Raw genomic sequence first — 288,358 nt, 5'->3', positions numbered from 1 at the left:
AATAAATAAATGTGGTCCTAACCTGTTTGTAATCATCTGGAAATGTTTTCTTTTACAAATACATTAAGCCTTATCAAACATGGCAGTGATGGAGACAGCATCTGAGCCATTATATCAGTTCTCACTGGAGACCAAGCAATGTAAGTCAGTCATTTCAGTAGCAGCATCATGACATAGAAAGGAAAATACTGTTACTTTTACCCAGTTGACTTGGGTTTGATTAGTGGACTTGGGCACTAGAAGACCCAGTCGGGGGGGATGGGAAAAAGTAGCTGAGGGTGGAAGGGAGACTGCCATCTAAGTTCTGCTGATGAGGTGCCACCTGATAGACAGCCTCATGGCATATACAGGTAAAGGGAATAGGGGAGATGTAGCTTGCTAAGAAGAGCACTGCCTTCCAGCAAGTGGGGGGTGGGCAGGTGGCCAAAAATGATCACATGTGTTTTAGCCTAGCACTGGAGGCACATACATCTCCCAGCCACCAGAGTGAGAAGGGGTACTAGGTATACAGTTAGAAAAAATTCAGACAAGCTGCATATAACAGCTTGTCAGCATCTCCCCAACACCTACACATGCACATATATGTACCCGTGCGCGCACACACACACACATACACACACACACACACACACACACACACACACACACACACACACACACACACACACACACACACACACACACACACACACACACACACACACACCCTAGAGTTAAAGACTGTAGGCTGTGATAAAGCAAATCCACTCTAGAATGGATGTGGAGATGTAGGGTGCTAAAAACACAGGCAATATTGTGGAATAAATGCATCCATTTCAGTGCTAGAGGCCAAACAGTCAAGGCTGATGAGACAAAACTATTAAAAAAGCCACAGTAAAGTTCAGCAGAATCCTAATAAAATTAAGAACTTCTCAAAGGCTTAGGGCTGTGTCAGACAGACATAATGAACTGGAACTGTAGCTATAGACTGTACCACTTTGGAATGTGACCTTGTAACTTCTGCTACCATTTCTTCATACTATGAGGCAACATTTGAAATTTGTTCAAAACAGCTTTCAGGTATGGTATATTGAAAGACAACACATATTGCCTTCATGCTGAACTGGAAATGCACATGGAGTCATTAGACATACATAGTCAGGATTAATTTAGAATTTTCAGCAACATGAGAAGAGCAATATTGGCTAACATCTAAAATTGAAACAATACTACTATCGTGAACTCTAATCATACTCTGACTTAGGAATGGGGTTCATTCCCATCATGATATTGAAAACCTGTAAGACTCGGAGAAAGAAAACAGTGAGAAACCATCAAGCAGCTGGAATTCTGTAGCTGATGGCCAACTCTCTTATCCTGAAGAGAAGAAGCTGGAATTCATAGCTGCTGGCAAACTCCCTTGTCTTGAAGACAGGGAGCTGGAATTCCATAGCTGATGGCCAGCTCTGTTATCCTGAAGACAGGGAGATGAAATTCTATACCTGATGGCCAACACTGTTATCCTGTAGACAAGGAGATGGAATTCCATAGCGAATGGCCAACTGTCATATTCTGAAGACCAGGCACAACTTTTCTAGATTCCATTGGACTACAAAAATAAACTGATTATTAAGGGCTTACTGCCTCCAGACACATAGACAGAAAAGTCCAAGAAATTTGCAGACAAGCATCTTCAATTGTCTAAAGGCTGAAGTCAAGGCAAAGGCATCCCAAAGATTCAAAGCCATTTTCTATACCAAAGGCCCCCAGAGCTCAGTTGGCTTCAACATCCAAACCAGCACACTCACCTTCATCACTTATTTAAGATTGGTTACTGTGATGTCCCTGCTCTGAGCCAGCAATCAAAGGGTTTCAATCCTTACCATAGACACTGGTTAAGGCCGTTCACTTGGAGCAAAAATAGATACACAGTATTTTCAGATGCATCTCTCTGCACCAAGCACAGTTTCCCTTAACAGCACACAGGGAACACACTCAGTCCGGGGGCTGGGTTACCCTACCTCTGTCTCTCCAGGCCCCCAGTAAGACTCTCCACTGACACAGCTGTAGAGCTGAGTCCTCAGCTGAGTGTTCCAAGCCCGCCACCACCCTCTCTGTGAAACTAGTGCTCTGTGCCCCTGCTTGAAGTAGCTGACATGCACACTCTTTGTGATTTGATTTTCACACACACACACACACACACACACACACACACACACACACACACACACACACACACACGCGCACACACACACACCTGGGAAAGGCTGGCACAGATTACCTGCTCTTCTACCCTTTGCCAAGACTATAAGGTAGTTACACTGCCAGTGGCCAGCTACTCTAAGGCTCTTACAAGGGTACCCAATTATACTGAGTAAAATTAATACTAATACCAATAGTAGTGTTTGACCAATCCAGCAAGGCTTTTAGGAGCAGCCACAGTGTCACCAAATAAATATAAGTATGCTCAAAAGTTAAAATATTCTCTAAAAGATAAGCCACAATGAAATTTTTAAATATATTTAATAATAAATAATAAAATAACATGAAAATACTAAATATCTATTTACAGTAAACACCAGAGTTTCAATCACATCAAATATTAAAAATAACACAGATGGAAAGGTTAACACAGATATAGAAAAACAATACTTAACTTCCTTTTCTTCTTTTGGCTGTTCCTGTTAGACCCTGTTTCCATTTCTTCCTTTCCTGTCCTCTACATCTTGCTGTGTCACACCAACCACCTGCATGTCCTCTCTCACCACATCCATAAACCTTATCATAGGCCTTCCTCTTTTCCTCTTACTTGGCAGCTCCATCCTTAGCATCCTGTTCCCAATATACCCAGCATCCCTCCTCAGCACATGTCCAAACCAATGCAATCTTGCCTCCCTGACTTTGTCTCCAAACCGTCCAACCTTAGCTGACCCTCTAATATACTGATTCCTAATCCTGTTAATCCTCATCACACCCAGTGCAAATCTTAACATCTTTAACTCTGCCACCTCCAGCTCAGACTCCTGCCTTTTTGTCAATGCCACAGTCTCCAATGCATGTAACATAGCTGGTCTCACTACCCTCTTGTAGACCTTCCCTTTCACTCTTACTGGTACCTGTCCTTCACAAATCACACCTGCCACTCTTCTCCACCCACTCCATCCTGCCTGTACTCGCTTCTTTACCTCTCTTCCACACTCACCATTACTCTGAACTGTGATCCCAAGTATTTGAACTCATCCACCTTGGCCAACTGTGCTCCCTGCATCCTCACCATTCCTCTATCCTCCCTCTCATTCACACACATATATTCTGTCCTAGTCCTGCTAACCTTCATTCCTCTCCTCTCTAGAGCATATCTCCTCAACCTGTCCCCTACTCTCACTACAGATCACAATGTCATCCGCAAACATCATAGTCTACGGGGACTCCTGTCTGATCTTGTCTGTCAATCTGTTCATCACCAATGCAAATAAGAAAGGGCTCAGAGCTGTTCCTTGATGTAATCCCACCTCCACCTTAAATGCATCCATCACTCCTACTGTAGACTTCACCACTGTCACACTACCCTTGTACATATCCGGTACCACTATTAAATACTTCTCTGCCACTCCCAACTTCTGCATACAGTACCACAACTCCTGTCTAGGCACCCTGTAATATCCTTTTTCTAAGTCCACAAAGACACAATGCACCTTCTTCTAACCTTCTCTATACTTCTTCATCAACACTCTCAGAGCAAACATCGCATCTGTAGTGCTCTTTCCAGACATGAAACCATACTGCTGGTCACTAATCATCACCTTCCTTCTTACTCTGTCTTCCACTACTCTTTCCCATAAGTTCATGCTGTGACTGATCAATTTTTATCTCTTTGTAGTTACTACAGCTCGGCACATCATATGCCCCTATTCTTAAAAATCGGTACCAAAACACTTCTCCACTCTGCAGGCATCCTCTCTCTTTCCAAGATTTCATTAAACAATTTGGTTAAAAACTCCACTGCCAGGTATCCTAAACACCTCCATGCTTCCACAGGTATGTCATCTGGACCAACATCCTTTCCTATTCTTCATCCTCTTCATAGCTGTCCTTACTTCCTCCTTGCTACAATGCTTAACTAATCTCGCTATATTTTCCTGACTGATTTAAAGAATTACTGTTCCCTAATTCACTTACTAGAGAATGGCAAGATGATGTGGGTGAGGGGTCCTTCTTTGTCAGGTTTTACAAACAGACTGCCCTGAGATTTCTGTCTCATCTAGTATTAAAACATCATTTCAGTGCTGGATTACAGAACGACATTGCATACATCTGGTCATCTGACTCTGGTTCCCACACTACACCCTTTACTACAAACTGAATCAGAATCTAGCACATATGTGTTATAAACTACACATATAGCTTTGCTAAGATGTGCTATAGCATCTGTAAGCTATAAAACCATTTCAAAAAACTTCCACCCTTGCAGGGTAGCAATTAGTTCACCCCTAAGGACAATATAGTAGGATTCCTAGTCCTGGTTTTCATAGACATTTTGTTTCTGGCTGCAATCGGAACTGTAAGATACAATCTTTATGGCCTAAACCAGGAAATTTAATTTCAGACTATTTTTCAAAGTTAGCTGGACTGTGATTAACCTTTTCTGTTCCAGTATCCTCTGTTACAATATATTCATTTCAATAGCTACAACACAGTCTGACATATAGGTGTATTTCTTTTCTGCCCAGCAGGACCCACTGTTGGTACATTTTAACACAGGCAGCTTTACAAATACATTTATAACACAAGCACCTCTACAAATCAGTTTGATATACAAATGACATATAATTCTTTACAAAACTCCAGCTAGCTATGCTGGCATATGTTACACGTGCACTGCCCTACTTCACCTGGCATAGCTGGCAATACCTCACATCATCACAGTTACTAAAAAGGATTGTAAGTAGGACCCCTTCTGAAAGGAAGTTATCCAGGATTCCATCTCACCCTCCCTCCACAGTGTCACTTCAATCCTTCAGGTCCTACAATATCATGACTGAGACAGATTTAGATCATATAATGAGGGCCTTACTCAAAACACTGCGATTGGAGTCCTCCTACCCCTTTCAGTTCCAAATGTGGATAGGACTGGATCAGTGTCCCCCATAATAGTTCATCCCCAGTGTGGGTTTTGGTGCCTATGAAATTGGAACTGATTCTAGACCTGAGGTCTGTTCCTTTGATGCTGACCACAGCATCTGTGGTGGCATTCAAAAGTCTCCATCTGACACACACCACTTTGACCTGTTTGAAGCTAGGGTTGTGTCAGAGCCATTAGGTTAATGCTGGATCTTCGGCACCCTCATTGGAGCTGTCTCTTAGGATCCCCTTTTTGGTGCTGGAGACTTCAGCCATCTAGTTATTGACTCTGATCCCCTCCCTGAAACTATCTACCCACTTAATTTTGAGGAGTCCATCTTCGATACTGCCCATGTCTCCTCCAGAGGGAATGGAAGTGCTCTGTTTGTATCCGGTGGATTGTGGCATGGGCTGTCAGGGGATGGGGAGGATCCTGTAGACACAAACGCTTCCTCAGGGTCATTTCCTCCCATTACTCCCAGTGTTTCACAGGTCAGTCCCAGCTTACATCTGTGGGTTAGAGCTGACAATCAGGCCTCAAAGCTATGGCTCAAGAGTGGGACAACTCTCAGGAGTTGTGTCACACCCCTTGATATTTTGATAGCAAGGCACATCGACTCTCCTGTAGAATCCTTAACTTCTGATCCCAACCCAGATGATCCAGAGGATTCTCTCCAGTGTCCTCCAGAAGACAGCACATTTGGATAAATCCTTGAGCTTATGCAGCAAAGGAGATCTTGGGTCAAACCCCCCAGGAAGAGGAGGCTCTGTTTGAGGCCTATAGTTTGGCACTCTTTAATTCCTGAGTCACCCTTCCTGCAGACAAACAAATTGATCTGGCAGTTAGGAGATCATGGCAGGAGTATCATATTTGTAAATTGGCCCTTCAGAAGCTAGACAAAATTCTCAGGCCCCAGAGAACAGACAGTATTGGGCCAAATGTCTGCTGATAGATTCCATTTTTGTGGCAGTGGCAACAAAAAAATGAGCTGAGCAAGGATACAGCCACTGTTTACCCACTCATAAAGTAATCTGTGGCCATGGATAGATTAGTGAAGTGGGTGTATGCTTCTAGCACTTTTGGAATAAGAGCACTTTACTATACCACCCGCAATAATCATTTTCAAAAGGATTTGATGCAACAAGCACTGCCAACTTTTTAAGAAGACCTCCAACACTGGAATCTAAGAAATAACTGAAGACTCCCTTGAGCACGATTATTAACATAACAAACCTGTTCAAGAGCCTTATGCACAGTGCATCTGATGGACTGGCTAGGTCTGCAGGAGCAGAGATTGCAGTAATATATCACACCATCCATACAATTCTGCTGACAACTTTAATGCACCCCTTGCAAATGCCTCCATGATGGATCATCCTTGTTTAATCCTTCCATGAAAGAGAGGATGCAGGGTTGTAATCAGGATGGCAAGATGCTTACTACCAGGGTTCCTATCAGCAGACCGAAGACACATGTTTTCGAATGCATCTTAGTCGAAATCACAAAACTGAAACTGAAAAATATCGAAGCGGCATGTAAGCGAATTCTTTCCCTGGGAAAGAATTCGCTTGGCCGCTTCAGTACTTTGCCATTTTTGGCACTGTAGTGCGGTCTCAGAGTTGGTATATTTAAGTAGGGGGTGTGGGGGGCACAGCCCCCCACTTAATCTCATGTTTTAATGTGCTTTCTTTTTTTTTTTTTTTTTGTTGGAACAGCTGTTCTGACAGTTCGGTTTTGTAAGCTTTTGCTTATATGGTGTCGATTAATCACCGTTCGCTTACCTAAGCATTCGGTGATTAAATATAGACCCTATTACAGTTATGAAAACCCACAAAGAGCTTGCAGAAGGAACTAGAAGAGTTTGAATTTGCTCCAGTTTAGGAAGTCCAACTGCCAGCCATTGGATTCAACCTCAGACAGAGGTGGCCAAGACAGAGGCAGCCCCTTTAATGGATTCAGGCCCAGAGGCTGAGGAGGTTACCAAAACCAAGGATATCATGGGTCCATTACCTACAAGGCAACCTCACCACCCCTGAAGAGCTAATTATTAGGGCATATAAAATATTGCATAACTATAGGAATTAATCAGAGTTTGGGGTTGTTTATCCTTCTACTCTCCTGTGTTGATTGACATTACAGGACAAATGGGTCAGAAAGATAATATCCGGAGGATATACAGTTCTTTTTTACCATGTTTCTCCAAAATTAAAGCTGCCACTCCCAGATGTAGCACTCCATTAACTAGAGGCAGCAAGAACACAGTTCTTGGCTCTCATTCAAAAAGCAACCACCCAAGAGGTCCCACCAGACCAGACAGAGTCAAGATTCTACTCTAGGTTTTTTTTTTTGTTCCAAAGAAAAACAAGGACCTCGGGCCCATTTTGGACTGCAGTCACCTAAACAATTATGTGAAGAGACCCACTTCAGGACTGTCACAGTGCAATCAGCTTTACTTTACCATCTAGGGGTAATGACTGGATGTGCTTTGTAGATCTCCAAAAGGCCTACCTCCATGTAAAAATAGCCAAAGCAGCTTGACAATTTCTGCACTTCTGCCTACCAGCCAGTCAGGTTCACTTTTGAGCACTACTGTTTGGTCTCACTACAGACTCCTTAGTGTTTATCAAGTGCATGGCAGTTGTACCATATCACCTACGGCTTTAGAGAATCAGAGGGTTTCCCTAGCTAGATAACTGTCTGCTAGCTACCAATGATGGAATCATTACTCAAAGCCATGGACTACTTTCTCCATTCTGTCTGTCCTTGGACATGTCTATAAACTTTCAGAAACTGATTCTTCAACCCATACAAGCAATTAAATTCATTGGAAGCCATCTGGACACCAGTACATCAATAATTCTCTTCCTTTTGAGAGAAACCAAATGTTGACAGAAGCCACCCAAAGTCGTCTTCTTGTCACTTCCTGCACAGAGGCTCTAATCCTCAAGATTCTGGGACTAATGGCCTCATCTCTGCTAATAGTGCAGTTTGCTTGGTTACATATGAGAATTCTGCAGTGGATCCTGAAGTTTCAGTGGTCCCACCTCTATCAACCTTTGTCTATCCTGATCATCTTAACCAATCTTTGCAAGCAGCAGTTATGATGGTGGCTAAATTTCTCCTACATTCTTTCCTAGAGGCCGTTTTTTTTTTTTTTTTTTACATCCACTGGCAGCATTGGTCACCATGCATACTTCCTCCTTTCAGAGGAAGAGCATTAAAGGGGAGAATGGTCAAAGGACTATGGTGAAAAGAAGAGACCATCATTTGCATCAGTGTCCTGGAGATATGGACATTTCTCTTAGCATTAAAGGAATGTCAGGACTACCTTCTTCCAGGTGTAATTTCTGTCTAAACAGCAAATATGACAGTTTGTTACATCAACAAGAGGTGGAAACCAGGTCATTCCCACCTTTCCAGGAGGTGATGAGAGTGTGGCAGTAGGCAATAGCTTTGCATTGCTTTCTTGTCACAACACACATCCCCAGGTATGTCAGTTGCCTTGTGGACAGGCTAAGCAGGCCTGTCCTAATGGCAAATGGTCTATCACTCCAGTGGTAACTCAGCAAAGTTTCAACTGCTTGCTGCAATCTATTTTCTTCCCCATCCAACATCAAATGCAGCTTGTTCTTTGCCATGATCCCTCTAGGGGCTCAGTCCCTGAGGACACTCTGGTTGAGCAATGGCCTCCCAGGTTTCTGGATGCTCCCTCCTTCCCTGTGCCCCTTATCCCCAAGCTCTTGCAGAAAGGAATCAAATGCAAAGAATCCTTAGCCTTCATTGCCCTCCCATTTTGGCCCAGGCAAATCTGGTTTCCTCTGCTCAAGCCTCATGTCAGAGACCACCCCCCCCCAGATCTTCTTTCCCACCCATCCTGGATCCCTCACCTGAACCTTCACAACCTTAAACTAACCATTTGGTTTCTTTAACGTCAGTGATAGCCAATAACCCATCCCTTTCCTCTGATGTGGTTGAGATTCTGTTCTGCCTTTCAAAAGGATTCCTTCCTCAAATTCTCCCACAGGAAAGGAAATCATTTGTCATCTGGGCCTCTGCCCAAGAGATTGACCCTTTTTCCACTGCAATTACAGATATTCCTCACTTTTTGGCTACTTTGTTAGAGTCGCATTCCAGCTTTTCCACTATAAAGGTTCAGTTAACAGCTATTTCTAACTGTCACATTGGTCAGGAAGCCTGTATTTCTCAAAGGTGTCTTCCTTCTCTGACCTGCAATTAGAGAGCTAGTTCCTCAACTTTGAATTAAAAGTCTTTTTTTTTTTTTTTTTTAACAAAATCTTCATTATTAACATTTTCCTGTAAATACAATATATATGTCATATTATTTTCTTTGCTGTTATCATCAGTCCAACATTACAAAATAATTTTCTGCCTTCCCTTAAACCTCACTTCTCCTCTTGAACATTATTATGCATGTATTGTTCCCACAATTTCCATATACATCTGTGTAATTTGCTCCTTCCCTTTTCTAAGGATCCATCTTCCATTTCCTGTTATCTCTTTTATAATATTCAATATCTTAAATACAGTTGGTGTAGACTTTGATTTCCATTTTCTAGTGATTGCTTTTTTGGCAGCCAACAGAATTGAACCTAATAAGGCCTTACTATATCTAGCAATTCAGACCCTATATCCAAGCTCAAAAGAATAACTTCCCTACTTACAGCCATTTGCTCACCCAATATTTCTGACAGAGAACTCTGTAAGGATTTTTTTTTAAATCTGCCAACTCATTACACCCCAAAACATATGTTCTCAGTTAACTCTTTCTTTTCTGTCATACCTTCAGCATTTGCTATCTACCTGAGAAAAATTTCTTTGGGGTCTGCTTGGGGTATAAAAGTACTTATACAAACTCTTCAAGCAAAGATCCTAAATCTTCTAGTCTTTGTTGCATATTTTGGAGCCATACATATGTCCTCCCATTGTTTCCTTGTTAATTGCTTATCCAGTCTCTCTTCCCAATACTTTCTAACCTCCTCTGATTGATTCCTGTGGTTATCATGCAATATTCTATATGCCCTACTAATCAACCCTTTTAAACGGGTCTATATCAAAATTCCGAAGAAGTAAAATGCTGAACATGAAAACATCAAACCCAAAATATCGAATGGTGAAAATAGCAAAGCCCCAAAACATCGAAATCTTACCTAGGGCAAGATTTCAGTGGGCCATTCCGTGGCTTTGCTATTTCCTCCACTGTGGTGCGAGAGTTACGGACCTTAGGGTTAGGGTGCAGGTTAAGGTAAGTGGATAGTAATGTATGTATGGTGTAGTGTGGGGTTGTGTTTTGTTAACTGTATGTGTGTGTATTAATTAGCTTGTTTGTGTATAGATTTGTAGGGTATGTGTGCGATAGTTACGGACCTTAGGGTTAGGGTGCAGGTTAAGGTAAGTGGATAGTTAGTAATGTATGTGTGGTTTAGTGTGGGGTTGGGTTTTGTTAACTGTATGTGTGTGGTTTATTTATTTTGGTGTGCTTGTGTTGTGTGTATGTTTCTCGGAAGAGCAAATTATTTCCCTGGGAAAAAATTTGCTATTCTGAGCGTTCGCTGTTTTCAATATTCGAAATTCCAAGTTCGAACATATGGTGTTCGACATTTTAGAATTTCGAATATATGATATAGACCCCTTTTAAACAGCTGATTCTGTTTTATATTCAACTATAAACTCTATCAGATTACGTCTTGCACTTAAAATTCCCATATCCCTTTCTCTTTGCCTGTACTCTGAGATCAAGCCCTAGTAGGAAAGGCTTGCATTAGAAGTCTTGACAAAATCTCCATTTGAACAGTCCTCTACTACACAGTTAAAATTTATTTCATGGAAAACTACGTTTCTCGTAGCTATCTCTTCTGCCAGATGAGTTTTAGCTCTGCTTTCATCAGTGCCTATTTAGTTTTCCCAAAGACAGAGTTTCCCTCCATGCCAGTGATTCCTTTCTTCCCAAAGTGGCTTCTGAACATGAACCAACCAATTCGCTTGCCATTCTTTTTTCCAAATTATGCCAACAATGGCAAATATATCCTGCATTTCTATAACACATGTACCTAGAAATTGTATAAATAATTGTGTAAAAAATGTATATACACTTTCCTATTGTCTTAATGCTCATTCATGCTATTGGCAATACTCAAATTCATACCTTGTTATAGAAATGAGAATTGTATCAGGTGACATGGTGTCATGTGAGGTGACTGAACATGTGACTATGAATCTGGTTTTAAATATGGCTACCATTTGTTTAGCTAGAATCTGATGAAGTTGAGTGTAAGAATACTTGACGAAAGCACTAACCATATAAGTTTAAGAATTACTGTTGCCTGCCTATTTTTTGTTGTTTTTCAGTAGTTTGTTTGCAGTTTGACTCAGGGCTGTTCATTGAACAACCTTACGTCGACACATATAAAATGAAATCCCAAAATCTTGAACGGCCACAATAGCGATTTTTTTTCCTGCGGAAAAAATCGCTGGGCCAACAGCAAACAAACCAAACCGACAGACAAAATAAAGTGGGGGGCTTCACCCCCCAATTAAATATACCAACTACAAGATCCACTGCAGTGCAGGAAACAGCAAATTCCTGACAATAGCCCAGCAGTTTTTTCTCTGGGAAAAAAATTGCTATTGTGGCCGTTCAAGATTTTGGCATTTCATGTTATATGTGTCGACGTAAGGGCGTTTGATGACTGGCCCTGTTGACATGCTAGTATAGACCCAGTAATCTCTCTAATTAGGGCATAATGGGAAAGAATTCTTAAGGGGATCAAGACTGGAACACTAGTTTTACTGGGTCGAATCTGACAAGTGGCTTGAGGACCCAAAAGTAGCATCAGATGGACAGGAATGAAATGCTCCAGCTTATGGAAAGTACATAACTACCATTTACAATATATGCATGCTGATATATAAAAACAAAAACAGCAAAACAAAGTAAATAAATAAAAATGTTGGCAGGCAGAGTTTCACAGGTACAAATCACTCAGGTGATGATAAACCAAAGGAGTATTTAATGATGAAAGTCCACAAGAAAAACAAAACATGAGCGCTTTCGTTAAACAAGTGTTAACTTCATCAGACACCATTACAATGTAAGACAACCATTTATGTACATATAAAAACACTCTGGGTAAGCAAAGAGAGGTAGCTAGCTAAGCAACACTGAGATAGAACATTAATTAACCCCTTGATGACTGTATTACAGTTAAAACTGTAACATCTTAAATACAACTAAAACTTGTAATTAAAAGATAAATTACTAGTCTCATACTTGTGTCATGAATGGTTATAAACAGAATAAAATTTAAACCAAAGTCATTGTTAAAATCTCATATTACATTTTTACAATTATTACAATTTATCTTTTAATCACAAGTTTTAGTTGTATTTAAGATGTAACAGTTTTAACTGTAATACAATCATCAAGGGGTTAATTAATGTTCTATCTCAGTGTTGCTTAGCTAGCTGCCTCTCTTTGCTTACCCAGAGTGTTTTTTATATGTATATAAATGGTTGTCTTACATTTTAATGGTGTCTGATGAAGTTAACACTTGTTTAACGAAAGCGCTCATGTTTTATTTGATTTTCTTGTGGATTTTCATCATTAAGTACACCTTTGGTTTATCATAACCTGAGTGATTCATGCTGATATATAGTTTTAAGTCCCAGCCATTCCAGTTCTGACAATAATTTATCCAAAATGATCTTCTCTATTATTTTTTCACAACTAGAAATTAAACTTATGCATATAACTTTGTCCTAGTCCTCTTTCCCTTAAAGTTGGGTATAACAAATGCATGTATCCAGTCCTGAGGTATTTCTCCATACTTAAGTGATCTAGAGAATAACAAATATAATTGCCCTGTAAGTTCATTAAATATTTTAAGGTGTTGTCATCCTAAACTAGAGAAGAAAATGTCCAAACATCTGATATAAAAACTCAGTAGTATGAAACTCTGTAAAATTATAAAAATCGTAATCATTTTTTATGAAACAATTATAAGCATACCTCTCAACCTCTAAGCACAGGAAATCTTTTTTTTTTTGCCCAATTTTTTTTTAATTTTACAAGTTAATAAATTAGCACAATATAATAGTGTGATAAATAATATAAGTAAAGTTATAATTGAAAACTAACATAAACTATATAGAGTATGTACAAAGGCTTGAAATGGGGATAATATCACATTCTTAGATAAATAATGAAATTTATATAAATAAACTTTGATTTTTATTAAAAAGAGACAGAATCTAGTTGTAAAGTGTTAATCAAAGATATAATTTTCTTCCAAGGATTGTTGACAAATGAATTTGGTTGAATTGTATGTTCTTTAACTTTGGTTTCCTTGTGTGTGATTTCCTTTAGAAAAGATAAGAAGTCTTCATAAAGTGGTGCATCAGCAGATCTCCATTTTCTAGTTAAGCTTTTTCTTGCAACTGCAAGAATAGTTCAAAGTAGGGAAAGATTGACCTTATTCAAAAGCAAGACCATCATTAACATTAAATAAGATTAAATATTCAGAAAATGAAAAGGAATCAGAGAATAAAGATTTTAATAAGCACAAGAAATCTGGACAAAGCCAAAAATAATGGGGTGACAAAGGCCAAAAATCCGGGACAAATTTTAAATATTGCTCTTATAAAATAAGAAAGTGGCTAAAATAATATGTTTTCCATTAACTTGCATTTTCTAAAGAAATTTTAAGTTTAATAAGAAAGTGGTTAAAATAATATGTTTCCATTAACTTGCATTTTCTAAAGAAACAAGTTTTAAACTCAAATGTATATGCCATTAGGTAGTGACTAATTCTCAGTTACTTGAGAGAAAACTACAATATCTGATGTTGTCAATTTTCATTCTATCCTCAACTGTTGGGTTCTGATCTGAACCTCTGATCCAACTCATCCATTACTATAGCTTGTGGTAACCAAAAAGCTCTCGAGCTTCTCCCTTACCTATGATGCACCAACCCCTAACATACCCCAGATCCTGTTTGCCACTTTTCGTGTAAAGATCTGATCAGCAGTAGCTCTCGAATTTTGATTGTTCTTTAGGCAGATAATAAAGATTTTCTACAAAAAACTTAATTTTTCTGGTATAATTCTATTCTTCTTATCCCCTACCCTTGTACCTCAGTGTACTGTTTTATAAACATTGTTGGTAGTTTGTTGATGTCTACTGTTTGCTCACACTTGTGTATCTTTAATTACCACTGTTGGTAATATTTTTCCATTCTAAGTCCTTCTTTTAAAAAAAAAAAGACTTCATATTTTTCTCTTTTATTGTGCTTTTTTGTTTATGTTGGTATGGTTGTAAAGGGTCCTTCTGGCTTTAAAAATGTTTGAAGTGTGGGCATAAGTTGCCTAGCTCAGATGCACATAGACTCTACTAGGTCCACAGCACCTACAAAAGTATTGATCTATTTGTCATAATTGTAACCACAGAGCACTTGTGGACAGGAAGAATAAGCTGATTCTGAAAGGATTGCTGCTATCATCTTTTGGAGAAACTAACACTGGGGCTCAAGCCCCCAATCTAAAATTTAAGGAATCAAAGTCTCTGATGCCCTCACTTCCTTGACTCCATCTTCAAAGCCTTCCAGGAAGAGGTCTAAATTAGATTTAAGGAGGTCTCAAACCTCTTATCCCCTCAGATCTGGAGAAAAAGAGGTTAATGGATCCTACATCCTCAGATTTGACTTTTCCTGATTCTATTATTTTGCCAGGGACCTGATATTCTCCCTCTGTTGAATCTGGTGCCTTCTAGGGTCCCTTCCCCCTTTATGGAAAGCCACCATTCAAAGTCCGCTTCCCTGGCCTCATCTCATTCACCCAAGAGTTTGACTGAGGAATATATGGATAGGATGATTAGAAAATTTCTCTCAATGCAGATCCAGATGGGTGTGTTACCACCTCCTACCACTTTGGGTCAGGAGGCCCATCCTTTGACCACACCACCACCACAGACTCCTTCTCTGATCCCTTTGGTTACTTCAGAGTCTCTGGATCAGAGTCTTTTGGGTCCATCTGGCTTGGATCCAAAGCTAACACTGAGTGCCCCAGCTGCGACATCTTAGGATCTAGAGGACTCACAGAGCTGAAGCTTCCTTGTTGGATCCAAGGCACTGAGATTGACTCTGAAGGTCTCGGAGCTGAATCTGTGCCTTGGTAATTCAGAAATAGACAGCTCATCTCCGTCTTCCTTCTTGGGGAAATTACTTTCAAGGGGGGAGGAGACAGCGTTCCAGAAGCCTGCCTTCTCGGTGCTGAGGTCTACTGTTTCTCTGGGGTGGTCTTCCTTCAAAGTTGTGAAGAGGATGTTTTCTTTTTGACAAGATTGATGGACCCAACCCCTTTGGATCTTCAATCCAGCTCCCAGGTATCTCTTCACTTAGAGCTTCATCATTCGATGTCACAGGGACAGCCAGCTTGAGATCTTCAGACTACCCAGTAGGGTTTCATAGTCTCTTCTGACACTTTCCTGGAGCACACCACTGAGAAATTCACTGAGAAGAGAAAGTGCAAGAGGAGGCACCTGGACTATCCACAAGAGTCAGTCACTGAGGATACTGATTTCGACAAGGGTGAAGAGTCCCCATGATCACCTCCAGAAGATGTCTTATTTGGAGTAATCCTTGAGATGCTTAAATAGAGAGATGGTTGGAGCCACCCTTCACTGGAGGAGTCAGTATTTCTGGAGGCTTTTGGAGCTGGCCCATCTACCTCCTGGGTTACTCCACCTGCCGAAGAGCTCATTGATTTGCTCTTTCGCCGGGCGTGGAAGGAGCCTGACTCAGTTGAGCCAATATCTAAGAGGCCAGACAGGATTCTTGCTACACCTGTTTGAAAGGAATTTTGGGGTAAGGGGGTGCCCGTGGATGCCATGGCCATGGAGGTGGCCACTAAGAAAGAACTTGCTAAACAGAGTTCCTCTGTTCATCCTCCTAACAGGGAGTCTAGGGTGATGGACAGGTTTGGGGAAAGTGTTTAACTTCAGCAGTCTTTGCTCTTAGATTGCTGAACTATTTGGCACATTTTACTAGGTTGCAAAGGGACTTGATCAAAGAACATCCAAAATCCCTTACAGGGACTGTTTATGCTGAGACCCAATCATCTGTGGCCTCTCAGTTTACTACTCCACAATTCTTCTTAAGTTCATCCATGAGGCTTATTTTGAATGCAACCAAAGGCACCTCAAGGGCAGTGGGTTCAGGCATATCCATTAGGAGGCATGCCTGGATGCACTTATATGATTTTGTGGAGCCCTTCAAGTCCTCTTTCATCAATGCTCCCTTTGAAAGCACTTTTTTCTTTGGCCCTAAAGTGAAGGAGATATTATCCAGATGTGAGAAGAATGGAAAGACCCTCTCTGCAGTGGCTGTGTTTTTTGACCCCTCGAAGGTCCTTTTCTAGGAATTAGTGAGGTGGTGATTAGATGTGGTTCAAGAAGTCCCGAGGTCCTTTCCAGGACATACATGGAGAAAGTTCCTCTATGGGCAGAGGGGGGAATTGTAATGGACAATGATACCCCCACGGCAGAGAGATCAGCAAAACCAGGGGTCCAGAGATTTTTTTCTCTTGCAGACCCTACCAGCAGTCCTGAAAGGAGGCCCAATTGTCCCCCTCTGGAGGCAGTCGGGGTTCAACTATCCCTGCATCAGAGAGCCAGGCTAAACATAACAAAAGATACTTGGGTGCAGAGGATTATTTCCAGAGGTTATACAATACCCTTTTCTCTTCCACCCCCAGCACTATGCAACATTTCTGATGTTCTACCCAGTCATAGGAAAGAAGCAGCAATACAAATACAAAAGTTGCTAGAAAAAAACAGTCATCTGAGAAGTCCCGTTCGACCAGATATAATATGGAACTTACTCAAGATTCTTTTTAGTGCCAAAGAAAACAGGAGACTGGGGACCCGTTTTGGATCTCAGCAACTTGAACAAGTCAGTTTGACATTCAGTGTTTTGGATGGTCATGGTTCAGTCCATTCTACCCTTCCTGGGCAAGGATGACTGGATGTGCTCTACAGACCTTCAGGATGCTTACTATCACATAAAGATTAACAGACAATCCAGAAGATACTTGGACACTACTTAGACACTCCTGGTTGGGAGCCAGTCACTACCAGTTCAGAGCACTGCCTTTTGGCCTCAACACAGCCTTCAGGGTGTTTAAAAAAGGCATTGTAGTTGTGTCAGCTCACTTGAAATGGCAGGGATTCCAGGTTTTTCCATATCTAAACAACTGGATCATTACTGCTCCGACCAGGAATCTGCTAAAAGAGCGATAGATGTTAAGTTGTCTATCTCGCATTCATTCTTGCTGGTTGGGGTTTGGAGCTGATCCTTGGCTCCGACTCGGCCATCTTCAAAAGCTTGAGAGCTGCTTACTGGCTCAAGGCCCCCCTATATCCCATGATGCCTGGCGCTAGATACCCAGATCTTGTTTGCCGCTTCTGCTGTGAGGTTGTTCTACTGGCTCAGGTCGTATAAAACTTTATTATTATTGTATTTTTCTTGTCAAAACTGCTAGTTTTTAGTGTAGAATTAGTCATTAGATTAGACCGTTGTATTGTAGTTAGTTTCCTCTAGATCCTGATTACTTCTCCCCAAGAAGTTTCCCCTCCCCCTTCCCTCCCTTTCCTTACCTCAGAAAGGTTTTTCCGTTTTAGTTAGAGGATAACCTTTTCTCTCTATCTCCCTTTTAAAAATAAATAAATAAATGAATAAATAATTTCCTTAGTATCACTGTTAGTGTTTAGTAATAATTATCTATAGTGTTTGTAGTACTGCTTGTAGTTTTTTGGTTGTGGTAACTGTAGTCTGCAATTTTTAGTGGTTAGTACTTAACCTTTCTGTGTGTGTGTTTCTTGTCCTTGGTTTTCCTCCAGGATGTCCAAGGATCCTAAACCGTCTGGATTCAAGAAGTGTGACTCATGCTGTCAGAAGATGTCTCTGACAGATGGTCACACTTCTTGTGTTTATTGTCTGGGTGCCGTGCACCTGCAGGACTCTTGCTCGATTTGCCATGCTTTCAGTCCAAGAGTCCTGCAGGAACACAAAAACAAATTGATCCTGAGGGGTTTGCTTAAACCCCAAGATTCACCAGTGAAGGCTCAGCCCGTGAAATCTTCCAGGCCACCTAAACCTTCAGCTCCCAGTTTGGAGCTGTCGTTGGGTGAAGCCATACCATCCATCTCGGCTCTGGCTGGAACCGATGTTCCTCCCTCCCAGTCGGATCCGACACATTCTTCGGAGCCGTCTGAGAGTCGAAAAAGATCCAGGTCTCCTTCTCTGGAGTCGATACGTTCAGTTCCAAAGTCGCCTCTGCTCCAGTCGGAGCAAAGTCATCGCTCATCCCACTCTTTTCGGTCCTCAAGACTTTTGGACCATGACTTGGAAAGAGTGGTCAGTAGGCTGTTAAAATCGCAGGCCCTAGCCAAAATGTTGTCCAGCCCCCCTCATCAGGTGTCGGCTCTGTCCACAGCTGTAGATATTCCTCCTTCGACTCATCCTATGAGCTCAGAGCCGGGGTTCGTTGGGGTTCGAGTCATGGAACCATCGGCTCCGATACCTTCTCCTTTGGTTCCATCGTCAGCTCCGATCCCTTCCATGGTACCGTCCCTGGAGGGATCTGGGTGCTGAGACTCCCTCATCGGCTCCAAGGGGGTGAGTGGCATCAGACCCTTGTCTGACCCCGCTCTCCCCCTCGGGGCTTCGGCTCAGGTGAGCTCGGCTCCCACATCTGCCTCGGAGCTGTCCCCCTCTGTGCAGGGAGGGGTTCTGGTTTCTTCAGAACCAGAGCCCTCTCTGCGTCTGGGCAGGGACGCCTTTGAGGTGATGAGGAGTGTACTGGCCCCTGAGTCAGTCCAGTGATTGAGTGTACTGCCCCTCTTCCAGACCCCAAGTGTAGGGATCCAGTGCTCCAGGACACCCCTTTGGGTGTATCCTCCTCTTCCGAAGCCTCCCCTGATCATTCAGAGGAGACACCTCGCAAGAGAAAATGCAAGAGGATGCATGTTGACTCCCCCGAGTCTGTCACATTGGATACCGACTTAGAGGAGTCGGAAGGGTCCCCAAGATCCCCCTCTGAAGATGTCTCCTTCTCAGACATCCTTGAAATGCATAGGCAGAGGGGGATCTGGACTGCCCTAAGCCCTTCCGAGGATGAGTCGGTATTCCTGGGTGCATTTGGATCCCAAACTTCCACCTCATGGGTGTCTCCGCCTTTCAACCCACTGATGTCTGTGGTGGCTCAGAAGGCGTGGACGGCTCCAGACACAGTGGAACTGACCCCTAGAAGACCTGTCAAATTCATTACTGCACCACAGGACAAACAGTTCTTGACCAAAGGTGTCCCCGTTGATGCCATGGTGGTAGCGGCGGCCACAAAGAAGGAGTTGGCTGAAACTTCTTCATCTGTCCATCCCCCTAACAAGGAGTCCAGGACGATGGACAGATATAGGAAGTGGGTGTTCTCTTCAGTAACCTTTTCCATGAGGTCCCTGAATTACCTGTGCCACTTTACACAACTTCAGAGGGATCTTCTGAAAGAGCTTGGAGATACCCTCCAAGATCTATCAGCTGAGGGGGCCCAGGCTAAGGCAGCCTCCCAACTGGTGACTCTTAATTCAGTGGTAAACTCCTCCATGAGGCTCATTTTGTATGCAGCCAATGGTCCAAGTAGAGCCGCATTATAGGCATGGCCCTAAGGAGGCACACTTGGATGCGGCTATGTAACTTTGCAGAACCTTTCATAGCGTCTTTCACCAACACCCCTTTTGATGGTTCCTCTCTCTTTGGATCACAGGTGAAGGATATCCTTACCAGGTGTGAGCAGGAAGGCAAGACTCTCTCTTCCATGGGAGTCCGTTTTTCCACTCCTTCCAGACCATATCCCAAGGGTCAGAAGAGTAGAAAAATGTGGTCCTGGAATCCCAGGGAGCCTTGCTGGACACACATGGTGACTTTGCATCCAGGGGCAGAGGAGGGAACAATAACAGATGCTGCCCTCGTGGCAGAGGGGGTCTGCAAAATCAGGGCAGCAGATAATCTTTCTCTGAGAAGCCCTTCCAGGATCCCTGAAGGGTTGCCTGGCTGCCCACCTCTGGAGGCAGTCGGGGGAAGTTTATCTCTGTACCCAAGAGCCTGGCAAGACATAACACAAGACAAATGGGTACAGTCCGTCATATCCGAAGGCTACAGAATTCCCTTTGTTCGCACCCCCTTAAGGTCAAACAAGTCCCTTCCAGACATTCCACCCAATCTAAGGGACGAAGCAGTTCAAGAAGTCTCAAAACTGCTAAGAAAAAGGGCCATCCAGCAAGTCCCAGCAGACCAACAAGGATCCGGAATTTACTCAAGGTTCTTTTTGGTACCAAAAAAGACAGGGGACTGGAGACCCATTCTGGATCTCAGCAGACTGAACAGGTCTGTACAAAGAACAAAGTTCCGGATGGTCATGCTACAGTCCATTATGCCCTTCCTGGGTCAGGACAGTTGGATGTGCTCTATAGATCTTCAGGATGCATACTACCACATCAAAATGGACAGACACTCCAGAAGATTCCTTCGCTTCCTGCTGGGAGCCAGCCATTATCAGTTCAGAGCTCTGCCCTTTGGTCTCACCACAGTCCCAGGGTGTTTACCAAATGTATGGCAGTAGTTACCGCTCACCTGAGATGGCAAGGATTCCAGGTGTTTCCATATCTCGACGACTGGCTTCTGACTGCTACCACCAGACATCACCTTCTGTGAGCCAGAGACTGCACTATCGACACTTGCCCCAGGCTAGGTATCACAATAAATTTCGAAAAGTCTGCATTGTCGCCCTGTCAATCTATCACCTTTATAGGCGCAAATTTAAATACCAAAGACATGTCAGCGAGCCTACCACCAGACAGGGTGTTAGTGATTCACCAGCATGTGAAGATTTTATTAGCATGCAAAAGAATTCAAGCCAGGTTTGTCCTTCAAACTCTGGGTCTCATGGCAGCAGCGATCATACTTGTCCCTCTAGCTCGTTTTCACATGAGGATTCTCCAGTGGCTTCTTTTCACCCAATGGTCCTTCCAGCAGCTTCCCATGTTTTACATGATTATAATCACACAAGCATGCAAGAAGCACCTTGCGTGTTGGATGGTCTCCACATCAATGCTCCATGGCAGACCATTTGTACTCCCCCCTCCAGTTGCTACAGTGACCACTGACGCCTCCCTGATTGGGTGGGGGGGGGGGCATTATCAAGGCAGAACAGTCCAAGGCACCTGGCAACCTCACGAGTACCATCTGCACATAAATGTCTTGCAGATGAGGGCCGTACTCTTAGTGTTGCAGGCTCTTCAGGACTCTCTTCCTACCAGGACCATTGCAATTCAAATGGACAATATGTCTGTAGTATGGTACATCAACAAGCAGGGCGGAACCAGGTCCTACCCCCTATGTCGAGAAGCACTCAGACTCTGGCAGTGGGCGATCTCTTCCCAATGGTTTCTGATTGCAATGCACATCCCTGGGAGGTCCAACGTCATAGCAGACAGACTGAGCAGAGCAATTCTCATGCCTCACGAGTGGTCTCTGAACCAGGTAGTTGCGGACCAAATCTTCCGCAAATGGGGCCAACCTTGCTGCGACCTTTTTGCAACTCCCTTCAACAGCAGCAATTTCTTCTCTCTCCTTCCACTTCCTGGGCATTCCCCCAGAGACACTCCAGTCCATGATTGGCCTCAGGGACTTCTTTATGCATTCCCTCCTTTTTCCCTAATCCCAAAGCGTATTGGGCTGCAAAATGATCCTCATTGTTCCTTACTGGCCTCGAAAAATATGGTTCCTGTTCCTGCATCGCCATCTTCTCGAGCAGCCTTGGACTCTGTGCGCAAAATCATTTTGTCGTCACACAAGTCTATGACTAGAAAAACTTACGCTAGTAAGTGGAAACATTTTTCTTCCTGAGCAGAGGCTAAAAGTATAGACCCCTTTTCAGCCCCTGTACACTACATTTTGGAATTTCATGCGGAACTCTTCCATGCTGGGTCCGCTTCCGCTACAATTAGAGTTCAGTTAGCTGCAATTTCAAATTTTCACATTGGCCTGTCAGAAAACAATATCATGTCTCATAAGCTGTGTAAAGCCTTTCTCAAAGCAACCACTCTGCTCAGGCCCCCAGTGAGAGATCTTCCACCACCGTGGGATCTAAATTTGATTTTAGCTTCTCTAATTTTGCCCCCTTTCGAACCTGCAGCTTCTTGTTCATTGAAGTTCTTATCTTAGAAAACCCTTTTTCTGGTAGCTATTACTTCAGCCAGAAGAGTTTTGGAACTCCAGGCTCTTTCTATCCATCCCCCATATCTCATGTTCCACAATGGCAGGGTTGCTCTTAGGACTAATCCTTCCTTCCTTCCTAAGGTCTCTTCAGAGAGTAACTTGAATCAGTCCATAGACCTTCCTGTGTTTTTCCCTAACCACTCCAACAGGGCGGAATATAAGTTGCATCAGTTAGATGTTCACAGGCAGCTACACTTTTATTTGCATAGAACCAAGGACATTAGAAAATCGGACCAACTTTTCCTGTCTTATGCAGTAGGTAAACAAGGTGTTCCAGTCTCCAAAGTAACCTTATTCAGGTGGTTGACTTCTATCATCACATTCATATATCAACTGAGGAATAAAGAATTGCTAGTTAAACCAAAAGTTCACTCCACTAGAGCCTTAGCTACTTCGGTGGCCTTTCAGGCTAGGTTGCCCATGGAATCTATTTGTGCTGTGGCTACATGGGCCAACCCACATACTTTCATTTCACATTACAAGTTGGATTTGGTTTCCAGGAGCAGAGCTGACTTTGGTTCCACTGTTCTGAAGAGTCTTTTCCGATGAGCCACCCAGGTTTTTAGGTGCTAGGGACGCTGTCCCAACCAGCAAGAATGAAGGCGAGATAGACAACTTAACATAAAGAAGTTATGTACCTACCATAACGTTCCATGTTAGTTGTCTTCTTCTCACCTTCTTTCTTGCGTCCCACCCTCCATCCCCCTATCCTAGTGGACCGAGAAGAGTTCTTCTTGATTTTTCACTGGCTGAGTCTTCTCTGGCTATTCCTTTCTGACTAGTAGTCTCTCCAGTAGGATTTATGCATTCTAGGATAGGATTCTTAGGTTCATAGGTTCATAGGTTCATACTAGGCTATCTGCCCGAGGGCATTTACAAGCCTAGCCCATAGTTTTTTTTGTTACCACCCCCCCCCCTTTAGTATGGGGAACTATATTTATTTGTGCCTGTGCTGTGCAGTGACAGTGACACTGAGGTAATCCCTGGGGTATATCTGCGATCTTTTATTATTATTATGATGTCTGCAGTTAGACTTACCAAACAAGATCTGGGTATGTAGCGCCAGGCATCATGGGATATAGGGGGGCCTCGAGCCAGTAAGCAGCTCTTGAGCTTTTGAAGATGGCTGAGTCGGAGCTGAGGATCGGCTCCGAACCCCAACCAGCAAGAAAGAAGGCGAGAAGAAGACAACTAACATGAATGTTATGGTAGGTACATAACTTCTTTATCAGGTACTTCAGATTTGTTCTCAGTTGGGGATAACCAGAAATTACAATGAGTCTCATCTACAACCAACTCAAATTTTTGAATTCTTAGGAGTAGTTTTCAATATGATATTTGTGACAGCTTCTCTTCCTATATTAAGAGCGTAGACTATAAGATTCCAAGTAAAGAGAATAATTTGCAGTACCAATGTTTCAAGAGAATAATTCACAGTACCAATGTTTTGGCCCAGTTGATCTTTCAGGCCTTGGGGTCAGTGCCAGCTGCCATACTTTTAGTTCCTCTAGCAAGGTTTCATATGAGAATTCTTCAATGGATGCTAGCAGCACAATGGTCCATTCTTTATCAGTGCATATTATCACAAATAAGAAGGCATGCAAGAGATATCTCTGGTGGTGGTTTCATTCAGAGCAAGTTCTACACTGCCGTCCTTTCATTCTCCATCAGCCCACAGCCACAGTGACTAAGAACACTTCCCAGATCAGGTGGGTGTCCACTTTCTGGAACAGTCCAAGGCACTTGGTCCACCAAAGAGGCCAACTTGCAAATCAATGTCCTAGAGATGTGCTTTTAGAATTGCAGGCCTTCCAGGATGCTCTTCCTTCAGGGACAATTGCTATTCAAATGGACAAATGGACAATATGTCAGTAGTTTGGTACATCAACAAACAAGGAGAGATCAGATCATATCCATTGTGTTGAGAAGCACTCAGAGTGTGGCAATGGGTGATCTCATCCAACTGTTTTCTCATAGCAATGCACATTCCATGGAAAACCAAGTGATAGCAAACAAATTGAGTAGGTCCATTCTTCTACCTTACAAGTGGTCTCTCAATAGGAAAGTGGCAGAAATTATTTTCTGCCGATGTGCCCAGCTTTGCTGTGATCTTTTTGCTTCTCTGCTAAGCAATAAATGCAGCAGCAGCTACTTTGTTGTAATTGCTCCTCAGCAGGAGACACCGAGGGACAGTCTACCTCATGATTGGCCCCCCATTCTGCTTTATGCTTGCCCACCAATTCCTCTAATTCTGAAATTCTTGCAGGAAGAAATCTGGTTGAAGAGCAAAGTCATCCTCATTGCACCTTACTGGCCTTGTCAGATTTGGTTCCTCTTCCTGTGGTCTCATCTTCTTTGCCAACCTTGTATAGTGGATCTGATTCCAGATCTCCTGCCACATCCAACAGACATGGCTCATCTTGATATCTCAAACCTCAAGCTAAAAGCATGGTTTCTCCATTTCCGCTAATAGCCAGACAACCGATGTTCTCTTCCCCTGTTCGTCATATTCATTAACTTCCCATAAATCTTCAGAGAGAAAGCTGTATGCAAGTAAATGGAAAAGGTTTGTTTACTGGGCACAACAAAAAACATTGACCCCTTTTCAGCCCCGATAAATAATATAGTCAAATTTTTAGCTTTCATTTTTAATGAAAGGGTAAGCTACTCTACTATTAAGGATCAATTTGCAGCCATTTCTAATTTTCATATTGGATTTGAAAATTCTTCTGTGGCCTCTTCTAAACTTTGTAAAGCATTCTTGAGAGGCACTCTTCTCTTGAGACTCCCCTATAAAGATCCTACTCTACCATGGGACTTGAACTTGGACTTGGTACTGCAGGAATCCCCCCCCCCTTTGAGCCAGCAGTGAAATGTGATCTTAAATTTCTGACTTGGAAAACTGTGTTTCTGGTTGTCATTACCTCAGCTAGAAGAATTTCAGAACTTCAAGCTTTGATAGCGAAACCTCCCTACTTGGCTTTTAAATAAGGATAGAGTTACATTACAAATCAATGCAACTTTCCTTCCCAAGGTGGTATCAGAATCCAATATCAATCAATCCATTAATTTGCCAGTATTCTTTCCTACATTTATGAACAAAGGTGAATATGTGTTGCATTTATTGGATGTTCACAGACAATTAAATTTTTATTTACATAGGACAAAAGAAATCAGAAAGACAGAACAGTTGTTTGCGTCTTTTGCCGATGTGAAATTGGGAAAGCCAGTGGCAAAAGTAACTGTAGCCAGATGACTGACAAATTGTATTTCTTTTATCTATAGTAACTGGGTATATCCTTACCAAAACCTTTAAGACCCCATTCATCTTGGTCCATGGCAACTTTTTCAGTCTTTCTATCTAGAGCTTCCACTGACGACATATGTGCAACTGTAACCTGGGCGAATCCTTATACTTTTATCACTCATTGTAAACTGAATCTGGTCTCGAGGAGTAGAGTATTTTTTGGCTCAACTGTGCTCAGGAATATCCTTCCTTAGAGTCCACCCAGGATTTTAGGCAGCTGGGGACTCTGTACCAACAGTTGAGGATAGAATGAAAATTGATAACATCAGATAAACAAGTTATGTACTCACCACAATGTTCCATCTGTGTTGTCCATTTTCATTCTTCCTCAACTTCCTGGCCACCAGCACCCATCCCTTATTTCAACAAACCTTTGGAAGAACGAGACATTATAAGAACACCACCGTCATTTATGATTGAGCTCCGGATATAGTTTGCTTTCTAGAACATATACATTTGTATGTATCTTTATATATAGATATTTATATATAATGGTAGTTACTATTTCAGGTAAAATCAACAAACAAAATTTGAGATATGTTAGGGTTTGGTGCATCAATGGTCTGGGGAAGCTCAAGAGCTTTTTGGTTACTACAAGCTTTATTAACATCCCAGTTGGATCTGAGGTCTGGATCTGAACCCAACAGTTGAGGAAAAATGAAAATGGACAACACAGATGGAACATTATGGTGAGTACATAACTTCTTTTTTATGAAGAACAGACTAAAATATGAGACAAAAATCTGGACAATAGAGAGGTATGATTACAAGTATCCAATTAAAATTAACTGACATCTTTGTAATTGGTACATCTGTGTTAATGTAAGACTAGCTTATTAAATTTGTAATGAATGCTTAAAGGTTCAGATAGTTCAGTGTCATTTCAAATGGATAGCTGAATACTTGCAATTGAGTGATCAGCAATGAGATCCTTCCCTTTTGCAAAAAGAAAAATTTAAAGGAAGTTTAAATATTAACTAAAAGGAGGCTACTAATTGTTGCAGGTCATGTAATCCACTGTTTTTGTAATAAAAATGTTACTTGCTTTTCTCTGAAAATGCCATTCTTCTTCTTCTTCTTCTTATTATTATTATGTTTCCGTTATGTTATCTAGATTAAAAGATGACACTGCATATGCTCCTGATAGGGCTTTCACAGCAAGTGCTGTATTGGGGTTGATCTTGTTGACCTGTAAGACCAACCTGATATCATCCCAGGATCATAGAGCAAGGTGTAAAGATAAAGACAGAGATATGGAAAAAATGCAAAGCTGATAGAACTGATAAACCCAATAAAGACAAATCATCTCCAGATTCTACTGCTAAGAACTCAAGGCAAATCTTTTACCTCCCCTCATGTCAAAATTCCAGTTAGTGTGTGTGCCTGAATAGTTGCCCCAAAGAGGTGTTAGGGAAGATAACATGTTTTTTTTTGTACAGATTCTAAAATACATGTGTTTTTTGCTTCTTTCAGATCATCCTCAGCTAGAACTGTCAGAAGTTATTCCATTCCAGTTATTGAATTTTACCCCAGAAAGATGGAGGAGGCATTTCAAAGGTCTGACAAGTATGCGACTTGCCTCTTCCTCTTCTGGTATGAGGGTTGAGAAAGGTTCATAGGTTTGTACTAGGCTAACTGCCCTTGTGGGCTATTTTAAGCCTAGCTAATTACACCATGTGAGAATCGAACACTGCACCTTGTGTTTGTAAGGTAAACACCATAACAATTATGCCAGCCTCTCACCATCATTATGCCAGCCTCCCACTTTATCATTACTTAGTGCTTTGACCAGGATATCCTGGATTTCCTCACCAGTCCTTATAGGGTGGGTCCCAACGAGAATTAACTCAAACCAGCAGGTGCTTGTTATCAGCAGCAGCAGCAGATGTGTTAGCATTAGCTGTGATCTAAATATTGGGACCACTGCCTACTGGGTTGGCACATTCTAGTTGACCTTGCCAGAGGTGTCAACATCTTGACATCAAATATCTTCAGGGCTACGGCTTGGTGTCAGCTTATTGTACTCTGTTTTGACACCAATGCTGCTGGGGACCATTGCTAATACTTATGGTGTCAATGTTCCGGCTTTCAGAGTTGAACCTTTCGACAAGCCTAGAGATAGTGGATGACTTGGTCTCAGAGCTTGGGCCATCAAATTGGAGATCTGAAGAAATGAGCTGTATCAGCGTATCAGCCTTGACTGGATTCAACAGCACACAGCAGGGATCAGAACTGCTGACCTCCTGTGTGGACTTGACATTGGTCTCAGTACTGATACTGCAGATTGTCTTACATTTGCTACCCTCAGCACTTGTTTCTAATGTGGCTTTGGCCTTGATAGGGTGCAGTTCTTTGTCTGACACTTTAGCCATCCAACATCTTTTCAGACCACCAGAGAGGTTGGAGGCCCTTTGCAGGATCAGTACCAGATATCTGGTGCTTTACAGGTTTCTTCAATATCATCATTGTAACAGTAAATTCTGAGGATCTGTTGGAAACATAATTGCTAGAAAAGGCATTTGGATTCCCATCAAGAGTTCCTCATCCCAGGTAGCAGTGTAAGTGAGTTCAGTGATTCCCCCTGATGATTTCACAAATGAAGAAGTATTTGAGAAATGGCAGAGAAGGGAAATGGCCCACAAAGCCTCACAAGCACTCCACAAAGGATCCTGGAAGAGGCTTTTTTCTTCCCCAGTGTTTTTTGAGGGTTGTCTCTCCTGTTGACAAAATGTTATGTTTAGTGGTGCCACCTGTCTCAAGAGGCAAGACAAGATCCTCCAGCCTTCTAAAAACTGGACATGGTAGCCAGAAACTCCCAAGTCAGTTATTTGTTGCTGTGTTGTCCCTTAACAGGCTTTACAGACTCTTGCAGTTCATTCCCTAGATAAGGAATCCAAAACAATGGACATTTGGAAAATACATTTATGCATTATTCATCTTTACTTTGATACTATAAGTTATCTACTTGACATTTTAAAGTTCCCATGAGAGTTCATAGGTTCATAGGTAGGTACTAGGCTATCTGCCCGAAGCCATTTATAAGCCTAGCCGGAATGTGTTGGCTTTCGCCACCCCCTTAGATTAGTTCCCCTGTGTCTCTGTCCAGCAGAGCCATTGAAGTGATCCCTGGAGTAAACTTTCTGTTTCCCATCCACTCATCAAGGTTTCTCTTAAAGAGGGTTAGTAAGGAGCTCTGCCTAATGTAGATTGGAATCTTGTTCCAGAGCATGGGAAGTCTCTGGGACAGGAATCTATCCCTCCAGCATGTCCTATTTATTGCTGTGGTGAGATTTAGATCCCTGGAGCATGTGGCTTGAGGGGATATGGTTTTCTTTAGTTGGAGCATGTCCATCAATTCTGGGTTGGACATGGTCTTGTATGTCAGGCAGAGATCACCTCTGAGTAGGCGGTATGCAACTGAGTACAGCTGGAGTTTCTTCAGTCAAGCTGCATAGGGCATCTGCTTGAGGCCAGTAATCCTCTTGGTGAGGTACTTCTGTGGTCTTTCCAGTTGTTGCAGGTGTCTTGTAAGGTACATCCCAAATGGGGCATTGTACTCTATGATGGGTCTGATGAGTGATGCATAGAGGGGCCCAATGACCTCTTTCGATCTGGATGTAAACCTTTTGTGATTAGGTGGGCCACACAGAAGGATTTTCTAACCACTTTGGCAATGTGATTATCAAAGGAGAGGTTACTATCTACTTGGGTCCCCAGATCCCTTATTACGTCTTCTGTATTTAGGGGAATACCACCTATGTGGTAGTTTGTGGGTACTTTGTTTTTTCCAAAGGAGATGACTATACACTTTTTGGCATTTAGCTTGAGTCCATGATTTTGACACCAGGTATCTGTCTTAGTGAGACCCTTTTGGAGGATGTCTGTGTCAGCTGGAGAGTCAATTATAGCCCCTCATTTGCAGTTGTCTGTGAACTTGATCAGCCATAGTCCTCCTGTGCTTGCCTGTACCTCTGAGAAATATATGCCGAACAGGAGGGGTCCTAGGACTGAGACCTGGGGAACGCCACTTGTAACCAGTTTAGAGTCAGACCTAGCTCCTGCAACTCTTACCATGTGGGTTCTGTCCGTGAGCCAGTTGGCAACCCATTTTGTGACGTAGGGTTTTATGTTCAGGCTGGTGAGTTTGTCTATAATACCTGAGTGGAGAATGGTGTCGAAGGCCTTTGAAAGGTTTAGGTAGGCTGTGTGGATCACCTTTCCCTCGTCTATAGCCTTAGTAACTGTTTCAAGGAAGTCCACCAGGTTTAGAAGGCATGATCTTCCCTTAACAAAGCCGAACTGGGTAGGGTCCAGTGTTTGGAGGTTTCCAATGTCTCTGTTAATGAGATCCATGGTGATGCACTCCATAGCTTTGCAGACCAAGCTAATCAGGCTTCTAGGGTGATAGTTCCCAGGGTCCATTCTGGCTCCACCTTTGTGGAGTGGAATAACCGTTGCTGTGCACCACTCTGTGGGCACATAGCCTTTGGAGAGGCTGAGTTTAAACAGTGTGTTTAGGTGAGGGGTTAGTTCATCTTTGAGCTCATGTAGGACGCAGCCTGGGACACCGTCCGGTCCCATTGATGCTGTGTTTTTGGCTTTGGAGAGGGCTGTTTTAACCTGAGTGTCTGTGATTTCAGGGGCACTACATTCTTCTGGTATAGTTATGGGCCCTTTTGGGGGTGAGAGTGGGGTGAAGTTTGCACTGAACCTGTCTGCCAGGATATTGGCTATATCGGTCAGTTCAGTGTATTTTGTGCCATTCTGCACTAACTCTGAGCAGATCTGAGAATTGCCACTTAGATTCTTGACATAGCTAAAGAATGCCTTGTGGTTATCTTTGGAGTCCATGGCAATTTTTCTTTCGAAGCTAGCCTTGGATGATTTTATGAGGGAATGTAGTTTCTTGCTGATACTGTTCAGGGATGTCTTCCCTTCTTGGGATTTTACTCTTTTCTGTACTAGTTTCCTCCTTCTATTGTATAGCTTGTTTATGGCAGGGTTCTACCAGACTGGTTTCTTTTTCTTGGAGGAGTGAGTCTTGGTTTTGTTTGGGATAGCAGGAGCCATGCATTCTTGTAGGTGCCTGTAGAGTGCATTAGTAAAGGATTTTGCAGCTTGGACAGCGTTATCCTTTAGCATGGGGGCTTTGAAACTTCCCACCTCGGTCTTAAGTAACGTGAAGTTTACTTTTGAAAAGTTTTTCACAGTGGTTTCTTTGACTGGGGGTGGTGGCGGAATGTGGATATCCAGAGTGATTAGTTTATGGTCAGAGCTAACCAGTGAGGGGTTGACCTCCGATGTGGAACACTGGTTGCCCATGTTGGTGATGACCAGGTCCAATATGTTGTCACCTCTGGTGGAGGTCTTGACCAGTTGATCCAGGGCATTTGAGTTTATAAATTCTAGGAAATGTTGAGCAAGGGAGTTTGTACTTGAGTAGTTCTCCCAGTTAATGTTTGGGTAATTGAAATCACCCAATATCAGGGTGTTTGGTAGGACCTTTATGTTTCCCAGTGTTTCCATTTTCCAGGAATGCGGAGTAGGGGTCCTGGGACATGGTGGGCGATCTGTATCAAGCTATAATTTGAATAGTAGTTTTGCCCATTGTTAGTTGGACATGGATGATCTCTGAAGCATCATGCTGTGCCACTAACCTGGAGGTGTGGGTATCCTTGATGAATATGGATACTCCCCCGCCTTTTGTATTTCGGTCCGGGTTTTGTGGCCAAAATGTATGGTATGAGTTGTAGCCTGGTAGTGCTGGGGTGCTCTCTGGAGCCTTAAAACAGGTTTCTGTTACTGCACATATATCAATTTTCTCCATGTTGAGAAGTGCCTCGAGTGTGTGCATTTTGAGGTTTAGACTTCTGGCATTGAGTAGCATTACCCTCAGTTTTTTGTTACTTGTGCTATTTACAGCGGTGGGTTTGTCTTTTGAGCCTTGCCTAAAAAAGGCACTATGGGGGTGGCAAGAGCCTTGGCCAGTATTCGAAAGCCTAAGGGTGACAGGTGCAAGCTATCTCTAGGAAAGCAGCATGGCTTGTTGAGCATGTCATCCCAGGCTGACAGACACTGGATCCCCTTTGAATGACACCAGAAGCTTAGCCAATTGTTGAAAATTGATAATTTTCCCTATACCGTGGTATCATTCTTGGTGAGGGCAGGATGCTACTCTGGGTCAGGGTCATACCAGCCTGGGCTATGTTATCAGAGAGCTCCTCCATGTCTCTTTTCATGTAGTCCAGGGAGGTATGGCTCAGGTTATTCACACCAACATGGACAATGACAGACTCATATTTGTACTTGTTCTGGAGTGACCTGAGTGATTGTGTTATGTGGCGGATCCTGGCACCTGACAGGCAACTAACAGTAACCTTTTCCTTGTTCAGCCTAATGAATGGGATGTCAGTGTGCCTGACTATAGAGTCACCTATTACTAGTGTGTTGGGTATGTTATTTTGCCTTAAGGGCTGTAATTGTGTGGCACACTGGTTATGTGAAGTATGTGTTTCATGATTTGTGTTGGGGGTGGAGGTTGCTTAGATGTCTGCTTTGGAGGTCTCTGTTGCTTCTGCAGATTATTATTTAGAGCCTTCGAGTATGTTTTCATGTATTTATGTGTGTTTTTTGCCGGTGCTGGTTTCATAGGTCTATGTGAGACTGGTGGTGTGATGCAAGTAATTCCCTTCTCCGCTTGACTGCCTGGTCCAGTCTTGGGTTGAGAGAGCTTAGCCTCCAGTTTGGCTGTATAATTGCATCTCTCGCATGTATTAGTGTTTGGTGGAAGGAGGAGAGGGTTGACTGCGTACATGAGGCAATTGTAACATTGCCTCAAAATGCCCAGATTCACCAGTTGGACTGGAGAGTACACCTGAAACTGCCCTTTGGACATGCCTGGATAGGTACAGTGAACTGTTTTACTGATTGGCTGGTAAGGTCGAATAGAGAGCCTTGTCCTTCTCTACAGTATAGGGGGGGTCTAGTGCTAAGGTTTATTAGTGCTTGCTATGAGTTTTGAGCAAGTGCTGGTAGGAAAAGTGAATGGTTTGAGTGCTTAAGTTTAAAGTTTGTCTAGTTCCAAGGGAAAAATTGAAGAGTAGACTTTGTGGAGCCAGGAACAATTATACCCTAGCTAACCGACACTGCCCGGTGTGCAAAACCTTGCAAATGCAGGTTATATAGCAGGGAAATGAAAGAGAGAGAAAATAGCCCAAAATGACCAATAAAGTGCTAATTTCTGGGCTGAAACCACTCCTCCAGGGACAGAAAGGCTGCTCAAAGCTCCCTCTCTCACAGGGAACAGAGAAACTTTATTCTATCCAAGTAAGGTATGGGCAAACACAGAAACTTGTAACACAGCCCTGAATTCAGTACTAACCTGAAAACTGGACTAAACTAGCTTAGAAAGGCAGGAAAACAAGTATATATATATATATATATATATATATATATATATATATATATATATATATTTTTTTTTTCAGAAAGTAAAGCAGATACAATAAAAAAAAAACACTCTAAATGCACAGAAATGGCCCTCACACTTGAGTGTGTAGCCTACAACAGTTAAACAGGTAATTTAAACACAAAAATGACTTTGTTAAAGTGCAGGCAGTAAAATAAGTGCAATACATAGCTGAAACAAGCTTTTTAAATCACAGAAACTCTAGAAAATTGACATTTTAGGTGGAATTAGCTAAAGGCAGCAAGAAAATGCAGAAAATGATAATCACTCCAAAGTCTCTGTGCTGCTGTAGAACTCTGCAGGGCACCAGGCAGGAGCTTTCTGAGCTGTATACTAGCACAAAAACCTTCAAATGTGGGTTTTATAGCAGGGAAATGAAAGAGAGAGAAAATAGCCCAAAATTACCAATAAACTACTAATTTCTGGGCTGAAACCACTCCTCCAGGGACAGAAAGGCTGCTGAAAGCTCCCTCTCTCACAGTGAATAGAGAAACTTCCCTCTATCCAAGGTAAGGTATGGGCAAACAAAGAAACTTGTAACACAGCCCTGAATTCAGCACTAACCTGAAAACTGGACTATACTAGTATAGAAAGGCGGACAACAAGTATATATATATATATATATTTTTTGTTTTTGTTTTTTTCAGAAAATAAAGCAGATGCAATTAAAAAAACACTAAATGCACAGAAATGGCTATCACACTTGAGTGTGTAGCCTACAACAGTTAAACAGGTAATTTAAACACAAAAACAACTTTGTTAAAGTGCAGACAGTAAAATAAGTACAATATGTAGCTGAAACAAGCTTTTTAAATCATAGAAACTGTAGAAAATCAGCATTTTAGGTGGAATTAGCTAAAGGCAGCAAGAAAAATGATACTTAATCACTCCAAAGTTAGCTGACAAGATGAGACAGCCATTGAAAGGGCTGATGGAGACCTAAGTTCCATGCCAGATAGTAACCATATCATCTTCACTATGCATCTGTTTCATAATTCAGGATGGTGCAGTGAGGACATCAAGTAGAAATATAGTCCTCTACCATCATGCCTGGTTGTGCCTTGCAGTCTTCACAGAGGACACCAAGGTGACCTTTTTTAACTCCACCACCAATAAATCTGCTGTTTTCAGCCCATCAATAAAGAGTCTTCTGGAGGGCATAGAGAAGGAAGGTAATACCCTCACTATTGCTACTGTTAAGTTTCAGACTCTTCACTGCACGTTCTTAAGGAGACAAAGGCTACCACATCATATCTCATTCTAGTGTAGCCAATAGCAACAGAAAAAAACAAGGATCTGGAAGGAACCAATACGGCCACGGTCATTTTCAGATCTTTCAGCAGCCCAGAGACAGGAAAAACTGGCAACAGCAGGAATAAGCTCATCCCATCTAAGGAGGACAGCAGCCTTGTCTCTCCCACTCAGAAGGCAGTCAGGAGACCTCTGTTATTCTACTTGAATACATCACTAGCCATCACAAAGGGAAGATGAAACAGGACAGTAATATCCAGAGGCCTGACAATTTCCATCCACACTCCACCCCTGCCACACTCTCTACCATTGCCAGACATCCCACTATGCAAAATCATACATCAAGAAAAGAAGTCTTAAATCTGTTATGAAAAATGGGCCATCCAGGATGTCCCAACAGAGCAGAAAGGATTTGGTTACTACTCCTGATTATCTTTAGTTTCCAAGCAGACAAAACACCTAAGGTAAACAGTCCAGTCTGAGTTGCCTAAATGAACTTATCCTTTTTTTGTTTCACCAGATGTTTAAGGTTTTTAATACCGTGATAGGAATGTTTTTAATACCGTGATAGAAATGGACCCCATTCCTAAGTCTGGGTATAGTTAATATTCATGAAATCAATAAAGCTTCAGTCTTTGATATTGTCAAGAGTGCTGTTCACAGAACCTACAGTTGTCAGAATTGCTGCCTCTGTCTGTATTCATGGTTATTACCCTGTTCCTGTAGTATTATATTTTATTAGAAAGTTATATATTATTTGTAAAAATAAAACATCTGGTTATTTTTGTTCATTGCTGCCAGTCCTACTTGTGCATTCTAAGGTTTATATTACATTATCGAGTTTTTGTAAACTTGAAATTCATATGGATGGAACCATATGTTCAGGTTTCCAAATACTAAAATAAAAAAAAAAAAAATCTACATTTTAAATGTTTGCTGGGGGGGGGCAAGCAAATATATGTATAAACACCAGCTTGGAGATTGCACCACAGTGGATAAAAGGGTGAATTACCTGATGAAGGATTTGTATTCAGATAATGGTACAGTGGAGTCTGGGGAATTTACCGTTTTCCTCACGATAGTGCAATCTTGGAGGTGGCATATGTAATTTTCAGGGAGGCTTTCCCCCTCTCCAAAAACTTAGATTCTTAGATTTTTTTTTTTTATTTCAGGTTTTCAGAAACTTGAACATATAGTCCCGACTATATGAATTTCAAGTTTCCAAAAACTCAGTAATATAATATAAACCTGAATTCTGATATTTTATAACTTTGTCTCTTAGTATGCAGGACAGTATAGTCATCAGATGTAACTATTTCAATAATTAATGTGCTTTTTTTCTTTTTGTTAAACTACACTATCTAATTTTCTTGCTTCTAATTTCTTAACTTTTGGTATCACAAAGTCCCATGTAATCATCACTTCTTTGTTTTCAGTAATTCTTTGTAGTTCTTGTTTCCAGTGCTCCTTGGCTACTCATGCACTGTAATGATCATGAGTGCAATGATCTTGTCACATTATTGTATATAATAGTATGCAGACCCTCAGCCATGAGTACATGCAGCAACAAGATGGGCAACTCTTTTTTGCTGTGTGCTGCAGCACCTGTACTTGTCTGCATGTTCCATTGTTTGTATAGACTTTATGAACTGGAATGTACCCAGTTCACTTTCATTAGCTTCCATTATTAGCCTTTCACCTTTTAGTTTAGATTCACATATCCTTAGCCTTTCATTTATCTCAAAAAGGCCTTAAGAGTGGCCAAGTTGCAGCTTATCTTTTCGTGTTGATTAGAAGGAGAGGGAATATGCCCTTTGGACCTTCAGGACACCTGCTTTCTTATAAAGATTGCCATGGAGTCCAACAGATTTCTGTGCCTTCTGGTGGAAGACAGCCATTATCAATTTAGTTTATGTCCTTTATTTCTCAACTGAGCCACCATATGTCCATAATTGCAGCAAACCAGAAACTGTAGGGGATAAAAATATGTCTTATTCTAGATGACCGGTTCCTAGATAGTTCAACATGGAACAGGCTACTTTCTGGGAAGGAGTCTCTTTTGAGTCACTTCCAGTCATTTAGAATTGTGGCAAACACTGCAGCATCCCAAATGGCTGGACAGTCTACTGTGCATAGACAGTCTACTGTGCAGAGCATGCCTTCCCTCAGACAGGATCTTTCCCTTACAAAATTTACTTCAGATTGTTCATTCTCAGACATTCACTGGTTTACTGTCTCTCACAGTATTGTGTCTCATGGCAGCAACTGTTTACATGGTGTTTCGTGCCAGACTATACCTGAGTGTTCTTATATGGACCTTAACATTCCATTTGTCACAGCTAACAAAGACCATGATGCAGAATATAAAAATTAATATTTTTTAATTAAGAATTAAGATGCACCTAGTTTCCAGTGTCTGATCCCTTGTCACTGGCTTCACTGAAAGTCTGCAAAGCCTTTCTCAGAATTACCTTTTTGGTCTGGCCTCCTATAAAGAGTCATGTCACTCCTTGGGAGTGACATTGACTCTTTCTTCTTTTCAACCAGTTGCTGCTGCAGAGTTTAATATGTGTGATGATGTGAAGTATTGTCAGCTATGCCAGGAGAAGTAGGGCAGTGAATGTGTAACATATACCATCATAGCTAGCTGGAGTTTTGTAAAGAATTATTTGTCATTTGTATATCAAACTGATTTGTACAGGTGCTTGTGTTGAAAAGGTATTTTATAAAGCTGCTTGTGTTAAAAATGTACCAACAGTGAGTCCTACTGGACAGAAAAGAAATATACCTATATATCAGACTGTATTGTAACTGTTGAAATAAATATATTGTAACAGAAATACTGGAAGAGATGAGACTAATCTCAGTTCAGCTAACTTTGAAAAATAGTCTGAAATTAAATTACCTGGTTTAGGTCATGCAGCTTGTATCTTACAATTCTAATTGCAGCCAGAGATAAAATGTCCGTGAAAACCAGAACTAGGAATCCTACTACATTGTCCTTAGGGGTGAACTAATTGCTACCCTGGAAGGGTGGAAGTTTTTGAAATGGTTTTCTAGCTTCCAGATGCTATAACACACCTTAGCAAAACTGTGTGTATGTGTGTTTGTGTGTCTGCGTGTGTGTGTGTGTGTGTTTGTGCGTGTGCGTGTGTGTGTGTGTGTGTGTGTGTGTGTGTGTGTGTGTGTGTGTGTGTGTGTGTGTGTGTGTGTGTGTGTGTGTGTGTGTGTGTGTGTGTGTATTGTAACACATATGTTCTAGATTCTGATTCAGTTTCTAGTAAAGGGGGTAGTGTGGAAACCAGAGGTCAGGTGATCAGATGTATGTGATGTCATTCTGTAATCCAGCACTGAAATTATGTTTTAATACTAGAAGTCTTAGAGCACTCTGTTTTAGAACTGACAAGACCTCTTAACCACTTCATCTTGCCTTTCTTTATTAAGTAAGTAGGAACAGTAATTCTTTAGATCAGTCAGGAAAATATAGTGAGATTAGTTAAGTATTGTTTTTCTTGTATCTGTGTGAATCTTTCCATATGTGTTATTTTTAATATTTCCTGTGATGGAAACTGTGGTGTTTATTGTGACTAGATATTAAGTATGTCCATGTTGTTTTATTATTTATTATTAAATAAATTTAAACTTTTCATTGTGGCGGGTCTTTTAGATAATATTTTAATCTTTGAAAGTACTTATATTTATTTTGTGACTCTGTGGCCACTCCTGAAAGCCTTGCTGCATTGGTCAGACACTACCATTTGTATTAGTATTAATTTTGCTCAGTATAATTGGGTACCCTGGTATGATCCTTAGAGTAACTGGCTTTGGAGTGTTTTGGTGGCAGCATCTAACTTATAGTCTAGGTAGAGGGAAGCATAGCTGGTAAATCTGTGCCAGTCTTGTGTGTGTGTGTGTGTGTGTGTGTGTGTGTGTGTGTGTGTGTGTGTGTGTGTGTGTGTGTGTGTGTGTGTGTGTGTGAAAATCAAATCTCAAAGAATATGCATGTCAGCTACTTGGAGCAGGGACACAGAGCACTGGTTTCACCCGAGAGGGTGGTGAAGAAAGTACAGTTGTGTACCTACCATAAATGTAGATGTTCGAGTGTATTCACTGTTGCAGTCATTACAGTTGGGTTATCCTGCTGACAGGCTACCCGCAGTCAGCCTGAATTATAAAGTCTAGGTCCGGCATCGGTTGCTGTCGCCTCCTCCCTGACGTCAGTGTGCCAGGAGTATAAAAGATGCAGCTGATGCCATTTTCTTCAGTTTTTCTTGCCCCAGATGTCAGGTGCCCCCAAAAGGGTAGGCTAAAATATGTAAATAAAGCATGCATGCACCAAAGTAAAATATTCCTTCATCTACAAGCAAATACACCACATAGGTTGTATAGAATAGAGAAGTACAGATAAGTTCCAGCAAAGCTAAGCGGGATGGTGGGTGGGTAACCTGGACTGCAACAGTGAATACACTCGAACATCTACATTTATGGTAGGTACACAACTGTACTATGTTCATCTGTTTCACTGTTGCAGTCATTAGAGTTGGGTTGAATCCCAAAGCTAAGGTTGGGAGGCTGGAGCTAAATAGGATTAGGAGCGGCTATGAGGCCCTGCAGAACTGCAGTGGCAAAGCCTGCCCTGGATTTAGAGTAGAGTTGTAAGTGATAGTGCTTTGCAAAAGTGTGCACTGAACTCCAGGTTGCAGCCTCTAAAATGTCTTTGGTTGGTACTCCTCTGAGGAAGGCTTCTGAAGTGGCTGCTGCTCTGGTTGAATGTGGCCTAATAGCCTTAGGCACTGATTTGCTATGTTGTGAATAGCAGAAACGAATGCAGTGGCCTATCCACTTTGAAATTGTCTGCTTTGAGATCGCCTTTCCTTGTGATCCTGCAGCATATGCCACTAGTAATTGCTCAGTCTTTCTGAAAGCTTTGGTTCTGTCCAAGTAGAAGCGCAGCTGTCTGTGTATGTCCAAAGAATGCAGAAGTCTCTCACCCTTATTCTGTGGGTTAGGATAAAAGGTAGGCAAGTGAATAGTTTGGTTAAGGGCCACACTGGACACCACCTTAGGCATAAATGTCGGGTTTGTCCTCAGAGAAACCCTATCTGGATGGAAAATGATAAAAGGTTCCACAGCCATGAGTGCCTGTAGCTCTGAGACTCGTCTTGCAGAGGTTATTGCTAGGAGCAGAGCTGTTTTCCAAGATAAAAATTTTATATCAGCTGTAGCAGCTGGCTCAAAAGGAGGCAGGGTGAGTTTTTCCAAGACATAATTGAGGTCCCATGCAGGTATTGGTGATCTACTTGGAGGCCTTAAGTTTTTGGCTCCTCTGAGGTACTGCCTTAGTAAAGGATGAGAAAAAATAGGTGGCTCTGTATTGTAATGAGCTGAAATGGCAGAGGCATGAATCTTAATTGATGAAAAGGATAGGCCTTTGTCCAGCATCTCAGCAAAATATGAGGAATATTTGGTACAATCGTGTCAATCCCTTGTGCCTGGTTCCAAGCACAGAATCTCTTCCATTCTTCAGCATAAGATTTTCTGGTACTAGGCCTCCTGGCCTCCAAAATAACATCCATCATTGCTTTAGAAAGAGGGGTGTTTTGAATGACTACATTATCTGCAATGCTGCCAGATTTAAGGTCTTGAGTTGGCTGTGCAGGATCTGATTGTTTTGTTGGGACAGTAAGTGAGGAATTTGAGGTAATGTCCAGGCTGGGTATTGAGTCAGGTTCCTTAGGATTGGGTACCAGTGCTGGCGGAGCCAGTCTGGGGCAATCATTATCATTTTTGGCTTCTCTTGTCTGACCTTTAGGAGTACCTTGGGGAGGAGGGGCAGTGGAGGAAAGGCATATACTGTTAAGTTTTTCCAGCTGAAAGATAGAGCATCCACTTTCCATGCTTGCTTGTGATAAGTCCTTGTGCAGAATCTCTGTAGTTGGCAGATGTGAGGGGAGGCAAATAGATCTATGTCCGAGCATCCCCATTTCCTTATTATCATGCTGAAGACTTGCGGATCCAATTTCCACTCGTGGGGATCCAAGAGGTTTCTGCTTAGTTTGTCTGCCAGAGTATTTATCTTTCCTGGCAGGAATTGTGCCTGCAGATGTACTTGATAAGTCAATGCTGTGTCCCACAAAGTCATGGCTAGTCTGTAAAGGGGATAGGAATGAGTGCCTCCCTGCTTGTTTATGTACCACATGACTGTGGTATTGTCCGTCTTTATCAGTAGTTGTCCCAGATGAAGTATATCCTTGAAGGCTGTCAGGGCATTCTGAACAGCTAGCATCTCTTTTTTATTGATATGTAGATGCATTTGGCTTGCGGACCATGTGCCCTGAATACATCTTCCTGCCATGTGGGCCCCCCAGGCATAATCTGATGCATCTGGTGTTAATGTCTGCCTGGCTGTGGGTAAAGTGAATGGCTGTCCCTTGTTGTGGTGACAGGCCTTTGCCCACCATAAAAACTCCTTTTGCAGGCAGGGAATGAGGGTAATTATTGTTTCCAGGCTGTGGCAATGTTGAGTCCAAACACTATTTAGATACCAGTGAAGTTTCCTCATATGCAGTCTTGCATATGGAATTAGCAGAATGCAGGATGCCATGAAGCCCAAAGCCTGCAGAATTTTTCTTGCAGATAACTGGGCCTTTGTTGCCAACAGTTTGAAATAAGTAGTCAGTTGCCTTTGTTTGTCTGGCGTGAGATAAGCCATCTGGGCAGTTGTATTTAAGCTTGCGCCCAGGAATATTATCTCTTGAGAGGGTACTAGTTTTGATTTCTTTTCATTTACTGTGTACCCTAGGCATGTTAGTAATCTTTTTACAAATGCCAGATGCTGTAGTAGAATGTCCTTGTTCTCTGCTTGAATGAGGCAGTCGTCCAGGTAAGGATATATTTGTATTCCTCTTTGTCTGCAGAATGCAATTACTAGAGCCAGGCATTTTGTGAAGACCCTGGGCGCAGTAGATAAGCCAAAGGGCAGTGCAGAGAATTGGTAGTGCATTGAGCCAGCTATGAATCTGAGGTATCTTCTGCATGATTGTCTGATTGGGACATGCAGGTATGCCTCTTTTAGGCCTAAAGTCACAAGCCAAGCCTTCTTGCCCAGCATGGGCAGAAGCTGCTGTAGAGTAAACATTTTGAATCTTGGAATATCCAGATATGTGTTTAGAATAGAAAGATCCAGTATTGGTCTCCAAGCTTTGTCCTTTCTGGGCACCAAGAACAGTCTTGAGTAAAATCCTTGTCCCTGCTCTTGCTCTGGTACTTGCTGAATGGCCCTCATGTCCATGAGGGATGAGACTTCCTTTTGTGCCTCTGCCCATTGATTTTTTGGCAAGTCTGGCAAACCGTGTGCCTTTGGCAGGGTATGAAAGTGAAACTTGTAGCCTAGAGACACTATGTTCAAGACCCATTTATCCTGGGTTATTATGTGCCAATTTTGATGAAAAAGTGCTAGTTTTCCCCCTAAAAGTGCTGCCAGAAGATAAGTGCTTGGCGCAGGCAGAGGAAAGTCATTGGAACTGTTTCCTGTATGGCTGTGCTTTGTCTTCTCCGCTTTTGGAGGTAGAAGCACCCCATTGTTTAGACCTGTATGTGCCTTGGGGCTGGGATCTGCCTCTAGGGTGTCTGTAGCTGCCCCTTTGTGGCCTGTCTGACACTGGAAAGGACCAATTCTTTGTAGGCCAGTGTCTGCTAAATCTTGGAGGCTGTACCTGTAAGAAATCCTTAACTGTTTGCATAGATTTTGCTTTGTCCTCCATTTTCTTCAACACCTCCTCTGCTTTAACACCAAACAAGGTATCATGCTGTAATGGAGCATCTAATAATTTTGCTTTAACATGATCAGGCAGATTCTGTTCCTTTAACCAAGCATGCCTCCTGATGACAGAACCCGTAACAGCGGCCCTGCAGGAGGCCTCCAGAGAATCAAAACCGCACTGCAAAGTATGCTTTCCAACTTGTTCAGCTGCATGCAATAAATCCTGCATTTCTTTGTTTTCTGCACATTCAGAATGTATCAACATTTTCTGTTTAAGCAGTGACATAATATATTGCTGATATTTAAGCATATGAAATTGACAATTTAAAGCCCAAATAACCAAGGTAGCAGAAGTGTAAATCTTTTTTCCCCATCTGTCCAGTGCCCTAGAATCCCTGTCAGAGGGGGTAGGGTATTTTGCAGTAGAAGCCTTGACCCCTTTGGGACCCTGAGAGATAGTTTCTGGGTCAGCAGCAGGGTTTTTAAAGAGAAATTTATGTGAATCAGGAACCCTGTAGTATCTGCCTGGCTTAACAGGAGCTGGAGGCAAGGAGTCAGGAGTCAGACTGGACTCTGAAAAAACATCATCTACAATGTCTAACACAGGTGGCCTGTGCTGAGGTAGTAAAAGGAAGTGTCTGAGCCTTTTCCTAGATTCTGAATAATCTTGGTTTTCCCAGTGGAAATGCTCCCTCATGTTATGCAGAGTTTCCCCAAAAGAATAATCCTCAGGAGGAGAGGCTAAAGGGATAGATTCTTCAGCATCAGAATCCTCATAGGGAGGAAGAGAGTATTCCTGATCAGAAGAAAAATCATATGAAATGGAAACCTGATCTGAAGATTCATATTCTGTCTCTTGCCTAGGCCTCTTATCAGGAGTGGGATGGGAACCTCTGATCAAAGTAATTAGGTCTTCGGCCATTTTGAGCATCTGTTTTTTAGGCATGGAGGCCTGTCCATGGGTCTGTTGTACTTGTTTCTTTGTCTTTAAAGGTGCTTTAGTCTTTGCCTTTGAAGCTGAAGTCGTTTTTACATATAATTGTGTAGGCCTGAAAACACCCTCAGAAGTCGATGCCTGCTCAGCGGCTCCGGACCCATCTGAGGGAACAGTTTCCGAGGTTCCAATACCTTGAGTTTCCAGCAGCCTAGTCGGCTCCACGTGGGAGTCGGTAGCGGCCTGCTGCTCTAAAGTAGCGGGCATCAGGGGCTGCGAAAGTGCCTCACTGAGAACCGGCGACTGGCTTAGAAGAAGCCTCGTTGTCAGTTTTGGACCTCGGATGCTTGTCCTTTTCTTTTTCTTTGCGTTTCTTGTGAATTGCGGTAGTCGGATGGCTATCTGACGACATTGTGTAATTAAATCTTCTGCCAAAATAGTGAAATGCAAAATCGTACCGACGCTTAATAGTGCGTTGGTTAAATCTAGCACAGAACCGACAATTAGCAACGTCGTGGTCAGGGCCTAGGCAAGGAATACAGTAAGAATGAAAGTCCTTATGAGGTATTTGCTTCCCACAAGAAATACAATTATTAACTTTTTCTGACCAGTCTGGAGCAAGAAAAAAGTTTCCCCAACGGGGTACTTAGCTTTTAATGAAGACTTTGGATCTGAAATTCGAACACGGAAATCTCAGGAGTCGGCCGACTGGCACTTGTGAACTGCTTTTGCTTCGGGCACCGCGCGGCAAGAAAGATTGAAGAAAATGGCGTCAGGGAGGAGGTGACAGCAACCGACGCCGGACCTAGACTTTGGAATTCAGGCCGACTGCGGGTAGCCTGCCAGCAGGATAACCCAATTGTAATGACTGCAACAGTGAAACACGATGAATATCTTGGCTTGGAACACTCAGCCGAGGACTCAACTCTACAGCTCTGGTCAGTGTGGAGTCTTATTTGGGGCATGGAAAGAGAGATGGAGTCCAGCCCCAGGATGGGAGTGTATTCCCTATGTGCTCTTAAGGGAAATTGTGCTTGTCGTACAGAGTTGCATTTGGAAATACTGTGTGTATCTATTTTTGTTCCAAGTGAACATTCCTCACTGGTGTCATTGGTGAGGATTGAGGCTCCTTGATTACTGGCCCAGAGGAGGGGACATCACAATATGTATCATGAAAAACTCTCTTTCTGGTAGCCATTACTCTCACTTGAAGTATGTCTGAATTGCAATATTTGTGTCAGTCCTCCATGTCTAATTTTCCATAAGAATAGAATGTCAAAAAAAAAGGAATAGGATATCATTTCAAGCCAACCTTTCATTTACATCCAGGGTAGCCAGTGAATCAAACTTCAGTCAGTCTGTTAACCTGCATATATTCTTTCCTAATTCCTCTAATAAAGACAGGTATTTGTTGCATTGTGTTAATATCCACAAGCAGCTCAGATTTTCCTTGGATCAAACTAAATCTATCAGAAAAGATCACAACTGTTTATTTCATTTTTAATAAGTTACTGAGTTCTAAAGTTTCTAAAATTATTTTATGCAGAAAGTTGATTGATAACATTCCTTTAACATCAGTGCTTGCAGCTCACAGGATCAGGCCAGTGACAGTCTATTAGTCATTTTTCAGGACTTCACCTTAGGATGATATTTATGTAGCTATGGTGGGCTTCCATGAATACTTTCAGAAGACACTACAAGCTGGATGCAGTCTCTAGACCTAGATCTTCCTTTGGGGCTCCAGTTATTAAGGGTATGTTCCCATGAAGGTGGTCACCCAGCAAGCTGAGCTTGGGACTCACCTATGTGTCTTGTTATTGATGAGGATGGATTTCCTTATGTATGTGAGGAAAGACTTCCTTATATATGAACGTTATATACTTAGAGCATTAGCTGTGGATGGATATGTTCCCCCTTGTCAACATGCCCTCCCTCATTCTACCTACCCCAGTGCAGCCATAGTCTTCATGATTCTTAGTGATGTGGCATAACAGAGATCTGGTGCAGAGGCCAGTTTGCAGAGCTATATGCATATGCATAACAGGGAGGGAACAATAGCCTGGGAAAATTTTAGGTTCTGAGCTGGCTAAAGGCTTGCAACTTTAGCCCTGCTCCTGATGAGGCTGGATCTGCTCATTTATCTCTAATGTTATGGTAAGTACATATTTTTTATATTATGCATATCACAACAGAAGTGTCAGTTATTTCCTGCAGGCTATTGGCCTTACCATAGACCTGTCTGTGCAGCCCAAAGACAAGCTGTCTTTGTAGTTAAGACAGACAGATGCACTGTAAGTTTATTCCACAGTTTTGGCATAGCCTGGGTTATATGTTTGTCCTTTTTCACGGTGCATAATTAAGAAGAAGCAAAGTGTGCCCAGGCCTCGTCATCTACCCAATGTAAACTACTCCCAGAATGCAAGTCAAGAATTTTTCTCTGACCATGTGATGTCTTAGACTTTGATGAGGAGTCCTAACATGAGAACTTTAAATGCCTGGAAATGTTATATTAGATGTTCTGTCCTTTGTCGACTAGCAGTCTTTGCTGCTACACTGTCACAACAGTTGCACACCTGTATCACTCAGCATATACAGGTAAGGAGAGCATGTCATGCCATACTGTATTGTAATTATTCTCAACAGTCATATCACATATGATTATACTAAATGTAAATGAGGCAGCACAAGTGTTATATCATGAAATAATTCCTGTATTGCATGACGTGATGTTTGACTTCTGTATTCTGTGTCATACTCTTTGGGAGATATGGGCTGTTAGTGTGATACTATCCATTTGGAGAAGCTAGCCTAATATCAATATCCATGTTTTCATAATTTTAGTGTCAGTCCTGACTGTTACATATATTAAACTTTTTTATATGATGGAATATGCTTAGAAAGATTCTATGAAAGTTCCTTAAATAGATAGCAAATGCTGGTGGTGTGATGTGAAAGAGAGAGGTAATTGGGAACGTGTTTTGGGATTGTAATGAGTTGGCAGAGTTTAAAAATTCTGTACAGAGTACTTTGTCAAACCTGTTGGGGATGCATGTGGTAGGTTACTAAGGAAATGATTTTTTTTTGAGCTGGGATGTAATATCTGAATTGCTTACTAAGTTTAATGATATTAGCTGCCAGAAAAGCAATTACTTGAAGGTGGAAATAAAAAACAAATCAAAACCATCTATAACTGAAGTATTGAACATTGAACTGAGATAAAAAAAAAGCTGGAAGTGGAATCTTGAGAAAAGGGAAAGAGCAACTTACACCGAAAACTGGAATTTTTTGGCAGCAGTACATGCAGAATAATGCTCAGGAGGAGGAGTGAGGTTTAAAGCAAGTTAGAAACAGAGCAATTTAGCTAATGTCAAAGTGAACGATAATTGTTCAAAGAAAACATATAGGAGTACTGCATGGAAATAATTAAAAATGCCACCATCATTTGTTTTATTTTCTGTGCCTATGTCATTGATTAAATTTTGATTTAGTAAAAATGTTTAAAAAATGAGATTGAGCAAATTAACCATGTCACCCTACACAGGCTACAGAGGCAATATAGCATGGCATAAAATGTATTTGTTGCTCGTACGTAGCACTGTTGCCGAGATGTACTTTACCAAAGTGTAATGGCATTGTGGGTATGTTTATCTTGTGATATAAGTTGTCGCCACCATATTCTACACATGGAACACAACACTGCAGAATACAGTGCTATCAGTTTCATGCAGCACTATGGCTAAGCTGTACTGTGGTACAAAAAAAGTATAGGTCAGTTCTATTCAGCTCCATTAGAAGCATAAAGTCCCAACTATGACTCAGATGATCTAGGTTTGACTATTGGCCCAACCACCTGTTGGATCTGGTGTGAATTGGGAGAGGAATGACAATGCTTAAGCGTTATGACTTTTCTTTGAGGGTGTCAGGTGCTTATGAGTGGACTCTATGCTCTAGAATTTCTGGTGGAGACTGGGAATCATGTAGAGGTACTTGTCGATAAGGGGGGCAGATCCAGTTAATTGTATCATGCCAAGGTGTGGCATGTACTGCAAAAACCCATTGCATGCCAACTCCTCAGATGTGAATGAGCATGAGTGGGAGTTACGGAAGAAACCCCAATACCTACCTTAATGATGACTCTTCCTGGTTGGTTATTGCTCTGGTAAGGGGAATGAATGGGCCAGTTGGCTGGGTGGAGAGCTAATGGTCTGCATGCAGCAGAGCAAAAAAAAAAATATAGGATATTTGTATACCTTTGGTGATTTAGTGTGTAACATTCCAGAGCCAACAGTGAGACCATACTACCACAAATCAGAAGGTTTTCTAGAAGCTCATTCCTTGTAAACATCAGTTTTCTGGAAGGCTAAGAGAATGTGCTGATGCTGTGATGAAATCCATGGCAAGCAGTGGAAATTGTGCCAATGCTGTAAATTTGATGCTTCATTTCACTACACGGGAATTTTTAAAAAAATGTCAGTGTGACTAGCGACAGTGGAAATTTTCAAGGTGAAAATCTAGTAGGACACCTCAGTGCATAATGATACCAGCAAATGTTGTGATCCTTGTGTAAACACAGCAAAGCAGCAGAATGGTCGAGGTTTTTCTCATCATAACAATGTCATGCTATGTGGATGCTGCGTGTATACATCATCAGGAGTAGTTTAAGGGTTTCAGCCTTTTCTGCATCTCCTTGAAAATGGAAGTCATCATGCCTAACTGTATTCATAGAGCACTATATCAGACTTGTATGACACTGAACCTTTGTCAGTCGTTTTTGTAAATGGTGCACAATACAGATGTTGCTTGCCGTTGTATCCACTGAATGTACTCAGTATGGGTGAGGGAGGATAACAGGTGCCCCTACTTTGAACATTCCTGTCAGAAATGAAAATTATGTTAAATAGGTTGTGCTGTGGTTTGACACTGTAGGGGACCCCTTTAACAAAAGACACTGCAAAACCTCTAGGATAACTTGTGAGGTTAGAAGTAATTTTGCAAAATATGAAGCACTATAGATTATGACCAGTAAAATGGCCTAAACAGTTGAACTATTCTTAGATTTTATGTGTTTACAAAAGGCATTTCCTTTGAGTTTGTCAGTTGCAGTGAATCTTGCCCATTTGCATAAAAAGTTAAAACACAAACTTTCAAAACTTTATTCTCTTAACATTTTTAGTGAGATCTGTTTTTGCATCTTGAATATTTCTGCAATAGTCTATGGTTTTGAAACATATCTCAGTATGCATACTGACTTAGATAATATGTCAGTGTACAACAACATTTGTGCAAAGCATATCAATAGTAGTACTAACTTTAGTTTGATGTAGATTTCTGCTTTTAACATGTACACACAATGCATCTCTAATTATAGCGCCCTTAGTGTACATTCTTATTACAGGAAACCATTACTGCCATAGCTGAAGTTGAAAGCAAAACCTCAAAGGCCTGGTGATATTGTTGTGCTACATTTCTTAACACAGGGACAGGTGTACAACTATGCAGTACAATAGTACACACACACACACACACACACACACACACACACACACACACACACACACACACACACACACACACACACACACACACACACACACACACACACACAGACATTCACATCAGAATTGTGGGCAAAGAAAACAAATCAGGTACACAATTGTACTGAACTGACAGACTAAGAGAACTTGAAGTAACTTGCATTTTAGGAAGTGAAAGCCATCTGTAATTGTACTGATTACAGTGATTTATTGGCTATAATCTACCATCTTTTCTCAAAATGTCACGGACTTTAGTTGGCTAAGAACAAAAGTTTGAGACAAAGTCAGAGATGCTACTAAAAATCAGGGGCACTGGACTGGTATGTTCCCCACCCCAACACACTCTACTAGTCATGCACCCCAGTACTGGTTGAGGATTTGACATTTATACACAGCATCAGATGATTTGTCATTAGACTGCGGTGGTGGTGCTGCAGTAGCGTTGTCGCCTCACAGTAAGACGTTGTCCTGTTCGATTCTCAGCTAAAGCGTCTTCTGTGTGGAGACATGCGTGAATGGGCGTACCCTCTTTGAAGGTTGTACGTCAGGGCTGGCAACTCGGTACATAAAAATCTACTGCAAATCATTAGCAGACCGGAGTTCCGCTGTGGCGACCCCTAACCGGGAAAAGCCGAAAGATACTACTACTACATCAGATGATTTGTCATTAAGCAATGCTGTATTACATAAGATGTTCCATTTATGTGTGTGTGTGTGTGTGTGTGTTGAAAGACACAGCCTTTAAATCTTTTACAGTTTGAGAACACTCTATCTTTGTTTTGGTGTACTGTGTGGATAAATGTAAGGATATTGCAGCTTTTAGTCCTTCCCTTTATCACTGAACATAGTATGTAAAGCTAGCATGACCTTTTCTAGTTTTAATTGCAACACAAAGACCACAACACTTTTATATGTCTATATTTTCAAGATTAAAAAAAAACATATTTAGCAAGTTGGTAGACCATGCTTGCTACCCCAAGACATTTAAGTCATATTATGTACAAAGATAATTTCCATGAATATCAGCAGATCATTTAAATGTGTAACTGCATGAGATTTTGTACATATGGTCATACTAGATGTTCTTACAGGTTTCAATGGGACTGCACCAGTGCAAGTTACAAAATGTTAGAAACTTGGAGGAGGATAATTCCATCCTGAGTAAAGTTTTATATTCTATACAAACATGCTGTTTTGAGATATGTACACGACACAGTTTCTGAGATGCTGTGCAGTAAACCTTTGCCAATGCAGTCTAAATCTGTGTGTGAAATGAAATATATAGATTGTTCAACTGTGTAGTACCTACCATTTTTACAACATTTTCTAGGTTCAGTTGCAGTGTCCTTTTCACTGCATACTAATCCTATATTTCTGGGCCAAGCCATACTCTAATGATGACACTGTTCACAAGCTGGCCAGCTGTTTCTCTTCGGTTGCCTTCTTTGTAGCATGGCAGTACTCACAGATCTGGAAAACACTACATTTAGAGACATACATTGGTTCATACCTGCATTTCACTAATCTGCTCAGATTGCCTCAACTACACCTATAGCTCAGATCAAAGAAGTTAGCAATGACCTGAGCAGCTTTGTCTTTAGGTATTTTCCTGTGATAGAACTGAGATCCTAAGACAGTGCACTTCTTACTTTGTCTAAATAGCGTGCGCACACACACACACACACACACACACACACACACACACACACACACACACACACACACACACACACACACAAAGGGCACAGTGGTCTTTCTTACACTACATAAACAATGTACACACAGACATATGAAGGGCAAAATGTGTCATTGTAGACAAACAACATACATGTGCATATACAGACACACACACACACACACACACACACACACACACACACACACACACACACACACACACACACACACACACACACACACACACCTGCACACCTGCACACACACACACAAACAAACATCTAAAGGGCACAGGGTACGTGTCACTTCACCTAAAACCCATTTCACCTAAACTCATTTCACTGAGACCAAATCACCTAAAGTTCATTTCACCGACAAGTAGTATTCTAATGCAATTGAAAGGTATATGTCCTTTTCCCCACTGTAGTGCAATCCTGGTGTTAGAATATATATTAAGGGGGGAGTGGGGGGGTGCAGCCCCCAACATTGAGGGGTGTGGGGGGTGTAGCCCCCCACCTAGTTGTCTTTTACCAAATAATGTAAAACAAAATCAGACAACATGAAACCAAAATAAGTGGGTGCTATGCTATACTAACTCCAAGGTCATATATCTTTGATGTACTACTTGTCAGTGAAATGAGTCTTTACAGTACACAAACAGTTCCCTCACACACATACACACACACGCACACACACACACACACACACACACACACACACACACACACACACACACACACACACACACACACACACATATAAACATTCATATGAAGGTTACAGTAGCCATTACTGTACATAAACAGCACACATTGGCATACATACACATAAGTGAAGGGCACAGTGGTCCTTATTGTATAAACAAACACGCAAACACACACAAAGGAAGGACACACAGATCCTTCTTCCTGTATCCAGACAGTACATATGAGAATATGGAAGATTTGACAGAGATTCTGCTGTCTAGCTTTCATGCTCATTGCACCCTGGTTGTCAGTCTCAAGAAGATGTAGTTTTACAGAAGCCACCACATCAGTGGAAGATTATATTTACTTTGTTCCACAACCAGGCTGCCAACAGGCTACATGCTGACATGTCATTCTGTGATACCATAAAAACTAGGCAGTTTTTCCTTTGGGAATAGTAACCACAACTTCCACTCAGTTTTATATAGTCTGCTGCAAGGTTACACCATCTTCCAAGTAAAAGTAAATAGCTCAGTAGAAAACATATCTTATAACTGGTAGAATCAATCACTACCTACATATAGTTCACAAGTGAAACTGCAAGACCTCTAATTGTGAGTCATCCAAGTATTACAAATAAAGTGGGATAGTCAGAAGCATATATCAGATACTGAAACTTGTAATGCAATTAAATTGTTTCTTAAGAGGGCTTCACTCCCCTGAACCTCAGCTCCTGATATTCCTGATATTTTTTATAGATACAGACTCTGAAACAGCTGTACCCGATAATATAAGGGGAATACTCTAAGGTACTGCAATCTTGGACTTGGTTCATAGGTACTTACTAGGCTATTGACCTGTGAGAATCTTAAGAAGCCTAGCCTTACATTCCCATGGTAGCTTTCAGCCGTTATATTTTTCATATAAATAACCCAGAGGCCAACAGAAAAATGCCTTGTTGGGACATTTACTTATTATCTCCGTCCATGATGGACATGGGTGCTAAACCAAAAATGACTTTGTGGTTTACCATCCAGTCATCCAAATTACATTATTATGGAAAAAGAGAAGTACTTTATTTTATTTGGAGAGGAAGATTTTTCCATTGAAGATGTATTCTTTTGATATATACCTATCTGTCCAACATGTTTGATTTATGATGCAAAAGATATTGCGGTCCTCTGAGTGGTTGTTCATGCTATCATTAGACATGTGAATGTGTAATAGGTGTGACAGGAAAGGGTCTGCAGAGGCTCTATATGTGAAGCAGAAGTCCCCCTCTTGGTAGCCTGTATGATGATGTGAAGAAGGATAAGGCTTTGAAATGGTTTGAATAGTTTTTGTAATTCAGACCCATGAGTTTTTTAGTGAGAAAGTGTTGTGGTCAATCCAGTCGTGACAAGTGTTTGGACAGGTCCATACTGAGTGAGACATTACATTCAATGACTAGCCTGATGAGAGCTGAGTACAATGGAATGATTCCATCCCTGGACCTGGACTCCTAAACTGTGCAATGAAGGACTTCCTTAAAATAGTGGATACATGATGATCAAAGGACAGGTCATTGTTTATATGGTTCTTGGATCCCTGATTACTGGATCAACATTCAGATATGTGTTGTACATAGTTACAAGGGAAATCATGCTTGCTAAAAGATACAGCTATATATTTCATGGCATTTAGTTTTAGTCCATGGTTTTGACACCAGCTATTTGTTTGGAAAAGGCCTTCTTGGAGGACTCTGGGGTCCTCTGGAAAGTTTAGGATGGCACCAAGCTTACAATCATCTTTAAACTTGGTCAGGCATAAACCCTTAACATATGCTTTGATGACCAGGGAGTAAATGCCATACAGGAGTCGTCCGAAGGACTGACCCCCAATGCCTTCAATTTATCGTGAAGAGCAGTAAATGCCTGACACAACTTGCCTCTTAGATGCTTATAGCTTATTGAGTATAAATCCAATGACCCTAGTTGCGTACTATAACTAACGGAGTTAAGCTACAGTTTTCCTGGTGAACTTCTCTCTACATTTCCTAATTTCAGTAATTTGGCAGAAGCTAATTCCTGGTTGTGTGATATGCTATGCTATTGCATAGAATCCTTCATTGAGCAATGTGTGTTGGCTGCTTTTTAGGGCTGTTTGACTACCTGTGTGATTTGTTTTTTATATTCCATATGATGTGTAAAGTTCCTGGGTAGATTTTGTGCCACTTCATGGTATGATTGTATAAATCTGCTGGGTACATTTGATGTTACTGATTTTTACGTATCATGTAACTATATGAACTCTGCGCCTTATTTTACAAATGGTTCTGTTTTTATCTAGCCATCTCTGTATTGTAATGATTAAGCATTGCTTTCCTGGGTGAGTATAAATGAATAATAAGAAGTCATTGTCTTTCTGTGCCATTGTAGCATTTGGGATGAAACCCCATTGCTCTTATTACGACTGTTGCCACATGCGGAGGGGTATGGTTATATTCTAGGCCACTTCCCCTGAGTTTTTAATCCTGCTAAGTGTTGTGATCTAGCTATGTACACTGCAGATATAGCAGAAGGCACTGGTTTAGTGCATCATAATGTTAATACCCAGAAACTGAGCAGCTCTATTACCGCATCATGCTACCAGCAACTGACAGTCAAGTGTTAAAAGATCTCCTCTCTACAGTCCCTGAAAATCTGAAGTGGAAACTGTAGATGGTGTTTGCATACAGCTGCTTCAAGTACTAATGCATTCCCTCTGAAGAGTAACATGTATTTTGGATGCCTATAGAGACCATTTTAAAAAGTCCTGATGCCCCATTGTGACATTTTTGAACCTCGATCCACTCATGTTTATGTGTGTTATAAATAAGTGATGTAGAGCACTCATGGTTGGGCCTTAGGTGTGAGGCTAAATGTTACCAGTTGGGGAAGGGTCTTTATATTATTAACAGTGTAAATAAAAAGTTCTAAATTAGATTTTGTTGTAGTTTGAACAGGTCACAATATCCCCTGTGATAGCTTTTGTGAAGCTCTGTGTGATGACTTTAGACCAGCAGGAATGTCATAGTCCAGGCAGTCAGGCTTCACACAGCTCTCAAAATAGTATAATTCTAGGTGAAAAAAAGCTACTGCACTGCACTCGCTAGCTGCACTATCTATCTGTTTTGTTTTGGGGACTGTGGCACTTGTCTGAATGTAGCAATCCTTCATACAACCATCGTGGTTATCTGAGCTGAGATCCCCCTTGTCTGTAACATGGTAAAATACTGAGCAATTTCACAAATAAAAGTTCTTTACATTATATTTTCACTAACTATTTAAAAAGACCTTCCTTTAGGTTAGACAAGTGCAGTGAGATCAATCTTATTAATAGAAGAATTCCCATTTATAAACTAAAGAGTGCCACAACAGTTTGCCTATACAAGTCATTTGCAGGAATTGCTACTTGACTATGTCTGAAACATGCAGACGACTCCCTTGCAAACATGCATGCGTCAGATATCATACACTAAGGGTTTTCTAGGTGCTTTCTATTTTCAGGCCTGCTGACCGTCACGCTGATCGTTATTAGTCTCTTTTACCATCTTGGGTGTGCTGAGCATAGAAGCAACAGCAGAATCCAGGCAGCAATGAAGGTGGCTTGTGCCCACACTGACATTGTAGTAATTAAGAATGAGTGCTTAACCCTGTCCCTTGTTCCCTGATGTGAGCACCTGTACTATCGTAGGTTATCAAACACCCTCCCCTTGCATATACATGCATTTGCCCATATGCCAGTGAGATCCCTAAGCCCTTGTCTCCAGTCCTACCTAGTTCTGTGTTGCACAAGCCTTTGCTTGGATGGTGGCACCTGGATGACTGGAAGCCACCCCCCCCAAGCTGCACTCACTCACTCACTCACTCACTCACTCACTCACTCACTCACTCACTCACTCACTCACTCACTCACTCACTCACTCACCCACCCACCCACCCACTCACTCACTCACTCACTCACTCACTCACTCACTCACTCACTCACTCACTCACTCACTCACTCACTCACTCACTCACTCAAACTACCATCCTTCCCTGCTCTTACAGCATCCAAACTGCTAGTTAGTTTCTGGCCATCTCGGTTATAGTCAGAGCTTTATTCCTGTATGCCACAAAGGCAGATAGTATGTAATACATTTCTAAGTGTGACGGATATCACCAGTGTAATTCGAAGGTAAATTTTTAGCCTTAACTTGTAACCACCTACTTAAACCTAAAAATGTTAAGTAACCCCCACCACCAAAAAAAAAAAAATGAAAGCTGACTTGTTCAAATCATGTAATTTCTTAAATCCACAAAACTAACAGGCTGCAGTTAGCATAATTGATCTTGGCATTGTAATTAGGGAAGTCTGACGATGCTGCCTGTGATGGCTAGCCAGTGAGTCTGTATACACTTGTGGATTGCATGTGGAAAGATTAAAAGGCTTTATGCATGCTTTCCACTTGGGAAATGAAGAAAGGTGATTTATAACACTATTGAGTGTTACAGAAGGAAGAGTCACGCCTGCGTTTTAGCAGACGCAGTAACCTAACATCCCATCTCACAGTAAAGTGTAGTGTAAGTTCCCATTACCAGTGTTCCAGCTTTTGATATTTTGGGGACTAAGAAAGCAGCCATGTGGGTGAGCTGAAAAATGCAGCCCTGCCTCAAGAATGTTTTTGACGGATTTTTACTATCCCAGTTTTTTATAGCTATCATCTAGGAATGGTTTGTGGGTGAAATGCAGTGTTAGGAGAAACAAGACTATAATGAATACATATCTGGTGGTATGGTGGTACACTGCAGCACCCTATGCATGTAGTGGGAGGGGTGCAGTATCCTAGAACGCAATGCATGCCCCGTGTACCATGTCCTGTCATCCTGATGCAAACTCTTCACTGCAGATGAAGGAATTTATAAGGAAAACTCCATTACAAGGAACAAACATGCAGTAATGCAGGGTGTAGCATCCTTCACAAATAGCACAGGAACTACAGTACTGCAGGACTTATAATACTGTTCAAGTGTATGTATGTGTATATCCTTCACATATTTTCATATGCATTTACAGTGCAGCACAGAAATAGAGAATGAGCCTGCAGCTTCATTTCAAATCCTAAGTTATTTGCTGTTCTCTTGGCATTACTGTGAGGCAACACACACACATATACCCATAAACCCTTCTGATCAGCTGGGATGTTGCTGCTGTACAGATACATACAGCCATTTTTCTTGACCTGTGAACTGCAGCTAGAAGTATTGCAGCCACCATTTTAAGACCCCAGAGAACTGCTTGCTCTCTGATGTGCTCACACATGGAACACTATTATTTCCTGTTAAATAAGTTTTGATCTAATACTGTCATTAGCTGGTGTCACCCTCTGTAAGAATGGTTAACAGTGCAGCAAACATATGATAATGATGCCACAAATTGAAAACATTAATTAGAATACATAAGTTAGCACCACAGCAGTTCAGGTGTGACTGCACTCCTGAAATAAATAAACAGGAAAGCATTTTGCTTCAGAATAAGACCTAGTTAAGGGATTTACTAGGAATCTATCTCTTCTTAGTTGAAATGGTAAATATTGCAAGTAAAAGATCAAGTATGTCTCATGTAATGCTGGTACTGATATACCAGTGTGCAAACAACATGAAAAATTACAAAGAAAACATTTTTGCAGGCAAGCTGTGCCCTACTGATGTGGAGGCTCTGCCCTCACTTCTGATCTCTCTATATATATCGATTCAGAGGTCATACAAACTCAGAGAAAAACGGATTATGGAAAACACCTATACAACTCACCTTTCCTCTTCTCCATGTCTCACAACCTTGGATCAACTACAACACCTTTGGCAAAGCAAGCTGTGATGTACAAACATGAAAATGTGTTTTTTGTCTTTACAATATGTTAAGATGCGATAACACAGCATGTGATCAATATAGAGCTCCCCAGTCAAGAGATATGATGAGAGGAGGGAAGTTTCTGTAGACAGTGGTGGTTCTGTCTCACACCCAGTCATGTTTGAAATGTGGTGACCCTTGATGTGTAACCTGTAGCCAGGTCCTATATATGTATGGAATTACAACAGTGTCTATATGCCATCTCTTTGGGCTTCCATAGACTATGTAAACAAGTGACTGAACAAAATAAATTAATACATAAATAAATATACTCAGTAGCTGTGATTTTTCATGTCACCTTCATTCCATCTAGCAAGCATCCAGTACTGTTTTATACTTTTTTTTCATTAACATGATCCCCTCTGGTTGTGGTGGTGGTGGTAACTGCAATAAAGCAGAAGCAATCCATCAGCAATGCATATGCACCAGCCACTTGGGGCATCGTACGTCAGCCCCCCCCCCTTAACAACTAGAAAATAGCTAGAAGTAGACATGTCTTTTTTGGGGTTTCACTGTGTAGTCTCATTTTAATCAACATGTGATATCAAGTGTTACTTTAAGAAAAGAGTAATGTGGTAATGAAACAACCTTTGTGAGACTGTAGGTCTGTCTTCCAGCCCTCTTGTTTCATAAGCAAACTTAATTCCATGAAAGACTACTGTGTACAAACTAATCATGCAACTATTCACACATATGTCATAGTCTAGGTGAAGAGAGCAGCAGCTGCGAGTGGCGGAGGAACAAGACATGAAACTAAATAGCTTGTCACTGAGGAGTAAGTTCCAGCCTCACTCTTGGGGGTAAGGGAGCTGTTACAGTGCCCAGAATGCATACATATGTATGTGTGTGTGATTTTCTGTAGCCTCATTCTCCTGCTTTTAAGTTCTGAAATATTCCAATTAAAGTCTGTAGTCCTAGAAGGTAGCCATTGTCAGGACCATCATAGGTGGTATAATTATCCTTGGATGTGTTGTAAGTTGTGTGAGCAAAATCAATCATACGTACATCAATCATAGCAGATTTGTTCTGATTTGTGGGCAGGGAAGTCCTGTCGTTTTCTCGGGTGGGATCCTCTCCTTCGTAGATGATGAGCAATGAGCTAGAGTAGAATCGATACGAATTCTGTTGCTCTATGACAGACATTAGTCGCTGAAGCAGAAGCAGAACTGGGTCTAGGAGGTCCGTCCTGAGACGTTCACCATTGTGCAGGAACTGAAAGAGGGTCTGTTGGAACCCTTCTTTAGAAAGCTTCCTCCCGTAGTACTTGTTTCGACAAAGGAAGTGAGCAGCATCTGTTTGGTAAACCTTTAATAAAAAAAAAAATATATATATATATATATATAGGCATCCTGTTATTTAAAGTCATGGTAATAACAATAAAGATACTTTCGGAAACAGTTATGAGATGCTAAATAAAGCTGAATGTGATGCGTACTTTTGATATGTTGCTGTCCTTCAAGCATTTGATTTATGTGCTGCTATCTGTGCCCTGTCTGTTTGTAGAAATCATTTCTGAAAGGCAGAAATGGTTGAAGGGCATACCTCAAACACTGCTGAAAATGGCAGCTGACTCAATTTTCAGAGTTGTCAGAAACCAAGGAATACAGTTCTTCATGTTCTGGAGATCTTGGGGTTAATTGCATTAGCTTGGGTTGGGGGTTGAGGTACCTCCACCAGCAAAAAATGCCACACCTGTCTGTCTTTTCCTAAAGTAATTTTCACTTTAATGAAAAACTACTTCAGCCCGCTACATTCAAGTGAGTCACATGTCACTTTTGTTTTTATCACAGATGCCACCCATATTCAATGCTTTCCTGTTATCACATGCATATGTAATAGGTTAATATTCTATGACTGTGGGCATTTGTATTGTATTACTATTGTTTGGCCACCTAAAGTTCCAGTTACATAACTCGGGCAGGGCAAAGGGGTTGGCTGCCCTGGCTGCGAGCTATTGGGGGGTCGATTCATAGGTGATGATGTCGTGGGAGTAGGATTGGAGTACTGACATTGCTTTATGAAGCTATGGGGATATTGTGGCTTTATTAATGAATGCTGATACTGCATTAGTAGTCAGTAGCTGAAGTGCTGTGAATTAATTGCAGTAAGCTACTTGTTATACTTGTGGTAAGATTTTTTTCGTGTCTGTGTCTTTAACTTTGAGAAGACCTTTTAGGTTTATAGATTCATAGGTATTTACTAGGTTAACGACCACAAGGGCCTTTTTAAGCCTAACCATACATCCCAAATCTCTGACGAGTTCTGATACCCCTGATAAGTGTAAACATGGGCCTGGGAGATGAACCATTTACAGGTTACCTGTTTGCATCAGAGACATAGGTGCCAAACCAGGGATGAATTTCTGGTTTCCCTTCCAATTGTCCAAGCTGCACTTGAATTGGATTAGGGAGGAAGTCTGCTTCACATGGATGGGGAGCCTGTTCCATACACGGGGTAGTCTCTGGGATACATACTTATCTCTCCAGCAGGTCCTATTTATATCACAGGCAAGGTTTAAGTCTTTAGAACTGGTAATTCTGGTACTGTTTCTTTTTTTGAATATGCAGGAGGTCCATCAGAGTGGGGTCTGACAATGCCCTGTATGCCGGGCATAGATCTCCCCTCAAAAGCCTGTAGGAGACAGAATACAGGGATAGGGCCTTGAGGCAGTTTGCATAGGACATAATACTTATGCTCTGTATTCTTTTAGTGAGGAACTTCTGTGGACGTTCCTGTTGTTGGATATGCCTAGTTAGGTACATACCAAACGGGGCACTGTACTCAATGATAGGTCTGATGAATGCTGAATACAGTGGATTTTTATTCTGCTCCTCAACTTTGAGTTGAGGTGGGTGGCAGTTTAGAGAACTGCACATGGTAACATATACTTAGCTTTGGTTTTGTACAGTTCTGATGTAGTGCTGTCCTGTGACCATCTGCACTTGTAATGTATTTCTGTTCTATAATCACATGCAGTTTTAACAAGTTGCTATTTTGTTACTGTTTCCAGCTATGCTGTTTAATAGACCAATAACCATATGCACTGGTGATGTATTGTGATCTCTTAAACAGATGCACTGAGGATGTGCTGCTGGTCTTGTGACAGAGTGCACTTGTGATGCATTACTCTCCTGTGACTACATGGACCTGTGATGTGTTACTGTTGTATAATCATGTTCGATTGTGATATGCTGTTGTTCAACAACCACTACACTTGTGGTGTATTATAATCCTGTGACTGCACTCAGTAATCTGTATCTGCCAGTGAGTTATTAATATTATTGAGCCAGGGGCTGTAATTTCCTTCCTTTGACTATTTACTTAATTATAACACATCTTACTATCCTTCACATGTGCTAATCTAAGCTCAGAATTTTTTTTGCATTCATAAATCCACTTTTTTAGTTTTCTGTTTGCAGTATTTAACTTCCTTTTATTGGATTTTGAAGAGTTTCTTATAAATATATAAAATCACATTTTATACTGCAAGTACAGGGGGGGGGTAAAGTTTTTGCTGAATCTGTCAGCCAGCAAGTTTGCTATATCTATGGCATTTGTATATGTGGTGCTCTTGACCACCAGTTCTGAACAGATCTGGGTGCTTCCTTTGAGGTTGTGGACATATGTGAGGAAGACCTTATGATTTTCTCTAGTAGATGTGGCCAATTTGGACTTGAAGTTTGCTTTGGAGGATTTCACTAGTGCTGTTTTTGCTTGTTCAGGCTAAGCATGCATTGCTTCCAATTGGGCACCTGCTCCTTCTTGGTCTTGGGGACAGCAATTTTTTCCTTTTGTTATAGAGTTTATTTATTGCAGATGTCCACCAGACACATTTACTCTTCCTTACGGAGGATGATTTAGTCCTGTCGGATATTCCTGATTCCATGCATATATATAAATGCTTGTATAGTGCTTTGGTGTAATTTTGGATATTGGTACTAGTTCCTACAGAGGGGGAGGGGGCTGTGAAGCTGTTTATACCATCCTTCAGGAGGCTGTAATCAGCTTTGGAGAATTTTGTATGTCTGATCTTGGCTGGGGGGGGGGGGTTGAGGGAGATGGTGACTTCGAAAGTGACTGCTTTGTGGTCAGATCTTACCAGGGAGGATGATACTATAGGGGTGCTGCAGTGGTTGCTCATGTTGGTTAATACCAAGTCCAAGATATTATCATCTCTTGTGGGGGGTATCGGCTAGCTGTTCCAACGCATTTGCATTGACAAAATCAAGGAATCCCTGTTTTACATTTTCTGTCTGTCCTGTTAGTTTGCAGTATATGTGAACTGCATTTCTAGTGTATTCACAAGCATTTCTATCTCTTATCTTTAGTATCCACAGCAGTGTTTGGACTTCTGTGGTTTAAAACACATTATTTCAAAACAGCCAGTACATCCACACATTCTGCAAACTTGATTTTTATGTATTTATTTATTTATTTATTTATTTATTTTGCTTTACATTTCCCGGTATTATGCATGTGACCACAATGTTTATATTGGGTATGGTTCTTTGCTGCTTATTTATGACTAGATGCCATTTTGTTTATCACAATGAAAGACCACTTGACTTCCCTTTTATTTTTATTACTTTTGCAACTTCTGGGCTTCAGACTCTTTTCTTTTTCATGCATACTGTCAATTTCACACCCTTCCAGTTCCACAGTTATAAATTTTAACTAGATATTTAACTGTCTTCTGGCACAATTCACATCTATGACTTTGTTCTGTGTCAGATCAGATTCTCTTAACACTCTGCCTATTGTATGGTCATCTCTTATGCCAAACACTGTGTTGTTTCTAATGAAGGAATCACACAATTAATTAATTTAAAGTGAAACTAAACATACTCCTCTCACTAACCAGCCAACCCAAGTGTTTGAAACTCACCAGAACTGCCAGTGGTCACCATCCTATACATTGTTTCTCAGAGTAATAGAGGCTTCATATGTTTTTTTCTCTTGGTTATGGTAAAAAAATGTCTTACACAGGGTTAATTTAATTTTGTCTTACAGTATGCCTGGTGTTTACTGTTTAATTTTGCAGGCTTGTTCTGTCCTCTTCTAGCAGAGAAAACATCTGAGATACAGTGATGTCTTGTTACCTGCAATATAAAGATGCATGGCACATCGGATGCTCCCTGCCTTGTCCCCAAAGCTACTCATAGAGGGATACAGCTCAAACGTTTGGAGCCAGGATTTCCATTCTAAGACAGGATTTCTAGTAACTTCAGAGTTGCTGGTGCTGGCATAGATGCTATATTAATTTAGAAAAACTGGTTTCCCCAAAAACTGACGACTGAGTCATGTGCACGAGTCAATGGAAATATAAATGTTTTACTGTACCACATCTGATGGACTTCTGTGTGCAAAAACAATACCAGTGAAGCAAATTTTCAGTAGAAATTGTGAAAATTAAACCTATAATGAATAACTATACATCATCTTTTGCTCAGTCATACTAGTATAAGTATGAGAAATGATAGTCGTACATGGAAACAGAGAAAAGTAATTCTGTACCTTTTACTTTCTCATTCGGAAAAGAAAATGAAATGTATTACATTTCTGATCAAACTCCAGAGCTCTGCTGTACTATCTTTTCTTAAGGTACTATGTTTAATACATAATAATGGAGCCGCTAATAGTTAATATGTCAGACAGACACATGGAGGCCTAAGGAAATATGACACACAGAGACAGAGCTGCTGCCTCATTAAACCTTTAGTCACACTTAATGAAATCTTCCTTGCCTCGGGACCCATCTTACCTATCCTACTAGACAATGACTACTCACTGGATAAAGTTTCAGCTTGCTGGTTTTAACTTACTAATTGAAAGTCAGTGAGTGGACTACTGTAAAAAAAAATAATGCCTGTGTGTGTGTGTGTGTGTGTGTGTGTGTGTGTGTGTGTGTGTGTGTGTGTGTGTGTTTGTGAGCAGTGATTTACTGATTGTGGTCTTTCCTGATGTCTCCAGTTTTGTGACCACAGAGCCAGAATATTTAAGAAAGTGGGTGTGGGGCTATAGTGGGCAAATGCTCTTTTTTTGTCAACTTAAGTTCTTCATGAGTTAAAATTGGTGATTTAAGACTTCATTAGTCAGGATTTGAAACATAGGTGAACACCGCTTACATTAGTCTATTACTTAAACTCTTAAAGGCATAGTATTTCACATACCAAGCATGTGACACATTCTGAAACTGCTTTTTGACTATGAAACTGCCTTGTAACTAAGATGTGAATATTTTTTATTACTTTTGTTCTTGCATTAGACTTATAAAAGTATGTTAAACTGTTTGAGGCAGCAATGTGTAAATCAACAGTGTTTTGACCATATTTTCAATACAGTTTCATTGCTGTTAGTCTGTAACACTTAATAATACTGGACGGCACAATGGTGCAGTGGTTAATGTTGTTGCCTCACAGCAAGAGGTTCTCCAGTTCGATTCTTGGCTGTGGAGTCTGCATGTCCTCCCTACGTTCATGTGGGTTTCAGACGGTTTCTTCCCACATTGCAAAGACATGCATCTGGAGCATTTTTCCCAGGCCTCCACTGAAAATGGGCTCTGTCCCAGTCAGACTTCCCTTGTAAACAAATGTTAAATAAATAAATAAACTTGTAGTTATAACACATTATGCACACACTATGCACATACTTCATTTAGACTGTGAAACAGATGTGACAACCTTCTGTTTCTAATATCCAAGCTGGAAGTCTTTTTGTATGCTGATGACGTTATACTACCAGTTCCGAATGGCTCAGGCAATTTAGTATTGGTAGAAGGGTTTTTTTTTTTCTTTTTCAGAGCTTCCCTGTGCCTGGCTTGGACACCTGTGACTACAAGACTTGGATTGCTTCTAAAACCATCTGGACCTACAAAGCTGATATAAGTATTTTTTTTTGCACTTGCTGTAACCATCTAAGTGTTATTTAACACTTCTGTGCTGCATTTATCCAAGGCATCCATTGCAAACAACTGAAAAATACGTATATTTTAAGTCTGTATTGCACTTTGTGAACTGTATCCTTTTGAATTGCTGCCTCATTTTTAGCTGTTGTGACTGCTTGTTACTTTGCACTTTCTAATTCACTACCATTGCATTTAATAGCATAGGCTAGATTCAGACTTCCTGAATCTAGACTGTTTGATATCACTTGAGCACTAAAGCCATTCATCTTACATTGAGGGGGGCCTCCCTGCACCCTTGTGGCAGAAGTGTGTAGCTCAGGTCCTGTCTGAGTTAGAGATTATAGGAAAAGGGCTCAGTATGGTGTTTTCACATTGGTATTTTGTCTTAAAATTGTTTAATTTCACCTGCATTTAATCCTCATATTTGCATGTTTATGCACACCTTGTAACGGGGGTTAGAGGTTCCTTGTATAAATGCAAACTTCTGGAAACACAAAATTTCCATAAATGTCTGTGAGTACAGCCCTCTCAAGTTTTCCTGTCTCTCTGTGGGAAGTTCAGCTGTGCACTGTGAAGTGTTGCCACAGCTTTTCACCCCTAACCTTCAAAAAATTAAGCCTCTCTGTTACTCCTACTGCACAAACTGATCTAACTTGCCCCCTCCCTAATAGTACTATGGTATAAACCTGCCGTAATGGACTATCAGTTTCCCACCATTTCTCTGACCAGCCTGATTGAAATGGACATCCTGAGGCAATGCAGTGATTGCCTCAGGTATACTGATAACCACTTACTCCTAAAACTAACAAATACTGTATGTGAGAGATTTAATTACACATTGAATTTGAGAACAATATTCTCATGTTCACTCTCAACATACCTTATTAAACACTCATCCTTGGCGATGTCAATATAGACTGGTCAAAACTCTCTACTGACTCTCCCTTACTTAGTATTCACCTTCATGGTTTCCACCAACTCATTTCTACCCCCACCCGCTTCCACAAAAACTCAACCTCCAGCTCCATAATAGACTGGATTCTTACCAACACCCCCCATCACTACCACCAGCCCACAACCTTACCAGACTCCCTTAGTGACCATCTCCCTACCTCCATCCTGAGATATGACTCCCATACTCTTAAACCCCACCTTTTCAAAGACTGTAGAAAATTATCGACATTTAATTCTTCACAGTTTAACTCTATTCTACAAAATATGGACTGGTCCACCTTAGACAACTCCCTCTGAATGATGCTGTTAACACTTTTAACAGCATTTTCCTGAATACTCTGGACTCCCTAGCTCCCTCCAGGAAGATTAGAGTGAAATCCAATCATGCTCCCTGGCTTTCAAAAGAAACTAAATCCACCATGAAACAAAGAGACAGTGTCTGGAAAGCCTGGATCAAATCTAAACAAACACCTCTTCTTCTCAAACACAACTATGCAATCTTACTAAAAAAAAAGACAATTGTTGTTGTTGTTGTATCTTTTGGCTTTTCCCGGTTAGGGGTCGCCACAGCGGAACTCTGGTCCGCTAATGATTGGCAGTAGATTTTTATGTACCGAGTTGCCATCTCTGACGCACAACCTTCAACGAAGGTATGCCCATTCATGCATGTCTCCACACAGAAGACGCTTTAGATGAGAATCAAACAGGAAGACAATAATAGACAAAAAGTCATTCTATAGCTCAGGCCAGCACAAATATAATTCAAATCCTCTGAAATTTTGGACAACACTTAACAGCATCCTTCACCCAGGTAGTCCCTCTAACCCCTCCCCCTACCCAAACACAACTCCTGATGAAACAGCTACCCTACTTAATTCACATTTTATTTCCTCCATCCAAAATCTCCTACCCTCTCAACCTACCTCTTCCTCTTTACCTGACCCCACACCCTCCCCCAACACTACTACTTTTTTCTTTAAGCCTGTTCCCATTTCCTACATCAAATCTCTACTGCTCAAACTCAAACCCTGCTCTCCCTCTACTGACAAATTGCCTCCTACCTTCCTCAGACTTGCAGCTGACTCTATTGCCTACCTAGTGACAATATTAATAAATAGATCTATGCAAGAATCTACTGTTCCTACCCTTTGGAATTCTTTCTACACTATTCCTTTCCATAAAGGAGGTAACTCCACTGACCCTTCCAACTATTGACCTATTGCCATTCTGTCCCCACTATCTAAGATACTAGAAAAATGTATCCACACTCAGCTTCTCAATCACCTTCTCAGTCACAACTTACTCAGCCCTACCCAACATGGTTTTCACCCCTTTCATAGCACAACTACTGCTCTACTCTCCTTCACTCACACCATTGCAGGTTCTGTGGACAACAATAAACTTACTTCCTGACTTTTTCTTGACCTCTCCAAAGCTTTTGATACAGTGTCTCATCCATTACTTCTACCTAAACTTGCCAACTTTCACCTTTCCACCTCCACCCTCAGCTGGTTCGCTAACTATCTGTCTGGACATGAACAATCAGTCATATGGCTCTCTTCCTCTTCTCCTTTCTTGCCTATCTCTACTGGTATTCCACAAGGTTCCATCTTAGGTCCCCTCTTATTCAACATCTTCACCAATGATCTTTTCACCTCTTGCTATCAGTCATCTCTCATACAATATGCAGACGACTCCACAATTATTTCTACAGCTAACAACATCTCTGACCTACACTCCCTAACCCAAAAAGCTCTACTTTCCACTGAACAATGGCTTTCAAAAAACTTACTGATCCTCAATCCCACAAAAAACAAACTCTTACTCTTTCTGCCCCATTCTCTTACTCATCATAAATCCTCCTTTGTCATTAAGTCTTGTAATAATACAGCTATCCAACCTAACACCTACACCAAACTCTTAGGGGTCATCATTGACGATGAACTAAAATTCAATCAACACATACAGCAATGCATAAAGAAAACACATCAGAATCTAGGTCTCTTATACCAGAACAAAAAATATCTCAGTCCCGAGGCTAGACTCACCCTAGGACAAGCAGTTCTCCTCCCCTCTCTCCTCTATGCCGCTCCAGTTCTCACAAATATCCAAACAACTACCCTGAACAAACTCCAACAATCCTACCACAAAATAGCCAGATTCATCACTAACTCCCCAAACAACACACACCACTGTATTGCTTTAAAGTCTTTACAATGACTAGAACTCCCACAACTACTACATCTCTACCAATTTCACATGCTGCACTCTATGCTCCTTAAACCCTCCTACTGTCCATCTGTATCTCTCCTTGTCTCTATCTACACCCCATTTCGATCCCTTCGCACCTCTAATCAACAATTGCTTGATATTTACCACCCAAATAATTCAGTAGGTGAGCTACTCTACAAACACTCTGTGGCCCAAGCCTGGAACAAACTTCCCCTGGACATACGCTCAATCTTTCACACCCCACTATTTAAAAAGAAACTTAAGACACATTTACTCAATTCCAGAATCTGCCCCTGCTATGACCCTACATAGTTTTCTCCTCCCCCCACATTGGAATCACTCTCAGTTGATCCTACTCACACTCTGCACTCTCCCTCACTAGTACAGTTACACAGAATTTTCCTGGAAAAAAAAAATGTCTTTCTTTCTTTTAAGCTCTTCTCGTGCTGTTGTTTATTTATTGCTAGTGTTTGTTTCTATTGTTTACTGTGCTTGTTTACTACTGTAATGATTTATTTTACTATCTGGAGCTTTTCTCCTCAGGTCTCCACTGAAAATGGGACAAAATCCCAGTTGGACTAACCCGGTTAACAAATGTTAATATGTAACAATAAACAGGACATCAAACAGGTTGTCAACTCACACACACTACCTCCCACACAAAATAAGGACACAACACATAAACCCCCATATGCGGAGGTACTCACTAGAAGCTTATCAAAAGATCAGAGACCACCCAAGTGCAAACCAACTGCACACACCGCAACATGTATAGAAACCACTACACATAACAACACACGCATCAGTGTCTCAGCAAATAAGCCCCTAAGGCAAAACACCTCAGAACTTAATGTCTTGGTCATAGCTGACTTAGAAGTGAGACACACAGATGTCCCCCTCACCAGGCTGGACAAGGCAAAGGTGACTGTCAGCTGCCTATCAGGTGCCAGGATCCATCTAATCATACATGCATTAAAGTCACTCAACAGCAAGCACCGTTATGACTTTGTCATAGTTCATGTTGTGGTGAATGACTTGAGATGTACCTCTTTGGACTATATGAAGAGAGACATGACTGAACTCTCAGAATATGTGTTCCAGGCAGGTATGACCCTAGTCCTAAGCAGCATTCTGCCGTTACCTAAGATGATGCCACAATATAAGCAAAAAATGATAGACTTCAACAACTGGCTTAGCTTTTGGTGTCAGTCCTGGAGGATCCAGTATCTGTCAGCCTGGAAGAACATGGTTGAAAGACCACACTGTTTTGCCAGAGATGGTCTGCACCTGTCTCCTGTAGGCTTTCAGATACTAGCAAAGGCTCTTGCTTCCCCCATAGTGCCTTTTTTAGGCAATGTCAAAAGAACAAAATTTCCAACATAACAAAATCCACTAGGGATAAACTCAAGGTTATGCTGCTTAATGTTAGGAACATAAATGGGCAACTGCACTCCCTGGAAGCACTCCTCACTCTGGAACATGCCAACTTATGTGCAGTCACTGAGACATGATTCAAGGCTGCAGAGGGCACCACAACTGTATAAGGCTACAATGCCTTCCACACATTCAGACCTCAAAAAGAGAATGAACATGAAAAAAAAAAGGCAGAGGTGTATCCATCTTCATTAAAGCTAAAAACACCTTGAGACTGTTAAACAGTATGACCCTGTTGAGCTACTGCAGGTCCAACTAACTATAGGCAAAATACCCCACCACATCATTGTTAGCTATAGGCTTCCCACCATGAGACAAGAGAAACATACAGCCTACCTGGACCTACTGGAGCTCTCATCATACAGCCAAACACCTTAGTTTCAACTGTCCTTTCATCAATTGGGCAACATACACAAGCACAAACATGATTGCCCAGAGGTTCCTGGACTCTGTCAGTAGAAATGCCCTGGAACAGATCATCCGCATCCCCATAAGGAGTTCAAATATTCTAGACTTCGTACTCAGTAACATGGGGGAGGTCACTGTGCCCCCAAGTGGTGCGTTCCCTGGAAAGGTCAGACCATAAATCAGTCACATTCGAATTAACTATCAGATCTGACATCCCCACAGGAGAAATAAAACTAAAATATTTTTCCAAAGTTAACTACAGCCTACTAAGCGATATCATAAAAGTTTCAAACCCCCTGCAAACACAGTCAGCACTGACTGCTCTGCAGAGGTGTAAACAAATGCCTTGTATAAACATCTAAACAACTGTATAGACTCAGCTGTATCTAACCGGATCAAAACCAGGTCCTTCCAAAAAACTTGCCACCCTGGTGAACCTGAAATATAATCAGGTTATATAACAAGAGGATGAAAATGATGTCTAAGAACAAGAGGGAACTGACTGAGCAGAGAAAAAATTCCCTCCACAGCCTGAATAAGAAAATCAGATATCTTGCAAAGTCCTCTAAAGCTAATTACAAAGGTAAAATATCAACCCTAGCTAAAGATAACCATAAGGCATTCTTTAGCTACATCAGAAATCTAAATGGGAATGCCCAGCTATGTGCCAAACTAGTAGTGGATGGTACCACTCATACTGTACCTGAGGAAAATGCCAAACTGCTAGCTGACAGATTTGACACAAATTTTACCCCCTTCCCCGCCAGCCATATCTCAAAGCATTCAAGTCCCCCCTAGTATCTCTAGAGAGCAAGTCATAGCTGAGCTCTCCAAGGCCAAAACATGGCTTCAATGGGACCAGATAACATCCCAGGCTGCTTACTTAGCAATCTTAAACAAAACCTAGTGGAACCACCTGGCACTGTATTTAACCATATGAGAACTGGCTATTTTCCGGCAGAGTGGAGAAGTGCAACAGTAATCCCCTTGCACAAAGGGGCCCATCAACCGACCCTGGAAACTATAGACCCATAATCCTAACCAGCCTCATTTACAAGGCCATGGAAAAATCATGATGGTCCTTATCAGCAAGGACATATATAACCTTCAAACCCTTGACCCAACCCAGTTTGGTTTTGTTAAAGATAGATCATGCTTGTTACACCTGGTAGACTTCTTTGAGAATGTCACCAAAGCCCTGGAGGAAGGTAAGATGGTGCATAGCACCTATCTTGACCTGGCCAAGGGTTTTGACACAATTCCCCACTCAGGTATCATTGAGAAACTCTCCCAGCTGTGGATTAACCATTACATCACTAGATGAGTAGCCAGCTGGCTCACAATGCCTCTCAACTGTCCAGATTTTCAGCTCATATTTTTGGTCTGCTCCCCATAAAATGTGTGGTCTTCTGGCAAATCATTGGGATGGTCTGAGGAATGAAGTCAGTAAATAATGACATACATATGAGTTTCAGGCTTCAAATCTTTCAGAAAATGTTACTCTAGCAAATTTCTAAGTTTATAAGAGCAATATTTAAAATATGTCCCTATTTTTGGGTGTTTGTCCCCCCATTTTGTCAGGCTTTGTCCAGATTTCTTGCACTAAGAGGTTGAGAGGTATGTGGCTCACAGATAGAAATCGGCGACTCCATCTCTACCCATAGACCAGTCAGCAGTGGCATACCACAAGGATCTGTGCTGGGCCAGTTACTGTTTGGAATCAATTTTTTGAAAGTCCAGTCTAAAGTAGATAACCTATGACTTACCAAATTCACTGATGACTGCAAATTGGGGGCAATTGTCAAGTCCCCCAGTGATGTTAACATATTACAGAAGGGGCTAACAGAGACAAATGATTGGTGCCAAAACCACAGACTAAAAGTAAACACAAAAAAGTGCATTATTATCCCCTTTGGAAAAGTGGAATACCCTGCTAATTACAGTATTGACAGCACCTCCTAAGCTCAAATCCAGTAGTATGAAACTTGGGAATTCAGGTTGATAGAAATGTAAACTTCGATCACCATGTCTTCACAGTGGTAAGGAAAACCTTTTAGATTGCAAATCTCATACGTAAAGGCACTGCATCCAGGTCTAAGGATGTTATAACTCCACTGTACTCAACCCTCATTAGACCACTAATAAAGTACAATGCCCCTTTTTGCATGTACCTCACCAGACACCTGCAACAGCTGGAGAGACCACAGCAGTTTCTCACAAGGAAAATTCAGGGCCTCCAAAACATTGTTTTACATAGAGAGACTGAAAGCCATATCACTGTACTCTGTATTTTATAGGCTGCTGAGAGGTGACTTGTGCCTAGCCTACAACACAATCTCTGACCTTGCCCTAATGGAAATGCTGCACATCTGCAAATCAAATAGGACAAGAGGTACTCACTTCAAGGATGTTAACCTAGCCTGTGACATCATCAACAGAACATGCTGGAGAGACAGATATATCTCCCAGAGATTGACGTTCATTTGGAATACACTCCCGATTCACATAATATAGAGCTTCTCACTGACCATATTAAAATGTATTTTATTTATTTATTTACATTTGTTTACTGGGAAATTCCAACTGGACACAGGTCCTTTTTCAGAGAAGGCCCAGGGAGAAAAGCTCCACAGGTTGTAAAAATGAGAATTTATAATGACAGTGAGTAACAAAGTTGATGACATATATTAGAGAGACCTTTGGTACAGATTATAGTCATGAGAAATAAAAATATAAACAATAAAGTTTGAACAATAACACAGACATACAGTTTAAACAATATAAACCACTTAATGTACATAGTAGTAACTAGTAGTAATAGGCTGTTGAGTACCCTGTAATGTAAAATGTAACCTGAACAGTTGGATGGGAGACCGCAAATTCATCCCCGGGGTGGTGCCCATGTCCCTCATGAAGAGAATGGTGTTGACCTTAGACTTGCTGTATTAATAACACCCAGCTAACCAAGGTCATTTAGGGTAACTTGGTTATAAAATGGCTAGGGCTGTAAGGGTAACTTGGGTATAACATGGCTAGGCTTGTAAGAGCTCTAGGGCCATTTAGCTTTGTAACCAACTATGAACATATGTTGACATTACATCCTATTAGTATTGAAGGGCTGTTGTCATTTTGCAGAGGCAGATGTTTATACATGTGCTGACAACAGTTTATTCTAGTATTGCTGAATAATGCTAATCATTTGGCACTGGCAAGTGCTGTTTTTTGTAGGCTAACAACAGCATTGCATAGTAACAGCACTGAATAAGACCATTTATTATTAGTACGAGTTTTTTTTTGTGTGTGTGTGTGTGTGTGTGTGTGTGTGTGTGTGTGTGTGTGTGTATGTGTGTGTGTGTGTGTGTGTGTGTGTGTGTGTGTGTGTGTGTGTGTGTGTGTGTGTGTTTGTGCATGTACTGACAACATGACATACTAGCAGTTCTGAATGTCTCTGGTCACCATGCACTGGCAGATTCTTTTCGTGTGTGTGTATGTGTGTGGTGTGATGCCCATGGACTGGCCCAGCAGTCAAGGAGCCTCAACCCTCACTATTAACACCAGTGAGGGGCGTCCATATAGGGAAAGGATAATAAATTCACGCACAGTAAAATACAATATCTCTTAAGAGCACACAGAGATCACAGTCAGTCTGGGGTGGTTTCTCCCTTTCTCTCCAGGTTCTCAATAAGACTCCCCACTGGCACAGCTATAGGGTCCAGATCTCAGCCTAGTGGGCAAGCTAAAACCTCCAGCACCCTCTCTGTCCAACCAGTGCTTCATGTCCCTGGCCAAGTAGCTGACACATGCACACACTTTGAGGTAAGAGTTTATACAACCACACAGACACTCCTGGGGAAGGCTGGAGCAGGATCTCCAGCTGTGCCTCTTTTAACTAGACTATACGGTAGAAATCACTGCCACCACTTAGCTAATATTCCTCAGCTACTCAAAGGCTCTTATGAAAGGGTGTCCAATTATACTGCACAATATTATTATCCAAATAGTAAGTGCAACCAAACAGTCAAGTCTTATTTGGAATGACTTTGTACAGTATCACTATATACATGCAATGTACTCTTAGAGCTTAAATTGTCTCTACACAAAACAGCCACAGTTAAAATGTTTAAAAATATTTAACAATAAATATAAAAACACAAGACAATACTTCTTACTACACATTGCTAGTCAAGGGTTCAGAGATCACAGAGAAATACTTAAAATAATACAGCAGAAAAGTCCTGACATCACAGAAAAAAAAACAAACTAGTCTAATCTTCCTAATTCCTAGCTACATCTAAGAGAAAACACAGTTCTAAAATTCTACTTACATATAGACACAGGCAGAGTGCTGAGTTGGATGTTCTCAAGACAAATGCTCAAAATGCTCTCATTCTTTCTGTCCTTAAATTGATAATACAGTACCACTGATTCATTTCAGATTACATCATTTTTTTCTGGTTCCCAGGCTAACAGACTCTCAGAAGTTAATAGCCCTTTTGATCTTGCAGCTGGTCAGGAAGCCAGAACAATAAAATAAGTTATACATGAAAATTTTAGCCATTAACTCTGGCCTCAAAACAATAGGCAGAATGCCTTTATCTAGACATCCGGGCTCCGAGTTTTGACATCAAAGAATTGACTTATCAGCTTTGGTACAGCAGAGTGCACTGTTGTTACATTTTTGCAGTTCCACATTTAACACCATTTTTCCCATTTAAGAGAACAAGCCTGTGGCTTATATTAATATTTACAAATGACATGATTATCTACAAAAGTCTATCTGGCGAGGCTGGCAGCCTTCACCTATGTTCACCCCCCCGGGGAACTCAAGCTAGTTTTTCAAGTAACCCTTGAGAAACGTTGTTTGAGAGGGTTAGATCTATCTGAGTATACCTTACCCCATTCCCTATCTTGAGACCCCAGCTATGTTGGCATTGCTAATCTCACTGCGGTGCTGCACTGACATATCATATTCTTGCAACCCTAGGCTCCATCTTAGCAACTTGGCATTTTGGTGGCTGGCCCTGTGTAACCACGTTAGGAAGTTGTGATCTGTCACTACAGTGAATTTTCTTCCATACAGATATGAAGTTTCAGCAGTTCCCACACTATGGCTAGACATTCCTTTTCTACAGCGGCATAGCATTCCTCCCTGGGTTGGAGCCTATGATTGAGGTAAACCACTGGGTGCTCTTCTCCCTCTGTAGAAATCTGGCTAAGTACAGCCACCACCCCATGGTTCAAAGCATCCACCTGCACAACAAAGTCTTTGCTGTAATCTGGACTGGCTAACACAGGGGGTCCTCCCAAAGCTTCCTTAAGCTCCTGGAATGCCTGCTCACATGCTGGGGTCCATACTACCTTATCTGGCCTGTTCTTCCTTGTCAGGTCTGTGAGGGGAGCAGCTATGGTACTATAACTGTGGATGAACTTTCTGTAGTACCCTGCTGTCCCTAAGAATGCCCTCACCTGCTTTTTGGTAAAAGGTGCAGGCCATGCCTTAATGGCTTCTACTTTGGCAAGTTCTGGCCTGATCTTACCACTCCCCACTCTATGTCCCAGGTAAAAGACCTCTGCCATACCCACCTGACATTTGCTGGGCTTAATGGTCAACCCTGCCCAGCACCTCCCTGACACGCTGAAGGTGCTCTTGCCAGGAATGGCTGTAGATGACAATATCATCTAGGTAAGCAAGGGCAAACCCTCCTGCTCCTGCTAGGATATGATCTACCAGCCTCTGGAAAGTCGCTGGGGCATTTTTCATCCCAAAGGGCATCATTGTGAACTCATACAAGCCAAAAGTAGTCACAAAGGCTGACTTCCCTTTAGCACTGGCAGTCAAGGGCACCTGCCAGTAAACCCTTGGTAAGATCAATGGCTGTAAGATACTTAGCCCCACCCAGCTGCTCTAGGGCCTCATCTGTCCTAGGCATAGGGTAAGGATCTGAAGCTGTGTGATTATTTAATTTCTTGTAGTCCACACAGAACCTGATGCTGCCATCCTTTTTTGGCACCAGCACCACTGGGAAGGCCCAGGGACTGCTGGACTCTTGAATCACCCCTAGTTCCAGCATCTCCTGTATCTCCTCCCTCAGAGTCTGTTTGACTCTCTCAGGCACCCTAAAGGGGGCCTGCCTAATAGGCTTTTGGGGTCCTGTATCCACCTGGTGCTGCACCAGGTGGGTGCACCCTGTTTTCCCAGTGCACATGTCTCCAAACTCCTGTAACACTGCACGGATTTCTCAAACTTTGGTAGGAGATAGCTGCTGGGACATACCTCTTCCACTGAGGTGTTAGTCCGAGCCTCACTGAGGAAATCAGTTGCCAGATCTCCCTCAGACTCCTCCTGCAATCCACTGCAAATGCTCAGCACAAGGGCCTCCCTATCATGGTATGGTTTCATCATGTTAACATGATACAATTTGTGCCCTTGCCTCCTGCCTATCAGTTCCACCATGTAGTTAACATCACTTACCTTTCTTACCATCTTGTAGGGTCCCTCCTAAGCTGCTTGCAGCTTGTTGTGTCTGACAGGAATAAGAACCATTACCTGCTGCCCCACGGCATACTCTCTAGCTCAAGCATTCCTGTCATATCACACCTTTATCTGTTGTTGGGCTTCTGCCAGGTTCTCCTGGGCCAAGCCCATGAGTTTCCTGAGCCTTGTCATGAGGTTTAGGACATATGCCACAACAGACTCCTTGTGAGGTTCACACTCACCTTTCCACTCATCTCGAATTAAATCTAGAGGTCCTCTCACCCTATGCCCATACAGCAACTCAAAGGGTGAAAAACCTGTGGATTCCAGGGGGAACCTGTCTGTAAGCAAACAACAGATGGGGCAAATATTTGTCCCACTCTCTCTTAAACTGATCTGCAAATGCTCATAGCATGGACTTGATCATAGAGTTTAACCTCTCAATCAGACCATTAGTCTGGGGATGGTAGGGGGTGGTCTTCAGGTGTTTCACCCCAAAGTACTTCCACAGACAAGCCAGCAGGTCTGACATGAAATTGTCACCTCTGTCAGTCAGTATTTCTTTTGGGAAACCTACCCTGATGAAAACCTCTAACAAAGCGTTTGCCACCTTTTCTGTCTCAATGGAGGACAGAGCCACTGCCTCAGGGTATCGTGTAGCATAATCTACTACCATTAGGATATACTTTTTCCCTGTGGAACTTGGGATACTCAGAGACCCCACACTATCCACAGCTACCCTTTGAAATGGCTCCTCAATCACAGGCAAAGGCATCAAAGGCACTCTCACCTTGTCTCCTCTCTTGCCTACCTTTTGGCACTGCCCACACGTCCTGCAGTACCCTGTTACATCTCTGGAAATTCCAGGACAATAGAAGTTCTGCATACTATGTCTCTTTGTATGTTTTATGCTCACATGACCTGCAAAGGGAATATCATGGGCTATGGCTAGAAGTGCCAGACAGTAGGCTCTAGTCACTACCAACTGCTGTGCCCTCTCAACTTCTACCCCTCCCTCAGAGGTCCACTCTCTGTACAGTGACCCTTTGTCCCGGTATACAGAATCCCCCTTTCATTTAGAATCAGGTGCCTTACTAGCTTCCTGCCTCAGGCCTTGCAATGTAGGGTCTGAGAGCTGAGCCTGTCTCAGCTCTCTCTTTGTAACCCTTCCCAACTCCCCTTCCACAGGAATTCTGGCATCCTCTGACAGGGGTGCCTCACTGTCAACATGGGTACTACTACTCACCTCTACCTTTGCAGTCACTCTATCCAAGGGAACATCAGTATCCACAAGCAGCTGTGGCTCACCTTCAGTCTTACTGCTACAGAGTAGATCCCTCCCTCAAGTAACCACCTCACCAGTCCTGGCTGCAAGTATGCAGTCTGTCTGGGTCTCCCTTTGGCTACCAGACCCATATGCTTGTCTCCTAGCCTGACTGCATGTAACTGCATAAACATATGGTACTGCCTCATCCAAGTCCTTCCCTATCAGGACATCTGCAGGATGGTAGTTCAGTACCCCTGTTGTCTCAAGACAATCTACTATTGGCATTTTGTCTTTCCCAGTTACTGGCCCTCTCACCTTTTTTTCCCCATCTTGCCTCCATGGACATCTATATAACACATGGCTCCACTAGTTACATTCAAAACATTTAACCATGGGTCCTGGACATGCACCTGGACTAGTGGCTTCCCCTGCTACTGGCAGATTCTGTTGGGGCGGTCTGTGCTTTCCACCATGGGTTCCTTTAGACCCATGAGCAGTACTGGGGGTCCCTTTCCTGTGCAGGGTGTCCTGCTTGCTAGATATGTCTCCCTTCATCCCCAACTCATCTGAAGTAGCACATTGTATATCAGCTAACCAGATCTTCATGTCCTCAGGCAAAGTGCTAAGGGCTTGTTCCCTCACCAAAAGGTTTGCCAGCACTTCAAAAGTAGTGACTTGACATCCACTCACCTGCCTATGAAAATAAATTTACAGTTTAGCAACATATTCACACACACTTTTATCTGCCTTGCGTCTGTGCTCACAAAACTTTTTCCTATACGTTTCAGGTGTTAGCTTAAAGAATTCCAACAAACAGTTCTTAATCATAGTATAAACAAAACAGTCAACGTCAGATATTTTTGACAACACAGTTACAGCTTTACCATGGAGTAAGGGGGTCAGGAATCGTACCCAGAGCCTTTGGTCAACATCATACTGTTTACATACCCTCTCAAACATATGAATGAAACTATCAAAATGATCCTCCTCTTTATACTGCAGACGAAATTTACTGACCTTTTGTGCTTCTGGGGTCCAGTTACTCCCTTCCGCATTACCTCCATGACTCTGGCAAAGAGTCAGCATCTCCTTCTCATGCTGCCTCTGTCTCTCCTTTTCCTCAGCTTCCAGGTGTAGCAGTTGTTCATTCTCCTCAGCCTGCAGATGTCTCCATCTCTCAGCTGCTTCAATTTCCAAATGCCTGGCCTCCAACTCAAGTCTCTTTAGCTCCAGATGGATTTTTAAGTCCTCTGCAGAAAGGTTGAGCTGTCCATTCTCTGAGGGTGGTATATCTCCACTGCCAGTCTGATCATCCTCATGGTTGCTGTTTTCTGATGCAGCTGTTACCAAAGCTGCAATCATGTCTGCCTTAATCAGGTTTCCATGCACCAGTCCCCTAGCCTGGCATATCTCAGCCAGCTGGCTCTGTCAGCTTTCTGTACTCCCCTGCTGACATGTTGTCTGTTCTCCCTGACTAACTAAGCTAACAAAAGAAATTGTGATCTGAACTCTGAGTATTCACTGCATGGTTGATTTAGAGTACAAAACACCTTTAGTGATCACTGTATGCAAGCTACAGGAATTCACTCTACCCACACCACTACAAGTCAGTTAGTATTTGCCAACCAATTAATATGTGGTGTGGATATCCCACCACTGCCAAACAATGAATATATGATGCCCATGCACTGGCCCAGTAATCAAGGAGCCTCAATGCTCAACACTAACACCAGTGAGGGGTGCCCATATAGGGAAAGGATAATAAATGCACACACAGTAAAGTACAATTTCCCATAAGAGCACACAGAGATCACAGTCAGTCTGGGGTGGGTTTCTCCCCAGGTCCTCAATAAGACTCCTCACTGGCACAGCTATAGGGTCCAGATCTCAGCCTAGTGGACAAGCTAAAACCTCCAGCACCCTCTCTGTCCAACCAGTGCTTTGTCCCTGCCCAAGTAGCTGACACACATACACATACTTTGAGATAGTTTATACAACCACACAGACACTCCTGGTGAAGGCTGGCATAGGTTCTCCAGCTGTGCCCCTTTTACCCAGACTATATGGTAGAAATTACTGCCACCATCCAGCTAATATTCATCAGATACTCAAAGGTCCTTATGAAAGGGTATCCAATTATACTGTGCAATATTATTACCAAATGGTAAGTGCAACAAAACAGTCAAGACTTATTTGGAGTGACTTTGTACAGCATCACTATATACATGCAATGTACTCCTAGAGCTTAAATTATCTCTACACAAAACAGCCACAGTTGAAAGGTTTAAAAATATTTAATAATAAATAAAAAAAACACAAGACAATACTTCTTACTACACAGTGCTAGTCAAGAGTTCAGTGATCACAGAGAAATACTTAAAATACTACAGTAGAAAAGTTCTGACATCACAGAAAAACAAATTAGTCTATTCTTCCTATTTCCTAGCTATATCTAAGAGAAAACACAGTTCTAAAATCCTATTTACATATAGACACAGGCAGAGTGGTGAGCTGGATGTTCTCAAGACAAATGCTCTCATTCTTTCTGTCCTTAAATTGATAACACAGTACCACTGATTCATTTCAGAGTACATCGTTTCTTTCTGGTTTCTAGGCTAACAGACTCTCAGAGGTTAATAGCCCTTTTGATCTTGCAACTGGTCAGGAAGCCAGAACAATAGAAGAAGTTATACATGCAAATTTTAGCCATAAACTCTGGCCTCGAATCAATAGGCAGAACACCTTTATCTAGACATCCAGGCTCCGAGTTTTGACATCAAAAAACTGACTTATCAGCTTTGATACAGCAGAGTGAACTGTTGTTACATTTTTGCAGTTCCACATTTAACACCATTTTCCCATTTAAGAGAACAAGCCTGTGGCTTATATTAATATTTACAAATGACAGAATTATCTACAAAATTCTATCTGGCTAGGCTGGCAGCCTTCATCTATCTTCACATGTGTGTATGTATGCTGGCAGTTTAGCTGTACTAATGACATGAGACATTACTGCAGTGCCATATGCTTTTTTGTATACTGACAACATTTTCTAGTGGCAGTATTGGGTTATATTTGTAACTTGAAAGTGTCAGGAGTTTGTTTTTGAGTTTTACTTTGTTTTTTTAAAGCCCCCTTACATCCCTAACACTGAATGGCAGCCCATTTAGCCTACACACACATAGGTAGTGATGTCCATCTAACCTGCTTGCATTGCTACCACACCTTGCTAACATCCCTTCCTAATCCAGCTTCCAAGGTTTGTTATAAATTGTTCTGCCACTTAAGAAATGTGGTCTGGCATTTTTCTGTGCTGCCATCTGCTGGTGGTCTGTGGTTGTGTATGCTGTTATTGTCCTTACCTCTTTACACAACACAGTATTTATTATCTTGTTTTGTTAGGATTTTGGCTGAGTGAGTGACCGTCTTCCCATTTCATACCCTTCCTTGTCTCTCTTGCTTAGCTACAGAAATGCGTAGGTGCCTCTTCACTCAGAAGTTAATTTCTTAACTCAGGCATGCCCACCCCAGCAGGATTCAGTTCCAAATTTGTAGATTTCATATCACTATTTGACCTTACTGTGTAGTTCCCTGATTCACATTGGAGTCCAGATTTCAAAAATATTTCTTTTATGGTGTACAGCATTCAGGTACAGTGCCTGAAACATATTTAGTTAGGGCTATCTGTGTGCTATAGCTGGAACACAAAATATGTGTGTAGCATGCAGAGTTTGTTCTAGCCACCATTTTAATATAACTATATCCTGTCTTCCCGGTTCTGCAGTTTATCAGGAAAGTTAGTGTTGTCTAAGGAGAACTGTTTTTCATTTTCATACCTGCATGCCACAGATGCGGACTCCAAGTGTTGCTGAGGTGCTCTGTGCACATTTCTTCATTTGGCGTGCTTTCTTTTCTTCAGACGCATCATCCCCATGTTGCCTTGTGCCCATTTTTAGGTCTAAAATGCAGGGGTATGTGAAGTGAGATACCACATTTTCCAGCAACAGGAACCCTTCATTTGGTGGGTTAAGGAAACCCAACTCTTACCTATATAACAAACTTTAACATTACACTACATGTTTTGACAGTTGTCTTTCAAAAACACCAGAAACATAATTATTGCACTGTAGAGGATAAAATCCATCTTATTGCAGATTATAGGCTTAAAACAATAAATATTTCTGCATAGACTTATTCCTCTCCGGTTATGTATTTTCTACCACAGTTACTAAAGCATCATTGTTAAGACTTAAAATGGGTTTCTACATGAAAGTAAGGTGTGTCACTATTTTGTCCTGGAGGGAACATCACATTGTGTCTATAGGAAAGCTAGGCTAATCAGAATTGGTGAATACATTGAGCCAGCCATGCTTTACTTTGGTTTCAGACTGCTGGGTGGGAATGTTTTCTAGCACTTGGAAGTAAAAAAAGATTGTATGAATCTATGAGGAATACTCATTCTGATGAGATGCCACTCATTCCAAGTGTCAGGGGCAACTTGTCCTCAAGGGACAAACTAAGTTGATGATTAATGTTGTGTACATGTCTTCCCTCTCTTAAGAGAACGTGTTAAAAGAGGTAAGATTCTAAATTATATAGTTTGCAAAATGTTAGGACCAAAACTACTCTTCTTGGTAATTTCAGTCTTAACTAGCAAGGGTTAATTAAAGTGAAACTAAATGGACTGCTCTCACTAACCTGCCATACTCTAGCGTTTAATGAAATTTATCAGACCTGCCAGTGGTCAGTTTGTTCATTCCTTATTGGATGCTGTCCTCATTAACACTTCCTGCTGTCGCAGAGATGCTGGCATCCTGGTAAATGACTGAGTAATCATGGTGTTTTCATGTCTTGTTGATTCTTCATGTGACACAAAAAGTGCTAGTAATGGTTAAAGGCAGGCCTTTCACTGAATAAATAGATACTGATCTGCTCTTAGAGGCTGAGATCATTGACTGAAACCTTCTCTTAGATGAAGATTGTGGTCTGCTACTAAAATACTTTACATTGGGACCCTTGAAGAAAGTCTGTACTGCTGAAGGTACACTTCTGAATTTAACCCAAATTCTCTTGTTAGTGTCTAGAGTAAAAAAATCTCTTCAGATCAGCTCTCTCCCAGGCTCAGGCTGTTTGTTTTATAGTTACCAATGTACTTACCATTTTCTAAATACAAAATGGTGACAAGACTGAAGAAATAATTAAGCTAAAATAATAAAACATACTGACAGTGAAACTGAAAAGGTGAAGCAATAATAAAAAAAAGAATGCACAGCAAAATATCTCTGAATTTTCCTGGTGAAACAGAACTTCAAAGTGACCTAGCAGAAAACTGGAAGCCTCAAAGCCAAAGGCTGGAAATTTTCAGCTTTTAAATTATTTAAGAAAATGGAAGATGTACAAGGAGCTACTTTTTACACATAGCTAGGGAGGAAGCTATTGAAGTGTATAATAAATAAGGGCTGTCAAAGAATGACAACAATTATTTATAAAACAAAACTTTAAAGAGTACAGTGAACCTAAGAAAGATCTACCTTGTATGGGGCATTTAGTTTTTAAAAGAAATCAAGGTCTGAATGAAACTTAAGATCTTTATTTAACTGCACTAAGATACAATGCTAGAGAGTATGAGTCTGGAAATGGTCATGATGCATTAATATAGCAATAACCCACGCCTGGGTGTGGGTAATGCTAAATTTACCCACGGTTGGCGTGGTTTGGTCCCGAAGCCCGAGGACCAAACAAAGCCAACCGTGGTAATTTAGCATTACCCACACCCAGAAGTGGTTATTATACTCATGACATTATTTAAGAAAAGAAACTATTACTTTTATTAAATAATGGCATAGTATAATGCCTGTTTACTGCCCTTCCGCAGATGTCTGGCATCCGGCAGTTCTGATGTACTGCGCCTGCGCAGTACATCAGAGCTGTGGGCAAAAGCAATGGAGAAAGCAAGATCTCCGTTGCTTTTTTAGTGTTCGCTATGTTAAATGAGTTTAACATAGCGAGACAGTTTTAAAATAAGGAACGTACATCTCTGTTGCTTATTTTAATAATTTCTCGCTATGTTAAACTCATTTAAGATAGCGAAACTAAAAAGCAACGGAGATCTTGCTTTCTCCGTTGCTTTTTAAACATCTCGCTATGTTAAATGGGTTTAACATGGCGAGACAGCTTTAAAATAAGCAACGGAGATCTCCGTTGCTTATTTTAAAGCTGTCTCACTATGTTAAACCCATTTAACATAGCGAGACAGTGTTTTAAAAGCAGAGTTATACTAATGGAAAAAAGTCCGGGCTACCGGACCTTTTTCCATTAGTATAACTCGATTTACAATGGGCACGCTGGCCAATCAGCGTGCACGTTTTGGGGGGATCATGGTATAATAAGATATATTTTTGTGCCTTACAGAGTGATTGTATGAGGAGCAAGCTATTAATGGAAAAGGATCTAATAATGGAAAAAGTAGCACAAAAATACAGACATAAGGATAAGTTTGCAGGATGGTGAATGACAGCAGAATGTGTGTGTGTATGTGTGTTTGTACTACTGTATTGTAATTTCCTAGTGCATTTCACACGATAGGTAGTTATGCTATGTTTAGTGAGCTTATGTGTTGTTTTTAGTGCATTACTGTTTAATAAGTTTTAATTTTGTAACTTAGTACTCCCATTTATTTTTTTTTATCTCTAAGCTGACCCTGAGCTTTTGAAATTTCAGTAGCACCCAGAAACATCTTGAAATTGGGTGTTAGTGACCAATGATACATCAAATTATTATTATAATCTGATGTTGTAAGCCTTGAAGGTATGTTCCATCATTATTTTTGTTACTACTGTGTTACTTTCTATAAACACTGCACCATTTTAATTGCATTGCCCAGAGCTGTTTTATTAATTTACATCTTTTTGACAGGACTACAGCGAGGAACTATGAGGAAACAGTGAATTTAAATGGACTAAGGGTTGTACTGCCTGGTTGATATACAGAGGTAATACTAAATGTTAGACTGAGAATGGATTGGAACTTTTGAGTCACAAGTAGTTTGCTGATAGTAAATTGAGACTGTAGCAGTTGTCATTATTGTATTATACCTGTGGTGTACTGCATGGCTATGTGGATATCCTGCTATTTGATAGACTGTGGATTACCCTGAATTATTTTAGTATTATTTAAGTTGGTTTTGTATAACATATAACTGAACTGAGTATTGATCTTTAGTAAGATATATCTTGCAGCACTTTTGACTGAAACGGCTACCATTTTGATATATTCAGCTGGTGCTGAGAGTGAACGCTGTTGTGCATTTCTGAGATAGACTCTTGTGGATTTTAGCATGGCTTCGTTCTTTTTAACCTGTTTATAGTTGCATAGTATGGGAATTCATACCTGAATTTTACAGCAGCATAATAGGGAAACTTGTGTACCGGGTACATATATGTGTGTGAGTTTGGGTGAGACCTCCTTGACACTTGTGATTATCTGAGGTTTTGCCAGCTATGCCAGAAGAAGTAGGGAAGTGAATGCATGACATATGCAAGCATAGCTAGCTGGAGTTTTGTAAAAAAATCATATGTCATCTGTATATCAAACTAATTTGTATAGTTGCTTGTGTTGAAAATGTATTTGTAAAGCTGCTTGTTTTAAAAAATGTACCAACAGTGGGTCCTGCTAGACAGAAAAAAGAAATACACCTTTATGTCAGACTGTATTATAACTGTTGAAATTAACATTGTAGCAGATGATACTGGAAGAGAAGAGGTTAAGCTCAGCCCCAGCTAACTTTTAGAAAAATATCCTGAAATTAAATTACTTAATTTATGCCATAAAGATTGTATCTCAGTGCAGCCAGAGACAAATAAATCTGTACTAGGAAGCCTTCTATATTGTCTTTGGCGGTGAACTAATTGCTACTCTGGAAGGGTGGACGTTTGAAATTGTTTTATGACCTCTAGATGCTGCAACAGATCTTTGCAAAGCTCTAGGTGTGTAAGGGAACATGTGTGATAAATCCTGGCAGCTCTAGTAAAGGGGATAGTGTGGGAACCAATATCAAGTGACCAGATGCATGTGGTGCCATGATGTTTTAACACTAGATGAGACAGACGTCTCAGGGAAGTCTGTTTTTGATACCTGACATAGAAGTATCACTTGCCTACTTCATCTTGCCTTGCTTTAGTAAGTAACTAGTGAATAGTAATTCTTTTGATCAGTCAGGAAAATATAATGAGATTAGTTAAATACTGTTTTTCTGTATCTGTGTGAATCTTTTCATCTATGTTATTTTAATATTTCCTTTGAAACTCTGGTGTGTATTGTAAATAGATATTTAGTATTTTTATGTTCTTTTATTATTTATTGTTAAATATATTTAAACTTTCCATAGTGGCTGGTCCTTTACAGAATATTTTAATCTTTGAGAGTACTTATATTTATTTAGTGACATTGCGGCCACTCCTACAAGCTTTACTGCATTGCCCAAACTACCATTTGTATTAGTATTAATTTCACTCAATATAATTGGGTACTGATGTAAGATCCTTGGAGTGTCTGGTGGCAGTAACTAACTTATAGTCTGGACAAAGGGTAGCAGAGTAAATAAATCTGTGCCAGCCTTTCCCAGCTGTGTGTGTGTGTGTGTGTGTGTGTGTGTGTGTGTGTGTGTGTGTGTGTGTGTGTGTAAATCAAATCTCAAGGAGTGTGTCAGCTGCTTTGAGGACACAGAGCACTGGTTTCACAGAGAGAGTGGTGGAGGACTTGGCTTGGACGTGCGGCTGAGGACTCAACTCTACAGCTGTGCCAGTGGGGAGTCTTACTTGGGGCATAGAGGGAGAGGGGAACCCAGCCAGCAGACTGAGTGTGTTCCCTGTGTGCTCTTAAGGGAAATTGTGCTTGATTCAGAGAGCTGCATCTGGAAGTACTGCATGTATCTATTTTTGTTAAAAGTGAACATCCCTCACTGGTGTCAGTGGTGAGGATTCAGGCTCCTTGATTACTGTCCCAGAGAAAAGTATGTCACAACACTTATGTGGCCTGCTAAAACCTTTTTTGTCCTGGAGGCCTTGAGGTGGACCTGGTCCTGGTGCTATAGTAGATACTGTATTTTTTTCTAAGAATAGCTTTAAGATAACTAACTGTTCCTAAGAAGTATGGAGCCCTTTGAATTTCAGGTTTTCATGTTTATAATTTCATTTTACAATCATATGAACTATTTTGGATTGGTAGCCCTCACCCTAACAGTACAGAGTGGGTCCACTTTGGGTGAAATTACGCTGAAATCACTTATGCCTAAAGAAAATGAACCTTGTAGTGATTCTCCTTGATTCTAATAGTCTGAAATTTTCTTAGCATAAATACTTTGTCTTTGGTATTATCCCTTCTTAGATTTGTATATAATGTGTGCATTAAAGAATTTAGTGTTGCAGCCTGTTTCCCACAACTTTAATGTGTATTGAATGTTGAAAATTATTTTGACTTTGCAGTTTTCTTTACTTACAGATTTCTTAATGAAGTCTTTCACAATTTCTAACACTAGTCATTCTCCAGATGGAGTCTATATTGAATCAGCAAATGCTTAAAAAAGTGAATGCTGATTCATCGACCCTATTTGAGCAAATGCTAAAAATCCCGAACACCCGGAACAGAGATTTTTTTCTCAGGGAAAAAAATCGCTGGGCCAGTTTCAGGAGTTTGCCATTTCCTCCACTGTGGTGCGATCTCAGAGTTGGTCTATTTAAGTAGGGAGGTGTGGGAGGCACAGCCCCCCACAAAAATACTGTTTTAAGTTTTTTTTTTTTTTTTTTTTTTTTGTGGAACAGCGATTTTTTTCCCTGCGAAAAAAATCTCTGTTCTGAGCATTCAGGATTTTCAGCATTCGGTGAACTAGGGTCGATCAATCAACGTTCACTTTTTTAAGCATTCACTGACTTAATATAGACCCTCCAGAGGAGATGCAGTTGAGAAATATATTTAGCACTGGTTACATACCACAGTAAAATTTGATTGAGACAGCATTATCTATCTCTCTCAGCCTTCGTATACTATAAATTATCAGTATGCAATAATATTTTAAAGGTTTTTATTCAAAATGTCCTACTTTTAAATATTTTGACATTTATCTATCCCTGGAGGAGTGTTCCCAGCACAAGAATCTGGTAGTCTATTGGCCGTTTTGGGCCAATTTCTAGCTCTTTCAAGTCCCTCTGTATAAAACCCACTTTGGCGCGTTTTTTGCGCTTGTTACTACTCAGCCAAGCTCCTCATGGTCCTGCAGAGTGGTGCTAGCAGCAGAGAGGCTAAAATAGCAACTGCTAACCTGGTAAAAGTGTTTTTTTTCCTGCTACTACCTGGGCGACTGTCCGATCTAGCTAAACTGCAAGTATTTCTGCTTCTTGAACTGTTTTAAACTGTTTAAAGTTGTTTTTGCACCTGCAATTTTAAAGTTTGTCCTGTTTGTTGCATTTACCTGTTGAGGCTACACACTCAAGTGCGCTAGCCTGTGTTACATATTTATTGCATTTTCCTGCTGTTTGTTGCAAAAAAGAAAAAAAAACAAAAAAAATATCATTGTTTCCCGTCTTTCCTGACCTAGAATAGTCCAAATACATGCTTTGCTGTATTCTGGACTTTTGGAAAGTTCCTGTGTTGCCCATTTCCTTTCTTGGATAAAGGGAGGCTTCTTTGTTCACCAGTGGCAGTGGGGAGCTTAGAGCAGCCCATCTATCCCTGGAGAAGTGTTCTCAGCACAAGAATCTGATAGTCTATTGGCTGTTTTGGGCCAATTTCTAGCTCTTTCAAGTCCCCCTGTATAAAACCCACTTTGGCACGTTTTTTGCGCTTGTTACTAATCAGCCAAGCTCCTCGTGGTCCTGCAGAGTGGTACTAGCAGCAGAGAGGCTAAAAGAGTGACTGCTAACCTGATAAAAGTGTTTGTTTCCTGCTACTACCTGGGTGACTGTCCGATCTAGCTAAACTGCAAGTATTTCTGCTTCTTGAACTGTTTTAAACTGTTTAAAGTTGTTTTTGCACCTGCACTTTTAAAGTTTGTCCTGTTTGTTGCATTTACCTGGTGAGGCTACACACTCAAGTGCGCTAGCCTGTGTTACATATTTATTGCATTTTCCTGCTGTTTGTTGCAAAAAAGAAAAAAAACAAAAAAATTATCCTTGTTTCCCATCTTTTCTGAACTAGAGTAGTCCAAATACAGGCTTTGCTGTATTCTGGACTTTTGGAAAGTTCCTGTGTTGCCCATTTCCTTTCTTGGATAAAGGGAGGCTTCTTTGTTCACCAGTGGCAGTGGGGAGCTTAGAGCAGCCTATCTATCCCTGGAGGAGTGTTTCCAGCACAAGAATCTGGTAGTCTATTGGCCATTTTGGGCCAATTTCTAGCTCTTTCAAGTCCCCCTGTATAAAACCCGCTTTGGCGCGGCTTTGTGCGGTTTTGCGCATAGCGCAGCATCGGGCAGCTCTGCTTAATTGGGTTTAAACCATTCTTGGCTCCATAAAGTGTGCTGTTCACTTTTTCCCTTAGAACTGATCTAGTTCTCATAATAAACACCCTATTCCTACTCTAAAGCCTGGCACTTGCTCACTAAAGCAATTATATAAGTCAGCACTAAAAAATTAAAAGCACTACACCCTCACAAACTCCCCTTGAGTACCTTGTTCCCCACTGGCCCTTTTTTTCAATTATAAAGGAATTCCCAATACTATTCTAGCATGTCCAAAGGTCAGTTGTCAATTTCCTCTCCGGTCCAGCTGGTGAATCTGGGAATCTTGAGGCAATGTTACAACTGCCTCATGTACACAGACAACCCTCTCCTCCTCCCAACAAATTCCAACACATGTGAGAGATGCAACCATATAGCCAAACTGGAGGCTAAGCTCTGTCAACTCAGTACTGGTGTAACCAGTCAGGAGGAGAAGGAAACCACACTCACTACAATTCCAGTCTCACATAGACCTACCACGACAGCAAACCAAACACATAAGCACACAAAAACATACTTGGAGGCTCTAAATAAAAATCTGCCTAAGCAGCAGAGACCTCCAAAGCAGACACCCAAGCAACGGCTACCCCAAAACAAAACACGTGCAGCACATAGCTCACAAAGCCAGTGTGCCGAACAGTCACACCCCTTAAGGCTAAACAACACACCTGATACACTTGTAATAGGTGACTCTATCATCAGGCACACTGACGTCCCGCTCACCAGACTGAACAAGGAGAAGGTCACGGTGAGCTGCCTGTCAGGCACTAGGATCCGCCACATAACACAAGCACTCAGGTCACTCCAAGGCAAGTACAAATATGACTCAGTCATTGTCCATGCTGGTGTGAATGGCCTGAGACGTACCTCCCTGGACTACATGAAAAGAGACATAGAGGAGCTCTCTGAGCATGTACCCAGGCCGGTATGACCCTGACCTTGAGTAGCATCTTACCCTCACCAAGAATGATGCCACAATATGAAGACAACATGATCAATTTCAACAATTGGCTTAAGTATTGGTGTCATTCAAAGGGGATCCAATGCCTGTCAGCCTGGGATGACATGCTCGACAAGCCATGATGCTTCTCTAGGGACTGCTTGCACCTGTCACCCCTGGGCTTTCAGATATTGGCAAAGGCTCTTGCCACCCCCATTGTGCCTTTTTTAGGCAAGGCTCAAAAGACAAACCCACCTACACAGGTATCACAAGGGATAAGAAACTAAGAGTAATGCTACTCAATGCCAGAAGTCTAAACCTCAAGATGCACGCACTCAAAACTCTCCTTAGCATGGAGAACATCGATATCTGTGCAGTAACAGAAACCTGGTTCAAGGCTCCCGAGAGTAGCCCAGCACTACCAGGTTATACCTCATACCATGCTTTTCGGCCCCAAAACTTGGACCGAACCATAAAAGGAGGGGGAGTATCAATATTCGTCAAAGATACCCACACCTCCAGGTTGGTGGCACAGCACGAAGCATCAGAGACTATCCATGTGCAACTAACAGAGGGTAAAACTGCCTTCCAGTTTATAGCCTGCTACAGACCACCCTCCCAAACCCAGGAACCCCACTTGGCCTTCCTGAGAACACTGGAAAATATGAAGGTCTCTCCAAACACCATTATATTGGGCGACTTCAACTACCCAAACATAGACTGGGAGCATTACTCTAGCTCCAACACCCTAGCCTAAAGGTTCCTAGAATTTATAAACTCAAATGCTATGGAACAACTTGTTACCACTCCCACAAGAGGGGAAAACATACTGGACCTGATCATCACCAACATGCGGGCTCTATGCTCCAGACCAGAAGTGTATCCCTCACTGGTAAGATCAGACCATAAACTAATCTCACTGGATATTCACATCCTGACCCCAGCCCCTGCCCAGAAAACCACAGTGAAAAACTTCTCTAAAGCAAATTTCACACTCCTCAAAACTGAGGTGGATCCTTCAAAGCCCCCGGGCCTGTGGAAAATATGGCCCAGACCGCAGAATCCTTTATAAACGCATTCTATGAACACCTTCATTAATGCATGGATCATGCAATCCCAAATAAAACCAAGAACCAATCCTCCAAAGGCAGGCGTCCTGTCTGGTGGACCCCAGCCATAAACAAACTATACAATAAAAGGAGGAAGCTACTACATGATAGAGCAAAATCCCAAAAAGGGAAGGCATCTCTGATCAGTATCAGCAAAAACTACGGGCACTCATAAAATCGTCTAAGGCCAGCTTCGAGAGAAAAATTGCACAGGACACTAAGGATAATCACAAGGCTTTCTTTAGTTATGTTAGGAACCTGGGTGGGAATTCCCAGATATGCTCAGAATTAGTCCAAAATGACAAAAAATACACCGACCCCACAGACATTGCCAACATCCTAGCTGACAGGTTCAGCGCAAACTTCTCCCCCTCCTCCCCACCAAAAGGGCAAATATCTATCCCAGCAGAGTGCTGCCCCCCTGACATCTCAGATGCTCAGGTAAGAGCCGCCCTCTCCAAAGCAAAAAACACAGCATCAATGGGACCAGACGGTGTCCCGGGCTGCGTCCTACATGAACTCCAGGAAGAGCTAAATCCAAACATAAAACTACTGTTCAATCTCAGCCTTACTACAGGATATGTACCCAAAGAGTGGCGTACAGCAACAGTCGTCCCTCTCTACAAAGGTGGTGCCTCAACGGATCCTGGAAACTATTGCCCCATAAGCCTGACTAGCTTGGTCTGCAAAGCTATGGAAAGGATCATCATGGTCCTCATAAATAAAGATATTGGGGACCTACAGACACTGGATCCTACCCAGTTCGGCTTTGTTAAGGGCAGATCCTGCCTCTTAAACCTGGTCGATTTCTTTGAAACAGTCACCAAGGCCATTGACGAGGGGAAGGTGGTCCACACAGCCTACCTGGACCTCGCAAAAGCCTTCTATACAATACCCCACTCGGGCATTATAGATAAGCTCACCAGCTTAAATATAAACTCCTATGTCACTAGATGGGTTGCAAACTGGCTCAAGGACAGAACCCACATGGCTAGAATTGCTGGAGCCATGTCAGACTCCAAACCAGTTACAAGTGGCGTCCCACAAGGCTCAGTCCTGGGACCTCTTTTGTTTGGTATATATTTCTCGGAGGTACAGGCCAACACGGAAGGACTGTGGCTGACCAAGTTCGCAGATGACTGCAAAGTGGGCGCCATAATCAACTCTCCAGCTGACACAAGCATCCTCCAAAAGGGCCTCATAGAAACAGACAACTGGTGCCAGAGCCATGGCCTCAAGCTAAACGCCAAAAAGTGTATAATCATCCCCTTTGGCAAAAACAAAGTGCCCACAAATTACCACATAGGTGGTAATCCATTAAGTACAGAAGAAGTAATTAGGGACCTGGGGACCCATGTTGATAGCAATCTCTCATTTGACAACCACATGGCCAAAGTGGTTAGAAAAACATTTTATATAGCCCACCTAATCATGAAGGGATTCACATCTAGATCAGGGGAGGTCATCATGCCTCTTTACTCATCCCTCATCAGGCCCATAATTGAGTACAATGCCCTTTTTGGGATGTACCTTACCAGACACCTGCAGCAACTGGAAAGACCCCAAAAGTACCTCACCAAGAGTATCAAAGGGCTCAAACAGATGCCATATGCTGCCCGGTTAAAGAAACTCCAGCTCTACTCAGTGGCATACCGCCTGCTCAGAGGCGATCTGTGCCTGACGTATAAAGCCATGTCCAACCCGGAATTAATGGACATGCTGCACCTCAGAAAATCCAAATCCCATCGAGCTACGCTCAAGAGACTTGAACCTCAGCACTGAAATAAATAGGACATGCTGGAGGGACAGATTCATAACCCAGAGACTCCCTTCACTCTGGAATAAAATCCCAGTCCAGGTTAGGCAGAGTCCCTCATTGACTCTCTTCAAGAGGAATCTTGATGAGTGGATGGGAGATCGTAGGTTTACCCCGGGTATCACTTCTGTGTCACTGTTAGACAGAGGCACAGTATACTAACCTCGAAAAAGGGCATAGCAAAATTAATTTAAAATGGGTGGCGAAAGCCAAACACACTCTGGCTAGGCTTATAAATGCCCTAGGGCAGATAGCCTAGTATGAACCTATGAACCTATCTTGGCTCTTTCTTAGTACAGCCTTCTTTCAGTCTGTCTATGGGACACTTATTCTGTGGGAGAGATGCTGACCAGATTGGATCACTTTGTAAGAATTTATCATAATGATGTCATTTTCTCCAGATTGTTGTGTTCCCAATTTATGATGTCCAAAGCTCACATATTATTCCTTTTAAGTAGTCTCCTTTCATATTTCTTCATCTGAGAGATGCGCTGGTTGTTGGGCTTAGGCGACAAGTGTAAAACATATACATGTATAGTTTCTTTATGGGATTTCCTCAGCGTGAAGTTGTAAATTATAGGTAGATTATGACTACATTACAATGGTATGATACATTTGTAGTTTTTGTAGCTTTTATACTTTCTCCCCTGCACAAATTAATAGTTGCTGTGGATTAAAACATTGTTTTCTGGTCCTTTTAGATAGTATGTAACTATTAGCTGATTAGTCTTCAAGCCATGATGGTAAAATCTTATGGTTTGTAAGTACATTAATTTTTAAATGTAAAAGTTTGTTTAATGACTTGGTGGTCTCTGCGGGTTGCTATTTTAAGAGATTCATTTGTTATGCATATGTGTATTTAAATGTGTAGAATAATATGTAATGTTCTGTAGTCCTATCTCACCTTCATTCTTACACACGAGTTTGGAGCCGATCCTCTGCTCCGACTCAGCCTTTTTACAAGCTCAAAGTCTTCTTGTTGGCTCGTGGCTAGGTTGGTATCCCATGGTGCACCAGTACAATCCCCAGATCTCGTTTGCCACGTCAACGAGTTTGGATGTGCTTCTTCTTGGCCGTGGCTAAGTCTAACACATTTTGCTAATTTTTTGACTAAAAATTGCTGTTTTTCATATTTAGATAGCTTCTGATAACTGTTGTTAGAGTTCTTTGGTAGTTTCATAGTTTTCAAGTTACAATAGTTCTTTCGTGTTTAGTATTTCTGAGAACAGTTGGCTGTTGGCCTTATCGTTCTCTTTGGTATCCTGTGTGCCAATTCATTTCTTCACTGGGATTGTGTATATATATTTTTTTATACCCCGAGTTTCATATTGTTGATATTACTGTTTATAGGCACCTTTAGTGCGTAGTTTAGACTGTGTGTGCATATTAGATAAGGTTCTCTGTATATTTAGATTAAAAATAAATAGATTAAAATAAATACCTTGCTTGCGGGGCTCCGCTTATTGGTTTTGCAGTTAGAATGGGGTTTTCTTTTCACTTTTGTTCTCTTGTTTTGCATTGCTAGAGATTGTATTTTTTCTCTGGTGTGCGTGTGATTCTTTCCTTTCTAGGTCCGTTTTAGTTAGAGGACCTTGATTTTCTCTATCTTTCTCTACCAGGGCTAGGCCCATTTAAGTTAGAGGACCTAGTCCTCGTGGTTGTGTCTTGTTGTTACTTTAAGGACTAGGCCCGTTTAAGTTAGAGGACCTAGTCCTCCCACTTTCCCTTTCTTCTTTGTGTGTCGTCTGTCTGATGACAATCTTCTGTGAGATTTCTAAGGAGGTTAAAGATCATAAGCCATCTGGCTTTAAAAAGTGTGTCAAATGCTCACAGAAGATGTCCATAACGGATGGCCACAGTAACTGCGTGTACTGTCTTGGAGCCATCCACTTAGAGGAAACATGCCTATTTTGTCACTCATTTAGTGCCAGGGTATTGCAGGAAAGGAAAAATAAACTTATACTAAAAGGTCTCCTTAAGCCCCCATTTGAGGAAGATCTGGCTAGCTCTTCCTCATCTGCTAAGTCTCATGGATCTAAAAAGAAAAAATCTAAATCTTCTAAGAGGCCCTCCCTGGTGCCGGCTGATGCATTGGAGCCCCTCCCAAACATTCCAAATCTGACAAACCTGCTGCCTCATCGGCTCCACTGAGTTCGGAGCCGATCGAGGGTTCTAGTATTACTACTGTTGCTACAGTGTCGGCACCAGGCAGTTCAGAGCCGACCACTGATAGTAGACATTGGAGCTGGTCTACCAATTTTTTACCGGTCTCCCCTACACTTAGGTCACCCATATTACAGAGATCTTGTTCTCCCACACTGTCCTCCAGATCTTCCAGGAGTTTATCAGAAGAAGATGTGGAGAGAGTAGTGCTGAGACTCCTGAAGTCATCTGCCTTACCCAAAATGTTGTTGGCTCCAACCCAGTCAGTTCCGGGGACACTTGAGTCAATTACCCCTTCTGTGATTCCTCCTCCGAGCCATGCTGGTCTTTCGGAGCCAGAGTGTTTGGTACCTCTGGTGGAACCCTACGTTCCAGCTCCCCCTGAGGTTGTTTCGGAGCCGAGCTCCAGTCTGACACACTTGATGCCATCCGTGGTGTGCAGGCCATGGTGTCTAGGAGCTGAAGCTCCTCGGTCGGCCCCGACAGGGACACTTGGAACCAAACCTCTTCAGTTCCGAGCCTGCCTCTCGGCATGTCAGCTAGGGTGAGCTTGGACCCTACATCTATCTCGGAGCCAATTGCTCTGGAACCGATGGCATCCTCGGTCTCCTCAGAGCCGGGGAGGTCTTCAGAGCCAGGGAGGTCAGCATTCGAGATAATGAGGAGTGTGCTGTCCCAATCATCAGCTCCTACCATGGGTACCCATACTCTTAACCCTAGGGTACCTACTTCTGTCTCAGCACCTACTCCCTCTCTGGACAGCAGAGACCCACAGCCTCAGGAGCCATCGGCTGGTGGCTCCCATTCTTCCGAGGCCTCCCCAGAATATCCTTCCGAGGAGCCCCCATGGAAGAGTACATGCAAGAGGAAGCATGTAGACTCCCAGGACTAGTCTCTTATGTCGGACACCAACCTCTTGGAGTCAGAAGGGTCCCACAAGTCATCCTCTGATGATGTCTCCTTTGTAGACATCCAGGAGATCCTTAAGCAGAGGTGCAGCCGACCCACTGTCACCCCTTCTGATGAGTAGTTGGTGTACCTGAAGGCTTTCGGGTCTCAGCTTTCAGCCTCTTGGGTGTCTCCATCTTTCAACGAACTGTTAGAGCTTGTTAGTTGGAAGGTGTGTGATACTCCTGATGCCGTGGAGCCAGTCCCCAGGAGACCAAATAAATTTCTATCAGCTCCCAAGGAGAAGGAATTTTTGTCAGAGGGTGTTCCCGTAGATGCCATTGTGGTGGCAGCGGCCACTAAGAAGAAGCTAGTGGAGACTTCTTCTTCTGTCCATCTGCCGAATAAAGAATCTCGAATGATGGACAGATACGGGAAGCATATCTTTTCATCAGTGGCATTTACTCTTAGATCGCTGAACTACCTTAAACACTTCACGAGGCTTCAGAGAGATCTCCTTAAGGAGTTAGGAGAGACTCCACAAGGTACATCCACTGAGGCAGTCCCTGAGAAGGTGTCTGCCCAGTTGTCCACCTTGAACTCTGTTGTCAACTCTTCCATGAGGCTCATCTCGTATGCAGCCAATGGAGTGAGCAGAGCAGCGGGTTCAGGAATTTCCCTAAGGCATCATTCCTGGATGCGCTTGCATAATTTTGTGGAACCATTCAAGTCTACATTTACCAAAGCCCTCTTCGATGGTTCTTCATTGTTTGGACCCAAGGTAAAGGACACACTCACCCGGTGCGAGCAAGATGGGAAAACACACTCTGCTGTGGGAGTACATTTTACTGTCCCCTCTAGACCATACCCTAAGGGTCAGAGAGGTGGTAAAATTTGGTTCAAGAAGTTCCAGAGGTTTTTCCAGGAGCCACAGGGTGACTCCTCCTTCAGAGGCAGAGGAGGAGGAGGAAATGTTAGACGTCACCCTAGAGGCAGGGGTGGACTGCAAAACCAGGGAGGCCATGATTCATTTCAGGGCCGGTCCTACCAGCGCTGCTGATGTGGAGCCCGACTGTGCTTCTCTGGAGCAGGTCAGGGGTCGCATTTTTTTGTATCTGGAAGCCTAACAAAGTATCACTCAAGACAGATGGGTACAAAGAATTATTACCAGAGGTTATTCCATACCCTTTTCTCTGCCACCTCATGTTCCCAAGAGGATCCCGGATGTGCCACCCAATCACAGGGATCAAGCAACTGTGGAGATCAACAAATTGCTGGCAAAAAGAGTCATCCAAACTGTCCCCGCAGACCAAATAGGATTCAGAACTTACTTCAGATTCTTTTTAGTGCCAAAACATACAGGGGACTGGAGGCCCATCTTGGACCTCAGCAAATTAAACAAATCCGTAAAGAAGGACAAGTTCCAGATGGTGACACTGCAGTCTATTCTCCTGTCACTAGGGAAAGACACTTGGATGTGCTCAATAGACCTCCAAGATGCTTACTACCACATGGGCTGGGAGCCAGTCACTACCAGTTTCGTGCTCTTCCCTTTGGTCTCACCACAGCCCCTAGGGTGTTCACCAAGTGTATGGAAGTAGTGACAGCTCACCTGAGATGTCAAGGATTCCAGGTGTTTCCGTATCTGGATGACTGGCTCCTGACCACCCCCACCAGGCATCTACTTCTTCAGTCCAGGGATGCTACTATTCAACTTTTTTCCCAGTTTTGGATTGCTATCAATTGGGAAATATCTTCCATATTGCCCTCTCAGTTTGTGATTTTGTTAGGTGCAGAAATAGATGCAGTAGCCATGCAGGCTCGTCTTCCAGCAGAAAGAGCACAGAATCTGGTTCTTCAAATTCACCGTCTTCTCCCCCTTCGAAAAGTCAAGGCCAAGACTGTTCTGAAGCTTCTTGGGACCATGGCTTCTATCATACTACTAGTGCCGCTAGCCAGACTACACATGTGGATTCTTCAGTGGCTTCTGTCATCATAGTGGTCCTTCCAACAACTGCCCTTAACTCATCACATTCTGTTAACAGATTCTTGCAAGAAGGACCTCATTTGGTGGATTCAACCTAATCAATTAACCACGGGCACTCCATTTGTCCCTCGCCAACCCGTTGCCACTGTGACCACTGATGCCTCGCAGATAGGGTGGGGGGGGCATTATCTAGGCAGGACTGTCCAAGGCACATGGCAAGATCATGATGTTCACCTGCATATCAATGTTCTAGAGATGAGGACGGTGCTCCTGGTATTGCAAGCACTTCACGACCTTCTTCCTCTTGGGATGATTGCAATACAATCAGACAACATGTCGGTAGTATGGTATATCAACAAACAAAGTGGAACCAGATCATATCCACTCTGTCGGGAGGCCATTCGAGTTTGGAAATGGGAGGATATCTTCCCAGTGCTACCTGGTGGCAACGCATATCCCGGTTCAACCAATATGATAGCCGACAAACTCAGCCGGGCAATTTTGATACCTCATGACTGGTCTCTGAAGCAGGAAATAGCTGAGCAAATTTTCTGCAGATGGAGACAGCCTTGCTGCAATCTCTTTGCCAGCTCAATCAATGCCAAATGCAGCAGCTATTTCTCCCTCATCCCCCCTCTGGGGGAGTCACCAAGAGAAGCACATGTTCACAATTGGTCTCTGGGTCTCCTTTATGCTTTCCCTCCCTTTACTCTCATATCCACAGTGATTCAGAAAACGAAACAGCTGGGAAGCCAACTGATCCTCATTACACCTTACTGGCCTCGACAGGTTTGGTTCCCCTTTCTCAGGCCTCACCTTCTAGACGATCCATGGATTCTGGACCCAGTGCCAGATCTCTTGATGCACATGTCAGGCTCACTTCACCCCACCCTACACACCCTCAATTTGACAGCTTGGCTGCTCCAGTTCCACCCCTAGTCAGGCTTCACGACTTCTCACCCTCCATCACTCATATCCTTACGTCTTCTCATAAACCCTCCACCAGGAAATTATATTCCAGTAAATGGCGAAGGTTCTCTATCTGGGCTGAGGAAAAGAATGTTGACCCTTATATTCTGGTGATTTTGGAATTTTTGACTGAACTTTTCCACCAGGGATCTGCGGCTGCCACAATCAGGGTTCAATTGGCAGCGATCTCTAATTTTCATCTAGGTCTACAAGATTCTAATCTGATGTCACATAGGTTGTGAAAGACTTTCCTTAAATGTGCCACTTTGTTGAAACCCCCCTTTTAGGATCCGTTTGCCTCATGGGACTTGAATTTTGTGCTATCCAAATTAACGTCTCCACCCTTTGAGCCTTCTCATTTGTCGTTTTTGAAATTTCTGTCTTGGAAAACACTGTTTCTGGTGGCAATCACATCTGCTAGACGAGTTGCAGAGTTGCAAGCACTGTCTGTCAAACCCCCTTATCTGATATTTCACAAAGACAGAGTCTCTTTTGATACTAATCCATCCTTTATCCCCAAGGTCTGTTCCCGTAACACTTTGAACCAATCCATAGAACTTCCGGTGTTCTTCCCTAATCATTCCAGCACAGCAGAATACAGGTTTCATCAGTTGGATGTTCATAGACAATTATGTTTTTATTTGCACCGGACTAAGGAATTCAGGAAGTCAGACCAATTACTTATTTCTTCCTCCGACTCCAGATTAGGTCTACCAGTTTCCAAAGTGACCCTCTCAAATTGGATCTCTAGCTGTATAGCTTACATTTACACCTCTGAGGGGAGGACTTCAGCTTTCAAAATTAAGGCTCATTCTACGAGATCTCAGTCTACCTCTGCAGCCTTTCAAGCCAGGGTCCCACTTGACAATATCTGTGTAGCAGCAACTTGGGCTACCCCTCACACATTTATTACTCATTACAAATTGGATTTGACCTCCAGGGGTAGAGCATCATTTGGTTCCACGGTACTCAGGAGTATTTTTCCTTGAGCCACCCAAGAATATGGTGCTAGGGACGCTGTCCCATGTGCAAGAATGAAGGCGAGATAGGACTACAGAACATAAAGAAGTTATGTACTCACCATAACGTTCCATGTTTGTAGTCCATCTTGCCCTACAGTATTACGAACCCACCCTCCTACCCCCTTCCTGGAAGGATCTGGAGACAGAAAAATATTGTTATTATTATTCACTGGAGGCCTTTTATTATTGGGTTCTTTCTGTATGGTTTGTTATTATTTCTCTTAGTTAGCAGCAAACAAGATCTGGGGATTGTACTGGTGCACCATGGGATACCTATCTAGCCACGAGCCAACTAGAAGACTTTGAGCTTGTAATAGGCCGAGTCGGAGACGAAGATTGTCTCCGAACCATATGTAAGAATGAAGGGTGAGATGGACTACAAACATGGAACGTTATGTTGAGTACATAACTTCTTTTTTTGATATCTTGCAGTAAAGTGAGATTATAGTTTTTGTTCATTTGTCTTTATTTCTGACCTTTCCTTTACATTAAATTATATCAGGCATCTACGTCTTTGTTATCGTATGTGAGGACCTATATGTTTCAGTGTTTATGCATGGTGACTATTGTATTAGAGTACGCTCCTCAGTTTTTGAATCATTGTACAAGATACTTCCTGTTCAGGTTTGAGTGTTTTCTTTGTTTATTTTTTTCTTTGATGAATTCTATAAAAAATATTAAAGAACAAAAATTATTTTACAACAGAAAAGAACTGAAGAACATAAATGCCTCCTCTCTCTTTACAGCTATTCTGTTCATAACTTAGATGAAAGTGGGATGGTCCAAACCAAATGGTATCAGTTCCTGAAGACAATGGCCTGGAGAAACTGTCAGATAAGCACCACCTGATGGTGGGTGGTGTTCATATGAATAATAACCCTGCTGTCAAAGAAGCTGCTGAAGATGAGTATAAAAATGTCTTTAAACCTAACCTTTTCATGTCCTGATCACCATCTTTTTGGCCCTCAAAGTTGAACCTTACCTACAGTGGCACAAGGAGCAGTGAACTATGAAAGAGGCCGTACAGAATGGCACAGTTCATTTTGTTCCTTTTCTTTGACTTTCTGACCTCAGACATAGTATTTTGATGCTGTATATATAGTAATATCCATCATATATATCTGTGCAGTCAAGAAAATGAGAGGAATTAATACTAGTGATCACACATTGAGCTGTGGCCACCTATCCATAAGCACAATACAGTGCTGCAAGGCCAAAAGTATGCCCCCTTACACAGACTTTTCTGTAAGAAAATTATTTTAAGTCTCAGTTTTGGGCACTCAGAGGTTCCAGGGTATTCTTGTTTAACCATTATTCCTTCTCAGATGTATATTCTTACTCTTACTGGTAGTAGTTCTTTCTTCACTAACCAAAAACAAAAGGATACGCTGGATCTTCTTTTCTCGACATTCAGAGGACATGCGTGTGAGCTGTGTTTGGTGACAGTGTAGACTCCATGGGTTGAAGCAGTTGTCTTCGGTCTGTTTCCCATTAGCATCCTCCATTCGAAAACTGACCTCAGGGCAGATGCAGAACTCCATTCCAAATGATTTCCCTGAGCTAGTAAGAGATAGTAATAAATAATGTGACATAACATAATTCATTAATAAATTTAAAAAAAAAAAATAACACAGGACAAATGTGAAACACCAAATTGCATGATTTACTGAGCCCTTAAAGGTCAGTGTTTTCATCTGAAATCATGGACTTCTTTAGACTAAAATGGTAAAGGGACCACTAGAACTAGCCACAAAACAGAGTCAAAAGAATATGTTAAAAAGCTCACTGAAATTAAAAATACAAATTACCCAAGAGAACAATCAGTCAACATCCCAGAGATAAGCTGACTAATGAGGGGTAATCCAGGAGAGTAGAGAAACTATCCAGTCCTTAACTAAAGCATTGATTATACTAAATGTAAATGAAGGTCCCTACCTGAATAAGACAAATATGTATGTGTTATGGACAATACTTGCTATATCTAGGAAATGCGTAACCAGAAGGTGGAATTCAAATACACCCCCGACCTTGGAAGAATTCTACACTTTACTGAAGACAACAGCATTGATAGAAATAAAAATCAAAGAACTATGAATCTATCCCAGGCCACTGGTAAATAATGATTGGAAGAAAGTTATATCTTTGTTGGACACTCTGCAATAATCAGTATTGTATCTCTGATAGTTGATCTGTTAATTCTATATTTAATAACATAGAGTGTATATAATTGAAAGTCAGGCTATTGTAAATATTGTATATTGTTGTTTAAAATAACATTTAAAAATATTATGTAAATGTTATTTTAATTGAAAATAAAAAATGTTTTGAGGGAAAAAAAAGAAATTATCCAGTGAGTAAAGATCCAATGGGGTGGCATCAGACACCAGTTATTAACCACAGACTATAGATTTGGTAAAAGATACATCGAAATTATATCACTCGTGAGGGCACCACAGGCAAATGAATTCAGGGGCAGTTGCTCAAACGTTTGTAAAAATGCTTGGGTCCAATACTACCCCAACAGACTAGCTTAATACAGAGAAAAATAAAATAAGAATGCAAATAAAAAGCATTAGAAAGAAGCACAGTGGTGCAAGGAGACAGTGAGACAGTGAATAGAAAGGTACTTAGAAAAAATGTGGTGGAGAGCTACGGCACAAATTATTGCCCCTTGTCTATTTTCCCTTTTTCTGTCTCCTCAGTTTCAAATGCTGATATCTCTGTTTTGTTCTATTTCTCCTATACACTGTTTCCCTTATTATAATCTTTTCATTGATTCTAGACATTGGTTTACAGTATGCCATCTCTCCCCTCTTCCCCCTTTCTGTCCCTCCCTAACCTTTTCTTTTCTTTTCTGAATTCCTAGGTCTGTGTTCACTACCTCCTAGATTCTTTGAACTCTTGTGCCTCATTCTTACCCTTTCTCTTGACCACCTTTATTTTATTTTCCTCTGAGACTGAGAACAAGGCCAGATGTTTTGTTACAGGTGCCATCTTTATTATTTTATTTATTTATTTATTCATTCCTTCATTTATTTATTTGTTTGTCTGTTAATCAGGTAAATAAACTGTTCTCAAAACCTTCTGAACTACAACCCATACCAAAAGGCATATTATTTTATTTTGTTTGTTAATAAACAGAAATGTTATATCATGAATGCATATAAGTACAACATATATATTTTAACACCAGTGCATATATAATATTAAGGTAGTACAGATAGATTGGTTGTTGATTTAATCATATTTCGTTGTCTCAAAGACAGTAACACTTATAGGTATCCATAAAGTGCTCTTTTAACTTCTTTTTGAAGGTCAATAAAATGTATTTTTTTCCTAATATGAGCAACTAAACTTTTCTAGCTAGTAGAACCACATTAGTGAATGACCTTTACCCTAGATTATTTGTGAAAATGGAGTGACAGATTGTTAGAGAGACCTGCTCAATGCAGTTTAATGAGTAGTTAAAGGATGTTACTGACAGTTTTTGTGTAAGTGATTGATAATATTTAAAAGGTAATCATTTGAAAGTAAGTGTGTCTAATAATATAGTGGACCTTGTGGTGATGGGTAGACAGTTTGTCATTGCAGGGTTAAACTTTGGCATAATCTGTCTTGGGAAAGTGAGGTAAAGGGACAGATGTTATTTAGACTTGTGTTGCCAGTACAGTGACACGTGAGTAGCAGAAATTAATATTCAAGTCTTGCAATAAGCAGGTTAATACCTATTGCTTTCCTTTCTTCTGTTGTCATGCGACTTTACAAACCTATAGAAAATCTTGAGTTCTTGTAAAACCTTACCACCTATTGTTTGCATGTGTAATATAAAGGTAAGGCTTGAATCTAAAAATTGTCCTAGATATTTATAGTCAATGGAAACATAGTTAGGATGGGGTGAAGGATCAGCCATCCCAGGTGCAAAGTGTAATGGGGAGTCATCACATGGTAGTGTATTAACTTTTGTACTAGCATGTCTGAATGCCAGTATGGAAATACTGCTTTTGTGGACATGACTGAAGCAAAGCATTTGCTTCAGTACTTTATGTGTTGTCTAACTCAGAGCTTCTTAAACGTTTTCCACTCGCAACCCAATTTTCGCAAGAGTAAATTTTATGTGACACCGGATATATAGGTATATAAAATAAGTATACAAATAATACATTTACTGATAATAAATCAAAAAGAAATTTATTTCAAATCATTTCTTTGGTATTTTACCAGTTATTGCCATTTACATTTACTGATAATAAATCAAAAATAAATTTATTTCAAAACATTCTTTGGTGTAAATATAATATTACCATTTATTACCATTTACATTTGCTAATGATAAATCAAAAATAAATGTATTGCAAACAATTATTTGGTATAGATATAATGTTACCACTTATTACCATTTATTAAAGACAAAAGCACATTTGCATACTAATGAGATGGGTGTGCTTCTTTATTCTTATGTAAAAAATTAAATCTTGGCTGAATATTTGGTAGTGCAGGATGCAGGTCATCTTCAACATTTTTCAGAGTTGATCTGTATTTTGATTTTATAATCATCAGTGCTGAAAACGCCACTTCACATAAATATGTGGTACAAAATGGCAGAAGTATGTTTAGGGCTGTTTTAGAAATTTTTGGGCAATCTGTCCTAATCCCAAGCCAAAATTCATTTAACATTTTTTTGGGAAACTCAAGTTGTAAACCTTTGTCGCTTGATAACTCAGCAAATTCTTCTTGAGCTTTTAATGGCAGATGACTGACATTTTTCATTTCAATGGAGTAGGGTTTCTGAAGCCAAACCTGTTTTTGAGAATTAAAATTTGAAATTTTGTCTCCAGACACAAGTGATCAATTATAACGTTTACAATTAAATCTTTGGGAAGGTTATTTTCAATTATAAAATCTGTAGCTGTAAATATTTCTAAAGAACCATTTTCTACCTTATTCCTCCATGTATTAACTTTTTAATAAAACTTTCAATTTTATCTTTTAACATAAATGTGTTACAGTCTTTTCCTTGAAGTGACAAGTTTAAATCATTCAGTTTTTCAAAAATATCTGACAAATAACAGTTTTAAAAACCATAAGTCATTGCAAAAAAATCAACAAAATTGGATTTATGCTCAGTCAAAAATATAACCACTTCATCTTTCAACTCCAATAATCTGTTTAAACTTTGCCCTCTTGAGAACCTCCTTATCTCTCCTTGTAGTAATAAGCATTTGTAATTGGAGTCCATATCTTTGCAAAGGTTTGAAAACAAACAACTGTTAAGGGCATGGCTTTTAATGAAGTTAATGATTTTGAAATAACCATGAAGCACAACATCTAACTCTGGTGATATATTTTTGACTACAAGTGCCTCCTGATGGATCATGCAGTGAGTAAAAGTGATATGGCTTTTACTTTTTCTACATATCCAACATTCTTACCCATCATTGCTGCAGCACCATCAGTACAGACTCCAGTGCAATTTCTCCATCGTAAACATTTATTTGTGAAAAACTCATCGAAATTAAGATATATGTCTTCCCCTTTTGTGTGCCCTTTGAAAGGGTGACAAAACAATAATTCTTCATATATGCTTCCCTTATAAACATATCTTACATGAACCAACAACTGTGTCTTGTTAGAGATATCAGTTGTTTCATCCAACTGAATTGCAAACTTTGGGCTGTACTTAAGCCTAGTATTAAGCTGCTGGAATTGGTCATTACTAATTTCAGAAATTCTTTTGGAAACAGTTTCATTTGATAAAGGAATTTTATGAATTTCATCTCCATACTTTTTCCCATGAACTATTTCTGACATTTTAATAGCTGCAGGTAATACTAGATCTTCTCCTATTGTGTAGGGCTTTTTAGTTTTTTGCAATTAAATAAGAAACTTCATAAGATGCAAGTAAATACTTTTCTTTCACAGTAACAAATTTCTCAAAACATTTTTTCTTCATTTGTAGACTTTAAAAGTCATTCAAAACATTTACGTGGTGTGTCATTCAAAATATTCCTTTGGTTTATTGCAGTAGGCTCCATTCTTGGTATCAAGATGTCATTTTAGTTTGAATGGTTTCATGCTCTCCGCAGCCAAAACCTCATTACAAATTAAGCAAAGAGGTTGTTGCACACCATCATAAGTATTATAAGTAAATCCATATTGCAATAATGATTCCACATATTTTCTTTTTCTTGTCAAATTAGGTGCCACTTTTTGAGTACTACAACCTGGTAGGGAAGACTCTGCCACATTGTCATCTATATTTTATCACTTCTGTCTAAATTTAGCCACTTATCCATAACAAATGAAACATCTTTTTGTTCTAAAATAAAAATAAATATAAAAGTTTTCAAATAAATACTAGCTTCAGTTTATGAAATTAAATTTGTTTGTTGTGCTTAATTCAAAATTTCAATTGTGGACATGTACATGAAAGCAAAATGCATGTAATTTTGGTACTTCCCCCACCACAGCCATTCCAGTTTCCCATTACTTGGCTATTTCTCCATTTCTCCCCAGTTGCCATAAACAATGTTCAAAACTCTCAGTGTGTACACTGTTTTTTGCTTTACTTCTACAATAATTAAAGATACTTGGATTTAATTTAAAACTTTTACTTCAAATTTTATAGCACAAACGCTGATAGACATTTGCTAAACAAAGCAATACAGTCTCACAATGAAAACAGACTTAGCATTAAAACTTCTCTGCCTTTGAAACTCACATTCACTGAAACAGCATTGAAACCCACGTTCAAAGAAAATGCATCTGGCCAGTGGCATATTACATTTACCTTTGGGCTATTTTCAAATCATAGGCCCCTTGCACACATTTTTAGGACCATGCAGAAGTTCTTTGATTCATCTTCCTGATCATATTAAATTATAATAATTAAATTATATCCCTTGCATAATAATACAGCACCACTTGGTAGACCATGTTTAAATTTATTGTTTTGAACATTTTTCCACTAAGCAATGAAACAAAAGATATGAACCAATAATGACAAAACTGCCCAATTCAGAACATTTCAACCATAAAAGGCTACTCAAACTTCTATCATTACAGCCCACCAATGTCAGTCAATATGCATATCTACAATAGTTAAAATCTGATTATGAACCATTACCTCATACACTAATAAAAGTGTCATTGGCAAAACTATTTCAAACAGCATATTAAAATTTGCTTCAGTGGTCAGATAGCCAAGTACATTAAAACACTCAGCTGACAATTGTTTTATTCGTGTCTGACAACTACAGTAGTTCAGCCAATAACATAAATAAGAATATGTTGGAGGATGTAAGGATAGAAGAACAAAGCTTCAATGCATCTTCCAGTGTGATTTTTACACTGCTCACATTGTGCCATCTCATACTTTGATGTATGAACATTAACCTAAAACCTGGTTCTACCATTAGTTACTATCCTTTTGTTTAAACATTTCACTACAGTTTGTCAGTGCCACTGCACTGAATTTTTAAACAGCAATCCCAACACAGCCACATGTGCAGAAATAGATTTTGAAATCTGAATATATAATCAGAACAATAATGTATACACATCAGAATAAGAAGTGACGTCAAAGATTTTATTCTCCAAGTGCCCCAAATCATACGCAAACACAAAATAAAATTAATGTCTCTGCATATAATAACAGCTAGATCCACTGAAATCCCTTCCTCCATTACATGCACTACCTCTACCTGAACACTTCAAATTGAGGAACAAATGGCAACCTCCTGCCATCCAACTACCTGAAATTCCACTGAGGTATTAATTCAAAGCATTAAAACCAGGCACAGGCAAAATGCAAGTGGATGCCTTACCTAATTATGAGTAACCTACTAATTTGATTTTCCTGTCTCAGTGTCTCTACTGTTATTGCTTTGTCTGTTTCTTTTTATTCCTTCTAATTTCTTGATCTCCCTCTTTGTGCTTAGCTGAAGCAATACAGCCAGTCCTCCAATTAAACCTCTTCTCCCCAAATCTAGCAATCATCATCTTTTTTCAGTATAATCTGCTGTACTTTTTTATCTTCAGTAGGACACAAAATGCATGCAGTTAGTAACAAGAATGATAATATATGTTTTATTTATATTTATTAACCAGATAAGCACTTGTGTCTGCAGACCCTTTTCTGGCACTACTAGGACAATTTAAGAAGACAATATCTTCCTGTGACACAATAGACATCTACTGAAAATGCCATCTTGGTGTACCATAACTATAAGCTGCTGCTGCATAAAAGCCAAACAGTAGCTGAAAAGTGTCTTATAGAAGAAATGATTTTAAAGATAAAAATGTAAACAAGAAGGGGAACATTCTATGAGCTTGCATTTAAAAGTTTAAAAAGAAAAGGAGATAAACCATTGTAGGAAAATACAGTTCCTTTTAAGTGGAAATGTAAGAAGACAGGCTGAAAACCTAATTAAGTACAGAATTAAACTGTTCAAAAAATGAAAGTTAGGCAAAAATACACACACACACACCTACCGATCACTTCCCTGTTGTAGTCTGGAATTCAAAAGCTCATGGAAAATGAAGATGTAAACAATCAGTTGCACAGACGCAACAGGTGTTTCCGACCTGTTTTTGTCTTCTGCATCTGTGCGACTGGACACAAATGGCATTCCTAATGAAAGCCCTTAAAAAAAAAGACAACATATGATTTTATTTTTTTTTTGGACAATATGTTGTTCATCAAAGGCAGTCTCCAAATTTTTCATGACCCCAACTTTCAGTTATGCAACCCCATATGGAGCCATGACCTATAGTTTAAGAAGCCCTGGTCTAACTAATGGCTCCTTTATTTTGCTACTTCTTGATTGGAGGAGCACACAACATCTGACTTTGCACTAGTACCTTGGAGACAGGTCAGAGAACAGACATTTTTTTCTTGGTATTTAACTTAAGAGTTAAGGGGTGCCAGCTTTGGGAATGGCACTGGGTGTTAGAGGAGTAGGTTACGTCTCTGATATCTAGCTACCTAGAAAATTGGCATGTCTCCATACTCTTTAATTAATAAAGAGTTTGCATGTTGGAGCTTCTGACTGGTACCAGACAGCACAGTTGCTGATTTTGAGGAATTCAGAATGAGGTTATTTGTAGTAAATCAGAAGAAGTATTTGGTTAAAGTCCTCTTGCAGTCTTTTAAGAGGAGAACAACATTTTCTGCATAATAGGTTAATTGCAATTCTGGAAAGGAGACCAGTAGGTAACTAATAAATAATGACAAGGGAATAAGACCCAATACCAAGCTGTGAGTCACCTCAGAGTGCAGCTATCTTCATTCAGAGTGGTTGTCACCTATTCTTACACTGAATGCACATTTATAAGGTGGCTGTTTTAGCAAGTGTGTGATACTATGAGATGTTCCAGAAGGAGGCATGCACACCCTAAAGCATCAAAAGAAGAGAACATTCCAACAGGTGCTATTCTGTGAACACCATAAGGGGAAGAAATCTGACCATTTACCCCCACGCAGAAGGCAATAGCTCAGCTGACATATTGAGTACATATCTGTTATTTACGCAGAAGGTTATATGTCAGCTGACTTGGCATGTGCATATCTGTTATTTCCACAGAAGGCTATATGTCAGCTGACAAGGCGAGTACATATCTATTATTTCCGCAGAAAGCTATATGTCAGCTGACATGCTGAGCATATATCTGTCATTTCCACAGAAGACTCTCTCTCTCTGTATATATATATATATATATATATATATATATATATATATATACATATATATATATATATAGCATGAACATATTTGCTATTTCCACAGAAGGTTATATATCAGCTGACAAGGTATGTAGATATCTGTTATTTCCACAGAAAGCTATATATCAGCTGACATGGCATGTACTTATCTGCTATTTCCACAGAAGGTTATGTATCAGCTGACTTGCTGTGTACATATCTGATATTTATGCAGAAGATTATATATCAGCTGACGTGGTGGATACATATCTGTTATTTCCACCACACGAGTAGTAAAGTGGACTTGGTATCATCACCCACTAAAGTCATTACAATCTCAGTAGACTTATCCTTTTGGTGACAATGAGCAAGATGGGAAACAGCAGTTTGTGGTATGTAACAAGACAAAACAACAGCAACAACATTGAATAGAAAGGATGGAGCAAAAATAGAAATAGCATTGCTACTTAAAAATATTAATAACCTCTTTATTTTTCTAGAACTTGGGCAATAACATCTTTACCTATCTATCAGTTAGCCACTAGTGTTCAGACTTGGTACATTTTTTCTGCCCCATGCTTCCTCCTTAGACTGTCAGTGCTACTCTAAAGCGTTATATTTCAGTAACCAAGAACTGTGGCTTTTTGACACCAGTGCTGGCTTGCCTTGCTCCTACTGTAGTTATGTCATAGTAGATCTTGTGTACAGATCTGAATGATACTTTTATTGCATAGACTCAGTTTTATCAGTTTTTGGTTGTGCTATACAACCTTTTCTGTTAAAAAGATAAACCCACTAGGCACACATGGCTATTTTAGGTTTGACTCAGGTACACTATATGGTTAAGTAAGTTGCTCAGTTACACAAAAAGTAGGCAAATGGAGACCAAGGGAATCTAACCTAGGATGACAAAATAAAGCTCATTAGTAGCTCGTAATTTAATCCTCTGCACAAAACCACCAACCCGTCTGTAAGCTCGAGACCACTGTTTCTGTACCGATTTCTGTTAGCACTGACCCTATCAAATGCTTCTTTTAAAATGTGAAAGGCATGAAGTAATTGTTGTACTTGAAGTATGACTTATGTCATTCTCTTGAAATTAAATTTGCACTTCTGTGTCTGATTATACAACTATAATGTTAGGCATCACACACCCAGTTAATTGACTGTGGCTGAATAAATATATTTAAAAACAGTTGCATAGTATTTTCTGTGGAAGAGGCAGAATTTAAGGAAAAAATCAACAAATTTTAGCTCAGCTATGAGGTGCATGTGCAATAAGAAATGTTTTTCTAGTTCCTCAGCTACATAACAAACTTGTGCCTTTGATGGTTTGGACTCAAAGACACTAGAAATGGGTCATAACAGGCATGGTACAGTGCTGTGTGCTTTCTGCTGTTGTGTCAGACAATTGCATGCTGTTTGACATGCTGCCCATATGCAAAGGTGATGGTGGATGGAGGCCTTTGCTGTTGTCAGGTCTAGGCCAGTCCTTTTGTAAATGAGAATCCCACTTACCACGTACCACTCATTATGATCAGGACTTTTCATGCTGTAACATTGTTACAGTTAAAACAGGTACAGCAAGTGTGTTTTCTAAGTGAATTACCTTTTGCTGGGACCCTTGCTTTTGTGCAGAATTGCCCTGCATGCTGAGCTGTGATTCCTGCAATGGATCTTTGTTTGTCTTCGATTCATTTTTAATGTCACCATGGACTCTACTTCAATGCTGTTGTACTTGTCATTCTGGGGAGAAGCCACAAAGGTGAGATGTCCACTACTGTCCTTCTGAACAGACACCATCACAACACCTACAAGAAAAAAATAATTTTATTTTACATAGATAGACAATACTAGTATTTGTTGTATTTTGTGAAATAAAGAAGATATGCATGTATGTAAGATATAGCACTAGTATCTCACAGAAGCAACACAAAACTGCACTGTGCTTCAAAATGATGGATTAATGTAGCATTGGTCCGCATTTTGTCAAATGCCTTTTCTTCGATAAATGCAAGGGGTGTGGATTAATGTCAGTACTACAGATAGCTGAGTGGTAGATATGTCAATGCTGTGTCATGTCAAGACAAGTAAGTGGAGTTGGAAGTATGAGTATGTGAGTTAGGGGTAGGGTCAGGGATGAGTGAAGGATAGGTGTTGTATGTTTGTGCGCAAGTCTGTGCATTTTAGGGTTAGGATCAGGATTAGGTTAGGGGAGAGATATAGTGTTGTTTGTGAATATTTGTGCATCCAAGTGTGTCTTGTGTAGCGGCAGTGTTATGGGATGGTTTTTATGAAGGTAAGGTACAGGGCTAGGGTTAGCACCCATTACTCGAGCCCCCAGTCCTCTTTAGGAATGAGTGCTAACCCTAACTCTAATGCTGCCCCTTTCCTCAAAACTAACCCTACACCTTACATTCCTAAAAACTTTCCCGTAACACTGCCACTATTCAGATGAATTTGAGACTAGTGTTATGGGGGTTTTATGTTAATATCAGGAGAGGGAATTGTTTTCCTTTCTTGATATTATTAAATTCGATATTTTTTGGTTTTGATATTGTGTATGTCCAACCTTTTTGTGTTGGTGTTTTCAATTTGACATTAAAGTAGCTCGAACATACACAACAGAACTCAACCATGCTATACAAGTGAACTTCTCAAGAGCAGCATTAACCCTAGCAAAGGGCACTAGGGGTCCCACTTTCTAAGTCTGTAATACAGTCTTAGAAAGTCTGAGAAAATGTTGCATGCAGACCAGATACGCACTCATTATTTTCTTTCAACAGTACTTAATATAGTGATGTAGAATGCAACTTCAGAACATTAAATAGGCTCATATCTATAAACTACAAATTGGTATGAGACCTTCACGACTGTGGCCAGCAAATATGCCATGTGGCAAAAGTGTTGCTGCCTTCATTTTTTTTTTTTTTATTATCTCCCCTTAATCAGCAGGTTTACCACCTTAGGTCTCCTCTGAAAAGAAGCCATTGGTCTAGTGAGACTAACTTGGACAACAATGTGTAAATAAATAAACAGATTACCTGTCGCTGATATAGTTTGTGGTTTGTGTACTGAACAAGTTGAGTTGGTAAGCTCCTCGACTGTATTTTGCTCTCCCATTAGGGTTGCATGTGTGAGCAGTGTGGTCTGGGAAAGAAAATTCATGATGAAGATGTACACACAACAATGCTAGGGGCTTCTTTGTGTGATGAGCAGATTATGTGGACTGGCTTGTTGTTGGATATGCCTCCTGTTGCACACATCTGTATATGCGATAAGAATACCTTATGTCACTGTTGTACATTCTGTTTATGGTATTGCTGGTCCAGCTGGACCTCACAGTTTGAGCAAAACCCCACTAAACAATTTCTGAATTGTCTTGTAACACCAGTGCTAGTGCAGACACTATGTATGAAAGATGGACTATCATCTTCTTCACTATGCTAGGCAGGTACCTTGGGTTGACTGTTGTGATCGCATGCTTATGCTATGGTCATGAAAGTGTGTGCAGTGAAATTAGTAAGTTCTGCCTTTTCCATCTTTTGAGGGAATAGTTGTGTGTCTCTGTTTAAAGGGGTCTTCTACATGACAGCAAACTGCATCATAAAGGGACTGTGCATATAGAAAGAGTTAATTGTGGGGGCTAGTTATTTTCCATTGGTGCATTATATCCTTGTAGACCTGTGTATATCTAGATTCATACTAATGAGAGGTTCTTGTTTGACTTTACTCTGTCACATGTTGTGCCTATGTGAGCAATTTGATGTTGGTTCAGCAAAGAATGTATCTGCATACCATATATTTAATTTTTTTTTATTTAACATTTGTTAAATAGGAAGGTGTGCTGGTTCTCACAGAACCTTTTCAGCAATGATCACAACTCACAAGGCACAAACCACATCAGTCATAGGGCATAAAGACAAACAACTGTGTTATAAATAATTCTGCTGAAGATGAAGTAATTACATGTAGTTTGCTTCACAGCACCTCTCAGGTAAGTTGCTAATTTTGGTTTACTAGCAACATGTAGAATTAATGTGAAAACTAAACAGTAGAAAGCATATAAAGGAAAATAGAATAAGGCCACCAGTGTGAGCCTACACTGGGTGTCCTTGTTAATGCTCCCAAAGTAAGTCAGTATGTTGGGCCTCTGGCCCACAGCTGTTCATTTGCAAGGGTAGACAGCCTAGGCTCTGTAGCATCGTAGTCTGAGCTGGGATAACAGGAAGTTGTGAAGGGAAGCAAAATCAGGCACAGATCTAACATTTGTGAGAAGGTTCCTTCAAGTGTTGGATATACCTTTCAACTGTCCACATTGTTGCCTCATATTTTACCAGTTCCTCATAAAATTTGTGGTTTTCTGGCAAATCACTGCAGATTGAGGTCAGTGAATAATGAATACATTAGAGTTTCAGACTTCATATCCTTCAGAAAATGCATGCTAACACAAATCCTGTTATTCTAGTAAATTTCTAAGCTTATATGAGCAATATTTAAAATCTGTCTCATTATTTTGGGCCTTTGTCCTGTATTATTTTAGCATTTGTTCATATTTCTTCAGCTGAGGTTGAGAGGTATGGTGTTGGAGCAGATATGGAAATGTTAAGGTATGGACTTAGGGGAAGCTTTATTGAGAGGCTGAGGGGTACAAAGAGAGAGAGATGGTTTGTTGACATGATCATTTTGCTGGCTGGAGGTAAGCAGCATTCAGTTTTGAAAGTCTGTATATAAATTAACAGAGGTTTCCCCTTACTATTCATTGTCTGGATTTGAAGGTAGACAATGTGCTGATTTTTAGGCAGACTTAACCATTTATTTATTTCGAGGTACAAAGAGCACACTTGTGTAATAATGGAGATGTTCATGATCTTTAATGGTAGAACTGGTCTCAGTATTTTTATTGCTAAAAAATGATTTGCCATTGCTTATAGACCTGTTGTAGCTTTGCTCAAGTTTCTGGAAGGGTGGCATTATTTTTATTGAGAGCAATAAAAATATTTTCTAAGTACTGCTAATTATACAGATTTGACAGGTCTTGTTAGAAGAAATGTTTTATAACTGATGGGCAGATACTTTTTAAGTTGTCCACACACAAAATGCGAGATGTGATTATGAAACAAATAGGGAGGAGTATTTAGGAAAATGGAGAAAAAGAGGTAGCTCATGAAGCCAGAGTCCTGGGACTCTTTTGTCTCAGTGTGGGAGAGGTTAGATGCGTGCTGATCAATTTTTACAACCATGAATGTGAAATCCATGAGGTGGAACTGCTGTTAACATGATTTTTTGCCGCTTACCTTGAAGAAGGTTCAGGGATAATGAATTAAAAATCTTTGTAAGACTTATAAAGTAGAGGCTCCAGAGAGATTGCCTATATGTTTCTTTGAGCTGAGTCTGTTAGTCAGCAGAGTTGTTGTGGTCCTATAGCTTACCCTAAAGTCATATTGCTGGGATGTTGGAGGCCATGTTGGCAGAGCTATTCTTTGAACTGTAGAAAGTGAGACTCCAGACATGTAGTTAAAGGATGTATAGGACTGAGACTGGACTAAAGTTATATGGGAGTTTGTTTTGAGGGGAGACACTTTAATTGTCTGCTTCCAAACATTTAGAAAGGAGCAGAAAGAGATGAACGAGTTACCAAGATAGTCCATCAGCATCAATAGAGTGTCTTTTGGGCATCCTTTTGAATAGTGTCTTGGCTGAGTTATGTGAGACTCCTGTGGAAAAGGGGGCAGCCTGAGTTGACTACCAGCATCTATTATAGAACAGAAATAATTGACACTTTGTTAATGGGAGGGGGATAAAAGAGGGGACCATGCACACAGTAGTCATTTGCAGTGAAAAACTTTTTTTTTTTTATTTGAAAGCATCTGAATGTTTGTTTCCCAAGCACTTTAAATTAAAATACAAATAAAAATAACTTGCAGCATGCAGCACAGAGCATAGGTAAGTAAGCTATAATGTGAAATTGTTCGATCTCGCCGTTTGTTCTTACACACGGGTTCGGAGCCGATCCTTGGCTCCGAGTCGGCCACATCACCAGCTTTGCATCTTCGAGAAAGCTCAAGGCACAGTGCTATCCCATGATCCTCCGGTGTCAACCCTCAGATCTAGTTTGCCGCTAGCAACAGATCGCATACTGAGAGGCTCGGGCAAGTATATTTTCATTATATTTCACTTTCTTTTCGAAGTTGTAGTTTAGAATTAGTGCTTAAAGTAGTTTTATAAGTAGTATATAGTAGTGTAGAGAGTGTTAGTTAATAGAGTGTGTTTTTTCTCTTAGATAAAAATAGTTTAAAACAGTTAGTATTTACTTCAGTTAAGGCCTTGGATTTTTCTGTCAGGATTGACAGTAATTTTTATATATTATTGTAGTTTTTTTGCCTTAACTTTTTTCCCATATACTTTTATATTACATAGTTAGATAGTGTTAAACTGTTTGTCTATTATTATTATAGATATATATATATATATATATATATATATATATACATATACTTATATATATAGTGTGTGTTCCTATATATTAGTGTGCTGTGTTTTTTGCTATATATTTTTTCATAACCATAGAGTTAAAATGTCTGAGAAAGCCAAATCAGGCTTCAAGAGGTGTCAGTGTGGACAAGAAATGTCCATAACTGATAATCATTCCTCCTGCGTCTACTGTCTTGGCCCTCTCCACTTGCAGGAAGACTGCTCCATATGTCATTCCTTCAGTGGGAGGGTCATGCTGGAAAGACGCAGGAAGTTGGTTGACAGAGGGTTGCTTAAACCTGAATTTCAAGAGGCCCTGGACAAGACCGAACAAGTGTCCAAGTCTTCGAAGGAGTCGAAGTCTTCAAGAGTGTCAGAGCCTAAGTCCTCGGCTCTGAGCACCTCTTTCCAGATTCAGACGCTGGCTCCAAAGACCTTGGGGTCGGGCGTCGAGTCCTTGTCTCTGATCGAGACTACCATGTTGGAGCCGGTATCGGAGTTACCACCGCCTTCAATCCTTTGCTCGGTGACGGCTTCGGCCCCTTTGACCCGTTCTTCGAGGCTGCTTTCCGATTCCGACATCAACCGAGTGGTACAGAAGCTAATGGAGAACTCAGCTCTGTCCAAACTCATCGAAGTTTCATCCCAGTTGGTATCAAAACTCGAGACCCTTCCCACCCCTTCGACCAATCCTCCTCTCGAGTTGTTGGAGCCAGGAATCAAAGAGCCAATGAGTGTAGAGCCCTCGGTGCTGATGCCTCCAGCTGTGCTATCGACACCTTTAACCTCGACACCCTCGGAGCCAGCCAGGGGGTCTCGGAGCCGACAGTCTTTCCTTGGTTCCGTGGGGGACAGTCGAACCAAACTTTCGGTTCCGACTCTTCCCATCGGAGCCTCGGCTCAGATCAGTTCATTTCCATCCTCAGGGTCGGAGCCCGTGGCTTCAGTTCCGGGGTAGCTATCGGCTTCTTTGAAACCAATGGCGTCCTCGGACCGGGACACCGGTGCCTTCGACATCATGAGGAAGGTCTTGTCTTAACAGACACTTAGTTCATCGACATCTTCTTCTCCTTCCCCAAAGGGTCCGTGTTCTGCTTCTGTACCTTTGGTCCCTGCTAAGCGTCGGGACCCAATGCCTCAGCAAGCCCCAGAGGGCGCCCCTACTTCCTCGGAGGCATCCCCAGAAGCCCCCTCTGAGGATGTACTGAGGAAAAGATTGTGCAAGAGGAGGCACATAGATTCCCCACAGGAATCTCTAACATCGGATACTGATTTGGATGAAGCAGAAGGGTCCCCACGGTCCCCCTCTGAAGATGTCTCTTTTGCTGACATTTTAGAAATCTTGAAACAGAGGGGAGATTGGCAATCCCTTACCCCTTCTGCAGACGAATCGGTACTGCTGAAGGCATTTGGGGCTCAACCTTCTACCTCCTGGGTGACCCCACCGTTTGACGAGCTAATGGATCTCATAGCCCGTAGAGCTTGGGAATCACCTGATACAGTGGAACCGGTCCCCCGTAGACCTAACAAATATATCACAGCCCCTCAAGACAAGAGTTACCTTATTAAAGGAGTTCCCGTGGATACTATGGTGGTGGCGGCAGCCACTAAAAAGGAAATGTCCGAATCATCTTCCTCTGTCCATCCTCCTAATAAGGATTCTAGGACAATGGACAGGTATGGGAAGTGCGTATTTAGTTCTGCAACTTTCTCCATGAGATTGCTCAACTACCTTACGCATTTCACGCGTCTACAGAGAGATCTCCTTAAGGAACTTGGAGATACTCTCCAGGGTAACACAGATGCTGCTGTCTCCGAAAAAGTGACAGCACAGCTTAATACCCTCAACTCCATAGTGAACTTGTCCATGAGGCTTATTTCATATGCAGCCGAAGGATCGAGTAGAGCGGCAGCTTCAGTGATTGCTCTGAGGAGGCAATCCTGGTTGTGCCTATGCTCCTTTGCGGAATCTTTCAAGTCTTCCTTTACAAACGCCCCCTTTGATGGTGCTTCCTTGTTTGGCCCCAAAGTAAAGGAGACCCTCACTAGGTGCGAGCAAGAAGGGAAGACCCTGTCTGCCATAGGGGTCCATTTTTCCGCCCCGTCTAGACCATACCCCAAAGGGAATAGAGGCGGAAAAATGTGGTTCCGAAAGACTCAGGGATCCTTTCAGCCCACTCAGAGTGATGCCCCCTCCAGAGGCAGAGGAGGGACAAGAAATGGAAGACGCCGCCCAGGCGGCAGAGGGGGTCCGCAAAATCAGGGCGACAGAGAGACTTTCTCTGGGAAGCCCTTCCAGCACTCCTGAGTGCAGGCCCGGCTGTCCTACTCTGGAGGCAGTCGGGGGTCGCTTAGCTTTATACCCGGAGGCCTGGCTAAATCTCACATCAGATTCCTGGGTGAAAAGCATAGTTACCAGAAGCTACAATATTCCCTTTATAAAAACCCCACCTGCCCCCAAAAAGCTCCCAGATGTTCCACCCAGTCTGCGAGACCAGGCAGTCGTAGAGATAAAAAGGCTGCTCGAAAACAGAGTCATCCAACCAGTCCCAGCGGACCAAATAGGATTCAGGACTTACTCAAGGTTCTTTTTAGTTCCAAAGAAAACAGGGGACTGGAGACCGATTTTGGATCTCAGCAAACTCAATACCTTCGTGGAGAAGGGAAAGTTCCGGATGGTCACGCTTCAGTCAATACTTCCTTTCCTACAGGAGGGTGACTGGATGTGCTCTATAGATCTCAAGGACGTGTACTACCATATCAAGTTGGCCAGAGTGTCCAGAGATCATCTGCACTTCCGGCTGGGAGCCAGTCACTACCAGTTTCGTGCTCTGCCCTTTGGCTTCACCACAGCCCCCAGGGTGTTCACCAAATGCATGGCAGTAGTAGCGTCTCACTTGAGGCAGAAGGGATTCCGGGTGTTTCCTTACCTAGACGACTGGCTCCTCTCCACCACCACTGAGTATTGCCTTGTGCAAGCCAGGGATTACACCATCAACCTTTGCTCCTCTCTAGGCATAACAATCAATTTTGGAAAGTCTGCACTATCGCCCTCACAGCGTATCTCATTTATAGGGGCAGATTTGGACACTTCCCTGGCTCGAGTCAATTTCCCTCCATTAAGGGTATCAGCCCTCAGAACTCAAATTACTATCCTTCTTCAGAGCAGGAAAGTCCCTGCACGACAAATCTTACGAGTCCTAGGAATGATGGCAGCCACTCTTATTGTAGTCCCCCTAGGCAGAATGCATATGAGGATTCTTCAGTGGATGCTCTTCGCCCAGTGGTCGTACCGACAGCTCCCACTGTCTCACCAGATCCTAATCACAGACTCTTGCAAACGAGACCTCCTTTGGTGGATGCACAGTCAGGCTCTAATAACAGGCCGACCGTTCGTATTACCCAATCCTACAGCGACTATGACCACGGATGCTTCCCTGATAGGGTGGGGGGGGGGCTTTTTCAGGGAAGAACAGTCCAAGGTCAATGGTCCAACTTGGAATACAATCTGCACATCAATGTCCTAGAGCTGAGGGCAGTGTTTCTAGCGTTGCAGCACTTTCACAAGTCCTTGCCTCTGGGAACAGTGACAGTTCAGACAGACAACATGTCAGTAGTCTGGTACATAAACAAACAAGGGGGAACCAGGTCCTATCCATTGTGCAGAGAGGCCCTCAGGATTTGGCAATGGGCTGTGTCCACCAGACACTTTCTGACAGCAATGCACATCCTGGGGACATCCAACGTGATTGCGGACAGGTTGAGCAGAGCCATCCTGTTGCCCCACGAGTGGTCCCTCAAACCTCAAGTAGCGGAAATGATTTTCCGCAGATGGGGCCAGCCTTGCTGCGACCTATTTGCATCCCCATTGAATGCCAAATGCAGAAGCTACTTTGCCCTACTACCCCCTCTGGGGGATGCCCCCAGGGACGCACTGGTACACGATTGGCCCCGGGTCTCCTTTACACTTTTCCTCCTATCCCGTTAATCTCCAAGTTCTTGCAGAAAGCCAAACGTCTGGAAATGACCATAATTCTGATAGCCCCATTCTGGCCTCGACAAATCTGGTTTCCCTTTCTTCAAACTCATCAGGTGGATGAACCATGGATTCTGGACCCAGTGCCAGATCTGTTGACGCACTCGTCGGGAGTTCCCCACACATCTCTCAAGTCCCTCAAACTGACAGCTTGGCTGCTCCACTTCCCGTCTTAGCCAGGTCAAACTTACTGTCCCCTGCAGTTCAGCAGATCATTGTATCTTCCCATAAGCCATCCATGAGGAAGTTATACAATAGCAAATGGAAGCGTTTTGTGTACTGGGCCTCACAACAGGGTATAGATCCATCAGGGGCTCCAGTACACAAGATATTAGAGTTTCTTTCCACACTCTTTCAGGAAGGAGCTTCCACTTCCACGATAAGGGTACAACTGGCAGCTATATCCAATTTTCATGTTGGTCTAGGAGATAATTCTCTCATGTACCACAGACTTTGCAAAGCCTTTATGAAAGGTACCTTTCACCTACGTCCTCCTTTTCGTGATCCAGTCGCCCCGTGTAATCTTAACCTGATGTTATCATGGCTCATGCTGCCCCCATTTGAACCAGCCGCCACAACTCTTCTCAAATTTTTATCATGGAAGACACTCTTTCTGGTTGCTATCACTTCCGCTCGGAGAGTTTCAGAGTTGCAGGCTTTGTCTGTCCGGCCCCCATACATGATTTTTCACCCAGACAGAGTAACATTGCGCACCAATCCATCCTTCCTTCCAAAGATTTGTTCATTTCAAAACATTAATCAATCTATTGAGCTACCCACCTTCTTTAAAAATCACTCTAATAAGCTGGAATACATGCTGCACAAGTTGGATGTCCACAGGCAGCTGAGATTTTACTTAGACAGGACTAAGGAATACAGAAAATCAGACCAATTATTTGTATCTTATGCTGACCAAAAAAAGGGACAAGCGATAGCGAAAGTTACTTTATCCAAATGGCTATTGGATTGTATAAATTTCGTATATGCAGAATCAAAACAACAGCTCCCCTTTAATCCTAGAGCTCATTCTATGAGGGCAGTTGCTACTTCCTTGGCCCATGCCACTCGCTTACCATTAGATATCATTTGTGCGGCGGCAACCTGGGCGAAACCACATACCTTTATTACCCACTACAAATTAGATAAAAACTCCAGAGACAGGACTACGTTTGGTTCCACTGTTCTCAGGAATGTTCTCCCTTGAGCCACCCAGGATAAAGGAGTTAGGGACGCTACCCGTGTGTAAGAACAAATGGTGAGATCGAACAATTTCACATAAAGAAGTTATGTTCTTACCATAACGTTCCATGTGAATTGTTCATCTTGCCTTTGTTCTTACATTCCCCCCCTCCATCCCCCATCCTGTGGTCTAGGAGAACGGGCATGTCTTGAGCTGAGTTTGGTCTTCTCTACATGTGGGTGTTCTTGAGCTTCCTACTGTACTTCAGGTATGGCATCTTTTCTCCTCTACTTTATGATACAGTATTAGACAGTATAGTTGCATTTCTGTGCGCTAGGGCGCAGTAACTAGTAGGGTTCTTTGAGTGTTAGCAAACTAGATCGGAGGGTTGACACCGGAGGATCATGGGATAGCACTGTGCCTCGAGCTTTCTCAAAGATGCAAAGCTGGTGATGTGGCCGACTCAGAGCCGAGGATCGGCTCCGAACCCGTGTGCAAGAACAAAGGTGAGATGAACAATTCACATGGAACGTTATGGTAAGAACATAACTTCTTTTTTAAAACTAAGAATACCTTTGGTGGATTCAATGTCAATGGAGGATAATAAGCAAAATTAGTAAATACATCTTAAGTGACTTTTTAAAGCCACACGGTATAGGGGGATCCCTTAGCCAGGGGAAAGAGTTTCTAGAGGAAGGGGGCCTGACAGGAAAAAGTGTAAACTCCAGATATTTCAAGTTATGCTCTAGGATCCTTGCATGACATCAGAAAGAAGAACACAAGGGCCTAAGCAGACTGTTATGGAACAGAAGCTTCTTTTGGTAGGGCATGAGAGTCCAGACTGTTTTGGTTAAATACACCAACACTAACACATTAATGGCAGTAAGGGACTGAACTGGCAACTATTAGGGACTGTTGAAGACAGAAGTAATGTCCAGGAAGTAGAAGTACCTGTAAATAACTGTAAGTCACTAGGAATTCTGCACTAACTGTAAACATTTATGTTCTGAGCTGGGCATCCCTAGGTGTAGAAAGTTGCAGTTACCAAGCTGGAAGGAAATCAGGCCATGTCCAACCACTGAAACATCCAGCAGGGATAAAGGTGTTTAATTCAGGTTGTGTTCTTTAGATGGAATTTCTGACTTAGGAATTCTTGTTCGTGAATGCAAAATGTCTGTGCCAAAAACACAACTACTTCCTTCAGTCCTTTCTGTCATGTCTTTGATGCAGATATTTTTTTCTCCTTGATCTGTCTTCTAATTCAGTTATTTTTTCTTGGAATTCAAACTGTTTTGCTTTGAATTATGCTTGTTTAATGTTTCTGTTTGCCATTATTTATAAGGACTGAGCAGTTCCAGAACATGTCAGAATAGCATTCTCTATTTTAACCTTCCATTTTAATTTATTAAATTCCTGTCCATTTTACTTTGAGACAAGCATCCAGAAATTTTCAGACTTGCAGTCTTTAAACTTATAGTGGATTGATCCACTCAGATATCAGTAATTGGATGTTTAAAGGGTCTCAGGTTCTGGGGCTAGGGAAAGAGCTGGTAATTTATTCACCACCATAGTAAAAGTCCCAGATCAGTCAGTCTTATCTGTATTTTTGGAAATTATTCTAAAAAAAAAAAAACATTGCCACTTCTCCCACTATTCTTGATCAAGGCACTGGACCCAGTTCAACGTGGCTTTTTATCAGGAAATCCTTTATTAACAACTTAATCCAATTGATAATGTAATAGATGCCCTTGAACTGAGACTACCTGTTGGCATATTTATGAATAAAGATGGTAACAAGATCATCTTACAGCTCCTTTTGCAATTCATAAGGAGTTACATGTATTGGTAGCATATCTAAATAAGACAGTAAATTCTTTTTTTATGAGACTCATTGCTCCTACCACTGTTGAATGGTCTGGGTATCCTTTTAACACATTGCCCTCATTTTTGCCTTTGAATTCTGGTAATTTATAACTTTGTATCTGTCTGTACATTAGACACTGTAATCACTGGTTAGAACAGTTTGAGTGGATAATGCTACTTTTTCTTCTTTTCATGGCCTACTATATCTGGCTTTCTCGCATCTACTTTTTGAAATGTTGGTAATGGGTGATCCCATGTAATATAAACTTTATCATTCTTTATAATGCTTTGTGGCCAATATTTCCAGTGCTTCTCAGCTACTTCAATATTGAGATGTTTACACAATCCCCAATGCAACAGTCTTGCCACATTATTATGCCTTTCAATATATAGGCCCTCTGCCATTAGTGTATCACACCCAGCAACAAGGTGTACATTTGTTTCCAGTTTTGTTTTACAGAACCTGCATTTGTCTGTTTCTCCAACATGTTCAATGGACTTTGTAAACCAATGCGTATGTAGTCCATTTAAACCAATGCGTATGCAGTCCACTACCATGGGCTGCTAATATTAACCTTTCATCTTTTGGTTTAAATTTACCTTTCCTTAACCATTCCTGAGTCGGATCCTGATCAACATGAGGTTGTTCCAAGAGTTTTCTGTACTTGCAAGTATATTTATGCCTTTTCCACATTTCTTGCCTTCTTATTTGATCCATTCTAGCCATTATATGACTATTGCTCTGCACAGTAAGATCTTCTTATGTAGTCATATGAATATATGTGGCTGTAATTAGACCATATCTTTAATACAAGTCTTCATTTTGCATTAGCACAGCCTTGAAGATGAATAAACTGGAAATATTCCAGTAGCGTTTCACATGTAAAATTACTGTTGTGAACAGTAAGAACTATGTTACTCATATGCAGGAAACTGAGTTTATTTTTAGTCAGCTATAGGCTTTAAGAAGGAAACGTTGCAAATGATTTGGAAAGCTTTCAGAGTAATTCTTTTGGTACATTTTGAATTTATCATCCATAAAGCATACCTTTAATACACATAATAAGAACTATCTTTGGCCTATGAATTAAACAACATCTAAACTTGAGTAAAGTTTTCCACATAAATGTTGCAAAGCTGAAGGAATGACTACCTTATGATGTTAGAAGAACTGCCACAGTTTAGGGTTTTAAAGGTAGATTAGACATTTTGGCAATGCTAGGTTTTTGCCACTTGTGGCAGGTTGCAGACTCCTTGATGGCCTTATATAAGGCTATAAATCTGAAATAGCAACTTTGAACTTTGACTACTTCTTTAATAAGTTGTCATTACATCAAAAGTAAAAGTCATTTATATTTTAGCACACAACTATATATATATATATATATATATATATATATATATATATATATATATATATATATATATCTCATGATATCATGTCATGGCTAAAATGCCATGCTGTGAAATAGATAAAGTGGTGAGTTCAAATTCAGCAACTAAGCTGCACTGAAATACCTAGGGATAGAATAGCAAGCTTAGGTGCCATTGTTACAGGCAGAACGTTTTATAATGAAGTGTCAAAAGCAGGACTGAGCTATATCTTTTTACACATAGGTTATAGATGCAGGGGTTCATGTGTCTTCACTGTCATCAAGTAACATTTTGTATTATACTTGGTTTCTATATGAGGAATTATACTTAACTATTCTTCAATATGCATAACATAATTGTATAGTACTTCTTTACTGAGTTGTCATTATATCAGAAAATAAAAATCCTATATATTTCAGCAGTATATATATATATATATATATATATATATATATATATATATATATATATACATTCATTTGTAAGCCATCATTTTTAAGCTTCCATACTTTGAAGCAGGTAAAGTAGTGAGTCAAATTTAACTTTGAGCTGTACTGAAATTCCTAAGGGCAGAACTGTATATGCCATCTGTAAAAGTTAAATTTCCACTATTACTATCTGAAAGATTCATAATGAAATATAAAAGGCAGGATAAGATATGGACTTTTGTAAATAGCTACTGGGTTGAAAATGTAGAATGCAGTGATTAAGAATACTTCTTTACTGACTTGTCATTTCATCAGTAGTAAAGTCTTATATTTCAGCAGAAAAAATACTTTGTCTTCAGTTGCAGCATATATAAAATTGTATGCTTTGCAACACCTAAAGTAGTAGGGTCACATTCAGCACTGAACTGCCTGAAATCTCAATGAGTAGAAAACCAGTCTTGTCTGCATTTTGTTTCTGATCTCCTTGCTGTTATTGTCTGAAAGTTCAGTAATGAAATCTCAAGGGTCTGAGATATGGTCATTTATACATTGGTACTGGATCCTTTATATCCTTCCTAAATAGGAAAGTTTTTGTCACTAGTATTATGACTTCCCTCCAACAATTTAGGCTCACCTGCAGTAAAATACACCACATGAAGTTGGGCATGTTTCTTTATACTTATAATCTCCCGCTATGTAGTTTGGGTTTGAAACATTTTGGTATACAATTTCTTACAGTTATAAAGATCTGAGCCTATATTGCTAGGTACGACTATGGTTTCCCCCTTAAGGGGTCTTAGCATGGACAGCGGTTCTGTGCTGTATGGAGATACATTTTGCATTTTTAGGCTGACAAACACAGCATGTTTCTGAATCATATCATTAGCCTGTTATTATGAACAGCAATACTATTTTCTCATTAAAAAGTCTATTCTATCATTTTATATGCTATACCAAAATATGCATATTTTACTTGTTCTAAAAGACATGCACACATTTAAGATTTTATTGTCTGCATTCCATAAATGCTATTATATTTTGCAACAAGCAATAAACTCTAAATATCAAGGGGTCTTGCCCTAAACATTTGATAAGTATATTTTGTAGTAGTAGAAAGATATTGGCCAGTAGTAATAGATATCCTTGACACCTATGCTAATTTTCCAATGTGGGTTGGTTAACTGGAGTGACTGAGAGAATCTATGATTCAGAGATGTGGTAAACCCATACAGAAAAACACCTCATTAGTGTCTCATTAGTATGACCTTGATTCAACTCTTTGCTATCAGACCTGACTGCTAGTGTACTCACTAGCAGGCCATATACACAAACACATACAAACATATACTCAAGCACCCATGACTGCATTCAGACTACCAGACAGACACAGATGTGTATACACACACAGACAGACACAAACACACATGTATGCACAAACACAAATCCACAGTCAAGCTTCTACACTGACAGAAGCACTCACCCGTGCTCCAACTTACACCACATACAACACGTGTACACACACAGATTTGGCATCCCCAAAATGACACACAGACACACAAATATACATACCCAGCCTCATTTAAGAACTGACAGAGACCTGCACACACACTCACACATTTCCACACACTTACTCGTACTTACATACCCACACTACAATGGTTCCACTCTACTTACTGGTATTGTGAGTACTCTCATAGGACAGAATGTGTGAATGCCACTTTTTCCTCATAGAGTAGATCAAGAGCTGCTAACATTTCTGGAGGAGAACACATCGCTAATTAGCATTACACACTCCCCTAAATTTCTGTTTTAGCATGTAACTTCCCCAGAGTGACCGCTGTCCATGCTAAGACCCCTTAAGGGGGAAACGATAGTGATACATCAGACTCTGAATCAGAAAATCTTACTTTGATGTGGAATCTTCCTAATAAAAATTTTTTTTTTACATTTTTGTAGGGGGGCAAGCCCCCAGCACCCCCTGCTAAATAAATATACCAACTCTGAGATTGCACTATAGTGAGGAAAACAGTAAACATCATGTTCTGCACTGTATGGAGATCTCCATTCAAAAAGTTCAAAGTTTTAGAACTTCAACCATATGGTCTCAGCCTTTTAAAGTTCAAAGTTTTTAAACTTCAAGCTTCTGAAGGGGATCCATATATATATATATATATATATATATATATATATATATATATATATATATATATATATATATATATATATATATATATATATATATATATATATATATATATATATATATATATCTCCGTGCATGGCTAGCCACCCGGTGGTGTAAACCTTAGCTCAAAATGATTGTCACTGTGGAAGTGACACCCAGACCTCATGTGTAAAATGGGAAAAAGCGGTTGAGGATGGATGGATATGTATATCTCAGGGAACCTAGTATAAGCCCTTTTCTTGGACCTCTCAAAAACTTTCAATATGGTATCTCATCATAAGCCACTACAGAAACTAGCCCCTCTACAAATCTCTTCCCCATCAATCACCTGGCTGCAAAACTAACTATTTAATAGACATTAAGTAGTTAAATTGTAAGATTCCATTTCTACTGTTCTTCCCTGTAGCTGTCAGTGTACTGCAAGGATCTATCCTAAGTGCCAGATTCATTAATAACTTCATTAATGACTTCCACCTAGAAAGTAATCATGCCTCTATAGTCCACTACGTTGATGACTCAACTCTTATCTGTTGGGCCACACCCAGCCTCAACTTCAAGAAATTACCAAAGAGTCTTTCACGTCCATAGAAAAATAGCTGCCAAGCTCCCAATTACTTCTAAACTTACCCAAACAAACAAATAAATCCTATTCATGCCTAAACAAATGGCAACACAAAAGATCTTATTCCATATTGCATCATGTAACAATATTCAAGCTGAACTAGTTAGCCTCAACAAGCTATTAGGTGTAACCATAGATGAAAACTTGAAATCTGATTTGCATATAAAACAGGTAATAAAAAACACACCAAACTGAGCTCCCTATATACGATCAACCCATACCTAACAGACAATGCAAAGGCATAATGCCCTAACTTGTCTCCTCCCTACACTACTATATGCTGCTCCCATTTTCACCATCTTACAATCCACCCAGTTAGAACAACTCAAGACTATTATTGAATGATGTATAATTGATAGGTAAAGTTTTTTTATATATAAATGCAACAATTTTATGTGGAAATGTGTCGGAAGAAGTCTTGAAATGAAAACGTGTTGATTCAGTTAAAGTGTTAATATTTTTTGCTCGCCTTTTAACAAATTGCTTATTTTGCACTGGACACACTGCTTCACAAGTGATTTTGTATTTTACTGGTTTCTGTTTTGGAATTGCACTTGTTTCTTGTTTTTGTGTTTTTTACAGCTCAAGCAATGCTATACTAAAGTCACCAGATTCACCATCAACATGCTTAGCAGATTTCCTCCATTGCCTCGCTCTAAAACAACTACAATGGATCAAACTGCCAAACTCTTTGACCTGTTCCTAACTACAACATACTCACTCATTGCCAAACCTGATCATTTCCCATCTGTAATTGTCACTGTCTCTCACCATACCACAAATAGACTACTCTGCTCCATCAATAAACTTCAAACACATGCTAGCAAATCTAACAGTACAGCTGGAGACTCCCTTTGCTCTAACAAGATCACCAAAATGAAATTCCTTACCCATTTGCGTCAGGCAGTGTATCAATATATACTCCTTCAAAACATAGCTAAAGGAATACTTATTGGATTCTTGTCTGTGCTCCTGCACTTCTCCCGGTTAACATCATAACACAGTTTTATTTGTTGTGCACATCTTTCCCACAGCTAACACCTACTATTCCAACTAGTTTACAGACTCTTCAGACTTTATTATAAGATCTCTCTTCTATACAGATGTATTCACCTCTCAGTCTCCTGCATGTTTCTACCTAAATCTACCCCCAGCATACCTATGCTTTAGTATCCTTTACTGTAATACCCTTGTCTACCCAGCTCACTTCCCATTTCACCCTTCTCGCTCTTTATTTTTACATTGACAAAATATTATTCATATATACTCTATCAACTTCAAACTTCACATCAACCATTTAAAGCCATACTTATTACTAAATACACTATTATAGACCAAATGGTCTCTACGTTGTCATCAAATGCACAGTCATCTTTTTCTAATGCTGCTGGACTCCATTATTGTTGTACAAATAATATTGATTGTAATTTTTATGGTTTGTATAAACTATACTAACCGTACTATATAATAGTCTATGTAAATAAGAATACTTGTATATTTTACTTGTTACTGTAGAGGAGCTTTTCTCCCCAGGCCCCCTCTGAAAAGAGTATTGCTGCCCATTTGGGCTATTCTGGTAACTAAATGTGATAAATATATAGAAATAAATCAGTATATAAGTATGTAATACTGTTGTAACTTGCAGGGCAAAAAGAGTATAGATTTCTGTAGAAAAGTGGGTTTTTTTGTATATTGAAGCATGAAAATAATGTAAAACGATTGTTCATTAAATTCAACATGTATGTGCTTCTTTGAATTTTAGGATAGGGTCTTAGTCTAAATATGTTTACTTAATTATACCATTAACATTTTCTGAAAATGTAATGAAAAAATGCTGAATCATTTTTTGAGATGGAGGAATTTATATATAAATAATAAAAATAGCCAAAATGGATGGATGCTTGAGGCAGTCCTTTAGAAAATGGTCATTCGTGAAGGGGTTAACTTGGCATCTTTCAGTATTTTATTTATTTATGTGTTTATTTATTTAGTTATTTAATTACGTTTGTTAACAATGACTATCCGACTAGGAATTCATACTTTCAATATAGTCCTGAAAACATAACTCCAAAATAAACAGCATGCTTAAGTTAGCTAGTGAGATAATAAAGGGGTGTTTATGACAAAAACATAGAGAAGGGAACCATGCAACAACTTTCTAACCAAAGCAGTAACAAAGTCAAAAGTACTAATGCAGAATTTTGAGATAGACATAATACTGAAATCACAGTAATGAAATAGTGCATTCTGATTTACGTACATAAAAAGGAGTTACACAACAAAATGAATCATTTAGATGCTCAGTACTGCTTGAGAATGTATCCTGGCCCAGGAGCGGCCTTAGGTCAACTGGTGCCCTAGGCAAAAGGGCTCCACTGCGCCCCCCACCACACTACCCGTGGCCCTATCCTGGTCTACCTACACCAAATAAATACTGGAAAAGCGCCCCTTCTAGATCGGTGACCTAGGTGGCCACCTAGTTGACCTATGCCTAAAGCCAGCTATGTTCTGGATTCTTCTGAGTTAAAAGTGACAAATTTAACATTACATGGATGATATAATGTTATCAAAGGATGCAGGAGAGCTTAGATAATGCTACAGCTACATATACAGATTTAGCACAGGTGGGTGTCAGGAGGAACTTTAATATATGCTTGTTCTGTGTGTCTTGTATTACCCTTCCAATACTGGAGAACAACATTAAGCTACCATGTTTCTTGATTGCTATTAGGATTTGGACTAGGTGAAGTTCAGATTCTTTAAGGTTCCGAAGAAGGCCTCTACACGTCATTATACCAGCTAGAGATGGGAAGTTAGGTTTGTAAAGTGATATTTGAGCTGGGAATAGTTGCATTGACGTAAGTAAGTGGTGTAATTCTGGCCAGCTACTTTCCTGGTTATGTCCTGAATCAAATAGGGTAATTGCTTTATAAATGTTTTCAAATTTGTTTTGTAAAGGAAAGGTTAGAGTTGTCCAAAGATGGGAAGAGTACATTAGAGATGGGAGGAGATAAGATCCAGATGTGGCAGTTCTTTGACCTTTATTATGTTTTACTATCAGATTTGATGATAGCTTTTTGTATGTGAAAAACTGAGCTTGAGCTAGTTCTCAAGGATTACCGTGAATAATACACTTGTGTCCATGTCCTCAATGAGTAAAGAGTCAATTGCCGTGATATGAAGTGACTTTTTGTTTGTGTTAAAGGTAGAGTCATGGGAGAGCTGACTCAGGGGTGACTTGGGAGAAAAGACCATTGATTTAGTTTTTCAGATATTTAGGAGAAAGCGAGTTGTTTTCAGCCATGTTTTAAGCAAGTAAAATGGTTGTTGTAAGAGGGGGCTGAAAGGGTTTGGAGAAACTTGAGAAAAACTATAGTGGAGTCATCAGCAATTTGTGGTATAGTGAGAGATAATGACAATTAGGGCATTGCAAGGACTGACAGCCATATTTTTCACATATCATATATATGTTAATAAGAGGTGAGCCAAATGCGGATCTCTTCAGGAGTGTGACAATAACTGGATATTGTGTGTTGTATGGCAGTTGCTCTGTTTCACTTTATTGGTTGGAACCTGCTCTATATATATATATATATATATATATATATATATATATATATATATATATATATATATATATATATATTATGTATATATAAAGATTGCCATGCAGCATATTGACTGTAGATATTTATTTTTTTGGATGCATTTCCACATAATCTTCACTAGTTTTCACTGTTCATTAGAAAATGCTAAGAATGGTATTCATTTAATCAAACGTCTGGGAAACTTATTATGGTTTTTAAGCAGGACTGATTTTTCATTGTGTATGTTGGCTGCAGTTACACAGGGTACTGCGGTAGCGTTGTCGCTTCACAGTAAGACGCTGTCCGGTTCGATTCTCAGCTAGAGCGTTTTCTGCGTGGAGACATGTGTGAATGGGCGTACCTTCATTGAAGGTTGTGCATCAGGGCTGGTAACTCGGCACGTAAAAATCAACTACCAATCATTAGCAGACCGGAGTTCCGCTGTGGCAACCCCTAACCGGGAAAAGCCGAAAGACACAAAAAATGTTGGCTGTAGTTAAAATATTGTTCTGTTAATAATTCTGAATATAAAATTTAAATTACTATTTCCTTATGATAATAATCCATACAACATACCAGAATAATTTATCATATATAGAACATACTTTGTTAATATTTTCAGTATTTTAAATTACGTAGTTTATTTATATGCATATTTATGTATACATGTGTACTGAATTAATAATGACTTGAACATATTTACAAGTCAGTGTGCTGGAACACTTGTATGACCTTATGGAATGATTTGCATATCTTCTAAAATGCCTTCATCAGGGGATGCTTGTTACTGAATTTTCACAGATGGTGCTCAGTTTTGCCAAGGTCTTCTGATTAGATCTTCTATCCTTCATCCCACTGCAACACCTTAGTAATGTATGCTATCTCTAATCATAATCCTGCACCTTACCTTAGAAAATCCTTTTCTGTAACACTACCACTATACAGGACAGGCTCAGATATGTGTGCGCACACACACACACACACACACACACACACACACACACACACACACACACACACACACACACACACACACACACACACGCGCGCACACGCGCGCACACACACGCACACGCGCGCACACACTACCACTATTCAAAACAGGCTCAGACACGTGTTCGTGCACACACACACACACACACACACACACACACACACACAGAAAACACTAAGCTATTTCCATACCTTACTTTAAAACCTAACCTACCAACACTTGCAAAAACACACTCCCACCCCTAACACCAACCTACTCAAGTCTTTCACTGATCCTGCAGTTCCCATTGTCAACATAATGGACTGTACCCATATACACACAAACACACATATATCATCATTGGTCCATAACACAAATGTGTAACACACAAATAAGCAAAACAGAAAACATTGACATTTTCTGTCCTACTATTAGTAAATCCCAGCTACAAAACCCATATCAAGCATCATGTGAACAGAGGTACTGTTAGGGAAAGGGTTTTCAGTAATGTAATGTGTAGCGGTAGGGTTAGTGAGATGAGCAGCTAAACAGGTTTGTCAGGAGCAGATAGTCTTTTCCATGCTAATGAAATCAATCAGGTATACTTCATGCCATTCATAATGAGTGTCTGTTCCTGCCTAGTTGTGTCTGCCTTTCAAATGGTCCTGCAGAGTCAGCATGAATTTTTTGCCAGGGTCTTCTAGGCCAGAACAATGGGTGAAGTGAACTAACAGCTGACATTTTCTGAGCTTGTTTGATTTGCAGCCTTTTTCTTTACAGTTCAATCTTTCTGCTATATGCCACTAAACATAAGTGTGAGCCACAGATTTCATCTGCCATGATACCTTATTAATGCAGGCATACTTTTTCAAGGACTTTGGAATGCACTTTTAGAAGAACAGTTACACTCCTGTTCCACAGTAAGCATCCTTCCTGCACTATGAGTTCTGAGCATCTTGAGAAGAGGTTGACTTTTACTTGTTGCTTGATACCTGTGCAGCTGTGTGTCATGATGTCACTAGTTTCAGTACAGCAGACAGAGTGGGTTACAGTAATGTCTGTTAATGTATTTCTATAAAAATGACTTGTAATGTCTCACCATGTTTAATGCAGAAAACACTGTAATGTGATGCCTTCCTCTTTGTACCGGACTCTAAGAGCTAGTTCAGCATTTGCATGAAGAACTACTTGCTTATACTCTGTTGTAAATTGAGGATAGAAACTCACAATGTCCAGCACTGCATTCTATTCACTGCCATAGAAGGAACACTTTTTTGAGGGCTGAAGATGGTTAGAGGGACAGTAATATGTAAGGAGTATGAACTTCAGTCCATAAAGATGAGGAAATATCTAAATTCCAAATATTATCCACAGAACTTCTCGTTCAGTCTAAGTATGGTTTTCTTCTGTCTCACCAAGCATTGTTAAACACACACACACACACACACACACACACACACACACACACACACACACACACTACCTTTACTTGCTGTTATTAAAGTAACATATGTGCATTATTTGTAATTCAATGGGAATCATCATATTATTTCATATTAAATTAATGTCCATAATCTTGTCCAAACCAGAATTATTCTTTATTTCTGTAGTGACATTCCTCTCGCTATGATATCATATTTTTATCCTTTCAGTACATACGTCTTAACTCCTTCCCTCCAATGGAGCTCTGGAAGTTTGCACCATAATTTCCAATGGGTGGAGCCTAAGCTTTTTGATAGAATCAAATTATATCTTCACATTTCAAACAAATGTATGTATCTCTGAAACCATAGGGGTTACTAAAGAAGTGTAAATAGCAAATTCTTCAGCAAAGACTATTTTATACTGGTAGTATTCTTATGTTCTAGGTCTTAAACTGGATTTTATATGTCACAGTAATCACAGTAACAATTAAATTTGTAATACTTTGTAAACAGTTTACAATATCTCAGCAGCCACTCAAGTTACACACATACTGTTGGCAGTATTTTGGACATTCAGCTGAGAGCTTTCATACAAGGCTAAGCAGTTCCATCTGTGCTGCTTGGTTGTCAACATATTTAGACATACATGAAATGTATGACACTATAAATAAATATTATATGAACAACAATTTATATCTTTTGCCTGCACCAAACAGAGATCAGACATCAATACAGTTGCTTTTGCCATTGTCTAAGCTTTAAGATGAAATCTTTCAACACTTTGTATGTAGCATGGTTTTGAAATTATTAATGCAAATATGAACAAGCAATATTTTACCCCTGGAGGTGTCAGTAAGATGTAACTACAGAAATGTTTACCGCTGTCACCCGGCTGTAATGAGTCAATAGTTCTAATTATATATGGAGAGACATCATGTATAACTCATTCTGTTTTAATTTGTAGGTTAGAAGAACAACATTTAGACAAAAAGCTGCTTTTTAAATTCAGTCATTGTATAAGAGAATAAGGCACTTAAAATAAATTAATTTACGTAATAATTTTGGATGTTTGCCTTGTATGAAGTTAGAAATGGCAAGATGTACAAAAAAATCCAAGGCATTTAGACAGGACATGTATATCAAAAGTGAAGTTCTAGAACAAATTCAACCAGAAATGTCACAATCACTCCTGGTAAAAATAAATGTAGTCTGTGAAAGCTGTCATGGTCAGGAGCTGCAGAGAGACTGCTGAAAGATGTCCAGGTGAACATAGGTGTGTGTACTAGGCTAATGGCCCTGGAGCCTTTACAAGCCTAGCCCTTAGGATTACCCTGGTATTGTGCCACCCGACTTTAGTTTCCAGTGCCTCTGTCGAGTAAAGTCACTGGAGTGATCCTCGGGGTGAATTTTATAATAAGGCCTGCTACGCCTTGAACCCAGGGCCCTGTAAACTATAATCAAAGCAATGTACCATTACACCATCTGAGCCCTGACATAACATGCTGAACTGTCCCAAAAGGTATGACCAAATATTCAGTGTAAGTAGTTCTGTTAAGCTCTCCTTATTATGAAAGGCCATTCAAGAAGCCATAGAGAAACATGGATTATTCCACCTTGTTCCATCATTAAAAGGATTCTAAAGGTTGTAAAGCTGTACTATTAAAAAGTTATTTTTCAGTGTTTGCTATATTTACATTTTATTGTAAGTATTGCAGGACATCATAGTATATAATGTTAAGATTAATGTTGAAATGATCAGTGTACCTTAATGCAAGTTGCTAGATGTTTATGTACATAAGTAAATATGTATTACTGTAGATATGTGTGTGTGCATATGTATGTGTATACAAAATATTTAAATTCAGATACACTAGAATGTAGATTTAAGGCTAATGAGGTACATGCCGTGATTTGAATGTTGTGTGTTACACAGATGCTGTAGAGAAATCAGTTGTATTGTGTACCTCCGGATGGAGATCACCCCACATTTCATGTCTCTGACATGGCAGTGGTTGCGTTATAGTAACTGCAGCTGACAAGATGTAAAAATAATCTCCCATCAGCAATATTTCATTTTATATAATTTTGCCAGTAGCCTTAGCAGCATGCTGTTTTGTACACCTTTTTTTATACAATTTCTGAAGATGATTTGAGTGCTGCTAATTCCCACTCAGTGGCTTGGCATTTATTTCAATTCCCAAGCAATCATATGTTTAACAGTAGATGCGGCAGTGCTATAATGAAGTACACATGTCTGTATGTATTTCTGTATGCATGTATATCTGTCTGTCTGTATGTTTGCATGTATGTGACATCAAGAGAGTAGTATAGTTCAGGAATCATCTGTTTATGTTTTACATCACTAATAATAAAAATGCACACCTGCACAAAAGGTTTGTGATGCTTCACCCACTTTGATGTTCTCGTCCTAAGTTACTTGTTTGCATGTTTACTGTTCTGAACACTACGTCCCCGTCTGTTCTGTCTTAGTTCTCCCATACCCTTTGTGCAAGCAAAAGTTCCTTCATAAATACTGTTCAAAAGTCAAGTAACCAGTCTCTGGCTGTCTCACAAGAGCTTCTGAGGTCAGTACAGAGGAATGCATGACACATGATATATCACTTCTGACGACCTGTACTTGCCAGCTTCCTCATGGTAATGAGCCAGAATGGTGGCTCCACAGTAACAGACTGCATGGATGATATAAATACTGAGGGCATTGCACGCTATCCTGTTATGGATACCGGGGAAAAGCCGCCAGTACATGAGCAGAAAAGATTAGTGTTTATCCCAGTCATCTACATCTATATATAATATTTGTTTTATGAGTGCGGCAGGTGGTGCCTGTGTATGATGTGAACAACACTTCAATAAAATAAAAGTGATCCTGCATCTTAGAATAACGTTTATCCTATGCTCCCACCATGTAAAACCTAGGTATTTACTAGGTCAGCACAGCTGGATTGTAGCCAGAACAGTTATGTTCCATTGGCATGGCAGTCAGTTGGTGCCATTAAGTGAAAGACAAATTTCAGGTAAGCACAGACTGCCGCCCAGCATCACTTTCTATTTCCAGATGGAGACACAATGTTTGTCACAGGACTTAATTACTGGTGACTCAGCTTTGTTTTATGTAATACATATGTATAAGGGCTTTCCCAGTGACTAAGACACCTTGAAGGTGACGTTTGGTTTATTTGATGTTTAGGGAGCATGATGCTGCTACTGATGATGATGATGATGATGCTTATGACAGTGATTGTGCCATGAGACAGCTACAGAGGGTGGGTTCTGCGTGTGGATAGTGTGATGCTCTGTAGCACTTAGGTTTACCCCTAAATACATTTTCAATGATAGGGAGCAAATTTAAGAGCTTGTAATGCTAAAAATAGCTTTAAGAAACCTGTGGATGCTTTGCTATTGCTCTGTATATATTCTATAATGAAGAAGTCAAAGACAGTAGCACCACAGCTTGCAGACAGGAGATAAAAGTGTGCAACTCAAAGGGAAAGTGAGGGATTACTTCTTAGCAGAGGGGTTGTTGACACAAAGAGCAATCTTTCTGAAGAAGTAATGAAATCAGAAACCAAACACTATTCAAAAATATATGGAACAGGCATAGATCAGAATAAGATGAGTAGATATTAATCAACTAAGCTCTGCAGTGTATCTGTCATGTTGGAATATGAGCAGACTGTGTGAGATGTGTAGTCCTTTTCTTTATTTAAATCTTCCATTTATCAGGTTGATGGAAAAAGACTGTATTTCATCTGCTACCACCACAGTATACATTAAAAGTATAGCAAATTGAAAAAAAAAATCAATAAAAATGTATAGTAAAGGCAATTTTAAGAACCAAGAACCAAATAAGATCCCAAACTCAAGATTTTCATCTGCGTATGTGACTTTTTTGATGCAAGAAACCTACTGCAAACTGAAGTCTATCTGGAAGTGCCATGGATTTGTAAGCAACTGTCCTGTCTCTGCCCACCAGTTCCCTCGCCTTCTGACTCTACTAGTATTTGTAAGTAGTCTGCCCAGAAGTACATTTCCTAACCTCCATGTGGGTAGGGAGCTGTGTGAATCTGTTTCTGTAACAATTTTTACAGACTAAAAACAACATAATCCCACACTGAGCTTGTTTTACATCTCCTGCTCTCTTTCTGTCTTACATCTTCAGGCATATTTCCTGCAGCCATACTTTTCAGGCTTCTATGAGCTTTTGTTACAAATTAAAGTTTTGGCATTACCACCTGCTTCCACTTACCCAACATTTGACATGGCACAGTATAACTACTGCATTTGACAATGCATGCATTCATCTAATTCAGACACCAGAAAATCTTTCAACCAACATAAAGTTTGACCAAATGTATGCAAACCCTCTTTGGACATACTGCATTCTACATGCAGACGTAAGTTAATTTATGTCACTTCATTTTTTATTCTACATGACAAAATGATGCAGCAGCACAGAACCTTCCTCATAGCTCCAGTGTATGGGTTCAAGAACAGCATGGTAATTTAGGGGTAACATCTCTACCCCACACCTTCAGGGACCAGGTTTCATTGATGATCTTGGATCACTAGCTGTGTGGAATGTTGCATGGTCCTTTTGTGAGTGCACGATTTTCTATGATTACTGAGAGGAGTTTTGAATATTCTCCCTGTGACTGCGTGAGTTTCTTCCCACCTCCCAAAACATTTTAGTTGATTGTGTACAATGAATTATCCACACACTGTAATTATCCTTGCCTGTTGAGCTTGGATAATGGCTAAAAAGTGTCCAAGAAGGACTTCACTTACCCGGTAAACAAACAGGTAAAACATGAAATGGCACTAATAATATTGATAACCTCTTTTTTCCAGGTACCACTGTAAAGCCCTACTTTGTACATATGTCACATATTGCCATGTTTACTATATACGCTGTGTAATTTCTTCTCATTACTGTGTTTGATTACTGTATGTGTACCTTTGTGTGTCGTTGGTCTGGGGTGTAAATGAAAATGGTCTTTTCTGGATCAGTCCACTTACCTAGTTAACAAACAAGCAAAGTAATTAAAATTGAATATGTGTAATTCCTGAACAATGAAATCCATATACTGTGTGTAAGAACTTCCTGTGTATAACTTCTGAATGAGGAAAACCCAGGTGCTGTCAATATGCAAGGCACATGGTACCTGTGTGTAACTACTGAACAAAGAAAACACACACTATCTGTGTAGAAATCCCATGTGCTTTCTATATGGAAAGACGGAGCAAGGAAAACCCAGGTAGTGTTTGTATATAAGGAACATTCATGTGTTATCCATATGTAAACAATGAGCAAGAAAATTCAGGTACAGTCAGTATGTAAAGAATATTCCACAAGCCACTGTTGTAACTGTTGAACTAAGAACCATACTACCTATATATAACTGTGTGAAATAACTAAGCAGAGACACTTAACTGCTTAACAAGGAAGACCTATGTACTTTCGTTTTGTTGCCACTGTGTGAATAATAAACAAGGAAGTCTTTGTGTTCTTCCTGAAGTCTAGGATGAAGGCTATTTTTTTGTAAAATAATTTTTATTAGTTTTACAAACTTGAAGGATTACAATTCAAATACAAACAAATGAATTATAAAAGGAAAAAGGGACCATTTTATCAGTAAGTGCTCCCACAGTCAGGTATGAAGAGGACTCACTTCTTAGCTTATTGTTTCAGTATATGCTCCAAATGGAAAAGAGTGACTTCCATATCATTGTGATGAGAGTACAGGGAGCAAATGGTCAAAATGCTTTTTTTAGACAAATTATCACATATGACATAGGCAATCTTACATTTATACAAATGAAAATAAACCATACCAAGACAATGTCAATCAACATTATACAGTACAAACCATACTAACAGAACTGTAGCTGCACATAATGTTAAGTTGTCAATCTCGCCTTCATTCTTGCTGGATGGGTTCGGAGCCGATCCTCGGCTCTGACTCGGCACTTGCTTAGCTTGAGAACTCATTTTACCAGCTCGAGGCAACCCTATATCCCATGATGCAAGGCGGGACTACCTCAGATCTCGTTTGCCGCTTTGCGAAGAGGTCTCTTTTTTGCCAGCTCAGGTAAGTTTGAATTTTCAAACAGTTTAGTCAGGGTTTTGTCTCTCCCTTGTTCTATATCATAGTGTGTAGTGTTTCTACAGCCCACCCTATTTCTCCATATATTTAAAAACTTTCTAGTTATAGTAAAGTTTAATTTTTTCAGTTAGGCCTAGGCCTCTTTCTTAATCCCTATCTGTGTGTGTGTTTTTGTTGGGATTAATAGTGTGACTGTTTGGGGTGTGTGAGTGTTGCTTTTTACTTGGACTATGTCTAAGGAAGGAAAGGTCTCAGGCTTCAAGAAGTGTGACTCGTGCTGTCAGAAAATGTCTCTGACAGACGGTCACACTTCTTGTGTTTACTGCCTGGGGCCTTTACACCTGCAGGACTCCTGTGCCATATGTCATTCTTTTAGCCAGAGAGTCCTGCAGGAGAGGAGGAACAAATTGATCCTCCATGGCTTACTAAAGCCAGAAGGTTCACCCACTAAAACTGGGTCGAGTAAACCTTCAAAGCCACCTAAGGTTCAGGCTACAGTTGTTAAGCCTTCCCCGGTGGCTCCGACTCCTTCGGAGTCAAGATCGGCTTCGGCCGGAGCCGATCTTTCTTCTTCTGATGTGGTAGTGTCGGTTCCTACCGGCTCCGACACTCAATCTACTGTAGACTTGTCGGCTCCGGCTGGAGCCGACATTTTATCCAGTATCGGAGCCGAGAAGCCTTTGGCTCCATCTGGAACCCAGAGGACGTCGGCTCCGATGGCTTCGTCCAAGAAGAGATCTCGGTCCCCTTCTTTGGAATCTATCCACTCGGCTCCGGGGTCTCCTCTTTTGTCAGAACGGAGTCATCGGAGCCGATCTTCGAGATCTTCCAGGCTGTCTGACCATGATTTAGAGAGGGTGGTAAGCAGGCTGTTGAAGTCACAGGCACTAGCCCAAATGCTCCATAGCCCATCTCAGCAGACTTCGGCTATTGCTCTCCCCCTTGAACTTCCTCCTCCGACTCCCCTCCAGAGTTCGGAGCCGGAGCTTCTCGGGACAGCGACCATGTCGGCGCCGGAACCGATACATCCCCTTTCGGCTCCGTCGTCTTCGGCTCCGATCTCCTCCATGAGACCTTCCTTGGAGGGATCCGGTCATCGGGTTTCCCTTGTCGGCTCCGAGGGGGCTAGTGGCATCGGACCCTTGTCCGACCCCGCTCTCCCTCTCGGGGCTTCGGCTTTGGTAAGCTTGGCACCGACATCGGCCTCGGAGCCTTCTCTCTCAGTGGAGCCGGGAATTCCTATTTCTTCAGAACGGGAATATTCCGGCCTCCCGGGGAGAGGAGCCTTTGAGGTGATGAGGAGTGTCCTGGCACCTGAGCCAGGTCAACGGTCCATCCCTTTAGCTCCTCCCTCTTCGGTGCCTGTGGATGTCTCTTGTCAGCCTCTTGCTCTCAGGCCCAGGGATCCATCGCCCCAGGTTTCCCCATTAGGAATAACTTCCTCTTCCGAGGTTTCTCCTGATCCTGCAGGGGAACCCCCTCGGAAGAGGATGTGTAAGAGGAAACACACAGACTCCCCTGAGTCTGCAACATCTGATACCGACTTAGATGAGTTGGAGGGTTCCCCATGGTCCCCCTCTGAGGATGTCTCCTTTTCAGACATCCTTGAGCTCCTCAAACAGAGGGGGAATTGGCCCTCTATTGACCCCTCCGAGGATGAGTCGGTATACCTGGAGGCTTTTGGATCCCGACCCTCCACCTCCTGGGTGTCTCCGCCTTTCGATCCACTTATGCAGGTAGTGGCTCGGAAGGCGTGGGCAGCTCCAGATTCTGTGGAACCGGTCCCCAGGAGACCATCCAAATTTATTACGGCTCCTTCAGACAAGCAGTTTCTTTCTAAGGGCGTCTCTGTGGATGCTATGGTGGTGGCGGCCACCAAGAAGGAACTTGCGGATCCTTCAGTGCCTGTCCATCCTCCTAACAAAGATTCTAGGACCATGGACAGGTATGGCAAGCGGATGTTTTCTTCAGTGACCTTTGCTATGCGTTCGCTGAACTACCTTTGTCATTTCACCAGACTTCAAAGAGATATTCTCAAGGAACTAGGTGAAGTGGTTCAGGATCCTTCAGCTGCTGGGGCTCAAGACAAGATTGCCTCACAGCTAGCAATCCTAAATTCTTTAACCAACTCCTCCATGCGGCTCATATCCTATGCAGCCGATGGAGCGAGCAGAGCCGCAGGCACAGGAGTGGCTCTTAGACGTCAAGCCTGGATGCGGCTTTGTAATTTTGCGGACCCCTTTAAGGCGTCCTTCATTAATACCCCCTTTGACGGTTCGGCTTTGTTCGGACCTCAGGTGAAGGAAACCTTGACCAGGTGTGAGCAAGACGGCAAAACTCTTTCTGCCGTTGGAGTCCATTTTTCCACCCCTTCTAGACCCTATCCCAAGGGTCAGAAAGGAGGAAAGATGTGGTTCCGTAAAGCCCAAGGAGCAGCACCGGACACGCGTGGTCAATTTACCCCCAGAGGCAGAGGGGGTAACAATAATAGACGCCGCCCTAGAGGCAGAGGGGGTCCTCAGAACCAGGGCAACAGGGAGTCTCTTCCTGAGAAGCCCTTTCAACATCCCTGAGGTGTTGCCCGACTGTCCACCCTTGGAGGCAGTTGGGGGAAGGATTTCGCTGTACCCAGTAGCCTGGCGTTCCCTTTCACAAGATATGTGGGTACAGTCGATCATATCCGAGGGTTACAAAATCCCCTTCGAAAGGTATCCCGTACCTCACCAATCCCTTCCAGACATCTCACCCGGTCAAAGGGATTTGGCAGAACAGGAGGTTTCAAAGCTCCTAGAAAAAAGAGCCGTCCAGACTGTTCCAGCAGACCAAGTAGGATCCGGCATCTACTCGAGATTCTTTTTGGTCCCCAAAAGGACGGGAGATTGGAGACCAATTTTAGACCTGAGCAATCTAAACAGATTTGTCAAGAAGGCAAGATTCTAGATGGTCACGCTTCAGTCCATTCTGCCCTTTCTGGGCAAGGACAACTGGATGTGCTCGATAGACCTTCAGGACGCGTACTATCACATAAAGATACACAGGCGCTCCAGGAGGTTTCTCCGCTTTCGGCTAGGGACCAGTCATTATCAATTCAGAGCCCTGCCCTTTGGTCTCACTTCAGCCCCCAGAGTGTTTACCAAATGCATGGCAGTGGTCACAGCTCATCTGAGACGTCAAGGATTCCAGGTGTTTCCTTATTTAGATGACTGGCTCCTCTCCGCCACCACCAAGCATCAGCTTCTTCAGAGCAGAGACTACACTCTGCAGCTTTGCAAAAGGTTGGGAATATCAGTGAATTTTGAAAAATCTTCTCTGCTGCCTTGCCAATCTATCACCTTTATAGGCGCAGAATTAAACACCGTCAGTTTGTTAGCCAGACTAACAGATCAGAGAATTCTGGACATCCAAAAATACGTTCGGATTTTATTGCAGAGCAGCAAAGTCAAAGCCAGATTGATTCTGAAAGTTCTAGGTCTTATGGCTGCGGCCATTGTTCTTCTACCATTGGCTCGCTTCCACATGCGTCTTCTGCAGTGGATGTTATTCACTCAGTGGTCGTTCCAGAGCCTTCCTATGAGACACGAAATCTTAGTTACACAATCGTGCAGGACTCATCTAACCTGGTGGATATCTTCCACTCTTCTTCATCAGGGCCGACCATTTGTTCCCCCTCCTCCGGTTGCCACAGTCACTATGGATGCCTCTCTGATCGGGTGGGGGGGGCATTATCAGGGCAGGATGGTCCATGGGACGTGGCAACCCATAGAATACCATCTGCACATAAATGTCCTGGAGATGAGAGCGGTGCTTTTAACGTTGCAAGCCCTCAACGACTTTCTTCCCGCGGGGACTATTGCAGTTCAAACGGACAACATGTCTGTGGTCTGGTACATCAACAAGCAGGGCGGGACCAGGTCCTATCCTTTGTGTCGAGAAGCTCTCAGACTTTGGCAATGGGCAATCTCCTCTCATCGGTTTCTGATAGCAACGCACATCCCCGGCAGGTCCAACCTCTTAGCGGACAGGCTGAGCAGAGCCATTCTCATGCCTCACGAGTGGTCTCTCAATCAATCAATAGTGGACCAGATATTTCTGAAGTGGGGCACCCCTTGTTGCGATCTTTTTGCTACTCCCCAAAACAACAAATGCCCCGACTTCTTCACCCTCTTTCCCCTACCAGGCCAACCCCTGAGAGACTCTCTAACCCAGGATTGGCCCCGGGGACTTGTACGCCTTTCCTCCTTTCCCCTTAATTCCACAAGTCATTCAGAAAGCTACCGTTTTGGGGGCCAAGTTGATTCTCATTGCCCCTTACTGGCCTCGACAAATTTGGTTTCCGACTCTGCATCGTCATCTCCTGGTGCAGCCTTGGCATCTGGACCCAGTTCCGGATCTTTTGATCCACCAATTGGGTCAACAGCACCGGGCCATTCGTTCTCTCAACCTCACTGCTTGGTTGCTCCACTTCCTTCCCTAGCCAGGCTTCCTATGATCTCTGATCCTGTCAGAGATATCTTGATAGCTTCTTTGGAGTCGTCCACCAGAACGGTTTATGCTAGCAAGTGGCGACGTTTTTCCCTTTGGGCAAACTCCAGGCACATTGATCCCTTTACTGCACCTGTGCATTCTGTTTTAGATTTTCTGGCTGAAGTTTTTCAGTCAGGATCTTCTTCATCAACAGTCAAAGTTCAATTGGCGGCTATTTCCAAATATCATGTTGGCTTGCAAGATCGTAACATTATGTCACATAGACTATGCAAAGCCTTTCTGAGAGGAGTCTTTCTCCTTAAGCCTCCAATAAAACATCCTCCTCCACAATGGGATCTGAATGTATTGTTAGCATCCTTGATTTTACCACCCTTCGAACCATCTGATTCATGCTCCTTGAAGTTATTGACCTGGAAAACTATATTCTTACTGGCTGTCACTTCAGCAGGAAGGGTATCCGAGATTCAAGCTCTCTGCATCCGTTCCCCTTACTTGGTTTTTCACAAGGACAGGGTATCCTTGAGAACAAATCCATCTTTCCTCCCCAAAGTTGTTTCTCAAACTAATATTAATCAATCCATCGATCTACCAGTTTTTTTCCCGAATTATTCTGACAAAGCTGAACAAAAGCTTCATTTTTTGGATGTCCATCGTCAGCTCAGGTATTATTTGCATAGAACTAAACAATTCAGGAAATCAGACCAATTATTTGTCTCCTATGCAGAAAACAGGAAAGGTCTCCTGTATCTAAAGTGACCTTATCCAGATGGTTATCTTCCACCATTTCTTACGTGTATTCGGCTCAGAGGCAAGCAACTACCCTCTAAACCAAGGCACATTCAACCAGGAGCCTATCCACTTCTACAGCCTTTCAGGATAGGCTACCAATTGATACCATTTGTGCAGCAGCTACTTGGGCCACTCCTCATACCTTTGTCTCTCATTACAAATTAGATTTGGCCTCCAGGGACAGAGCCAGTTTTGGTTCCACAGTTCTCAAGAGTCTGTTCCATTGAGCCACCCGGGATACAGGTGCTAGGGACGCGGTCCCATCCAGCAGAATGAAGGCGAGATTGACAACTTAACATTTAGAAGTTATGTACCTACCATAACGTTCCATGTTAGTTGTCTTCTCGCCTTCTTTCTTAGCCCTCCCTCCTTCCCCCTGGCCTGGACAGATCTTGAAGGGTTTCTCTTTCTCAGGTTTTTCTCTCCTGAGTCTTCAATAGAAGAGTCTATTTGTTAAGAACTTGTTTTCCTAGTTCTACTAGGTTAGTCTTTCTTTTAGCAGGGTATTATAGCTACCAAACGAGATCTGAGGTAGTCCCGCCTTGCATCATGGGATATAGGGTTGCCTCGAGCTGGTAAAAGGAGTTCTCAAGCTAAGCAAGTGCCGAGTCGGAGCCGAGGATCAGCTCTGAACCCATCCAGCAAGAAAGAAGGCGAGAGAAGACAACTAACATGGAATGTTATGGTAGGTACATAACTTCTAATTATATATTACTTATAATATGTCCAGTTATTGTCAGTAAAACATTACATAGCTCATTTCTATGTCTAGGCAATTCTGATTCTGTATCATAGCTCAAAAAAATTATTTCCTTAGTTACACCAATTTGCACACGCAGTATCTCTAACAGAGCAGTCTGCAGGGAATCTTTAAAGTCTGCCAACTCTACACTCACAGAAAATATGTTCCCAGTTACCTGCTTCTTCCCCATCACACCTCCAGCATTTGCTGTATACCTGAGTAAAAATTCTTTGTAGTCTACTTGGAATATAAAAATACCTATATAAACACTTCCAAGCAAAGATCCTAAATCTTCCAGACTTTATTGCATATCTGGGAGACATACTTATATCCCCCATTGTTTCTTTGTGAATTGGTTATCCATTCTCTCTTCCCAATCCTTTCTAACCACGTCTGATTGATTCTTATAGTTATCATGCAATAGTATATATGCTTTACTAATTATTCCTTTCTTAACGGCATCTTCTGTTTTAGATTCTACTAAAAACTCTACCAGTGCTGGTCTTTCATTTAGGAACCCTACTTATTTCTGTTTGCCTATACTCTTATAACAGTCCTTCACAGGGAAGGCACTCTCTAACCTGCAGTCCAAATAAGTTTTTGGTGTCTCCCCATTCTATTACCTTTCCCTCTCTAGTTATTTGCTCCCCATATTGGTTCCTTTGTCAGTTTTCTCCAATAAATTCCAGCCCCCTCTTGCCTATTGTCTGTATCCCTAATTGCAGTTATCCTTAGGCTCATAGGATCATTGGAAGTTATTAGGCTATTGGCCCTGGGGCCCTTACAAGCCTAGCCAAGAATTTAGCTCATGTTCCGACAAGTCAGCACCCGATGCCCCGTTCAGCAGGGACACAGGTAGAATCCCAAGGGTATATTTTCTGTTCCCCATCCAGTTATCCAGGTTGCGCTTAAAAAGGGCTAATGTGGTAGTCTACTTGCCATGGAGTGGGAGTTTATTCCAGAGAAGGGGGAGCCTTTGGGACACAACTCTTTCCCACCAACAAGTCCTGTTGATGTCACAGACCAGGTTGAGGTATGCATGCAGGTTACTCAAGTGGAGCTTGACTTGTGGATATGCAGCAGTCCCAAGGCTGGGTTTGAGATTGCTTTGTATGCCAGACAGAGGTCACCTCTGAGGAGTCTGTAGGAGACTAAGTAGAGGCATAGGGCCTTTAGCCTATCTGTGTAAGGTAGATGTGTGATGCCCTGGATTCTCCTGGTGAGGAACCTCTGTGGTCTCTCCAACTGCTGCTTGTGCTTTGTGAGGTACATGCTGAAAAGGGCATTGTACTCAATAATGGGTCTTATAAGGGAAGAGTACAGCGATGTTATAACCACCTTGTCCCTGGATGAGATACCCTTACTAATGAAGTGGGCCATGTAGAAAGCTTTCCATACAATGGAGCCAGTATGGTGGTCAAAAGTCAGTTTGCTATCAACCTGGGTGCCCAAGTCCCTCACAACTGATTGCGTGCTTAGGACCTTGTTATTAATGTGATAATTTGTGGGGACTTCACTCTCCCCAAAGGAGATGATGATGCATTTTTTTGGCATTCAGTCTGAGTACATTTTTCTGGCACCAGTCATTTGTTTGGGTGAGACCCTCTTGGAGGATATCCACATCACTAGGGGAATTGATGACAGCATCCACCTTATAGTCATCTGCAAACTTGGTCACCCATAGCCCACTGGTTTTGGCCTGCACCTCAGAAAAGTATATCCCAAACAACAGAGGCCCCAAGACCAATCCCTGGGGTACACCACTCGTTAGTTGACTGCTTGAGATGGCTTCCCCTATTTTGACTAGGTGGGTTCTATCAGTGAGACAGTTTGCTACCCATCTGATAACATACGGATTGATGCCTAGTTGAGAGAGTTTATTTACTATACCCGAGTGGGAAATAGTATCAAAGGCTTTGGCCAGGTCAAGGTAGGCAGCATGCACCATCTTCCCCTCGTCCATGGCTTTTGTGACTGTCTCAAAGATGTTGACCAAATTTAACAGGTATGACCTCCCCTTGACAAAACCAAACTGTGTGAGATTGAGTGTCTGGAGGTTGTCAATATCATTGTTAATGAGGCCCATGATAATCCATTCCATGACCTTGCAGATCAGGCTAGTTAGGCTGATGGGTCTATAACTTCCTGAATTGCTGGACACTCCACCTTTGTGCAAAGAGATGGCAGTAGCTGTCCTCCACTTATCTGGAATGAAGCCAGTACTCAGGATTTGGTTGAATAGGGTGCCTAATGGTGCTGCAAATTCCTGCCTGAGTTCATGTAGGATGCAGCTTGGGATGTTATCAGGTCCCATGGAGGCTGTATTTTTTGCCTTTGAGAGGGCAGTGATGACTTGCTCCCTAGAGATAAGAGGGGGGCAGGTGCTGGGGATGCCCTGATTTACTGATGAGGGGGACAGAGGGGTGAAGTTTTTACTGAACCTGTCTGCCAGAAGGTTGGCTAAATCTACTGTATTTGTATATGTGGTGTACTTGATCACCAGTTCTGAGCAGATCTGGATGCTTCCCTTGAAATTGCAGACATATGTGAAGAAAGCCTTGCGATTGCCTTATTGGCAGAATTTCCTCTCTCTATTCCCATTTTGGGTTAGTTCTTAGAATACTTTCTGCTGCTTTATGAATATAATATTCTGTATGATTATTGTTATTATTAAATGTCTGCATCCACAATCCTTGCCTCTCCTTGTTTCTTGAGCTTCACCCATGTTTCATCATCTCTTTCCACTTTGAATTATAGTTTTCTGCTTGAGCTATGTATAGGAGCCTTAACTATGTTGATCTGAAATACCCCTTCAAATTAGGTAATCCCAATCCATCCTGTTCCATTGGAAGAATAAGCTTATCCCATTTGACTCTTACCTTCATCTACTCCCAGATAAAATCCTCAGCTGTTTATTAATTGCTATCTATAACTTCTCCTCTGGTTGATGCAAATATGCTTGACCTGTGTATAAGACTAAAGGGACTAAAAACATTTTAACCACTTGTATCTTACTATTGATATCCATATAACAGAGCTTCCATTTTCTCAGTTTTTGTGTTATCTTTTGTTTAATCTGTCCTGACATATCCTTAGCTGCCACACTGGAATCATTTGTAATCCGTACTCCTAAATACTTCATTTTATTATGTCTCCATAAGTATGGATATTGCTGAACCAGTTCATATGTGGGCACATAATTTACTTCTGTTGCCTTTTTTTTAGCTTCATTAATTTTGTATCACAAAAAGATTTGAAACTGTTAATGTGTTCCACAGCACAGTAATGTCCCTTTCTGGTTTTGTAAGGTATAAAATAATGTCATCTGCAAACAGAGCCAGCTTTTCTTGACTACCCTACCAGTTATATCCTTGAATTTCTGAGTCCCTTATTTTCTTTGCCAGTGGTTCTAAATATAATGCACATAACAAAGGGGAGAGAGGACACCCCTCTCTGGTTACTCTGCGCAAGCAGAGATTATCAAGAAGGACCCAGGCCACTTTAATTTTCTCCACCAATCCCTCATATATCTTCCTAATCAACCTTATAATTTTATCAGAGAATGCAAACACTTCCATTGCTCTGCTCATAAACTCCCAGCATACTCTATCAAATGCTTTCTCTGCATCAAGACCCACCAACAACAGTGGTATTTTCTTACATTCTGCTTCTTTCTTGATTGTTAGTGTTCAATCAATGTTGTCAAATGATTGCCTCCCCGCCACAAAACCACATTGATCCATATCTATCAATTTTGGCATCACTTTTGCTATTTCATTAGCCATTATACAATTAAACACTTTATAATCATGGTTTAGTATTGAAATGGGCCTGTATGAAGCTAGATCTGATGGCTGTTTACCCTCATTAGGTATGACAGTTACCACTGCTTTCTTCCAGGATGTTGGTACTTCTCATCCTCTTAAAATATTGTTAAACAAAACCTTCCAGATCTTTATCACTTTCTCCCTCCTAGCTTCCAGTCTTCCACAGGAATACCATCTATTCCTGGGGACTTTCCCATAGATTGGTTGTACATCGCCATTTTTATCTCATCTTCTCTTATCCTGTTAGTAATTGAACATCCCCTACATCTAATCTTGGCACATTTAATTCTTCCATAAACATTTCCATTTGTACCGTTTCTTGATTTCCATTTTACTCTGCTTTATACAGACTTTCATAGAATTTCCAAAATATTTTTAATACTTCTACAAGATGCCTTGCTATCTTCCTTGTTATAGGCTGCCTAAGCGTGTTGACAGCCCTTTCTACTTTCTGTTGCTGGAGTCATTGTGCTAAAAGTATTTGCTATGGAATTATTATCAGAAAACAGTTGCTTAACAGCAGTCTTTCTAAACTCATACATATTATCGAGGGAATCCTTATTTTCTGTTTAGCATTCTGCAGTTTCTCCTTTTCTTGTTCTTACAATACTTTAATATTTGTAAGTCCTTCTAAGTAATTCGTGTTACTTCTTAACCATATTCTCCTTTATTTTATGTGCCCCTATCTTTAAACTCCACTTTAATTTTATCCCATTTTCTAGCTATTTTTTTCAGAAGAAATTTCTATCTTCTCTAATAGCTCCTGAATAATTTCCAGTACCCATTCATTAAATTCCTCTCTTTTCAGCAGATAGGTGGGAGAGCACCAGTGTCTTATTTTTATTTCATTACCCAGTGTTTTTATCTTAGGTATTATTGACTTATGATCTGAAATAGTTGTTAGGTGAGTATCATACCTCTCAACCCTAAAAACATCAAAAATCTGGACAAGGCCCAGGAAAAATAGGTACAAATCTGTACACTGATCAACATACAATTTACATACATAATTACGTAACTCCGCCCACTCCAATGGAATTGTGGGATACGAACTTTCAAATGCAAACTGAAGAACAGACAACCAAAATATGGCACCAGAGTCCCCCTGCAGCCATTCCAATGTCCTATTACCTGGCTATTTCACCCCATTTACCATAAACACTAATGTGCATACTGCTTTACTTCTGCAATAATTATTTGGATTTCATTTCTACATTTTATAGCACAATGCACAAACACTAAGAGACATCTGCTAAACAAAGCAATACTGTCTCACACTCACAATGAAAATAGACTTGCCTTTGAAACTCACATTCATTGAAACAGCATTGAAATCCACACCACATCTGTAGTAATCATAGGTCCCTTACACACAAAACAAGAAACATACATGTGTTCTTTGATACACCTTCCTGACTTTATTAAATTATATTCCTTGTGTAATACAGCACACTTGTTAGATTTAGAGCACATTTTAAATTTATTGTTTGAACATTTTTCCAGTAGGCAATGAAACAAAGTGCATGGACCAATAATAACAACTGCCCAATTCAGAACATTTCCATCATAAAAGTCTACACACACACACATACACACACACACACACACACACACACACACACACACACACACACACACACACACACACACACACCATAGCTCTCAGCCTCTTAGCACAAAAAACCTGTACAAAGCCAATAATGGGGGAATACAGCCCCAAAAATAGGGGCACATTTCAAATACTGATTTTATAAACTTAGAAAATTGTTAGAATAAAAGGTTTTTGTTACCATTTATTTTCTGAAGAATATGAAGTCTGAAATTCAATGGACTGTCAGTAGTTAGTGAATTCAATCCTTCACTGATTTGACATAAAAATCCAGAAAACCACAGATTTTATGAGGAACAGAACAAAAATATGAGGCATAAATCTGGGAGTGGTGGTGGGTAGGGACTTTAGGCTCTTGTTACCTGTACCCATGTGGTTACCCTGTGGGCCCAATCAGACTTTCCTGGTAAACAAATGGCAATAAATTAATAAATAATGTAGATAAGAAACAGGGTTATGGGGATATAGCCACACTCCCCCACCATTAGGGTTATCAAGGGGCTTACTTCCTACAAACAAAATGTTTTGTATAATTATTTTTCTCCTGAATGCACTTTGCATTTGGGAAGTTTTGTTCATTTACATGCTTGTGTAAAATAATCACATGATGATTTGTGGACTTGGCAGTGAAATATTGAAAAATCAGTTTTGTAGGAATAATGCAAAATACTAAAACTTTTTGTTGGAGGGAAACTATATTTTTGTCTGTGGAGTTAAAAATTCTCACTGAGCAAAGGTTTTAGGACTTCTAAAAACATTGTACTTTTTATGTCTGTTTGAACTAAAAACTCTCTGAAGGGGTCAGGTGTCACAACTAGCAGCTATTAAACTTATTACAAAATCATTTTAATCATACAGCTATTAAAATAGTTTATTGACCAATATTGGAGCATATTATTTGTTAACCATCTAAACAAAGTGGCCCTTTTCTGCTTATATACAGCCATGACCTGGAACACAAAGACAATTCCAAGTAAAACGCACACAGACAGACACACACACACACACACACACACACACACACACACACACACACACACACACACACACACACACACACTTGCAGCAGCACAAATACCTCTAGCTTTATTTGTTTGTTCTCCCTTGCAGGCAGCAGCATAATCCGATTCCAGCAGCATAACGAATCACCAACCACCATTCCCTTGCAGGCAGCAGCATAATCCAATTCCAGCAGCATAACAAACCACTGACCACCATTCCCTTGCAGGCAACAGTATAATCTGATTCCATCCATTAACAAACAACCTCACGGCTTGCCGGAAATGCTTGCATGTCATTGAGCTAGCTCAATTCTGACAGGCTGGCATTGAGCTAGCTCAATTCTGACAAGCTGGCAGGCCATTTAATGTAGCTGATGTCATTGTGCACATGATGACATCAGCTTGAAATGCAGGAAACATTTTTAAATAAAAAATGATGGGAAATTTGGAAATTAAGGGGTACCACTTGGGAATTGTGGCACCCCATTATTTGGACCTCAAAGCTAGTTAGAAAACAAGTAATTTGGTATGGTTGGGAGGTATGGTGAGTATCAAGACCTTCAATTAAATGCACATGTTCCTGTGAAATGTAAATTCTATATGCCTAGCCCACTTTTCGTATCTTGTGGAATAATATGTAAATTAATTCCGAACTCCTAGTACTGAATTCACATTTTCCATGCCAAATATTTTCATACATTTATTGATAAATCTACACTCCTTTGTTATTTTTTCCCTTCTAGGCCCCCAGACGCGTCTTCACTATTGCAAATCAAATTCCAGTCCTCACCTATAAGTAATATTCCTTTCTGAAGCTGATTATTTCTCCTGGAATTTTCTTAAACTCCATTACAGCAGTTTTAGATGGAATATAAATACATGCCAGTGTAATCCTCCTCCCTTGCCTGTAGCCACTTAGTATTATTGGAGCTCCTCCTGCAATTAATATAAGTACTCCTCTCTTCCTTTGACCCGGGTATTCCACTGAATAACCATCCTGAAAACCTTTCTTTATCAAATTCACATGTTCACTTCTTTCCAAGTGTGTCTTCTGTAGCATAGCTATTTGCACTCTTTATTTTTAATATAGTTCATTGCTCTTTCTTTATTTGTATTTATTTGTGTTTATCTGTATGACCATTAACATTTAAAGACATTACAGAAAGCACCATATTATTGAAAAATGATTATTCCCACCTTTTTTGTATAACAGCTGTTTTGTTAAATGTCTAGTTCCAGCTTTTGTGTTACATGCATGTACTGTTTGGCAGGTTAATCTTTTATACAGTTGTTTCTTGTCATCTCCATTTGAGCCTGTGTCATATCTTACAAAACATTTTGGGGTCTACTTTAGAACAGCGAACGATCAGATGATCGAATGCTGTTAGTTCGAACACTACATGTCGAACTGGCAAAATAGCAAATGTCTGGAACAGCAAATTGTTTTCACAGGGAAAGAAATCAATGGGCCAGCCAGCCAGGTTGTGCTGTTTCCTCCATTGTAGTGTGATCTTAGAGTTGGTATATTTAAGTAGGGGGTGTGGGGCCAAATCCCCCCCCACTGTATTTAGTGTTTAGCGTTTTTTTTTTTTTTGGGAACAGCAATTTTTTCCCCCTGGGAAAAAAATCACTGTTCTGTTTGTTCGCTGTTTTGTATATTTCAGATTTAGGGGTCAATATAACAACATTCGATCATCTGATCATTCGCTGTTATAATATAGACTCAACATTTTGTTTTATTGAAAACTCTCAAACAAAAATACAAATACACCCCAATACCCACCTAAAATTAACTTAATAATAACACATACAACTATGTACATCTTTAAATATTGAAGTTTTACCCTCCTAATAGGAACAGATGTTCCAAGCTGATAGCCATACACACAGACTCAAGCTAAACAGAAAGAAAGAGTATCTTGCTAAGATGCATGGTACACCTTGTGGTTCTATTGAGTGCTGTCTGGCTTTGTCTTATCTTTATAGCTATCAGCTGGGAAACACTTGAATGCTTTCAGAAAACATTTTCCCCAAGCCATTTCTCTTTATCAGATTGTCTGCTAGAGACATGAGAATCAGACACAATACTGTTTACTTGCTTTCTCTTTAATCTTGTTACTAGATTAAGCTCATGTTCTTAACCCAGCCATTTCCTTATGCAAGAATGAGAAAAAACACACTATTTTTTCTTTTGTCATGTTCTTTAAACCAGATTTTTTATTTGTTATTTTTTTTACATTGCAGTGCCTACATTTCTTAAAACTGAACAAGAAAAAAGAATCCCCAAATACTTTAGCAAAGTCCAAGAAAGTCCAATATTTCTAGATTGTCTTTCTCTATTTCTGCTCATCTCCATCAACTAAACCCTACCTCTTCATTTCCAATATATGCTTGATTCTTCTAGTCAACTCTTGTGTTTTTCTCTTTCTCAAGCATTTTCCATTGAAACAATGGAAAAGGTTTCACTGGCATAGTCTCTCTGTGGTCTTTATTGCCAGAAGAACAAGAAGCAGAATGTCCTTCTGTTTCACAGCTCACTTTTTGTTGGACAAACTTTTTTATTTCTTCCTTAGCATGTACTTCATCAAAAAGTAATTTTGTTCCTCCAGGGAAAATATTTTGAAGATAGCTGTGTACAGCAATTTTAATCTCATGCCTACTTCTCAACGTTCTCTGAATAATGGAATACATTTACTCCTCTTCTGCCTGGTGTACAATGAGTAGTCATTCTCTAGGTTTAGGTTGTTTTCTCGTAGCCAGATTTGAAGCATACACATGCTGTGCCCTTTCAATTAACAATTCCTGTTGTGGAATACCAATTCAGTTGCTTATTTGTGCTTTCATAAAATTAATACAGTCGGTTCCTTCCAGTAGAAAATCTCAGGATGTGAAGTTGTTCAATCTTGCTGTTCATTCTTGACTGATGGGTTTGGAGCCGATCCCTTGACTCCAATATGGCCATATGCAAAGCTCGAGGTCTTCCAGTAGCTCAAGGCAAAGCCCTCTATCCCATGACGCACTGTGAATTACCTAAGATATAGTTTACTGCGGCATCTGATCGGAGGTTCCAGTGTATGCTAGGGCCAGTAACTTTCAAAATTATTTCTGTTAGAGTAGCTTTCATATATAGCTTTAATAATATTTTGCATAAATAGTTAGATTGTTAGCTCTTATAGATTTCCTGCAGTTCCTCTTCCCGTGTGATATTAGTTTATGACTATATTTACTTTTTAAAATTTTGGCCTTGTTTTTTGGCCTAGTGCACTTGAGTGTGCCTTAGATATTCTATATAATTATAATTATAGTATAACAATTTTTTAGTGGGATATTATATATTTACTATATTTACTCTTCAAATAGGTGGATTCGTTTTTTTTGGCCTAGTTAACTTGAGTGTGGTTAGTCTTCAATAATAGTTTTAGTATAGAGTTTTTGAATTCCTTTATCTTAGGCTCTTTTTGTGTGTGTGTGTGTGTGTGTGTGTGTGTGTGTGTGTGTGTGTGTGTGTGTGTGTGTGTGTGTGTGTGTGTATTTAGAGCCTAGTCTTGCTAATTTCTCTTTAAAATTTGATCTGCTTGAGTTTAGTGTGGCATCTTGGCAGATGATAAGGACAAGCGTCCCATGTCTGGTTTTAAAAAATGTCCAGAGTGTAATAAAAAATGTCAGTCACTGATGGGCATTTTACATATGTGTATATTGTTTAGGGGCTGTCCACTTGCAAGAATCTTGTGCTATCTGCCATTCCTTTTCTTCCAGGGTGTTGTTAGAGAGGAAAAGGAAATTAATGGATAGGGGTTTGCTAAAACACCCTTTTCAAGAGGCATTGAGTGACCAGGATGTTACTAGCAAATCCTCCAAGTCCTCCAAGTCATCTGCTGAATCTAAGGACTCAAAAAAATCAAAAGCAAAAAAATCTGATGAGACATCAGCTCCACAGGTTTTGGAGCCGATTGTCATTTCTTTTCGGAGCTGGCCCACAGCCTTGGAGCCAGTATCCAATGTATCTCAGTCACCTTTACTTCAGTCGGCACCATTGGTGCATTCATCTAGGTCGTCTGTCAGCCTTTCAGATTTGGATATGGATCGATTGGTGCAGAAGCTTCTACAGGCACCAGGCCTTGCTAAATTACTGTTGGCTCTGACCCAAGTGGCTTCGGAGCTGAAGACCACTACCCCTGCTTTGACTACTCCTCCTCCGAGCCATGTCGGACCTTCGAAGCCAGAAGAATCAGACCTGTTGATTGTGGAGCCATTGGAGTCAAGGCCTGTTCCAGTGTCCTCGGCTCCATCCACTCTGATGTTCTCGGCGCTGACCAGGGATTCTAGGAGCTGACATTCTCCAGTCAGATCCGGAGAGGATAGTCGAACCAACTAGTCAGTGCTGACTCTCCCACTCGGGGCTTTGGCTCGGATGAGCTCAGCTCCTACCTCCGGCTTGGAGCCCACTGCCTCAGTGCGGGAGGGTTTGACGGTTCCCTCAAATCCAGCAATTCCTTCCCATTGGAGCTCTGGTGCCTTCGATGCCATGAGGAGAGCTTTGTCACCCAAGACATCCTCGACTTCAGGCCTTGCTTCCTCATCCCCTAAAGCGCATGTGTTTGCTTCTGCTTCCAAACTCCAGGCTAAGTGTAGAGACCCAGATCCTCAGGTAGCCCCACAGGGTACCCCTTGCTCTTCTGAGACCTCTTCAGAGGCCCCCACTGAGGAGGTTCCTAGGAAGAGTTTGTGCAAGAGGAGACACTTGGTCTCCCCACAGGAGTCTTTAACATCCAATACTGACTTGGATGAGTCAGAAGAGTCCCCATGGTCCCCCTCTGAGGATATCTCCTTTGCTGAGATACTTTAGATCCTTAGGCAGAGGGGTGATTGGCAGTCCAAAAACCCTACTGAGGATGAGTCAGTTCTCCTGAAGGCTTTCAGGCCTCAACCCTCCACCTGTTGTGTGTCTCTGCCCTTCAATGAGCTCATGCAGTTGGTCTCTCGAAGGGCATGGGAGTCACTGGAGTCCATGGAGCCTGTCCCTAGGAGGCCTAACAAGTTTATATCAGCTCCACCAGACAAAACATTCTTAACCAAAGGAGTTCCTGTTGATGCCATGGTGGTGGTGGTGGCCACCAAAAAGGAAATGTCTGAGACTTCCTTGTCTATCCATCCTCCTAATAGAGAGTCTAAGATCATGGATAGATATGGGAAGCACATGTTCAGTTCAGTGACTTTTGCTCTCTGTTCACTGAACTACTTACCCATTTTACTAGGTTGCAAAGATATCTCTTTAAAGAGTTAGGAGATACTCTACAGGGTACAGTGACTGCAGGTGCCTCTGATAAAGTTGCAGCCCAGCTTTCTACCCTAAATTCTATTGTCAACTCATCCATGCATCTCATATCCTATGCAGCTGATGGAACGAGTAGGGCAGCGGGTACAGGAATCTCTCTTAGAAGACATTCCTGGATGCAGTTGTGCTCCTTCGCGGAGCCCTTCAAGTCATCCTTCGTGAACACCCCCTTTGATGGCTCATCCCTTTTTGGGCCTAATAGTGAAGGAAACCTTAAGCAGGTGTGAACAGGAGGGAAAAGACTCTGTCTGCCATCGGAGTCCATTTTTCCACCCCTACCTGACCTTATCTCAAAGTGGTGAACCCCTGTGACAACCGTGCCCTGGCCCAACAATCAAGGAGCCTCAATCCTCACCACTAACATCAAGGAGGTTGTCTCATAGAAGAGGAAAGGATAACTAATACACACAGTAAAGTACAATTTCTCTTAAGTGCACACAGAGATCACAGTCAGTCCGAGGCTGGTTGCTCCCTTTCTCTCCAGATCCCCAATAAGACTCCCCACTGGCACAGCTATAGGGTCCAGATCTCAGCCTAGCTATCTATACAATTTCACAGACACTCCTGGGAAAGGCTGACACAGATTCTCTAGATGTGCCCCCTTTACCCAGACTATACGGTAGTAATTCCTGCCACCACCAGCTTAATACTTATCAGCTACCCAAAGGCCCTTAAAAGGGTGTTCAATTATTACCGTGCAATATTATTATCCAATTGGTAATGTGACTATTCAGTCTAAGGCTTATTTTAGAGTGGCCTATTGCAATAACCTCTATAAATATGCAATGTACTCTAGAGCCTACTTATCTACACAAACCAGCCACAGGTAAATGTTTTTAAAATATTTAATAATAAATAATTAAAACACAAGACAATACTACTACACCACAGAGATATCTAAGAGTTCAGACATCACACAGAAACTTAAAATAATACAGTAGGACAGGTCTGATGTCAAAGAAAAACACTTAATCTAACTTTCTAATCTTTAGCTAATCTTAAGAGAAAACACAGTGCTATAATCTTACTTACATACATAAAGAGCATATGCAGTACTGGAGTTGATGGTCCAAGACAAGTGCTTTCAGTCTCTCACTCAACAGTAGTTTTTAAAACACTAACAAACAGCTCTGCTAAGGCCCTCCCAAATTACATAATTTTGACACTTAGGTTTTCCCAGTATTCATATTACATCATCTTGACACTTAGTCTGGAGTTAACTACAAACTGCATTATTTAGCAATCTAACACCTGCTCAGGAAACTACAACAATAAAAGACATTTCACATGTATACTATAACAATTATTCCTTAAGTTAAGACAATAGAAAGAATGTGTTTGGCCAGACACTTCGGCACCACTTTTTTAGATAATTGTATCTTCAAAGAACATTTGAAATGTTTGGCTTGATTTTCCTTACAACATATGGCAATGTTGCAACAACCTTGAAGTTCACATTTTACAGTGTTTTCTTTAATTTAAGAACACAAGCCTGTATTTTACGTTTATTTATACAAATGATAGAATTATGTATCAAATTCTATTTGACTAGGCTGGCAGCCTTCACCCATCTTTACCCAATCTTCTCAACCCGTCCAGGGGCAGAGGAGGGGGTAATAGTGGAGAATGCCACCCTCATGACAGAGGGGTCTGCAATATCAGGGTGACAGAGATCTCTTCTCTTGGCAACCCTACCAGCGCTCCTGAAAGGAGGCCCGACTGTCCTGCTCTGGAGGCAGTCGGGGGTCGCTTTTCTTTGTACCCAGATGCCTGGCAAAAAATAACAAAAGACAGCTGGGTACAAAGTATCATTTCCAGAGGGTACTTCATACCATTTGCCACACCCCCTCCATCTATAAGGAGAATCCCGGACGTTCTACCCAGTTACAGGAAACAGGCAACCATAGAAGTCTGAAAGTTGCTAGAAAAAAAGAGTCATCCAGCCAGTCCTAGCAGACCAAACAGGATCTGGAACTTTGTAAACCACACCAAAAGCAGCAAGCAGTTGAACGAATGGGTTCGTATGAGTACAACAAAAACACATTTTGTCAAATGCGTTTTTGTCGACATGTAGAGCGAACAGGCAAAACAGCGAAGTGGCTGTTCAGCGAATTCTTTCCCTGGGAAAGAAGTGCCTTGACTGCTTCGTTGTTTTGCCATATTCTGAAGTGTAGTATGGTCCCTTGTCCGGTATAGCTCCCGAGCGTGATTGTGCAGCAAAACTGACCTTAGGGTTAGGGTGCGGGTTAAGGTAAGTGCATATGGTTTAAAATGTTTACTGTTTTTTTTTCGTTAAATGCATGGTTGGGTTACATGCATATGTGTATTTAGTTGTTTACTGATTTTTGGGGGGGTATAATTAGGATTAGGGTATGTGTGTATGCGTTTGGAAGTGTTTAATGTTTTTTTTTTTGAGGGGGTTGGAACAGCGATTTCTTTCCCTAGGAAAGAAATCGCTGTTCTGTGGATTCGACATTTTCAGCTTTCGCTGAAAATGTGTCGATGAAACATTGTTTGCTGTTTTTAGCGTTCGATGTTGCAATATAGACCCGAACGAATACCACATAGAGCCGACCAATGAAAAAATAATTTTTTTTTATTAAAATACACATGAAATCTTTAGTGCCTCGGCTATATAAAGCCTTTAACAGGATCAAGAACTTACTCAAGATTCTTTTTGGTTCCAAAGAAAACAGGGGACTGGAGACCTATTTTGGACCTCAGCAGACTGAACTAATATGTAAAGAAAGAGAAGTTCTGGATGTTCACGCTTCAGTCTATACTTCCCTTCTTAGGGAAAGACAATAGGATGTGCTCGATAGATCTCAAGGCCATCCAGAGATCACCTGCATTTCTGGCTGGGAGCCAATCATTTTCAGTTTTGAGCCCTGCCCTTTGGTATCACTACAGCCCTCAGAGTGTTCACCAAATGCATGGCAGTGGTCACGGCTCACCTGAGGCCTATAGGATTTCAGGTGTTTCCGTACCTAGATGATTGGCTCCTTATCACCACCACCAGGCATCAATTTATTCAGGCAAGGGAGTATACTCTGTCACTCTGCAGTAATCTAGGCATTACAGTCAGCTCAGAAAAGTCTGCCTTGTCGCCATCGCAGCATATCATTTTTATTGGGGCAGAGCTAGACACCTCAACCACCACTCTAAGGCTACCAATAGAGAAAGTCTTTCTCCTTCATCAGCGTGTGAAAACATTGGTATCAAAAGACAGAGCCCCAGCTTCAGAAGTTAGTATTGGGTATGATGGCTGCAGCAATCCTAGCCATACCATTAGCAAGAATGCATATGTGGATCCTTCAATGGCTGTTATTCACTCAATGGTCTTACCAGGAACTACCCATGGACCACTCAATATTGATTTCAAGCTCTTGCAAGAAAGACCTCCAGTGGTGGTTGATGTCTCTTCATGTCACCATAGGACGCCCCTTTGTTCTACCCTCTCCAGTAGCCATTGTAACCACGGACGCTTCCCTGATAGAGTGGGGGGGGGGCATTTTCAGGGAAAGACTGCCCAAGGCACATGGACCGATCAGGAGTCACATTTGCATATCAATATCCTGGAGGTGAGAGCAGTAGATTTGGCATTGCAGTACTTCCAGGACTCTCTTCCTCTAGGAACGATTGTGATTCAGACAGACAATATGTAAGTAGTCTGGTACTTGAACAAGCAAGGGGGAACCAGATCTTATCCCCTTTGCCAAAAAGCCCTCAGAGTTTGGCAGTGGGCTGTGTCCTCTCAGTGCTTTCTGTTGGCAATGCACATCCCAGGGAGATCCAATGTGATAGCAGACTAACTAAGCAGGGCAATCTTGTTGCCACATGAGTGATCCCTCAGGAAAGAGATTGAGGACAGGATTTTCCACAAATGGGGCCAGCCTTGCTGCGACCTTTTTGCCAGTCACATCAACACAAAATGCAGAAGCTGCTTTGCCCTGATTTCCCCTCCGGGAGAAGCCCCGAGGGACGCACTCATACACGATTGGCCCCCCGGGTCTTCTCTGTGCATTTCCACCAATACCATTGATACCCAAGGTTCTACATAAAGCAAAATCCCTGGGAAGACCATCGTCCTTATAGCCCCTCATTGGCCTTGGCAGATTTGGTTCCCATTCCTTCAACATCATCACTTGGAGGATCCCTTGATTCTGGACCCAGTTCCAGACCTCTTGACACATCCGTCGGGGGACCCTCATCCCTCTCTGCAGTAATTGAAGCTGACAGCTTGGCTGCTCCAGTTCCCCTCATAGCCAGGCTTCATAACCTTTCCAATGAGACAAAACTGTCTTCTCATAAGCCGTCCACTAGAAAATTATATCTTAGTAAGTGGAAGAGATTTTCCATATGGGTCTCTAAGAATAATATTGATCCTTAACAAGCCCCCATGACATCCATATTAGAATTTTTGACCATGATCTTTAACAAAGGAGCGACAGCAGCAACAATTTGGGTTCAGTTGGCTGCTATTTCTAATTTTCATCTAGGAGATGACGGTTTAAATATCATGTCCCACAAGTTATCCAAGGCTTTTGTCAAGGGGACATTTCATATGAGGCCACCTGTGAAAACTCCCTTTTCTCCATGGAATCTAAATTTTATGCTATCATGTATGATTCTCCCTCCTTTTGAACCAGCATCATCTTGAGACCTCAAATATTTGTCATGGAAAACCATTTTTCTGGTAGCTATTACTTCTGCCCGCAGAGTGTCAGAGCTTCAGGCTTTATCTATCAACCCTCCTTATTTGATTTTTCATGCTGACAGAGTATCTCTTAGGACAAATCCTTTCTTTTTGCCCAAAGTTTGTTCAGAAACCAATATTATCCAAGTTATTGAGTTACCAGTTTTCTTCCCTGCTCATTCCAACAAATTAGAGCATATACTGCACCAACTTGATGTTCACAGACAGCTCAGATTTTATTTGGAGAGGACAAAAGATTTCAGGAAATCAGACCAACTTTTTGTTTCATTCTCTGAATCCAGGAAAGGCAAACCAGTGGCTAAAACAACTCTGTCTAAATGGTTATCTGATTGTATCACTTTTGCCTATTCAGCTGCTAATATGCCCTTGCAACTCAAGGTTAAAGCTCACTCAGCCAGAGCAGTTTCTACATCTGCTGCGTTTTCAGCCAAACTTCCCCTTGATAACATTTGTGCAGCAGCCACTTGGTCAAAACCTCACACCTTTATCACTCATTACAAAGTGGATAAGGCCTCCAGGGATAGAACATCCTTTGGGTCCATGGTCCTGAAAAATGTACTCCCGTGAGCCACCCGAGATTGATGATGCTTGGGACGCTACCCATCAGGCAAGAATGAACAGTGAGATTGAACAACTTCACATTAAGAAGTTATGTACTCACCATAACGTTCCATGTGAGTTGTTCATCTCGCCTTCATTCTTACGTCCCTCCCTCCTACCCCCTCCTGGTTGATAGTTGACCTAGATGTTGCTTCATCCTGGTTGCTCAATGTCTTATTACCTTCTATAGGGGAATAACCTTTATATATGGTTATAGTATATGCAGCAAACAAGATCTGAGGTAATTCACAGTGCAGCATGGGATAGGGGGCTTGGCCTTGAGCTACTGGAAGATCTTGAGCTTTGCATATGGCTTTATCAGAGCCGAGGGATCGGCTACGAACCCATCAGTCAAGAATGAAGGCGAGATGAACAACTCACATGGAACGTTATGGTGAGTACATAACTTCTTATTTTCCCTATGTGCTATGTCCTCTAATTCTATTATTTTTTGAAACATCCTTTCTTTTGCAGTCTCATATTCAGCCAGACTTTTCTTCATTTTGACCTCTGAGTTTTCCAGTTTTATCACCTTATATGAATATCTATTTAAAGATTCTTCCATTTTTTCCAGCCTTTTATTTTTTGAGTTGATGTACTCCATCAGTGTTGCATTTATTTTAGTAAGGTCTGTATGCAGTTGCCTTATACTCTCCTCTAGGTTACTGGAAGTCATGCCTGGAGCTTGCACTGCTTTTTGCTGAATAGCTGCAGTACTTTTCCCAGTCAGTGTTTTTTGTCGCCTTTTGTAGCTGATTTTCCTTCAGGTCCTCTGTATTTCTTTTTTCTTGGCATCCAGGCAGTGCACTTACTAGCCAGTTACTGAAATTTACTCAGAAATCTAGGTCTAATGGCTTTTTCTGCTAAGTTTCTGTTTTCACACTGTGAGAGCTAGAATTAAGCTGTTACTCAATGTGCAGCCATCTTGGAAGTCTTGGTTAAAATGTCTCCTTTTCTCAAGTGTGGGACCTGAAATTGTGAGCCCCACAACTCCAAAAAATAAACTGATTCAATTTAAAAAAATGCAAATTTCAAACTCACAACTACACACCATCAAAGCATTTTTTGCAGGGGGACTTAGCTCTCCCTGTACCCCCAACATAGAGAGCTGTGTCACACACCTCTGATACCCTTCTACTTGTATACAGCAACAGTATCCAAGATCACTGTACCTCAGAAAAAAGGAATACTCTAAAATACTCTAAGTGATCTCAATCTTGGATGCAGTATTTATAGCCTATTTATATTTGTAGCTTGTCTTTTCTAAGGACAACTATTAAAGTCTTATGAATTTCCACAACCACAAGTTAAAATGTAAGTAGATACTGAAATAAGAAGCCCTGTGCTCTTTTTAGTTTGTGGTAATCCTGTTAGCCTATACTAAATTCTGATGATGTTCATCATGTTTCACTGTTGCAGTCATTACAGTTGGGTTATCCTGCTGGCAGGCTACCCGCAGTTGTCCTGAATTCCAAAGTCTAGGTCCAGTGTCAGCTGCTGTCGCCTCCTCCCTGACGTTAGTGCGACAGGGGTATAAAAGATGCAGCCGACGCCATTTTCTTCACTCTTTCTTGCCGTGCGGTGCCCGAAGCAAAAGCAGTTCGCAAGTGCTGGTCGGCCGACTCCTGAGATTTTTGTGTTCGAATTTCAGATCCGAAGTCTTCATTAAAAGCTAAGTACCCCATTGGGGACCTTTTTTCTTGCTCCAGACCGATGTCAGAAAAAGTTAATAATTGTATTTCTTGTGGGAAACAAATACCTCATAAGGACTTCCATTCTTACTGTATTCCTTGCCTAGGCCGTGATCATTATGTTGTTAACTGTCGGTTTTGTGATAGATTTAACCAACGCACTATTAAGTGTCGGTACGATTTTGCATTTCACTATTTTGGCAGAAGATTTAATTACACAATGTCGTCGGATAGCCATCCAACTACCGCAATTCAAAAGAAACGCAAAGAAAAAGAAAAGGACAGGCATCCGAGGTCCAAAACTGATGACGAGGCTTCTTCTAAGCCAGTCGCCGGTTTGCCAGTTCTTAGTGAGGCGTTTTTGCAGCCCCTGACGCCCGCTACTTTAGAGCCGCAGGCCGCTTCCAACTTCCATGTGGAACTGACTAGGCCACTGGAAACACAAGGTATTGGAACCTCGGAAACTATTCCCTCAGATGGGTCTGGAGCCTCTGAGCAGGCATCGACTTCTGAGGGTGTTTTCAGGCCTACACAGTTACATGTTAAATCGACTTCAGCTTCAAAGGCAAAGACTAAAGCACCTCTAAAGACAAAGAAACAAGTACAACAGCCCCATGGACAGGCCTCCATGCCTAAAAAACAGATGCTCAAAATGGCCGAAGACCTAATTACTTTGATCAGGGGTTCCCATCCCCCTCCTGATAAGAGGCCTAGGCAAGAGACAGTATATGAATATTCAGATCAGGTTTCCATTTCTTCTGGTTCCTCTTCTGATCAGGAATACTCTCTTCCTCACTATGAGGATTCTGATGCTGAAGAATCTATCCCTTCAGCCTCTCCTCCTGAGGATTATTCTTTTGGGGAAAATCTGCATACCATGAGGGAGCATTTCCACTGGGAGAGCCAAGATTATTCAGAATCTAAGAAAAGGCTCAGAGACTTCCTTTTACTACCGCGGCACAGGCCCCTTGCTATTCCACCTGTGTTAGACATTGTAGATGATGTATTTTCAGAGTCCAGTCTGACTCCTGACTCTTTACCTCCAGCTCCTGTTAAGCCAGACAGATACTACAGGGTTCCTGAGTCACATAAATTTCTTTTTAAGAAGCCTGCTACTGACCCAGAAACTATTTCTCAGGGTCCCAAAGGGGTCAAGCTTCCACTGCAAAAAACCCTACCCCCTCTGACAGGGATTCTAGGGCACTGGACAGATGGGGAAAAAAGATTTACACATCTGCTACATTGGCCATAAGGGCTTTAAATTGTCAGTTTCATATGCTTAAATATCAGCAATATATTATGTCACTGCTTAAACAGAAAATGTTGATAAATTCTGAATGTGAAGAAAACAAAGAAATGCAGGATTTATTGCATGCAGCTGAACAAGTGGGAAACATACTTTGCAATGTGTTTTTGATTCTCTGGAGACCTCCTGTAGGGCTGCTGTTATGGGTTCTGTCATTAGGAGGCATACTTGGTTAAAGGAACAGAATCTGCCTAATCATGTTATAGCAAAATTATTAGATGCTCCAATACAGCATGATACCTTGTTTGGTGTTAAAGCAGAAGAGGTGTTGAAGAAAATGGAGGACAAAGCTAAATCTATGCAAACAGTCAAGGATTTCTTACAGGTACAGCCTCCAAGATTTAGCAGGCACTGGCCTACAAAGAATTGGTCCTTTCCAGTATCAGACAGGCCACAAAGAGGCAGATACAGACGCCCTAGAGGCAGATCCCAGCCCCAAGACTCATACAGGTCTAAACAATGGGGTACTTCTACCTCCAAAAGCAGAGAAGACAAATCACAGCCATACAGGAAACAGTCCCAATGACTTTCCCCTGCCTGCGCCAAGCACTTATCTTCTGGCAGCACCTTTAGGGGGAAAACTAGCACTTTTTTCTCAAAATTGGCATGTAATAACCCAGGACAAATGGGTCTTGGATATAGTGTCACAAGGCTACAGGTTTCACTTTCACACCCTGCCAAGGGCAAACGGTTTGCCAGACCTGCCAAAAAATCAATGAGCAGAGGCACTAAAGCAAGTGTCATCCCTCATGGACATGAGGGCCATTCAGCAAGTACCACAGCAAGAGCAGGGACAAGGATTTTACTCAAGACTGTTCTTGGTGCCCAGAAAGGACAAAGCCTGGAGACCAATACTGGATCTTTCTATTCTAAACACATATCTGGATATTCCAAGATTCAAAATGTTGACTCTGCAGCAGCTTCTGCCCATGCTGGGCAAGAAGGCTTGGCTTGTGACTTTAGACCTAAAAGAGGCATACCTGTATGTCCCAATCAGACAATCATGCAGAAGATACCACAGATTCATAGCTGGCTCAATGCACTACCAATTCTCTGCACTGCCCTTTGGCTTATCTACTGTGCCCAGGGTCTTCACAAAATGCCTGGCTCCAGTAATTGCATTTTGCAGACAAAGAGGAATACAAATATATCCTTACTTGGATGACTGCCTTATTCAAGCAGAGAACAAGGACATTCTACTACAGCATCTGGCGTTTGTAAAAAGATTACTAACATGCCTAGGGTACACCATAAACAAAAAGAAATCAAAACTAGTACCCTCTCAAGAGATAATATTCCTGGGTGCAAGCTTAAATACAACTGCCCAGATGGCTTATCTCACGCCAGACAAACAAAGGCAACTGACTACTTATTTCAAAATGTTGGCAACAAAGACCCAGTTATCTGCAAGAAAAATTCTGCAGGCTTTGGGCTTCATGGCATCCTGCATTCTGCTAATTCCATATGCAAGACTGCATATGAGGAAACTTCAATGGTATCTAAAAAGTGTTTGGACTCAACATTGCCACAGCCTGGAAACAATAATTACCCTCATTCCCTGCCTGAAACAGGAGTTTCGATGGTGGGCAAAGGCCTGTCACCAAAACAAGGGGCAACCATTTGCTTTACCCACAGCCAGGCAGATATTAACAACAGATGCATCAGATTATGCCTGGGGGGCCCACACGGCAGGAAGATGTATTCAGGGCACATGGTCCGCAAGCCAAATGCATCTACATATCGGCCAAAAAGAGATGCTAGCTGTTCAGAATGCCCTGACAATCTTCAAGGATCTACTTCATCCGGGACAACTACTGATAAAGACGGGCAATACTACAGTCATGTGGTACATAAACAAGCAGGGAGGCACTCATTCCTACCCCCTATGCAGACTAGCCATGACTTTGTGGGACACAGCATTGACTTACCAAATACATCTGCAGGCACAATTCCTGCCAGGAAAGATAAATACTCTGGCAGACGAACTAAGCAGAAACCTCATGGATCCCCACAAGTGGAAAATGGATCCGCAAGTCTTTAGCATGATAGCAAGGAATTGGGGATGCCCAGACATAGATCTATTTGCCTCCCCTCACAACTGCCAACTACAGAGATTCTGCACAAGGGCTTATCACAAGCAAGCAAGCATGGAAAGTGGATGCTCTATCTTTCAGCTGGAAAAGCTTAACAGTATATGCCTTTCCTCCACTGCCTCTCCTCCCCAAGGTACTCATAAAAGTCAGACAAGAGAAGCCAAACATAATACTGATTGCCCCAGACTGGCCCCACCAGCACTGGTACCCAATCCTAAGGAACTTGTCTCAATACCCAGCCTGGACATTACCTCAAATTCCTCACTTACTATCCCAACACAACAATCAGATCCTGCACAGCCAACTCAAGACCTTAAATCTGGCAGCATGGCAGATAATGTAGTCATTCAAAACACAACTCTCTCTAAAGTGGTGATGGATGTTATTTTGGAGGCCAGGAGGCCTAGTACCAGAAAATTTTATGCTGAAAAAATGGAAGAGATTCTGTGCTTGGAACCAGGCACAAGGGATTGACATGACTGTACCAAATATTCCGCAGATTTTGCAATATTTAACTGAGATGCTGGACAAAGGCCTATCCTTTTCATCAATTAAGATTCATGCCTCTGCCATTTCAGCTCATTACAATACAGAGCCACCTATTTTTTCTCATCCTTTATTAAGGCAGTACCTCAGAGGAGCCAAAAACTTAAGGCCTCCAAGTATATCACCAATACCTGCATGGGACCTCAATTATGTCTTGGAAAAACTCACCCTGCGTCCTTTTGAGCCAGCCGCTACAGCTGATATAAAATTTTTATCTTGGAAAACAGCTCTGCTCCTAGCAATAACCTCTGCAAGACGAGTCTCAGAGCTACAGGCACTCATGGCTGTGGAACCTTTTATCATTTTCCATCCAGATAGGGTTTCTCAGGACAAACCCAACATTTATGCCTAAGGTAGTGTCCAGTGTGGCCCTTAACTAAACTATTAATTTGCCTACCTTTTATCCAGACCCATAGAATAAGGGTGTGAGACTTCTGCATTCTTTGGACATACACAGACAGCTGCGCATCTACTTTGACAGAACCAAAGCTTTCAGAAAGACTGAGCAATTACTAGTGGCATATGCTGCAGGATCACAAGGAAAGGCTATCTCAAAGCAGACTATTTCAAAGTGGATAGGCCACTGCATTCGTTTCTGCTATTCACAACATGGCAAATCAGTGCCTAAGGGCATTAGGCCACATTCAGCCAGAGCAGCAGCCACAGCAGCAGCCTTCCTCAGAGGAGTACCAACCAAAGACATTTTAGAGGCTGCAACCTGGAGTTCAGTGCATACTTCCACAAAGCACTATCACTTACCACTCTACTCTAAATACAGGGCAGGCTTTGCCACTGCAATTCTGCAGGGCCTCATAGCTGCTCCTAATCCTATTTAGGTCCAGCCTCCCAACCTTAGCTTTGGGATTCAACCCAATTGTAATGACTGCAACAGTGAAACACAATGAACATAGTACAGTTGTGTACTTGCCATAAATGTAGATGTTCGAGTGCATTCACTGTTGCAGTCCAGGTTACCCTCCCACCATCCCCCTTATCTTTGCTGGAACTTATCTGTACTTCTCTATTCTATACAACCTATGTGGTGTATTTGCTTGTAGATGAAGGAAAAATTTACCTTGGTGCATGCATGCTTTATTGACATATTTTTAGCCTACCCTTTTGGGGGCACCTGACATCTGGGGCAAGAAAAACTGAAGAAAATGGCGTCGGCTGCATCTTTTATACCCCTGTCACACTGACGCCAGGGAGGAGGCGACAGCAACCGACGCCGGACCTAGACTTTGGAATTCAGGCCGACAGCAAGTAGCCTGCCAGCAGGATAACCCAATTGTAATGACTGCAACAGTAAATACACTCGAACATCTACATTTATGGTAAGTACACAACTGTACTTTCTTTTCTTTGCTCTATCCTAGGCATCTCCTCTGTTGCCTTAAAGTATTTATCAGTATCTTATCCATTGCATTCTGTGATCCCCCACCCTCTGTGGGTAGGAGTACTATCTTTAATGTTAATTGAAAATCACATTTTAGCTACCACAAATTAATCAATTAATCTACTCATTTATTTTTGCCTTTGTTTAATGGGAATGTCCAACTGGGCAAACCCCCTTTTCAGTGGAATCCCGTGGAGAAAAGCTCCAACACAAAATACAAATATACATTAACAATAATATTGAATACAATTTCACATAAAAGAAAAGCAAACAATCTAGTATGGGAGGATTTAAAAGGAATACAGGATACAATTAAAGAAGATATACAGATCATATGAGTAGTATCCAGTTGGTGTGTTAGCAACCGAGCTAACAGACATATGTTAATTGGTATTTGTAGTGGCTAGATGTAGGAAGAGTGAGAAGGTGGTGGTAGAGGTAGGAGGTAAGAAAGGAGATAGCTGTGCTTGAAAGAATTCAAGCAGAAAGGGTAAAATAACTGAGTAGACAGGAGGAGTGAGTTGGTGAGCATAACAGGACTAAGGGGGTATTTGTAAATTAATATTTATGTAAAATTGAGAGAGTATCTCTGTATGACTTTGGATGAAGTAGATAGAAGATGAGGTGAGGAGTTTTAGAAATTAATTGAGAGCTCACCCAGGTAGACATACACAGTGAAGAATCCATTTGGTAAGAACATTATGTTTTTATTATGACTTGTATTGGTAAGTGTCTGTAGTTTACAGAGACAATGGAAAGGAGTTCCAGAGTGTGGCTGCTTAGAAGTACTAGTGGCAGAGTGTGGCTACTATTCGCAGAGTGTGGCTACTTGGAAGTACTAGTGGGCTTTCCCATTTGAGTTATTGGAGAAGCTGATGCTAGAGAAAATTTTATCAGAGGATTTAAGGGCTTGGGAAAGGGAGTACCATGACATGACTAAAGATAATGATGGAAACTTGTTGGGAAATGAACTTGTTTTAGTTGATAGAGCTTAAGAAAATTAGGGAAGTTGAGCTAGTTTGAAGTGATGGGTGTACGATGTTGAGTTGTTTGCAAATCTGGCTATTTTATTATAGTTTTGTTCCAGTGTAGACAGTTGGAAGGCTTGAAACTTGAAAGTGGAGGCAGCATAGAGGAAGATGGGGAGAAGTAAATCAGTTGCAATATATTTTCTTGCTGATTTAATGAAATAGGTTTTAGTTTGGTAGAGCGAGCCCAGTTATTGATTTTATTTTTGCTGATTTGTTGGATGTGGAGGTCCAAGTTTGTGCTTTGATCTATGGTTAGTCCTAACACTTTCGTATGATTAACCTGTTCAATGCAGGTCCTATTTGAAGAGGTGAGAGTGAAGGTGGTTGCAGAATTTTGGTGGGCTTTATGGGTAAACAGCATCAGTTTAGTTTTTAGGGGTTAAGATCAAGGTTGGAATCATTGATCCAAGGTTTTATGGAAAGTAAAGATTGTTGGGTTAGTAAATGGAGCTTATGTGTGGATTTGGCAGAGCAGATAATGGTGGAGTCATCTGCATATTGAACAATAGTAGAGTTAGGGGGACTGAAGAGGAAGATTGTTGATAAAAATGTTGAATAGGATGGGACTTAATATGGACCCTTGTGAAACTCCAGCTGGAGTAGCAAGAGGAGAAAAGATGGAATGTAACCATTTAACACTTTGAATTCTTTTGGAAAGGTAGGAGCTGAACCATAAGAGGGAAGAATATAAGAGACCTAGATGTGATCTTTTTCTTTGTCATTTTATTTTTCTTTAGATGTAAAGGTTTTGAAGACATTACCAAAAGCCTGCAGATACCAAGGAGTTGTTATTTATATGCAGGAGAACTGTATGCAAAAAGGAAACAAGCTGTAGCTGTCTCAGTACTGGGAAAGGGATGAAAGTTATGCTGTGCAGGGGCTAGAGGGTTGTTAGAGAATAAGCAGTGGGGTAATTGGAGTGTATGCACTTTTCCAGAATCTTGGATAATGGACAGGGGATAGTTATACTCCAGAAGTGACTCATTTCTCTAATGGAACCATCTTTCTGGAGTAGAAGGATGTAGGGGTCTTTACAGCATTGGGGAAAGTGACATTCTTGTATAGATCTATTTATAAAAATTGGATACAGAGTAGGCAATGACATCGGCTGCAGTTGTAAGGTGGGGGGAATGTTTAGAGGCTAGAGTGCTTAGCCTGAGTTTGGTTAGATATGTACATATTTTGAAGGTAGGAATATGGTAAGTGAAGTAGTGATTTTGGGGAGTGGTAAGTTGGAGGTTAGAAGAAATAGAAGTAGGGTCAGAGTTAGTTAAAGAGGTTGCAGAGTTGATAAAGTGGGAGTTGAACATGCAGGCAGCATTTTTTCATTTTCATAATTCAAGTCACAGAAGCACAAAATGCTAATTTTTTTCAGAAGACATGAGTTTATGACAGTTGTATTTTCTGTGAGCTTAAGAAAACTATAACTTTTGAGGACTAGACCAGGATACTCTGTAAAATTCTAAACAGTTGAGAGGTGCCAATGTGTACTAAATGAGTTGTAATAACTGCTGCACAGATACCAGAGGAGCATTCGGTTATGGACATGTTTTAAAGGAAGGAGATGATGAAACTTTCAGTTCTGAAGAAGTCCCTTAGATTGATGAAACAAAAGCACTAAACTTGTTGATTAAACCTGTGATACTAGACTGGACCAGCTATTTTTTTTCTGTGTGCTCTTGTGCTCTTTTGGACTTTCTGTATGTTGGTTGGATATCTTTTTGGCTCTGTTATTTTTTAGGTTGCTCATTCCTCAAATAGAACTGGTGTTTCCCTCATTTATTAAAGGAAGTCTAGGGAATACATGCAAAATTGCTTAATTGGTTATTCAGGTTAAAACTTGAAAATGCTGTTAAACAGTTCTGCCTGCATAAACTCAATCTTCGGATTATCAAAAAACAAAACCTTATACTGAATTCTGACTCAGTCCTAGATAAAAAGGATTAGCTCTTTTTTTTCCTGCAGACAGAAGAACCCAGGTTATAAATTTACATTTTGGGTAAGCTTACTGAGCAGTGTAAAATGTGAATGTTTCAAAGTGAAGGAGCCTTAATTATGAGGACCAATAGAAGGGCACCCCAGGTGATTCACCCAAAGTCAAAAGTGTGTGGGACTGGATTTGTTGTCTGTTAACTAAATCATTGAACTGGTCAAGAGATTAACTAACAAACACCTTGACTTAAGGTACAAAGATAACTGAATAAGTGATTACTATATAATGTAATGGCTTCTTAATGAAATGGTCTGAAAAAGAGCAACATGTAATTTCAAGACTGTTAAAATGATGTCCCAAAAATGCAATCAACTATGCCCTCTTAGAGGTCCATTTGCTTGACATTCTATGTCTTACCGAAACATGGCTAAAACCATCAACCCAAGACAATGAATTATACCACCTGGTTATAATGTCATAAGACTTGATCAAAAAGGTAGGAAGAGTGGAGGTGTAGCTGTCCTATACAAATCTGGACTACAGGTGACCACAGAAGCCTCTCAACCACCACAAAAAAGTAATGCTGAAATTCTTCAAATACAAATCAATGAATGTAACTCCATATATATATATAATCTGTGTCTATATTCCCCCAAGTAATAACAATAATACCCTTGAAGACATCCTGTGTTGGTTGTCATCTAACTATCCCCAAGAAACCATAGTCCTTGGCGACTTTAATATCAACTGGAAGAACTGTTCCTCTGAGAACCCTACTATCCATATTAACTTATATGGCTTTACTCACACCATTACCTCCCCCAATAGGATCAGCAAATCCAACAACAAAGAAAGTACCTTAGACTGGATTCTCATTAATAGTCATCCCCAAATATATAAGGTAGGGACACTCCCTGATGACATAAGCGACCACTTTCTCACCTTTATAATTAGGCACAAGACTGACATTCTTAACCAACCCACCTATAAGACAATAAGAAACAATAAAAACTTTAACCCTGATATCTTCCAAAATGAACTAAGTTCATGTGATTGGTCAGTCCTAAAACACCTACCACTGGAGGAAGCAGTAACATACTTTAATACTAAATTTTTAACCATTCTAGACCACCATGCGCCAACATATTCTATTAGAACTAAAACTAAAACTGCTCCATGGATCACAAAAGAAACTTGACAAAAACTCCTACTTAGAAATAAAGTTTGGGCCAAATGGCGTACCACAAAAAACCCTGAAGATCAAATAAAATATAGACAGCTAAGAAATGACTCAAAAAAATCCATTTTGTTAGATAAAAAAAAACTTCTACTACCAATTACAGCAAACCCACCAAAACAAACCTCAAAAGTTCTGGGCAGGCATCAATAAACTCCTTCACCCAGGACAATCCACCACTCCAACCCCCTCAGGTGCTAACCACAATAGTCTTGAAGAAGTCGCTGATATATTTAATAGTTTTCTTTACTGAGACCATCCAATCTCTAGCCAACTGACTATCTCCAGATGGCTTAAGTCCTACTACTTGTATACATAGCTCTCAACCCTCTTTTCACCTTCAACCTGTTCCCACATCCCTTGTTTGTACCCTTATTAAGAAACTCAAACCTACCACTCTCTCAGCTGATCGCTTACCTGCTGAATTTCTGCAAAAAGCTGCAGATGCCATAGCCTATCCCATCTCCATCCTGATTAATAGAACTACAACCAAAGGATCCGTCCCCTCTGTCTGGAAGATATCTCATATTATCCCTCTGCATAAAGGTGATAACTCCAATGAATTATCAAATTATAGACCCATAGCCATATTATCACCTCTGGCAAAAATAATGGAGAAATGTGTACATAGACAACTGATAAACTATCTTATCCAAAACAAATTGCTAGCCAACTCTCAAAACAAATTGCTAGCCAACTCTCAAAATGGGTTTAGACCATTTCACAGCACCACCTCTGCCCTCATATCTTTTTCTGATGCTATTAACAACAATTGCAATAATTTTCTTTCCTCAGCCCTCTTTATAGATCTCTCTAAAGCCTTTGACATGGTAAACCATCATCTACTCATAAATATACACAGGTCCTTTTCTCTAGATAAGCTGGCCATACAATGGTTCCAATCTTATCTAAATGATAGACAACATGCTGTACTATGGCAAAACAACTTATCTTCCCATCACCCTTGGTGTTCCACAACGTTCCATATTAGGACCTCTCCTATTTTATATTTTTATTAATGACCTGCACTCAGTCATTCCACAAGCCACCTGTATTCAGTATGCAGATGATTCCACACTAATATGCTGAGCCACTTCCCCCTCTGATTTACAGATTCTAACCCAAAATTTGTTTAACATAGTTGAAAATTGGCTCCTTAACCGCTGACTCATATTGAATCCTAAGAAAACAAAACTATTACTATTCTCTCCAACCTGTAGGTCCTCCCCACTCACCTTTACTGTTAAATCAAACAACGGCACCATCATATCTCCTTATCCCTCCACCAAACTACTAGGGGTATTAATTGATACCAACCTTAAGTTTGATGTGCATATTAACAATACTATAAAAATAGTAAATAAAAACTTGGCTCCCTATATAGGATCAAGCCCTTTCTTACTCCATTAGCTAGGAGTATTATTGTCTGTACCCACTTACTCTTTACCCTCCTTTACACCTCTTCCATATTTACAAGCTTGAGTAAAAATGACCTCAACAAATTGGCAAACTCCTGTAATAACATTGCTAGATTTGCCACTGGAGCTGCATACAGAACCCACCACTGCAATAAATTGGCTCAATTAGGATAGTTAGAATTGCCTAACCAACTCCTATACAACCAAATTATAATTGCACATAAGATTCTTTATCAACCTGATAATACTCCCATACTCAATAACCCCATACAATAACCTTAAGACCCTCCGCTCATCCAACAGACCACTAGTACAAATAGTTAAAACCTACAACACAGCTGGTGACTCCTTGTTCTCTCACTCCATTGGCAAAACCTGGAACTCGCTGCCTACCAATCTTACTGTGGTTTTCTCATGAACCCTTTTCAAAAACAAACAAACAATATCTCAATACATGTTGGCTATGCCCCTGTACTTACCCTGACTAACTATTTCCTTTATCTCTAGGTCAAATGACACCTTTTACTGTACTAAGTTTGTATGTCACTGTTAGCCCATGAACTGAGTGTCCATCAACATGTCAGACTTATGTCTTTGTATATGATTTCTCTGTCGTATTATTCAAATGAATTCTCTATCTACATTTGTCATGTATATATTGTAAAGAAATGTAATGAACTATTATGTACTTTCATGTATAGATTTTATGAAATGTAATTAGCTGTCATGTTCATTACTGGAGCTTTTCTCCCTGGGGCTGTGCTGAAAATGGACATATATCCAGTCGGACTAGTCCAGTCAACAAATGTAAAATAAAATAAAATAAATAAAACTACAAACGTGTATCCAGCTGCATGAAGTGCAGTGCAACTAGAAAGCACATGGTAAACATTTAAACAACACCCCTGAGTCCTACAAAGCACAACACAGGCACTAACAGGTGTCACTTAATATCCTGCATATTAAGAAAAGCAAAGCAATGCTGAGACAGATAAGGAGCCTCATGATGTACATGCATCACAGTAATTGATATAAGATGGAAAGAGAAGGGTCCACATGAAGTCAACTCACACAACTCCTATACAAGACCAACTGGTTGTTTCAGTGAAGTGTGCTGCAATAGTCCTTCTCAGAAGAGAAACCCGTGTCTTTTAGTTGATGGGCACTTACACAAAAAGGAGAAGATGACAGAAAGCAGAACATATCTCTGTTACATATTTAAAAGCTGTAGGTCAGTGGTGCACAACCTTCTTGTGGGGAGAGCCACTACACAAATTCTTAATGCATCTGCAGGCCACCTCAAAACATATAGAAGTCGTTACAAGTTCACAATAGGTACAGGTGACTGGCATTTTTACTTAAGACAACAGTCATGAAATTGCCTGATTTCTACATCAACTTTGCATTTAACTTTATTCTGGCTTGCAGCCATGACTTATTACAAACTCTTGCAGAAAGTTACTACTGTTTACAGACTACAGCTTATAAACAAGAAAGAATAGTCACTTTCATGGCTAAAATTGGAGGTATGCACAACTGCAGTCAATTAGGTAAGTAAGCACTTCCTGAGAGTTTTCATGACTGGAGTAAGGCATAGGATTTTTTACTTTCTTAAAATGTTTTGGTTACTCTCTGGGGGCCAGATGGCATTGCGTGGTGGGCCGGATTTGGCCCCCAGGCCACACATTGTGCACCACTGCTGTAGGTGATATTGTGTAAGGGCAGTTACAATAATAACCAGACAAGTGACCAGCTCTTCCTTTCTCTAGGACATGACTACACCCCTGAGCCCATAGCACCCACAATAATAAATATCAGGCAGCAGATAAAGGAATATGAATAAAACACAGGTGAATCCTCTGTATAGCAGTACAAGAAGCACATGAGGATGCTGCAGTGGAGGTTGTGGATTCATTGCCAATGTCAAAGGCTATGGACCTTCTCATTTCAAGATCCTGTGAGGATCCACATCAGTCCAGTACAAAGCTACAAAGCATGATGAAATACTTTAACCCTACCTATTTCCCATTAATAGAAAGTGAGATCCTGGTTGGGTAAATGACAAACACAGAGGATGTGATAGTGTTCCTGTTGACAAGCAACAATGGTGAAGATCTTCACCCCCACCATTACTTATAGATGGCACATTTCTGACTCCTAGCAAAGTGTGCAGACAACTTTACTCCTTGCACAACTATGTCAGAATGGCCAAGAACAGGAGGCTGTTAGCCCATAGCATATGCTGAAATGAACACCAAGGCAGGGACTTGGCAAGGCACCCTGTTTATGTTACTATATGACACTGTAGAAAGCTATGTGTTAAGCCTGTATCAGGATTACATTATCAGGAAATTTTAAAAAGACAGCTGTTAGTGTAAGTATAAGGAATGACTTCCCACCTCACAACATGTAGGCTGCCATGTTCACCTCTCAAAAAAAAATCATATGACATAAAATCCAGCAATGCCATCTGACTACCAAATATGGATGGCATAGACCCTTTGCTTTCAGCCTGCTGCCAGGTAAACAACATAACACTTGTGTAAACTGTTTTCCTGAAATGATGTTCATAACTGGTATGTCGAATTAGAGCTAGGTGTGGAAGAGACATAAAACTACTGCCCCATTTGCTTGAGTTGTTGGTAGCTCAGGTGGATTGTAAAAGATCCCACAGCACTTATTGAATCAATCAGGGAAAGTTCCTTGATGTCCTGGCCAAATTTCCCCTAGTAGTATAAATACCACCTTGGGTCTTCCTGAAAAGAGGCCAGTAGCTTAATGGGACTAACCCAGTCAACAAAGGATGAATAAATAAATCTTTGTAGAATGATATCACTCATACTGTGCCACCCATAAAAAACATTGTCCATATATTGCCAGTCATTTACTTGTCTGTGGATACTATAGTTAATGGTAATGTACTACAACTGTCTGCATCCACGGCTGAGAATGAAAATTATTTATGTGGTAGGGCTGTCCTTTTACAGAAAACACAGCTCAGATTACATCACATGCAGCTGTGAGGTGGTTCAGTATATCAGATTTTGTTAGCAAGCATTATGATATTCTGTTCAACTGATGTGTTGGAGTAAACAGTATTGACACACACTAGCCTTAGATATATTAATGTCCAGCTAGCTGTGTGGACTCAGTTAGGGATGTGCACTGCTATATCTAGAGAAATGTAATCTGATAAACTACCTCTAAGTGTGGAGCAGCCCAGCATGCTTTATCTAGAAGAAAGGCACCCAGAATGACATGTTTAGACATGTTCTAGTATGACATGCAACTCTAAAGATGCTAAGCACACAAAGTCTGTCAGAAAAGGTACCTAGTAGGAAAACTAGACTGTCTGCTATCTCTATTACATAGGAATCAGACGAGAAGTGCTACCCCTTTCAAAAATGGGCAATTTACCACCACTAGTGAAATCCAGGGCCATATGTTCCTTAATTTTAATAAAATGTAAGAGTTTTTATTCTTAAATTCTCATTCCTGTAAACCACTGTTGTCTGTGGCATTCGTGGATTTTATACATGCACTGTACTGTAACATGCAGTATTTGACTTTGGGAACATATTTACAAACATAGGAATCACTGATGTTAATCAGTGAATTAATTTATTAATTTTATTTTATTTGTTCAATGGGTAAGTGAGCTGGTTCAGGGATGCTTTCAGTCATGACTCAAGCCAATATGGCAATGACAAAACATTTAAGAAAAGCCTACAGTCATCAACAGTACACATACCTCTCAGCCTGGAAACATCAAAAATCTGGACAAAGGCCCATGAAAAATAAGTGCAAATCTGTATGCTGATTAACATAAAATGTACATGCATAATTATGTAACCCCACCATGCCAATGGAATTGTGGGATACCAACTTTCAAATCCAAACTGGAGAACAGGCAGCCAAAATATGGCCCAGACCCTGTAGTAAATGGTAACTATTGTTTTTAAATGTGTAGCAATGATGTAAACTGGGAAGGGATAAGATGAATGTTAGGATTTAGGTTTTGGTGACTTGCAGTATGTGGGTTTTTTGGTAAAAGTAGGGCATTTAATGGTAGGTGATATTCTAATCTTAGCAAAAGAATATTATAGTTTGCTAGGACCTCCAAAAGTAATTCTCTATGGCCTACTGATCAGTGGCATAGTTAGAGTTTGCACCACCCGGGGCTATCTTTGAGTTTGCCGCCCTTCCCCCCTCACAAAATCATAGTCGAATGGAGCCCCTCCCCCTGCAGCCATTCCAATGTCCCATTACCTAGCTATTTCACCCCATTTACCATAAACACTGTAATGTGCATACTGCTTTACTTCTACAATGATTATTTGGATTTCATTTAAAATGTTTATTTTACATTTTATAGCACAAACACTAATAGACATCTGCTGAACAAAGCAATACAGTCTCACAATGAAAATAGACTTAGCATTAAAACTTCTCTGCCCTTGAAACTCATAGTCATTGAAACAGCATTGAAACCCACATTCAAAGAAAATGCATCTGGCAAGTGGCGGATAAAAATTACCTTTGAGCTGTTTTCAAATCATAGCCCTCTTGCACATGAAACAGATATGTGCGCTTTGATACACCTTCATGACTGTATTAAATTATATGCCTTGTATAATATTTTAAATATATTGTTTTGAACATTTTTCCAGTAAGCAATGAAACAAAATGCATGAACCAATAATGACAATTCTGCCCATTTCAGAACATTTCCATCATAAAAGTCAATTCAAACTTCTGCAATCCACCAGTATCACTTAATATGCACAGTCTCTGTAGAAGTAAAAGTCATCTAAATAATTCCACATTAAAGAGATCTGTGACTAATGAAGTGGTTGCTGCTAGCAAATAACTTTATATTTCATTGTTTCATCTACAAATAAAGTGCCTGTTGCCCTTGAGGAATAAATTACCTATGTTACATAAAAAATGATAAGCTAGTAATATTGCAATAGGGAATGGATGGCAAACTGATAACAGGTTCATAGTTACTATGTATCTCTGCCAAATAGGACATTCTCAGGACTGCAACATCCACCCCCTTTAAAAGTACAACACAGTACAGTAGCAGCAATCCACGGTATGGGGTTTGAGTCTGAGTAACCCTAACCACAGTCACACCTAAGTGGGGCATTTTACACACACACACACACACACACACACACACACACACACACACACACACACACACACACACACACACACACACACACACACAATGCAGAGGTTCAACATTCACACACACACACACCAAAATGCAGAGGTTCAACATTCAAATAGCAATTCAAAATAGCTACTAGTGCAATTGTCTCTCAGAAATAAGGAGCCCAAAGCACACTATTCAAATAGCAATCCAGGAGGTTTCTCTCAGACACACACACTTCAATTCAAAATGCAGGAGGTTTCTCTCGGACACACACACACAATTCAATAATTCAAAATAGAATGCAAACTCAAAGAAAACTAGTAAAATGCACTTTCAACATTCAAATAAGAAACTCTTGTTTCTCCCGGACATAAATAATAAACAATCCAGTAAACGGAATGCACTTTCCTCTAGGACATAATGCAATTAGACAAAATGACAAGAATATCACCTTTCAGTTACAGCAACAAAGGAAAAGGCTAATAAATGCAAATGTTTAAATATAATTGCTGCCATGCAAAGTTCTGCAAACATGATATCTTATCCATTTAAAGTAGATTCCTGTATATCCACATATGAAAAAAAAACATTCTTAAAATATTACGTATTGAGTCTGGCTCTGTGGCAAAGGAGGATAGAGCTCTGATTGTGACATAGGACCAGAGTTTAATAAGCAGTCATGGTACTGAAGGAGTCAGGCATGGATGAGAAAGACTGAAGGGACATGGGCCTACTTGCTTCTTCTGAGTGGCGGGGTAGAAAGAACACACTCAGAATATATTGGATGGGGCAGTTTCCTTGGTGATGACTGAGAAAATCGCCACTTGTGCTTCAGAGGGAGGGACAGGACTGCTTGGATGGAATGCCCCTTGTGCTCAGCCAATGCACATCCACTCCCTGGCACTTTGCCAATTACGTGCATGGATTAGATTGTGATTAGAAAAGTTCTGTTGCCTAGTATAGCTGGCACTTTGCCCATTTGTGTGCCATATGACAAGATGGCAGTAAGATGAGTTCTGCAGGACACAGCTCTATAGCACATAGGTAATGTTAGCAACTAAGTTCCACAAAAGTAGAGGTTTGTGATAGAGACATTAATCTCCTCCTAAATACTCATGTTTTTAATTATTACTCTGTAATACGGACAGCACTGTGCAATGTAGTGCTAGACTGTGGCTTAGTATATGGAGCATCATCTCAGCTCTGTAGGAACATGGTTCCATAATGCATGACACTGGCTGTTATATATGTTTAGAGGAACCAAAGTGTTTTCACATATTCAGAACTCAGCCTTGTATGTTAAGGCAGAGGCAGGCATTTGTGTCTGAAAATGTTATTTTTAGGCATCCTTCACCCTGTGTGTGTAGTCTGAGAATAAATGCAGCTTAAAATTTGAACCTTGTAAAGTTCACTCAAGCATCAGATGTCCATTAAATCTAACCTCAGCATGAACTCCACCGTACCACAGTGCCTGGCAGGCTTGCCCTAGAATAACTGTCCCTCAGGGATGCATCCCATTTAACTACTTTATAACTGGAACACAAAGTCTGCAGTGGCATTTCAAAACAGCTAAAGGAGTGATTTATTTCCTATGTAATTGCCACCAAACTCCCATGATTATTACATGAATATTTCTTAGTGTACTGTGTAATGTGATTACAAAGCATGAAAGACATGAAAAGCATGTGCTTCTTTAATATTACTTATGTCTGAAATGAATCAGTGTGATTGTAAAATATTTTCTTCCTTTGCAACAATTAGCTAACACCTGTTTTAAAACAAAGAGGAGCATCATTTATTAATATTGGCCCAGGTACTTAATAGCTGATAAAGAATGTGCTTATTTATTTTGTTAACTGGGTAAACAGGCTGGACTAAGGACCATTTTCAGTCATGACCTGAGCCACTGAGGCAGAAATAAAATGAACTCATTGATGTTTACTGTTAGTGAGAGTACAGTGTCTGTGTGTATATATACATATATGGGTCTATTTCACACAATCGAACATCCAAATGTTCGACTTTCATATGGCCAAGACCATATGATTGAACATTTGAATGTCTGAAACACGTATACAGTACGACACAGTGGTATAAGCATATACATTTACAAGGATACAACGTGAGAGCAGTGTATATTATGGGAAGTCTGTACATTATATACACTTTGTTTTCTTATTTATAAGTAGCTGCATTACCCTAAATAACAGTTCATATTTGTTGCATATTACAGCATATTGGAACAGATTATGAAAGGATGAGAATGAGGGACTGTGTCAGCCTAGATCAGCAAAACATTTGCACTTGTACTCTTTGGTATGGTGTGTCTTTAGTTGCTTTGCAAAAGGATTTAATGTTCTTTAACCTCTGAAACATGTCAGGGAGCAAATTCCATGATGCTGGGGCTATTTTATAGAAGTTTTTGTTTTTCTGTTGTAGCCAATGTGTATGAGGGTTGTTGCAACTATGAAGCTTCTTGACTTTATTTGTAAGGGGTGTGCCTGCTTAGTAATGCATTCTTTGGGGAGGCGGGGTCTGTAGTTTTCATTGCCTCTTTAATAATGCATTCTTTGGGGCGGCGGGGTTAGTTCATAGGTTCATAGGTTGGTACTAGGCTATCAGCCCTAGGGCCTATGCAAGCCTAGCCATAACAATTCCCTGGATATTTCTTCCCACAATATTTACTTCTCTGGATCCCTGTCTAGCAGGGTGACTAACATGATCCCTGGGGTGAATTTCCTATCTCCCATCCAATAATCAAGGTTCCTTTTGAAGAGGACCAATGAGGCACTCTGCTTGACATGTATGGGCAGTCTATTCCAGAGTATGGGGAGTCTCTGGGCCAGGGACCTATCCCTTCAGCATGTTTTGTTCATTGTGATGACAAGGTTTAGATCCCTGGAGCGTGTGGCTCTGAGGGATTGGGATTTCTTTAAGTGGAGCATGTCCAAGAGCTCAGGGTATGACATGGCCTTGTATGTTAAGCAGAGATCGCCTCTGAGTAGACGATATGCCACAGAGTATAGCTGGAGTTTTTTTAGATGGTCAGCATATGGCATCTGCTTTAGGCCTGTGATTCTTTTAGTGAGGTATTTCTGTGGCCTTTTCAGCTGTTGCAGATGTCTTGTGAGGTACATACCAAATGGGGCATTATACTCTATAATGGGTCTAATGAGGGACTAGTACAGTGGGACAATGACCTCCTTTTTTCTGGATGAAAAGCCCTTAGTGATGAGGTGCGCCACATAGGCGATGTGGTTATCGAAAGTGAGACCAATGTCCACCTGTGTCCCTAAGTCTCTCATCACACTTTCGATGCTTAGTGTCCTGCCACCTATGTGGTAATTCATGGGTACATGTTTTTTTCCAAAGGGGATAACTATACATTTCTTGGCATTAAGCTTGAGCCCATGGCTCTGGCACCAGGCATCTGTTTCTGTAAGGCCCTTTTGTAGAATATCCACATCATTTGGGGATTCGATAATGGCTCCCAGTTTGCAGTCATCTGCAAACTTTGTTAGCCAGAGTCCCTTAGTGTTGGCCTGTACTTCAGAGAAGTAGATGCCAAACAAGAGTGGTCCCAGGACTGAACCCTGAGGTACTCCACTTGTCTGGAGCTAGATTTGGAGTCGGCTACTTTTACAGTCTGGGTTCTGTCAGTAAGCCAGCTGGCAACCCATCAAGTGAAGTAGGGATTTATGCCCAGCTTAGTAAGTTTATCTATGATTACAGAGTGGGGGATGGTGTCAAAGGCCTTGGTGAGGTCCAGATAGGCTGTGTGGACCATCTTACCTTCGTCCACAGCTCCGGAGACTGATTTGAAGAAGTCAGTCAGATTCAGGAGACAAGATTGGCCCTTCAAAAACCCAAACTGGGTGGGGTCCAGTGTTTGAAGGTTGCCAATGTCTTTGTTTATAAGTTCCATGATAATGCATTCCATGCCCTTGTAGATCCTCCCTTGTGGAGCGGGATAACTGTAGCTGTGCACCACTTAGTGGGCACGAAGCCTGAGGTGAGGCTATGATTAAACATGACACTTAGGTGAGGTGCCAGTTCATTTTGTAGTTCATGTAGTACACAGCCTGGGATGTCATCTGGTCCCATGCATGCTGTATTCTTAGCTTTGGAGAGTGCAGTTTCTACCTGTGTGGCCATGATTATTGGAATTTGGCAATCTTTTGGTATTGAGATGGGCCCTTTAGGGGGTGAGAGGGGGGTGAAGTTGGCACTAAATCGATCTGCCAGGTTATTGGCAATATCCTTGGGATCAGTATATTTAATGCCATTCTGTTGTAGCTCAGGGCAGATCTGAGCATTGCCATTTAGATTCATGACATTAACTATAGAATGCCTTGTGGTTGTCTTTGGAATCTTTGGCAATTTTATTTTCGTAACTAGCTTTGGAGGATTTTATGAGGGATCTCAGCTTCTTACTGAGGCTGGTAAGGGAGTTTTTTGCAACCTGGCATTTTCCTCTTTTCTGCAACAGTTTCTTCCTTCTGCTGTATAGTTTGTTTATAGCAGGGGACCACTAGATTGGCTTCCTTTTTTTGGAGAAGAGCATCTTGGTTCTATTTGGGATGGCACAATTCATGCACGGGTGGATGTGCTTGTGCAGTGCCTTAGTGTCGGATTCTGCAGTCGAACTTCTAGATCCCGTCTGCGTGGGTGTTGTGAAGTTTGTCACTTCTGACTTCAGTAGCATGAAGTTGGCTTTGGAGAAGTTTTTAAAGAGGTTTCCTTACTGGGGGGTGGGGGTGGGATGTGGATGTTAAAGGTGATTTGCTTATGGTCAGACCTGACCAATGAGGGGGTGACCACTGGTGTGGAGCATCTATCTCCCATGTTGGTAATGACCAGGTCTAGGATATTGGAGCCCCTGGTGGGACAATGGATTAGTTGATCCAGGGCATTGGAATTTATGAATTCCAAGAACCGTTGGGAAAAGGAGTTGGTACCCGAGTAGTTTTCCCAATTAATGGCAGGGTAGTTAAAGTCACCCAGTATTAGGGTGTTTGGTTGTATCTTAATATTTTCCAGTATGTTTAGAAAGGTGTAAATCTTGGGGAATGGTGGGGGATCTGTAGCAAGCTACAATTTGGATTGCAGTCTTACCTAGTGTTAGTTACACCTGGAGAATTTCAGATGCATTGTGTTGGGCAACTCGCCTGGAGGTGTGAATATCCTTGGTGAATATGGACACTCCTCCAACTTTAGTGTTTCAGTTTTGTGGCCGAAAAGTGTGGTAAGAATTTTAGCCTGGTATTCCAGGGGTGCTCTCTGGAGCCTTGAACCAGGTCTCAGTTACTGCACAGATATCGATGTTCTCCATTTTTAGGAGTGCCTCGAGAGAGTGCATTTTGAGGTTTAGACTTCTAGCATTGAGTAGCATTACCTTCAGATTTTGCATGCTTGTATCTGTTATGGTGGTGGTTTTATCCTTTGAACCTTGCCTAAAAAAGGCACTACAGGGGTGGCAAGAGCTTTAGCCAGTAACCTGAATCCCAGGTGTGACAGGTGTAGACCATCTCTGGCAAAGCATTGTGGTTTGTCGATCATGTCTTCCCAGGCAGACAAATACTGGATCCCCTTTGAATGACACCAGAAGCTTAGACAATTGTTGAAGTCAATCATTTTGTCCTTATACTGTGTATCATTCTGGGTGAAGGCAGGATGCTACTAAGGGCTAGGGTCATACCTGCCTGGGTCACATGATCCAAGAGCTCTTCCATGTCTCTTTTCATGTAGTCCAGGGAGGTATGTATCAAGTCATTCACTCTAGCATGGACAATGACAGAGTCATATTTGTACTTGTTGTGGAGTGACTTGAGTGCATGCGTTATGTGGCGGATCCTGACTCCCGACAGGCAGCTGACTGTAATTTTCTCCTTGTTCAGCCTGGAGAGTGGGACATCAGTGTGCCTGACTATAGAGTCACCTATGACTAAAGTTTTGGATACATTGTCTTGCCTTAGGGGCTGTTGTTGGGTGGCACACTGGTGTTGTGAGCTATGTGTCACTTTGGTTGTGACTGGTGTTTGTATGCGTTTCGGCTTCGGAGGTCCTTGTTGCTTGGGCAGGTTAATGTTAAGGGCCTCTGCATATGTGGGTTTAGTGTTGCTATGTGTGGGTGTTGATGGTGTGGGTTTTGAAGGGCTGTGAGTTGCTTGAGGTGTAATGCAGGTGTTAACCTTCTCCTCTTGACTGTCCAGCACAATCTTGGCCGGAGAGAGCTTTACTTCCAGTTTAGCTATGTAAGTGCATCTGTCACAGGTTGTAGTGTTGGGTGGTAGGAGGAGAGGATTGTCTGTGTACATGAGACAGTTGCCGTACTGCCCCAGTATGCCCAGATTCACCAGGTGGACATGAGAAATTACTGAAAGCTGACCCTTGGACATGCCTGTTTAGGTGCTTTTTTGTAAAGTTTAAGAGCTGTTTTCCCTTACCTTTGCAAGGTACTTTGCAATTATAGGCTGTAGGCTGTTTAGTGCCTATGATTAATTTCTCCTTATTGACAAGGAGAGCTGGGTGCTTGAATCAGTTTCAGGCTTCCTATTGCTTTCCAGCAGGTTCTAGAGCAAGTGCTAGTCACAGGAGTTCAGATTTTAGTGCTACTACTGAGAAACCAGCTAGTTCTAAGACTTCCTGGCGCCTGGAATAGTTTAACTGTAGCCTCGCAGTGTTGCACGATGTGAAAAATGTGCAAACAGACGTGTTTTTAAGCCAGAAAGTTGAAAGGGATAGAAATCAGCCCAAATAGACTAATAAAATTACAATTTCAGAGCTGTAACCACCCCTCTAGAGTTAGATAGGCAGTACAATGCTCACCAGTCCCACTGGTAAGCAGTAGGACTTCCCTCTACCACAGCAAGGTCTGAGCACAGAAAATAAAGTCCTGAGACAAGCAAAGCCTGGGATATGGACTGGCTAGAAAAGGTGGGAAACGAGCAAACAAGATAGTATTTTTTTTTGTTGAAACAGGCTAAACAATGCAATAATACAGTAAATAAACACAGAAAAGGCTAACACACGAGTGTGTAGTCCTAGACAGTAAATGCAATTAAAACTCTACAAAATTAGCAATTTAAAACTTTTTAAATGAAGCAAGGCAAGTGCACAACTGAAAAACAATTTAGGAGGCAGTAATACAGCAGAATAAGTAGCTAGTCTACATATACAGAGAAGTCTATATATATCGAAAAGCAACTAAAACACGCAAACACTTCAGATGCAGTGCAACCTAGAGCACCTGAGCTGTAGTAATATTAAGGCAATTACAGTTATAATAAATGCTCTAAAATATACTCTGTATTTCCAAAATGTTTGAGAAGCACAGTCAGAACCAAGGAGATTCAGGCAATTTTTTTTTTTGAAAGGGAAAAAGGAGAAACAGAAGGCCTTATCAGATGTTCTCTCTGTATTAGGTAGAATGATGAGGTAGCTGTATTAGGTAGAATTAGGTAGTAGTTTTCATTTAATAATTTATAGGTGAGTATTTCATAGGTTCATAGGTAGGTACTAGGCTATAGGCCCTAGGGCCTATATAAGCCTAGCCAAAAAATGTACCCTGGCTTTCGCCACTCAAGAAAATTATTTTCCTGTGCCCCGGTCGAGCAGAGCCACAGAAGTGATCCCTGGGTTGAATTTCCCCATTTCCCATCCAATCATCAAGATTTTTCTTGAAGAGTGCTAATGAGGAGCTCTGTTTGACATAGATAGGTAATCTGTTCCAGAGTATGGGAAGTCTCTGGGACAGGAATTTATTCCTCCAGCATGTTCTGTTTATTGTGGTGACAAGGTTTAGGTCCCTAGAGCGTGTAGCTCAGAGGGATTGGGATTTCTTTAAGTGAAGCATGTCCAACAGCTCTGGGTTTGACATAGCTTTGTATGTTAGGCAGAGATCACCCCTGAGTAGGTGATATGCGATGGAGGAAAGCTGTAGTTTTTTGAGACGGTCTGCGTAGGGTATCTGTTTGAGGCCAGTAATCCTCTTTGTGAGGTATTTCTGTGGTCTTTCCAGTTGTTGTAGATGTCTTGTGAGGTACATACCAAAAGGGGCATTGTACTCTATAATGGGTCTAATGAGTGATGAGTAGAGGGGAACAATGACCTCTTTTTTTCTGGATGAGAATCCTTTTGTGATGAGATGAGCCACGTAGAAGGATTTCCTGACCACTGTGGCAATGTGATTATCCAAGGAGAGACTACTGTCCACCTGTGTCCCAAGGTCTCTTATCACATTTTCGGCATTAAGTAGACTACCAGATATGTGGTAGTTCATGGGTACAGAGTTTTTACCAAAGGGGATGACAATACACTTTTTGGCATTGAGCTTCAGGCCATTTTTAGTAGAAACCAAGTAATAGCTTCCACAGAAAGTGATTTTTGTCTTTTAAATAGTATGAAAAGCTACAAATTATAGCTTTTCATAATTATAAAGCGCAGTAAAAGATAACTTATTCTGAACATCGTTCCCTGCAGTCTGAAAGCCCTTCCAAGCCCTGTCTTTGTGTGCAGGTCACTATTGTGCTTATTATTGGCTATCATCAACAGTAAAGTCATACAGTGGTGTCCTGCTATGTCCCATTCTCAGTTGTTAAGCAAAGACTAAGCCTTCTGTTGAAAAAAAAAATCCTTAAAGATTGCTGGATTTTCATGGCAGTAGTTCTAGCAGAAGGGGCATCTGGCTATCAGATACTGTAATGTAAAGGTTATGTACTGGGTTGGAGTTTCTAGCTATGTAGTGGATTGTATGCTGTATTTAAGTGTACATGTTTTACTTCCCGAGGAATTTATTTAGTTGAGTGATCAGTTAGTCTGACTCTGACCTTTTTAGCATTGAATGAACCATGTGATTTTTTTAATTATTTGTTTTGACTGTTACCATTTATTTTCTCTGAGCCTTATTACATGCTGGATTTAAGTCAGTATTTTATATTGTTTGTAATATATAGGAGTTTAAGATTAAATGGAAATAGCTATTTGCATTTTGTTTATTTTGCTTTCTCAAAAATGTTTTTTTGTGCAACCTTATCATCCATAAGGACTGATTATTATTGCATTATTTTACATAGTTGTTATGGCAGAATATGGCAAATTATTTCTCTAGTCTGTTTTGTTTGTGTAAGCAGTTCTTTTCTGTTGCTCCTCCCTTGCCTCTTTTGGAACTTGCCACCCATTGAAGGTCATATAGAAGGACTCAGATAACCTGTTCCATTCCCTCCTATTGCTCACATGAAATAATACATCTGATGTTGTTAATCTTCTCTCCATTCATCACTGATGGGTTCGGTTCCAAGCCTTCAGAACCGAGTCGGCCTTTTTACCAAGCTTGCACCATCCAAAAACTCTTGAGCTAAGCTTCTACCCAGAATGCCCTTCTCCCTGTTACCTCAGATCTCATTTGCCGCGTAGCCGTAAAGTCACATTTCAGCCGAGGTCTCAGCTAAGTGGAACATTATTTGATATTTTGTGTAGAAAACTTTTGATATTTTCTATTTTAGTGAGCTGTTTTTCTTCTGTCAGACCTTGATCTTTCTTCTCTGCTCTACCTGTTGTTACCGTTGGCAAACTTTCAAGTACCATTGTTGGTATGGCCTTCTCCCCTTACCCTTGTGGTGTTCCTTCAATACCATAGCTGGTATTTTCCTTTCTTTCCTAGCCTGTTAGTGTTTTTTCACTAAGGTGTTTCTGTTTTACTTATACATATCGCTGTAGTGATACAACTATGTAACTTTTTTGAACTTTGTTTGACTTATTAGTTCTGATGGTTATACTGTTTGCCTGTGGTGTCTCTTTGTCAAGATGTCGGATAGGAAAGGTACCTCAGGGTGTAAGCATTGTGCTTCATGTAATGGCAAGTTACCTAATAGTGATTCTCATGATGACTGTGTATACTGTTTGGGAGTGCCCCATCTTTTGGTGCAACCTCCATGTGACATTTGTCAGATTTTCAATCAACGCACTCTTAATGAGCACAAAAATAACCTGATACTGAAAGGGTTACTTAAGTCTCCCTTTTCAGAGGCCATTTCTGTGATGGAGGTCTCAACCCCTCTTAAAAAGACAAAAAGAGGTCCCACTCAGTTCCCTCCTTACCATCGCGTGATCAGGGTAAACCTGTGAAATCAAAGGTCCCAAAGTCGTCCTCTGAGCATAAATCTGCCTCAACAGCTCCGTCCTTGTCGGCTCCGAGCATCTCGAAACCTACGATACTGGTGCCAGCTTCGGTACCAATCTTGCCTTCGGCACTGATGATAAACCTCACTATGCGTACTACGACTTTGGCACCTGAGGCCACTAAGGCTCAGGGCACGCCTTTGATACCTTCATCAGTTATGATTTTGGAACTGACCATTTCGGCTCTGAGTGCCACGTCGGCATTGAGTGATTTTCCGAGCAAGTTGGATTTCACCCCATTAATCCCAGTCTCAAAACTTGAGACTTTGGTGCCGGCAGACCTTGCACCACAGACCTGATACTCCCCTTCGGTAGATCCATTTCTGGGCCAGATGTATAGCTTGTTCATTGACCAACCTGACTCTCCATCCAGTGTATCCAGTAGATCCACCAGGAGCCTGTCAGAACACGATGTGGTGCATCTTGTGGACCAGCTGTTGGCAGCCAGGGGGATAGCCACACTTTCTAAGACCCATCCACCTGCAGGACTTGGGTTGGTTTCTCCACAGACTCCTTCTTACACTCCTCCTTCAATCATTTTGGTTCAGAAGCCTTCTGCTGTGATGTCCTTCTCAGGCTCCGGGTTTGCCCCTTTGGTCTTCGGTTCCTGCGGAACCAGTCCTTACTCAATATGGGGATTGGGGGTTCGGGTCCATGCTTGTCTTTGGTTCTGTCCTCAGTGCCGATAACCACGTCCGCACCGATCCTGCTTGAGGCTCCATCAATGGGGGTGGGTTCATCAGAGCAGGGTGTGACCTCGGTCCTGAGGTTGTCTTTCTCGGTTCCAGGCTCCCATCTCTCTTCAGGTGGACCTGCTTTCCGTGCAATGGAGAGGGCTCTCACTTCTGGAAACACTCCTTTGATGTCAGAAGCCCAGGTATTTGCCCCCTGAGCTACAGCTGCCACAGACCACCCCCCTGGGGCACTGGGCAGAGAAGCAGCAGGACACCCCTGTTCAGGGTATTTGCTCTTCTGAGTCCTCCTCAGAGACCCCCCACTGAGGAGCCCCCTAGAAAGAGGACATGCAAGAGGAAGCACATGGGCTCACCCAAAGAGTCTTTAATGGAAGACATGGATTACGATGATGGTGAAGGATCCCCACGGTCACCTACTGATGATGTCTCCTTTGGAGACATCCTGGAAATGCCAAAACAGAGAGGTGACTGGAAGCCCTCCAACTCTTTGTCTGAGTAGTCTGTGTTCCTGCAGGCTTTCTGCACCTGGCATTCTACCTCTTGGGTGACCCCGCCTGCTAACGAGCTCATCCAGGTCATCATGCAGCACACTTGGAAGAACCCTGATTCCATTGAGGCGATCCCTCGATGACCTGACAAAAGTTTTTCCCCTCCCGAGGAGAACCCGCATTGGTCCAGAGGGTTACCAGTCGATGCTATGGTGGTGGCAGCGGCCAAGAAAAAATACTTGGCTGAGGAAAGTCCTGCTGTCCACCCATCCAACAGGGAGTCCCGGGCAGTAGACAGACTTGGGAAGTGAGTTTTTGCATCAGGGACGCTGCTATATGATCACTGAACTATTTGGCACATTTTACGAGGGACTTGATCTCCAAACTCTCTGGGACACTCGCAGGACAGCTGTCTGATGAGGTCAGGGACAAAGTGGCCTTGCAGCTCGCAACCCTGGAATCGATCTCCAACTCGTCCATGAAGTTGCTTTCACATGCAACCAAAGGGGTGGCTAGAGCAGTGGGTTCAGACATTGCCATGAGGCGTCATGCCTGGATGAGCATTTGTGACCTCATGGACCACTTCAAGTCTTCCTTTTTGAATGCTCCCATCGAAGCATCATCCCTTTTTGGATCTAAAGTGAAGAACATGCTAGCCAGGTGTGAGCAAGTCAGCAAGACCCTGTCTGCCATAGGCCTATGATTTTCCAATCCTCCATGTACCTTCTTCAGGAATAAGAGGAGTGGGAAAATGTGGCACAAAAAATCTCAGGGTCCTTTCTGTGCCACAAGTGGTGATGATACCCCCAGGGGCAGAGGGGGTAACAACTTTGGAAGACACCCCTACAGAGGCAGAGGGGGTCCTCTTAACCAAGGCTCCAGGGATTCCTTCTCTGGACAGCCTTATCAATGCTAATGAGGAGCAGCCCGATTACTTACCTCTGGATGCAGTTGGGGGTCATTTTTCTCTGCACCAAGCTGCCTGGCAATCTATTACCAATGATCATTGGGTGCAGAGTATAATCACCAGATGTTACACCATTCCTCTTTCTTGTCAACCAAATCTTCCAAAAAAGCTTCCCGACGTTCCACACAGTCAAAGGGAAGAAGCAGCTTCAGAGATAATAAAACTGTCTCAAAAAAGAGTCATCCAACCAGTCCCACCAGACCAACACGGGTCCATATTCTACTCAAGATTTTTTTGCCAAAAAGGATAGAGGACTGGAGACTCATTTTGGATCTCAGCAGCTTAAACAAATCTGTCACCCAAACCAAATTCTGGATGATCACGGTTCAGTCCATTCTCCCTTTTCTAAGGGAAGGTGATTGGATGTGCTCAATAGATCTCTGGGATGCATATTACTGCATCAAAATGGACAAACACTCCAGGAGTCTGCATCACTTCTGGCTAGGGGCCAGTTATTATCAATTTTGTACCCTGCAGTTCGGTCTCTCTACAGCCCTCAGAGTGTTCACGAAGTGCATGGCAGTGGTCACAGCTCACTTGAGACTCCAAGGATTCCAGGTGTTTCCATATTTGGATGACTGACTACTCACCGTCCCCACCGAGCATCTTCTGGTAACAGCACTGCATTATACACTCTCTCTAGCAAAAATGTTGGGAATAACAGTCCATTGGGAGAAATCAAACCTTACTCCTATATAACAAATAGAATTCATTGGAGCAGTGTTCAATACCCGGGTCTTGTCTGGTGTCACTCCCAAATCACAGCCTCCAATGACTGAGGCTCCAGCTCCAAGTGATACTCTGTCAAACAAAAGTTTCAGCGAGAGAAGTTCTTTAGGCACTAGGATCCATGGCAGCTTCAATTCCAATAGTGCCCCTAGCGAAGCTACACATGGAAATCCTATAATGACTCCTTCTTTGTCAGTGGTTCCCGAACTATCACCCCCCTCAGTTACCAGATCCAAATAACCAACTCCTGCAAGCAGGACCTCCTTTGTTGGATTAGTCCAGATACAGAACTTTTGAGTCGCCCATTTCAGTCCCCTCAGCCCAAGGCCATTGTGACCACGGATGCTTCCCTGATCGGGTGGGGTGGCCATTTACAGGGAAAGACAGTCCAAAGCGCATGGTCCACCTTAGAGGCCCACCTGCATATCAACGTTCTGGAATGGAGAGCAGTCCTGTTAGCATTGCAAGCTTTTCATTCGGTTCTCCCTTCTGGGACAATTGCAATTCAGTCAGACAACATGTCAGTGGTCTGGTATATCAACGAGCAAGGAGGAACCAAGTCCTATCCTCTGTGTCGAGAGGCCCTGAGAATTTGGCAGTGGGCGATAGCTTCCAACTGCTTTCTGATAGCAATGCATATCCCAGGTAGCGCCAATGTAATTGCAGACAAACTGAGCAGATGCATCATCCAGCCTCACGAGTGGTCCCTCAATCCCAAGGTGGTGACAAAAATCTTCAGCCACTGGGGCCAGCCTTTTCACCTCCCCATTGAGCAACAAGTGCAGCAGCTATTTCACCCTGCTTCCCTTGGAGGGGTAGTCCCCGAGAGATACGTTAATCCATGATTGGCCCACGGGATTTCTTTACGCTTATCCTCCCATTCCCCTGATTCCACAATTTCTAATGAAAGCTCTTCGGTTGAGATTAAAGGTGATCCTCATAGCTCTGTTCTGGCCTCGACAGGTTTGGTTCCCCTTCCTTCGGCCTCACCTAGTATACCTGTCGTGGATTCTGGACCCTCATTCAGATCTGAATACTCACTCCCAAGGGTTGAGCCACCCGAATCTGTCCAGCCTCAAGCTGACAGCTTGGTTTCTCCACTTCCATTAGTTGCCAGGCAAGCTAATCTCACCTCACCTGTTCGAGACATCATTCTGGCCTCTCATAAACCATCCACCAGAAGACTATATCAGGATAAATGGAAAAGGTTCTCCATCTGGTCTAATGATAACATCCTAGACCTGCATTTGGCTCCAGTGACTGCGGTACTGCAATACTTGGCTACGATTTTTGATAATGGAGCTCTGCCTCTACCGTACGAGTACATTTGGTGGCAATTTCTAATTTCCACAATGGTATAGATGGCACCCCTCTCATCTCTTTATGTCTATGCAAAGCCATTCTCAAGGGAACCTCTCGTATCAGGCCTCCTGTCAGACAGCCCGTGGAACCATGGAACCTCACTTTAGTCCTTCAGTCTTTGACTCAAAAACCCTTTGAACCTGCAGCAAAGTGTGACATAAAGTTCTTGTCCTATAAATCTTTGTTCTTAGTAGCCGTCACGTCAGCCACATGGGTCTCAGAGCTGCAGGCATTGTGTACCAGGATGCCCTGTCTGGTCTTCCATAAAGACAGAGTATCACTCTGGACTACTCATCCTTCCTTTCCAAAGTTGTTTCTGATTTTTCCATTAACCAGACCATTGATGTCTCAGTGTTCTTTCCGAATTTTTCCAATAAAGTAGAGTACTGCCTACACTCCTTGGATGTTCATAGGCAACTGAGATTTTACCTAGACAGGACCAAACCTATCCGTAAGTCTGAACAGCTTATCATCTTCTTTTCTGGGCCTAGAATGGAAATGCTGTTTCCAAGGTTACGTTATCAAAATGGCTAAGAGAATGCATATGTTTCATCTACTCCCTCATAGAAGAACCTATGCCTACAGTTAAAGCTCACTCCACTAGATCTATGGCAACATTTGTATCTTTCCATTCCAGCGCTTCCATGGATGACATTTGCGCAGCAGCGACTTGGGCTAAGCCTCATACCTTTATCAATCATTACAAATTGGACTTGGTCTCCAGAGGGAGAGCTGCCTTCGGCTCAATGGTACTCAGAAATGTTCTTCTATAAGGGCCACCCATGGACCTCAAGGTAGCTTAGGATTCTGTCCCATCATTGATGAATATATATGGGTCTACTTCATTTTGTTGAAAACTCATTTCACTGAAACTCATTTCGTTAAAAATTCATTTCACTGAAACTCAGCTGCCTAAGCACAATTCACTGAAAGCTCACTTCGCTGAAAACTCATTTGACTGAAACTCATTTTGCTGAAAGGTATATGCTCTGTTTCCCACTGTAGTGCGATCCTGGAGTTAGTATATATAGTAAGGGGGAGGCACAGCCCCCCCCACATAGTTTGGGTATATATTGTCATCTGGGAAGAGTTATTCATTCGACTTGTAAGTATCCATGTCTATGGTTTACAATGCTGTACCCCCCCCTCCAGGATCGCACTACAGTGGGGAACAGGGCATATACCTTTCAGCGAAATGAGTTTCAGTCAAATGAGTTTTCAGTGAAGTGAGCTTTCAGTGAATTTTTGCTTAAGCAGCTGAGTTTCAGTGAAATGAGTTTTCAACAAAATGAGTTTCAGTGAAATGAGTTTTCATTGAAATGAAGTAAACACACACACACACATATATATATATATATATATATATATATATATATATATATATATATATATATATGTATATATATTTCTTTTCTGTATCTTTTACTCTTTTTAGAAAAGACCTACAAAAACTATTAAAGGATCCCTTATTATTTGAAAGCTTTTGTTTAGAACAGAAGAATAGAAGAAGCCATGTGGTTTCAGTAAAATTTATATCAACTTTCATATCCCAGTCGCAGAGCCATAGGAATGCTGGGATTAATGGGGCACCTGCTATAAGGACCAACTTGTAGGGTGGCTGCAATAGCCTGACAGTTCTCATGACTGCAATTGCACTTGCTTCTGGGCAGCTTGCAAACTGTCCAACTATTAAATATTTTAAAGTCAGACAGTTAGTTTACAAGCTGCCTACAAGTAATTATGGTCATGATCCAGCTTGTAAACTGTAAGTGTTGACAATTTGTAAGCTGAAACTGTTGTATCAGGCAATTACCTTTAGAGCATAAAAATGGAACACTAATGAACGTTTTGCTCAGGACACAAAACTGTTTTACTGCAGCTCTGCTCAAAGCCTCCCATATCTATGGAATAAACTCCCATTCTCAATTAAACTCAGATATCAGTCAGTATTTTCAAGAAGAAACTGCATGACTACATGTGCCCACTATTTTCCAACATGGGATCCTGGACAGCAAGTCCCATGGTTTACAATATGCCTTAACCTTGTTCACCAAACTTATGAATATAATCCTCCAAAATCCATCCTCTGTGTTTCTTTTTGTTCTCTTTGCCATCACACAGTCCTCTTAAGTGCCCATAGCAAGTCTTAAATTTCTGATCCCCCCTCAGGTGAGAATAGATCCATCTCTCATAATCTCTCCTCATACTTGTCCTCCATTCATTGTATTTCCCTGGCTACATTCCTTTACATCTTCCTGACTATCCTGATATTCTTATTCTTATACGGGACCTGACAAGGGATCTAAGGAAGGATAATATCACTCTTTCTTTTTCTGGAGTCTTTACTGTAAGGATACAGCCCCATATATTAACTGGCCTTGGCTACATCTTCCATTGTAACTGATGGTTCATTTGTACTGTTAGTACCACGCCAAAGCCTTTCTTATGATCTGTAATGTTTTAATATCATTCCTCCCAAGTGAGATTCCATTTTGAGATTGTTATAGCCATGAGAAATACTTCACACTTCCTCACATTAAATCTTAGATACCCTTTCATAGGTCCCATCAAAGGTTTGCTTGCCCATCTTCCACTGTCCCTTGCTAGTGTCATCCACAAATAGGCTGATCCTGTTCTCAGTGCCCCTTGTGATGTATAATGTACAGATACTAAACAATATTGTTTCCATGACTGACCCACATGGACCCCACAGACAACTTCTGTTTTCTTTGACAAAGTCATCCTTACTAGTTTTCCCAGATACCTATCTAGCCATTTTGTCAGCACCTGTCCTACTCCAGGTCCATTCAGTCGGTATCGCAACTTCCTGTGAGGGACTGATGCAAAGGCTTTACAGAACTTAAAGTATGGGTTACTGACTGGTATCCTTTGCCAGACTGAAAAGTTTCCAAATATTTAAAACTGTGTCAAAATGTTCCACAGCACTGCAATGTCCTTTTCTGGTATTACCAGGTATAAAATAATATCATCTGCAAACAGAGCCAGCTTTTCATGACCACTGTGACACCCATGCCCTGGCCCAGCAATCAAGGAACCTCAATCCTCATCACTAACACCAGTGAGAGGAGTGTCATATAGGAGGAAAGGATAACAAATACACACAGTAAAGTCCAATTTCCCTTAAGAGCACACAGGGATCACAGTCAGTCCAGGAGTGGTCACTCCCTTGCTCTCTAGATCCCCAGTAAGACTCCCCACTTGCACAGTTATAGGGTCCAGATCTCAGCCTAGTGGGCAAGCTAAAACCTCTAGCACCCTCTCTGTCCAACCAGTGCTTCATGTCCCTGCCCAAGCAGCTCACACACACACACACACACACACACACACACACACACACACACACACACACACACACACACACACACACACACACTTTGAGAAGAGTTTATACAACCACACAGACACTCCTGGGGAAGGCTGGCACAGGTTCTCCAGCTGTGCCCCTTTTCCCAGACTATATGGTAGTGCCAGCTGCTACCACCCACTAATATTTATCAGCTACTTAAAGACCCTTAAAAGGGTGTCCAATTATTAGTGTGCGATATTGTTATCCAATTGGTAGTATAGCCCAGGGCTAAAGCTATTGAAGTGGCTTTGTACAATTTTACCAAAGGCATGCAAGTACTCTAAATAGCTTAAATTATCTCTACAAAACAGCCAAAGGTGAAAGGGTTTTAAAATAGTTAATAACAAATAGTCAAAACACAAGACAATACTTTTTACTGCACAGTGCTAGTCAAGAGTTCAAAGATCACAGAGAAATACTTAAAATAATTCAGTAGTACATTCTGACATCACAGAAAAACACTTAGTCTAATCTTTCTGGTTTCTAGCTATTTCTAAAAGAAAACACAAATCTAAGAAAAACTTACATACAGAGCAAGACAGTGCTGCTGAGTTGGATGATCAAGACAAAAATTCTTAATGCTCTCTGATTCTCTCTGTTTTTAAAATCACATTCCTAGTTCCCATTACATCATTCTTCACACTTCCCTGGGTTCCCAAGCTAACAGAAACTACATTTACATTCTTCACCTCTGGGCAGAAATCAATACATTAAAGAACATTTATGCATGCAAATTCTGGACATTAACTCTGGCCTTAAAACAATAGGCAGGATGCCGCACTCTAGACTCACCGGCTCCGAGTCCTAACACCAAAGGGTCACAACATGCTTTACTTGGTCAGTAGAGTGCACTGTTGTTACATTTTTTTCCATTTTAACATGTAACACTATTTTTACCATTTAAGACAACAAGTCTGTGGTTTACATTAATATTTAGATATGACAGAATTATCTCCAAAATTCTATCTGGCTAGGCTGGCAGCCTTCATCTATCTTCACTCAATCTTCACATATAATTTTTCAAGTGATCCTTGAGAAATGCTGCTTGAGGGAGTTAGGTCTATCTGAGTATACCTTACCCCATTCCCTGTCTTGAGAGCCCATCTGCATTGGCATTGCTAATCCCATTACAGTGCTGCAGTGCTGCACAGACATATCATATGCTTGCAACCCCAGGCTCCATCTTAGTAACTTGGCATTTTGCTGACTGGCTCTGTTTAACCATGTTAGGGGATTGTGATCTGTCATAACAGTGAATTTCCTTCCATACAGATAAGGCTGAAGTTTCTGCTGTGCCCACACTATGGCTAAACATTCCTTTTCTACAGCTGCATAGCATTCCTTCCTGGGTTGTTGCCTATGACTGAGATAAACCATTGGGTGCTCTTCTCCCTCTGAAGAAATCTGGCTAAGTACAGTCCCCACCCCTTGGTTCGAAGCATCCACCTGCACAACAAAGTATTTGCTGTAATCTGGACTGGCTAACACAGGGGGTCCTCTCAAAGCTTCTTTAAGCTTCTGGAATGCCTGCTCACATGCTGGGTTTCACACTACCTTATCTGGCCTGTTTTTCCTTGTCAGGTTTGTGAGGGGAGCAGCTATGGTACTATAACTGGGGACAAACTTTCTGTAGTACCCTGCTGTCCCTAAAAATGCCCTCACCTGCTTTTTAGTAACAGGTGCAGGCCATGCCTAAATGGCTTCCACTTTGACAGGTTCTGGCCTTATCTTACCATTCCCCACTCTATGTCCTAGATAGGAGACCTCTGCCATACCCACCTGACATTTGCTCGGCTTAATGGTCAACCCTGCCCTCTGTAGTCTGCTGTGCATCTCCTTGACATGTTGAAGGTGCTCTTGCCAGAAATGGCTGTGGATGGCAATATCATCTAGGTAAGCAAGGGCAAACCCTCCTGCTCCTGCTAGGATATGATCTACCAGCCTCTGGAAAGTTGCTGGGGCATTCTTCATCTCAAAGGGCATCTTTGTGAATTCATACAAGCCAAAAGGAGTCAGAAAGGCTGACTTCTCTCTAGCACTGGGAGTCAAGGGCACCTGCCAGTAACCCTTGGTAAGATCAATGGTTGTAAGATACTTAGCCCCTCCCAGCTGCTCTAGGGCCTCATCTGTCCTAGGCATGGGGTAAGTATCTGACTCTGTGTGACTATTTAATTTCCTGTAGTCTACACAGAACCTGGTGCTGCCATCCTTCTTTGGCACCAGCAACCTGGGGAGGCCCAGGGACTGTTGGACTCTTGAATCACTCCTACTTCCAACATGTCCTGTACCTCCTCCCTCAGAGTCTGTTTGACTCTCTCAGGTGCTCTATAAAGGGCCTGCCTAATAGGCCTTTGGGGTCCTGTATCCACGTGGTGCTGCCCCAGGTGGGTGCACCCTGGTTTTGCAGTGAACATGTCCCCAAATTCCTGCAACACTGCTTGGATTTCTCAAACCTGGGTAGGAGAGGTGTCAGCCCAAGCCTCACTGTGAAGATCAGTCACCAGATCTCCCTCAGACCCCTCCTGCAATCCACTGCAAATGCCCAGCACAAGGGCCTCCCTATCATGGTAAGGTTTCATCATGTTAACATGGTACAATTTGTGTCCTCGCCTTCTGCCTAGCTGTTCTACCAAGTAATTAACATCACTTACCTTTTTTACCACCTTGTAGGGTCCCTCCCAAGCTGCTTGCAGCTTGTTGTGTCTGACAGGAATGAGAACCATTACCTGCTGCCCCACAGCATACTCTCTAGCTCGAGCATTCCTGTCATACCACACCTTGTTTTGTTGTTGGGCTTCTGCCAGGTTCTCCTGGGCCAAGCCCATGAGTTCCCTCAGCCTTGTCCTTTGGTTCAGGACGTATGCCACAACAGACTCCTTGTGAAAATTGCGGGTCTACTTTAATTAAACAAAAGCAGAATCCGTTCGAATACGAATCTGTCGGCACTTAAAAAGTGAAACGTGGAAATGTTGAACACACTAAATAGCGAAATCAGAAATGTCGAATTATCATAGTTGGCCCATCTGCGGTATAGCTCCGTAAGGTAAGTGTGTGATAGTTACGGACCTTAGGGTTAGGGTGCAGGTTAAGGTAAGTGTATAGATAGGTAATGTATGTAAGGTTTAGTGTAGGGTTTTGTTAAGTGTATGTGTGCCACTCCAGATGAGTTGGGGAAGAAGGGAGACCTATACTTGGCAAGCAGGGCAGCCCTGCACTGGAAAGGGACCCCTAGTACTGCTCATGGGTCTAAAGGAACCCATGGTGGGCAGCGCAGTCTGTGCTGCCCACCCATGGTGGGCAGCACAGACTGCCCCAACAGAATCTGCCAGTAGCAGGGGAAGCCATTAGTCCAGGTACACATCCAGGAGCTAAGGTTAAATGTTTTGAATGCAACCAGTGGGGCCATGTGGCATACAGGTGTCCATGGAGGCAAGGTGGGGAACAAAAGGTGAGGGAGCCAGTAAGTGGGAAAACCAAAATGCCAATAATAGGTTGTCTTGAGTCAACAAGGGTACCAAACTACCATCCTGTAGATGTCCTGATAGGGAAGGATTTGGATGAGGCAGTACCATGTGTTTGTACAGTTACATACAGTCAGGCTAGGAGAAAAGCATGTGGGACTGGTAGCCTGGGGCAGACCCAGACAGACTACATACTTGCAGCCAGGACTGGTGAGGTGGTTACTTCAGGGAGGGAGCTACCCTGTAGCAGTGAGACTAAAGGTGAGCCACAGCTGCTTGGGGGTACTGATGGTCCCTCGGACAGAGTGACTGCAAAGGTAGAGGTGAGTAGTAGTACCCAGTCTGACAGTGAGTCACCACTGTCAGAGGATGCCAGACTTCCTGTGGAAGGGGAGCTGGGAAGGGTTACAAGGAGAGAGTTGAGACAGGCACAGCTCTCAATCCCTACATTGCAAGGTCTGAGGCAGGTAGCTAGGGAGACACCTGATTCTCAAGGAAAGGGGGAATCTGTATACTGAGACAATGGGTTACTGTACAGAGAGTGAATCACTGAGGAAGGGCTAGAAGGTGAGAGAGTACAGCAGTTGGTAGTGCCTAGAACCTTCCATCTGGCACTTCTAGCCATAGCCCACGATATTCCCTTTGCAGGTCATATGGGTATAAAATGTACAAAGAGGCGTATTATGCAGAACTTCTATTGGCCTGGAATTTCCAGAGATATAACAGGGTACTGCAGGACCTTTGAGTAGTGCCAAAAGGTAGGCAAGGCAGGAGACAAGGTGAGAGCTCTTTTGATGCCTTTGCCTGTGACTGAGGAGCCATTTCATAGGGTAGCTATGGATATTGTGGGTTCTATGAGTACCCCAAGTTCCACAGGGAAAAACATATCCTAGTGGTAGTGGATTATGCTACAAGATACCCTGAGGCAGTGGCTTTGCCCTCCATTGAGGCAGAGGAGGTGGCAAATGTTTTGTTAGAGATTTTTAGCAGGGTTGGTTTCCCAAAAGAAATACTGACTGACAGATGTGCCAATTTCATGTCAGACCTGCTGGCTTGTCTGTGGATGTCCTGTGGGGTGAAGCACATGAAGACCACCCACTCACATCCCCAGACTAATGGTCTTGTTGAGAGGTTAAACTCTACCATCAAGTTTATGCTATGGGCATTTGCAGATCAGTTTAAGAGGGAGTGGGACAAATATTTGCCCCATCTGTTGTTTGCTTAGAGAGAGGTTCCCCAGGAATCCACAGGTTTTTCACCCTTTGAGTTGCTGTATGGGCATAGGGTGAGGGGACCTCTAGATTTAATTTGAGATGAGTGGGAAGGTGAGTGAGATTCTGGGTCTACTTTAATTAAATGAAAGCGGAATCCGTCAAATACGAATCTGTCTACACATAAACAGCGAAACACGATAACGTCGAACACACAAAACCGCAAAATTTAAACATCTAAACCGCAATAGTCTGCCAACCCCACCACCCGTAACATACTACCTAAGCAAACACAACAACAAAAAACACATACATACACTAACCAAAACCCTACTACTAACCCTAAGTTAAAGCACCAAAACCCCACTTGTAACCCTCCACTAAACCCCTCATGCACAACTATCTATGCACTACCCTTAACCCCTCCCTAACCCTAAGGTCCGTAACTACCACACACTTACCCTACAGAACTATACCCACATCTGAAGTGGCACATTGTCTATCAGCTAACCAGATCCTCATGTCCTCAGGCAAAGTGCTAAGGGCTTGTTCCCTCACCAAAAGGTCTGCCAACTCTTCAAAAGTGGTGACCTGACATCCACTCACCCACCTATGGAAATAAGTGCTCAGTTCAGCAACATATTCACACATACTTTCATCTGCCTTGCATCTATGCTCACAAAACTTTTTCCTATACGTTTCAGGTGTTATTTTAAACAATTCTAACAAGTGATTTTTAACAGCAGTATAATCAAAACATGCAACGTCAGACATTTTTGACAAAACAGTTACAGCTTTACCATGGAGTAAGGGGGTCAGGAACTGTACCCAGAGCCTTTGGTCAACATCATTCTGTTTGCATACCCTCTCAAACATATGAATTAAACTATCAAAGTTATCCACCTCTTTAAACTGTGGAAGAAATTTACTGATCTTTTGTGCTTCTGGGGTCCAGTTACTCCCTTCCCCATTACCTCCATGACTCTGGCGAAGAGTCAGCATTTCCCTCTCATGCTTTCTCTACTGCTCCTTTTCCTCAGCTTCCAGGCATAGCAGTTTCTCATTCTCCTCAGCCTGTAGACTCCTCAGTCTCTCAGCTGCTTCTATCTCCAAATGCCCGGCCTCCAACTCAAGTCTCTTTAGCTCCAGATGGATTTTTAAGTCCTCTGCAGAAAGGTTGAGCTTTCCATTCTCCGATGATATTATATCTCCACTGCCAGTCTGATTGTCCCCTGGTTGCTTTCTGATGCAGCTGTAACCAAGGCTGCAATCAGGTCTGCCTTAGTCAGGTTTCCATGCACCAGTCCCCTAGCCTGGCACATCTCCACCAGCTGGCTCCTTGTCAGCTTTCCATACTCCTCTGCTGACATGCTGCCTGCTCACCCTGACTAACTAAGAAATAAAATAATTCTGATCTGAACACTGAGTATTCAATGCATGGCTGATTTAGAGTACAAAACACATTCAAAGCTCACTGTACACCAGCTACAGGAATTCACTCTTCCCACACCACTACAAGTCAATTAGTATTTGCCAACCAATTAATATGTGGTGTGGATATCCCACAACTGCCAAACAATTAATATTTGATGCCCCTGCCCTGGCCCAGCAATCAAGGAGCCTCAATCCTCACCACTAACACCAGTGAGGGGTGTCTCATACAGGAGGAAAGGATAACAAATACACACAGTGAAGTGCAATTTCCCTTAAGAGCACACAGAGATCACAGTCAGTCCTGGGCTGGTCACTCCCTTGCTCTCCAGGTCCCCAATAAGACTCCCCACTGGCACAGCTATAGGGTCCAGATCTCAGCCTAGTGGGCAAGCTAAAACCTCCAGCACCCTCTCTGTCCAACCAGTGCTTCGTGTCCCTGCCCAAATAGCTGACATACACACACACACACACACACACACACACACACACACACACACACACACTTTGAGAAGAGTTTATACAACCACACAGACACTCCTGTGGAAGGCTGGCACAGGTTCTCCAGCTGTGCCCCTTTTTCCCAGACTATATGGTAGTGCCAGCTGCCACCACCCACTAATATTTATCAGCTACTCAAAGGCCCTTAAAAGGGTGTCCAATTATTATTGTGCAATATTATTATCCCATTGGTAGTATAGCCCAGGGTTAAAGCTATTGAAGTGACTTTGTACAATTTTACCCAAGGCATGCAAGTACTGTAAAAAGCTTAAACTATCTCTACAAAAACAGCTACAGTTGAAAGGGTTTAAAAATATTTAATAACAAATAGTCAAAACACAAGGCAATACTTTTTACTACAAAGTGCTAGTCAAGAGTTCAGAGATCACATAGAAATACTTAAAATAATTCAGTAATACAGTTCTGACATCACAGAAAAACACATAGTCTAATCTTTCTAGTTTCTAGCTATTTCTAAGAGACAACACAAGTCTAAGATAAACTTACATATAGAGCAAGATAGTGCTGCTGAGCTGGATGGTCAAGACAAAAATGCTTAATGCTCTCTGATTCTGTCTGCTTCTAAAATCACATTCCTGGTTCACATTACATCATTCTTCACACTTCCCTGGATTCCCAGACTAACAGAAACTACATTTACATTCTTCGCCTCTGGGCAGAAACCAGAGCAATAAATGACATTCATGCATGCAAATTCTGGCCATTAACTCTGGCCTTAAAACAATAGGCAGGATGCCCCACTCTAGACTTACTGACTCCAAGTCCCAACATCAAAGGATCACAACATGCTTTACTTGGTCAGTAGAGTGCACTGTTGTTACATTTTTTCAGTTCCACGTGTAACACTATTTTTACCATTTAAGACAACAAGCATGTGATTTACATTAATATTTACAGATGACAGAATTATCTCCAAAATTCTATCTGGCTAGGCTGGCAGCCTTCATCTATCTTCACCCAATCTTCACAACTACTATACCAATTATATCTTTGAATTACTAAGTCCCTTATTTTCTTTGCCAGTGGTAGTAAATATAATAGAAATAACAAAGGGGAAAGAGGACATCCCTGCCTGGTTCTTCTGCTCAAGTAGACATTATCATAGAGGACCCCACCCACTTTAATTTTCACCTCTGATCCTCATATATCCTTCTAATCAAACTTATAATTTTATCATGGAATGCAAATGCTTCCATTGTCCTGCTCATAAAGTCCCAGCTTACTCTATCAAATGCTTTCTCTGCATCAAGACCCACCAACAACAATGGTATCTTCTTACATTCTGCTTCCCTCTGGATCATTAATTTTTTTTAATGTTTTTGAATGTTTGCTTCCCATACACACTACCACATTGATCCCCATCTATCAATTCTGGCATCACGTTTACCATTCTTATATCCATTATAGACATAAACACTTTATAATCATGATTTGGTACTGAAATGGCCTGTATAAAGCTGGATCAGATGGATCTTTACTCTCTTTAGGTATTACAGCTACCACTGCTTTCTTCCAGGATGTCGGTGCTTCTCCTCCTCTTAAAATACTGTTAAATACAACCTTCCAGATCTTTATCAGTTTTTCCCTCCCAGCTTCCAAACTTCTACAGGAATACCATCTATTTCTGGGGACTTTCCTGTAGATTGGTTAAACATCACCATTTTTATCTCATCTCCTCCTATACTAACTGTTAGTAATTGAGCCTCATCTACCTCTAACATTGGCATATTTAATTCTTCCATAAACATTCCTGATTTTATCTTTTCTTGATTTTTATATTTCTCTGCTTTATACAGAATTTCACTGAATTTCCAAATTATGTCTAATACTTCTACAGGACCTCTTATCTTCCTTGTTATAGGCTCTGTAAGCTTGGTGACAGCCTTTCTACTTTCTGTTGCGTGAATCTTTCTGCTAAAAGTTTTTGTGTTCTGGAGTTATTATCAAAAAAACAGTTGCTTAACAGCAATCTTTCTAAACTCATGTATATTACTGAGGTAATCTCTTATTTTCTGTTTAGCATTCTGTAGTTGCTCCTCTTCTTGGTCTATGAGATTCCCCTTGTTTTGCAGTATTTTAATATTTGTCAGTCCCTCTAAATAATTCTTGTTACTTCCTAGCCATATCTCCCTTTCTTTTATTTCCACCCTGCTTTTAAACTCCACTTTAATTTTATCCCACTCCCTTGCTAAATTTTCAGAAGAAATTTCTATCTTCTCTAATATCTTCTGAATAATTTCCACTGCCAATTCCTTAAATTTACTCTCTTTTCAATAGATATGTAGGAAAGTGCCAGTGTCTCATTTTTATTTCATTACCCTGTGTTTTTATTTGTCGTTATTATTGGTGAATGATCTGAAATAGTTATTGGGTGCGTATCAAGATTTTCAATTAAATGCACATGTTCCTGTGAAATATAAACTCTGTCTAGTCTAGCCCAGTTTTGTATCTTAGAGAATAATATGTAAATTCACTCTGAACTCCTAGTACTGAACTTACATCTTCCATGCCAAATATTTTCATAAATTTCTTCAAAAATCTTCCCTCCATTGTTATATTTTCCCATCTGGACCCCCAGACACATCCTCACCATTACAAATGAAACTTCAGTCGCCTGCTATAAGTAATATTTCTTGCTGAAAGCTGATTATTTCTCCCAGAATTTTTTTAAGCTCCATTATAGCAGTTTTAGGTGGGATACAAATACATGTCAGTGTAATCCTCTTCCCTTGCTAGTAGCCCCTTAGTACTGCAAATCTACCATTATTATCTTTTTTTTATTTTCTTCTATCACTATTTGAACTCCTCTTGCAATTAATATAAGTACTCCTCTTTTTCTTTTTCCCAGGTATTCCACTGAATAACCATCCTGAACACCTCCCTTTATCAGATTTTCATGTTCAGGTCTTTTCATGGTACCCCCTTTAGCATAGCTATTTGCAGTCTATGTTTTTTAATATAGTTGTAGAAAACAATGCAGACGTACCACCATATGTTTCATTTTTTAATATAGTTCACTACCCTTTCTTTTTTGTACTTATCTGTGAGACCATTGACATTTAAAGACATCACAAAAAATATCATTGCATTGAAAAGTTATTTTTCCCACGTTTTATGTATAACAGCTCTTTTATTGAATGTCTAGTTGCAGTTTTTGTGTTACATGCATACACTGTTTGGCATTTTTATCTTTTGTACAGTTGTTTCTTGTCATAACCATTTGAGCCTATGTCACATCTTATCAGTGGCACAGACTATCATCATTTTACCATGCCTCCTTCCACTTATGTAATAGTCCTTCCAGTTCTCTACTAGTCCATATCCTTTTTCGTCACTTTCTGAGCCATCTACTATAATCCTCAATCTTATCCTCTATTACTGTGCTAGAACATGGTACTGATAGTTCCTTCAAAAAAGCCACTGCACATCTCTACTCTTTGCACATCACAGAAATTTCCCATGATTTTCCCACTGCTTCTTCTGGAATTCCATCCATATTTATGGATAGCTACTAGGGCTATATTTATGAAAGTAATTTGAATACATCTGTTGGTAGAGAATAAGGGGAAAGCTAGGCTTTTAGTAAGTGGATACACAGAGGGATTAATCAAAGAACAAAAGCTAAGTGTATGGCAGCATTGTACTGATGGAAACATTAAGCCATGAGTAGAATATGAAGATGGTAGCAGTAGTAATATTAAAACAAGCAGTAGAAATATAGGCAGTAATGTGCGTAGTACAAAAGTAAGAATGATTTCAAAGCGTTGGCCAGTTAGTAAGGAGACTGAAAAAGTTATAAGATCAAACTGGGATATTTTGGTTAATAATAACACACTTACAAAGGTTGATGGAAAGAATAAATTTTCTAAAGACGTGCATCAAATGTTGGGTCACAACTAAATCAAAATCATTTTGGGAGAGGGACCATTAAGTGTGGCAAATGCAGTATATGTTTAAATATGGAAGATTTATACATAGACTAGTATATAAAGGATGGTCTATACTGAACAGGGTGGAATATAAATGGCAGTCTATAGTTCCAAGCCATCTTAGTTTAGCCAAAGCAAGTATAGCATTTCAGTAAGAGTGAGGTTTTTATGGTCATTGGCTGATTGGGGTTACCTGGACTACGGCTTGGAGTAAGCACCTCATTGGTTCTTTGAGCTTTTTTTTAAAGTTGTTTCAGGTTTCAACTTTGTTACTTAAGACGTCAACTTGTGAGTGTTTCTGCCATTTCACACTGTGCTAATCAGAGGAAAGGCACTGAGCAAACTAATCTATGATATATTAAGTATCCTGTTTTTTTTGCTTATTTTTACGAGTTAATTATAACACTTTTATTGTCTGCAAATACTTTTCTTGCTAGTTACATGGTGTGTGAGGTATTAACTAGAAATTGTCTACAATTGTTAAGCATCTGGTTGGGTTTGTTTGTTCTGGTGGCTTTGCAGTTGCCCACCTCTACTGTAAATTTGATCTGGGACACTTCTCCCAGTCTAGTGTCATTACCTTATTCTACCTAATCCAGGGAGAACATTTGAGAAGGCCAACCCACTTAGTATCTGCTCCTCCCTTTCCACTTTACAAAAAAAAAAATTCTAAGCTTGATTCCTGCCTTTCCTGTAAGTTTTCTAGTCCAGGTACAGATTTGCTGTATCCAGGACTGTTTGTAAGCTTCTGAGCCCCCAAGCCTTTCTGTGTTGGAGGGAAGCCTTCTAGCTTAATTTTGTTTCTTAGAACTAGCCATTTTTTTATTTTCAGTACTCAAATCTGCTTCTTTGAGCTCAGCACTTGTTCAGGACTCATTGTAAGCACTAAATAAGCTACAAATTACTACAGCACTCAACTCTCCTCACCTGTCTAGAGGAATACAGTTTTTAGTACTTAATAAATAAGCACCTATTCAGGCATGTCTAAGGGTCAGCTCCTGGTGTTTTCTCCTGTCTACCTGATGAATCTGGGCATCATGGGGCAATGCAGCAATTGCCTCATGTACACAGGCAACCTTCTCCTCCTACCACCCAACACTACAACCTGTGAGAGATGCACTTATATAGCCAAACTGTAAGCAAAGCTCTCTTCACCGAAGACTGGACTAGACAGTCAAGAGGAGAAGGTAAACACTTGCACCACACCACACTCATCACATAGTCCCTCAAAACCTACACCACCAAAACACACACATAGAAACACAAAACACACACCTACATTCGCGGAGGCTCTCAATACAAATCTACCCAAGCAACAGGGACCTCCAAAGCAGAAATGCAAACAACCTCCACCTCCCAACACAACCCAAATGACACATAGCCCACAAACTCAGTGTGCCACTCAACCACAGCCCATGAGGCATAACAACATACCCAACAATCTAGTCATAGGTAACTCTATAGCTGGGCACACTGATGTTCCACTCACCAGGCTAAACAAGGAGAAAGTTACTGTCAGTTGCCTGTCGGGTGCCATGATCCACCAGATAATGCACACACTCAGGTCACTCCACAACAAGTACAAATATGACTCTGTCATTGTCTGTGTTGGTGTGAATGACCTGAGATGTACCTCCCTGAACTACATGAAAAGAGACATGGAGGAACTGTCCGATCTTGTAGCCCAGGCAGGTATGACCCTAGCCATGAGTAACATCCTGCCATCACCCAGAATGATACCACAGTACAAGAAAAAAATGACTGACTTCAACAATTGGCTAAGCTTCTGGTGTCATTCTAAGGGGATCCAGTATCTGTCTGCCTGGGATAACATGATCGACAAACCACGATGCTTTGCCAGAGATGGCCTGCACCTATCGCCCTTGGGATTCTGGATACTGGCTAAGGCTCTTGCCACCCCTATAGTGCCTTTTTTAGGCAAGGTTCAAATGGCAAATTCACCACCATAACAGGGACAAGCAAGCAAAATCTGAGGGTAATGCTACTCAATGCTAGAAGTCCAAACCTTAAAATGCATTCACTCGAGGCACTCCTTAAAATGGAGGACATCGACATCTGTGCAGTGACAGAGACCTGGTTCAAGGCCCCAGAGAGCACCCCTGCATTACCAGGCAATAATTCATACCACACCTTTCAGCCACCTAACCTGGACCGAAACACTAAAGGTGGAGGCGTGTCCATATTCATTAAGGATATCCACACCTCCAGGCTAGTTGCTCAGCATAATGCATCCAAGATTATCCAAGTGCAACTAACTCTGGGCAAGACTGCAATCCAAATTGTAGCTTGCTACAGATCCCCCACCATGCCCCAGGATTACCACTCCCCATTTCTTGACACACTGGAAAATATTAGTGTGCAACCTAACACCCTACTAATGGGCGATTTCAACTACCCCACCATTAACTGGGAAAACTACTCATGTACCAACTCTTGTGCTCAACGTTCTTTGGATTTCATAAATTCCAATGCCTTGGATCAACTTATCCACACCCCCACCAGGGGCAGCAATATCCTAGACTTGGTCATTACCAATATGAGCAACTGGTGTTCCACACCAGAGGTCAGTTCCTCTTGGTCAGACCCGACCATAAGCTAATCACCTTAGACATCCACATCCCACCCCCACCCCCCATTAGGGAAACCATCGTAAAAGATTTCTCCAAAGCCCACTTCACGCTTCTTAAGACAGAAGTGGCAAACTTCACGACACCCATGCTGACGGACAATAGAGGTATAACTGCTGAATCCTATACAAATGCACTTTATAAGCACTTATACGAGTGCATGGATCGTGCAATCCCTAACAGAACCAAAATGCTATCCTCCAAAAAAAGGAAGCCAATCTGGTGGTCCCCTGCCATAAACAAACTCTACAACAGAAGAAAGAAACTGTTGCAAAAAAAAGAGTAATATCCCATGATTGGAGGAACTCCCAGGTCAGCCTCAGTAAGAAGCTGAGATCCCTCATAAAATCCTCCAAAGTTAGTTACGAAAATAAAATCACCACTGATTCTAAAGACAACCACAAAGCATTCTATAGCTATGTCAAGAATCTCAATGGCAACACTCAGATCTACTCTGTGTTTCAGCACAATGGCACTAAATATACAGAACCAACTGATATTCCCAACATCCTGGCAGATAGGTTCAGTGCTAACTTTACCCCTCTCTCACCCCCTAAAGGTCCCATCTCTATACCAGAAGAATGCAAAGTTCCTGTAATCATGGCCGCACAGGTAAAAAACACACTCTCTAAACACAGCATCCATGGGACCTGACAACATCCCAGGCGGCATTCTACATGAACTACAGAATGAACTGGCACCCCACCTAAGTATCATGTTAGTACCATGTTCAATCATAGCCTTACCTTAGGCTTTGTGCCCACTGAATGGCGCACAGCAACGGTTATCCCATTCCACAAAGCAGGAGCCACCACGGACCCCAGGAACTACCACCCCATTAGCCTGATGAGCCTGGTCTGCAAGGGTATGGAACGTATCATCATGGAACTTATAAACAATGACACTGGTAATCTCCAGACTCTGGACCCTCCCAGTTCAGGTTTGTAAAAGGCAGATCATGTCTCCTAAACCTGACAGACTTCTTTGAAGTGATCACCAAAGCCGTAGATGAGGGTAAGGTGGTTCACACAGTATATCTAGATCTCGCCAAGGCTTTCAATACCATCCCCCACTCTGGAATTATAGATAAACTCACTAAACTAGGTATACATCCCTATGTTACAATTTGGGTTGCCAACTGGCTCAGTGACAAAACCCACACTGTGAAGATAGCAGACTGTAAATCCAACTTCAGACCAGTGACAAGTGGAGTACCACAGGGTTCAGTCCTGGGTCCTCTCCTGTTTGGTATCTGCTTCTCTGAAGTACAGGCTAACACAGAAGGTCTTTGGCTAACAAAGTTCACAGATGACTGCAAACTAGGAGCCATAATCAAAACTCCTAATGATGTGGACATCCTACAAAAGAGCCTCACTGAGACAGATGCCTGGTGTCAAAGCCATGGCCTCAAGCTCAATGCCAAAAAGTGCATTGTCATCCCTTTTGCTAAAAACTCTGTACCCATAACTACCACATAGGTGGTAGTCTACTTAACACTGAAAGCGTGATAAGAGACCTTGGGACACAGGTGGACGGTAGTCTCTCCTTTGATAATCACATCGCCACAGTAATCAGGAAATCCTTCTGCATGGCACACCTCATCACAAAAGGTTTCTCATCCAGGAAAAAAGAGGTCATTGTTCCCCTCTACTCATCACTCATTAAACCCATTATAGAGTACAACGCCCTTTTTGGTATGTACATCACAAGACATCTACAACAACTGGAAAGGCCGCAGAAATACCTCACAAAGAGGATTACCGGCCTCAAACAGTTGCCCTACGCAGACCGTCTCAAAAACTCCAGCTTTACTCCGTCGCATATCGCCTGCTCAGAGGCTATCTCTGCCTAACATACAAAGCTATGTCAAACCCAGAGCTGTTGGACATGCTCCACCTAAAGAAATCCCAATCCCCCAGAGATATATGCTCTAGGGACCTAAACCTTGTCACCACAGTAAACAGAACATGCTGGTGGGATAGATTCCTGTCCCAGAGACTTCCCATACTCTGGAACAAACTACCTATCTATATCAAACAAAGCTCCTCATTAGCACTCTTCAAGAAAAATCTTGATGATTGGATGGGAGATAGGAAATTCACCCCGGGGATCACTTCTGTGGCTCTGCTCGACAGAGGCACAGGAAATTAATTTTCTTGGGTGGCAGAAGCCATTTGGCTAGGCTTATATAGGCCCTAGGGCCAATAGCCTAGTACCTACCTATGAACCTATGAACAGACTGGAATATAAATGGTAGTCTACAGTGGGCAAACTGCTATATAAATGGGAGTGTTCACTGGGCAGACTGGTATATAAATGGTAGTCTATAGTGAACAGACTGATGGAACTGATGCAGAGCTTCCATCTGAAAAAAAAATAGCTCTAGTCTTGGAGGGCCATTTGGGAGATTTTAAGCAATTGCTAGAAATGTGTCTGTTATTCCAGGGGTATGGGCTTTTGTTATCCTGTGCATCTATATGCAGCAGGAATCCAGGTGGTGTGTGAGTAAGCACAGGCAGCTGTTTATTCACAGCAGAGCACACAGCTGTGATCGTATGCTTGCTTCCTGAATCGATGTTACTGCAAATCATACAGTTGGTGAAAGGGAAACTAATGGATAAGCAAACAACAAAAATCCCCATTCTCTTTGGTGTGAAGGCCTCAAGAGTTCCACTACATAGAATTTGTCCTGTGAAAGGGCAAACATGCACCAGTGAGCAGCAGGTGTACCCCAGTGACCTGCAGTTGGGAGATGGACCAGTTGGCAAAACATGAAAAAATAGCACACTGGTAACTTCCTGTATAACTATATAATGCTATATTATTATTCTTATCTTTAGAATGTTGTCATTATTGATTTGAAGACCTTCTCAAGTAGCAGTATTTTGGCTCATATTTTTGGTAAGTAATATCTTCCTCTCTGAGTGAAAGTCTGTGCTACTGTTTTGTCATTCAATGGGACACAACCTATCCTTCATAGAAGAGCTGACCTTCTGTCTTTCTGACATTACCTAATATCTGTCTTCCTCACATCCTAATATCCTTTAGTCCCATGATTTTTTTTCCAAACAAAAAAGATCATGGGACTAAAGGACCTCACTATCAAGAGAGGCAGGAGGCGTTGTCCCTGTATTTGGTGTTTCACAGACTCCTTAGGGATGATCTGTGCCTTACCTTCCAGGACATTAGAGATCCAGCAGTCCATGACCTCTTATTTCTCCACAATTAAAATAGTCCTGCACACATTAGAACCAAATATCTGAATCTCCTTCAACAAATAAACGATTCACGGTGGGTAGACAGATTTGTCACTCACCGACAACCCCTTTTTTGGAACAAATGCTCTCTCCAGATCAAGCAATGTGATACTCTATCTTGTTTTAAGAATGAATTGGACAATTTGATGGGTGTTGTAAATTCATCCTGGGTATGACTGCCCTATCACTCCTTGAAATGCTTAAGGTAAGGTACTGGCATGGCATAAATTACCACATGGTCCAGCTGCTTTGTACTTTCTATGATTCAATATTTGCTAGTTCTTTTTGCAGCTTCAGAACTTTTGTAGTTATTTGCAAGAGAAAGTATTTTTATGGGCTACAGATGAATGCATCTTTTATTTTTGTAACAGAATTTCTGAATTTGTTACAGCATGTTAAGTGTACTACATTGCATTTCTCAAGATAAAGGTTTTCTGTCAGTCCTGTTTCATTAATTGTACAAATTGTAAAATTCTGAACTCCTGGCTCTGCCTTTGCCCCTCCTCACCATCCTAATTTGTCTATCCCCGAGCATCTTATCTGATGCATCCTGGAGCTAGCCGTTGGCTTTTTTCAGTGCTAACCCTGTGCTATTTCAATGCATTCTCAAAATATAAAAAGTAAAACCCAAAACTTCCACCAGCAGACAAATCACACTAGTAACCAGAAATCAATACTAAGTGCAGAGAGACGCACCAGTGTGGAAACACAGCTGTCACAGTTCAAAATATCCACAGGTAAAATAGGCAGCAAACAGCAGGCAGCAGGTGAAATAAATACAAGTATGATAACACAGCAGTCACAACTTAAAATATCGAAAGGTAAATTAGGCGGCAAACAACAGGCAGCAGGTAAAATAAATCTAGGTTTAATGCATATACAGACTGGGAAGCACTTTTGCTATGGAATCATAGCTTCTTCAAACCCTAATGAAACATTTGCTAAACATTTATATAACACTGTCATAATAGACAGACCAATCAAAAGCTAAACCTAATAAAGCAATTAAATAATTAAAGCTGAACTCACTAAAAAAGTGAACCTAGCAAAAAGGAAATAAACGTTACTTTTTCGTTTTCCTTCTAGCTTTTAAAACAGGTTTCAAAGGTACAAATTATTTTAAAGCTAACCCCATATGAGAATGTAGTTTGGTTATCCATCTTGCTTCACATCTTTCTGTTTTATTTTCAATGTTACCCAACCTAACATTCTCATATATAACATCTAACACAGTAAAAAAAATATGTGCATTACCTTACTACCTAGGGAGTATAAAGGGACTGAGTTAGCTAAGGGTATGTGTGGTGCCTGCCAGCTTAGGAAGGAAGGGTGTTGGGAGACCCTATTTTACAACCCCCACCCGGGACTCACTTAGGTTAGAAGGGGCAATGTTTTAAGAGTCCCTATGACTTTTTTCAGCAACATAAATAAGGTCACTGATGTAATTAAAAATAATTGGCATATTTTAACCTCTGATTAATTTGTTGAAGCATTAGTTGACACATCTCCTAAATTTTACTACAGGAATATGGAGAATTTAAAGAAGTTGTTGTGTTACCCAGATAAGTTGGATTATGGACAACGGGGAGGGGGTACCAAAAAGTGTGGTACTTATAATTTTTGTTAGTATGTTAGAGAGGGTAGTGAGTTATTCACCCATCATTCATCATTAGGGCTATTGTAAACTCTCCATGAAAGCTGTACTTACTGTCCTTTATTTTAAAATTGCGCGGGCAGCAGGAACACACACACATAGATGTACTGGGCTGTACCATGGTTTTTGCAGCTGTAAAAGTGTGTGTGGGGTGGCGGTCCCCCCCCCCCTCACTCTATAGACTATGGTTCTGGGCCGGCGCCTATGTCGAGACTGGATGTAAATGCCAAACTTGCCTACCAGACTCTGTTCTCAAAACACGGAAGCAGTGGTGAGGTCTTAGTAGTGATTGAATGGTGGAGGAATGTGGTGAGGGCCAGTAAGCAGGAAGATCAAGTGAAGATCACTACTTTATAGCATCCCCATTACGCTTACACTTGAGACCGTGGCAGTGTGTCACAAAACCCGGACTTCATGTGTCCGGTTTTGAATTAAATGTGTAATTGGACAATTTATCACAAAACCAGACAGTCCGGTCAAAAACCGGACAGCTGGCAACCCTACTTCCAATGAGTGAAATTACGTTACAGCATAGTACTGGGGAGTTTAGTAGCAAAGTGTTAGGGGGATGTGTGCATACGTGTATGTATTTTACTGCATGAATGAGTGTATGCAGAAGGATGAGTGGCCTCAGATGCAAGTGTGTGTGTGTGTGTGTGTGTGTGTGTGTGTGCGTGCGTGCGTGTGTGTGTGTGTGTGTGTGTGTGTGTGTGTGTGTGTGTGTGTGTGTGTGTGTGTGTGTGTGTGTGTGTGTGTGTGTGTGTGTGTGTGTGTGTGTATGTGTCTGCCTGGATGGTTGCATTGGGGATTAGTTAAGTAATAGGTAGGGAAAATGTATGGGCGTGTGTGTTTTTAAGTCTGTAAGTGGATTCATGTGCAGTTTGTGTTTGTATGCGTGCACGTGTGTCTCTGTGTGTCTGTAACTGCATTTGGGTGGGGGGGGTTGTGTGTGTGTGTGTGTGTGTGTGTGTGTGTGTGTGTGTGTGTGTGTGTGTGTGTGTGTGTGTGTGTGTGTGTGTGTGTGTGTGTGTGTGTGTGTGTGTGTGTGTGTGTGTGTGTGTGTGTGTGTATGTGTCTGCCTGGATGGTTGCATTGGGGATTAGTTAAGTAATAGGTAGGGAAAATGTATGGGCGTGTGTGTTTTTAAGTCTGTAAGTGGATTCATGTGCAGTTTGTGTTTGTATGCGTGCACGTGTGTCTCTGTGTGTCTGTAACTGCATTTGGGTGGGGGGGGTTGTGTGTGTGTGTGTGTGTGTGTGTGTGTGTGTGTGTGTGTGTGTGTGTGTGTGTGTGTGTGTGTGCGCGTGTGCGCGCGTGTGTGTGTGTGTGTGTGTGTGTGTGTGTGTGTGTGTGTGTGTGTGTGTGTGTGTGTGTGTGTGTGTGTGTGTGCATGCACACATCTATGCATGAATGTGTGAATGTGTGTGTGTAGGGGAGTCTGTCATACCTCCACACTCCCGCTGACTAATGAGCAAATCTTGCAATACTGAAGGAGGGTTACACTAGACATCAAGGATACAGTTTATATGTGACCTAAAGGTACTTAAAAAGAAAATAGAACAAGTTTTGCAGCATAAAATGGAATATACATAACAGTGGTATGCATTCCACCCAGTGCAAACACCACTGAGGCCTTGAGGAATCTTTATACCTCTATCTGTGAGCTTCAGAGGAAAAACTCAGACTGCACACATGGTTGCTGGTGATTTTAATCAAGCAGATCTGAGACAGGTGTTACCCCACTACTATCAATTTGTAGATTTTTCTACAAGGGGTGCTAACACTCTGGATAAGCTGCATATTCCAACATCAAAGGTGCCTAGAGAGCAATACGACAACCTAACTTAGGAAGCTCTGACCATCTTACCATCATGCTTCTGCCAACCTACAAACCAGCTCTGATCAGAGAAAAGTCCACAGTTAAGCATATCAGGGTCTGGCACGATGGGGGCTTTGGAATGTCTCCAAAACTGTTTTGACAGCATCTGCTGGGAAATTTTCAAAGCGGCAGGTACATCAGATGAACAGGTGAACATAGATGATTACATGGAAGCAGTAATAGCTTACATCACAGTGTGTTGATGATGTATCTGACATCAAAAGCATCATAATCAGAGCAAACCAAAAGCCATGGCTCAACAACAAAGTCTATGACCTCCTGAAGGCAAGAAATGCAGTATTCAGGGGCAAGGACAAGAAGGGTCTCAGCGAAGGTAGAGCAAACCTAAAAAGGGGCATTAAAGAGGCCAAGAGGGAATATGGAAAGAAATTACAAAGTCAGTTTGCAGACATGAGGGAGACCAGGAGTCTCTGGCAAGGAATACAGCAGATTACTGACTATAAAACCAGGTCAGCTAGGTGTGAAGACAGCATTGAATTCCTGGACAGGCTGAATTCCTTCTTTGGCATTTTTGAAGAGAAAAACAATGTGTCTGCTACAAGGCTACCTATCAACCAGGAGAAGGGGGTGCTCAGCCTTAACTCCAATGAAGTGAGATCTCAGCTTAAGAAAGTGAACCCCAGGAAGGCTGCTGGTCCTGATAAAATACTGGACAAAGTAATTAAAGGCTGTGCAGATCAACTATTCTCAGTTCAACTGATATTTTCAACAAATCCGTTATTCTTGGTAAAGTTCTCTCTTGCTTCAAGGTGATAAATATTGTCCCGCTCCCCAGAAAAGCTAATCCAGCCTGCCTGAATGACTAAAGACTGGTTGCTCTAACTTCAAATGTCGTGAAATGCTTTGAGAGGCTTTTAAAAGGCATCTGTCGGCAAACCTTCCATCCACCTTTGACCCTCTACAGTTCCCTTATCGGGCTAACAGATCCACTGCGGATGCTATTTCAATGGCATGACACCTCTTACTTGGTCATCTGGAGGGAAGACACAACTATGTCAGGCTGTTGTTTATTGACTTCAGCTCAGCATTCAATACAGTTTTTCCTATGCAGCTTATTGACAAGCTTGTAGATCTTGGAGTTAGCAAGCTCATGTGCAACTGGATCCTCGACTTCTTGGCGAACAGACCACAGAACACGTGTGGGCAACAACACCTCAGGATGTATAATACTAAGACTGATGTTCCTTAGAGTTGTATGCTAAGCACTCTGTTGTTCACCATCCTCACCCATTGACTCTTGCAAAATACACCACCAATCACATCATTATGTTTGCAGATGATACTATGGTTGTGGGCATCATCAAAGGGGAGGATGAAAGAGCTTATAGAGATGAGGTTTACTCATTGATTGACTGGTGTGCTAAGAACAACCTTGACCTGAATGTCAATAAAACAAAAGAGGTCATTATAGACTTTAGGAAAAGGTCAACAACACACCCACCTCTTATGATAAATGGTGAAGAGGTGGAAATGGTCAAATCTGCAAAGTTTTTGGGGGTGCACATTTTGAAGGATCTCTCTTGGGCTGTGAACACCGAACATTTGGTGAAAAAAGCACACCATCATCTCTACTTTCCCAGAAGGCTCAAAAAAGCAAACTCCCACCTACTGTTCTCACCACATTCTACAGAGGAGCATTTGAGAGCATCTCACTAGTAGAGTCACAGTTTGGTTTGGGAACAATACAATAGCAGAAAGAATGAAGCTACACAGAGTGGTGCGAGTTGCCAAAAAAATTATGGGCACAAACTTACCATCAAGCTAGGATCTCTTTGCAGCATGAAGCATTAAATGTGCATCCAAAATAATTTGTGTCCCCTCTTACCCTGCATATGGCTGTTTAATGCAACTGTCTTCTGGCAACAGATATCGGAGTATCTGCTGCAGGACCACAAGATACTTAAACAGCTTCTACCAAACAGAGTTGAGACTTATAAACTTTGATACCAGCCACCGATTATTTAGTCAGTAATCATTCACAATATGTAGCTCAGCTGAAAAGTGTGCAATATCTTTTTTTGTTTGTTTTTGTTTTTCTTTGATGTAGCATTATATTTTCTTATTCATGTGCAATGGCCTGCTGTTTGTCTGATGCAGATGAACAAAGGATAACAATCTTAACATGTGAAATCCTATTCTGTCATGCTGCTATGTACAGTATTCTTCTTATGACTGTCTGGGGGGGGGGGGGGGGGGCTTGTGTGTTTTTGCTGTTATTATTGGTTTGTTTATCCTTCTGTGGGTCTTGTACTGAATATCTTTTTTAAATTGCAATGTAATACTGTTGTTCTTGTTATCCTTGTTTCTTATGTACTCTCTGATGAGTTGATACTCAGAATTTCAGTTAGGCTGCACTTGTGTAGCCCTAAATGGCAATAAAGTTTACTTTCACTTTGACTTTTGACTTTAATAAAAGACATGGGGAGTATGAAACACTAGACACTAGGGTTGTACTTTATATCATGCCTTAAAGGCACTTCAAAAGGTAATAGAACAAGTTTGCAGCATGAAAGATGAGCGCTGGGGGAACAGTGGACATCAGGGATACCAAAGGCACTTAAAAGATTCATACCCTGTACTTCTGGCTCTCACAAACAGCTCTTTAGTAGAGCTTGACTCCCCTGCATTACCACTAGACACCAGGGATACTCTTTCATATTGCCTTAAATGTGTTAAAAAAATACAAGTTAAAGTAAAGGGGGGGGGGTTGAATCCTGCACAAAGAAGGTTGCCAAGCAGGAGCCTTAACCCTATATTTTAAATGAGGATGGTCCGTGACTTACAAGGGACAGGGCATGTATAAGAAGCAATGTCAGGGATAGTTGAACAGGATGGGGGTGTCCATATAGGCTGGCTGCCATAGCTGTATATGTCTGTGCAAATGCTTAGGGACAGAGGTGAGAGTAGCATTAGACAACACCTGGGAGAAGTTTTAGACTATTACTTTGACTCAAAATGTTAATAGAGCAACAGGTGTAGTATCACGATGCACTTTATGAACAATAGGAAGAATTAATTTCTTATGTCTGGCATTGTTGTCTGACAGTAAGGATCCATGATTTGTGAGGGCAGGGGAAAAATAAGAAGAAATAACAAGGATGATCTCTTATATCAGGGACAGATAAGTGTGATGTTAGTGTGTTGGCATGGGTGTGTGTGTGATTGAATGTGTGCATCCATGTGGAAAGTGAATGAGGGGGAGTTTGCATGCCAACAGGATGCATTGGCACACAAGGAGCATATCGCAGGAAAGTGCTGATTTGCACATCCAGCAATTACAGGTGCTTGAAAGACATGCAAATTAGCTGATAATGAAGACTCTTCTCAATGTGGTTATGGTTCTAAATTGCATTTTCTAACATCACAGAAACAGTGCCTTTTGGCCGCAGTTGTTACCGCCAACAATGAGCTTCTTTCAAATAATATCTCAAGAATTTGGTGTTTTAAAAAATGCTTGCATAGTGCTTGTGTAAATGTGAACAGTGTCATGAAGTCAAGGTCATTTATTCTGCTTGTTTATATGCTTTTTATGTCTGAACCTTCAAACTTCTAAACATTTGTATGAACCAAGTAATCTTATTAACATTTATAGGTAAAATGCCAGTCATCAAAAGCAGACTCTGTATAGCATCAATTAGGTGAAAGTCTGTTAGCTGAAAAGTTGGTGTTTATTAAGAATTTAATAATACTGGATTTTGAATTTATATCAGTATCAACCTTTAAATAAATTAAATAAAAAAGAAAAAGTTGATTTAAGTAGTTCTGGATTTATCTCTATGTATTCAGTAATGTATAGTGTTTAGAATAAAAGTATATAGTCCAAACGTATTAGCAAAGTTTCATCCTAAAATTATGCTACTCCCTTTGCATTTGTTTGCGTCTTTCGGCTTTTACCGGTTAGGGGTCCCCAGAGCGGAATTCTGGTCTGCTAATGATTGGTAGTTGATTTTTACATGGCAAGTTACCAGCTCTGATGCACAACCTTCAACGAAGGTATGCCCATTCATGCATGGCTCCACACAGAAGACGCACTAGCTGAGAATCGAACCGGACAACGTCTTACTGTGAGGTGACAACGCTACCTCAGCACCACCACCGCGACTACTCCCTTTGAATATAATTACAAAAAAATCTGCAAAATATGTTGAATATGAAACATTATTTCATGGGTTTTATAAACAGAATAAGAATAACATTAACCCTTGTCTCACCTGGAAGTCATTTGGAATTATCTCGGAGCCTGGTTGATATCTCTTAATTTCTATTTTGTCATCTGTTCTTCTTCTCTGCTATCTCTTTAAGGTATGTAAGGCCTTTTTATGTGGCGTGTGATCCCATTTCACCCTTGCACATTCATTCCATGCTAGTAAAGCTTACTATTTCTATTTCTGAGCCAGCTGTCTCTGCAGAGCTAAATTATCTGTCCCAGCAGAATTTCAGAATTATAAGCTTTGTCAAGCCTCCAAATTTAGTGTTCCACAAGGATAGAGTGATGCTTAGAACTAACACTAAATTTTATGCCAAAGTGGCTTTTAAGTTTAACTTAAACCAGTCTCTCAATGTGCCATTTTCTTTCTCCAATATGCCGGCCAAGGGCAGTATCTTCAACAGTACATGGATGCCCACAGCACAGACAGATTAGATTCTATGTGGACAGCAACAAATTTTTACCTATTGAACGCCAACTGTTTATTTGCTTTTCCAAATCTGAATTAGATAAGATTTCTGAGCTTAGAGATTCCAGATGGTTAGCCAGATGTACTGAATTTTGTCATGTTAAAAGTGGCAAGCTCTTACCTGTAAGTAACTCCTAAGGCTCATTCAATTAAATCTCTAACTACTTCTACCATATTTTTCTGTAATCCCACTCCTGATGACAAGGTTTGTGCTGGCACTTGGCCTTCCCTCAACAACTTTGGGATGCTCTTCAGATTGGATATTACTTCCAGGTCCAACTGGGGTCACTATCTTCAATGGCATTTCTCCATCAAGATGATTGACTTGGAGGTTTAGCTAGTTACTCTGTCCTAGAGGTTACTGAGGATGAACATCTTCTGTTCGGGTAAAAATGTACTTACTATGATGTAGGTTTATAAGAAGAAGGCCTGTCTTCGGGAACATGCCCTCTGTCACTATCTTCAGGGTGTCGGGTCTGAGTTCTCTTCTACTTTCTCTGTTTTTGTCGATCAGCTGAGTGCTGTAACAAGAATAACTGGAGACTGCAGCATGCATGATGCATGATGGGTATGTGGAAGTTCCTGGTAGCCTGAGAAAGGTTTCTATGCCGATTGGTCCTAATGCTACAGTATTAGTCCTGTTAGTTACACAAGATGAACATTCTTCTTATAGAGCTGTCATTATGCTAAGTATATAACTTAAAGTTTCTGAGTGTCTCTTCTGTTATGTTTTATGTAAGAACTTTTTGCTACTTTTGAAATTAAGTCTTAACAGCATACACCCAGAGCTACAGTTATCCCACTCCACAAGGGGGGATCCATCTTGGATCTCAGAAACTACTGTCCCATCAGTCTGACAAGCCTTATCTGCAAGGCCATGGAGCATATTATCATGGAACTTATAAACAAAGACATTGGCAACCTTCAAACACTGGACCCCACCCAGTTTGGGTTCATGAAGGGCCGATCTTGTCTCCTGAACCTGATTTACTTCTTCGAATCAGTCTCCAGAGCCATGGACAAGGGTAAGGTGGCCCACACAGCCTATCTAGACCTTGCCAAGACCTTTGACACCATCCCCCACTCTGGAATCATAGATAAACTTACTAAGCTGGGCATTAATCCCTACGTCACCCAATGGGTTGCTAACTGGCCTACTGATAGAAACCACACTGTAAAAGTAGCCGACTCCAAATCCAGCTACAGACAAGTGACAAGTGGAGTACCTCAGGGTTCAGTCCTGGGACCACTCTTGTTTGGCATCTACTTCTCTGAAGTACAGGCCAACACTAAGGGACTCTGGATAACAAAGTTCGCAGATGACTGCAAACTGGGAGCCATTATTGAATCCCCAAATTATGTGGATACTCTACAAAAGGGCCTTACAGAAACAGATGCTTGGTGCCAGAGCCATGGGCTCAAGCTCAATGCCAAGAAATGTATAGTTATCCCCTTTGGGAAAAAAATGTATCCATGAATTACCATATAGGTGGCAGTACACTAAACACCGAAAGTGTGATAAGAGACTTAGGGACACAGGTGGACAGTGGTCTCACCTTCAATAACCACATCGCCACAACAGTCAGGAAATCCTTCTATGTGGCACACCTCATCACTAAGGGCTTTCCATCCAGAAAAAAGGAGGTCATTGTCCCACTGTACTCATCCCTCATTAGACCCATTATAGAATACAACACCCTGTTTGGTATGTATCTCTCAAGACATCTGCAACAACTGGAAAGGCCGCAGAAATACCTCACTAAAAGAATCACAGGCCTAAATCAGATGCCCTACACTGACTGCCTTAAAAAACTCCAGCTATACTCTGTCACATATCGTCTACTCAGAGGCGATCTTTGCTTAACATACAAGGCCATGTCAAACCCAGAGCTGTTGGACATGCTACATTTAAAGAAATCCCAATCCCTCAGAGCCACACGCTCCAGGGATCTAAACCTTGTTATCACAATAAAAAAAACATGCTGGAGGGATAGGTTCCTGACCCAGAGACTCCCCAGACTCTGGAATAGATTGCCCATACATGTCAAGCATAGTGCCTCTTTGGTCCTCTTCAAAAGGAACCTTGACGATTGGATGGTAGAAAGGAAATTCACCCCGGGGATCACGTCAGTCGCCTTGCTAGACAGGGGTCCAGGGAAGTAAAGAGTGTGGGAAGAAATAGCCAGGAAATTATTATGGCTAGGCTTGTATAGGCCTTAGGGCTGATAGCCTAGTACCAACCTATGAACACTTGAGTAAGTCCAGAACTACTAAGGAATTTTTTCAACTTCTATACCACTTTCAGGACAAAGCTCATCCTGTGTAATGTATGCTACGTATTCTATGAAGTTGTGCAAGGCACTGATGTTCAGAGCTGTACAGTTTTGTAAGGGAGAATGGTACAACTTACCTTAAGAAAGAAGGCAGCACAGGCCTGCTCAGGTTCATTGAGGAAAACATTGTTTGGCATTATATGGATTTAATGCAAGTAATGCAGGATGCAGGACTATACAAACTCCCAAAGGGAAATGGCAGTAAAGATTACTCAGCATGAGTAGGAGATAATTCAGGATTAGGTAAATCCCTGAGGAAGAATGTGCACTACAGCAAGAGAAGGTATAGGACAGGGCTAGATGGATTAGCCGGAGTACATAAAAAAGGGTATTCACAGCTAGTATGTTGGATAGTAATTTTACTTATATGTATGCTTTATCAAATGTGGCATACTTTTCAGATGTTTAGACTTTAAAGCACAGAATAAAAGGATAATTTGTGTTTTGTGTACTAAAATAAATTCACTTAGCTGAGTCACTTTAACATTTAACATTTTAACTTGGCCATAAAAAAGAATTAAAAAGAAAAGGTTTGCTTACCTTTGTACTGTGGTGTGAAGCACTTCATTTGAGGAGGTAAAGCCTCATAGAACCACTGTTCTTGAGACACCAGTGGTTTACAGATAGTGGTTTCATCATACTTCATCATGCTGCTGTGGCCCCCAACTTGATGGACAAATGGCTCTAATAGTACCTGACGGCACCCTTCTAGTAGCTGTGTGTTGTCCTGGAGAACCATTGGTTAAGATGTCAGAAGTATTCTGTGTACTGCTGTTGCTGTTATATCACTTTTCTAGTGGGTTTCACACAATGTCCGGAAAACAGTCCAAGTTTGGTGACCAGGAAACAGACTGTTATACTGGTGTAAGAAGCTGGGTCTGCTCCTGCGATGTTCCTAGAAGTGAGTACTTTTGTCTTGGGAAGACTGACTTTGTGATACAGTTTATTCTGTTACTTCTGTGTTGAGGATGGATTGAAAGCAAAAAGAAGAAAATTATGAATGTTGAAAAAGAGTGCAGGTTATATAAACAATCCCTGGCAGAAGTTCTGGCATTCAAGCAACACAGCAATTGAAAATGAGGATTAAGGCTTAAATGCCAGTGTTGCAGGATGTTTTCTGAACACTGTTTTTTTTTCTTTTTCATTTTATCAATGATGACGCCTCCCTGTATATCTTTATTACAATAGTGGTGCAGCTTTTCCCATATAACATTATGAGCTAGGACCACCATTTGCTACATTCCATCATTCTTTATTGGGATATCTAAATAAACAGACCAGTTTCTTAAAATAAATTATAAAACACCCTTACAAAACAAAATGTTATAGATCTGAATTGTACATTGTGCTTTTTATTTTTTTTTCCTTGCTTTCATTCATACATTCATGTCATTCATTGTCTGACTGTCCAGCTAATCCAGTGCAGGATCACAGGAGTCTGAGGAGAGCTGGAGCCTATCCTGGCACTCAGTGAACACAACGTATTGAAGCTCATCCTGAATGGAGAAGTAATCCTTTGCAGAAGACACACACACACACACACACACACACACACACACACACACACACACACACACACACACACACACACACACACACACACACACAGCATACATCTGCACACCTATGGACAATTTACAGGATCTGTGTGTGTGTGTGTGTGTGTGTGTGTGTGTGTGTGTGTGTGTGTGTGTGTGTGTGTGTGTGTGTGTGTGTGTGTGTGTGTGTGTGTGTGTGTGTGTGTGTGTGTGTTTGTTGGAGTACTGGTGTATTCTGGCAAAACCCACATAGATGCAGGGTGGACATGTAGATGCCACACCGAAGGTTCTATAGCTGAGGACCTAACTGGAAAACCAAACATTGTGAGTTATCAAATGGAATAGTTTGTAAGGGATACTGTTACAAAGAATGCACATAGTAGAAGAGCTGTATCTAGCTCTGTTCTCTTCATTGTATTATCCATGCAATGAAGTGAGAAATTGTGACATCAGAGGTAATTGACCTAAAAGCTGCTGAATCATAAAGTGGGGTCAAGATATCCTGTTACATCAAAGACTTCCAAGATGGCTGGACACTGAGTAACAGCTTACTTTCAATTCTCCCAGTGTGAAATCAAAAACTCAGAAAAGAAGGCCAGTGAATTTGTCTTTTTGGGTACATTTCAGTTACTGCCCAGTAAGTGTACTGCCTGGATACTAGCAAAGAATAAATTTAGAGAACCTAAAAGAAAATCAACCACATAAGGTGAGGAGAAACACTAGCTGGGAAGAATCCTGCAGCTGTTCACCAAAAAGCAGTTCAAGCTCCAGCTTTGGTGCAAGACGTGACTTCTACTAACTTAGAGGAAAAATAAGTCAAATGTGCTCAGAGCTGCTTAAAGTAAATGAAACACTGAATGAGTATATTAACTCAAATAACAAAAGGCTGGAAAAATAGAAGCTTTAAACAGATATTCAGATAACCTGACAATACTGTAAATATCAGAGGCTGAAATGAAGAAAAGGTTGGCTGAAAATTAAACTGCTAAGGAAGAGATGTTTCATAAATGGCAGAATTAGAGCACAGAGCATGCAAGGAAAACCTGAGATTTTCTGCTGTACCAGAGAAACTGGAAGGAACAGATTGTATTGATTTAATGAAAGCACAAATAAGCAACTGGACTTGTATTCCACAACAGTTGTTAATTGAAGGGCACATTATGTGTATGCTCCAAATCAGGCCATTAGAAAGCAGCCAAGACATCTAATAGTTAGGATGCAATCCTACCTGCAGGAAGAGTTGATTCTAACAAAACTGTGGAAGAAGGACAAAGTACTAAAAGTTATAGACAGTAGAGTATTTGTGGAAAATGATCACCCAGTGTACACCAGACAGACAAGGAGTAAATATATTCCAGTAATCAGGGAATGTTGAGAGGCAGGTGTGAGTTTCAAGCTGCTGTATCCAGCTATCTTCAGAATACTTTTTCCTAGAGGATCAAAATCATTTTTGATACAGAACATGCTAAGGAGGAAATAAAAACTTTTGTCCAACAAATTGTGAACTCTCAAATCAGAAGGGGATTTTGCTTCTTATTCTTCTGATAATACAACTCATAGAGAGGCTTTCCCAGTGAAACACTTTCCAATGTTCCAAAGGAAAATGTCTGAGAGACAGAGAAAAGCACAGGAGTTGATAAGAAGAACCAGGAGTACATTTGAAATTAATTAGAGACTGGAGGTGGGAGATGGAGATCAGCAGGATGAAAACCATCAACTCAGAAATTAATGAATAAATGTGGGATGAAATATGGCTGAACAAGAAAACCAGGAAATATTGGACTTTTTGACTTTGTTAAACTTGTAGTGGACTCCAAAGCATTTGTCCTACTTCATGTTATTAATGTTCGGAAGAACATTAAGGAGAGGGCAGGAGGAAGGAAAGAAATAACTGTAAGTAATCCAATTTTTGTTCTTAAGTATATTTTATATATGTCATATACTGCATAATATATACAGTAAAGCATTTTCAGTTGTTTTTGTGTGTTATATGGATACTAAAGTAAATGGGTGCTTTTTTGTTCTACTTATTTCTTCTTGATTAGCTTTAAGAAATTTAGGCACTCCAATGTAAAAAGAGAAGGAGGCCTTAAATGCTCACAGTGCAACATGAGAAGCTTGTAGCTGAATGCAACTGTATATCTGGTTCTTATATTTCTAAGTTGACAAGCTGATAAAAAGGGAATAAAAACAGACTGCTTTTTTCAATGGCCAAAAGATGCTTTCTGAAAGCATTCAAGTTGTTTTCTACATTTGGGAGAGGAATAAAGATAAGACAAAAACAGACAAGCAGTTACTGTAAGTAGAACAGGCTATACAATTCATCTTAGCATGTATAACCTTAAATATAGGTCAATTAAATCCTGTGAGTGTAGCTGTCTATCTAGGACAATTGTTTCTGTTAGGAGGGCTAAACTTCATTATTAGAAGACGTACATGATTTTGTGTGTTTGTATTAAGTTAATAGGTTATGGGAGTGTATTTTTTGAGGGTTTTCATTAAAACAAAATGTCTTTTAAGAAGTGACATAGGTTTAAATGGATTTGACAAGAAACAGCTGTATAAAAGATCAACTTGCAAACATTAATGTATGCAGGCAACACAAAAGCTGAAACTAGACATAAAAAAAAAGCTGTTACACATCACAGGTGGGAATAATAACATCTTATCATAATGGTAACACTTTTCATATTATCTTTGAACGTGATTGGTCTCCAAGGTATAGACAAAACCTAAAGAGTACTGAACTATATTAGGAAATGCAGAGTGCAAACAGGTATGCTATAGGAGATAGATTTGGAAAGGACTGAGCATGTAAATTTGATAAAGAAAGGATTCCATGATGATTATTCAGCAGAATATATAGGACAAATAATTTCTAGGGGAGCTCCAATAATGACAGAAGAGGAAAAGAAGATACTGGTAGAGCTGTAGTAGTAAGAGGCTACTGGAAAGGGAGGAGGATTACACTGGGATGTATTTATATTCTACCTAAAACTGCTATAATGGAGCTTAAGAAAAGTCTGGGAGAAATAATTAGCTTTCAGCAGGGAATATTACTTATAGGTGGAGACTAGAATTTGATTTGCAACAGTGAAGGTGTATCCTGGGGGCCTAGAAGGGAAAATATAACAAAAGAAGGTAGATTTGTGAAGAAATTTATGAAAATATTTGGTATAAAATATGTGAATTCAGTAATAGGTGCTCAGAGAGATTTTACATATTATTCCCAAAGGTACAAAATCTTGGGTTCAGGCGCCTAGGCAGCGAGACATTTCCCTGTGGTACATTTTGGCTGGGGACACATGGCTGAAGTGACATTCAGCTGCAGAGAAATATGTCTGTTTGTAAATTACCTGTAAGGCCATGGAAAGAATAATCATAGACTTGATAAATAATGACATAGGAAACCTTCAAACACTGAACCCGACCCTTTTTGGCTTTGTCAAGGGTAGGTCATGCCTAATAAATCTGGTAGATTTCTTTGAGAAAATTACTAAGGCCATGGATGAGGGTAAAACAATACATACCGCCTACCTCAACCTGGCCAAGGCATTTGACACAATTCCACACTCAGGTATTATAAATAAACACACAAAACTGGGCATAAATTCCTACATCACCAGATGGATAGCCAATTGGCTTATGGACAGGGTGCATGTGGTTAAAGTGGGTGAATCCAGACTCAGCAAGAGGCTAGTTACTAGTGGTGTGCCACAGGGCTCAATGCTGGTGTCACTCCTACTTCTCTGAAGGCAAGGCTAATGTGGAATGTCTCTGGATGACAAAGCTTGCCAATGACTGCAAGCTTGGGGCAATTAAGGAATCCCCCAGTGATGTAGATATCCTTCAGGAGGGTCTACATCAGACAGATGATTGGTGCCAGAACCGTGGCCTAAAACTAAATGCAGAACAAATGCATTATCGTACCCTTTGGGAAGTCAAACACCCCTGCAAATTGCAACTTCAATAGCACACCCCTAAGAGTTGACTCAGAGGTGAGAGATCTAAGTACACAGTTAGAAAGTAACCTGAACTTTGACTACCATATGTCCACAGTGGTGAAGAAGTCCTTCTGTGTGGCACAACTTATAAGTAAAGTTATGGTATCCAGATCCAAGGAAATTATAGTTCCACTGTACTCATCCCTCATTAGACCAATACTCTAGTACAATGCAGCATTTGGCATATACTTGATTAGGCACGTAAACCAGCTGGAGTGATCTCACAGTTTCCTCACAAAGAAAATACAGGGTGTAAACAACATGTCCTATGCAGATACACTGAAAGTGCTATCCCTTTACTCTGTCTCTTACTGACTATTAAGAGGGTGACCTATACCTGACCAATAGGTCGCTCACAAATCCAGCCCTGATGAAGCTGCTACATATCTGCAATTCACTAATCAGTAAACACAAACACAAACAAACTGTAAAAATCCAAAGGCCGTGTTCTCATCTTCTCTGCAGATTCCAATCCAATAATTATGCCAAAAAATGTACAAAAGTCACTAGTTTAATCGTAAAAACAGTAAAAAGCAATATAAAAGTTTAGCGCTTTTGTTTGTTTGTTTAATAATTACACAATTGAGTTATGTGCTTTAATAGTAGGGTAGCTGGGAGTGAATCATTTGAAGTTCACCCAATCAGACATGGAACAATAGCATTTAAGTGAGTGAGTTGAACATTTGATTAATTTTCTGAAGAAGTTTACACTGATTAAACAAAAGTACTAACCTTTTAAATTTCTTTTTGCTGTTTTTATGATTAAACGAGTGACTTTTGTACATTTTAGTGTAATTATTTGATTGGAATCTGCAGAGAGGATGAGAACACAGCCTTTGGATTTTTACATCTGCAATTCAAACAGCACGAAGATCACCTGATCTAGGGATGTAAACTTAGTCAGCGACTCAAACAAACATGCTGGAGAGACAAATATGTGTCCTTTGGAACAGGCTTCCTATTCACGTTAAGCAGAGCCCTTCTCTGGCTCTCTTCAAAAGCAGTTTGAATCAATGGATGGGGAATCACAAACTCACACCTGGGGTAATAGACAGGGGCACTCTGTAATGCATAGACACAAATCCATGTCATCCTCTTGCCACTAAAGCCATATATTGGATAAAAATCAGGTTATATTGGCTAAGCTTGTAAGGGTTCCTAGGTCATTAAACTAGTAATCTCCTGTGAGCCTATGAATTCCAAAATGTTTTTCAACACTTGTAATGAAATTAGCAAGTAACCGCATTTTGGGTAGCTATCTATTCATAAGTTCATAGGTTCATAGGTTCATAGGTTGATACTAGGCTATCTGCCCTAGGGCATTTATAAGCCTAGCCAGAGTGTGTTTGGCTTTCGCCACCCTTTTAGATTAGTTGACTGTGCCTCTGTATAGTAGGTCACAGAAGGTAGCCTTTTTAAGGTTAGTTTACTGTACCTCTGTCAAGCAGGGACACAGAAGAGATCCCAGGGGTAAACTTACGATCTCCCATCCACTCGTCAAGATTTCTCTTGAAAAGGGTCAGTGAGGGGCTCCGCCTAACATGGATTGGGATTCTGTTCCAGAGTGAGGGGAGCCTCTGGGATATGAATCTGTCCCTCCAGCATGTCCTATTTATTTCTGTGCTGAGGTTCAAGTCCCTGGAGCGTGTAGCTCTAAGGGATTTGGATTTCCTGAGGTGAAGCATGTCCATTAATTCTGGGTTGGACATGGCTTTATACGTCAAACACAGATCGCCTCTGAGTAGGGGGTACGCAATTGAGTAGAGCTGGAGTTTCTTTAGCCGAACTGCATAGGGCATCTGTTTGAGCCCCTTGATCCTCTTGGTGAGATACTTTTGCGGTCTTTCTAGTTGCTGCAGGTGTCGGGTAAGGTACATCCCAAACGGGGCATTGCACTCAATTATGGGCCTGATAAGTGATGAGAAGAGGGGCACAATGACCTCTCTTGATCTAGATGTGAACCCTTTCATGATAAGGTGGGCTATATAGAAGGTCTTTCTAACCACTTTGGCAACGTGATTGTCAAAGGAGAGATTGCTATCTACTTGGGTCCCCAAGTCCCTAATTACTTCTTCCGTACTTAATGGATTACCACCTATGTGGTAATTTGTGGGCAGTTTGTTTTTCCCAAAGGGGATGACTATGCACTTTTTGGCATTTAGCTTTAGGCCATGGCTCTGGCACCAGTTATCTGTCTCTGTGAGACCCTTTTGGATGCTTGTGTCAGCCAGAGAGTCGATTACAGCACCCAGTTTGCAGACATCTGCGAACTTGGTCAGCCATAGTCCACTCGTGTTAGCCTGTACCTTGGAGAAATATATACCGAACAAGAGAGGTCCCAGGACTGACCCTTGTGGGACACCACTTGTAACTGGTTTAGAGTCTGACATGGCACCTGCCATTCTGACCATGTGGGTCCTATCCCTGAGCCAGTTTGCAACCCATCATGTGACATAGGGGTTGATATTTAAGCTGGTGAGCTTATTTATGATGCCCGAGTGGAGTATTGTGTCGAAGGCTTTTGCGAGGTCCAGGTAGGCTGTGTGGACTACCTTCCCTTCATTCATGGCTTTGGTAACTGTTTCAAAGAAGTCGACCAGGTTCAAGAGGCAAGATCTGCCCTTAACGAAGCTGAATTGGGTAGGATCCAGTATCTGGAGGTTCCCAATGTCTTTGTTTATGCTTTCCATGATGATACGCTCCATAGCTTTGCAGACCAGGCTAGTCAGACTTATAGGGTGATAGTTTCCGGGGTCTGTTGTGGCACCGCCTTTATGGAGTGGGACCACTGTTGCTGTACGTCATTCCTTGGGTACATATCCTGTAGTAAGGCTGAGATTGAACAGTGGCTTTATATGAGGGTTTAGTTCTTCTTGGAGCTCATGTAAGACACAGCCCAGGACACCGTCTGGTCCCATTGATGCTGTGTTTTTTGCTTTGGAGAGGGCAGCTCTCACCTGTGCATCTGTGATCTCAGGAAGGGTACACTCTGTTGGGATAGACATTTGCTCTTTTGGGGGGGGGGGAGAAGTTTGCACTGAACCTTTCTGCCAGGATGTTGGCAATGTCTGTGGGTTCAGTGTACTTTTTATCATTTTGCACTAACTCAGAGCATATCTGGGAGTTGCCTCCCAGGTTTCTGACATAACGAATGGACAAAACAAATGCTATAGTTTTGGCTAGAATTTATTGGCATAGTATTATGAAGGACATCAATAACTTTCTTATGCTGCCTGCTCTGAGTGCCAAAAGGACAGCACCCAATCCAGGATTTAAGAATCCTTTAGATAAAAGGTTCAGAATATGAGCAATCCACATTGGATGCTTAACATTCCACAGCAGGGTTTTAATTTCCTGGCATAAAGTATTGCAGTTTGGTCTCCATGGAGTGCCTGTGACATTGCAGACCCCACACCAGATATGCAGCTGACTGGGAGAGCCATTTGTCAAATGTGCAGGTTAAACTCTCTGTATCAGGCTGGAATAGCAGCTACTCTAGCTGAGTGCAAGTTAAAGATGGACAAAGCCTGCTATTTGGGCTATGTAATAAGCCAAGGGCTTGTAAAACCACAGACTAAAAAGGTAGTCACAGTATAAAATCGGCCAGCACCAACTTCCCAACTATCCAGATTTTTACAGAATGTCCAGATTTTTAACTCATATTTTTGGTCTGTTCCTCATAAAACTTGTGGTTTTCTGGCAAACCACTGAAGACTGAAGTCACTAAATAATGACAGATATTTGGGTTTCAGATTTCATACCCTTCAAAAAATGCATGCTAAAGCAAAACCTGTTATTCTAGCAACTTTGTAAGTTTATATGAGCAATATTTAAAATGTCCCTGATTTTGTACCTTTGTCCCCCAGTTTATTTCTGGCTTTGTCCATATTTGTTGCATTACAAGGTACCCCACTGAAAAACAAGTGAAAGCTGTTTTTGGGCCTGCTTAGCTCTTGTTGGAAGTTTTTTTCCTAATTTCCTTTTCCTTGATTGACATGAGTAAAGGTAAGGCTTCACTGAAGGCAAAGTGAACAAATGCAGTAGAGAGCTAAAGAATATGCTTTGTTTAGGGCCCAGAGTCATAGCTTATGATTTTTAGAAACAATTACTGGTACATACAGATGCCTCAGAGATAGGCATAGATACTGTTATGGCTGAGATGATAGGGGGTGAGGAACACCCTATATGCTATATTACAAGAAGTTCAATAATGCCAAGAAATGCTATTTGGCTATAAAAGACAGTGTTTAGCCAGTAAGTGGGCCCTCACAACCTTGAAATATTATCTCTGCAAGAAAGAGTTTGTCTTGATCAGGGATCAGGCTCTCTTTCAATGGCTATTTAGACACAGGAATATGTGTGTGTGTGTGTGTGTGTGTGTGTGTGTGTGTGTGTGTGTGTGTGTGTGTGTGTGTGTGTGTGTGTGTGTGTGTGTGTGTTTTAAGTTTTGGCCCATGTGAGCTGACCTGGCTCATGACTAAAAAGTCTCCTTTTCAGAAGAATGAGAAGCAATAATGCAAGTCCCAACACTTCAGAAAATAAGCTGCAGTTCAACTAGAAAAGCAGCAAATTCTTAAACTTCTGTAATATTTTTCAGGGGACAGTCCCACACTTCCTCTTCTTATAGATCTACAGGCAAGTACTATACTAGGTGCCCTTATAAGCCATTTTAAGTCTAGCCATTTTCCCTTCCAAGGGTGAGACTCAAACCCTTTATCTTGTGTCTGTGAGGTAAGCATCTTAACCATTATACCATCCCCCAGTCACCTTATTAGCTCCAAGACTTCTGTATCTCAGAGTAGGTGGAATACTTTAAGATGTTTTAACCTTAGATTTAGCACATATTCCCCTATTGACACTTTTTTTTTGCATTTCTAAGGATGGCAGTTATTATCTTCAAACAGTTAACAGGAACCTATTTCGTAAGGTTCTGCAGACCGGCATACCAATGTAATTAACAAATGATAAATAAGTATGTTTGAATGTGTTGTGGGAGGTGCTACAACAGCACCTGATTCCAGAGCTTCTGCTGCACACCATTTATTCTCTGAATTTGAGGAGCAAATGCTGTTGTGTTCTTAATCTTGACATGTTGAATGCATTCAAGCTGGCCATAGGACTCCACCAAGGGTGTGTTACCAAGGCATAGTACTCCATCAAAAGTCTGCTTTGTTCTTCCTCCTGTTTATAACTTTCATGGAGAGAATGTCAAGGCACAGGTGGGACCAGGAGAGCATTTGGAGAGTGCATGTTTGCAGATGATGCTGTACTCTTAACTTGAAGTGAAGGTGAGCTCCAATATGCGCTCAAGTGATTCACTGTTGAGTATGAAGTGAGTTGTACTCTTAGCTTGAAGTGAAGGTGAGCTCCAATATGCGCTAGAGTGATTCACTGTTGAGTATGAAGTGAGTTGTCCTCTTAACTTGAAGTGTAGGTGAGCTCCAATATGCGCTAAAGTGATTCACTGTTGAGTATGAAGTGAGTGAAATGAAAGTCTACACTTCCAAATCACAGGTCATGACTGTCTGCATGAAAAGACTGGATTGCTGTTTGCAGATGAGAAGCAGCTACCTCCTCAAGAGAAGAAATGTAAGTATCTTGGAGTCCCATTAACAAGATTAAGGTTGAGGTGATCAACAGACTGAGTAGCAGATGGGTGCTGAGGTGGTTTTACTGTAGGTGCTGTATGGATCTGTGGTGATAGTGATGCAAAAACTGAATACTATTCTAAGCCTTGGGTATTGAAGAAAGGATGTGATTTGGAATACATGTGGCAGATGTGGTGGTGCAACGGTTAATGCTGTCACCTCACAGCAAGAGGTTCTTTGGTTTGGTTCTCGGCTGGGATACCTTCTGTGTGGAGTCTGCATGTCCTCTCTGCATTTGTGTGGGTTTCCACCGGGTGCTTAGGTTTCCTCCCATATTACAAAGGCATGCATCTGAAGCATTTCTTGCCCAGGCCTCTACTGAAAATTGGCTCGTTCCAAGTCAGAGTTGCCCAGTAAACAAATGTTAAATAAAAAAGTAATGCTCCTTTGCCAGATTGTTGCACTCATTCTTCATGACAGAGTGCAGAACCTGCTAATCCAGTAGGATTGTGGATAAAAAGCACTAGTCCTCTGGAATGACAGAAGGAACCTGAGATAATGCCCCCATGTGTCCCACAGAAGGTGTATATGTTTACCTCTAGTTCAAAAGCTTGGTTCACTTTTCCAAGATAATGTATTTAATATTGACGAACAGCTAAAAAGCAAATAATGAAACAGGAAAAAGGAATCAACAGTAAAGCTTTCTTGCTGATAAACCATGTTTCAGAACAAGGAGAAAAACAGAACCTCACATATATAGGAATATAAGTGCAGCCTTAATAATTGGTTTATTTTTCTGTCTAAGTATCTGTTTATTATTTGTCTTTTTTTAATGATTATGAACAACAAACATGTTACTTGTGGCTAGAGAAAAAGATCTTGTTTTTGAGCTGAAATGGATTTTGGTTTATAGACATCTGGTAACGTATGGATGTGAACTGCTAGACTGACAGTACAATGCCAGGAAGAAATTAAAAACAAGTTGATTTATTGATGTAAAGCATTCCTGATGACTCCTTCATGGAGAAGATTTCTAAACTGGCACTGACAACATTTAATGTTAGCACACATATGAGATGTGGTTATGACACAGCAGTTGCTAACTTCAAGGCTGCTGCTTCTGTTATTGTCCCAATAATGCATGTATTGCTCACAATGTAACCTTTCCCAGATTATGTTAATGAGCATTTTTAGATACCCCATTAGACCAAAGTTTATTGTTTGGAATTGCTTTCCAGAAGGTCTTACAAGAGAAGAGAGAATGTGAAACAAATGTACCATCCACCGATTCTTACTATTTTCCAGGATTTTTTCCTCTAAAGGCTCATCCTTTTTTTATTGTAAATAAACTAAAAAGCAATCATACATCTAGGATAGGCAATGACAGAGGAAGAAAGAGAAAGCCTGGAAGACAGAAAGGCAACAACATTAGGATTTGTCCAACAAGGTAGATTCTGCAGCAGTAGACGTTGCTGCCTCCTTAAATTAATCTATTGTGTTAGAAAGTTAAACATGCAAAATATCGTATAACATATATTTATTCAACACAGTTTGGGGTTTGTAGTAGTGTAAATGTGTCACGTTTGCCAATAATAGAAGAAATTGAGTCTGTGATAGAATCTGAGTACTACAAAGGAAGAAATCAATTGAAAGTCACAGATGAGTGCTAATGGTTTTTGCATCCTTCAGCTAGAGAAGCACAAAAAGTGCTGAGCTTGTATATTGCAGAGGTTGCACTAGTCTGGAGGCTATCTGAAGTCAGCTGTGGAACCTGACTGGACTGTATGAAGTTTATATGAAAAGAAGAATGACCGTGACTAAACTGGATGACATGCAATTTTTCATGTCCAACAGGTAAAAATGGAAACTGTTAAGCAGCAACTGAGCTAAGTGAGAGTCAAAACAAGGCTATTTATATGGTAAAGCAAACTGAGCAAATTGACAAATGTTTGATTGGGGTGGAAGATGAGACAAGAAGGTGAAATTTAAGATTTTATGTGGTTAAAAAGACAAGTAAGAGAAAAACTTGATGGAGTGTATGAAAAACAAGAAGGCAGAGTAGACCAGATTCACAAAGAAAATGTTGGGGATAAGAATAATTAAATATTTGTCTCTGACAGAATTGGAAGTCAAATTTCAGAAGGCTAGATTAATTTTGATAGTGTGAGAAAGAACAGATACTGTAGAAATTGTGGCAATCAGGTAGAAGATTATCAGTATGCGTATTCATAGAGCATGATTATTCTGAAGTCATGCCAAAGGATAGATTTAGTAAAGGAGTGCAAGTTAAGAAAGTTGGAAATTAAAAAGTCCTTCCCTGCCATCTTGTGGGTTTTCTTGGATGGAAAAGTACCAAATCTTGAGAGTCTGGATGAAACAACTGGTAAAATAAAAGAACAGCCTGTGAGACTAGTACAATTTAAGGTGCAACAGAAGAAGAACAAGACAGTTACGTTGAGATATGTTGATCTCATTGAAAAAATAGAACAGAGAAAAGGCGAGATTTGCTTGAGAAGAGAAATCTGTTTATTTGTGTGAAAATGGCTGGATAGACTAGAGAAGTCAGTTAATATGTGATTACTGAAAGATTATCCAGTGGATTGATATGCAGGGTTAAATTGTAAGCAAAGCTGTTTCATAAATGTTGATGTTGACATTTATGTCAGAAAAAATATTAATCACATTCTTTATTCCATCTCTAAAAATTGTGAGAACTATCATACTAAAAATCACAATATGTATGATTTAGAATTGTGAATAGTAACAGTTCTCAAATGCAAGAAGGTGTTTTTTAGTGGTCAGTCAGACTAATAATCAGTATTTAAACATGTTTAATATTTTGTTTTTTTTGTACCCCATGTAGGGATCAAACACTACACTTTGTGCTTATGAGGTGAATACTGTAACCATTCTGCCAATTTATTATTGCTTATTGTGCTTTGATACAAATATATTTATGTATTAAATATAGGGTTTTGTTTTTAGTTTCTAGCGACATGTCACTTTAAAAGTTTGAATTATTTTCTTGATGACTGGTGCATTTTTATTGGATATAGACTTGCAGTTTAAGTGTTTTAATATTTCTGATGAAGTCTTTAGACAAGGATGAAAGTGCTTAGATTGATTAAAATATTTTATATTAATGGACCTGGTTCTGGTTCCTTTGTATATTTTTACATTCTGCATTTTCTTACTGTGAATGTTTTTTTTGGCTGCCTTTTACCATCTTATACCTGTCTTGGTTCGCTGGAGGAGTAGGGTGATGGTTGTGTTATTCTGAGTTCCTGTTTACCTGGCAACATCTTTATGGTTACCAGTCTTTCAGGAATTAAGGTTGCAGCTACCAGCTGTACGTTCCACAAGGCACAGCTTTCTGGCAGCAGTTTTTCAGTTTGGTAGATTTGGTTTTTACATAGTTTATTTCTAATTTTGGTTTATTATGGATCTTTCGCCTGGGAATCTAATGGGTTTGGGTGCCTAGACAGTGAGACATTTCCCTGTGGTACATTTGACTGGGGACACATGGCTGAAGTGACATTCAGCTGCAGAGAAACATGTCTGTTTGCAAATTCCCTGTGGGCAAAGAGAAGAATGTGTTGCCATGCCCACAACTTCAATAACCAAATGCACAGGGGGAAAACAATGTCCATGGTCCCCAAGGGAACATGAGACAGCAGGCAATATGGCAGTCATGGCTGGCCAGAGGGCATGTCAGTGGCAGTAAAAATGCAGTGTACAATGGGCAGTGCCTTTATAAGTGATGTGCACAGACCACTACACCCTTCACAGTGTTTAGGGAACCTTACCTAAAACACATACTGGAGCACAAATGTGACTACAGTAGCCTGTAGGATTTCCTCCATGCTGCAGCGTACTTCTACATGTTGTAGTTACATAACCATGTACTGTAAACGGAGCACAACACTCATTACTTCTGCCTCCATGCATTTGGTTATTAAAGCTGTGGGCATGGCAGTGTGTGCTTCTCTTTGCCCACAGGGAATTTGCAAACAGCCATATTTCTCTACAGCTGAATGTCACTTCAGTCATGTGTTCCCAGCTAAATGTGCCATGGGGAAATGTCTTGTTGCCTAGGTGCCTGAACCTGGATCTAACTATCTTGATCCAGCAGCTCTCAAGATATGTTCCTGGAACCTGGAGTGGCGATGATGTTCTTAAGTCCTATAATGATATAGGAGAGCATACCCCAAACCCAGGAATACACTGCTGACAATGTTCTTAAGTCCTATAATGATATAGGAGAGCAAACCCCAGACCCAAGGAATACACTGCTGACAATGTTCTTAAGTCCTATAATGATATAGGAGAGCATACCCCAAACCCAAGGAATACCCTGCTGACAATGTTCTTAAGCCCTTTAATGATACAGGAGAGCATACCCCAAACCCAAAGAATACACTGCTAACAATGTTCTTAAGTCCTATAATGATATAGGCGAGCATACTCCAAACCCAAGGAATACACTGCTAACAATGTTCTTAAGTCCTATAATGATATAGGAGAGCATAGCCCTGATGAAACCTGACAAGGGTGGGGGCCCTGGTCAGGGACTACTTTATGTATGCAAGTAAAAAGTTGGGTTTACTCAATGACACTACTACTTACGTTCAAGTATCAAGAAATTAAATAAACATGGCTTATGCAAAAATAGACCTTTATCTGCAGGATTTGTTGTCCCAAGGATTCATGAGTAATGAAGTTTTTGTTTGTTAAAGTGGAAAAAATTATGATTCCTGTTATATTCGGAATACCAAAGATCCACAAAAATATTAACAACCTCCCACTTAGACTGATTGTTTCTGCAAGCAAATCCAAAACAGAACCATTATCTATGTTTGTGGATTTTTACTGTAAACTCTTGTAGACAAAGAAACACACATCATTCAAGACTTTTGGCATCTGTTACAATTAGTGCTTCACCATTTGGTGAAAATTTGGAGTTCATTACTATAGATGTTATTAATTTATTTTCAGTTAATCCGCATGACACTGGCATTGAACATTTTCAAAGTATACTAGTAAACGACAAATCAAAAACCGTCATGGAAAAAAATATTATATCTGAATTTTTGGAGATGGTCCTGAAAAATAACTTTGTAATTTGATGGTGAATACTACCACCAGCTGACAGGGTGGCACCTACGTATGCTAATTTAGTCTTAGCTGACTGGGAACACCATTGTAATTTCACTTCTCCACATTTTAAGAGTGTGTCTCGCTATTACGTTTTCTTGACGATATACTCATTTTGTGGACTGGTGAACCTTCCACCTTTGATTTGTTTTTGGCACAATTAAGTAACTCGACCAATTTTTTTTTAAGTTTATCTTTAATATTCATAAGGACTCTATTAATTACTTAGACCTTACTATCTCAAAAGATTATGCTAACCAGAGATGCATATCTAATATTTATAGGAAGGAGACATATTCCAGCTCCTTATTACATTATGACAGTAGTCATCATTTTTATCAGAAAAAGAATATCATTAAAAGACAACTGGACTGTCTTTCTAGACTGGTTTCAGAGGATGCTACTTTTCAGACTGAGATACTTAAATCAGGTAATATGTTCCTAGAGAGCTGTTATCTCACCTATTTGGTGAATTCAGTAGTGATGTTAAGATTTGCACTGGGTGTGACGAGGATGGACAGGATTAGGAGTAAGTATATTAGAGGGTCAGCCCAGGTTGGAAGGTTTGGAGACAAAGCCAGAGAGGCACGATTACGTTGGTTTGGACATGTGCTGAGGAGGGATGCAGAGTATATTGGGAAAAAGATGCTAAGGATGAAGCTGCCAGGTAACAGGAAAAGAGGAAGGCCTAAGATAAGGTTTATGGATGTGGTGAGAGAGGACATGCAGGCGGTTGGTGTGACAGAGCAAGATGCAGAGGACAGGAAGAAATGGAAACAGTTGATCTGCTGTGGTGACCCTTAATGGGAGCAGCCGAAAGAAGAAGAAGAAGAAGAAGAAGTAGTGAATGAGATTCTCATTGGGGGGGGTTGACAAATTTGCCCCTATATTGGGAAAAAAATCCCTTGAGATTATTGTTGTCACCAAAACTGTAAAAGAGGGCAGTACCCACAATAAATGCGGAACAATGGCTATAGTTTATAACTATCAAGCACCAAAAATTAGAACTATACTCCCTGATACTTGGGACATCTTTTTTACAGTGGACTACAAGAAAATACTAGGTGGGCACCCTAAGATTACCTACAAAAAAAGTGACAATTTGAAAAATATTTTTGGAAAAAGAAGTAGTCAGGATGAACATCATAGACATTCAAAGATGTCTAAGTGTGGCAGTTGTAAAGACTGTAGATGGGCCATATGTGATAGTCAAAGGTTTTGACAGAACCATAATACGTCCAGGGATTTGTAGTTGCAACACTAAGATGATAGTTTACATTGTAACATGTACATCATGTCCTGCATTCTATAAAGGCAAAATGATTAGGACGTTAAAAGAATGTGTAGATGAACATGTTTATGAGATCAAAAAACGCAAATCGAATAACTCTCTTTATAAATGTACATTTGAATGCGCTGAATTTAATAATTATTATTTTTTGCGATTGACAGAGTTTATGTTTCAGAACGGGGAGCCAATGGTGGATTGTTACTAGAACAAAAAGAGTTAACACGGCAAATTAGATTGAATGCTACTATTAAGCCAGGATTGAATTAATTGCTTTCTCTTAACAGTGTTCTGAAGTATAGATCCACTATGTTAGACTAATCATCAATATTTCAAAATGTTTAATATTTTTGGCTCTTAATATGTTTGTACCACATGTGGGAATTAAACACTGTACCTTGCGTCTGTGAGGTTAAACATCCCTTAACCATTGTGGCAATTTCTGATCATTAATTATTGTACTTTGATACAAATGTATTTATGTATTAAATCTAGGCTTTTGTTTTTAGTTTTTAGTGACGTCACTTTAAAAGTTTGAATTACTTTCTCGATGAATGGTGCATTCTTATTAGACAGAGGCTTGTATATAAAGACTTGCAGTTTTAAGTATTTTAATATCTCTGAAATCTTTAGACAAGGATGAAAGCACTTAGGTTGATTAAAAGATTTTATATTAGTGCACCTGGTTCTGGGTCCTTTTTGTATTTTTACATTCAGCAAACAGTTTCTTATTGTAAATGTTTTATTGGTTGCCTTTTGCCATCTCACAGCTGTTTTGGTTTGCTGGAGGAGTTTAGTGGTGGTTGTGTTGTTGTTCTGAGTTCCTGTTTACCTTGCAAAGTCTTTGTGGTTATCAGTCAATTATGTATATGACTAAAGCAGTTCATGACCCATCATTATAGACACAAAATCCATCGCTGTAAGAAGATAATTTGTTGCAGCCTTTTGTCCCTTCCTGGTTCCCCAACCAAGAGTCTTTATTTATGGCGTGTGATGGATGAAATTTAGACGTTCATCAAGTCTGAAGATCATGCAGATGTGGAAGAACCATTCATTGTATGAAATTATGTAGCATGTCATGCAAATCATGTCCTAATTGTTGTTAAAGTAGTGCCAGTAGCTCAGCTGGTAGCAACTTGCCTTCGAGCCTGAGAAGATCAGAAGGCTATAGGTTCTGTCCCCTCACCAGGTGCTAGGAGCTACATTCTATTTCTGACACTTCCCTACAAAATTAGGAGTGCTGCACACACAGTGGTACCATCCTTCACACAAGACATTAAACTCAGGCCCCATGTTACCACACTGGTGGTAGCCTAGGGTAAATGGTAAACATCCCACAGCAACTTCTTAGAAGGGGCAGAGGTGATCTTATTAAAATGAACATATTACATACACCAGAATATAGTTACCCATAAAAAACAGCTACAAAATCAGTTTAGTCCTTTAGTACAAATAAACTATGTTTTCAAGATTATCATTTCCTTTAAATTATTAGTAATATTCTTACTCATTCTCCTTCCTTCTATAGTTCTTAGGCAACTTAGCAGAATCCCGTCAAGTTCCAGTAGCCTTTTTGATGCATACCTGCATGATATAATTGCCATACTGAATTTCCACAAGAACCTTTTGCATGCATTACATAATTAAAATATATCCTGTACTTTCTTCTGTGTTGCATCCCTTTCCCAACTGCATTTTTGCCAAGCATCAATTTTTCATATCTCATTTTGCTAGTATCATGTATGAAAGCCTTTACATAAAACTATGGCAACAAATGTCCCTTCTTACTCCTGGGTTTCTGTTCTTACTGCTGTCACCGTCTCTACCTTTAGCATTTTCTACCGCAGTAATATTAATGCTGTCCCATCATCTTTCCATGCTTTTACATTTATAGTCAGCATTACCTTTATGCATCTCGTTTTCCTTTTTTATTTCACGCTTGACACAGGAGGGTTCATAAAGGTAGTGCAATGGGTGCACCTTTGTGCACACGCTGCAGTAACCTTTTCATATTCAGCTACAGCCCTAACACTCTGCTGCATGATGCTATAGCACAATGCTGTGCAGCACCTTGTTGGTCTGGCTCCGCATTTGCGTTGTATGCTGACGAGGCAGTCCAAGGAGAGGCATATTCTAATTATCTATGTGCCCCCCCCCCCCCCACCACCACCAAACCACCTCCAGGAAGGCATCCACATATCAGGTGATTCAAGAAATTGCTTGGCAGTGTAGATCAGCATGGATGGGTCTACCATGTCACAGTAGTGAACTAGACTGAATTACAGGGCTGAGAGGGTGGGGGGACACTAGACACCAGGGATTGCTCTACAGCGACATGCCATAATGGCATTAACTTCTGTAAAAGGATTGTGGAGTAGGGTGAACACTAGACACTAGGGCAACTAGATGTGCAAAAAAGTCATTTCATTTATTATGGGGATTGGGACTGGGATAGATCCATAGGAAAGGGAAGTACAGGGACCTGTACTTCCCTTTCCTATGGAAAGGGAAGGGAAGTACAGGGACCTGTGTGTTCATGTGTGTCGGAGAGTTACTTAGGGGAGAAATGCCATTGCAGACAAAAGCAACAGTTTACTACCACAATGTGCAGATCAGCAATGATTTGCACATTGAGGTAGTAACTGAGATTCAGACACATGCAAATTAGCCAGTAACAAGGTCTTTCCTCATCATGGCTAACATGTTTCTAAACCACAAAATACTGTTTTTTGGGAGTAGGGTCGTTTTAGAGCAAGCCATATGGGAGAATTTTTAAGGAGTCTTCTTTCCCCTGCCTTATATTTTCTCAAACTTTGACAAGGATTAATTTCATTAGTGCATTAATGTACCTAAAACATTTCTGCCCTTTTTTTCGTCTCTGCATATCTCTTTAAAACATACTGTGTAAAGCAAAATCAACCATGATGTGCCCTGTGAAATACTATGGCATTCCACACCCCAGACCAAACACACTGCTGTGGTTACTAGCAGAGGGATTCTTGCTGGTGTCTTTGGAAGTCGAGCCTTCCTTACAGGTGTAACATGCGATGTTGCAACTATTCAGTCACTATGAAAACAAGCCACTGATTTATCTTTCAAGTTTCAGGAAATAAAAGAGTTTTTTTTTAAGACCTTAGGAACTGTTTATAAGCCTCATTAGTACACAATAAGTCATTAATGGTTTATTCTTATGGTGTAGTGCATGTAGATTTTAAAACCCCATCAGGGTGGGAGGGTGGCTTAATGGTTACGGTGTTTGCATTACAAACACAAGGTGCAGGGTTTGAGTCTCACAAGGGATAATTGGCTAGGTTTAAAATGGCTCACAAATGCTGTTAGCCTAGTACTAATCTATGAACCTATGATTTATTACACCTAAACATTCCTCATTTACCTTTTATACAAGATGTCACATTGCTTGGCTGTGTAGATCAGCATGGATGGGTCTACCATATCACAGTAGTGAACATGACTAAATTACAGGGCTGAGAGGGTGGGGGGACACTAGACACCAGGGATTGCTCTACAGCAAAGTGCCATAATGGCACCAACTTCAGTAAAAGGATTGTGGGGTAGGGGAAACACTAGACAGTAGGGCAACTAGATGTGCAAAAAAGTCATTTCAATTATTATGGGGATTGGGACTGGGACAGATCCATAGGAAAGGGAAGTACAGGGACCTGTGTGTCCATGTGTGTCAGAGAGTGACTTGGGGGAGAAATGCCATTGCAGACAAACGCAACAGTTTACTACCACAATGTGCAGATCAGCAATGATTTGCACATTGAGGTAGTAACTGAGATTCAGACACATGCAAATTAGCCAATAACCAGGTCTTTCCTCATCATGGCTAACATGTTTCTAAACCACAAAATACTGTTTTTGGGAGTAGGGTCGTTTTAGAGCAAGCCATATGGGAGAATTTTTAAGGAGTCTTCTTTCCCCTGCCTTATATTTTCTCATACTTTGACAAGGATTAATTTCATTAGTGCATTAATGTAACTAAAACATTTCTGCCCTTTTTTTCGTCTCTGCATATCTCTTTAAAACATACTGTGTAAAGCAAAATCAACCATGATGTGCCCTGTGAAATACTATGGCATTCCACACCCCAAACACACTGCTGTGGTTACTAGCAGAGGGATTCTTGCTGGTGCCTTTGGAATTCGAGCCTTCCTTACAGGTGTAACATGCGATGTTGCAACTATTCAGTCACTATGAAAACAAGCCACTGATTTGTCTTTCAAGTTTCAGGAAATAAAAGAGTTTTTTTTTAAGACCTTAGGAACTGTTTATAAGCCTCATTTTTACACAGTAAGTCATTAATTGTTTATTCTTATGAATGGTGGCCTAATGGTTAAGGTGTTTGCCTTACCAACACAAGGTGCAGGGTTTGAGTCTCACAAGGGATAATTGGCTAGGCTTAAAATGGCTCGCAAGGGCTGTTAGCCTAGTACTAATCTATGAATCTATGATTTATTTCACCTAAGCATTCCTCATTTACCTTTTATACAAGATGTCACATTTTATGGGATTTATACTTGAATCCCATTTTGCTGAAAAAAATGCCATCACTTTTCCCAGTTTGTCAGGTTGATCAAAAATGCCTTCTGTATAATTAACTAGCCATACTCAACACCACAAAATTAAACCCAAATTGTTTTCTATATGACATATTATTATAAACTGTACATGTCACAGATTAACTACTTTAATTTTCTCCATTATTTTACCACATTCAGTTCTACCCAGTTTTCTCTCAGCAGTCTGTAATATCTAATGTCTTAAGTTCCTTTTTTAAATAAACCTGTTCAGCATTAATTTATTCCATATGACCTTATGTTTTTCTTCTTTTTTTGACACAACCTATTTTAGCTGAGGAATATTTATGACTACAACACACATTCATACATTTTCATTACAAAGTCTCTGTTTAGCCATTTGTTTGAACGTATTTGAACAGCCTTCCTGAATCTCATACATTTCTCATCACTGAAATTACCCCCCCCCCCCCTACACACCCACCTTTGTCACTACCAGGGTCACGGTCTGGTTTTGTAAAAATACAAAATGTATCTGTTTGTGAAATACCTTTTCTAACTTTTCTGTCTTCAGGGGAGACTGTCTTCATTCTGCTGCTAAAAACTACCTCCTCTTTACAGTCTGCCTTATCTATTTCTGAGGCTAACTGACTACTTTTTTCATTTTTGTAGTTTAATCCTTATACTTGGTCTACCATGAGTAAATCTCACATAACCCATGTTGCTGTCAACGGTTATTGTACAAGTACATTACTTCATGTATGTAATAGAATGTCTGATACCTTAGAAATGTTACAAATGTTCATTAATCAAGCAGTATTGCATACAAAGAATTCATTATTTCAGAAAATGAATAGTGACATTTCACCGAGTTCTTGCAGTCTAAAGATGCAGGCATACATATCAGCCAGTGTATAGTCAATCTGCACCTAGAAAATCCACTCACATGCAGCTAGACTCAACAGCTTCCTCTGACTTTTACTACTTCTGTCTCAGCTCACTCCTTTTCACATTACTAAGTGGCAGCCAGAGTTTTAGCTTGCATTCTTTATGTTTGATAACCTAAAGAAAGCAAAGTTTTATCTTGCATTCTTTAGGTTATTAAACATGCGTCTGCATCTTTCTTTAGTCTTGGTAAGTCCTTAAGAGTTAAAGGCCTTTTGAAGTGTTGGACAGAATATTTATATTCCTTCGGATACCGCTGTACTAAATATCAGGAATCCATAATGAACTGGATGTTCTCAGAGGTTCTGGATTGAGGACATTGTTTCACATTTAGGGCAGTTCTTGTGTCATGCACAACTACATTCTGTCTGGTTCACATGAGCAGTATGAACGGCCCAGTGAAATGTCAGTGAACTAAACGTCCATGCTATCTGTAGTTCCTACAGCTTCAGTAGCCATAATTACTTGGACTAGCTTTTTAGATGCATCAAGTGTTTAAATGGAGCATTCCTTCAGTTCACATTATTTGCCAGAGAGGATGCTTTGTGTGCTTTATCTTCCTCATCTGACTGTCTGTGCTGCACATACTCAGTCTCATATGAAAGGGCGAAGACACGAACTAAGTCCCACAGAGCGAAAAAATATATGCAAAAGCACTGAAGCCCAATGAACTCTTCTTTGACTGGAACAAATACTTCTCAGTTTCAAACCAAACGTTCCTTTATTGCTTTACCAGTAGTTAAAAAGATGCACGAACAGTTGATAAAATCAAAGATACAGATAAATCCACATGAAAACCAAAGTGAATCAAGCGCTTTCACCTGTTACCATGACGGGCTTTGTCAAGATGAACCACCTAAGAAACTTTATGTGCTTATATACAAACTTTTGAGCCAATTATTCAATTAAAGAACGTAGAAAACAGATTAAACTGATTCAAAATATGTGAAGCTTTGCTTTTTGTATCAAAAATGTTTTAAAGCAACATCGCATTTACGGTTTTTACAATAAACGTGCTTTAACCAAGAGCACAACAAAGCACGCTTAAACAAAACCATTTTCTTTTACAAACATTGGTATAATGCAGCAATAATCCAAAACAATGTACCAAATAAAAACTAAATAAAACACCTTACGGTTGTATTAAATACTTGTCAAGGCTCAATTAAGTGTTTGCTTGTCCCGCGATTACTGTGATTTCTGAATGTTTACTTCTTACAAATAAACTGACATTACAAAATATTAAAGGACATCAACATGCTAAGAATTATGTGCAATACTTTGTGTTCTACTAGTCTAAATTGATTCTGTAAGAAGTATTGCGACTATTCAAATTTTTGAATATTTTCTTGAAGAAAAAATGTGAACTAACGCTTATTCAGGACTACGGTTATGTTGTAACAGTACATACCCCTTTTAATAAAATTAATATTTGTAAGATTAATTCTAACTATTAACTATAAATATTAAAATTAATACCAATTAAATAAATAAATGAATATTATGTTAAATGTCATAAAAATTATAAAATATTCGTCAATTGGAGTGATATATACATATGTTAAACTCATCAGGAATATTTTATACATTTTTCTAAAAATTGATATATAGGAATATAAAATCAATATTATTTATGAAATTGATATAAAATTACCATTACTTAAATTATTGTTTGTTATTCAAGTGTGCAACATTTTCTATAATAATTTAATACCTATACAATTCATAAATATTAATAATTTATTGTGATATTAAATAAATAAATTAAAAAAATTAAAAATTAGTGTACAAATTGTATAAATTAAATTCTGATATTGTAAAATCTATGGACATTAGTTATATAACCGATATTATTTGTTAATTATATTCATAGTTAAAATATTTCAAAAAATTTTTTAAAAAACATGTTCAAATGTGTATAAATATATATATAAAAATGTATTCAGTGCTGTGAATAGTGAGAGTGTACTGCGTTTGCATTTCTGTGACAATGGCTCAAAAGTGTGTATATAAGCACATAAAGTTTCTTAGGTGGTTCATCTTGACAAAGCCCGTCATGGTAACGGGTGAAAGCGCTTGATTCACTTTGGTTTTCATGTGGATTTATCTGCATCTTTGATTTTATCAACTGTTCGTGCATCTTTTTAACTACTGGTAAAGCAATAAAGGAACGTTTGGTTTGAAACTGAGAAGTATTTGTTCCAGTCAAAGAAGAGTTCATTGGGCTTCAGTGCTTTTGCATATATTTTTTCGCTCATATGAAAGGGGCTATAATGGCAGGGTGTGGGATAAAGTCGCCAGAACTTTGTGACTGAAAGAGTCACTGAAAGAGTGCTTAAACAACTGCCTAGCTCTGATTTTGTAATATGATACATTTCTTATTCTGTACGGATATCCCCCTAGATGTATATATGCAGTTGTCCCATGAAATGTAGTGTTACTTAGTCTTAAAGTGCAGTCTATGTTTTTAAAGTTGGTAATGGTATATTGAGCAAAACAAGCAGCTTGCCTAGAATAGATTGTAATGCCAGGAAACTTGAGTTTATAAAAAAAGAATCACACATCTTTGTGAAAAGTATTAGAAAAAATATTTGCAGATCTATGAAGAGTTGTTGCAGCTTTAGTCTGGGGGTGGGCTTGAGTGGGTGAATGGGTTAGAATCTCCGAAGTAAACCTGCATCATATTCTCACCAGAATTAACACCTTTTCACAGTATGCTGTCCTGATCTGGTTGTGTAACAATGCTGGCGACAAGCCAAGACACATTTAGAAATACAGCAGACAGAAACTGAAATACCACAGATAGTTTAAAGAGTTAACCAAGAGAAAAGGCAGTGGACAGATGGCATTTAATTAATAAGTCACATGGAAAAGTGAATAAGAATGTTTTTATACACACTGATACTATTTCTTACAAGATGGACTTAATTATTTTTATTTTAAGGCTGATAGAATCATATTAAATTTGAATATAAATTAAGAGTTACTGTGAGTTATTTCAACCAGTGCAATCACTGGAATTTTCCTTGAAATTTTATAATGCATCACTAAACAGGTAGGCAGCCTGAAACTGCAGTTAGTTATCAATTCCTCCCTGAGGTTCAGTCTGTGTTTAAAATAAGCAGAAAGAGACTATTTTGTGTCACTGTAGCAGAAAAGAATAAATTAAATTAAAAATAAAACACTGCATACCAGATAGAACAGTTGACATGCATGTAATAATTACTACTAACTGTGCCATCATTAAGCCGAACTTATAATGTTTTTAGGCCATTTTAAAGGTTTCAGTCAAAAATTCCATCCTCATATAACCTGAGAAAAAAATTCCCTGTCGCAATTCGATTCACAGTCAGCATGCAATAGAATGGAAACAGAAGGAAGCTTGCAGTGAGGAGTCCATTTGGATCTGTATTATAGGAGAACTTTTCAGCTCTACACTACTACATTAAAATTAGGTGAAATTCACGTAAAAAGTGAATAAAATATATGTTCTCGTATAAACCAACCTATCATATTAGCTGCAAATTGTATTAGTAAGCTAAAATGTTGTTCATATCAGTTATCTATTAATTATAGAACTATTTCCTAGCATTCCACATGACACCGGTTTACAATGGTTTAATGAAATTTTAACTAAATTTTCAAATTTTAACAATAATATTATTAATTTATTATCAGATTTTATGGACATCATTTTAAATAACAATTTTATTTATTTCAACGGGGAATTTTTCAAGCAAAGCAAAGGGGTTGCTATGGGTTCACCATGTGCTTCAGCATATGCAAATATTGTTCTTTATCATTGGGAAAACGAATTTGTATTTACACCACAATGGAATAATAATATTTTACACTACCGGAGGTACCTGGACGATATATGTATATTATGGGAAGGTAGTAAAGCAAGCTTGGAAGCTTTTTTGGTCTATATAAACAAGACTACTAATTTTTTGAAATTCACATCTAATGTTAGTGTGAACCAGATGAATTACTTGGATGTATTATTGTTTAAGAATCAGGAATTACAAATATTTGAGTCTTCAATTTACAGAAAACCAACCTTCTCCAACACATACCTCCATTTCAGTAGTGCCCATCCTTTTTCACAGAAGAAAGGTATTGTGAAAGGCCAATTCATCAGGGCTTCTAGAATGTGTAATACTGACAAAAAGTTCTTTGACGAAGCACAAATGTTGACAAAGTTATTCTTAGAGAGAGGTTATCCTTTGACATTAATAGAAGAAATGCATCAAGAAGTTTTACTAAGAAGAACTGATATATACAGTCCCTTGTTGGGCACAGGTACAGAGCTAGTTCAGATAACAAACCCAGCACCTGATGTTGAAATGAATTCCCCTGCTTCCCAAACTATTTTTAGTTGTACTTTTAATAATGACACTAGTAAAATAAAGAACATGGTTAGCAAATTTTGGCCTATTTTAATTACAAATAAAGACACAAAGAAATGGATACCAGAAAGGCCAATTTTTGTAAATGCAAGAAATAGTAACTTGAAAAATATGTTTGAGAAACAGCCACCATCACAACTTGTTAACAGAGGTGGCAAGACGGGTACATATAAATGCAATAGTTGCAAACAATGTTCTTCTATCATTGAAACTAATGTCTACTACATTAAATCAAGGAAATATACCTTAAAGCCAACAGGTTATTGTAACTGTGGCTCAAAAGGTATTATTTATTTGGGAGTTTGCCAAGAATGTGAGAGTTTTTATGTGGGCAAATCTGAAAGAACATTACGCAAAAGAATTTACGAACATCTTTATGACATTCGAAAAAAGAAAGAGATGAATGCATTTGTTAAACACCTTATTAACTGCCCCAAGATGACACTAACATTTTTAGTCATTGAACAGGTTCCTCTTAACCCTAGAGGCGGAGATTGGGAAACTTCTATAGAATTTAAAGAGTTAAATTGGCAACTTAAATTAAATGCATCCAAACCCCCGGGACTTAACGAAGCTATTAGCATCACTAGTCTTCTCAAACTAAGAAGAGCAAAGTTATAATCACAATGAATTTTTAAGAATTTTAATGCATAATCATATTATAATTAATAGATAACTGATATGAACAACATTTTAGCTTGCTAATACAATTTGCAGCTAATATAATAGGTTGGTTTATACGAGAACATATATTTTATTCACTTTTTACGTGAATTTCACCTAATTTTAATGTAGTAGTGTATGTTGGTTTCGAAGGCTAAAGTGGGCTAACGAGTTTTTAGTCATTTTATGGGGTAGGTTCACTGTTCTATTTGACATTGTCACAGAAATGCAAACGCAGTACACTCTCACTATTCACAGCACTGAATACATTTTTATATATATATTTATACACATTTGAACATGTTTTTTAAAAAAATTTTTGAAATATTTTAACTATGAATATAATTAACAAATAATATCGGTTATATAACTAATGTCCATAGATTTTACAATATCAGAATTTAATTTATACAATTTGTACACGCAATTTTTTAATTTTTTTAATTTATTTATTTAATATCACAATAAATTATTAATATTTATGAATTGTATAGGTATTAAATTATTATAGAAAATGTTGCACACTTGAATAACAAACAATAATTTAAGTAATGGTAATTTTATATCAATTTCATAAATAATATTGATTTTATATTCCTATATATCAATTTTTAGAAAAATGTATAAAATATTCCTTAAATGGGTTGTTTAGGGTATAGAAAATACTATTAAGATGAGTTTAACATATGTATATATCACTCCAATTGACGAATATTTTATAATTTTTATGACATTTAACATAATATTCATTTATTTATTTAATTGGTATTAATTTTAATATTTATAGTTAATAGTTAGAATTAATCTTACAAATATTAATTTTATTAAAAGGGGTATGTACTGTTACAACATAACCGTAGTCCTGAATAAGCGTTAGTTCACATTTTTTCTTCAAGAAAATATTCAAAAATTTGAATAGTCGCAATACTTCTTACAGAATCAATTTAGACTAGTAGAACACAAAGTATTGCACATAATTCTTAGCATGTTGATGTCCTTTAATATTTTGTAATGTCAGTTTATTTGTAAGAAGTAAACATTCAGAAATCACAGTAATCGCGGACAAGCAAACACTTAATTGAGCCTTGACAAGTATTTAATACAACCGTAAGGTGTTTTATTTAGTTTTTATTTGGTACATTGTTTTGGATTATTGCTGCATTATACCAATGTTTGTAAAAGAAAATGGTTTTGTTTAAGCGTGCTTTGTTGTGCTCTTGGTTAAAGCACGTTTATTGTAAAAACTGTAAATGCGATGTTGCTTTAAAACATTTTTGATACAAAAAGCAAAGCTTCACATATTTTGAATCAGTTTAATCTGTTTTCTACATTCTTTAATTGAATAATTGGCTCAAAAGTGTGTATATAAGCACATAAAGTTTCTTAGGTGGTTCATCTTGACAAAGCCCGTCATGGTAACGGGTGAAAGCGCTTGATTCACTTTGGTTTTCATGTGGATTTATCTGCATCTTTGATTTTATCAACTGTTCGTGCATCTTTTTAACTACTGGTAAAGCAATAAAGGAACGTTTGGTTTGAAACTGAGAAGTATTTGTTCCAGTCAAAGAAGAGTTCATTGGGCTTCAGTGCTTTTGCATATATTTTTTCGCTCATATGAAAGGGGCTATAATGGCAGGGTGTGGGATAAAGTCGCCAGAACTTTGTGACTGAAAGAGTCACTGAAAGAGTGCTTAAACAACTGCCTAGCTCTGATTTTGTAATATGATACATTTCTTATTCTGTACGGATATCCCCCTAGATGTATATATGCAGTTGTCCCATGAAATGTAGTGTTACTTAGTCTTAAAGTGCAGTCTATGTTTTTAAAGTTGGTAATGGTATATTGAGCAAAACAAGCAGCTTGCCTAGAATAGATTGTAATGCCCAGGAAACTTGAGTTTATAAAAAAAGAATCACACATCTTTGTGAAAAGTATTAGAAAAAATATTTGCAGATCTATGAAGAGTTGTTGCAGCTTTAGTCTGGGGGTGGGCTTGAGTGGGTGAATGGGTTAGAATCTCCGAAGTAAACCTGCATCATATTCTCACCAGAATTAACACCTTTTTCACAGTATGCTGTCCTGATCTGGTTGTGTAACAATGCTGGCGACAAGCCAAGACACATTTAGAAATACAGCAGACAGAAACTGAAATACCACAGATAGTTTAAAGAGTTAACCAAGAGAAAAGGCAGTGGACAGATGGCATTTAATTAATAAGTCACATGGAAAAGTGAATAAGAATGTTTTTATACACACTGATACTATTTCTTACAAGATGGACTTAATTATTTTTATTTTAAGGCTGATAGAATCATATTAAATTTGAATATAAATTAAGAGTTACTGTGAGTTATTTCAACCAGTGCAATCACTGGAATTTTCCTTGAAATTTTATAATGCATCACTAAACAGGTAGGCAGCCTGAAACTGCAGTTAGTTATCAATTCCTCCCTGAGGTTCAGTCTGTGTTTAAAATAAGCAGAAAGAGACTATTTTGTGTCACTGTAGCAGAAAAGAATAAATTAAATTAAAAATAAAACACTGCATACCAGATAGAACAGTTGACATGCATGTAATAATTACTACTAACTGTGCCATCATTAAGCCGAACTTATAATGTTTTTAGGCCATTTTAAAGGTTTCAGTCAAAAATTCCATCCTCATATAACCTGAGAAAAAAATTCCCTGTCGCAATTCGATTCACAGTCAGCATGCAATAGAATGGAAACAGAAGGAAGCTTGCAGTGAGGAGTCCATTTGGATCTGTATTATAGGAGAACTTTTCAGCTCTAGGTGCAGCTGTCCAGCTTACCAGTTGTCTGAGTTTCACACAGTATATTGACATATTGTGATGGTGGGTCTTAATACTCCACAAATATTATGACCAGCTTACTCTACATCAGATGCATATGACAGATGGTACCTGATTTTGTCATGATTATAGCTACACATAAAGGTTGGGTCTATGGTGGCAAAGTTACAGGGCTCTATTATATTCTGTTGTATCTAGATAAAAAGTCCACACTCACATTTCTGTCTGGTTAACATATTTTAATATTCATCTTGTGTTAAGCAATCTTCTAGTGTATTTCACTGGTGGATGTAGTCAGTCATTGGCAGTTCTGACTCTGCAGAGAGCTAAAAGTAATTAATTATTTGTCCTTAGCCAAGCACCTCTTACACAGTGAGGCAGCAAGGTAGCTTTCAGGTGCACTGAATAAGTAAAGCCACCCAGATTTTATAAGTGCAACAGTGAGTTTTCTATCCATAACATGATTTTCAGTGGTAGCAAACTCCACCAGTAACAGCGCAGACTTAGGAAGTGCGCAGTTTACAGATATGGAACCAAATTATTTTCTTCTTTCTTTAGCTTGTTGATAAGCATGTATACAGGTGTGCAGATGTATCTGTTCTCAGATGTATACTACACGATACAGTGGTTAGGGATTTAAGCAGAATTAAGAAACATTAAGAGACTACAGAAACTAGCTCTATATAAAAAGCAGTCATATAGAATTATGACTATATATGTTATGACAAAACTTCTGTTCCAGGAAGATTTTTGATTCAGAGGATTTTATTGAAATTAAATTATAGCATATAAACTATCAATTAAAGGATTAAGAAACCAACAATACTGAAAAGTTGCCGTAACAAAGTGAGCTGTTATATTTTATACATTATTAAGCAATAAACCACACTGCAGAGCTGGTAGTCAGTGCCTTTAGTTAATAGTCTAATGAAGGAGCCCCAGGAAATGTATGTCAAGGAGTTAAGTGTACGGATTGTTCAACAGTGCGCCATGGTAATCCTTTACTGCAAAAACTGGAAAGGAGCCTCCATCTTCCACCTGTTGTAGAAAATGTTTAATTGCAGGAAATGGTTAATGGCTGGTGGTGGCTTTTGAAAAGTAAGTTCTCTTTGAGGATAGGGAAGAGAGAGACTGGAAACATTTAAGTCTTGATTGTAAATTATTCTAAAGATTTGAATTTGCAATCTAGTTTTGCTTGTTGGATCTAAAACTATTCATAGATTTAATACTGTTCCTCAGTACCTCATTCTAGGTTTTACTCTCTTATAGATATTGCATACCTTTCTAGCGTTCCTTCTCACTATGTACTTTGTTCCAGAACCTCTTAATCTGTACTGTCTCTCCCTTATAGAGCATCATGTGTGTACTCTCCGACATTTATTTTTACGGTGTATTTACCCTTAAAATATCTGCTGCCTAATTTTATTTTCTTGCATATTCAATGGCATTCCTGTGCACACAGTCTTTCACTGCGTGCCTTGGGCATTTTGTTTTATAAGAAATATAGCCAGGTAGAAACAGATGACACTGGGAGCTTTGGAAACTGAAAGGCCAAATGAATACAGGGAGCAGCTAGAAAAGGTGATTGAAGACGCAAAAAATGTAAAAAATGCTCCTGTTACAGACAGATGCATGAATACTTTAAAGGAAGGTGGCACATCTGATAAAGAAATGAAAATACTTAACTATTTTTAACAGTTACTGTATAATGACTCTAGCTGTCAAGGTGTAATGTGGTATAATACTGGATTTGACAGTGACATGATAGTTTTTTCCTACCCCAGAGCGAAACAGACCAGTAATGTCTTAATACGTTCTGAGGGCTGTCACCCTTTTGTTCAATCTGCAGCAAGAGATCTTGCTGACAATGACAACCATTTGATGTATTGCTTTAGTTAATGGTGTTTCTACCTAATCTCCCCTTGTAGTGTAAGGATTAGTATTATTTCCTAATTTCCTGGTCAGAAAATGTTAAGTATTTCTGGGGTTAATAGAACAACCCCCCCCCCCAATAAACAGAAACATTACATGTAACAGAAGACCACAACATTTATCTCTTTGCATATTGTTTCAAAGATGACAGACAACCCATTCATGCATTAGATCAAACTAACTTAGAAAACATTTCCCAAATCAAATTTATCAGACTACTTTTAATAACAAAGGCAGTCAGATTACTATAGCACACAAAGTATGAATAGTTTTATGTTCATGCATCTAGCTCTGCTTACCCCTTCCTTCTTTTGCAAGTCGGATTGTTCTGGCAGTAATTTTTTCCTAGTTTTGTTCTGAAGTAGTCGCACAGCTGGGAACAGCATGTGTTAACTGCAACAGACTGTTAGCTGAGAATTGCAGCGCTGTAGTGAAATGAAATAACGCATGTCAGTCTCAGGAATACCTAGCCCTGACCTCTGTGGGTACAGCTGTAGAGAGCTAACAGTATAGGGAGGAGGGGTGAGTGAATGTGTTCTGAAGAACTTTCTGGAAACAGAGGGACTATCAGTTACCACATTTAAGTCATAGCCACTGAAATTCAGGCTCATATAATAACTAATGAGCAAGTTACCACCACATAAAAACTTGGTAAATGCTTCACTAAATGGAAAGGTCTACAAGTCTTGCTGTGTGACTATGAAGATGTTATTTGCATTTTTTGCCACATCGTCCTTTTGTTTAAGATCCTGATTTAAATGCAATTTTCATGCAATAAAATCACAATGAAACCATTGTAGCTTAACTCATTTTCAGCATTTTAAAGAAGCAATGTATTTTCATTGTCCAAAATTAGTACAATGAGTATATGAAGACCTTACATTTATTATTGTATTTAATTTTTGATGTTTTCTGTTTTTACAGCTAATTTTAAGATTTTGGTCAGTGAATTATTAAAAACTGATGCTAACTGCAGTTTTAAAAACATCTTTAAGTAAGGATGGCTTTTCAGAGCACACTAATGCCTGAAAAGTTTGAGGCCAATGTTTATATTTAGCTAGCCTGCACAGAATTAGATGTGAACTGAAGTGAGGACCTCTGTCCTGATATAAACTGTAATCATTAGGCTGTTGATCAAAGAGAGTAAGGGGCTGAGGGCTTGAAGAACTGATTTTATTCTGTCAGACTGTGGACTTATATTAGATGGTACCTGCTGCTCATGGTAGGAGGCAGGGAATGATTGTTGTAACTATCAGAAGGGTTTACAGAAGCTGTGCCAGTCATCTTGACCCGATACTCTTGATTTACAAATGGGCAATAGACCTGCGGGCTGCTGGGGTTTCAAAGATAAGAATGATATACAAAAAGGCCTAGATAGACAGAGAGTATAAGAAAACACATTATTAAAAAAAGCACTGCAGCAACAAAACTACCCCTCCATGCCTTCCCACACTTCCTAGACAGCTCAGGGCAACTTCAGTAAATGAAATGAGAACTAAGCACCTGCATTATCTAGTGTGTGGTGGGTTTTATACATTGCCATATGAATTTTTTTCTTCTGTGGCATTTGCTTCAAACTGTGTCCACTGGATTCTGAAGTGGTTTATTTCTGTAACCAGTTGTTCTGACCCCCCCCCCCCCAGCTCCATTTACTCTGTGAGGTTTGGTGGGAGGGGAGTCAGATAAAAGGAAGCGAAGCCAGTTTTGATTACTGCTAAATATCTGAACCCAGAGCGGTACATTACACACAGCTCTCATGTCAACGTATCTGTTATGTTAACGTCAGAAAGCTGTGAGCTCCCTTCCTACATCAAGTCCTTTGGATACCTAACTGCCTGAATTAAAGTTAGAGAGATGGCATACAATATTTCACTGCAGTCATACTTTAAACTTTTACAGAACTTTCCCTGTGATTATTCTTCCAGTTATGGAAATAAGGTGCAGTAAACTTTCAGTTAATCGGAACTCAAGCAACCAGAACTCTTAAGCAACCAGAAAAAAAATTTGAAAAAATACAGTACAATTTTCATGTGTTGTACTTTCTGCCCCCCCCCCCTTGCAGAAACATACCTTATGTTTTTTAGAGTTTTAGAGTTTTAAAAAGGAAGATAAGAATATATTCCCTCCCTCCCCTATCTAAGAGCAAGTCAAACCAAACAAATAGTATAGGGTACAGTATGTCAGGCCTGTTTTTAATAGTAACCCTCAAGCAAGCAGAAACTACAGTTATCCCACATCTGCCAATCCCCATGGGTGCAGGTTAACCGAGAGTTTACTGTAGATGTTTAGAAAACCAAACTTTAAAACATGGTGTAGCTGCTTAACACCATTACCCTCCATGCTAACCCCGACTGCATTACAGCAGTCCTAAATGAGTAATAGCCATTCAACTATGAACTTATAGCAGACTTATGTCTAAGGCATTATTTGTCCACTGCTGGTCATATTAAATCCATTTATTTTATTTGAGTACAATAAGGATTCTTTAGCCTCCATATTTCAGAAAATAGAAAAGGTCTAAATCTGAAGTCTCGTCTGCCCGTTCTGAAAGCAGTTCACTGAGATGGATGTTGAAATACTTGTGACATTTCCTATTCAAAGGGAATCTTTGAACTCCTTGGTCAGATGTCAGCAGTTACTAAAATAGCATTCCAGTGTAAGGGACCTTGTGAGCCCAGTCATTGTGTTTAGTTAAAAATATAAGTTCTGTTTTTCTTTAGCAGTGCTTCTAATCATTAACTGTATTTATTGTGGTTTTGTGGATAAAAGAGGGTTGTTCCCTGAAAGCTCTTTGTTGCTTTTGTTGCTATTAACCTTACACCGTAACATGTGAAGATGTCTGCAGACAGGTGCCATAACAGAACATGCAAACACTACAGCTGCAAGCAGGGAACTGACAGCTCCAATGAATGCCTATCCATTTTCATGGCAATGAATGCAGCAGAGGAGACTCTGCAGAAGAAGTAGTAAAGGTAGCTACAATTGTGTCAAAAATTACTTTGAACAGACTTGTGATATGCTCTCTTCTCTGTAACACACACTTTTAGACATCGACTTTGTAAAAGAAGGCATGCAGTATGCATTTCATTACACTCCTGCTGTTCCTCTGCTGATGATGTTTGCTTGTAGACAGAATTTGCCTTGTCATGAACTTAAACTTGGCTGGTTCTCTAAATGTGGTCTATAAAAATGTTTTAACGCTGCTTTTTATTGTTCAGCTTTGGTTTAGTTTTTTTTTTTCAAATTATCCAGTTTGTTTCTTGTTTGTAAACAATAAATATTTTTTAAACAAAATAAAAAATACAAACTTGCAGGGGGTAACACCCAACAGCAATCCAACAAATATAACTAACAAAACCACAGGATAACAGAGCAAGGCAAGGATTGAAAAACTCAAATGTCATTCAAAACGGTATAAAAAGCAATTTATTCCAAGGCAGTAATGCAGGTGAGCACCTTCACCCAGTAGGGTTTCATTAGACCATAAAAACACAAGGACAAACAAACATTTATATCTCCTCAAATAGATGAAAAAGCAGGAACACAACAATTAATTAGCTGTTAAAGAGACAAAGGCATACATATAAAATGAAACTAATACATCAAATACTAAAAAATACAAAATATAAAATATAAAAAATACATTCAGATTTATCAAGTCCTTAGTCCTCTAGATTTCAAAATGGGTTTAAGAGGCACTTTGTCATTAAGCCCAGGGTATTGATCAGCCCTGAGACTAACAATCCACCTAGTGGCCTGGGTCTCTGTATAATTCCTAATGTCACCTCCACGAGGGTAAGGCTATATCACCTCTATCACCATGAACTTAAATCCATGGGTCTCATCAGTGTCTAAGACATGCTTAGAAAGTACATTAACTGTGGATTTGATCCTAATCTGGTAGAGATGTTCACGGATCCTATCCCTAAGCTTCCTATCTGTCTTGCCCACATAATACATCCTACAGGACACACAGTGCGCTAGGTAAACCACATGTTCCGACATACAATTGGCAACTACTCGAAACAGAAATTTGAAATTAGTCAACGGATGCACAAAAGCACCTCTAGTATCTATAAGGTCACAGAACCTACACTTATTACAAGGAAACGTACCCATAGTTCCATGATGCTCAGATCCAAAACTGGTCCTGGGGTGACACAATAGCCTCTTTAGATTGGGCTCATTCTTATATACAAAGTGTGGAACATCCCCAACAATCTCCCTGATATCAGGGTCCACTGTCAGAACCTCCCAATGTTTCCTAATGATGTCTTTAATGGATCCCACATCTTGGATATAAAATAGGGGGACCCTAACCACATCTAACCTATCCAAATCCCTTGTGTTACCAGTCTCCAACAGATCAGAAAAATATGGAGCTGCTATACCCTTTCTAAGATCGGTGAATCCATCAATCCCACTTTCAATTTCTCCCACACTATAGGCTCTGGCACCAAATCTCTGACGTAGGTAATCCAACTCACTATGAAATCCAGTGTCAGAAGGGTTGTAACGAGACACCCTCATGGCTTGACCCTTTATCACATTCCTAAACACATAGCCAGGGTGCATACTGTGTCTATGTAAAAGTGCATTGCGATGGCACAACTTCCTATAGACACCCATATTCAACAACCCATTACCCAACCTCTCTATATATACATCTAAGAATGAAATCCAACTGCGGGAAGACTCAAAACTAAACTTCAAATAATCAAAAGAATTATTAACCTGATCAAAAAACAATACCAGATCTTCCTGCCTACCTTTTCAAATAAAAAACAAATCATCTACAAAACGCCTATAAAAAATGACATATGTTGAAAAATCATTCAACTTAAATAAAAAATCTCTTTCTCAGGCCACCATGAAGAGACTGGTGTAGCTATTGGCACATGAAGTGCCCATAGCTACGTCATCTTGCTGTACATAGCACTGTGTACCGAAGCTAAACACATTATTCTCTAATACCACCTCCAAAAATAGAGACAACAAATCTATAGATGAACTGGTAAAATCAGTGCTCTGTTGTAAATATTCATGTATTTATTTATTTATTTATTTATTCCAGTTTGATTACCGGGGAGGTCCACTGGGCTAGGGGCCCATTTTCAGTGGAGGCCCGGGGAGAAAAGCTCCACAGAACAAAGTTTATTAACATACACATTTTTCAACGATAGTTTAAAATACATATAGTAGGTTTCATTCTACAAGAAATAAACAATCAATACAATTTCAATTTAGTTCATGAGATAAATGAGAATCTAGCATAATAGCTAGATTTTAATATTTAGTTATGAGTACAAATTGGCAATTGAGAGTGAGGTTAGGGAGGTAAGAAGTTTAACCAGGAGTGAAGGGGGAGGAGAGTCTGAGAGTTAAGGGTGGAAGTGTGCAATTGCATTCCTGTTTAGGTAGAGGTAGGAATGAAGTTGAGGTTTGAAGTTATTATGGCTGTTACAGGTCCTTAGAGAGGAGGGCAGAGCATTCCATTTTTTTGCTAGGGTAAAGGATAAGAGAAGCTGGCCAGCTGGGTGCTTAGGTTTATGAATGGTGATCAGGTTTTGGTGGGAAGATCTAAGGGGTCTGAGGGGGGAATATGGTTGTAGTATATTGGATAGTGCAGGGCAGTTTGAGGGTTGGAATAATAATTTGTGGACTGTGGTTAATTGGTGAAAGTCTAGTAGGTTGGGGAGTTCAAGCCAGTTTATGGAGTGAAGGCATATGCAATGGTGAGAGGAGGATTTGGCACTAGTGGCAAATCTGGAGATTATGTTGTAGCATACTTCCAGTTTGGAGGTAAGTGTGGAAGATAAGTTAGTGAGCAGGGGAGAGCCATACATAAGAGAGGGAAGGAGATAGGTAGAGGTGAGAGTTAGTCTGGAGGAAGTGGCTGTTTCTATAAAGTAGGCCGAGTTTTATGTGAGTTTTTTTGATGTTTAGCTGGATACGGGAGTAAAATTTTAGCTGATTGTCAATTGTGACACCGAGAAGTTTGGCAGAGGGTACAATCTGGATAGGGGAGTTGTTAAGGCTGGTAATATGAAGAGAGTTTTCATCAAGAGGGGAGGATTTTGAGGGGGAGAATAGAAGGATCTTGGTTTTATTGGCGTTAAGAGAGAGGTGATTTAGGAGCATCCAGTTTTCAGTGGTTGAGAAGGCATTTTGAGTCAGAGATTGGAGCTCTGCTAGGTTAGTGGCGCAGCAAATCAAAGTGGAATCATCGGCGTATTGTACAATTTTGGTGTTAGGAATGACTTTATGGAAGTTATTAATAAAGATATTGAATAGCAAAGGGCCAAGTATGGAACCTTGGGGTACTCCAGTGGAAGTAGGAAGGAAAGCGGTGGTGGCTTGGCCCCATTTCACTGCTTGGGACCTGTTTGAAAGATAGCTGGAGAACCATGAAAGAGTTTTTTGGGAAAGGTTAAGATTAGAGAGATGATTTAGAAGGTGGGTATGAGAGATGGTATCAAAAGCTTTGGATAAGTCCAGCAGGACAGAAGATACCAAATTACCAGAGTCACAGGCTGAATTGACAACATGTAAGAAGGAGAGAAGGGCAGAGTTAGTACTGTGTCCTGGGCGGAAGCCGTGTTAGGTAGGGGAGAGTAGCTGGTATTTGGTAAGGAATGGTAAGAGCTGTAGGTGGATACATTTTTCAAGAATTTTGGAGATGGGGAGAGGATGGCTGTGGGGCGGAAATTGGAGACATTACAATTTTTGCCACCCTTGTGGAGTGGAAGAATATATGCGGTATGCCATAGTTTGGGAATGTATGATTCAAGTAGAGATCTATTGATCAGGATGATGATAGGCAGAGAAATAGCATCTGAAGCTATTTCTAAGAAGGAGGATGGAATGCTGTCAGGGGCATTGGAGCAAGGCTTTAGTTTATAAAGAAGTTTCTTTATTAGATTGGTGGAGACGGGTTTAAGTTCAAAATTAGGGTGAGGAGGGCAGGGAGGGGAGGAGGGTTATTATTGGTAAAGGTCTTAGTAAGCTCAGCTATGGAGGAGATGAAGAAGGTATTGAATAGTGAGACAATTTCTGAGTTTGATTTGCTGGTGTCAGGACAGGAGTTGTTTTTTGTTCCTGGCCTGAGGAGGGAATTAATAGAGTTCCAGAATTGTTTGAGATTTTTAGCATGATTTTCTTGTAGTTTGACGTAGTAAGACTTTTTGTCTCTAATGACTTGTTTTTTGGCTTGGTTTCTCAACTGTCTATATTTTAGTAATGTTTCTGGTTGTTTATAGCGGAGGTAGATTTTCCAGGTTTTATCCCTTTGTAGCATAATGTTTTTTGTATCTTTGGTGAGCCATTTAGTGGTTTTTGTTTTAACTCTTTTAGTTCTTGTATGAGCTAGGGAGTTAAGGACTATTAAGAATGTTGAATTAAAATAGTCAACAGCTTTGTCTAAAGGTAGTATTTTTAGGGGGTTCCAGTTAGTTAGCTTAAGGGAATCAGAGAAAGTAGTAGGGTTAAAGTTAGATAGGTTATGAGTATGAATGTATTGGTGGGAGTGTGAGGAAGAGGGAGCAGCTCGAATGATGAAGGCAGGGAGGTGGTCTCCTAGAGAGTCAGGAATGACTCCAGATTTTATGATTTTGTTAGGATGAGATACTAGGATCCAGTCAAGTATGGAGCCAGGGGGGTTGGTTTTATTAGGTCTAGTTATGGAGTTGGTAAGTTGAGTGAAGGTGAATAGGTTAATTGTTGATGTGGGATTAGGGTTATTGATTTTTCCCCAGTCAATATTTACATCTCCTAGGATGTAGGTTTCTAGCTTAATATTGGAGGAGGTCCAGGAGAGTATGTCTTCTAGGGTATTGGTGTTGTTACCAGGAGAAATGTAGAGGGAGATGATACAGATGCTTTTATGGATGTTTAGTTTTAGTAGGCCAATCACAAGTTAAACATTTGAGAAAGAAGGGATGTGGTTAGCATATGGAGTGATGTACCCTCCTCAATGCCTTCCCTATTAGGAATTACAGTAAAAAGAGACTGAACATCCATAGTAACCAGTATGAACTCAAGATCACTAGGTACCTGTTTCATAGAAGCATGCAAATCTAACAAAAACTGCTTTGTGTCCCTCAAAATATATTGATTAGCATCAATAACTGGTCGTAAAATCTTCTCAATGTATAATGAGAAAGGTTCAGTGGACTACCCCCTACCCGAGACAATAGGCCTCATAGGTGGAAAAGTGCCATTCTTGTGAATCTTGGGCAAGCCCTGAATAACAGGTATGAGGGGGTCCCTGACAGTAAGATATTTAAAAAGCTCTTCTGTAATAACATGACTCTTGTACAAATCATCTAACATATGTCCAGTCCTCTGAATATGCAACTCTACTGACTCCAAATCAATTGGACAGTAGAACCTCTCATCACTTAACATACGCCCCATGGACACACTATAATACTCAGTGTCCATAATGACTAAGGGTTCACCCTTGTTTGCCGGTCTAATGGTTATAATATTATCATTCTGAAGGCGTGTGAGGGCCATCCTCTGTTTGAAAGTAAGATTGACCCTCTTAAAATGACGGCTACGACTCATGGGCTCAAATCTATAAATATCATACTCTACAAATTTGCCAAAAGCAGCCACCAGGGTGTGGGTATTAGGGATATAAGTACTGGGTTTCCTTAACCTTTTATCTTCCATGGTGGATGGCATATCCTTAAATTCTACCTTCAATGATAAATTCCTAATAAAGTGTTTAAAGTCTGTTACTGTGTCTGTAATATCACTAGAACATGATGGGATAAAAGTTAAACCCTTCGATAAAACACATTATCATCCTCTGTTAATAAACATCGTGAAATGTTCCAAACTAATACTTCCCTGTTGTCTCCCACATCTTTTTCAAAGTATTGTGGTTCTGAGACTCGGCCAACAGCTTCCTCTTCTGTCTGCCCCTGCTCATTGATCATGTCCCCCCCCCCCCGTGTACTGTGCTGACAGGGAAAGGGTGTGGAACTCCACTATCAACATCTCTCACTGACCCATCAATGTGTGTGTTAACAAATTCCTTATTAGTTGTTTTACTCCTCACAACCAATTGAGTCTGTTGAATAGTAGGCTGTGAACCAAAATTTAGTGCTGTCCGTGTTTGTGAATTATTCAAGTCAAAAGAGGAAGCAAAAGAACCAACATCGCTAACATTCACAAAAGTCCCAACACCCCCCCCCCCGCCCAGAGGCAGAGTCAACCATACCCTCATGGTTAGTCGGAATGGCCTCCATAACATCTTCAACCCTTAAATTACTATCAGCAGGAACAGCTACATCATTACTCACAACATAACTAGACATATTCCATGTAACATTAGAACTAACAGGTATATCAACAGTATTATTTGCCACTCTAGTGGTATAATCTGTCCTGGGCCAAGTAAAAGCTTGGCCCCGTTGAAAATCATTAATGTCCCTTCATAGCTTAGATTTCTTCTGTTCCAGTAACCACTTGTCATATAAAAAAAACATTGTCCAGCATAGGCTCCATAACCCTATCAACAGCCTGTAAAGGAAACTGTTCGTATAAATGCTGCTGTTGGTTTTTAATGTCTGCTCGCAAAACATTTTCTTCCGGTATGAAGAACTCATTTAGCAGTCTCATATAATTGAGGCTTACCTCAATATTAAGCTGTTGCCATTTATACAGCAGCTCTGGATACTGTGTCCCGGTCATCGGCATTTTGAGGACCCAAAGTCCTCTCGGCACCACTTTCCATTGGATGCAAACCTCAAAATGTTGACGTTGGGTTTGCATTCTGTTTAGTTTAGGAAGATTCGTCATTCTGCCAGCCCTCTTGGAAACTATATGTTAAATATTACAAAGAGAATACTGAGTATTCTGTTTTGGGGAACCTGACTAGAAAGGCCCTCACCCACAGCATCTTGCCTGGCGGTAGTAAGTAACTTAACTAGGGAACAGTATTTTTTTTAGATTAGTCAGGAATGTAGTGAAGCTTAGTTTAGATATTGTTTTTCTTCATTTGTCTGAGTCTGTCCATCAATGTTCTTTTCAATATTTCCTGTGATCTGAACTATGTGATTTACTGTGAATGTATAGTCAGTATTTTCATGCTTTTTTATTATTTATTATTAAAACTTTTATTGTGCTGGTCCTTGTAGAAAGTATCTAACCATTAAGAGTACTTATATTTATTTGGCAACACTGTGTGGGCCACTCCAGAAGGCCTAGCTGTCTGGGTCAACTACTATCATTTTTATTATTATTAATATTGTGGGTCTATATTAAATCAGCAAATGCTTAAAAAAGTGAATGCTGATTTATTGACCCTCTTTAAGGGAAAGCTAAAAATCCTGAACACTCGGTACAGCAATTTTTTTCCCAGGGAAATTATTGGATTCCCTTTGTAAGAGCCTTAAAGTAACTGACTGGTGTCAGTGAATCTATCTTATAGTTTGGGAAAGCTGGTACAGCAGGTAATCTGTGCCAGCCTTTCCCAGGTATGTATGTGTGTGTGTGTGTGTGTGTGTGTGTGTGTGTGTGTGTGTGTGTGTATGCATGTGTGTGAAAATTAAATCTTAAAGAGTGTGTGTGTCAGCTACTTGGGACAAGGACATGAAGCCCTGGGTTCACAGAGAGGGTGCTGGAAGACTTGGCTTGGACAGTCGACTGAGGACCTAACCCTACAGATCTACCAGTGGGGAGCCTTATTGGGGACCTGGAAAGAAAGAGATATAGAGACAGCCAGACCCCAGGCTGAGTGTGCTCCCTGTGTGCTCTTAAGGAAAATTATATATTTAATGCAGAGAAGTCTACATCTGGAAATAATGAGTGCTTCCATTTGTTTTCCAAGTGCACATCCCTCTCCAGTGTCACTGGTGAGGATTCAGGGTCCTTGATTACTGGCCTAGCATGGAGATGTCATATATTGATGGCCATCACATACTGGTAGCAGTGTTGGGCATCACATATTGGTTGCCAGTGGAGGGATCATCATGTACTCACATATTATTGAGCAGTGATGTGGATATTAATTGAACTCCTGTAGCCTGTAAGCAGTGGTCACTAAAGAAGGTGTTTGTACTCTCAAGCAGCCACAAAGTAGACATTCAGAGTCTCATATCACAGTAGTTTTATTTATTTACTTTTTCTTAGCTCAGTTAGTCAGGAGAGCAGGCAGAGGTGTCAGCAGAGGATTATGGCAAGATGACAAGGAACCAGTTGGTTGAGATGTGCCAAGCCAAAGGACTGGTGCATGCCAACCAGACTAAAAAGAAAATGATTTCAGCCTTAATCACAGCTGTAGCACAGACCAGCAACCAGGAATATAACCAGTCTGTTCATGGGGACTTGCAGCTCTCATAAACAGGACAGTTAAACCTTCCCTCAGAGGGCTTAAATATCCATCTGAAGTTTGAGACTTGAACTGGAGGCCAAACGGTTGGAATTAGAATCAGCAGAGCAGATGTGAAATTTGGTGGCTGAAGAAAAAGAGATACTGAGACATCTGGAAGCCAAAGAAAATGAGACAGAGGAAACCTGAAAAGGAAATGCTGACTCTTTGCTAGGGTAATGGAGGTATTGGGGATGGGAGTAACTGTACCCCAGAAGCAGTACAGCTCAGTAAACTTCTTCCTCATTACCAAGAAGGTGATAATTTTGATACTTTTATTCATATATTTGAAAGCGTATGCAAGCAATATAATGCTGACCAAGGGCTCTAGGTATGGTTCCTGATCCCCTTACTCCATGGTAAAGCTGTAACTGCTGTTTCTAAATTATCAGATACTGATTTGTTTAGATTATGATAAAGTTAAGCAGTGTTTATTACAATGTTTTAGGGTAACACCTGAAGCTTGCAGAAAAAAGTTTCGTGAGCATAGACACAAGCCCGATGAAGGTGTATGTGATTATATTGCTGAACTAAGCACTTATTTTCATAGCTGGGTGAGTAAGTGTCAGGTCACCCACTTTTCAAGGGCCGGCAGACCTTTTGGTGAGAGAACAAGGACTTAGCACTTTGCCTGAGAACATAAGAATCTGGTTGCCAGACCAGGAATGCACCTCTCCAGATGAACTGGGGAAAAAAGGGGATCTATACCTAGCAAGTAGGGTATCACTGCACAGGAAAGGGATATTCAGTACTGCACATGCATATAAGAGAACCAATGGTAGGCAGCCTAAACTGCTTCAACAGAGTCTGCCAGTAGCAGTGGAAGCCACTAGATGTTAAGTTGTCTATTTCGCCTTCGTTCTTGCTGGTTGGGATCGGAGCAGATCCTCGGCTCCGACTCGGCCATCTTCTATAGCTCGAGAGATGTTTACTGGCTCGAGGCTACCTCTTATCCCATGATGCCTAGCGATAACTACCCAGATCTCATTTGCCGCTCCAGCTGCGAGGTGTCATTTTTCTGGCTCGTATAAGGTTTTTTCGTATAACTTTCTTACTCTAGAAATATATTTTTTCAGTGTTTTATTGTTAACGTTTAGTCTTGTTTTTTGTGATAGCTAGTGTTTAGTTGTAGTATCCCTTCCTTCTTGTAGAACTCGTTTAACTTAGAGAGCTTTCCCCCGCCCCTCCCCCCATCCTTCTTGTCAGGTTAGCCATTTAGGTTAGAGGCTTTCCTTCTACCTTTCTTTCATAGGTTAGCCATTTAAGTTAGAGGCTTTTCCTATTTAAAAAAAAAAATCCTTTAGCTATAGTTAGTACAGTGTGTTTTTTGTGTAGACTCTATTTTACTTTGTAGCTGTTTTGGTATTTGTTGTTTCCTTCTTTCAGGATGTCAGAGGAATCCAAAGTGTCTGAATTCAGGAAGTGTGACTCATGCTGTCAGAAAATGTCTCTGACAGATGGGCACACTTCTTGCGTCTATTGTTTAGGAGCTGTGCACCTACAGGACTCTTGTTCTATCTGCCATGCATTTAGTCCAAGAGTCCTGCAGGAGCGTAAGAATAAGCTTATTCTTAAGGGTCTTTTAAAGCCCCAGGATTCACCGGCCAAGACCTCTCAGCCTGTGAAATCCCCTAAATCTACCAAGCCATCGGCTCCAAGTTCGGAGCCGTCCTTGGTTCAGACTCAAACTTTTACTTCGGTTCCAGCTGGCTATCTCCCCGTTGGGGAGCCTTCAAGAGGCTGAGGTCCCCTTCATTGGAATCGGTACATTCGGCTCCTCGATCTCCCTTGCTTCAGAGCAAGCGCAGTCACAGATCCTCCCACTCCTCTCGATCCTCTAGGCTGTCAGATCGCGATGTGGAGAGAGTGGTCAGTAGGTTGCTAAAGTCGTAGACACTTGCCAAGATGTTGTCCAGCCCTCCTCAACAGGTGTCAGCTCTGTCCACTTCTATCGATGTTCCTCCTCTGACTCCAATGAGTTCGGAGCCGGAGTTCATTGGGGTTCGAGTAGTGGAACCGTCAGCTCCGATACCTTTATCTACTTCTGTTCCCTTGGCGGATCCGATCCCCTTGGTGGTGCTGTCCCTCGAGGAATCTGGGCACTGGGGTTCTCTCGTCGGCTCCGAGGGGTCGAGTGGCATCGGACCCTTGTCCGACCTCGCTCTCCCTCTCGGAGCTTCGGCGCAGGTGAGCTCAGCTCCTACATCAGCCTCGGAGCCATCTCTTTCGGTGTGGAGAAAGATTCCGATTTCTTCGGAACCGGAGCTTTCTCTGCATCATGGCAGGGATGCCTTCGATGTCATGAGGAGTGTGCTGGACACTGAGTCAGCTCCACTATCGGCCCCACCGGCTCCATCCCCTGTAGTGCCTGTGCCAACCTCTGCTTCTCCTCCAGACCCCAAGTGTAGGGAACCGAAACTCCAGAGCACCCCATTGGGTGTTTCCTCTTCTTCCGAGGCCTCCCCTGATCATTCAGAGGAGCCCCCTTGTAAGAAGAAGTGCAAGAGGAAGCACATTGACTCCCCTGAGTCTGTCACTTCTGATACAGACTTAGATGAATCAGAAGGGTCCCCGAGATCCCCCTCTGAAGATGTTTCCTTTTCGGACATCCTAGAATTGCTTAAGCAGAGGGGGAACTGGAATCCCCTAGCCCCTACCGAGGATGAGTCTGTATTTCTGGATGCGTTCGGTTCCCGACCTTCCACCTCCTGGGTTTCTCCACCTTTTGATCCACTTATGGCAGTGGTGGCTCGAAAGGCTTGGTCAGCTATGGATACAGTGGAACCAACTCTGAGGAGACCTGGCAAATTCATCACAGCACCCCAAGATAAGCAGTTCCTTACCAAAGGTGTTCCTGTTGATGCCATGGTGGTGCAGCAGCCACCAAAAAAGAATTAGCAGAGACCTCTTCATCTGTCCATCCTCCTAACAAGGAGTCTAGGACCATGGACAGATACGGGAAGTGAATGTTCGCTTCAGCGACCTTTTCTATGAGGTCACTGAACTACTTATGTCATTTTACCCGGCTTCAGAGGGATCTCCTTAAAGAGCTCGGAGATACCCTTCAAGATCCATCAGCTGAGGGTGCTCAAGCTAAAGTAGCTTCCCAGCTGGCGACGCTTAATTCTGTAGTTAACTCCTCCATGAGGCTCATTTCCTATGCAGCCGATGGTACGAGTAGAACTGCAGGTATGGGTGTGGCCCTTAGGAGGCATGCATGGATGCGGCTGTGTAACTTTGCTGAACCATTTTGAGCGTCATTCACCAACACCCCCTTTGATGGTTCCTTTCTTTTTAGACCACAGGTGAAAGACACTTTGACTAGGTGTGAGCAAGAAGGCAAGACTCTCTCTGCTGTGGGAGTCCGTTTTTCCACTCCCTCTAGACCATACCCCAAAGGTCAGAAGAGTGGAAAATGTGGTTCCGAAAATCCCAGGGAGCCTTGCCTGACACACGTAGCGATTTTTCCTCCAGGGGCAGAGGGGGAAACAATAACAACAGACTCCACTCTCGTGGCAGAGGGGGTCCGCAGAACCAGGGCAACAGAGAATCTTTCTCTGATAAGCCCTTTCAGCATCCCTGAAGGGTTGCCTGGCTGCTCACCTCTGGAGGCAGTTGGGGGAAGACTTTCACTGTATCCAAAAGCCTGGCAAGATTTAACGCAAGACAGATGGATACGGTCCATTATATCCGGAGGTTACAAAATTCCCTTCTGTCAACCCCCCTTACTGTCAAGGAAATCCCTTCCAGATGTTCCACCCAATCTGAAGGACCAAGCAGTAATACAAGTTTCAAAACTACTAGAAAAATGAGTCATCCAGGAAGTCCTGGCAGACCAGCATGGATCTGGAACTTACTCAAGGTTCTTTTTGGTACCAAAAAAGACAGGGGACTGGAGACCGATTCTGGATCTCAGCAGACTAAACAGGTCTGTACAAAGAATGGTCACGCTACAGTCCATTCTACCCTTTCTGGGTCAGGACAATTGGATGTACTCGATAGATCTTCAGGATGCGTACTACCATATCAAGATGGACAGGCGCTCCAGGAGATTTCTTCACTTCCAGCTGGGAGCCAGTCATTACCAGTTCAGAGCTCTGCCCTTTGGTCTCACCACAGCCCCCTGGGTGTTCACCAAATGTATGGCAGTGGTCACGGCTCACCTGAGACATTGAGGATTCCAGGTGTTTCCATATCTAGACGACTGGCTCCTCACTGCTACTACCAGGCATCAACTTCTTCAAGCCAGGGACTACGCAATCACAATCTGCTCCCAGTTAGGTATTACAATAAACTTTGAAAAATCTGCCTCATTGCCCTGTCAATCTATCACCTACATAGGTGCAGACTTAGACACAAGGAACATGTCCGCAAGGCTACCACCAGAAAGGGTGTCGACAATTCATCAGCAAGTACAAATTCTGATGCAGAGCAGAAGAATCCAAGTCAGGTTCATCCTTCAAACTCTGGGTTCCATGGCAGCAGCCATTCTTCTAATCCCACTGGCCCGCTTTCACATGAGGATCCTTCAGTGGCTTCTGATCACACAGTGGTCTTTCTAACAGCTGCCCATGTCTCCCACGATCATGATTACAGAAGCATGCAAAAGGCACCTTTCCTGGTGGATGGTCTCCCCACTAGTGACTCAGGGCAGACCCTTCATTCAGCCCCCTCCATTAGCCACAGTGCAGACATCTCCCTGATAGGGTGGGGGGGGGGCATTATCAGGGCAGGACAGTCCAAGGCACTTGGCAGCCTCACGAGTACCATCTGCACATAAATCCTAGAAATGAGAGCCGTGCTCCTAGCATTGCAAGCCCTTCAGGACTCTCTTCCTTCTGGGACCATTGCAATTCAAGCAGACAACATGTCAGTGGTGTGGTACATCAACAAGCAGGGTGGAACCAGGTCCTACCCCCTGTGTCGAGAAGCACTCAGACTGTGGCAGTGGGCGATTTCCTCTCAACGTTTTCTGATTGCGACGCACATCCCTGGGAGGTCCAACATCATAGAGGACAGCCTCAGCAGAGCTATCCTCATGCTTCATGAGTGGTCTTTGAATCAGGAAGTTGCGGATCTTATCTTCCGCAAATGGGGACAGCCTTACTGTGATCTTTTTGCCACCCCCTTCAACAGCAAATGCAGCAACTACTTCTCCCTTCTTCCACTTCCAGGTCATTCACCCAGAGACGCTCTAGTCCAAGATTGGCCTCAGGGACTTCTTTATGCCTTTCCTCCATTTCCCCTGATTCCAAAGCTCATACAGAAAGCAATATCGTTGGGTTGCAAAATGATCCTCATTGCCCCCTACTGGCCTCGACAGATATGGTTCCCGTTCCTGTACCATTACCTTCTCGATCAGCCCTGGACTCTGGATCCGATTCCAGACCTACTGATTCATCAATCAGGCGGGTTGCATCAATCCCTCCAAATACTCCAGCTCACAGCTTGGTTGCTCCACTTCCAACCTTAGCCAGGCTTCCCAGCATTCTATCAATTAAGGAACAAAGAGTTACCTACTAAACCGAAAGGTCATTCTACTAGGGCCTTGACCTCCTCTGTAGCCTTCCAATCTAGGTTGCCCATGGATTATATCTGTGCAGCTGCTACATGGGCAAATCCTCATACCTTTATTTCTCATTACAATCTAGATATGGTCTCCAGGAGCAGAGCTGACTTTGGTTCCACTGTTCTGAAGAGTCTGTTCCAATGAGCCACCCAGGATTGTAGGTGCTAGGGACGCTGTCCCAACCAGCAAGAATGAAGGCGAGATAGACAACTTAACATAAAGAAGTTATGTACCTACCATAATGTTCCATGTTAGTTGTCTTCATCTCGCCTTCTTTCTTGCGTCCCACCCTCCATCCCCCGGTCCTATTGGACCGAGAGGAGTTCTGGTTTCACTGGCTGAGTGTTCTGTGGTTTGTTTCCTCTACTGACTTAGAGAGTATGACAGGTATACTCAACCTATTTGTTTGGACAGGTTTATTCTCTGGCTATGTCTGGGGTTAGCTATTTCAAACGAGATCTGGGTAGCTATCGCTAGGCATCATGGGATCAGGGGCAGCCTCAAGCCAGTAAATAGCTCTCAAGCTATAGAAGATGGCCAAGTTGGAGCTGAGGATCGGCTCCGATCCCAACCAGCAAGAAAGAAGGCGAGATGAAGACAACTAACACGGAACGTTATGGTAGGTATATAACTTATTTTTCATGTGCATGACCAGGGTCAAGGGTTAAATGTTTAAATGTAACCAGTGTGGCCATGTAGCATATAGATGTCCATGGAGGCAAGGTGGGGGACAAAAGATGGGGGAGCCAGCAAGTGGGAGTAACAAAATGACAGTGGTAAGTTGTCTGGAGACAACAGGGGTACCAAACTACCAGCAGAGTTTATATCTGATCTTGGTGGATGGAAAACAGGCCACTGCCAAGAGAGACACAGCCCTGATATAACCATTGTGAAGCCTGCAGTATTTAAAGAGGAGCAATACTTGCTTGGGCAGTCCACTCCAGTCAGACCTTTAGGAGGTTTCCCATTCCAAATGCCTTTGGCCAGGGTTCACCTTGACTGGAAAAGGAAGCAAGCAGGGGTGTTTGAGGATATCCCTGCAGATGTCTTAATAGGGAATGATTTTAATAATACAGTACCTTGTGTGCCTGCAGTGACACTCAGTCAGGCTTGGAGACAGGCATGTGGGTCTGGTAGACTGGGGATACCCAGACAGACCGCACACCTGAAGCCAGGACTGGTGCTGTGCTACTTCAGGGAGGGGGCCACCTTGTAGCAGTGAGACATAAGGTAGGCCACAGCTGCTGGTGGGTACTGATGTTCCCTTGGACAGAGTGACTGAAAGGGCAGAAGTGAGTAGTACTACCCAGGCTGACAGTGAGGTCCCAATGTCAGACAATATCAAACTTTCTCTGGAATGGGAGCTGGGAAGAGTTACAAAGACAGAGTTGAGACAGGCTCAGCTCTAAGACCCTACAGTAAGAGGCTTGAGGGAGGTAGCTATAGAGGTGCCTGATTCTCAAGGAAAATGGGAATCTGTATACTAGAACAAAGGGTTACTTTATAGAGAGTGGACCTCTGAGGGAGGGAGGGATAGAAGATGAGGTGATACAGCAATTGGTAGGACACAGAGCCAACCATCTGGCACTTCTAGCCATTGCCTAAGACATTCCTTTTGCAGGTTATATGGACATAAAGCGTACCAAGAGATGTATTATGCAGAACTTTCATTGGCCTGGGATTGCCAACGATATAACAGGGTACTGCAGGACCTGTGAGCAGTGCCAAAAAGTAGGCAGTGCAGGAGACAAGGTCAAAGCTCCTTTGATGCCTTTGCCTGTGATTGAGTAGCCATTTCAGAGGGTAGCTATGGATATTGTGGGGGCTCTGAGTACCCCAAGTTCCACAGGGAAGAAGTATATCCTGGTGGTAGTAGAGTATGCAACTAGATACCGTGTGGCAGTGGCTCTGTCCTTCACTGAGGCAGAGAAGATGGTAAATGGTTTGCTAGAGATTTTCAGAAATACTGACTGACAAAGGTGCCAATTTCATGTCAGACCTGCTGGCTTGTCTGTGAGGGTATTGTGGGGTGAAGCACCTAAAGACAACCCCCTACCATCAGCAGATTAATGGTCTTGTGGAGAGGTTAAACTCAACACTAAAGACCATGCTGCAGGTATTTGCAGACCAGTTTAAGAGAGAGTGGAACAAATATTTGCCCCATCTATTGTTTGCATCCATGGAGGTGCCCCAGGAATTCACAGGGTTTTCACTCTTTGAGTTGCTGTATGGGCATTGGGTGAGGAGGCCTTTAGATTTGATTTGTGATGACTGGAAGGGTGAATGTGAATCCCACAAGGAGTCTATTGTGGCATATGTCCTAAACCTCAGGACAAGGCTTAGGGGTAACCTAACAAGAACCTGGCAAGAGCCCAACAGCAAAAAAAGGTCTGATATGACAGGAATGCTCAAGCCAGAGAGTATGCTGTGGGACAGCAGGTGATGGTGCTCATTCCTGTCAGACACAATAAGCTGCAGACAGCTTGGGAGGGACCCTTCAAGGTGTTAAGGAAGATCAGTGAGGTTAAGTACATGGTAGAACTGCTAGGCAAGAGGCAGGGGCACAAATTGTGCCATGTTAAAATTATGAAGCCATACCATGATAGAGAGGCCCTTGTGCTGAGTATTTGCAGTGAATGACAGGAGGAATCTAAGGGGGATCTTGTAACTGATCTCCTTCATGAGGCTTGGACTGACACTCAGTGAAAGGGGTAGCAATGTCCCAGTGGCTATCCCCTACCCAGGTTTGAGAAATACGAGCAGTGTTACAGGAGTCTGGGGACATGTTCACTGGGGATACCAGGCTGGAACCATCTGGTGCAGCACCATGTGGGCACAGGACCCTAAAGACCTATAAAGCAGGCCCTTTACAGGGTGCCTGATCAAGTTTGCCTCTGAGGGAGGAGATACAGGAGATGTTAAAACTGAGAGCAATCCAGGAGTCCAGCAGTCCCTGGGCCTTCCCAGTGGTGCTAATACCAAAGAAGGTTAGCAGCACCAGGTTCTGTGTGGACTAGAGGAAACTAAACAGTCACACAGAGTCAGATGCTTACCCTGTGCCTAGGACAGATGAAGCCATAGAGCAGCTGTGTGGGGCTAAGTATCTAACCACTATTAATCTTACCAAGGGTGCCCTTGATTTCCAAACCTAGACAGAGGTCAGCATTTGTGACTCCTTTCAGCTTGTATGAGTTCACGAAGATGCCCTTTGGGATGAAAAATGCCCTGGTAGATCATATCCTAGCAGGAGCAGGAGATTATGTCCTTGCTTGCCTGGGTGATATTGCCATCTACAGCCATTCCTGGTAAGAGAACCTTTAGTATTTCAGGGAGGTGCTGGGCAGACTGCAGAAGGCAGGGTTGACCATTAAGCTCGGTAAATGTCGGGTGGGTATGGCAGAGGCCTTCTACCCAGGACATAAAGTGGGCAGTGGTAAGAAGCCAGAACCTACCAAGGTGGAAGCCATTCAGGCATGGCCTACCCCTGTTAACAAAAAGCAGGTGAGGGTATTCTTAGGAACAGTGGGGTAATATCAAAAGTTTGTTCCCAATTATAATACCATAGCTGCTCCCCTCACAAACCTGACGAGGAAAAACAGGCCAGATAAGGTAGTGTGGACTCCAGCATATGAGCAGGCATTCCAGAAGTTTAAAGGAGGTTTGGAAAGACCTCCTGTGTTAGCCAGTCCAGATTACAGCAAAATATTTGTTGTGCAGGTGGATGCTTTAAACCATGGAGTGGGGGGTGTACTTAGCCAAGTGTCCTCAGAGGGAGAAGAGCACACAGTGGTATATCTCTGCTGTAGACTCCAACCCAGGGAGGAATGTTATGCGGCTGTGGAAAAGGAACGTCTCACCATACTATGGGCACTGCAGAAACTTCAGCCTTATCTGTATGGAAGGAAATTCACTGTAGTTACAAACCACAATCTCTTAACATGGCTACATAGAGCCAGCCAGCAAAATGTCAAGTTATTACGGTGGAGCTTAGGATTACAGGCATATGACATAATAGTACAACACCGTAGTGGGGTCAGCAATGCCAATGCAGATGGACTGTCAAGACAGGGAATGGGGTAACATATTCCCAGGTAGGCTTATTTCTCTCAAACCATGTTTCTCAAGGGTCACTTAAAAAACTAGCATGAGTCTTTGAGGGGGGAGAGATGTGATGATAATATCAGGTGCCAGCACAGCCAGATGGAGTTTTGTAAAAAATGATATGTCCTCTGAATATCAAATTGATTTATACAAAATGCTTGTGTTACAAATGTATTAGAACTGTATGTCATTTATATATCAAACTAAGCTCAATGCCAAAAAGTGCATTGTTATCCCCTTTGGTAAAAACTCTGTACCCATGAACTACCACATAAATGGCAGTCTACTTAATGCCAAATGTGTGATAATAGACCTTGGGACCCAGGTGGACAGTAGTCTTTCCTTTGATAATCACATCGCCACAGTAGTCAGGAAATTCTTCTATGTGGCAAACCTCATCACAAAAGAGTTCTCATCTAGGAAAAAAGAGGTAATTATTTGCCTCTACTCGGCACTCATTAGACCCATTATAGAGTACAACACCCCTTTTGGAATGTACCTCACAAGACATCTGCAGCAGCTAGAAAGGCCACAGAAGTACCTCACAATGAGGATTACTGGCCTCAAACAGATGCCCTACATTGACTGTCTCAAAAAACTCTAGCTTTACTCTGTAGCATATCGCCTACTCCGAGGAGATCTCTGCCTAACATATAAAGCTATGTTAAACCCAGAGCTGTTGGACATGCTACACCTAAAGAAATCCCAATCCCTCTGAGCTACACAGTCTAGGGACCTAAACCTTGTCACCACAATAAACAGGACATGCTGGAGGAATAGATTCCTGTCCCAGAGACTTCCTATACTCTGGAACAAGCTACCCATCTATGTCAAGCAAAGTTCCTCATTAGCACTGATGGGAAATAGGAAATACACCCCGGGTTCACTTCTGTGGCTCTGCTTGACAGGGGCACAGGAAATTAACCTTCTTGGTTGGCATAAGCCAGGGAACCTTGTTGGCTAGGCTTACTTAGGCCCTTGGGCCGATAGCCTAGTACCTACCTACGAACCTATGAACCTATATTTTGTACTGATATTTGTGCTGAATGTATTTGAGGTTTGCTTGTGTTAAAATCTTATCAACAGTGCACCCTGCTGGAATGAAAAGAAATTTATATGCATTATTGTAACTGAATTAAATGCATATGATTTAATAGAGAATAATGGCATAGCAGAAGGATGGGCGGCTGCAGTGGTGCAGCGGTTAGTGTTACCGCCTCACAGCAAGAGGTTCTGTGGTTCGATCCTTGGCTGGAGTGCCTTCTGTGCGGAGTCTGCATGTCCTCCCTGTGGTCGTGTGGGTTTCCACCATGTGCTCCGGTTTCATCCCACAAAGACATGCTGTAGGTGGAGTGGACACTCTAAATTGCCCTAGGTGTGAGTGTGTGCCTTCTGTGGAAGGTTGGGTACCGGGATGGCAACTCAACACTGTAAAAACTCCACTGCCAATCATGAGCGAGCAGGTGATCTGCTGTGGTGACCCTTAACTGGGAAAAGCCGAATGAAGAAGAAGAAGTGGCATAGCAGAGGTTAACCAGCTAACTTTGAGAAAAATAAGGGAAATGTAAATGAGCTGTTAAACCATTAAAAGGCACTCCACAGTGCTGAATAGGACTGGAGATGCTAGGTCTGGGAAAAAGCCTTTGTTCATTAGCTCAGTAAAAAGAAGGGAAGCCTCAGGTACTTCCATAAACATTTAGATGTGTATTGTACTTGAATATGCTAATTTCCTGTCTCAGCTTCAAAGGAGAATACTGTGAAAACCTAGAGTCAGGTGACCAGATGGGGTTATTCTGCCAGCCCTCTTTGAAATTATATTTTAGATATTACAAAGAGAAATCTCAGAATACTGAGTATTCTGTTTTGGGGAACCTGACTAGAAAGACCCTCACCCACAGCATATTGCTTTGTGGTAGTAAGTAACTTAACTAGAGAACAATAACTCTTTTACATTAGTCAGGAATATAATGAAGGTTCGTTTAGATGTTGACTTTCTTTATTTGTCTGACTCTGTCCATCAATGTTCTTTTCAATATTTTCTGTGATCTGAACTCTGTGATTTACTGTGAATATATATTCAGTATTTTCATGCTCTTTTATTATTTATTATTGAATATATTTAAACTTTTATAGTGACTGGTTCTTGTAGAAAGTATCTAACCTTTGGGCCAATTACTATCATTTGTATTAGTATTAATGTTGCACTGTATAACTGGATACCCTTTGTAAGAGCCTTACATTAACTGACTGGTGGCAATGACTGTAACTTATAGTCTGGCAAAGCTGGTAGAGCAGGTAATCTGTGTCAGCCTTTCCCAGGTGTGTGAAAATTAAATCTTAAAGAGTGTGTGCGTCAGCTACTTGGGGCAGGGACACAAAGCACTGGGTTCACAGAGAGGGTGCTGGAGGACTTGGCTTGGATACTCGGCTGCAGACCTAACCCTACAATTGTACCAGTGGGGAGTCTTATTGGGGACCTGGAGGGAGACAGATATAAAGACATCCAGTCTCCAGGCTGAGTGTGTTCCCTGTGTGCTCTTAAGGGAAATTGTACTTGATGCAGAGCGGTCTGCATCTGTAAATACTGAGTGTATCAATTTGTATTCCGAGTGCATGTTCCTCTCCAGTGTTAGTGATGAGGATTCAGGCTCCTTGATTACTGGCCCAGTATGGGGACCTCACAATTTTGGTGGCCATCACTTACTGTTAGCAGTGGTGGGCATCACATGGGGATGCTTACTTTTAAAATTGTTTATGACAAAGCTCAGCATGAACAAAATTATTTTGTTTGTTTAAGAAATACTCCTAGATGTCTAAAGTGTCAAGGGCTCACTAACAGTAACTGACAGCAAGCATTGTAGTTACATTTATAAATAATTTAATTACTAATTAATTGCCAAGCTTAATCCAAATTATACTCTTCACTTATCTAAGTTAAATGATGCAGTTCTTAGCTCTATTCCAAAGCCCATCAAGGATGCAGCAGCAGGTAGCATTCGCTCCCCCCTATACAGCCAATACTAAGACTGTGTGTGGCATTATACATCACTGATAAACATGACTATAAAATTCTATCCTAATAAAATTTCTTTCAGGTTTGTTTATGATAAGAAAAAGTATACATGTATCAGTAATGAAAGTTAGAGAGAGGGCATAGAATATTTTACCATAGTCATACTGAAACCTTTCATAGAATTCTTCCTCTGACCATCCTTTCCCTGTTATGGTGGTTGTTTAGAACACCATAATTAAAACATGGAGCCTGATTCCAAAAGACTTGCTCTCAATGCAAGTGACCACTTACACTGAGAGCAAGTCTTTTGGAATCTGGTCCATGTAACAAGCCTATTTATATATAGACTTTACACCGAAGTAAGTTACTTACACTAACAGCAGGTCATTTGGAATCAAGACAGACTTACACTGAGAGATACTCTTTTGGAATATGGCCCATGGTTCGGCTGTTTAACACCATTACACACAATGCTGACCCTGGCTGCAGTACAACAATGCTAATGGGTAATAGCCCTTCCACTATAAACTTGTAAGAGTTGGTTTACCCATTGCTGACCATATTAAATTTATGTATTCATTTTATTTGATAAGCGAATAAACCCACTAATCACAAGAGCATCTTTTTCAGAAGCAACCTGAGAACAATGCTTACTAGTTAAGTAATTTGCATGGAGTGATACAGTGTTGCCAATGGAGACACAAGGAATCAAACCCAGGTCTACAGGATGAAGCTTATTACCAGGAGCTCATTGCTTAATCATCTCCATTAAACTGCCTGGAAACATACACATTACGTGATATACCTATGCTTATGTATCAAAGAGACACATTTTTCATATAACACATCTTGGAGTCATTAATACTTCCATTGAAAAGATGACAATAAAATCAGTCTAATTAAATACATATATTCAAAAAGAAATACATTCAGAAGTAAAATCCCCTTAGTTACCTGTAAATCAAGTGACTGGTACATGCACTAAAACTTAAGAAATTAAAAAATGAAACCAAGGACAAACATAAGATATGTGCTGTAATGGACCCTTACTTGAAAAGGCATTATTAAAAATTATTCCTAAGATATCTGTACAATTTAAAAGGACAACTGATTATACATAGTAAAAATATATAACAGATATATACAGAGGACATGTTCACTACCTACACAGTTAAAATAGTCATTCCAATAAATGTTCCCTTTCTATATCAGTTGTTTGTAAATGTTTGTGTAACATCCCTTATTAACTTTTAGAAATGTCTCATCCCAGTACCTGACTTATAAGCAAGCTTCCCTTAATTTTTGTACTGAAGCAATGGATATGGTGTCATTTAATCCTGCAGTTTTACTTGCATCTAAAGTTAACTGCCAGTATAATTCCTTATCTTCAATCTTAGTTTTCCAAGGGCCTCCTTTGGAGTCTTTTGTAATTTTCTCTATTACAAATAATACAAAATCCCCATTTTCACACTGTGTTATATGCCTATAAAGGGTATTTGTTTCATCCTTCTTTTTGACATCATACACATGTTCATATATTCTTTTCTTGAGCATGCACTCAGTTTTACCTATGAATAATGATTGGTAGGCTTTACATGTAGCTATATATGCCACCCCTCCACTATTGCAATTATATTATCAGTTGTTAAAAATAAACCTATTCCTACTTGGGATATATATATATATATATATATATATATATATATATATATATATATATATATATATATATATATATGATCCACATGTGCTACGTGGGAAGATTGTGTGCAAAACCCAAACTTGTAAGTGCCAACCTTCTTTTGAGCATGTGTAGAGATGTGTATTTTTTATTTTCTAGAATGTCCTTCATATTGTAACCTCTCTTAAAGGTGAAAATAATTGATTCCGAAAATATCCCCGTGAGGTCAGAAAAATTGGAAAACATGCCCCAGTTTCTCACAATTATATTCTTAACTAAGTTCACCTTGGAACTGTAATTCATGATAAAAACATCCACATAAGATAGTCACCTTTTAAACTTACGATGTTCTTTTTTTATCCATATCATTCGCACCACCTCCATAGTGGTGTGTGATTATTTCACCTACACCTATAATTGGCGGACATTTTGTTGTCCTCACCTCCTTAACTTCTTTTAAGGTATCATTTACAATTTTTTTTAGAATATTTTCATTCTAAAAACATCTTTTTCACTTTTTTCAAAAACTCATTGTTGTCTGACACCATTCATGCTAACCCTAATGAACTGACCTTTCACTATACTCTTTTTTGTTTTATAGGATGGTCACACTGGTAAAATATAAATAAGAATTAGAAGATGTTTCTTTCCTATATAGGGGGGATTTAAACGCTTTACTATTATCTAATTTATGAATAGTCACATCTAAATAGTTAACATGGTTGTACGAAACATTATGTGTAAGCTTTAAAAACATCATGCCCTCTATGTATTTAATAAAATCCATTAATAATTATTTACTTTCTGTCCAAAATATACATATGAACTGTAAACTGACTAACTTCTGAACCAACGAACAAATGGCAAGTGGCAAAAAACAACAGCAGAGAGTACACCTTCCTAAAAACGGCGCCCTATCAGATGATCAAAATGCCATTTCCGCGAATACAAAATGATCGACACGTATTGTGCGAACTATGTAAACACCGAACATCTAAAATAGTGAAATCTGAAATTTTGAAGTGTTTTGGGTGGCCCGTCTGTGGTATAGCTCCGAAAGGTAAGTGTACGAAAGGTATGGACTGTAGGGTAGGGTGCGGGTTAAGGTAAGTGTATAGATAGGTAATGTATGTAAGATTTAGTGTAGTGTTAGAAGTAGGGTTTTGTTAAATGTATTTATGTGTATTATTTATTTTGTTAGGGTATATCTCTGTAGGGGAAGTGTGCGGTAGTTATGGACCTTAGGTTTAGGGAGGGGTTAAGGATAGTGCATAGATAGTTGTGTATGTGGGGTTTAGTGTAGTGTCAGAAGTAGGGTTTTGTTAAATATATTTATGTGTATTATTTATTTTGTTAGGATATATCTCCGTAGGGGAAGTGTGCGGTAGTTACTGACCTTATGGTTAGGGAGGGGTTAAGGATAGTGCATAGATAGTTGTGTATGTGGGGTTTAGTGTAGTGTTAGAAGTTGGGTTTTGGTACTTTACTTTAGGGTTAGGAGTAGGGTTTGGTTAGTGTTTGTATGTGGTTTATTTATTTTGTTTGGGTAGGTAGTATGTAGCGGGTGGTGGGGTTGGTCGACTATGACCGCTCGATGTTTTAAATTTCGTGGTTTGCATTCGGTGTATTCACGGTTCGAGTAATACGTGTCGCTCTTTTGGTATTTGCTGTAATGGATTTTCACGGAACTGATATAGACCCCCTAAAAACACTGCAAGTTTATTTCATGAAGCGCTTTTCATCTAAGTTATCAGACTTCTTCAGATAACACATAAACCCAAAACCCATTCATTTAAAGTTAAACACATGAAGCATGTGGACAATATTCACCAATAACATAGACGTTAAATGTACATACCCCGCCCCCTCATCTCAACACATTGAAGTAGTCCATTCATCCCTTATTGTCTCCTTTCAAAATACTAACATGTAAAGAGATCTAGTAAATATGATATATGTATGTAATATACACATATAAGTACACATAAAAGACATTAATGTATAAAAACTGTGTATAAAAAAATGTATAAAATATGTGAGTATGTATAATAGCACATACTTACATACAACCTATATTAATCTATACTAAACTATAAAAATATGTATAACTTCTCACACTTTATCTTAATGGACTCGCCTTATCTGGTTAAACTCTTTAATTTCAGGATGCATGAGGTAGAACATGCCTCATTCAAAAGTGGGTGAGTGTAAGCATTTAATTAAATTTGCCGGTACAACTCGAGTTCATCCAATTTTAAAGAGTGAGGCCCCCCTCCCGATGTCTAATGGGATTTGATCTATTATTTGGAACCTGAAATAGTGGGTATTTTGTTGTTTAATATGTTTGGCCAATGCATTCTCTAATTTACCCCTTAAAATGGCGTACTGATGTTTATACATCCGTTCCTGGAATTTGCGCTCGGTTTTCCCTATATAAAATGATGCACAAAGTTTGCATTGAGCCAGATAAACAACAAATTTAGAGTTGCAGTCAAACTTCCTACTGATCTTGTATGTTACACCTCTAATGTGAAATATATTACCTACTTCCACTACTTTACACTGTAGACACATTCCCCATTTGTGCATGCCATGTACTTTAGTTCTCTATGAAGTGGATGTTCTAATAAACTTTTTAAATTCTGTCCTCTTCAGAATATGCCTTTAGGGTTAGTGCCTAGCTTTTGATGTACTACTGGATCACTCATCAATAAGTCCCAGTTTTTCCGTATTATATATAAAATATTGCTGAAGTCGTAATGAAACATGTAGAAAACTCATTAGTTTCATTACTTCTTTGTGGAACATTTATTACTGCTGCTGTTTTCCTCAATATGGGTAGGAAGATACCCTCACGCCTTTTAAAGCTCACTTCGGCAATAAGTTGGTTAACTAGTGTCTCTGAATACCCTCGCTTGATAAACATATTTTTTAATTTTATACATTCCATGCCAAAATCTGTCTTCAGTCACCATCCTGGCCACCCTCACGAGTTGCCCCTTAACCACTGCATCTTTTTGGTGGAAAGGATGGTTACTTGTATAATGCAGGAAGGAGTTTGAGTATGTTTCCTTCCTGTGTATGGTTGCTACATATTCTTTTCTAACTCTGTTTTTCCTAATACATACATCTAAGTATACCATGGTGTCTGTGTCAAATTGTGAAGTAAAATATAAAAAGTCTGTGCTATTGTTAAAGCTAGACACCACTTCGTTTGCTGTACCTTGGTCCTCTCTTATAATGAGAAAAATATCATTAAAAAATCTAGTGTAGAAGTCAATTTTGTCGTTTAACTCTTTGTTCTGAAAAATTGTATCTGACTCCCATTTTGCCATTACTAAGTTTGCAAAGCTGCCACCACAAGGCAACCCCATTGCCACCCCCACTTTTTGAAGATAATATTCCTTGTTGCACAAAATAAAGTTATTACTAAGTATGATGCCTAGCAATTCTCCTACTAGTGAAATATCAGAATTCCTAGCCCCTTTCTTCTTCAAAAAGAGTGAGACCCACTCAATCCCTACTTGGTGTAGGATCGACATGTATAGGTCCCTGACATCTACTGTTAGGAAACCATAATCTGCTTGGAAAGTTAATTTACTTATTTTTTCCAAGAAGGGCCAGGATTTCTTACATATTTGGGGTTCTTTTTCAATATACTTTTTAAATATATGGTCTACCACTTTAGCGCATGCATATGTGACTGAATTTTGTGCGTCTACAAGTGGTCTCATTGGTAGATCTAGTGGATTTTTGTCTATTTTTGGGAATCTGAACAATAATGGAATCCTGGGACTAGGTATCATCATGTAGTTGTACAAGTTAATATCCAATCTATTGTATATGAAAAAATGCTCTATGTGCCCTTTTACTCCGTGCTGTGCAGTAGTTACTTCATTCAGGGACACTTGTTCATAAGTTTCACTTTTTAACATCTGTTTCATTCTTGCTATGTAATCCCAGTTGCCCATTATCACCAATCTGCCCCCTTTATCGGGCTTCATGGATCTCACTGAGCTTGATCTAATCCTATCCGGTACCAACTTATCTTCTTTACTTATGTTGTTCTGATCATTTTTTAATCTCTCAATTTTTAGTAATTCCCTGATATCTAGTTTGCAAATACTTTTGAACATGCTCAGCATAGGGTTAAGGGAGGGATTATAGACACTAGGGATTCTGAACTTTTAAGATATTAGGATTGGAACACCAAATAATGCATTAGCCAAGCATGTTAGAGACACTAATGAATCATACTGCTTTAAGTTCATGGTAGTGAATAAAACAAAGTCACTATGAGGTAAGGGGACATAAGAAATAAAACAGAGATTAATGAATCAGAATGGATTATTAAGTTACAAGCAACTAAAGGCAGTGGTCTCAACGATAGGATTTCTATTAAAATCTGAAAGCAAGAAGACATCGGTAAGGTTTTGACTTTTTATGAACTAAATGTAAACAATGTTTGCTGCTAAGCATTCATTGCAAACTGAATGAAAACAATGTTCTGATATGTGTTTTGTGATAGGCTAGTTTTTTGGCACCAAGTTTGAATTAATTGAACTGGATTGCTGTCTTTTTAATGATATAAGTATAAAATAAGTGTTTTAGAACTCTTAAATAGGTCTAATGAAACAGCAAAGAGAGTTGTGAAAGCGCTTAACTTTTAAATTATTTTTATATGAAGTAAAGATATATGTTTTAACCGCTTTTATTGTCATTTCCATTACTAAATAGTGTATGTTTAGCTGTGCATTGATTCCGTTTGCTGTCGGATTGTTTACATACAAGTTTTGGAGCAGAGCATTTACTGCATTGGTTGTAGCAGTTGGTTTTGTGATTTACTTTTCTACTTTAGTCTATTTTCTTCTGTTTATGTCCTTTTGTTAGGGAAAATAAGTTTAAAATTGATTTTCCTAATAAATAACTTAAGATCTATAAGTATCATGCTTATATCATGTTTTCTGTTAGGAATAAATTTAAAACCTTTAATAAATAGATTGAGATACAC

General features: G+C 40.8%; 1 protein-coding gene across 2 annotated transcripts; it reads right to left on the bottom strand.

Moving 5' to 3' along the window:
- Positions 1 to 57,254: 57,254 nt before the first annotated feature.
- Positions 57,255 to 258,128, bottom strand: IP6K3 (inositol hexakisphosphate kinase 3). Of its 2 annotated transcripts, none has more exons than XM_044076488.1 (6): positions 257,903 to 258,128; positions 225,269 to 225,685; positions 110,338 to 110,539; positions 100,416 to 100,588; positions 80,483 to 80,658; positions 57,255 to 58,277 (listed from the first exon to the last, which is right to left on the bottom strand). In XM_044076488.1, the coding sequence occupies exons 2-6, from the start codon at positions 225,465 to 225,467 to the stop codon at positions 57,837 to 57,839; spliced, it is 1,191 nt and encodes a 396-aa protein (XP_043932423.1). In that variant the 5' UTR covers positions 225,468 to 225,685; positions 257,903 to 258,128; the 3' UTR covers positions 57,255 to 57,836. The 2 variants fall into 2 exon arrangements, with proteins under 2 accessions (XP_043932423.1, XP_043932424.1); XM_044076489.1 differs by lacking the exon at positions 257,903 to 258,128 and adding an exon at positions 232,823 to 232,835 and having other exon boundaries at positions 225,269 to 225,682.
- Between the last annotated feature and the right edge of the window lie 30,230 nt (positions 258,129 to 288,358).

Source organism: Protopterus annectens, chromosome 7.part0, assembly GCF_019279795.1.
Source record: "Protopterus annectens isolate FY-2018-M chromosome 7.part0, PAN1.0, whole genome shotgun sequence".
NCBI lineage: Eukaryota > Metazoa > Chordata > Ceratodontiformes > Protopteridae > Protopterus > Protopterus annectens.
This window is presented reverse-complemented; position numbering and strand designations above follow the sequence as displayed.

Coding starts and splice junctions, on each gene's coding strand:
- IP6K3 (XM_044076488.1), bottom strand. CDS start 225,467: ATGGTTCTCCAGGACAACACACAGCTACTAGAAGGGTGCCGTCAGGTA. Junction 110,540..225,268: donor CTTCACACCACAGTACAAAG/GTAAGCAAACCT, acceptor TTTTTCTTGTAG/GTGTTGTGATGGTGTCTGTT. Junction 80,659..100,415: donor TCGAGAAAAGAAGATCCAGC/GTATCCTTTTGT, acceptor CACCAAATGAAG/GGTTCCTGTTGCTGGAAAAT.